We start from the raw sequence: 229,976 nt of genomic DNA, 5'->3' as shown, positions 1-229,976 counted from the left end.
ATGAACATGAAGCTTTTCTGTTCAGCCTTCCATTTCTGTAGCAACACTTGAGAATTAGATTTGTGAGACAGGCTCTGAATTCTTTTCCTTAAAACTGAAGTAACTTTTCTAGGGGTGTTTCAGCTATAATTCAGCAACAAACTATACATGGGGCTTAGCAACAGATTGAACAGGAGTAACACTCCTGAGTGCAAGTGTACCAAAATGTTTCAGGACACTAGTGTGAGAAGGCAGAGGGCAGTTACTGTGCTGTTACTAGCTAGCAAATTGAAGAAGACAATGGGAAAGAAAAAGTGGGACCTTCATTGCCAACACTGAATACAGCTCTCAACAGTTCCCTTTTGTTGTTTTCAGAAACAAACAAAAGCTGATGAAAACAATCCCAGCACAGTTTGTCTCTTTAACAAAGATCAATGGCTAGAAAGAGTGAAAAAAATCTATTCTGCAGTGCCATAAGGCAGATCCTACACAGATGATCAAACAACCATCTGTGCAGCCCCTGTTTCTCTGTGCGAAAGGCCTAGACCTGAACCTGAACACCTTGTTTTTCAGGCTGTAGTGCACTGTAGAGCTCTGAGAGGAACACACTGTCTGAGTACAGAACGTACACTTACACCTCAGAAAAGAATGGTCTTTGCAGACTAAAAGAGTCTTTGTTCCCTGGGCTTTGAATTGGATGGTCTTTAGCAATCCCACTGCACTTAACATAAAGCCCATCCCTGTTACCACTGTGTGAACTGGGATATGCTGCTTGGTGTTTCACCTTTCCATATAACCAACAGACATCAATACACTCAGTCAGAAAGTTGGACTGTGCCCAAAAGTAATAAAAGACAAACATACCTGTCCACTCCTCTGGCAACATCATAGCTCTGCTCTGCTGGGATGTCTTACATCTGGGGTCCTGGGATGTCTTATATCTCTCTGCTGTGGCTCAGTTCACAGATCCTTTTCTTATCTTTCTGTGCTGCTCTGAAGCTTTCCTTATCTGTGACTAGAATGTCCTCACCAGAGCAAATGTACAGGAGGTCTGGCTCAGGTTTCTTTGTAAAGGCAATCACTACAGCCATCCCATGAAGGGGGTCCATTGCAATATCTCAGGAGGCAGATGTCTTCAATATGTTCTCAAATCCAATGCAGGGCAGGTTGAGTATCACAGTGACCAGAATGCAACTCTAGAGACAGCTCCACTGTGCAGAAAAGGTTTTTTGCCCACTGCAAGTGTTTCTAGTGGCATACAAAATAGCATCTCTGTAGTACTGGCTTGTCTTCTCTAATAGGTGATTGAAAGGCAATGAAGTCAATAATGAAAATACAGTTTTCAATACATATGGAGTCAACAGTGCGGTAAACACACTTGGAAAACTATACTACTTTGTGGTCTTATTGGCTGCCTATAATCTACATTAATTGTGGTTTAGAATAACAGCAGCAATTTGGATATAGTGCAAGGATGCAAATATGCCTTCTAATTCTTTAAAAATAACATCTATTATTTTTTACATTCAAAATCAGTAGAAAATATTGGTCAAAAGCTGTATAAAATTACTATGTTTAGTAAAAGAAAACCTGGACTTTCAGATCTCTGCTTTACCAGTATTTTCTTTTGCATACAGGGAATTAACTTAAATCCTGGTTAACTTCTTATACAGTTCCAGAAGTGACAGATGGAAACAACAAACCTCAGCATCTCTAGTCCTCTCTTGAAGAGAGGCTCCAGATACAAATGCAAGATCCTTTGTCATGCAACAAGTCAACACAGAAGAGATGAGACAGTTTACTCATTATGAAATAGATTGTCTTAGAAATGAATTCTGGTGTATCAACAAGAAATACAGCAAATGAAAACTGTTAATTAATAATTGCCATTTTCTAAATGACAATTGCAATTTTATAAATAACAGTAATGAATTTGAGATGCCACTTATGCCCATAATTACAGAAAGAATATGGTACAGCACTTTGGATGTCACAGTGTGTTTCCAGAAAAGACCAATTTCCAAGATTAAAGATCTCAGTTACTTGGCTGCTTTATGACACCCTTATGTAGGGCTAGGTTTCTTAGATACAGAGATGGTCTGAAGGCATTCAACCATGCAGCTGGGCCCCTTCCACTACTGGCCTATGATTTACTGAAAAACACACTTAGGGATAAGGACCTTTCTATCTAATGGTATAATGGTTTCTTTACAGCTGTGGTTTATGGCAAACCATTCCTCCCCTCCTCCCCTCTCCCTCCACCCATCCCATTATTGGTTTCCCACATCCTGCAAAATTAGTGAACAGCTTCCAGGCAGAAACTCTGTCCCCTAGGTTGGTTTATGCTGCTATTGTTAATTTAAACCAAGCAATACCAAGTGATACCTTCTGAAGACAAAGACTTATTTCTCCCTCTTTCAGGAAGCTTTTGATCTTTGTAAAAGGGTGACAGTCTTTGCCTCTCATTCCACTTAGTTGACTAGGAAAGATCATAGAATGGTTTGGGTTGGAAGGAACTTAAATGTAGTTCCAACCCCCTACCATGGACAGGGACACCTTCCACTAGACTGTGTTGCTCAGAACTTCATCCAGCCTGGCCTTGAACATCCCCAGGATTCCAGCATCCACATTTTCCCTGAGCAGCCTGAGTGTCTCACAAACCTCACAGAAAGAATTTCTTCCTAATATCTAATCTGAAGTTATTCTTTCAGTTCGAATCCATTCCTTCTTTTCCTGTCACTACATGATGTTGTAAAAAGTCTCTTTTTGTCTTGTAGGCTCCCTTCAGGTACTGGAAGGCCAATTAGGTCACCCCTAAGCCATCTCTTTTCCAGGCTGAACAAACCCAATTCTCTCACTTTGTCTTCACAGGAGAAGTGCTCTATCCCTCTGATCATCTTGGTTTCCCTCCTCTGCACTCCCTCCAACAGGTCCCTGCTCTTCCTGTTGGGCACCCCAGAGCTGATGCAGCACTGCAGGTGGACTCTCACCAGAGCACAGGGGCAGAGTCCCCTCCCTGGCCCTGCTGCCCACACTGCTGTGGATGCAGCCCAGGACACATTTGGCTCTCTGGGCAGGGAGTGCCCATGGCTGGCTCATGTCCAGCCTCTCAGCCAGCAGCACCCCCGAGTCCTTCTGGGCAGGGCTGCTCTGGATCTGTTCATCCCCAGCCTGTGCTGGCACCAGGGTTGCCCTGACCCAGGTACAGCACCTTGCACTTGACCCTGTTAAACCTTATGAGATTCCCATGGCCCCACTTCTTGAGTTTGTCCAGCTCCCTCTGGATGGCAACCCATCCTTCAGGTGTGACAGAAGAAAAGGAAGAAGATACCTCATTGCTGTCCACATGAGGCCAATGCAGAAAAAAAAATAAACATGCGGGCATTAGGTGTGTTGCACAAAGCAAAGCAGATTTCCTTTTTCTGGTCTGCCAACACACAGCCATTTCTCACTAGCTATTTACGTATCAGCTCATCAGATTCAGAAATGAGGCCTTATAATAATATATTATGGCCAGTCCATATACATCACTTGAAAGAAACCAGCTGGGTCATATCAAACCGTATTTCCTGACGTTTTTCAGGAAGGATTTATTTTTTCTCCTAAGTTATTATCCTCTTCAGGAAGCAGACAAAACAAAGATTTTCTGTGCAGCCAGGGGCAAATCTTACAGGATTTGTGCAATGCATGTAGTGTAATGACTGGGGAATGTCATGGTAACCATATTCTGGCCCTTTCTTGAAACAAAATTTTGGCCTTTTGAAGTGCTGAAATCCTCTTGCAGGTTGACTAGATGCTTGGGAGAAATCCACTGTTTTTAAGGATTTGTAAGAAACTCTACTTGCAGAGGAAAGCAGTAGCAGACAGTCTGACTCACAACCAGTCTCTGAAAGACATCCAGCTTGCAACAAGCTGCCTTGCATGACACAATTTGACGTCTGCCCCCTCAGAGGAGACTTGCTACAAAAATCTCTAAGTATGCTTCAGGATCTGAAGATCTCAGATACTACCATGCTAAGTGCTCTGTCACGCTAATCTGAAGAACTGGAAAGAACCAAACAGAACAAAAAGAAACAAAATAAAAGAGATTGCAATAAAATCTCAGGAAAGCGTAGCGTGGCAGCAGTTACATAGTACTGAATACACATTTTAAATTGTCTTCATTTTTGTCAATTTTATCTGCCTTCGTTCAAAACACCTGGGCCACAATTTGGCAGAGAGAGCCGCCAATCTTTATTCCTAGGTAATTTCAAAAGAAAGTTTTACTACACATATGGAGACATGAGTTTTGTAGGTCTGTGTATGAGGAAAAAAAACCCCAGGCTGATATCACAAACAAAGTGGATTCCACATAGAATTTCTGGAATTAGAAATAGTGGAAAAAACACTTTCAGGAAGGAAGACAAGCCCAGATTGAATGGGGGAAGCATCATGCAACTGGAAGCATTAGTAATGTAAGTACTGGCACCAATGGGATGCCTAAAACTTCCCAGCAGATCCACACCTTGAAGAACGGTGTATTAAGACATCCTAGGTGTATTTAACATATTATATTAAATATATCTGACACAGCACAACTCTTTCAGAAGACTGTATAAATAAGGCAAAACCACAAGAAAACCATGCGGTAAATCCTATACAATAATTACTGGAAACAGAGTGGAAAAAAATCCCTTGCCATTTTTCTTCCCTAGACTCATAAAGAAAGAGTTTTACAGTAGAATGAGGAAGTGATGACCGCCAAACATTTTGACTTGTCAGTACAGAAACTTTTCAAAGACTCCCTCCTGATTTTTGACAAGATAATACTCAAGATATAGGGATCACCTCGATAACCCCAAAATACTTTTGGGGGAGACTTTATGACTTCAGAACATAACTGAGTACTGTAACTCCTTGTACTTGTCTCCCCTTTGTGTGGGGGAAGGAGACTACCATTACTATAATTATGAGAAGTGAAATAAGATTTTATAAAATATTATTGCAGGGGCACCAAATTGAATTAATGTTCTGGAGTAGTCTTTTGTTGCCCATCCCAGAACAGCAGGAAGCAAAATGTCAAAATACAGTGTTGAAATAGCTTTTAGAGATAACAGCACCTCTTTCACCTGCCCTGATCAAATGATAAAAATTTTGTTAATAAAAGACACATTTTTAACAGCCCCTAAATCCTTAACAACTGCATCCAATTTGGGCTTTTTAAGGCAAATTTGATTTGTCTGATAGGTCAGATAAAAAAGCCACTTCTTTTCAAAGAATAGAAGATTTCTCAAGCTCACTGTCTGTGCTGTAGGCGTGGACTTGTAGAGAAGAGGCCTTGTTAAGTATAGTCTTTTCCCTTGGGAACCACTATGATTCACTGAATACCACTGGCAAAGGCTTCATACCAGGGTCTCCACAGTGATCAGTGATTCTTTCCTTTTAATTCAAAACAGCAGTGAAAACTCCTTTTCAAAGAGGGCCAATAAAATCCTTTTTTGGTAAGTTAAAAGAGCAGACTCCTCAGGGCAGACTTGGTGTTACTTGTCACCTTCAGTTCAGTGGAGTTGTCTCTTGCATTACAACTGCAGAGGAAGACTCAGAATCCAACAATTTTGAGATCAGCCTGCATTTCCTAACTACTCATCTCTAAGTCAGCAGGGAAACTTCATTCTTTGGAAAGGGACAGCAGTGTTCTAAAGTGGAAAGGGACAAGTTACCAGGTTCATTAAGACATGCTGTGGTTGTGGACATTCACCTTGAAGGTGCTCTGCACTCAAGCTCTTTGGAAAACAAAGATGGCAAGAAGCAAAATGTGTATGAATAAGATAACTTAAAAGCTTCAGTTAGTGGAAAGGTTTTTTTCCATATTTACACAATTAACCATTTACAAGGATTATATTATGGATGACTTCCATATAGCAATCGACTTTCGTCCAAAATCTCCATTTGTCTAGAGGTGGATCTTGGTATCCCTTATGTGCTTTTAAAAGTTTCATCATTCTGAAAACCTCTGCAATATATAGTGCCCAGCCAGGTGAAAGCATACACAAGTTGCATGTGACAACTTGGCATATGTCAGCAAACAGACACTTTTCTTGAGAAAACTCAAGGATCACCGGATGAATTCTGATGGAACATGCCATTGTCACAAAAGTAGCTTTGTCCTGGCCAGTAGTCTGTACTGCAACTGTCAAAATAAAAAACCCATACAAAGACAGACTGCAAGACCACCTAGCCTAGCTCTTGTTGGACAGAGGTCAACAGCCCATGCCTGATGCATAAGTTAAAAACTGGAACAGCCCATTGTGAGACTTCCCCAGAATAGTAATTTGAAAAATCTTAGAAACTTCCTGGTTTTCAGTTTTAACATTTAATATGCCCTAACAGATTACTTTTTCATGGATTTGTCTACTTGTCTTTTCAAACCACACACTCTTTTTTTTGTATTCACATCTTGTAACAAGAAATTCCATAGGTCAAGTACATACTGCGGAAAAAAAGTTGCTATCTGCCCCCACTTTCTTTATTTTTTTTCTTTGAAACTTGTAGATGTTAGTTTCATTTGATGCTCCTACTTCTAGTGGGCATGACTGTGAACTATTGCTCCTTTTTCAACTTCTCCCTTACTCATCTCTTTTCCAATTAACCACTTTCTGCATGAAGAAAATGATGAATGCTAAGCCACTGGTATAAGCAATCTCAGTTCTATAAAGTTAAATAAGGTTCTCCTGATGTTTGGTGTAAACAAGGATGTCTCAGTTCTAGAAGAAAAAAAAGCCCAGCCCCAGATTTAAGTAAAGCTCAGAAGCTTCTTTGGGAAAGAAACTTATGACAGAACCATAAGAATAATGTGTTCAGAAAGGAAATGATTTGAAGAGGATTAATCAGCCACTTACTGCAACCAAAAAAATCCAACTATTTATACACCAGCAAATAATCCATTCAGATTCAGTGAGCCCAGGATTATCAGCAAATATAGAACTGACTGAGATAAAAAGTCTTTGGCAGTTTTATCAAGTAAACTTCAAAAAATAAAATGGGAGACAGACTACTTTTGTTTCCAGCAAATAATCCAAAATTACAGGAAGTGTTGTATTACTACAAGGTACAGGTCTTAGAGAATGCATGCTGAGAATCCAAGTCTGCTCTGTAAAGTCATCAGTACATCAATGAGCTGCTCAGGAAAAGAAGAATGGTCTAGCACTGCCAGCCATGCAACTCCATGCACATGGAGAGTAGCTGTTATGAGGAAAAGGCACAGCACTGAGATTCCTACAAGTAAACAAAGGTCTTGATACCAAAACTTCCTTCCACAATGTAGAATCAATATCAGAGATACATCTGTTGACCTTGCAGGCATCATAGTAAGGAGCATTTGCAAGAAATCATGATTGTCCAAAAAAATACCTAGTCTTGAGAATAGAAATTTCAGTATATCTTGCTGGCATCCAAGACTAAGTGGTTTGTCTAGGGTCACAACATGATCTTCCCATTGATGGCACTCATATGCCTTGTGAGGCTGTTTTAAAGGTCAAGATAAAACATGCTAAAAGGAAACTTGATACTTCACATATTGAGCACAAGTCAGCTCTTCTGGAAAGGAGGGAATTTAATAACCCTGCCCTTAATTTTTATGTCGTGGTATGCTCATCACCCAAACACAGCACAAATGCTGTATGAACTCATTAGCTCAGCCTCCAGGACTCTGATGTGCACATTACTGCTTTCAAACCTAACAAGCCTGATTCTCTGTCATTAGAACAGGCTCTGTAAGTCAGAAGTGATAGCAACATCACAGAAGAGGGGGATCCTTTGATTACTTTATTCACCGTCACCACTGAGATGCTGAATGATTGCTGGGGCTTTCTATTAGTAATTGTCTTGCAGTGAAGAAGGACACTTCTGATGGAACCATTGATGAATACAGAGAAAAAATAAACCACACTTGAGGAACACATATAACTGTACTCCCCTTGTGCAACTATTATATATCCAAAATGGTTACTATTCTACTTCCCTCCCTTGTAGTAGGAAACAGTTCCTGTAAAATGCCTTCTCTCCCAAGACGGGTGGGAAACAGTCCTATGCTTCCCCACTGAATCTCTTAACTGCAGCACTAAGAGGCTTATGGAAAGGGACAGACACGGAGGTAGCAGAGCTGCAAAAAGACAGAATACATGTTACCCTTCAGTACACAGTACCCACCATGCACAAAGACATATGGACTCCAGGCTGAAGAATACAGGGGGTGGAAAAAATAAGAGGCTGGAATCGCAGAATTTGTTCCTGATTCTCTATTGCACATGTTCCCAGTGTATCAGCATTTGTGTTCAGAGATGGGATCAGCAGATGCTCAAGACAAAGGAATACTGCTATGTCATTTGATGCTCTGGCTGAGCACATCCTGAGAATAAACAGGAATTAACGGTCTAGGTGTTCGGCTTCAGGCAAAGGACCAGTCTTGATACTCCTGGGTTGTGTTTTTTATTTGTCAGAAGCAGGAGAAAAATTTTCTCAGGCAAAAGAATGCAAGTCCTCACTGCTCCTGACAAAATTCATCCCTTCAAAATAAGGGTCTTAGACTGCACTGTGCATTTTCCTGAATATTTAAAAAATCTCAGAGATAGGACATTTAATATACTGCTACTAAGTCATCACAGTTACAGATGTGGGGGTTGGCTACATCTAACATGCAATACAAAGAAGTTCAGGAAAACTGTCTGTAACCAAGTTCAAATCATTATCCCAAAATGAGTGGGTACAAGACTGGCAAAGCTGACAAAACAATTCACCTGTGTTCATAATAAGCCAGCCCTAATTGGTAATTTTCTTGACAAATATGTAAGAACATTGCTTCTGACAATTATTCCTATAAGAGAATCACCTTTCCTGAGCTAATGAAATCTTTATCCTACAAACCTCTCTACAGTTTTCAGCAGCAGCGGTGATAACCTGAACAAACAAACTAGAAAACAAAAGCAGAGATGAGAGGTCCGTAAGGATGTATATCCTACAGCTACTCAATCCTGCACATAAAACCCAGTGGAATAAGGATAACTCAGATCCTTTGGGAGGAAGAAAGGAATGGACTTGTTATTTACTGAAGCTCAATCTTACATGGAAATAGCCAATACCAAGCATAGCAGAATAGGCTGTGAGAAGACAGACCTGAAGTCCTGAAGCCCACAGCTGCTAAGAATGTGCACATGTCTGAAGTAACAACTTCTGCAACTAAACTTTCACTAATCGTGAGCCAACAAAAATGTGAAGAAAATGAACGTGATCATGACTGTCTAATGGAAATGAAAGATAAGCTAAGGAAGGGAACAGCTGTATCAGAGAGCTGCACTTCAGACAAGTGAAGTATTCAGTGTGTCACATGTGTGAATGTACCAGAAACAGAAAAATGCATGTTCTGTCCTATTAATTCATGCCTGAAGTGAGTGATGGTGAAACTAATAAGGTATGAACATAATTATTTAACCTTCTCACAATTTGTCTGGTCTTGAGTGACAGAAAATATGTAGAATTCAAGAGTGAACATGAACATAATAATTTCAAGAGAAAACACCTTCCCTCTCTGACACAGTTCCTTTTGTCAGTCCTTTGGGTTGATCACTATCTACTTGTCAACATATTTGAATGATCTCTTAACACTGACTATACAAACTACAAAAGACAAGGGAAAGTGGAGTAAGAAAAGAGATGAAACAGGATGTTGAATCCAATCTCTGGAGACTCTGATACAAGCAATAGAACACTTTTTACCTTTGAGAACTATCAATCACATCCCTTGTTGTTGGACAAGGCAGATGTTGCAAAATACTAAATTTTCCTTTAACTTGGCACCAACAAAGAGCCAGAGCTGAAGCTGCTTCCTGTTCATTTTAAGGATGGATGGATCTTCTCCCCAATACAATTTCCAGCTGCTGACATTGTTTTCTAACACAAGCAATCTAATTTTCATAATACTAGGCAAATTTTAACTGGAGTGCTTCAGCAAGACACTATTGCAACTGATAAGAGCCACCTGGGCCTTAGGGTTCAAGCCTGGGTCTGAAAACATCAGCCAATTTAAAACGTTTACAAAGTCTAAACAAACAGAAATCAAAATACAAAATAAGCCACACAGAATACAAGTATCTTACGAGACAAAGACAGATTCAAAATCCTCTTCAGTATAACAATGGCAAATATTTTAGGCGTGTGAATTAGTAAGTGAAATTATAACCAAAACAAACAAATGAAATTACTTTATTTAAACTGTTAATTTCTATGGCTCTGTGCCAAAATTCAAGATGGCAACCAACACAGACATCTCCAGTCGCATGTTTTAATATTTTTCTCTGCTGATGGTTGCCATGTGATGAAAGCATGGAATCTTGGCGATTACCAGACTAGAACAGATTGAAATGGCCGAGCAAGTGAGACTTTCTGTTCAAACCTGGACTTTCGGAAGAACAGCTGCAGGAAAGATCTCTTGTCTTACACAAAGATCTCACAGTTAGTGATCAGGAAGAAATGGAGGGAAGGGATAAAGACTCAGCAGCAGAAGCCCTCAGAAGCATTCATTCATCTCAGCCTGCAGGTGTATCACCACAATCTGCTTTCACAGATGTTTAGATACTCTTTTCAGTGGGTTGTTCTCTCACCAAGGCTCCTCTTCTCTCTTTTTTGCCTGATATGGGAATGTGATGGTGTGAAGTCACTGCTGCACTGCTGCTGTTTCTTCCTTTGTCCCATACTTGAAGCAACTCTTGGGATTCCTCACCTGGAGTTCTGCATTAATCCTTCTCTGCGAGCAGAAGCTGGGAAAAAAACCAAAGTTTTTTTTACTCAAAGATTTTGAGTAATCATGGAGGACTGTTTTGTGGGCAAAACTGATGCACTGCTGATTTGCACTGCTCTGCAAATCTCAGACATTCACCTGAAACCTGGGTCTCCCTATTACACAACTTCTCTGCCACAATAGATGAGACCACAGACCAGTATAACAAAACCTAACTTAGTAAGCTACTGTGTGAAAAAGTACTCTTGGTATTCCTTTCGAGCACCAGAATACCTTCTTCACTCTTGCTTCTGACTCACGTGACTCATCTCTTCACATGCACCCTCCTCTAAATCCTTCTCCCACATCAATATGCTTTATCTCTTTCTTTGGGTCTTTTACTCATTTGCTTGCATGGGAGTCTAGTTTCCCACTCCAACACATGCTGAGGACCTTGCTGCAGGAGAGCTAGGTGTGTGAAAGGTTGATCTTTAAAAAGAAACAAATTTGGAAGATGGAATTTGCCCCCCGCCCCCTCCCAATTATTATAAAGATACAGCTTTGACTTCTACATACTGCAGCATTTTACTATTTAGGCACATTATGGGAAAACGTCAATGTCATCTTCACTTCTTTTACTTAAACATCCATAGACAGCCGTTTAAAAAGAAAAAACCAAAACACTTAGAAATGTACCAAGTTTATTTTGGACAGTTTGCATTTTACATCTAATCTAGTAGGTGAAGCTTATCCTGTGTATTTGGCACATCAGCTTGCTCCTAAACATGAGTGACATTTGTTGAGAGATGTTTATTAAAAATATTGCTATATTTAAAGAAAATACACTCCCTCTCCTTGAAAGTCCAGCATACAGCCAAACATCACAAAGCACAGAGGATCTGGAAAGATGTTTAGAAAGTGGAATTGCCAGCCATGTCACCACACAGAAAATGTGAAAACTGAATCAGGAAGCAAACTGTCAACCATGTGCATTAAGACGGGATACCAGTTCAGAAATGTATCCCTTGGCAATATGCTAAAATTAAGGAAACAAAGGCCCATGAGAGAAGGCAGCCATCTTCAATCTCATTTTCCTGTTTTGAAGATGTTTGAGCCTTCCTATTCCTACAGAAACGCAGAGCATAGTTTGTCTTTTCACACAAACTGAGCTAAAATCACTTTCCTTGAGTTCTTGTGTATTCTTGTACCTTGAGGACTCAGCACAGAGAGGGGCATTCCTATGTCTGCAAGTAAATATGCATGTTCCTATCAAGAATGGAACTCATTGCCAATTCAGTAATTTCATAAATATGAATATATATAATGCTCTGAAGTTTTTCAAAGCTATTGGTGAGCATTCCACCTCCTTGCAGTTGAGTATTTGGAGGTTCTGGTTGAGTAGTGGGAACAGAAAAAGAGCTCACTGCTGACAGAAGCCAACATTAAGGATTGATTCTCTCCAGTGATAAAGAGTCATTGTAGTGAATCACCACACACAACAGCATGAGCCTCCTTTACTCTCTGCCTGCCATGAGGTGTCAAAGTATCTGCCCATGTCTGTCCGCATGTTTACATACTATTATGTCACCCATGACTGCACCTCAAAAACTCAGAACAGTCACAGGGGGAAGAAAAGGATGACCTCCCTTTTATGGATATGATTCTGAGTCACAAGAAAATCAAAGGAGTTGCATGAAGTCATTTAAGAGGTATCTGCACACTAAAATTCACTGCCATATAGACTTTCCCAGCACAGATGTACATGGCCTTGCTCACAAACCAGCACCTAATCTAGTGTGCTTCCAAGCTGCAGGAATAAGACAGAAACAAGCACAAGGCTGGGTGACAGTACTGGGTCAGGAGCCCATGCTAATACTTTTTACAGCTAGTTTGGACTGTTTCATCTTACCCGCGGAAAGTTTGTGGGAGAACTGAGCAGCTTTACTGAAGTCTCCTGAATCTAGTGTCGAAAGCAGGAACTTTCTTTCTCCCTGAAAAGCTAAGATTATCCTAGAAATTCAGATTTTTTTAACCCCAGAGTGAATTTCTGATCTTAGAATGATGCCCAGCATTCTCTTGATAATACATAGTATAACTAAGAAAGGCAATAAATAAATGGGGTTTATTTATATCCATAGGTGACTGACACTAGCGAGCCAGGACAGCTGACAACAGAAAGCCAGCCTTCCCTCCCCCATATTTTGGGCACAATTTCAACCTGACTTGTTGGACCATGCAGGCAAGGGAAAGCAGCAGTTACAAGTCATGAAAATTTTCTTGGGGGGGGTGGGGAGATGTGGGCGTCTGAGTGTATGTGGGGAGTGTGATGTATACACACAACTGTATTCCAGAGAAGTCTTCCTGCATAAAAAAGCAGCAAGCAGACTCACTGACAAGTAGAGAAATACCAGTGGAAGTCAGCACAAGCCTTCCTGCTCCCCATGTTAAAGACACTTACCACACACTCATCCCAACTGCTAATGCCCTTCTGTACTTGCCAGCTTTCTTTCTGATTTCTCTTACTCATCTCTCTACTCCCTGGTTCACTGTGGCTCCCTCTTCTCTGGCTCTTCCCCACATTTCATTTTGTAAGTTCGGATACACATTTTAGCCTATTCACACACATTTTGGCTTCTATTTTTAGCCTCAATAAAACAATGCCAGATTAAAACAAAATCCAATTTGGATGGGCAAAGTCATTCCCTCTATAGGTAGCTTAATGCCAAAAGACCAGATGTGAGACAGAAGCAGCCAAAATATTATATAACCTCTCCTGTGTGTTTGCACACCTGATATTGAAGGACATTTCCAACACAGCAAGGAACACAGGCAGCTCGCCATCACCTCACTACTGAGAACAAGCAATGCCCAAGCCTCCCATCAGGCAAAAATGCCAACTGCCTGCAATCATCACTTACCCTGCTTCTGAGTTTGTCAGAAGCAAAGGCTCCTAAAATTCAAGCTGAGTTCTAGTTCTTAGACAGGGAAGCTGACTCTAAAGACTGTTCTTTCCATTTTCTTCTGCTTTCTCAGGAAGAGTCCTGAGATGTGGAATGTCCTTTCAATGGCATGAGATCAGCAGCAACAGGAAAAAGCCCCTTCCTTTCACAAAAGAAAGGCAAAAGGTTGAGTAAAGATGTGAGGGGCAGGTTCCTCTCACAAGTTAAAGAATAGATGTCATTTCTAATGATTAGAAGTGAACACTGACCCTCAGTTCTATCTGAGAGGCGATGGCTGAGTTGGATATTATTATCTGAGAAAGGCCTGGAATGCTGCTTCTGGCAGCACTTTACACTCTGCTGAGACTTAATGAGACTTACATACACTTTTCTCAGAACTCAAACATAGTCATGTCCTGCTGATAACTTGTATCTATTTTAAAGGTACTGATTCAAAACATCAATATTTGCTCATTGTTAGTCATAAGATAATGGTTCCCTGCCCCTCCAAAGAGTAATAGGAAATGGGGTAAAAAGAAAGCCTCTTCACCATTCTCCTTTCCCTTCAGGCCCATCTGGTACTAGAGGCTTATGTGTCATTATCTGATCTGGGACTGACTGATCAACTAAAGAAGGGAGTGAAATTATTTTCCTCCCTTCCTGTGTGCTCTCTGTATAAAATTGTGGAAATCAGTAGGGTAAGAGAGAAATTATTCAGGATGTTTTTGTGATGCATAAAAAAACAATGGCTTTAGGAAGATAACTATAAGAACAAATGTGCAACTAAATATCCTCCATTGTAACTGATTCTTTGCCCTCCCAAAAAGGGAGGCACAATAGTAGGATTCAACTCAAGCCCAGCTTTCCAAAGTATGATAAAAGGGACTAATTCTGTTTCTCAATGGTCCTTTCTCTGCATGGAGACAGCATTACAGAGAGATACTGACAGAACTGCTGTTAACAAAAGCTATATGCAGGGCAAGAGACTGCACCACAAAAGTTTGATGCAAAGTGCTGGATTATCACACAGGAGCTCCCTCTTCAATGAACCACCCAGAGCTTCTCAGCCAGACAGGTGGTTCTGAGAGGATTTATGTGGAAGAGCTCATCACAACTCCATTCCTGGACTAGGATAAGTAATGAGGTGACATCAAAAGTTGCTCTTTTGTGTCATAAGATACCTTGTGCCTGGGTCTTCAAAGCAGTCTGAGGTAGAGGTTACTTGAGGTGCCCATTTGAAGGTCATCTTTTGAACTGAAGACCATTTGTGCAGTCAGTCACAGCAACAACACAGAGAACCAGGAGGGTGGCAAATGAAGACTGGAATTAACAGGATTACTGAGAAGGAGGAAGCGTACCAGCAATGTGCTGTGTAGAAACCTGAGTGATTTCTATTCCCAGCTGCTCCTGATGAAGGATTTGGACAGTGTGGTGAGACCAGCTGAAATCATAGTCAAGGTTCCTCCTGGGAATGTGGTAACAACATAAAAATAAACACATTGGTGTTCAACAATCTACTGCTTTCCAAGGCTGCAGGGAACCTGGCAGAAGCTGAGGAAGTCTGGACAAGGCTGGGCAGCTGGGAATTCCACCCCACTGTAACAAATGGCTGGAAGACTGACACAGGCCATGCACAGTGGTAACAGTACATATTACACCCCATCCCCACCCTTTCTGCTCCAAGAGAGTTGAGACATTCTCGTTGATAAAAGCATCTCCAAATTCCACACGATTTTTCTGTTTGTTTGTTTTGATCTGGCAAAAAATATGAAGTAATTGTATGTGTCTTGTTTATATGCCTGCTGTGTTTACTTGCCCTTTTTTTTCCTGGACCAGGACAATTTAGAAGCTTGTACATTTGCACACCTGCTAAAGGAATCTAAAGAGGCTGCATTTCAAGAATAATGTTCAAGCAGTGGGTAGGCAATAGCCAGTCAAGGCTTAGCACCTCCAATGCTAACTCTAATTTCAGATCTCCAGTAACAAGACATAATAACATGACCTTGTTTTGAAGGTCCATACAATAATCTTGGCTATAAAAAACTTCAAAAATACACAGTCTACTTGTAGATTTTCTGTAAAATGAAGAAAATCTGGAGCGTGCTAGATGGTGAGAAGAGTGAGTACAAAAGTGCTCATTTCTGTCACTAGTTTACAAGCAGGCTCCATTCATTGCTCCACACTGGACCACACTGCTTACACACCCATCAGATTTGGATGTCATTCAAACACTGCTCTCCACCTTAGCCTAAAGAAGGATATCACTAGAAAATTAAGAATAGCAGCCTGTCTTCTACATGGATTAGATCCAAACCATTTTATTAATCCCATGTTCTTCTAGTCTCTTTGCAGTTCAGGATGCAGTTTTAAGCCCTTACAGATGATAACACACTTTATTTCAAAGAGTTGCATACTTCCTGGACTTGGCATTCATGCAGATACGGGGGCAGGTGAATGTCTAAAATAAACAGACAACTGTTCATCACCCTGCAACTAAGCACAGCTACAGAACTGAGAATCATGGGAAATAAAATCCAGTCTATACCAACTAGCTCAAAAAGTTTCATCCTAGATTCGGACTGAGTTTTGACATTCACTTTCCGCATCAAGTATTCTCCAGAGAACTAAAATACAAATAAATTAGTTTTAGGCTCATGTATTTAACCAGACTATGTAGAGATCCAAGACTTTGCATGAATTAGCAGTCTTCACTGTCAAACTTGAAGTGCATATTATTAATTTTGACCTCCTCTAATTCTTAGGGTTTTTTTCTCCTCTCAGCAAGCACAGTGGAAAAGTTAAGTGAACATTAGTAATATAAACATCAGTACAATAAAACCGCATTACTGTTAATTAGTCTGATTATGGAAAGATGAAGGTCCTGTCAAGTTTGGAGCCATCAGTCTTGCACAGTTTTAATGATTCATGTTTGTAATTATATGGTTTATTAGTACATTATGTTTTTGTCATAGCAAAACAGAACCCCAGAGGTGTTCTGTCTTCTGAAGCTTTTAAAATAAAAATGTCAGAAACTCCAAAGAAGCTGGCAGCAAACGAAGGATAAAAGCCTAAAGAACACAGGCGTCATTCATACAGCAACTCAACAGTTGCTGTTAACCAAACCAAATAAAAAACAACTTGAGCATCTACTCTACAGCTGCACTGAGGAGTTAACTATACTTTCAGATTGTTCTTATCTCCAAACTTTTGTAAACAAGAGTCCAATTCAGGAATAGAGAAGCTGCTTAGGACTATGCTGTTACATTTTCATAAACTGCTCTTCATCCTCTGGTCTCCCCAAAACCTCCTTTGTGTTAGCATTTTCAAAAATGAAAAATAATCAACAGAAATAATTTCTAACTTCGAGATTGACACATAACTACAAAAATTCCTTGATATTTCTTGCGAGCTTGTTCAAAAGCTAAATTCTAGTGGAAAAATGACCTTTCTTTCTCCTAGATCTTCACTTTCTGGAGAAAACAAATTCACACACTTTTTACCTAATGCCACTAGAGAGGAAAGGAAAATAAACCAGCAAAACATGGCAAAACGTCTCCATACACCTTATATTTTTAAAACATATAGTAAAACAAAAATGACCAGCCTGACCATCATCTGAACTCAAGCACAGCCTCCATATACCAAGCACAGGCTCCTAAAGACAACATGGACCTGAACAACCAACTACAATACTTAGCGGTTACTCAGCAAGCTATACTCTGAAGAAGACTTTGAGAAGTGAACTGGTTCCTTAATTCAAAATCACCCTGTTTCAATAATAGTAACTGAATTGCTGAATTCCACAAAACAGGAAACAATCAGTGTCATGCTGAGGGACCCTCCAAGTAATACAGAAAAAAAAGCAATGTGATAATGGCTCTATTTTCAGAAACCCACTGAACACCAGCTGGGTGTTCAGTGAAAAGTCAGGTCACAAGCAATTTAAATGTTCCCTAGAGGTAGCAATTCTTAGTATTTCTTTATTAGAATAAATCCTGCTAAACTTCCACAAATTTTGCTAAGAACCTGTCTCTTCAAACACTACAAATAACCCCCATTTGCTATCTTTCACATTTAGATTCCTGTCTGTACAGAGTCATGAGGCTCTCTGCCTTCTCTCTCATTACACCAGTGACAGACAGCTCCCACAACTTCTGCCTCTCTGTGAAGTGAGGATGAGGCTACTTTCATTGTAGGGGTGGTTTGTTTCAGAACCCTGAGCTACCTTGCAGAAATGCTGACTTTTATTTTCCCTTTTATTTCAAAGGATCTGTTCTCAAGAATCTGAGCACACTGCACAACAGTGTCTACAGCTGCTATTTTACAATTGCAGCACTAACCACTACTGAACTGTCTTCTGGACAGTCTAGTTAAAAGTTTCCATACTGCCTGATTCTCTCTTCCATTGAGCAACATCCTGGCTTGAGGTAAGATCACTCGTGACACCTTTATTATGCTTCTTCACTGAGCACCATAACTATTCTCAGATAGGCTGTTAGAGGAGAAGGCCTATTCAAGCTTCTCACACATCTCTGAACATCTGTATGTGTTTATACCCAGGTTCTGCCTGGTTCCTCTTTTAAATCCGTAGCTTTTCACAGCCTTCTATCTTTAAATCCTTGCAGTTTATTCTGTGATTTGCTTTATGACTTGTGTGTCCAACCTCTCCAGTTGGCATCTAAGATACTCAATACATGTGAAACAGTAACCCCAAGTAAACTGCTGCTGAGGGGAAATCAGGGCCCTAGAGTAAGCAATCAATGGAGAGAGTGAAGAAGAAAAACAGCTGTTCCTGCAGCAAGGACTACTACTGCAGAGTAGTTTCTGAGACACAAACTGGGCACAACAGCCTCTGACACATACCAGTAGCTTGGTGCAAAGCTGAAGAAAATATCATTCCCCAGTTTCAAAGAACACACATCTTGCTCTGGTTAGTTTAATCACAGCAATATTTAGCACTGTTCTTGGAGCTATGAACCTCTTTTAGCAGCAAGGAAGCTTTGAGTGACCCACCCACCATGGTTCTACTAGCCTACCCCTAGCCAAACCTGGGCTTTACCTAGGCCCTGATATTCTTAGTTAAATAGCAGGCTAACCCTTTGTTTCAGCTTCAGAGAGAGCAGTTTAGCACAATGCAGCTTGACCAGTTCTACAGAAGGAAACATGAGCTGAAGTTCTCAATTCTCACTGGATTACAAGTATTCACAGAGGAGTGACTACCCTGAACTTCACAGTTGTTATCTAGCCTCTATTATTCCTCCAGCTCTGGCTGTTGCATACCATCATTAATATTATCACCCATCTTCATGCATGCACTGCGGAGATATTCACAGAAATGGGGAAGGATAGCAAAAGGCTACCTACGGTTATCACGGACACACGTAACAGTATCCAGAGGAAATGGAAAGATTCTCTTAAAAAGGTTAAAATGACAGGGTGGCAACTGCAACAGTACTCTTGAAAATGTGAAAAAGAAGGCAGAATCCAGCACACAAGCACCTTCATGTAAGTCCACTCAACAGAACAATTTTATCAATATATTGAGAACATCACTTTTAAATTTATCTGTAACCTTGCTTTGTATACTGTACTAAAAACTTAAATTGCACTACACAGTAGACCAAAACTTTTGATTCAGCTATATATGTAGTACAGGGTTGACATAATTTTATTTGTTTGGATAATGCCATTATATGCCAGAGTACACTGGCATGTTCCAGTGTACCACAGGGTGTTTTTATATTGGCTGTGGCCATTCACCCTATAAAATTTCGGGTAGGATAACTGGAGTTTTTGGCAAGTGGTAAAGTGTGGGAGGCAGTTTGGAATTGTACATTAAGTGCATTAGCTGAATGTTTGTGCTAGAGGATCAGCAAAACAATCACTGACATAAATAAAGGAAATGTCATATTTTAATTTCAGAGATAAATATCCAAGAGATGAACCCCTCCACAAACTTTTCTTTCAGCCTCTGAAAACACAGAGATCACTGCATTAGCAACACTTAAGTCATGTTTTCACGGTTCCATTTCAAAACAGAAGATCAGAAACATAATTTTTCAAAGCATTCTGGAACATAATGTGTCCACATATTCCATTACACTATCACAAATTACTGTGAGCCACAGGTAGTACAGGTTTACAAGACCTGCCAGTAGGTCTGCAAAACTGACTGGGTCTTCATTTGCTAAGAACTTATCAGCAGATAAACCTGTTTGAATTAATTAGCCACTAAGGAAAGACTAAGATTTGATTCTGTAACTTTCAGTGATTTTCTATCAGATATTTTCACATCTACTACTTGACTTCATTATGCAGCTGATTCACAAGTCTCAGCTATATCTTTCTGCACTAAGAGCTTTTCTGCAAGACCAAAGAAAAATGTAAAGTATGTCCTGGCCCTTTATTACAGGCCAAGCTTAAACAAGAGAGCATCTTGAGCCAAAGTCTAAAGCAAAAAGGAACCACTTGAGCCAAGGTGGTTTTTTCCCTCCCCAACCATATTTTAAGGGGGTCTTCCAACTCTATGAAACTCAGCCTATGCTCCCTTCTGTTTAGCCTTTTTAATCCCAGGAGCTTTAAATTCCCCACACAGCTGAACCCAGACTGTTACCTAAGAACCACTACATGTAGAAGAGGCAGCTGTGTTTTTTCTTGCTGATAAGTTTTTTCCCTGTCAGTTCTTGAAAAAAGATGAAAGCATCCCAGCATACCCACCCCCACTTTCACAGTCTTTGGCACTGTCACTCACCTGTGGAATACGTCCCTGGCTCACAGGGTGCAGCACTGTGAAGGCTGTTCTGGGATCCATTCAGTTGCTTTTCAGTGGAGGTCAACCTAAGAGGTAAAACCATAAAATTAGACAGATTAGACAGAGGTGATACAGCAAGGAAGAATGAAAGTCTCACACAAAAAAAAAAAAAAAAAAAGATAATTCCCCTAGTTTACATAATCTCACTGGGACTGTAACCATGAAGCTATGCCTGAACGTGGTACAAAAAAGGCAGTGATAGCAACTGACTCCAAAAAGCAGAGCAAGGCAAATGAACAGTCAAGCCACCAGGGAAACTTTCATGTGACTAAAACACTTAATTGTCTCATATGCCTTGGAAGCTGATTCTAGAGTATAAGGAAGACAGTAAGTGCTATTGGACCACCAACATACGTTGCAACTAGTAAGCTGTGGTCATCTTAGTCCAATGATTTGAATTAAAGTGATTAAGCAACTGTTGCACAGAAATGCATGTGCTGTCAAAACATACTACATTCAAGAGTTAGTCTTTGCATCTTGCCTCAGCAGAGAGAGCTCATTTAGCCAAGATTTCTCACTTATCTTGCAAACTGAGACACATGGGATGCATCTAATTTTCAGTAATCCAGTGCCATTCCTCAAGGAGGTACCTTATGCAAATCCTTCTGCATCGATCTCAGCACTTGAGTTACAGCAAAACTATACTCTGTAGACTACAACGGCACTTTCTTTGACTCAGAAAGATTCATTACCAAACTGAGACCATGTACTACTACAGATAAATTGGGTCTACTCACAAGAGAAGGGCAAGCTATACAGCTGCAAGCATCTATTCTGTCCTTTAAAATCTATACAATTATCCTTTTATTCCTGATTTGTCCTCTCCTCCCTTATTCTTCCTTGCTGTTCTTCTTTCTAGCCCAACTCATTTCTGATTACTACAGACTTTTCTGCGAGTACACTCCTCTCTGCCAGAGTCCTTCTTCACTCTTTCAGCTCTGCAGTGTTGCAGTTGCTGTCAGCTCTTCCCCGAAGAGCATCATTATCTCCAATCCCCATGGGATGCCCTGACAACTAACTGACTGTTACTCACTGTTTAAATTGAAATTCACTGTTTAAATGCATGCAGTTTCTATGGTTTTATCTGAAACCTTTTGCTTCCAGATTTCAAGGTCAGCAAGTTGCCAGAAACCAGGTGTTTCTGACAGCTAAAAGGTCTGTGAGGGACTCCTGCATTTTATTTCAGCTGGATTTCAGTGAAATGAATTTGAGTCTACACATGAAGGGAGAGGGATGCAGATACATTTGCATACCACAACCCCTTACTTCAGTCAGTCTTAACTGGAAATGATATTGTCAAATGAGGTGCCTGTTTCTGCGTTTATTGTCTCTTGGAGAGAATTTTGGATCTGTACTTATAGGGGGTTTTTTGCTGATATTGGATGGTCCTTCTGGAAGCTGAGAATCTAGATGGATCTTCATGCTTCTTATGTGGAACATGGAGGTTCCATGCTCACAATTAGCTTGCCCACTTTGTTAACACAGCACAACTGACAGCCAAATTCAGCTCACCCTTCTGTAAATGGAATGTGAGACTAGTAGTTGAAAAAGTAAACAAGAATGCCAGCAAGCACAACAATATAAACGCAAAACAGGAAACAGTCACTCTTCTACCTTATTGTTCAGATAATTTCTTTATCTCTACAGACTTGCCCTTCTTCTCTGCATACCCACAACATTGGGTACCTTGATTCTTGCAGTTTCAACAGTCACCTCATTCTGAGAGCTCATTCTCAGCTCTGCTCCTGGGATCTCCCACCAGGCTAAGATCACTTCCTCTTACTCTCTGTGCTGTCCTGATGAAAGCTTCAGTCCCAGAACACATTCACTGTTTAAACTGAGGTAATCCCTTTCCACTTTCTTCCTCCTTGGGTTGGCTGAAATCCTACTGCTTTTTCTCAGTTTCCTAATGTCAATGTCTCTGTTGTTTTTGCTTCCACTTCTCCAGGGCAAGCCATTGTTATGTTCTCCATTTCTTATTCAATACTAACAAAAACAGTCCCAGCTGTCCCCCCCATTTAAATATCTGTCATTGCTCTTTTCTATCTCCTATATGGCTAACTCCTCCTCAAAACTGATACTGGCTTCCTTAATTTAGGTACTAGACTAGTATTCAGCTGCCCAGCCTAGGACTGCAAATTCTGTTCCAAAGGTGAAAGATAAATATTTTTTTGACTGAACATCTTTGTTTTAACAACTTATTTCTGGGATGCTACAGATTCATCTAAAGGTCCAGTGGAACCAGACAGATCTGACACTAACATATTCACATCACAAAAAGCCCAGATTTGACAAGAGGGCAGCAGCAGATGTAAAGACCCAGAGCCAGGGAAGCTTGTTCCTCTTTGTTGTTCTTGGATGGGGTGTCCCTGTGTGTGTATCTGTGTGTATGAGCTGAGGCTAGCCAAGGGCTACAAGCTACAGGTCTAGTGAGCCCAGCTGTGTCAGGGTGTTAAATCAAGGCATGTCTCTCAGATGCATTGCTTCTACTGCCAAAAATGTCTAAGGGTCAGGCAGCCTGATTAACCCAGATATTCGGGAGCTGAAAAAACAAGTCTGCTGCAGTACAGCAGCAGCAAAACAGTCAAAGGGGTTCCAGTAACTGTTAGATGTGTGTTCTGCTGCCTATCCCTCTTATCAGTGGGCACTCAGTTTCTGTGTGTGATGTACCTGGCTCACTATGGGCAAGACAGGATACAAAACAGAGCCATAGTGTTTTACAGGGCCTCGCTCTGTGATCATCATCTGCTTTTGGCACATTTGCTAGGCTTGGCCAGTGGATCCTAGAAAAGCTGGCTACTTCTATGTCCATCTGCAGACAGAACTCCTCCCCACTCTGGGATGGATTTCCTGAACCCTAGAGAAATGGGTCCCCTCTACCCTATTTCTGTACTAGTTACAATAGAGAAGAACTTTGGCTCTTCTACAGCTGGCACCATGAAAAACAAAATAGAACATGGTAGAAAGATTTTTGTTCTGTGGTGGTGCGACTTGAAAGGAATATTTATTTTGATAGGCTTCCTGAATAGAGTTGTTACGACACTTACAGAGATGTTCAGTACAAGAAATTATGTGAATGATAGCACAGAAATGTGTATTTATTACAACTTAGGCGCCCCCAAAAGCAGAAAGATTTTTCATCAACCACCAGTTCACTCTTGTGAACAGCTGAGCTAATGTGTTTTTCTACGTTGCATGCTGTCATCTGTAATGTGAAGACTCTATACACCAAATAATGCTTCCAGGGAACATCTGCTTCATTCCATTGCTTATAAATACTGTATCTGTGATCTCTATCTCAAAATATCAGCATGTCTCTTAATGGTTCACAGAACCACTACCTGTCAAGAGTAGTGGCAACATGAGCAGTGAGAAAGACCCAGTGTGACTCTGGGAAAGAAGAAAGTTTTTGAGCAGCTAGCACAACAAGATCTATCTATTAGTGATACAAGTACATTAGATCAAAACTATGGAGCCCTATGAGACAATTTATGGCACTGTATTTTAGCATAGAGCTGCATACTAAATAATTTCTCCCAGTTAGTCTTTTTCCACACCTTAATATGGGCCCCAGTTTTCCACTCTGTTAGTTTAAGCAAGGAGTCTGCTTTGGACACAATCCATTATAAAGTCAACCTACCACCTTCTACAAAAACAAGAAAAGCTAGGAACTGAAAAGACAAAACTGAATTGTCTGGCTGCTCCATTACTTTTTTCCTTTATGCTTCAACCAGGAAAGTGTCCAAGTTACTAGACAGTTTTTGAATTAGTCAGTAATGTTCATCTTTAGCATCTCATTCTGTTTGTAGTTGAGTTTTCTAGCTGTTTCTTCCTCTTCTGGAAGCCATGTGTGCTGGCTGGGAGAGAATTGATAACGCATGCAAGGAGGAGATAGGTCAAAGAGATAAAGTTGATTTTAGTTTTGTCATCACAGTCTTGTCTCTGGAGGAATTTTAGAAACAACTTCAAAAAGATGATCTTTATTAAGATGTGAAACAAAAGCCAGGCAGTGCAAGAGCAAACAGAAATAAGGTCTGGCTAACTGAAATATATGGGGGGAGAAAGAGACAGGAGAGCTTTAATACCAGAATGGGATTTCAGTTTCAGTGAGTGTCGTGTAGATAATACAAAGCCCTGAGATCCCCTTTGAGGAAAGGTATCAGAAAAACAGCCAAGACGTATGAGGGAGTGAGAGAAGGCAGCAAATCAAAAGTGACATGACAGACAGATGAAGCAGCCAAAAAGATGTTATGGAGAGGGATATTTGCCACCTCATAACCTAAGGACATGGTAGTCTCACCAGAAAAGTACAATTTTTGGTGTCACAGCCCAAGCACTCTGGCAAACTGAAGAAAATACAGTAAATTCAAGACAATTAAGTACTTGGCAAGTAGAACTACTATCTGAGTTTAACAAAACCTCAACAAGTCTAAGCAAAATTAGGTTACTCCAAGAAGTAAAAGAATATTCAAAAGATGGAAAGTATTTACATGAGAAAGTGTTTCAGGTTCAGGAAGGAGGAACAAGGTACAACAGGCTGAAACAAAGGAAAAATTCAGAAAATAATTCAAAAGAAAAATTCAGCACATCAGGAGAAACCAGGTGATTAAAAGGTTGTCTAGATTCTTAAGCAGATTTTTATAACACACAGTAGAGTTCCTACCACTGGGCTTTTTTGAAAGCAGACTACACAATGTGTCCGAAAATACTCTGTACAAATTATCAGGGACGGTAGAAAACAGGCTGAAGCATGCAAGACATCTTTTTCTCCTCTAGTCCATGTTCCTTTGACACAGAGGCTTTTCTCCATTCACTCTCCTCTGTAGATGTGTATCTGGTCTTTTCCTGACAACAATGAATGGATTAAATTAGTCTGAGACATAGCAGGTTTTAAACGATCAGCCCTCAGTGTGCTGGAAATACAGCTAGGCACTGTTGTTTTCCATGTAAGTGAAAAAATGTTACTGCAAGATCCCATGAATGGCAAGAATGGGTTTGGAGCCTTGTGCTGGAGACTGAAAGGCAACTTGGAAAATATTTCCGGAGCGGCTCCTTGCAGCCTTCAATACTTGGATTAGTTTTCTGAAATTCTGAAGGAATCTTTTGCTTTTTTTCCCCCTTCTGTGCATTTTTGGTCCTGAACTTTTTCCGGTTTTCCCACACTCCTGCCTGTCACAGAGCAGAAACCACAAAAATGCAGCAAAGTAAAGTCTGTCCAAGGAGCTGCAATTCCATCTCACAAGGATAAACATTTCCTTTGCCAAGAAGTGAGCACAGCACACCGGCATCTTCAAATACACATCCCTGCTGCCCAGCAGAGAAACCCACTGACACAGCCTGTCACCTGTACTAACAAGAGCCACCCAACATGAAAGAAATCAGATAGCAAAGCCACCAGAGCATACCTGCCAGACCTGGCGCTCACATCTGCATTTGCTGAGCTGACAAAATTTACTAACATCTTGTTTTCTTTTTAAATAGTTTTGGGGGATTAACTCTGTGTGCTATCTCTTAAGATAGCAAGAGTACAGGCAGCAAATACACGAACTTCCCCAAAGCAGTTCTGTCCAAGTTCCTTAAACATGCCTTGCAGTTCCAGATTTGATTCACACACAGTGACTGCATCTCCATGAGATGTCTTTCATCAGTAACCTAAAACTAAAACTTCTCTCTTTAAACAGGAAGTGAAAACAGAATCAGGAAACCTCACAGGAGCTTGCTCTGAAAGCTTTACAACTCTTCTGGCTGTAGAGTAAGTACAAAGAAGGAAGTTATGAAATCAGTTTTCAGGATGAAACAAGTCCAAGGATATATGAGGAAAAACCTGATGAAGGATTTAGACTAAAGCAGTTCTGTCATTTAAGAGGAGATAAACAGAGTTGAGGAAGCTGAAAACCCAGAAAACTAGCTCACATTTTCTCATAATGCACAAAAGAGAAGACCAGCACCAAGAAATGGAAAGGAAGGAAACTTACAATGAGCAAGCAAAATTTCATGGTGAATATTTTTGTTTGTTTCTAAAGATAGCATTTGTTTTTAAAGATAACTGTAAAATCCATCCACTTACCTTAACTAAAAGCTTACTAAAAGTTAAAAGAAGGATTTCTACAATTAATGAGAAAAGCTATCATTACATCAGGCACAATATAAGCATTTCAAATGAAACAAACACTTGTGCTTGAAATCCTAAATCCAATATGGTGTGTTAAATTTATGGGAAAACCTGGCTCAGGGGCAGATTATCTTGTTAAAGGTATTGAATTGCTTTGTTGCTTTGTTTTGGTTTTCTTGGGGTTTTCTGGTGGGTTTTTTTTTTTTTGGCATCCTCTTCTAGATTCTAGCCTCCATCAAAGATTAGACAGAGAGAGTGACTTAAGTGCCTAAACAGAGATGTACCTTAATTGGTGCTCTGAAGTTATTTGAGACATCTACATGGGACTGACAGATACAACACAAGAACTACAGAAGACCCGTACTCATCTGGAAGAGCAGCTGGAAGTCAGGTGGAATAGCCCTGGGCATCCAAAACACCACACTGGGATCAATTTGACAGTTCCTATGTCCTTACATTTGTATGCTGTTACAGTTACCTTCCATACCCCTATGAAACACACAGCTGCAATACAGTGCAATGCTTATTTCAGTCTGTACACCTCAGGTTATTCTGAGATTTATCCTGGACAGCACAGCCAAAAAGATCTGTCAGAGTCAGATGTAGACAGCTTCTTCTCCAATATACATTTTCAGGGGAACCAGTGCCAACTCCCTGTTGTGGATGGAAGAGATAAAACTTACTTGGATATCCTTTGGGCTGCAGCCTTTCTGATCACTGCCTGTCTGTGGTTTGTTGGAGGCTTTGGAACCAGCTGAGGAGCTGTACTTTGGGATGGCATCACTTTGTGCAAACTGGCTGCCTTCTGGATACTAGAAGTGGCATTTGATGTCTTGCGGGCATCAGAGCCAGCTGGCACAGATATATGACTGGTGCTGGATTGTGAGTAGTTGGCAAAAACAGCCTGGGTAAAAAAAGAAAAAAAAATCCCATAGTAATTGGTGGTTACCTCTGTGAACACTGCTGAGAATGCTGATGGAGGTGGGTGACACTTTTGTGAGGGATAATATCTGCCTGATGAAGGCAACCCCAGTGCTCCAGGGAAAGTCCCACACATAAAGAGTTGTTAAGTCAGTGAATGTTATTTAGCCCTTGAAAACCAGGACTAGCTTCTAGGAAGGCAGACAACCTCACTACTGCCACAGAATTCTACTATTCTGGATTAAAAAACAAGAGACCCAATCCTCAATCTAATCTTGCAGTGGGCTTCCATCCACAAAGTAGTAAATATTTCAGTACGTTGACTTTCTGTGTTATCTTGCTAAATTATTCTTTATGTGGGAGGTAGGATTGAGACACAGTTCTAGGAAAGAGAAAGGTTATGGGGAAGATGATACAATGCTACTTATTTGGTCTAACTGTGTAGGTGCTTGGAATAACAGAAAAGTTCTAGGGTACCTTATTCTGAAAAAGGAACTTTAACTCCACCACTGACAAAAAGGAAAACCCCAGTAATATGAGGGAACAGAAAATATTTCTATTCCTATAGCATGTGGGAGAGTAAGCATGTTGGAGATGTGACACTGGGAACAAAAGGATCTGCATGTTATGAGACACTGGAGAACTGAGAAATGGCCTGGCAAAGCAGGGAGTGGAGAATATTTCCTCTATGGGAGCTCTGCAGACTGCTAAACTCTCTTCAGAAAGGAGCAACCTGCTGGGAGTTCTGCTTTGTCTTTCCTCGAAGTCAGTCGGATTCCCAGAACAAAGGCAATACCATAACCTTGTAATTTGGCATCTAGAGGTCAGTGATAGGAGAGAAGGGGAAGGGCTGAGCCCTCTGTGTGACCCTGGGAGCAACACCCTTCACTGAGTTTGTCCTCAGTTTCTCCTCGGGTGGAAAATACACAAAGCCACAGCAAATGGGCTCCGGGCTCCAGAGAAAACCACAGTCTGAGAGCTGGCTGAGTCTCAGCACACAGACAGGAAAAGCCCCTCTCCCCCGCAATTCTCTGGCAAATGGCAGAGCAGTGGTGTGTGGGAAGGCGTTTCTGACAGGCAGAGCTCTAGGGAGAGAAGGAAGTGCAGGAGCCAAAACAGGCCTGTTTCCCAACTAGAGCTCACTGACATTATGCCCTTGGGCTCCCAATCCTTCTTAACCTCTCCCTTCCCTGAAGCTCTACCTTGACTGCAGCTTCCAGATTCTCAATAAGGAAGCTAGTACAAGTGCAGAAGTCTGAAAAATAGCAGTCACACCCCACCTCTCCCCAAATAACCAAACTAAAATGGAACTTGGAACTTAGTCTCTTCCATCTCAGAGCCTCACATGTCATAGGGTTGGGATGGAGACCCTCAAGTCACTGCACCCACTTCTTATTCAGCAGTCACATTTCACTGTGAAATGGTATTATTCATCTTTCCTTTAGTTCTTTTGATATTATGCATTTTTCCTAGAAGTTCTTTTTCTTGTTACCAAAATCACGAAGATCCTGGAGTTCACGATGCATACAGTCATAACCCTTTGCCTGTGTTAATATGCACTGACAAGGAGATCCACTACTCTGAAGAAACAGCAAGCACGGATGCTCTAATGAAGCCTGATCAGTAAAAACTGTGTTGAAACCTGCCTGAAGAAAGGTCATGGATGTTTTTCTTGGGGGTTACAGACTTCTGAAAATGCCTTTGTCTCCACACTGCTGAGATTCTGGCTGTCTTCCAGGCAAGGGTGGGGAGACTGGAAGCTGACAAGGACCACGGCTTCTGGATTCAGCTACAAAGTATACTGCCATGCTGCGAACTCCATGGGGACACGACAGGAAACCAGGAGAAGCTTCTGCGCAAATAAAGAGGACAGCTGGGGAGAGCAGAGCCTGGCCACACAAAGGAAGGGTTGGGAAGCTTTCAGCACATCCAAAACACAGGAGACAGACCTTACCACTCATGATTCTGAAGACTAAGGGTCTAGGGAGAGCAAAAACCTAGACAAACCCTGACAGATGCAGTCCTGAAGCAGGAAGCACCCTACAACTATTGCTGCTTCAAGTGAAAAACTTTCAATCACAGTTCCCAGGCTGGCAGATTTAACTTGATGTTGAGGTGACATTTGCTACTCTAACAAGTCTCTAGGGCTACAAATCTGAAAAATACTAAAGAAGCTATAAGACATTTTAGCTAAAGTTTCTGTAAATTATTAGTGAGTTAATTTCTGCACACAATTTTCTGGGGAGGAGGAACAGCATTAACCCTGTCTTGCCCATGAAGAAAGCACTGACAGAAAGCATTTTTCCCTACATCACAGACTGAACTAATATCTCTTTGTTTCAACATCTACAACACCATCCACAAAGTATTCCTTGTACAAAAAAAGAAAAATTTTAATTAGAAAATCTCAATGTGTACACCTTGTCAGTAAGGACAATGAACATCTAAGAGTAATAGTAGCAGCTAAGTTTGGGCTGTTAGTGATTAAAAGCAGAGGTAGTGTAGTACTTTGAAAAAAAGCAGATACATTAATGATCTTCAAAAACAGAAAGAATGTTCCTGGCACTTACCATCCCTGTATCTAACACCCATCCCTAGCACAGTAATGGAACAAATGTTGCAAGCAAAAACATGTTCACTGTGTGACCAGAGGAGGTAATGAAGCTCATTTCCTGCAAATCTGTCTTACAGTATATTATATAAAGCATACCCCAAATCATGCCTCTCTTCATGGGTCTGGGCATTCTTGTGTTGGATTTGTGCTGTCTAATTAGGAGTGGTCTCATACTGAAGCCATTGCCTTAATGGGAACAGTAGTCAAACCCCCTTCCCAGATACATGGCTCTTGATTTTAATGTAATTTGTATGAAACATAGCTGTGAGATCTCTATCCCACAGTCATTCACATTGAGTTGGATCAGTGAATCTGAAAAAGATGAGAGACTCAGCAGTGTATGAGAACTGACAGATGCACATACACATGTATTGCATAAAGATCCGTGCAGCTAGTTCCAAATCCCTGACAGTGCAAACTGAGATGTTTATAAGCAATAAACAATAAAGAGGTTTTAAGTTAAAAAAAAAAGAAAAAAGCAAACCAAACAAAACACAACCCACCACTTTTAGAAAAGCAGTTGTGTTTCAGATAACATTGCAAAAATACAGAAAATTAATAGCCTTGGAAGATCTTTCCAGTCATATAAATTGTTTAGTGGAAATTACTTTGAACACATAATAATGCATTCAGTTAAATCAGTTTGGATACAACAATTGGTTGAATTGAAAATTCACAAACTGGCAATAAAGAGCAGGCTCAACATGTACTATTAACTACCACAGTGTTAAACTGCACTAAGAAGAGTATCTTGAGGTCTTAAAAAAGAAGCAGCATATAGTATGCACAGACTGTCCTGAACTGTGTCCTCTTTGGTAAATTCTTCAGAGCAAGAAAAAAAAATACATTTTATTCAGTTGACTTGGTGCCTTCTGGTTTATTTCTCTTGGTACTGCTAGCTCTCTGGGGCAAGGATTGGGTTGTTTCATTGTATTGGAAAGATTGTTAATACATCTGGGCGTTACCATAATTCTAATAATAGTGACAGGATCAGAAACACGGACAAAATTTCAGCTGGTATAAATCAGCTCAGACTACTGCTTTTAGAATGGTTGTTCTGTTTTACTTACACTGAGACTTTGACTCATCAGTATCACAAGACTCAAATAGGAAAAATGGCAGTTAGGACATTTAGTGGGAAAACAAGCTGAGGGAGAAAGCTGCAAAACAAGAATGAACAAGAAAAGGAAGGAAGGAAAAGAGATACTGCAAATCTGACAGCAGTTGAATATATAACAGTTTAATGATGATGCTGCATTCAAAGACGCCCTGTATCCTCAGGCAGCAATAATATAGTTCTAGGAACAGTAGTAATATTATTCACAGTACTCAGCATTTCCAGTCAGATCTAAATAAACGGTAAGTATGTCAGAAGGGAATCACAAATATTAAAAAGACAAAAATTTGCTGAACTTCATAAAATGAGGACTATTTCAGGGGACATACAATTTTTAAATGACTGAGAGAATTATTTAAGATGAACTCAGCCTAATCTTCTACAGCATAAAATCTACTTAAACTTGTGATTGAAATTGTGATCACATAACTGCCCACACAACTCATTAACATGATTCATGTCTTACTTAACATGAGCCTTTTTGATGTAAGCAGGACTGACAGGGATCATTCCACCATACAATTGTACTTCCCTTGTTTTAATTTAGCTCTTTTCCCATGTGAAATGTTTGGCATAAAATTTTAAATCCAGTACATGCTAGGCTAAGCAGACAGAACACAGCCACACAAAGAAGGAACCTCCCTAACAGCTAATGGCATCTTTCCAGTACAGGAAACAATTAGAGAATAAACAATGATGGTATATTAACTGTCTTGCCAACTGCAGCAGTGATAATAACATCTAGGTCATACCATGTCACATGAAGTCTCCTTTAAACATTAAAAATACTGCTATAAGCCTGTTTTTCTTGTCTTTTGGTTTAACTTTGTAATTCTTGTTCCTTGGTTTTACTGATACCAGATTTAAGCTTCTTGTCTCTACTTTCAAACTCTTCTACTTCCTATTTTGGTTCACTTTTCTCAAGGTCTGTACTGTGTCTGTTCCTGGTCCATATCACTCCACCTATTTGTTAGATTCTCATCCAGCCAGTTTTGTGTTTTTCTTTTTGTCCAAGTAATCAAGTACCTATTCTGCAATCAAAGGTCTATTCCTACCATACCACACTGTGTGAACTAGCTTTTGCATACAAGGAGTGAAAACTGTTTGTTATAATTCCTTTTCCTCCACCCACACAGTATTTGATATTCCACAGATTGTTAAATGCCTGCAGAAATCATCATCATTCTTACTTGTCTGGAAAGTGTTCAACCAAGAGTGGGTGCTGCAACAAAGCACGCAACAAGCCTTCATGTTAACACACATGATAAGATAGATCTACTGCCTGGTAAATGGACACAAATGACACAAAAACTTGACAAAAAAAGCCCACAGTGTCCAGTGCATCCATCTCATCTCCAACATCCTGAACTGGTTAATGTACAGGAGAAGCATTTGCTGTGTTATTAATCATGGTGCTTCTGTTACTTGATCACATATATAGTCACACATGTAACTAGTCCCTTTGCCAGAGACAGAAGGAAAGACTGGCACCTAGTCATGCTGCATGGGCATGCCACATTCAGGGTGCAGCTCAAGATATAGTCCTTAATAGATGTACTTCAGCTACTGACAAATGGCTAGTCTGCCTTCTGACCACAACAAGAACCTGAACAATCAGGTGAAACACTCTCAGGGATATCCTGCATGCATTCCCCAAAGTAGAGAGATGATGACACTCTTTCAAGTGATAGGTCTTCAGTCTTGGGGGATATATTTCTTCTGCTGTGGGGAGACTGACAAATTTGAATGTAACAGGCAAGACAACAAAGGATGATGTAGATCTCAATACATGGAAAGCAAACAATGGGAGATAGGTAGCATAGGTGACACTGACAAGGAAATGTGGTAAAGCCATGCAGGCTAGGATAAGCTACATAAACTCTGCCTAAAAGGGGAGGACAAATGAGGGTCAGCATGAAAGGGTGGTGCAGAAGTCAAAGCAGTGTGAATGGAAAGATGTAGGTCAGAGAATGCATAAGCAGCAGAAAAGAGAAGACAGTTCTTATAAAGGCCTAGTTAAAGAACTAAAGTCTGAGAAGCTAACTAGCAGAAAGGTCAGTGACAGAAAGCTAGAGAGGGTGCAAGGGAAGGCAAGGGTATTGTCATGACTGGCAGGGTGGGCATCAGAGGATTGATGCAACTGTTACTGGAAGAGGAGGGCTGGCTGGCTCCATACAATGTCTTGGAAGGAAGTGTCCAAGAGACAATAATTTTATTAAGATGACATTTTATTCATGACAGAAAGTCTGAAGGCCCCCATGCTCAGCAATTATTTTTCTTCAATAACATCAAATTCAGTGCAGCCTAAATCCTGCAGCATGGCAATAGCCTCAACACAGCAACTCCAAAATGCTTGGCTCAGAAGAAAGGAGGGAGAGAAAGGAGAGGGGGACGTTGTGGGGGTGAGAGGAGGTTTAACAAAGAATCATTTTAACAGAAACTCCTGAGTAATGGCTCTGCCCCAGGCCAAGAATAACATCAGCTCAATGTCAGCAGTTAGAAGAGGGCCCAGCCAGGCCCCATGGCCAGCTCCAGCCTCCTCACAGGCACAAGCCAGTTTACGGCTCTTTCCTGAACTTGTGAGCAGCCACATCTGCCCACCCAGAGCCCAGTGGACAGAGATGAAAGAAAGTGAGTGAGAACAACAAGATCGTAGGTGAGAGAAGTTGAGAATGGTAACTACATGGCTAGGTAACGGCCTTGAAAGAAGGAGAGCAAGTAGCAAAAAGCAGAAGGGCCTCTCCTTCAAGATACTCCCAGAAAAGATTACTCCCGATTTGCCTATAACCTATTCTCAAGGGCCCTAACTAATGACTCATGTGCTTCACAGGAGGGAGAGTGGGTGTCCAGACCTCCCTGTGTTAGGTCTGTTCATGGGTGTTCAGTCATGCCAGACTGCTAACAAACAGCTCCTTGCTACTGGAGACCAAGTAATTTTGAAGGAACATTTGATCATCCAAAGGCTTCCTTCCTTTTAGCAGGGAAGCGTTTTGGATATCACTCAGAATACATCTCTTTTCATAATTACAAAGTGAGGTAACAAGCGTATCAATTAGGTCATTATAACCTTGAAAGCTTCTCCCAGCAGAATGAAAATGCTGTTCCACACACAGTGGTCCACCTTTGGCACCTAGGAGTCATCCAGAACTTCAATAATACCAGCCCTTTGTCATATGTTCTCCAGCTCTTCAGATGTCAACATAATGGAAGAAGCTATTGAGAACCACAGTATCAAAATGCTAGCAAAATCACTGCAAGTAATACTGGTTTTGTTGCAACCCACTTTAAGAGCTACTTCCTTGACAAAATCTATGCCATCTGTACTGTCTCTGGGTTTGTTTTCACATCTAAGACTCGGTCAGCACTGCTACATCCCGGGCAGGAATTTTTCTTAGTTACCTGTTGCCGTGCTTGGTTTTGCTCCACCAGCTGTCTTGACTGAAGTTTCTGCTGCTGAAGCTGCTGCACAGCAAACTGAAGCTGACAGCTGGGATGTGCCAGAGGCCCCCGTGTCACCTTGCAGACGTTGTTCTCAATCTCTCCTTCCAAGGCAAAATGATGATTCTCTGGAGCCCTGAGGAAAGAAGAGCCACCATGTTTTCACTACTCTGCATATAAGGACTCCTGCCTATAAGGCACTGCTGCTTCAAAGAAATCTCTTCATATTTAGCCAGTTATGAATTTGTATTATGTGCCTTTAGCAAGCACAACACCTGCTAGAGGTGTCATGTGCCAACTGCTTCCTGCTAAGGACTTTCTTGAATATAGGCTGGGACTATATTACTAGACATTCTCTTGAGGAGAAAAAAGGAAAGGAGAATAAAAACTCTAAACTGGAACATTTCTGTGGCTAATTAGATAGGCAGAATAGCAGCAGGAAAAAAAGCTGATTTCCACCACTAATGAGATAATTATTTATTTTGATTTGTAGAGGCTTTAATACAGTAACACAAGGCTTACACTAAGCACGTACATGCTGCAGTGACAATGGAATAGAAACAGACACGCAGTACAACATCCAGAGAGGATATAGGACTGGTTGGGTGAGGTTGGAACTAGGATACATACTGACTCCGTACAGTTACAATCCAAAAGGCTTGGAGGGAGTGAGATAGGCTCATTTCTTTCATCCTCAGAGAAATGCCAGCTTTTCTTAGAGGACAAAAGGCCTCCAGCAAAGAGACAGGGGCTCTTGCAACCCAGGCTTACATGGTAGGAGTTCAGCTGTGGCCTGCAACATGATAAGTACCAACAGAAGCTCACTAGCTTGCTTTGAAGTTTGTAAGCCCTGGCAAGAAGGCAGCACCAACACACTTCTACACAAGGCTGAGGGGCTTTGCAGAGAGCAGGTGGCAGACTGACAGGACCACGAGGTGGCCTGAAGAGGCTACAATGACCCAGCAATTCACACATTCTGTGCTCACACCACAGATGTTTTATGACCCACTGAATCCTGACACTGGCTAATATAACCTTCAAGCCTCAATGCCTGAGCTTCTCAATATCGGTTGATCTCCGACACGTTTCTTTCAGCCATTCCTTTCAAATATTTCCTTTGGATTCCCAGGGCAGGCTTCCCTTGTGCTTCCTATCTACATCATACATAACAGGGACGTAAAAGATCATTTTTGGAGCTTTTGGAGGACCTACACAGTTTGGAGTGTAGGTCATGGTTTTGGCAAGGGAGTTAACTGCAATCTCTTGCAGTTAACTCTCTCGCAGTTAACTCTCTCTGCAATCTCTTGCAGGAACCTATCACAACTTACAACCTAGATTCTTTAAAGATAACTCATCTTGCCTTGAACATGTGCTCCTTCCCCCAAAAGCTCTGTCACTGCAAACCCTTAAAACATTCAGAAATACGAGAATTCACTCAAACATTCCTTTAGCTATTTATTCAAGTTATATTATTCATTCTAGAAACTAGTATCTGTTCCAACTCCTCCCATATCTACCTCCAGCTCAAAATCTGCAATACATAAAATTCATCACTTGATCCAAAAGAATGCTTATGAAGCTCAGTATTGAGTGATTACTTCAAAAGTGTAACAGTGAAGACAAAATGGAGGAGACAAAACTGATAAAAATGACAGCTCCACTAAAACTGGACCTGCCAAAAGCCAGATTTTGTGCCATAGAGATGATGTGCAATGACTGCAGTCTGCAGTACTGTGTAGGCCACTATCTAAATGGCATCATTTTAGCAACATTTCCCTGAGTTGCATTTCTTCTGTTTTGAGGTATCTAGCAAAGGATTAACTTATGAAATTACAAATACTTAAGTCTGACTTTTTAAAAATGCACCAAGATTGCTGCCTTTCTCTAACCTTTGTCCAATTTAATGAACTCTCAAATTCTCTCACTGGGTTTCTAACTTGCTTTAATTTACTTTTTCAGTTTCAATCAATATACTGGACATAGTATTGCCCCAGTAAACTTGGCTTACATTACCCAGGAAAGCACCAGTTGAAACTACATTATTAAACATTTAGGAAGAACTAAATTTAAAAACACCAAACAAAACCACATAACTTTGGCTAAGATTTTCTTGTGGCACAATCCTATACACAGCTCCCTGCAGTTCCAATACCTTCTCTCCATATGACACAACAAAACAACACTTAGGATTTTCTAGACACTATATTGAAAACACTGTTGCTTGCCTAAGCAGATTTTATCCTCCTGGCCTGCAGAATCCTTCTTCTGTTGGCTTCTATGGGTTTTCCTTATTTACAGACAGAAATCAAAGTAAATGCATTATTCTGCATTTATGCAATATGTTGCAAAACATAACTTCAACTTTCTATAATATAAACATACAATACTTGACACCAGCAAGCCAGTGTATTTGCCAGTCTTGGGATCACTTTCATAAAGAGATATTTCATCTGCAGTTTTAAGTCCCCACATAACATGCTATCAAAGTGCTGATATTACATCTAAGGTGATGTTTGTCCTGGTACAGAACAGGCCTAGGATCTCAATACACTGATGCCAGAGATGGGCTCCAGCTCTCAGTCTACTTGCCATGGTCATGGGAATGCGTCACGGAGCATCTCCTATGTCTCTCAGTCTCTGCCTGCTGGATGATTTATTAAAGCATGACAAAACTTCTGCATCCTGAAGCAGAAATTAGTTCTGCCTAAGGAAATTACAACTGGTTCAGCACCATAATGAAGGCTGCAAAACAGCAGTAGAGGACCTCACACCTTAATGGATATTAAAGAGTTCCCTTGTTAAGAAGACTGTATAAATACCCCAAACCAAATTAAAAGCTTTCTCAAAACTTACACTGTTTCAGGCAAAGCCAAAAATAACCAGGAAAAACCTCCACACCCCTAATGGAAATGAGAATTGTAGAGTCAGTACTCACAGACCTGCTTGTTTTGAATTCAGGATTACTGCTTGAACACTAATGATTGAATATTCATTTCTTCACACATACAGACAACAGATTTAGGCACAGATGCACACACATGCAAATGGGAAATAGAAATTCCTGACTGTGCCACCAGAAAAGATTTGGTTTCATTCTGTCAGCCAGGCTGGTTGTGAGCAATCTTCTCACAGCTTGCTCAGAATTATTTATGAGTTGCTTAGTTTAGAGACCTGGCCAGGATTCAGGCCTTCACTATGCACAGGAAATCTCAGCCTTTGGCATTATGGCCCATCCTTTGTAAGCAAGATTCTGTCCTTCCAGCAGCTCTTCAGGCTACTCAGTGTTTTTGGCAAGAAACTCACTGTGTTCCTTTCTTTCAACTGTAGTTTTCATAAAGGCTGGGCCAGAATTCTCTCTTTCAAATCACTGACAGCATAAAACCTCTCTGCTGCAGCTTTTTATACCACAAAAGATACAGGTTTGCTTGTGAGACCATTTTCAACAAATCACCATGTGATTATCACTGGGATCCAGTCCAAAAGTGCTAGAACACCATACATTCATCTCCAGGTTTTCTGGTTCCAAACTCCCTTTCTACTCTAGTTCCCTTTTCCAATCCATTAGCCCTTTTCTGATGTAAGCAGCCTTTATGCAATCAACTGCTTACACCACTACCAGAAACTAATGTCAGTGTACTAAAACACTAATAAAACGTTAAAGCATTTTTTCATTCATTACAGAAAAAAAAGGTCTCTATGAAATCCAGTCTCCATAGACAAGGGATGTGAGCATCAGCTCTTAGAAGAAAGGAGAGAGCTGGCTTCTGTTTCCATTCCAAAATAATTTGAAGACAATTCCAAGGACTGAAGTTGTAGACAAGATCAGACCCCAGAACACCAGTCTCTGAGGATCTCCTAGTTACAAAGAACTATAGGTCAAACAGCAAGTCTGTACTAAAAGAATGATATATCATGCTTACATTTATATTTCAGCTGAAGCCTTCTTCCAATGGCACAGCTGGGCACTTGCTTGATACCAATTCCTGTGTGGCAGGCAACAATACCAATTCATGAAGTACACTGGTGTTCTCCATATATCATTCACTAAGCAGGCACTTTTGAAATACTTGAAAAGTGTCTACATCCCATTGAAACGCAGTGCAAACTAGGCTCAAATTATTGTGTAAATGAAGCTTCAGCATTCATGAAGAATATTCCTCTGTTTAAGCCTGCTGAGTTTGGGAGAACTGATAGGATCACAGCAGAAATCAGTACGTCTGGAGGTCGAGCAAACTGAGAAAAATATTACTTTCCCACTAAACAAGGAAACAAGCTGACAACGAAATTACTTTGCATCCTTTCCTGTAAAGACTGGAGCTATGGAGAAACAAGAGCCATTGCTGGCAATAAGAGAACCCAGTGCATTTATAAATCAGTGCTCCCACCTTGCCATAGAATACAAGGCAACCTTGGGCAGCAGTTTCCTTCCCACAGGGCATTCAGATGGTATGACAAGTCTAGGAAGTTTTCAGTACAAATCCTTGGTGAGCACCAGCTGCTAGAAAGTAGTTGGCATAGTAACTAATGATTTTGTCTAGTGTGGCAGCTCCCAGCATCCTGCTGACTTATGTTCAGGCACTCAGAAAAACACAGAACATTTTCTTTGGCACACTATGTGCTTCTTCCATCCCTAACAATAGGTCCTAGATTGGGGCTGGCTACAGAGCAATGATAAACAGAGTGGGATGAAGCCCAGGACGCTGGGGTCCTGGCTGGGATGCAGGAGTTTTGGGCCTCTCACTTGCCTCGAGGCCTTTCTTTGTCTTTCTTCCTTTTTCCTTCTCCTCAGCTTCAAAAGCAATAAATTAAAAACTGAAAAACAGAGCAACAAGTCTTTGAGAATGGTTCGCTCCTGGCCTCTGCCGTTATCAGGAGCGTCTATGAAAGAGTGACTTTGGTGCAGTGTAGACAGCAAGAGTCTACATTTTAGCAAGGACTGAAGCTCTGTTTGCTGGAACATGCAAGCCTGGAAAAACCTCCTGCTTTGTAACATAGCACGAGCTGTGTTACAAAGGTAAAGAAAAACAGTTTCACAAAACACCAGGGGCGACCCAAGCATTTTGAATATTTCTGTAAGAGCTAAGCCTGGGATTTTGGAGATCTGAGGCACTGGGAGCTGGTCCAGAACTCCCCATGGTACAGGTACTTGGAGAAAGCGAAGGGGCAGGAAGCAGCTGGCCAGTATAAAATGAGGATGCCCTCACCTGACCTGCAATCTACTTTTGTACTCCTCAAAAGAAGCTAAGGAAAAGCTTCTAAAGTTAATGAGAGGCTTGTAAAGGCTGCATTGGCACAAGAAACCTGCAAAACTGCATTTTAGGTTCAAATCCAGTTCAAAGTGAAAAGTATAGTCCCCCATGGCAGACGTGGTGTAGAGATGCAGCAGAGTTTCTGTCACAGACCATCAATCAAGCTTTCCTCTATTATTGACGAGGCATCATGAAATAGTTTCAGCCTTAGTTCTTTAGCTCCCTCTTCTCCCAGTAGCTCAAGCTACTTTTACTTACAGAAGGGGCTCTTATCATCAGTATATTTGTGTCATGAGAAAACAGAAGATGTATAATATCCATGTGCAAAACCTTAGGCAAAAAACATGAAAAGTTTTGTGCATTTAACTGCAATTTCCAAATCCATTCACAGGTTAACTCTAAGAGCTACCAGAGGCACAATTCAAGCATTCCAGAACATTTTAATATGCATAATATCTAGCAAATGCCAAGAGTCCCCCTCTGCTATTCTCGCAATTCCCCCTTTCAGCTGAGAGAACTGATATTGTTGTAAGAATTTTACTCAGAAACAAATATGTGAGTGAAGGCATCCAGCTTATCTCCTTGTGGTGCAGGACCAACATGTTTCAGTGGCTGTAGGAGCCCATGTGTCACACTCAGCTGCACAACTCCACAAGCTGGTATGCATTCAGCATCAAGAATTTCCCCCAACATTCCCAATCAAACTTACATTTTCACTGTTTTATGATACGACATTCCTCTTATTTCAGGACTAAGCCTTCACTACTAGAACTATGTCTCCTTTGAGCTCAGGCAGCCTTGGCACACTTAGCTCTCTTCTTTTTCCTCACTTCAGTCCCTTCTGGCCTTGACTGCACATTGTTTTTCCGTGAACTTTTTCCACTTTATTATTCCAGATGTGCATGCACAATAGCTATATATGGAAAGCCCACGGCCTTCTTGCTCCTTCACTTTTTTCTGCAACTACTATCAAAGTCCACAGGCTTCTTTCTTTTCTGGTATATGTTGCTGGACAACTTATTTCCGGCTCCTTAGCTTCTGAAAATTATTCTTGCTGTTTCCTCGCCATTGATAAACCTGGGTTTTGGAACATCAGTATTTTCTTATAACAAAGGAGATTGGGAATTAAGTGCTTTCACATCCTAGGTCTCCATACACAGGAAAGACCATGAGTGTTAAGTGTCTAATCTGCTAGGTTAGAAATGAGGTGCATCATAACAGCCTTCTGATAGTCTAGGAGGGGAAGGGCAGAATGAGATTATGGAGGAAAACCTCTTCAGGGAAGGCCTAACCTACCTCAGCTACTCCTGGATTTAGCTGGTATTGTCAATCAGAAGCCCTAAACATGCCAGTCTCAACAAATTAAATCAAATCTTTACCCTTCAGTGGAGACAATTTTTGTTGGGACCCTAGAAGCATCCTTGTCTTCGTACATGTTACAAAATACCGACAGGCTCTCTGATCTGGGGAATACTTAGCAGGTAAAAAAAAAAAAACGCTTTTGTTTTTCCTCCTTTTACATACAGCAGCTCTGAAATTCTCTAGCAGAAAGGCTGAATCAGCTGACTGCAGAGTTCAGTGTCTTCATCCCACTGTGGCTCATCAGGTCACTGGAAAGGTAACCAAGGTAACTGAGCCTATCTCCTCCAAGTGATAGAGACTAACAAAATCACAAGTCTTTCCACCCTCAGTAAGTGCAAACACAGGGTTGAGCTTTAATGAATGGAAGGCTCTTCTGGCTTCATGTTTCTTGCACGCATTTCCACACCTGCAAACACAGTTAGAGCCTGCAAAAATATTTTAACAGCAAGGCATATATATGCTAAGACTAAAATAAAAACCTGGTATCATTTTGCTATCATAAGGAAGTCTGGGGGAGATTACCTGCTTAACTCTGACATGCAACAGCTGGAACTGTGAGTGTTGTGTGGTCCCACACACCCTACTCCCAGTTTTAAAGTATTAATTAAGGAAGTTCAGATAAAGCAGGGTGGACTCAATTAATTTATCTCACTGTACTGTCTGGATCCATTTTTATTAAGGTAAGTCACTCAGACTAAAGACATGTGTTAAGTGCCATCTTAAATTTGATCACTTATCCTAATCCAGGCAGAGTTTCTGGTGTGAATATACACACTTCACAGAATCCTAAGTATCAGAAAATTAGATGCAGTATTGCACTACTTATATATGGGAAAGGTACTCCTCACTGAGGAGGTTCCACTGTAAAAGCCTAGTATGAATCAAGTGGACCAACTTGATGAAGATGAGTTGTAACAACATCCTTCTATTTTCTCTTTAACTGTAGACAAGTTTATTGAAAACCAAACTGAAAAAGTCTAACAGGCTCTATTTATTTCTAGACAGAAGGCCTTTTTTAGTGCTTTATGCAAACAGAATTTTTGCATTTTACGGGTGGATAGCAGAAGTAGCACACAAGGATGAAAACAATAAACGGCCACTGTTATCTGTCTAGAATATGCTTTTGACTAAATTAAAGTCACTAATCTCTCCTGAAAACTCATACTCCTTACCTCTCTCTAGAGAGGCAGGGGTTAAGTCAGGACCATGAAATTAGCCCTGCACCCTGTAATGCCTTTGAAAAGCCGCTCACAGAGTTTACAGGGAAAGAGTGAGACTTGCTACTGTCCCAGCCAACATTTGGTTCCTATTACAGCAAATAAATCTCCCCCTCCTCCTTTTCTTTTCTTACCCCCTTTTTGTATTAAAAGTCCATCAAACACATTTTTTTCCCTTTCATATTTTCCATTAAGCTTCCTCCTGTGTAAGCTTTCCCAGAGTGTGGTGCTCTTTGCTATATGTGCTCAAGCAGCAGCTGCAAGATCCCAATGAGTAGGAAAAGGAGGAATGAAGAAAGCAGCTCAGGCTCCTCTTTAAATCCCAAGAGGCAAGTGAAAAGTTACAATTGGGCTAAACTGGTGAAATCTAGAGCACTTGAGAAGAATAAACAAACAAACAAAAAACAGGCTGTTGAGTTTTGCAGAGTTAGGATTCATGAGATGGGGGAAGAGTACTCAAAGCCCTGCCCCTGACCAGAGCTAATGCCCTTGCCACCATCAGTATCCCAAAGAACATAGCACAGGATGGTGTTACACTAGAGGGCCTTAAGGATTCCTTAGGGTTGTGCTGTCCAGATATCAATCCACCTGAGGGCAAAACACATTTTTAGTGCCATATGACTAAGTAGTAGAGACATCTCATGTACTTTACTTTGCCTGTTTTGTTGTCTAAATATTAAAGACCTAGTATACTGAAACCTCTAAAGAGCACATCAAGCCTCTAGATTTCACAAAATTTGCACTGAAATTAATTAAAGTGGATGTCAACTAACTTGGCTTGACATCCAGTACAACTACCACCTTTTCATGGGGTAGATGAAGACTCTTATGAGTGTCTCTTAGAGAAGATCTGAAAGATCTGGCAGCTTAAATGGTCTGTCTATGGGGACAAGACAGCTGAAGTATACAGTTGCCTGACATCATGACTACATTTCAAGAATTCTAGCCAGATAAGAACACTTCAAAAAAGAAGCAACACCTCTACATTTATAATCTATATACCTAAAGGGAAGGCTAGAATCTGTTCTGCACTTCCTGAGCAAACATCTACAAATCAGGAATTGTGGAAAGTGTCACCTGAAAGCCAGCTGGCCACAGTTATCTTAATATAAATGTTCCAAGTAAAAGAGGTAGAGAAACAGCATGGCACCAATAAGATGCATCTACTATGCTACCATTCAGTAACACAACTGAAGTTGTATAATATCTAGCTGCTGAAATAAAGTAAAAGAAGACAAAAGACACAAAACGAGAACTGAAGGTCACTTCTCTGGGTCCTTGCTGTAAGGCTGGAGGCTTGTGGCTAAGTCTCTTGTTTCTGAATAATACCCTAAGCACTGAAACAAGGGCAAAGTAAAGGTCCTAAAGAGACTTCTACCCTTAAACAACTGAATTTTATCAACCTACATCCAATGTAATGAAGCTGAGTTAGTTTCCCAATAAAAAGTTAGACTCGCACAGTCCCCTAAGCTTGACAATACTCACATGCTGGCCAGAGTGGTGCCTCTAGCATTCTTATCTGCCAGTGTTAGAAACTCAATTCCATATGTATACATAGTTTCTGCTTTCCTTATCCCTCAAGGGGATTTCTCTAAGGTAACAAGGTATAACACAAAATAAACTCTATCTGAGAGTGATCCCACCTGTTAAACGGAATTTTTTTCCTCCTCAGTCTCCTTCTGCGGCTCATTTATGCTGGAGCTAAGGGAGAATTCTTTTACTTCCACCTTCTATACAAAGACTGACTCACCTGCCCTGGCTCCCTGAACATTTACAGCGGACTAGAGGAGGAAGGGACTATGTCTGTGACAGCACACAATTCCTAAAGTCTGTAACAAAGTTATGTAAAATATAATCAGGGGATGTTGGTGGAATATGCTCAGACACACAGAGAGAATCTAGCATGGGTTGTTATCTATTGAAGAAGCTGGCCTAGTGAGCCAGCTGTATATGCTCCATAGGTGAGACCATCCTATCCCACACATTGCAGGAAATGAAAAAATATAAGAAAAAAAGGCTATTTATACAGAGACCACAGATTAAATACTATCATGATATAGACATTCACCCATCCAAAGAGCAGCATGGCATGCTGACACCACAGCAATACCATGGATGTGGTGCTAGGTGTTTTAGTTTTGTTTGAGTTTTTTTTAATCACTGCAAGCCTTATTGATGGCCACAAAGCACTGTATTTGTACTGTAAAAAGTAAGTGCTATTTTTCCCTCACTCCATCCAATGGCCTTAGAGGAAATGGAAGATACTTTATAAAAGTGCTTATTATTTCAACCAAGGTAGCATAAATTCCTAGCAACAATTTTCTCACACTTTTCTAAAAGTCACTGAAGTTTTCCAGGTCTGTAGCATGCCTTCCAAGAATCCCCAAGAGACACCCTACTTGGAGGAAGCTACTTCAGAAAAGAGCAAATATGTTATGTTTTGTTGATAGCTAAAATGCAGCCTAAGAAAAAACTTCAGAACAGAATGGCAGGTTCAATTTTCATTTAGGTGTTATTGATTTTTAATATTGGAAGAGAAAATATTTTAAAATTTTATAGCCAGCGCTAGAACAAAGATGAAAAACCAATGGTGACATTTCCTTCCCAAAAAATTCTATACATCTGTCCCACTTTATTGCCTGGGTGATGACATACCAGAATAGTATTATAGAGAACAGCAAGAAAATACTAGAAAGGCTTGTATTTATTTAAACAGCCTTACCTGGAAAAACAAGTACTGCAGAGCAAGTATCTCCCTAATTTTTTTTACTTTGTCCTCCAGAGATAAATACCACAGAAGTGTATTGCCTTGCCAAAAGAGACCATTCCAGTTTACCACAATTTTAGCCTCTTTGTTTTAAACTACACAGAATACAGTTCCCATTCCACTCCTACTACTGGAATCTATCTGCCTCTTCACCTGAAAACAGAGCTCAGCCTTCAGCATTTCCAGTAATATTTCAGTAAGTAAAATCAGAGAGGAGTTCACACTACCACAAAGAAGTTCAATATTAATAGAATAAATTGAGTTACAGCATCTTATTTCTGGCAGTGAAGAGTTAAGTGAGTAAAGGGGAAATTCCCAGCGAACTGCCTTCAGCAGATACAGCTGAGTGTTGTCTGTTCCTGCTTTAACAGAGGCTTTATATGAAGCCTTGTTTTAGCCACCACATTTCTCTGTCTCCCTCACTCCTTATTGGAAAGATGATCCAGTCCCTCTAGATTAAGCAAGGAATTCTGGTGCACCATGCATGTAAATCTCTGCCTCTTTTATGTGGCCATTACAGAACAAAAGACTAAAATTACTACCATTATTTCAGAAGCAGACATAAAACAGAAGAGGTAAGGAAGAAGCAATTAGAAAGGCAAAGAAAGCGGAAGTGAAATAAATTTCTTACTCTAACAGGCCCAATTAAGTCCAAGGTACTCACTGGCATGAGACACAAGGCACTATAACTCAAAGTGTAAAATATAACAAAGCAACACTGTTGGTAATGCCCACACTCTTGGTTTATTTTATTTTCTTCTCTCCATTCTGGCAGTGTAAAGAAGAACACAATGCCTGAAGGCTGGGGCCACAAGTGCTGCACAGGGCTGAGGCACTATATCTAGCAGCTGCTAAAACAGAACATCAAAGTCTCAGCTCCCTTTGAAAACCCATCAGGCAAGAGCCACTCCTCCCATTCAGCTTCTTTAGGAGCTGGTACACGTAACCACTCCAGCGTGTTTGGCAATTCTATAACCATTTCCAAAACAGGTGGCATAGTGGAAAATCATGGGAGAGCCCCAAATCATTCAGTTATCTCCTTTTCCCCAGCAGGCAGAAACACACGTGCTGACCAAGAAGGCCAGCTGACAGAAAACAATTAAGCATTGAGAAGAGGAGATTTGTAATTAAATCTCTCAAACTACAGAAAAGGCTCATACTTATCTTGGTAAACCTGGGCAACAAAATCTTTCTCCAGGAAACTGATACATCTGATGACAAAGTCTGTCATTAGGGGAAGATGAGTAAAAGGATGTTAAGATAATTATATTGTATAACTAGATGAGACAGCACATTTAAAAAATGCAGTTCCCAGACTTGTCCAGTATTCATTGAAAGATCCCTCTCTGTCAGATCCTCTCTGCAGAAGGTGTTCAAGTTGCACAAAACTTACTTGATAAGCCACTGCCTGAAGTATTTTTCATGAGCTTTTTGTCTCTACCCAGAACTGTAAGATAGGAGGTAGAGACTGTAAGCACTAGTTTTGTTCACAACACTTAAGAAAAAAGCTTTTAAATTATCTCCATTTGACCAGGCACCTGTGTTTGTCATGTTTTCTCCTCCAGCACGGACAGAAAAGTCTATGATGCAGTTGTGCCAGCTCTGCTGCTCATCCCAACTGCACACTATATTCATCTTTTCCGCTTAGGGTTTGAGAATAGGAATCTAGGAACGGTGCTTTTTCCTTAGAGATGCAATTTTGCTGGATTCATTAATGACAGATTTTGGGTAAGCCTTTCAATTGATAAGTCTTTTTGGACTCTATATGGGGTTTGAATATTTCTACTGACACTGAAAACCAAAAGTCAAGAGTAGGTGTCTTCAGAGGAAGTGCAATAGCTTTCATTTGTGGAATTTGTGGTTAAACATGAAAAAGTTATGCAATCCTATATTCCATTCCAACCCAATCCCTTTTTCTAGAGCCAAATGAAATTGTTTCCTACAAGTACAGAGAAAATGGTATAATTAGTCAGAAACTTCCAGACTCAGGAACACAGATGGGAACCATGGAATCTCCACCCCAGGAATTCCACCAACTGATTTCATGTAATTCTGAGCATGAACACAAAGATGCAGATACTAATCCTTTAAAAGGACAGATTAAAATACCCCAGCCACTCGTGGAACAATGCCCTTTCAAGATTTCCCTCCTACCACAGATAAGACACATCAAGCAAGGAAAACAACAATAGTGTCCATCAGGAAATCTCCATTATATATTGCTTCTTAATACTCGATGCCTTTCTTATGTTTCAGCAAATGTTCTAAAACAGAGCAGACTCAAAGGCCATGACTGGGACATTTCAGAGAAAATTCATCTGCAATACAGGCAGATAAGAGTCCAAACAAGATCTCCAGAAGGCTTGAGGCGAACACAGAAACATTTGCAAAGAGGTTAACCTTCATGTTGAGTACTGTGTTTAAGGCTCTAGTGACCAGCTGTAGTGTAAGACTGTAAGCAAGCCCCCACATAAAGGTAACAGTGCTAGAAAAAACCTGAAAGTAAATGACAGGAGTAGTCGGTACCTGGTTTTGCTACCAAACAATATACACCATAAACACCAGAGTGAGATTTTGACAGACAATACACAAACAACTATGCCTTGTATAGCAACAAGCATAACAATTCACAATTCATAGTTACATGATACCAGGAATTTAGGTAATTTCAGAGAGAAACATGCAAACAGCAAAACACCCAGCACCACAGTTCTTTTCCCTTTCACAAAAACACTTCTCAGTAATGTCTACACTCATATTCAGGATTTGCAATTCTTTAGAGAACACAGAATGTTAACTTCTTTTTCCATTTAGAAAATATCAGTAGAAAAAACCTCTGCACTACATGAACCATAGTCTGTCCCCCACACCACAAAACAAGCTAGACCCTGATGTATATATTTTGTTCTCTTTATAGTGGAGGATACTTTCATATTTAAATCATTCACATTATTACCAGCAGCAGGAAAGTGGGATTTCAGAAACAAATGAAAACACCACTGTGACCTTTGAAAAAAGCAAAATGAGTTATGCAAACAATGTTCTGAACAGAAAAACAAAATATTTAAATGACTAAAGATGGATTGGATCCAAGTTTCTTTAAATACACCAGAATAATCCAAATATTAAAACTGGGTTTTCAAAATTATTTTACTTAATATTTTTAAATGTATTGTATGTGCTTACTTGTAGAAACTAAAATAAAAAAATAAGATATTTGTGAACTTTGATAAGAGACAAGCTATTATTCCCATTGATTTTTTAGCAAAACTAATTCCTCATTAAAATACAGCTCCTCCTGGAGGTTTTTCAGCTTTGAAGAAAGATAAACAAATTGTCAATATGCAAAATCAATCTCTATGAAAGACAGCTGTTCCAAAAAAATCTCAACTGGCAACCTTTGTTGGAATTGTTCCCAAGGGATAAATCTAAACTTCCTTACTTTTCTGGTAAGGAATTTTGAAAACAGAAGGCTAGAGAATAGTAGAAATCTAAATTTCACTCTCCCTGAGAATATCCTGGAGATATTATACATAGTTCCTTACTGGAAAAGAATGTGTTCATCAAAAGACTGAATCTTAAGAACAGCAAAGTCAATGAAGAATCACTGTTGGGGCTGCGTTCTTGTGCCTGTGCTTAAATCTCTCAAATACACTGCTCAATTTACTGATTTCTTCACAAAAGATGAGACTGTGTTCTCTTTGTCATGTTGACTGCCTGAATCAGAAAGCCTTTAATTGTTGCTCAAATTATGATCCATCCAAAGATATTTACAGAGAAGCCAGAATCTTTAGCATCGTGAGACTGCCAAAGAATCGCACCCAAGTGTCTAGTGGAGCTGAGATCAGAAATTTATTGAACAGAACATTCTTCCTAACAAGTTATTTCACACTGTTTCTAACACCACAGCTTGAGAAGTTTTAGGAAACTGTAATGGGAAGCATAAGTCACTTCACTAAGGAGTACACTGTCTTTAATAAGTAATGAAAAATTATCATTTGAATTTCAGAATTTGACTGTGAAAAGTTTTTCTGAACTAAGTACCAGTACCAAGAAACAAAATTCCTAAACTTACTCAATTTCAAGTCTCTGCATCTTCAACTTATCGACCAGCACCTTTATCCCAATATCAAAAAAAGAAACAGATGGTCCAGACTTGAGATTTCCTCCTCCTTTTTAGATAGTCTACCAAACATGAAAATTTTCTCAGCTGAATTTTGAGAAAACTCAAATTTCCAGCATTGAAGACATTCATGACCCAACTTGGCTGCCTTTTTCACAGAGAAGATTCTAATTTTTTTTCCAGCAGCAAGCAAATATAGACATCTTTATGCATATGAAAAGTTTGGACCAAGAAAGCCACAGCCCTCTTGCTTTAAAGGATGAATCTTGCCCAGGCAAAGCATCCCTGACAGACAACTGCCAATAGCATGTGCAGCACCGCCAGATCTTCTTTGACTAACTTTTCAGTCAAGCCCCATGTGCCAGAGAACAGAAAGATAGAAAGGGGAGTGGAAGACATGTACTGAGCCAGATGCAATCTGAAATTCAAGCAAAGAAGCCAAGCAACACAGAATCATAGAATGGCCTGAGTTGGAAGGGATCCACAAGGAGCACTGACATCCAAATCCTGGCTGTGCATAGGACACCCCAAGAGTAACACTGTGTGCCCAAGAGTATTGTTCAAACACTCTGGCAGGCTCCCCACTTCCCTGGGGAGCGTGTTCACATGCCCAACCTTCCAGCACAGCTCTCTTAGTTTTAAATTCCTTTCACTAAAGGTTGTTGTCTCAATGCCAATTCTAAATAGATTTGAATCAGCCAGGCTGGCCTGGCATCTCCCCACCTGGTTTGCTGTGAACAGTTCTTGGATAAGAAATATTCATAAAAATGCCATGTGTGCAATAGGAGGGTGTCTGGAAACTGGTATCTTTTAGCACTACCTAGCTTTTTTTGCTCACTCTCTCCTGCCTTTTCTTTTTATAAGAATGTATCTTTCAACTATTGTTACAGAATTAAATCCTAAAAATAACTGCTTGTAATAAAGGATTCTTGACATTTCCATCCTGACACTGCACAGTCCAGCCCTAACACAGCATTTAGAAATTCTTGTAATTGGCACTGGTTCTGGACAATCCAGTAACAAGCTTTTTTGAGTGAGCTTTCTTGCTCATTACCAACCAAAGTTCTCTTATCCAGAGCATTTTGGTCAAACTACTCAATGGCTGATAGCATCCAGTGTTAGGTAGACACTAAAAAAGTACTAGTAACCAAAAATGTTACTCATTATTATAAGCCACACTACTCTCTACACAAAAAGTTGGTGCTCCACAGTGGAGTTCTGGTTGCTGCATCTTCTTCAGGTTGTAAAACACACCCACCCCTAGGACCTACTGAACAGGATCACCAAGGAAAGCTGTCACCATATACACAGAGGAACTGAAGCAACCATGACTTTTTCACATTTCTCCCTTCCCCTTTTTCAAAAGATATTCTTGTTAAATACTGGATCTCTGCATGGTTCATGAACAGCTGCTGCTTGATACCTGCAGCTCAGAGAAACCCTAGAGAATAACAAGTTGACATAGAGCAAACAGCATACAATTCCCAAACTCTGGTGTCAGCTACAAAACTTAACCAATCACAAAGTTAGGGGAAATTAGGTGAAAGCAGAATCTTCACAGAAAAGGCCAACTAACACTTTCAGGGACAGGAAAGGGGCTTCTTTGTGCTTTTGCAGGGATTTCCCATTCATACCACAGTATGAAACACCAAAAAGAAGACTGTTCGTCCTGAGGAGGCCAAGCTAAAGCACGACCTTGGTCTGGATAGAAAATATGAATGTGCATTGCTGGTGGAAAGTTCACTGTATAATGGAAGATAGCTCCAAAACAAAGCCTAGTAGGAAGGAAAACCCTTTGGCCCCTTTTGCTACCTCCTGCTCTGGCATTCGTACTTGATCACTGAAACCCTTAACTCAACTGAGCTTGATTCCAAACCCTTTGGCTGCTGACTTTGTAGGGTTGTCCAGGGACTGGCTCACAGGAGGGCTGCCTTCTGGAAGTCTTTCTACATGGAACTCAGATCACACCCTACTCCCAGCACTGGACAGGCCTACTGAGATAGCAAGACAACCCAAATTCAATTTCTCTTCCTCAGCTGTACAACACCAATATCTTCAACACAGCTGTTCAAGACCTTTGCTCCCACGAGTAACCAAACTTCCCTTCTCACACTACCCACTACACCTCCATTTACTCAAAGTGAAAAGGTACAGGGCAGACTTGGTAATCTCCAAAATAATCACAATGAGTTCAACTTCAGGGCAGTCCCGGACAGTATGAGGCAAATGAAGGAAAAGTCACTAACCCTATCTTGTCTTTCATAAGCCTGGCTTACAAAGGAGATTTCTATTTTCACAAAACAGCATTCTCTATGTCTGATAGGGAGGATGCAGAACATGCAGCCCCAAGATTTCAGAGTGCCTCACTGTAACACACAGGAATAGCACAGTTCAAAGATGGGCCCATTCAATCCCTCTGTTCTTAGGCCAGATGGACCTGCCCTAAGATCAATGCCAGAAAGGACATTCTTCTGGGAAATTTCCCAATGCCCTTCTCAGCTGCACAACTGTGAACCAATTCAAACAGCTATGGCACGGTAGCCCAGCTTTCATTTATGCTTCACTATGTGAAAGGCAAATCAATGGACAAAATTTGAGATCCTTGTGTGAGGAAGAGTCACAGATGGATAAAAATATTGTTAAAAGAATTAGGAAAGGGGGAAAAACCAGACATTCGTGGGATTCCCTGACAGCTCTGTGCAGAAGGAAGGGCTGGGCTGGAAAAAACAGGGCCTCAGGTTCCTGCCAAGCTGTCTGAGGCCAGTCCTTTCCAAATAGCTCAAAGAAACAGCCAAGGCTCCCTTGTAACCCTTTCAGAACTCCTTTAGAGAGGAGGACTGCTGTAGCCAGAGCCACTCCTACAGAGCACCAGAATATAGGGTCCCCTCATTCCTACAAGAACGTTAGGAACAGAGTAGATCTCTCCAATGAGAGCTATAGGCACATTAACCCTCTGAAAACCACTCTGGAAAATAACTATTTTAATGGTGAATGGGAGGTTTAAATAAATACAGAGGAAAGGAAGATGCGCTGGTCACTTTGCAACATGAAATATCTAGAACTGATACAGTGTATTTCAAAAACTTCTGAGATCAGGGAAAACTGGGGGAACATTTTGAGTCAAGTAGTGCAAGACACTAGAAGATTTCAACTTGTTCCATACTGAATTAGGTGCTTAACAGAACAGAAAAGATCCAGCAACTTCTACCACAGCCAACAAAATCCACCAATGCAGGAAAAGAAGAATTGCCTAGCAAGGAATGGGGAAAGAAAAAAAATTCCTTAAAAAATTAATTACTTATAGGTGTTGCTCAGTTCAACATTTACTGTAATAATCAAAGAAAAACAACAGCATATTAATAAAAAGCTCAGTGTTTTAGCATGGTCAGAAACTAACAAGATACTCCTATATGCAAGTTGAGAAATTAAAGACACCCTAGTGTTATTTACATAAAACTAATATTTTACCCCTTCTTGATGTACCGTTTTCATCTCTTGTCATCTCTGTAAAGATAGCCAGACAATTATTAGAGGGCCAGGAAGATTTCCATTTAGAAGTTGAAAAAAATGGAACTGTTTAGTTTAGGAGAGACAAACAAGAAGGGAGATGATAAAAAAGATAGAGAATAAATAGGGCAGAAAAGAAATCAAGCATTTCTGTTTGCTTTCATGTGATCTTGTTACAGGTACATAGACTTTTGGCAAAATCTGGGAGAAAATTAAAAAAGGAAAATTTTGCATAATATGCACCACCCATGGAACTCATTGCTACAACTCAATGGGACTACATTTTTTGCAGAAGGTAAAATATATGATTAATGACAATATCCACACTAGACTATGCAGAACAAAGTATTGCAAGAACTGCCAGCTGTTAGCAGTTAGAGGGCAAAAATTTATCTTCCCCTCAGAAAGGGAATTTCCCTGCTACTCATCAGAACATTTTTTGTACTGATGATGCTGGAGATAGTTGCTCTGAAGGAGCAGAAGAATTGAAGAGATTAGCAGCCCAGTCTAGGATAGCAAATCTGGTGTTTGCATCAGGGTAAGGTCAGTTTATGGAGACAGCTGAAAAGAGGAAACTCAAAATCATTATGTAGTATTGTTTTGGGAGAAGGTGAGAGACTCCTGTCACTCCCCTCCACCTATCAACACAGGCTGCTTGCTCTCCACAGTATGCTGTAGGGAATGGTAGGAAAGATCCTCTTATCTCCTCTGGAAGTCACACAGTCAAAAAGAAGCTTGGTCCACCTCACATTTTGAGAGTTATTTGAAGAAAATCTAATTGTCCAATGCCAGCAGACAAAGGTAATGCAGCGGCTGAGCCCCTGTGCTCAGCCAGGGCCCATCCAGGGGAGGCAGCAGGCTGCAGCTCCAGCAGCGCTTCCCAGCAGCAGCTGAGCAGAGAGGCCGCACTCGCACAGCTTCACCGGTGCCCTGCTCTGCCCTGCCGTGAGGCCTCAGTTTTTGCCTCCAGCTCCCAGCACCGGCTCCTACGGTCTCCCTGCACGCAGCACAAACCTCCCTTGCCTCTGGAAAGGGTCCCGTGATTAATCTCACTTATTACCTCGGCAAAGGAACAGCGCGGCGGCTGCCAGCCAAGTCCGACTCAACAGCGTCTGGGGAGCCGAGGCTGCAGGGCCAGGCCTCAGACTGTCTGGGCAAGTCACGAGCTTTCCGCCTTCCCTCTCCTGCAGGCTCCAGGCAGACAGAGCCAAGGCCTAGCTGTGGGAAGCAGGGATCCTTGAGGACTGTGCCAACCCATGGTGCTGAGGCCCAGAGCGACTTCCAAGCAGGAAGGAGAGCAATTGGCCCTGACAATTTTCCTTAGTGTGACCAATATATACATAGAAAAAAAAAAATACAAGGTGAGCCATGTATTTCTGAAGTCAGCCAATTCACTTCCACACTTAACGAGTTGTCACTGGTGACTCTGGGAGATGTGCATGGAAAAAAAAAAAAAACCAAACAACTACAGGTAAGAGGTTGTTAAGGCAGGAAATACAGGCACAAATATGCATGGATGCAGAGGGAGAAGAACATGCACAAACTGGAAACAGGGTGACTTGTAAAAATGTACAGCTACCCAGGCAGTAGTTCTGTTTTTCACCTGCCCTCCTCAAACCTCCTCTGAGCAGGAAGCAATAAACCCCAAATTCAGGGCTCTCAGAAATGCTGCCTCTCTCATGAACCACAGGTAGAATCAGCATGACAGAGCTGCTGAGGCAACGTAAGCAGAGATTACAGAAAAATCATTGAACCCACCCTCAATTCCTTCTCTACCTCAATAAAGAAATTGAATTAATTCAGGCATTAAGGTAAAGAGAATAGAGAACAAGCACTGTGGGGATCAAGGAACAGACATGTGGGTATGCTAGTAGATGGCTGGAGTCAGGGCTGTTGGGCTGCTCTGGCACTCCTGTAGTGCTCAGCCAGGGAGGTGCTAAGGTCAGTGCAGTTTGCTCAGACTGAACTGAGGACCTACTGTGTAACCCTCAGTGCTTGCTGCTTTCTCCCTTCATTTCCTCCAGAGGCATCAGCGTAGCAGAGCCTCCAAATCACCTTACACCTAGATGCTGTGCAAACAAATAGGCTCTGAACACTTGGCAAATGCAGCACTGGAGAGCAGTCAGGTAGCCTCCACTTTGCAAGAAACTTGCAGGGAGCTTGAAAAAACAATTTGGAAGAGAATAAAACTACCATCAACCCAGAACTACAAGACAACACAAATGTAACATAGAGATGATTTTTATTCTTATAAAAACTTGATGTTAGCTACCAACATCCCAGGAAATTCTCTTGTCCTTACTTCTAGCTGCAAGCCCATACATAGTTAACTCTCTCCCAACAGCCCCAACTGCAACACCCATGCTAAGTCCACCCTAGTCTAGCTCAAGAGTCTTGCAAAAAAGCAAGACTGTCCCATCAAGTGCTCACCCTTCTATCCCTGTAAGAATCACCCTGGCACATCTTTTGACTATTTCAGTCTTTCTTTTCTCATTGCTCTGCAGAGCCTGTCTGGTCAAGGTCCAAGCACATAGTTTATTTCACATTCCAAGGCTCTAAAATATAAAATAAAAACTAAGGAAACAACAAAGCCACTTTCACCTTCCCTTCATGTCAAACACAGTTAGCTGCCCCTCTGACACAAAGGATTGAGACCAGTGAACCATAATGAGCTGCTGATTGCTGTCTGGGGTCTTTCTGACAAACTCAAAGATTGAGTGAAACTACAGAAGCCAATTACACCAGCTCAGAAAACCTTCAAAAGAGACCTGGGACTCTTGCTCATAAGTTCAAAGGATACTTGATCTGAAACCTAGAACACATAGTACATGTACCCCTAGTAGTAAAAGAAACTGGCACGAAGCAGTAGTAGGCACTAGGTGGGGAATCAGAACATAAAGTATCCACTACCCAGCCAAGACTAAGGAAGGCCAGGAATTGAAAAGAAGGTCCTGATTTGGGAGACTGTTTTTGTCAACTGGGATGTGCAAGTGAGCAGAGTGTACAATCATTTTGCTGTAGAATTTTTGGGATATAAATTGATACATATTTTCTATTCAAGCAGTCACAGGAAGCTTTTTTAGTAGTACTGGATTTCCTGCACCTACATTGTTGATCTGTACATGAGCAGTAAATGTATGCAATGCAACCCAGAAGCATCTGAGATGATAAAAGTCTAGACAGCATCTTCTGGTTTTCCACCCTATTCTATACTTAGAGGTAAGGAAAAAATAAAGATAAAAATAGCCAAAGCAGAGATTGTTTGGGAACCTGAACATACAGCAGGTATGTGCACACAGCCTGTGACACCCTGAGAGCTGCTGCTATTACTATCACTGAGAGTGATACCAGAGTAAATTAAACTTAAAACCCCTTTAGATCAGAAAATTGAAAAAGCATGTGTTTATATAAATTTAAACCAGATTAGACAAGTCTACCAACAAACCATTTCTTGATGAACCTGAGCACCTTGGCAAAAATTATGAGCTAAGAAGTATTTCAGACATGTCAAGCAAGGAAAAGAGAAGAATCCCTTTTCTCTGACTGCAGTAGCCCTTCACAGGCGCTCTAATATGAATTCAACTGCCATTCTACCCTCTGACTGATGACAAGGAAGCTTGCCTGCCTGTCCTAACCAAATTAGATAAGCCTGTCAGAAAATCCAAGGAAAAAAATATGACTGACCTCACACTTCTAAACTGCTCAGCTTCAGGTTTGGGATAGATGTTATGAATGAGCAGGAAGCTAATAAAACAGATCTGGGGAAACACCAACAATTTCACTGCTGAATTCTTGCCAATTTACTGCCCCCTAGGAGATGAACATGAGCAAAGATGGCTGCTGCTGAATACAAGGTGCCCACTGAAAACACAGAAATCTGTATCAGCTAGAAAGAAATTTTTCTTGCTAGTTATGGTCTGGGTCTTAGATTTAGTGACCTGCAGAGCTCAAGTAATTCTTGGAGATGAAATCCATTGTCTTTTTCAAAAAACAAGTGGAACAGCAGCTGCATATTCCAGTGCCAGAAACCTCTACTAACCTCCATCTACTGTCCTCACAACTAGGGATTACACAGCTATTTGCTAACAGATACTTCAAGGCTAGTTCATGTTCTGAATCAACAAGTTTCATTCTGTTAAACATCTGATTTTTTACCTTTATTATGAAACCAAGAATGCTTTCAGGAGAATGCTTTTTCAAGAGCAGCTCTAGTATGGCCTTGGCTTCAGTTGACTCGTAGTTTCACTGGATAATGAGGAATCATTTTCTTGATTGTGGTCCTTGGATTAGGTTACTAAAATAGTCATAAAAATTATATATGGTAATCTTTATTAACTCTACCACAAAACATGTAATCCCATGTAATGCCTTTACAGTACAACGTGAAGGAGTGACAATCCTGCCCAATGGACTGAGCGAGAAGCTGAGACAGAACTGAGATATGGCACTGAGGCAGGACTAGGATTAAAGAAGGAGAGACCAGATTTGGCATAATTTCATTGATATACAAAGGGCAGCAAAGGCAGGTCTGCAGCAAATGTGGGGAATGCTGACAGTCACATCACAGTAGTCAGAAGTATGGTCACATACAATTTGGAACATTTCACCTCTTGTGCAGCCCTGCAGGCTTCTCTGAGGTGCAGCAACAGGCTGGGCCATAATTTGAGTGGAAACAGTGCCAATGCCTATGGAAAGTGGCAAAAAAAAAATCTCAAAATGCACAGCAGTGCAGATGTATAAAATAATATTTTAATATACCTAGACCTGCCCTCTGTCTCTGTATTGCAAACCCAAGAGCTCCTTTGCCTTTTGGCAAGCAGACTACTAGTTCAGCACCTTATCTCATGCAAAGCAAAGGAATCAACAAAAGAAAGGGTAACTTCTTTTGAGATACTTTTAGATAAGTCACTACTGGGAGAGTGGGAATTAAAGGGGAAGATGATTTGTCTAAAAGAATAGTTTGAATCCTACAAGCTCTGCAAGCATCAAACCAAAATTTTCTAACCAATTCAGCAGAACAGAGCTATACAAAAACTGAGCGAGGACTGCACTTCAGAGACAGATGCTTGACCTGGAGCTAAGTGCAAGCCAGATAAGAGAGCCATTCACAGAACAATTCCATCCTTGCTGAATTCTGCAACTGATAGACGGAATCTCAATCTCAAAACAGGAAGCTTTTCTTCAGTAATCCAGTAGAGCACAGTTTGACAACCATCAGATGACCCTCTACGAATTGCTTGCTCCAACGTAACAAATCAAGCAGCAAAAAAAGGCATTTACAATACAAGACAGCCATTCCCATATACCATGACCTTGATATTCCTTTTGGAATTCTCTCATTAAACAGAAGTTCAGACCAAGTAATCCAGCACTGCCTCAAGAATTATTTTTTTTCCATTTCCAGATTAACACAAAACTCTCAACTCCCAGTATTTTGGCCATTCAATAAAAGCAGCCATGAAGATAAAATAATTCAATAGAGAGTCTTAAGGCATCTTTCTGACTGTTGTTCTGAGGATAGAAAACAGAGCAACTGAAGTAATGAAAGACTAAATGACTTGTAAAAGGCTTGAAGATGGCATCTTCTATCAGTTGTGGCTGGAAAATTCTGAAGTATTTTCAGATTGCTGCACAAAATAAAACACAAACTTTAACTAAAGGCACAATTAAACTATGCACACAATGCTAGATGAGGCACTGCCCTGGAAGTCATTCAGAGTGGAGTTCTGGGCATTAGTGGTAGGGTTTGCAGCTCTGTCTGTGAGTCCGCGCAAAGGTGCAAACAGCTGAAAAGGGAATGGAAGCTCTAGGACAGCCTGCATGCTGCTGTTCTCCCAAGCCATGTAGGAGGGGAAGGCAATTTACACCTGCTGGATAGGTTCTGTATTTGGACTAGGTAATAGCTTGCTTGGATGGGGTCCAAGAGCAGAATCACCATCACTTCTCTCAATAACTTTAAACCCCTGAGGCAAACATTGTGCTGGAACAGAAATGGGCCAGGAATTCATTTCTCACATTCCTCTTCTTGAGGCAGTACGAAAAGTAGTGACTGATGAAATAAGAACAATTTTACTTGAGCTTTCCAAATCCCATTACAATCTTTCTATTGAAGGAACCATTTGGGAAAGGATCACCACTCAGATCACATGCCTTCTGCACTGTGTTTCTCCCTCTCTCACTTCTCTCCATCTTCCAGTAGCATTCAGGCACCAGTGATAAAAATCAGTATTTTCATGTACATAGTGCTTTCCAGACCTAAATTCATGTCTTGGAGAAGCTCTGCTTTATTATCGTGTTTTAGAAGACAAAAATGAACACTTAGGCAAAGGACTCAATATTATTTATTGAAGTAGCAAAGGAATAACTCCAATCTCCAGCAGTCTTGAGCCTGTACTCCAGCCTAGTAACTGCAGCAAGTTTACCTTGTTCCTAGCTTCCAAGATTCAGATTCTTGCAAGGAAATCTTGCTGCTCTTTGAATCACAGGAAGAATAGTTTTCTGTACAATCAGTCCTCTGCCCTGATTCCCAGGAGTGTATAAGCCATAAGTATAAATTCCAATGCCCAAAATTAATATAGAATATAAAGAAGACATCTGGAAAAGAAACTCTGATAAACACTGCTCTATGTTTGAACAATCTACAGCTGATATTCAAGGAAAAAGCATGAAGATGAGGACTTACTGGAGATTTCTGCAGCATCAGGTCTAAGTTTGCATTCTGCATATGTGTCTCAATGCCAGCAAACCTAAACTTACAGATGCAGGGATGAGAAATGATCAAGGAAAAACAGACATTTCCTTCTCATCCATCGTGTTCATCTATGTCCTTATTTCACCATGAACCTGACAGCTCTGGGAACACAGCTATTTTCATAGGGCTGGTTTCTAGACCTGAGATAAACCATTACTAAGCCGTCAGAATCACAGAATTCTTTATGCTGGAAAGGATCCTCCTTTTAAGATCCACAAGTCCAGCTGTTAACCTTAACACTACCAAGTCCACCATTAAAACATGTCCCTAAGTACCACATCTACACATGTATTAAAAACCCTCAGGTGACTCCACCACCTCCCTACGTGGCCTGTTCCAATACTTTACAACCCTTTTGGTGAATAAATTTTTCCTAATATCTAATCTAAACTTCCCCTGATGGAACTTGAGGTCATTTCCTCATGTCCTATAGCTTCTTATTTAAGAGAAGAGATGAACACACACCTTGCTACAACTTCCTTGGAAGGGGTAGTACAGAGCAATAATGTGCCCCCCACTCCCCAAGACTCCTTTTCTCCAGGATAAACAACCTCAGCTCCCTTAGCTGCTTCACACAAGACTTGGTCTCCAGACCCTTCACCAGCTCAATTGCCCTTCTCTGGACACACTCCTGCAGTTGAGCAAGAAGCCAAACACAAATTACAAATGAGCAATGAGCGCATTGCATTCTTCTTCAAAAAGCTAGAGCAGCAATTTTAACTTACCTGACTGCTGAAGAGACAGATCTTTTGTCATCTCTATGAGTGTCTGACTGAACAGGCCACAGTGACCCTCTTTTTTTGAGTGGTGACCAGTAGCTCTGTGGGGCAGCTGCATTCCCCTTGCTTACAGCTCCACTTGCCAAGTCCAGGTTTGTTAACTAAGGAGGCAAAAAAAAAAAAAGAAAAGAAACAAAAGAAAAACAAACCCAAACAAACTATCAGAATTAAAAGCTAAGAAAAGGGAAAAAGGTATCACTAAGTAAATGGGATAGAGTATGTACTAAGAGAAGTTAAATTGCTACAACATGGAAATATTCAAATGCAAAAGCAGTGTGCTAGTTGCATAAAGCAGTGAGTGATGCCACCAATATCCACAGTGCCTGAGATGAATTCAAGTGCCGGCATGAAAATTACAACCCGTCCATTCACAGAAGAACAGAGGAGGAAAAGGACAAAGATGGGGCAAAAATCCCAAACAAAGTTCCTGCCATGTGAAAAATAAACTCCACATGCATTGATCAAAAGCTAGAAGCTTATATTGCACTGAGCAAAGACCAGAGTATCTCTTCAGTCATGGTGAGCTGCGTCAGTAAGCCAACCGTACACACCTGTCCTGTCTCTACCCTGCTCTATACAAACATACAGGCACAACCCAAAAGCCTAAGTACCTTGGATATAAAATTCAAACCAAAACTCAACCAAACATTAAAGAAACTACTCACACGACCACTTACAAATACTGTGTTCACACAAGTCAATGCACACGGATCATGTTAGGTGTACATTTGCAATATCAAGCACTAAAACCTAGAAGTTTTTAAGCATATAACATGTATTCCATTGTTTCTTTCTCTGACCATTCCTCCTGTGCTGCTTATACTCTTGAAAGATCAAACTCTGCATGTAGGCACTATCTGTAGATGTATTGAAGAAATACATAATGCAATGGGTCTACTACAGCAGTGTAACAGTTTACATTTTGGAAAAAAAAGTAACAAAACAATAGAAAAGTTGAAAGGCCAACTTTGCAAAGGCCTCCCAGTCAGCTCTGACAACTACCTTAAATTACATGATCATATGCTACTTTTTAGGAACAGCAGGAACATCAGGGTCTGCACAATGCCTAGGATCATATGGTAAACCTGACTTACTTGTATTGGCCCTCCTCGCTTCTGTAGCATTTGGAAGGCATGTGCCCAATGAAACATAGGACACAGACAGAAAGAAGAGTCTAACAACTAGCCCTGCATCTGCTCCAGATCTCAAAGGGGATGCTTATTAAGACACTTCAAGTGTGACATAAACACAGCTTAACAATGCTCTCTTAACAGAATTTGTGTGCAATTGCTCAAACAAGTACATACCACCTTCATTGCAATATAATACACTCATAATTAAAATGGGCTTGTTCAGAACTACAGACAGTCCTCTCACTGAACTCTGGACCATTAATACTGCCATTGACAACAACACAGTAGGTTGTCCCTCCACGTGTTTTAGTAGTACAAGGCACCTAAGCATTTTGTAGCTTCAGAACTCCTACTTCAAGTTCTGGACAGGATTAAATTCTAGTGACTATACTCTAGGCTTCTGCCCACTTCTCCAAAAGCAGCCACTTTTACCTCATCCCTTCTCAGGTCTATCCTTTCCCATTCTTACTCCTCATCTCTGTGTTATTATTCTCACACAGTCAGTCTCAGCTTCTGCATTTCAGATGTCATTTTCCTTGTTTTCCTCAGTACAATTTCATTCTTACAGACTTCCAGCACTGGCTTCCTCACTACATCTGGACCCTGACCCACATTATTTCAGGTCTGGAACTTACCACAGGAGTAGTTACTTGATCTGTCTTTCCACACTTCCATTCTTGGTTTCTCACACGTCCTATATCCTAGTAGTTCGGGTTTTATTCCCCTCCCCAGTCCACTCCTTTTGCCAAACTCTGTGTTCATCCAGTCCTTGAATGTGGGCTGCTCACTGGACCACATTTACCACTCCATCCATTTCTGTTCTTCTGTCTCAACAGCTCTCAATGTCCTCTCCTAAATAATGTCCAGATACAAATTTCATAGCTTCCATATCCTAGCTGCTCTCCACACCCTGGCAGAACTCCTACTAATTCTGCAGTCAAGTCAGACAGGTCCCCAGTCCAACACGGACCAGGTTAATGAAAACACAGGAGAAGAGAAGCTCAAGCCAAAGCATATCAGAGGTGCAATCACAGAGAAATTCAGTTTAGCATCCTCAGTGTGGAGGGAACCTTCAGGAAGCTGAGAAGGTCTAGCAGGTCTTGCTGAGTACATTATTCCTGAAGCTTTTTCAATAGTTACTCTGCAAACAAGCTTCAACAAAATTCTGAATTCTGATATTCTAATATTCCAATATTTCAAAGCATGGGAGATGAAGAGATTCAAAATAAAAGTTCCATAGATATTAAAAGGCACAAAATATTTTTTTAATCCAGCCTTGGTTTTGGCTGGAATACTTCACCTTGCCTGAAGTGTTCTGAAAACTGAACAGTAAGCACAGAAAACATCAATTTAAATGAATAAAGTTTCAGAACACTATAAGCAATTTAAAACAAGATCTTACAGTGGGACATTATCAGGCAAGCTTAGCAATGGGTAGTGTTGTCCACCTTATACAGAAAACAGTATTAGGTGACATTTTGGTGCCTCACCCTTAATGTTGCTGTGTTCTGCAGAATTTAATTTAAATTTAAAGCATCTTCACTGCAGTAACAGAAAGCTTCAAATTAGAATTAGTTCTGATTGTGCCAGGCACTATACAAATACCTAACAATGACAGTTGCTGGTCACAAAGAATTGATTGTCTGAAAAGAAGGAAGAATAGTAAATGATGCAAACACAGAAGGCAACATGGTAAATAAAATAGGTTATATACAATCCTTAGCTTGTCAGCAACAGCGATCAGAACTTTGCTAACACATCCAATGTGTGAAATGAAGATGACTTCATCCAATTTTCTCTCCTCATTATCTTGATGCCAAGAACCATTTAGTCTGATGAATTACTACCGAAATCCTACTCTATTACTGTGACAAGCTTTCCTCTTTAATTATCATTGTATCCATGTATCAGCGCTTATTTGAAAGCTGTCTTTTTAAGCAGGTGAGCAAATAGCTTAACATGGGTAATAGTGACATTTCACACATTCCAGACAGACAGGTGTTTAAACTACAGCAGGATTAAAAACAGGCAAAGGATTCAGAAAGAAAGAGAGAACACCAGCAAGAATATAAGGTTTAGCTGCAGCCAGCCCACCCAGACAGGTGTTACTGCTTGTTACTGGGCCATGCTTTGAGACATCTCAGCTGCTATAATTAGCTGGCCAGGATGTTTGGGAGGATTACTGAGGCACCCCCGACACATCTGTGCTCAGCAGTGGCTTCATTTTCTAGTCTTCCTGTGCACCTGATGGAACTGCTTTTTTCCCTTTACAGAGGCAAACACTTAGCAGCAAATCAGTTGGTACTTTGGTGTAAAAGGTAATTTAGAGCACCTGGATCAAAGTATCCATATGGATACTCTATCCATATGGAAGAGCTTGTAGCTTCAGAAATAGTACTAATGGAGCAAAACAAACCAAACAAAAATCATCTCTCCAAAACCAAGAAAGGCTAACAGGACTCAACAGAGAAGGTGGTTAATGGTGTGGATCTGTAAGAATTAAGATACGTTTCAAATTGAGTTGCAACAACAAGGGTTCAAACTCTCCTGCTTGGTGAGATTCCTGGTTTTCATTAGCAGTGATGGACTTGAGAATACTTTTCCTGACACTGACAGTATGACAGGAGACCTGTGTAGCCTACACTGCACACTTCAAACAATCTCTTGTCACATTTACACATTCTTTGTGGACCTTGCAAAAGGCAAGACAATACACACCTACTCTCTCATGATAGAAGGATTCATAAAGTTTTGCTACAATTTTTAAACTGACTGGGACAACAAAGATGTCAGAAGCTGAAAGCAACATGCTGGCTGAAGAACACCATGATATAGTAAATCCCCAAAAACTCTCACAGAAGGAAAAGAGCCCACTTGATGTACTTCTATTTATGATACAACATGAAAAACTGGGGGAGGGGAGAAGAACATGTGGGTTGTCACAGCCACATCAATAGAGACCTGTGTTAGAAACAGTACTTATATGTACTGTTACATTTACTTCAATATAATGCTAATAAGCCAAAAGATAAATTATTGCATAATGCCGAAATACTTTTCTACATTTATTTTTATATGTTACAAGGTAGGTTTAGGACTGCAATACACTTGCCTTGCCAGCAGGGACACATAAGCTTAAAAGAACTGGTATCTATGGTCATGCCTTAGTCAGATAAGTTTATTTTCTGAAAAAAAATTAAGACTGAAAGCCAGGCCACAACACAGAATGATATCCCAAAGTGCTGAATATAGGAGTTGACGGGTTTGTTTTTGTTAATCTGCTTTTAAAATTCCATATGAAATATGAACTCTACAAGTACAGATAGGAATAAAACCTTCAGGATAGAATTTGCTTCCAATTAATAGCAGCCTACAAAGATCCACTGTATAGTACTTCTAAGAAATCACAAGTAGGAATCAGAAAAAGAGCCTAATGTCTTTCACTTTTCTGATCCACATTATACTAGTTCTTCAAGAGTTTCCCATTTTCATATTCAATAATCTTTTTTCTACAATAAAGTTAGTATTTTCTTTTTGATCTTCTCTAATGGTTGAGATAAGCTAAAGCCATCAATTGTAACAATCGGAAAAAGAAAACAATAATGAGTGTTGCAGATCAGCCTCCACGGATTCAGGAAAAGCCTCCCGAAGCGCTGAATGCTTCTCTTACTAGTTTGTAGGAGTCAACCAAGGTGAACAGGGACACATCACCACAAGAAGTTGTTACTCTGCCCCTCTTGGCAGGCAGTGAAAAAGTGACTTAAATTTTCATTACCAACATCCTGAACAGCAGATCCAAAATTTCACTGGTCAACATGTTACAACAAGCAATACATTATAAATTACCTACTTGATCCTCTCCAGTTGGCAGTTTTAGTACTTTTCTGGCAGAAGCCAGTCATATCTTGTTGCCCAAAAAGTGATGGAGCTTGGGGATCTACAAAGTCTAAAGATCATTTCTCTTACTTGGAGCCACACTGAATCCTCTGCAGTTCACACATCTCACACTTCCATTTGGATCTTTCTGACTGGTGAGGAGGAAAAGGGGTCCAGAACTCAAGGTATAATTCACATGTCAAGCCTAAAAGATATGCCAAAAGAATGCAGTAACCATAGGCCTACTTTGTCTCTTCCAAAAAGACCTTCAAAATGATAACATTTTCGGAGTCAGAAACAGGAAGAGAGATTTCAGCACAGCAAACTCCATCAACAAAGGCATACATGAATAAACTGTTTAATGAGAAACCTTTCTGTTTAAAGAAAGATTGGACAAATTGGACAAGGATCATGATAAGATACACATAAGATCACTACTCCTCTGCCTTAAGATCAGACCAGAATCCTTAAATTTTGATGAGTCAGACAGGACAACACTGTATCATGAGCTCAAAGAGGGAACCATTCCACTTGAAAACTGAAAATGTGCCAAATGTTTCATAATTTGTAGTGTGTTCTCCTTTGCCCTTCAATCTATTTTGACCATATGCTCTGTAAGCATATGTATCCATAAGCTTATCCAGTTTGACTCCTTCAAGACCCTTCAGTCAATCCCAAATTCTCCATTTCATTACTTATCGTTCATCCAGCAATGCCAACATGATCCAACAGCTTGCAAATGAAATATGTTTTTTCTTTCATTACCTGGCTTTCATAGACACAAGTATTTTCACTTGCCAAGCCTGCCTCAAACACAGATATCCCCCTAAGGCTTTCAAGATCCATGAAATCTTTAACAGAAGGGAAGAGCTAAGAACTTGCCATGTGGAGGGGAAAAAAAAAAAGAAATTTTGCTGTATTCTTTCAGTTATTTTTCTTCCTTGAGCCTTCAGAGATAACTGACTAGATGCTACAACAATATAAATACTCACTGTTAACCTGTCCTCTCCCTAGAATCTGTTGCATTTTCCTAGCTTTACCACAGAGCTCCCAGGTACATCTGGGAACCAGGACAGGCTGCCATGACTTGGTCTAACAGCTTGCAGGTCTGCCAGTACTACTGGAAGTAGTCCAGCTGCCTTGCCTTCCTTAATGCATCAAGATACTGGAATGCAACAGGCTATCCCAGCATGGGTGGGGGGGGAAGAAAAAAAAAAATCACACTATCTTAATATGCCTCTTAAGAGACAAAGGAAACTCCAAATCACAAAAAAGACATAACCCAACCACTGTGTGAACAGTGTAACAAAATGTACCACTCCAAATTCCATGAGGAAATCATGTAATACAAACAGATTTTTCTAAAACCACCTTTCTGTTACCCAGAGGCCATCTTGCTGACCACACTGCATACTAAAGCACCTCCATTTTATGTACAGATTTGAATTTGCAGTAACAACTGGCCAGGAGGGAAGAAGTGGGGCTAACAGGCTGGGAAGTGTGAAATCTGTGTGTGTACCAAGGCTGATCTGGCCAAAGGCCTGTGACATTCCTTCTTTGCTCTCTGAGCTTACCAGCTTACATGATATACATATGCATACAGAGCACAAGTGTTCCAGTCTCCAGAAAACGTTCCAGACAAAGACCTGCCAAAGACATTCCTGGGAAACCTGACAAACTTGCAAATTCCTTTGTAGTGTCTCCAGCATATGCATCCATTTAACAATGAAAAAAGAAAACTCAAGTTAGTGCTGCTGCTGTGGATAGCTGAGCTCCCCCCTCTTCCTTCTGAAAAAGTCAGGCTTTCATTTAGACACTGCCTCAAAACTTCCAGTGGGAGTGATTTTTACAAGGCACAATCCTGCCAAAAGTTTGATGATCGGGGTGTAATCTTTCCCATAACATGAGACCTAGCTGCTCATCCTGGCCTGTTTGGTGACTATCTGCAGATGTTGCTGCATCATAACAAAACCCTCTGCTTCTATTCCCTGTGGAGCCTCAGAGCAGGAGTTCAACACGAGCACTGCAGAAACTACAGTGATATTTTCACTTCCTACAACCTCTGCTGAGACCAACTAGTTACATTACTGATGCTGCTACTAATCAGTAGTAACACAAGTAATTCCAGCTCCTGTGTGAACAGCTTGAGTGAGAAGAAGATGGGGCCCTGCAGTCACACAGAGGTGTGAGAGAGGAAGGAAAAATGTCCCTAAGAGGTGATTGCCTGCTTCTTGCTTCTCTTACTAATGACAGTAAGATGCCTTTATTCTTTACACTTCCCTTTCTCTCCATCAGTGAGAGTGTAAAAACCAAAGAAATGGTCTCATAAGGAAACTAAAACTAAGACTCGGATAAAGTGGGCTGAGTCAAACCAAGGGATCACCACTGAAAGAAACCCAAACTCCTCAGTGAGGAAAAGAGCCTCACCAAATTTCTGTAAGTATTTGCTGCACCCTAAATGTAATGCTCTTGTTGTGCTGTTCAGGTCTAGGCAGGAATGAGCTGATGCCCACTGGGACCTGTACAGGGTGTTCTGGCAGACTGGCAGTTTGCTCTGTCGAGTACAAGGCAGGTGAGGGTACCACACTGTATAACTTAGACAGCTAAGTGAGTGGTGTGGCTTCCAATATTGCTGTAGCTGATGTTAAGATGAAGCTCACTATTTTGGGATTCCCGTAGCATATACATGGTCCCTCTGGGACACTGTAAAATGCTCCATTCAATTCTTCCTCACTCCCTCTCCCTGGTCCTAAGGTTTAGTAAACTCACCTGCTTCTTTCACATTTCCACCTTCTGTCGAAACGAAAAATGTAGAATAAGACAAGTGCCCCATACTCAACTGGATGTGTCAGTATGTTTGCAGGAATCCTGGCTGCTGGATCTTGGGCACTGACTGGCTGCATAGCACAGAAGGAGGCAGCTCTGTATAGCCCTTGCCTGGGTGGTCTGATGTTATCCCTGTGATTAAACTCCCCGGCTGCAAGAATTGGAGCTATTCCTGATGATAGCTGGGACTTGAAATCTCTCACTCTCCCCCACACACACAGAGTCAGAGCTCCCACCAGGTTTCCCCTCCTTCTCTTCCTCCTCCTCTTGCTCAAGCTGGCCAATTCGACACATTCTTCAGCTCCCCAGCATTAATAACTACGAAGTACTACAGCCTGCTAGATATCAACTCCAGCTCCCCCCCATCACTGGGCAGTGATAGGGACCTCACACAGATACAGCACTGCAGAAAAATTTTTACCTTACAGCATGCTTCAGAAAGAAGTAGCATGCTATTTACAAAGAAAAACACTCATATGCATCCAGGATCCATACACCTGGCTCTGGATGTACACACATGTTGTATTTTCATGTCCTCCCTGCAGAAAGTCTTGCAATGCAAACACATGGAAATATTTTATGCTAAACAGACATGAAATAAAGACTTCTGATTAAAGACTGGTATAAAAGGAAAAGTAGTCTGGATAAGCCTTCATCCATCTGTCCATCAAGAAAGGCCAATGGCTTACACTAGGCACAGGAAAAAAAAACCCTCTTAGTTCAGCTGTCCAGAAGTCAGAAAGTAGTCAGTAAGATCTCTACATCATAAAATCAAGGCAAGGAAGGCAATAAAGTTCCTCTCCTCCTTTCAAACCTTTAATTTTACACTGGATCATGTACATTCTGTATTATGCATCTTCAGTTGTCCCCTTGCTATATAGCAAATTGACTCTTTTTTGTTTGCTTTTTGTCTTCTTTTGATCTGCAATAAAACTTCCTTTATCATCTTCCAGACACCTGTCCATCTTAACAGCACTTGATGAATGCTTGTCAAAAACCTCACTGGAAGTTTGAATATGAACAAGCTAAACTGAGTACTGTTTTTCTCAGCTCAAAGAACTCTAACAGATAGGACATAATAGATTACTCACTTTCTTATGGCCACTGGAGATCAGATACCTCCTCATAAGCCTACTCAGCCCCTGCCTTACCAGGTTAATGCTGGACCCTCAAAGGCACATTTACCATACAGATCTCTGTTGCTTGCTCCCAGACACATTGGGTAGCTAATGAGAGGCACACCCTTCTATTTTTGGATGCTGTAGAGTACTATAGTTAGATTGCACATACTGCAAAAATCAGGCAGTGTCTGAAATAGTATGGATAGAGGTACCTAACTCCCATTGTTGTCATGATCTCAAAATGAGCTTTATTATTAGACAAAAATTAGAAATAGCAGAAAAACACAACTTAATGAAAGGCAAAGTGTTCCTACACACTTTGTGTGACTGTCTGTGAGGACAGAAAACTGAGTACAAGAGAACAAAACTGCACATCAGTAAGGCTTTACCTTCCTATATCTCCATCTCTCATGTGCTAAGAATTGTATATGTTATGAGTATCAGAATGAAGTTCCTATCTGATCTTCCAGAAGTGAATGGAAAGGACTGACAAGACAGAAAGCTAATGTAAACACAAAAATCTTGTTTTCTTCAGAGAAAAGAGCTTAAACATCTTTTTCAAAGTTCATCAGATACTTAAAAATTTCCCTTTGGACATTAGTATTTTAGTAGTAAATAATAAAGTAGTATCAATAATATCAATAAAATTATATCAGTTAAAATTACTCAATAATAAACTAATTTAATACAGAGGCTAGGAAAAAAAAGAGTGTAAAAGAGGAAACACAAAACAGGTGCTTTGGGCATGGATAGAAAACAGTGAAGAACAGCAGGGATAGGAGAGGGACAGAGGTGGATTCCCAACCAGAATGACACCACCATTCCAAGCACAGCTGCTGAGACTACATTCCTGGGAACCCCAGAGACCAACACTACTGTATGGATACCAGAAGCAATTCTCACAAAAACAGGAATGGAAAATAAGCTTCCCAGCTGCTCTTGGAAGGAGGTATGTATACAGAGCACCCCAACCTACAAGACACAGCTTGGTGCAACACATTCAACTCTCACATTAAAGTTCTTGCCCTTGGGGGGAAAAAAAACAAAACACACAAACCAAAAACCCCCACAAAAACACAGTCCACAGCAACACCAGTATTTTCAAGTCACTCTTTCATATACCCCCTCTAAATCAATGGTCCTCATCTTATCATGAAACATAATTAAATCCATATATCAAGTCCTTTTCATACCAGCCAGGTACTTTCCAACAAGGTAGACTAACTCCAAGTTTCTGGAATGGCTTTAAACAATTGTACTACTTTTATTATTAGATAAGTAATGTTCTAATCTTCATGCCAATTTATTTAAGACTGCTTTTTAAAAAATACTATCATATTTCAAGTGGTTTAAACACAGAAGTGAAAAGGGGAAAAAAACAATTCAGAGTTTCCTGTCTAGAAATGTATAGGAAAGTAGTGCCCTGTTTAATTAGGTGACCCTGAAATGAGCTCTCTTTCTCTACTCTCCTCTCAGTTTTCCATCCCTTAATTCTCCTGTCCTAAAGCCATCAGAGTTTCATAACCCAGAACCCTCAAACACTCCCATCTCAAGCCTTTCTCCTTTCATCTCATACCAATAGTCTTTAACTTCCCAGTTCTCTCCAGGTGTTTACTAAATCCTCTCCCACATATATCTCTGTCTCACCTGTCCTTGCCTTCCCTCTTGCTGGTTCAGGCCAAATCCTGGTCTGCCCAAATCTAAAACCATGCATCACTCCCAAGTAGCTTCAACAGTACCTGTTCTCCTGCAAATCACTTTCCAAACTGCCAGCCTACTCTGCAATTCCTGCACTTCTATTTATTCAATGCCCCTGCTTCCAATCCACATCCATGCCTAGCAGTTCAAAGTCAGATATCCTGGTTCCACGTCCCTCAACAACAAGCCAAACCTTGCTGCCCTACAATTATGTTTTATTGTATGCTGATACCTCTTACTACCCTTGTTATCATGGCAGCTCTGTCTTCTCACAAAACTCCTGGACCCTTCTTGCAAGACAGGATTTAAAATCCAGGCTGGATCAAAAAACAATCAGAATGACTCTTTAATAACTGACAGAAGAGCAAAATGTGTCCATGTGAAAGAAAAAAAAAGCATAAGTAGTAACTGCATGCTTAGTTATGATACACTGGGCCTTGCAGCTACATCTGAACCTTCCAAAACATCACAGTTTCAAGTGTGCTTAAAAATAATGGTCTCAGCTTAGAAATTACTACGTGCCATAAATTCAGTACTGAAGAAACAGATCGCCTTAAAAACCGTTCTCAACTAAATCCAAATTTTCATACTAAGCAAACTTCAGATTTCATCTTTCCAAAGGTATTATTTAAAATACATGGCCAGAAAAATCACAGTAGAGAGCAGATGTCTAGAACTGAATGCACACAGGCTCAGGAAGGAAACTCTTTGTCAGATAGAACTCCAGCTCTAAACTTCTCATTGGCTTATGAATTCCTTTCTACACTGATCTTTTTCATGATGACAGAAGATAACAAATACATAACCCAACACATTTCTATTTTTCACTACTGAAACAAAGCATGTGCAAACACTGCATAGTTGAATTCAAAATACAGCAGAGTCAGAAAATCAGCAGTGTCTGCTAGGAGCTGAGTGTCTGTTGTTTGCTTGTTGCAAAGCAAATTAGCACCATCATTTTCCTCCTATCCAATTCCCACCTCTTCTGTGGGAAAGTTATCTTGGAAAAACTCGGAAGCAAAAGCAATGCAGACACATTTACTGCAGCCAATGCATTTCCAGGCTATCCATGCACCTCAGAGCCACTTTCACTCCTGAGTATACCTACAGAGACTGACTGCTGGCTGAACAGGTTTCAGCTGCCACCAGAGTATGCCCCTTTGCCACCCAACACAGCTGTGCTCAGGAAACTGCACTGACCTTCCCATGCAGATCTTTCTGAATTCCTCTCTTAACCCCTGCTTTTATACTTCCTAATTTATCTAGGAGTAACTAGCCATGGTAGGAATAGGGGAGTTTAAAAATAATTTCATTTTTGCAGCTACACAAATGGCTGCAAAAAGACACACTGGCTTCTCTAGACAGACCCAACAAACCACAGCAGTTGAAGCAGAATGGGTAATGAATGATTTTAGGGAAAAAAGTCTATGAACTTATTTTTCAAAGTTCTTTTTTGGAAAGACTAAAATGAAATAGATACATTTCAATTTTTTTCCCCAAGTATTTGTTTAGATAGTAACTTTTATTCAAGGAGGCACTTCCCATTATATATTTAGCTTTCAAAAAACCAGCATTTCCTGAATAAAAATGTTTCACTATCAAAGTTTTTGAACAGTTTTACTGACAGCATTTCACTCAAAACCAGCTGTGAACCAGACTGATAGCTCTGAGTATTACTAGACAAGCAAACAAGAACAAATTGTCTTAATAGCATCTGGCCTTATGCAAGACCAGGCCTCAGCATCACTGGTATAGCCAGTGCTCACAGTCTCTCCCAAGTCCATCAACAAGGAGGGACTTTATTGTTTGACATATCCTTTAAAAATTGAAGGCCTATCTGCAACGAAAAATCTATTCAGCTTCCTAAAGTTATACATCTGCCCCACATTTTGAAATATATTGCCAATAGCATAACCAGTTATTCAAAATCCAAATATCATATAATAAAATTGAAAGAAGAGAAGCAAATACCAGCAGCTGTTGCAACTATCAAACATGCCTCAGAAAACTCAGCAAAACCATCATCAAAACAGCAATTCCAAAACACAAGAAACAGACTAAGACACTCAAATCATTTGTCTCCAGCAAGTAAAGAGAAAAAAATAACTGTCCAAGGCAACGTGCCTATGCTAGAAAATCTGCAGTTGGCAGTTTAAGTCAGAAGTGCTCAATTTGAACACTTTGAGTTCAACTATAGTACATTATAAAGAAAAAAAATTGTTTGCGTGTCGCCATTTAGGACATAATTCAACATGAAATATGAAACTAAGTGCAATTCTACCAGAACTCAATCATGTATCACCACGTTTGACAAAAGGATTATCATTCCCCATGCTAGTAAGTATTTCATTCAGTCTTTACAGTGTTATTGGAATATAGAATTTACATCAGAAGCCATTCTGCAGACTTTCATTGCCAGCCCTGTGACGACACACTGGAGGAACAAGGAAGCAAATCGCATGGAAGCAAAAATCTGAGAAGACTTTAGTTTATTGTCTAGTAAGACAAAGCATGGATTCCATTTTTTGTAACGTATTATATAATCCTCCGCCTTTTCTCCTATAAAATGGCTTCAAGACATTCTTGCCAACCCACAGAAAATCAAAGTTTTGGTGGCTGCAAGCACTTTGAAACAACAGGACAGAGATGAATTTTCATGAGATTTACTGCATGCAGCATATCTCAGCCCAGCCCAGTGCTCCCACAGAAGCCTGTAACAAACGTCTCCCTTGCGCAGGGAACCTACTTCAGTGCTTACATACCTGCTGTGTAACGAGACTGACGTGGCTTGGTGGGGAATACTGGCAGGCTGCTTGCTTTTCTGCCAACTGCTGCAGTTCTGCTGCTGCCACAGCAGGCCCATGACGTTTGCCCTGGGCAGGATGCTCTGCATCTTTGTGCATCCTGGCTGAGCCCACACACGGCCTGCTTGAACTGCGACAGAGACCTACCAAACAAACATTGCAATGTGCTTCATGAGCAATGTCAGCCCCTCAGCCTGCTGATCACAGACACACAAAAGCAGGTAAGACACCAAGAAGAATACAGAATACACCTATTCTGCATGGGTATTGCCCAAATGAGCAATTAGCAATTCCAAACCTGTATTCTCTTTATTACAATGTATCTAATGGCACCCAATTCCAGAGACATGGGCAGCTGTTACCCAAGTTAAATCTGTAAAGTTTTTCCTTAAAAACAAATGGATCTCTTTAAATAAGCTACTCAGTTGGGAAGTAAGATGTATTTTAATGCTTGAGGGGCTGTCAGTATATATACAGCAACCCTAGTAAACATGTGCTGACCCTGACACACAACCTAGAACAAATAAATACCATCAAAACACACACAAAAAAATTTAGTATCATCAGGATGACAGCTGTTAGCCTGTATATGGTTCCCAAAAGTTTCGGTCTGCACAAAAATTCCCACAGTTTCTACTACGCCTCAGGTTCTTTAAACTCTAAAGCTGCATTGCTTAAATGAGTTCTAGGACAGCATGACAGATCTCTAAATCTTGGTTTTGGGATACCCTTGGATATGGCAGTGCTAAAACACCCTAGAGAATGAGATATTGTAATGATTCATTCAGATCCTTCTTTTCTGGAGGTCTTGACACACTTTTAAGTATTCAACACTTATGAGGTTTCATTACAAGATTTCTACGCTTGATAGTCAACCAGAGAACTAAGAACAGCACACAGACTGAGACAGGACTTCTGCTAAAGAAAACAACATTAAATCCACTAAAGATAGATGAGATCAGTAACATAATAAAGAAAATATACAATATTTAATTTCACAGCTCTTTTTGAACGAGTTCAAAGGCCGAGTTCAAAGCACAAGGCTGAGGGGAGACCTTATCACTACAACTACTAGAAAAGAAGTTTTTTTGAAGTAGGGGTCAGCCTCCTCTCCTAAATAACAAACAACAGGATAAGAGGAAATGGCCTCAAGTTGTACCAGGGAAGATTTAGACTGAATATTAGGAAAAATTTCTCCACCAAAAGGGTTGTCAAGCACTGGAATGGACTGCTAGGAAGTGGCCGAGTCATAAACCATGAAGGTATTTGAAAGACATGCAGTAAATGCAGCTCTTAGGGACCTGGTTAATGCTGGACTTGGTAGCATTAATTGTTGGACTTAGTAATCTGAAAGGTCTTTTCCAACCCAAATGATTCTATGACTGCCTGTTCATTTGGTCAATAAAAGGGCATCTGCCTAACAAGGGCTGCATCCTGTACTCCTGCTTTCTGTAAGAAATTTAGCAACATCCAACAAGACTCAATTCTGGAAACAAAATTTCTACCTACTCCACAACAGAAATTACACAGTCTCTGTACTGAACTAGCAAGTTATTGTGGATCCCAGAGCACTCACCTACTTTTGCAGAAGGTATCTGGGACAATCTTTGGCTGTAGATCTGAACAGCTCTCTGAAAAGATGAGAATGGGCCGATGGCGTAGTTACCAGAACGACGATGTAACCCTGCAAGGCTACAAGTCTCAGTGGACACTGGGTTTGTGAGGACAGAAGAGCTGTCAGGAGCTGTGCTCTGCAAGGAGTGTAGTGGGGGTGGGGACTGAATCAGTCTGGGACCAGCTGGAGGAGCCGGCAATGAAGGCTGAGCAGACACCTTTGGATTTTCAGAGGCTGGAGGCTGAGATGGCATCCAAGAACTGGTACTTCTCTGCAACGTGGCACCAGGAACAGAGGAAGAAGCACCAGGAGGACTGCATTGAGGTAATTTCCCTTCAGCATTTAAGGAGAAGGTGAGTCCTTCTGGAACTAGACAAAGATAATGGGTCCTTTTTACGTCCTTTGATAATATCAACACATCAAATGCCTGTATTCAGACCCACTGAAACCAAAATGACCACATCTGCCAGCACAGACAAGAAGAGGCTCTACATGATAAATACCTTCTTTCAAAGCCTGCCATATCCAGATCATCCCCCCCAGGGAGGGGCAGCTCTTTCCCACTATCTACTCTACAGTATCTTCTCTTGTGTTTAAAAGTACAAACTGGGCATTTGGATCTCTGTTTGAACCCAAAGGTTCCAACCTTTGTTTAAAACAGTATATGCAGTCAATTTTTTATGATGATTATTTAAGTCAGTTCACTTACAGCTTGATTTAGCTTCTTTGGGTTTACAGCCTTTTAGTGCTCCTTCTGCAGACAAATCTGCAACTGAACTTTTGAGATGATCATCTTTTATTTTTTTCACCATCTCAGGATGCTCTATTTAAAAAAAAAAAAATCAAGAGTTAGGATGTAGAACACTGCATATCACTAGAACAATGCTGCAGAATTTACCCTTGTAGTGACTGACTTTAAGGCTAATACTTCCTGTAGACCACACAACTTCATTGATGACAATTATGCTGTCATGTTTAGCAGCATGAACTACTAGATACATATGCCTGGCACACTCTTCCTTGCATAGAATGCCTAATTAGGCTCAAATATACAGTCTCTGCCCTCCAGTGGATACACTCACCACAGGCAGCAAAATTTAAGATCTCGATTTCATTCATCCCTTACTTTGATTTCAGGATTCTCTGTTCATTTCAATTCTTACTGCCTGCAGTTTGCACAGTCTCACTTCAGTCATGAACTACCACACCTAGTTCCTTATAAATACTGTCTAAGTTCAACCCATTCACTTCAGGAAAAGAAGGCAGGAGTGTAGTTACTTAGTCTTCACATAAGACTGAGCTAAAAAAGAAAAAAACCCAAAAATATATGTAACCTCAGAAAACCTGAGTAACATGGTGGAGAGGTTGTTCTCTTTTCATAGACTTAAGTTAAACTAGGTTTGTCTGGGCAACATCATCTCAGAACTGCCTGCAAAACTTACCACCTTGGGGCTGCTTCTCTAACTGGTGACTGCTGTTGCTGGGTTTTGTGGTTGTGGATTTTGTTCCTAGGAAGACACTTGCTGATTTGTTTTTGTGTGTGTAGAATGTCAGTACTTCCTCCAGGTCACTTTCACTGCAATAAGGAGAGAAAAATGGATGGACAGAAAAATGGATCTAAGCTTTTCTGCATTCATGTAACAATCAAAGACAATGAACGATAAGGACTCCACTGAAGAGTGGAGTGGGGGGGAAAAAAGGTGACACTAGACAAGCTACTGATTTGCTCAGCTCTACAGGGTAAGAGTAAAAGGAAGGCAACATGCCCGGGGTTAAACCTGAGATTCCCACTAAAATACCATCTTATGCAGTAGGAAATTCCAGGCATTCAGGAGTCTTCCCAGGATAAAATAAGGAGTAAGTGAATACGTCGAACACATCTGGGGAGATTAGCTCAACATGAGAGATTCCATTCACAGCTAAATTTGTCAATCTTCTGCAGGTGCTCTTTAGAATGAGCAGCTATTTTCTGATGAGAAAATTCAGCTCAGCCTCTGCTTTATAGTCACCATTAGTAATTTTTCTGTTCAGCAGCAGGGGAGAAGAGGAAAGAAGGCAAAAGCTTGTTAACTAGCCAAAACTGCAGGACAACCTGAGCAGTCAATATTTTTGGGAAACTCACAAAACTTGCATATGTTTCTCATTTTTCTCACAAGAACAAAGGGGGACAGCCCAAATGTCCTAAACATCTATTGGTCCCAAACCAGTATCAGTTACTTGGCCATTCTTATTAGAGCTTGTGCAAGCTGTAGTTCTGGTTGTTTGGTCTCTAACATGCTTTCCTTTTGCTTTAGTGTTGCCTCAGCATCAGCAAGTAGCTGTATGGCATGGCAAATAAAACAAGTAGTATAGTGCCAGCAACACTACAAGAAAATGTAACACAGGAATATAAAGTAGTAGATCAGCAGTTAGAATCTTTCTAAATATCCTCTGAATATCACAATTGAACTAGTATTGGCTAGCCTAAGCTTTGGTAAAAACCATGTCTAAAGCTGATACAACAAAGTTTGCAGCAAGCCCTGAAGATCCAAACTTCACTTTTTCTCCCAGAATAGAAGTGAAGAGGAAATACAAGAACGAGAAGTTGTGTGTGGAGAGGTGCTTTAAGCTTTTAAATGAATTTACCAGTATGTATGTGTTTTCACAATGCACTGAGGACGATTACAATCAATGGTCACAGCATATAAAAAACTAAACACAATGACATACACGTGATATCAAAATTAGAGAGTCAATGAGACCATCTCAATTAAGAAGCAACGCTTATTACCCATATTCTCCACTGCTGCATTCACTGTACTGCAGAAGGAACACTTGAAGTGGAAGCCTATCCCCTTTGATTGGCTCCAAATGACTTACTCACTGATTTAAGTTTGAAGCATCGTGCCAAGTAGCGTCAGATATCAGTTTCCAAACACACCTCATACTTCAAAAGAAGCAGAAAGATCATCCCTAGAAATTGTCTGATCACTGGCAAACTATTCTATATCACTCAGCCAGACAACCCAGCAAAAATCTCACGCCCTAGTCTAGACTGTGCATCAGGCCATGACGGCATGGTAGCCCATAACATGAAAACAGAAGAATTTGCAGCTCTGTTCCATGCAGCTGTCTCTTAACATTTCTGGCAAAAAGGAAAATTATCTGCCTAGGACACAACAGACATTTCAGTGGCCAGAATGTTCAGAGAACCAAAAGCCTGGGCCCACATAATATGCATCTCCAGCAAGAGCAGGAGATCCTATGGCGTATGGTAGTCAGGCATCTTCATCTAAAGATTTTTCTGTGATCCTGTAAACCTATGGCAGCAATGACTCCATCAATTATATTAGCAAAAGGTAAAATACTTGTTTTTGTAAGAATGTAGCAAGACAGACTGTGAAACCACCTGAACTTACTTAGGATGCCTCAGCTACCACCCACTTCTAATCATTCACTATTAGTGCTATCCAAACAGAAAAAGAAAGAACACTTTAATAAACAGTCATGCAAAAGAAGAAGCGACCATCAATCTTCACAGAAAAAAAAAGATGGGCATTGAAAAGGCAGGTAAACTCTGACCAGATATTGGCAGAGGTTCTTGCCTATACAGGCATGTCATATATTGACCAAATAACCGAGTCAAGAGGAATTGCTTTTTGTCCTCAAGAATCAGATATTTTGAAACATAATTATGGTTCACTTAATTTCAGATCTCTCCATAGTTAGATAGTTATAATACCATTGTTTTTCATACAATGCTACAGGCCCTAAGGAATACTCAACTATTTTCAAAATGTGTTTCTTACCAGACTTTTTAAAGTTTAAAGCAGATAAAGTGCAGTGATAGAAAATGCTGCTTTTCCATTGTGAAAGTAACTGCTTACACTGAACTGCCTTAGCAGGACAAATAAGAGGCCTAACTCCCTTCCTTGCTCATCTCAGAAAATCCAGAGCTGGAAAATTCCTGAAGAGCGGCAGCAAGCATGAGATTTGTTTCTGAGAGCAGAAAGTTGAGTCAGAGCTGTAACAACTGTTCAACCACAGCAGCTCAAGATCATCTGAGCAGCAGTTCAAGTTTCATCCTCCTTCTGAAGTACTGCCTTATTTAGTCCAGGATCACAGGAGAGGAAACCATTAACTCACCAGCAGCAGTTTGAAATTTACACAGGCTAGGGCAACCACTGCTGTCCTCTGGGAAGTTAGTTAATGGTCAAAACATCTATTGTATGTTCTTCCCTATGCACCACATGCTGATGTTACAAGTGTTTGGCTGCTGGAAGAGAGACAAGAGAAGACAAGCTCTCTGTCCCACAGCAGAATCAGGTCTTAATAACGGTATGTAGAGGCTTTAGATCAAGCAAATCCTCTTTAGAACAAAGCTTCAAGGCTGAAAGATCATTTATCAAGGGGAATAAAATCTATTCCTACCTTGCCCTGGCAATGAAGTTCTGAAAATCTTTAGGATTCACTCCCTCCTCCTCTTCCTCTTTCTTTTTCGATTGTTTCTGAACCATCAGCTCTGTTTCCTGTTAAGAAGCAGTATCAGTAAGTGTCTCTATGTTCCAGTGCATAGCTACAGCTCCCAGAATACAAAAACCGATTCCATAGGATCTAAGAGAAAAAGAACATTGCTACATGCAACAACCTGAATAAATATGGAGAGCCCCAGAGACAACATCCTAAGCATACACTGAAATCCATTCCTCCACCCAACACAAATGATTTGCTGAGAAAAGGTCAAGTCTTCAAAAATGTGTGCTGTTCCTTCAACTACACTCTTGGTAGAGCATAAGGAAGTATGGAAGGGAAAAAAAATCATTTTCTATAGATACTGGGTCCCGTCTCCACTTCATTGTTTCTGCCACAGAGCTCCTCCAAACAGCTTTTATCTGCGCATTTGTCCCAGAAGTAGACAGATAGAAGGAGGGAAAAAGTATAAAATTAATCTTAAAGAAAATGAAGGATGTCTGTAGAAAAATCAACAGATTTTCTACTATAAACTAGTAGTTCTCTTGAGTTAATTTCTTCTGTCAAGCAGCAAATTGAGGGCTTATACACATACCAGAGCCCCAGTGCTTTAGCAAAGACTAAGAAAGTAAAACAGTACAGCCTATGGCAAATGTGCTTATACACTGAAATATGCTGGAATAAATGGTAAGCCTTTGTGGGTGAAAATGGGAGCAAATTTTCAGATACAAACAGTCTATTTTACACCAGTAGAGCTGGTTGGCACTAGAGGTTGGATTGATACAAACATATTTGTTCATTAGAAAAAACCTTCAGACCTGCCTGAAATACCAGTACCAGCTTAAAAACTTTACCTGACCAGACTTGACCTCCACTTCATTTTCCTGCTGTTACCCTGAGCATTCCCAGGAAAAGAGGGTCAGATACATCTTTTGAAACATAATTCAAGACAGGGAAGAAAAAGCCAATTTAGGACATCTTTACCCTTTATTACTTAAGTAAATGTCTGGATAATATGTGATCGGTTTTACTTAATTTGCTGGAGCTGTATTCTTCTGTGTCATTATAGATGATATACAATGGCAAGTAGGAGTCTCTATTAAATCCGAAGTTACAAGTCAATGAAAGAAGTTTGTATGCTGGAATCAGAAATCAAAAAACCTCACGGCCTAACAGTTTCTCAAGGGCTTAAACACATACGCCCTGAAACCTCAAGTGATATGTTCTCACTTGTTTTAACTGAGAAAATATGTTTATGCACTGATTTATTACCAGTTACACAGCTTTATTTTGTGAATTTACTTAAGAGTTAGCAGAAAATCCTGATGTTTGAATACAATTTGAGTGGAAATTATATCCAAAGCAGCTGCATTCTCCACTCACCACAGAGCCACCCAAGTGCTTTGTGGTTCCTCCTAACAGAGTACTTCAGTGAGCATTAGGCATACAAGGCACTCCCTGGAACAGATTTCATTCAATACCAACCTTGATTAGACAGATCAAGTTACCAGATGTCAGTTCTGACAAGGCAACATAAGTGAACATCCTCTCCTAACGAGTAGAAGCTTGAAGGCCTCTGCACAGCTGCCTCTGAAAGCTGAATTTCAATTACCCTTGCTCCAACACTGAAGAAATGCTAGGGCAAAGGAAAGGGGAAGCTGTCCTTGCAGGACAAATACTAGGTTGAAACCACTATGCTAAGAACAACACCACCTACGTCTAAAGACATGAAAATTATTTAAATTAGGACCCACAACTCCTTTACACTGAGCATGCAGAGTACATTACTATAGATATGTAGCAGTCCCTCAGTATACCTCAGTATATATATAAAACAAAATATATTTAAAGAAGCCCCATAAAAATAAGAAGTGGGAAAAGGCATTACAAAGCATTAGAATCAAAGACAAGGCAAAGAAAAAGCACACTGCCAGTTAAATTCCACTTCATTTCAGCACTTCTTTTTAGGCACATAATTACTGGCCTGCACATATTATGTAATAATATTGTTGTCTATCTGACAATTTCAACAAAGTACCATTGTTGGATGCACAGCTGCAAGCAGACCCTGTAAATAACAGAAGAGCGCCTTTGAAACAGCCTGCACGAAACACTGTAAGAAGAAAAGAGGAACCAAAAAACCAATCTAAAGAAGAATAAGTCACCTTGTTGTAACAGATGATGAACTCGCCCAGCTGGCGAGCCAGGATTCGCCGCCGATCGGTCAGTCCTACGTGACGGCTGGGGAGCAGCAGCCTCAGAGACGGACGCAGGTTGCTGGCAGCTCGCTTCAGAAAGCGGATGATGAGGTCCTGCAAGCCAGAGATGGAGTTAACAACGTGCTACCTGCAAGGTGTGGGGAGAAGAGAATAGAGATACTACAGCAGCTAAGGACTGGCAGGAACTAAACACACTGTCCTGGGAAAATGAGCTGAAACTGGCAGGCAAAAGCATTCTGCAATAAGTATACTTTTAATACAGCCCTATAAATCCAATGTGGCAGAGAAAAACAGTGGTGTATCTTGCCTGAAGGGGGTCAGAATTCTGAACACTTAGGAAGTGTTTGTCTCAAAAGCATGGCAGATAAAGGAAAAAAAAAAACCAATCAGCAAAATGCAGTGACACACCTGTAAAGTCCAGTATCTTAGTAGAATGTTTCCAAAAACCCACCAGCAATGTGTTAAAGGCAGCCTGTGGAAAAGTCCACTGACATAAAACTCTCTCAGCAGTACCACAGGAAAGGGGATCTTGGTCAGATCCCTCCACTACAGCGGGTAGCCCCATTTCATCATTTTTCATCTATATACTATTGCCACATCCTCTCCATAGCACTAGATGTCTATATCTGCAGCGATGTAATTCCAGTCCCTCACCATGTCTGTTTGACCTCTGGTGGGGGAAACATATGGCAAGGCAGATCCTAAGGCAAGATGCATCCTGTGGGCGTTTTGAACCCTTTCTGTCTCGCCTCTGGATTTGCGTTTGCTTAGGAGCTCTGCTAATGCATAAATGAGCAGCCTCACAGCCAAACTATTGGATTTCACAGCTTGCCTCTCACTGCCATTACTCCAGGCTGGTTTGATCTGTTATTTTAAACATTATTCTTTACAGTACAGCAGACAAAGTGACTCTCAAAAAGCCTATTTTAATTTCCACTTGGAAAGAGCAGAGGTAACATTTTCCACTGAATTGAATGATTATTCTTGACACACAATTTTATCTCTGAACTACATTGGCTGTTTCCCTGCAACATGCACTCATGTTGCAGAATATATGCAGAAAGCTCAACACCTACTGTACCAAAGCTCTTTTAGGAAGGTTTGTGAAAGAATCTGGGACTGCTGCGCTTTTTAAAATGAACACATATCAAACACAGGACTTCAAAATACTGCCTAGAGAAGTCCATCACTTCTACTTTCTCTTCTCAGTGGCTTTTACTTTAATTTCCTCTATCTAGAATGCAAGTAAGATTCATAAACACAGATGTCTGGATATATTACAACAGTACATATAAGAAAAAGCTTCACTGGGTACCTGTTCTATTTGAATAAATGAATGCTTTGCTTAATGCAGCACAAACCAGATCCTGACAAGTACTCTCAAAGAACCTTCTAGGGAAGAATTCAAGAGCAGGTAAGTTCAGAAATCAGTGAAGGAAAACCAACATGAGATCTGAGCAGCCTGAATGCCAACAGAGTCTAGTCATTGAGAGCTGTCTATCATTGCTCTGAGGTCAGTTAGCAGTCCTACCGCATCGGTATATTAAAAATACAGCACTGGCAGCTAGACAAAGACAAGCAACCATCATCTCAGTTGGACTTCTGTACTTGCAAGAATGGGAACTGACTCCAAAACTCTCAAGGTAGATTCCAACTTGGCTTCTCAGTCTGGCCAACACAAAGCTTCTTACCATTTGCTCATCCTCTTTGGCAGCCCAGGCAGGATTTTGGATCTGCTCGCCAGCCTCCTTCACCAGTCGGAGCTGAACGTGCCGTAGATAGGCAGAGAAAGCTGTACGAGCTTGTACTTTGCTGTGGACAAAAAGAATCAATCAGCTATCTTCAGAATAGGAATGAGAAGAGTTACAGCAGTCAGGCACAGCTTATGAACCAAAGTACAGTCAGCAAGGTCCTCCTAAGTGCACTAATGCTGAAGCTCAAAGAAAGGAGAACCCCTTCACCCCATCAGCATTTTCAAGCAGGCCTTCGGTTCACCAAGATGGCACGGTAGGTATTGCAGGAGGTACAAAAGACAGACACTCTCTAAGATAAATTCTAAAAATGGAATGTTCTTCCTGCCTTTTACAGCCTCGGTTACCCTCCTCTAAAAGCCAGTAACATGGACATCAGCAAAACCATATTTTTAAAACAAATTCAAGGCTCTACTGGGCCTCTGTTTTCACAAACATTTTGAACACCACAACAACAGACCATAAAATAAACAAAGGGCTTGGTACTGGTGCCAGAGTTATAACAAAGGCCCTGTAATTCCCATTAGAAAAAAAAAGAATTAAATCTGTGAAAGTGAGCTCTTCCCCTGCTAGCTCAGGGATAGAAGCCAAATTTCATTGAGCAAGGCACCACTGAGGAATGAGGGAACATCAGCAAAATCTGCTGTGCAGCTGGCTGAACATGTTGGGAAGCTGTAAGCATGAACTGAGGAGAGGACTGGGAGGGACACATAGCTTCTCATTCCCTCACAATAGTAGCCACTTTAGTATATGCATCTGTTGTGAGAGAAACTGCTGAAAGCTCTGCCTAATGCTGTTCATTGTCCTCTTGGTCCAAACTTTATCCTCAAACATTCTGCTCTCCCAGCCTCTGCTCTTCCTCATTGTTTTCCCCACAGTTGCTAGAAGCTTTTCATAAGGATATAGCAGCAGATTGGCTTTAGTGTCAGCAACAGATTTCCCTTTCTATCACAGGAAGTGTCCTAATATGTTCTGTAGAATTTTAAGTTTCATCTTAAACAAACTAGAGTTTTGAACCCATTACTTTCCTGAAATATTTTTCCAGAACTTACTGTTCTAATAAATAGGAACCTCCTCTTACTACCCAGCCCAGCTTCACTTATGAGCAGCTTATATTTGCTTTTTCTGTCTGCAGCATTGTCCTGTATCTTAAATATAATCCCTGACAGAACTCCCACCTTGAATGTTTTTGTTAACAGAGTTACATCCTTTCATAGTTTTCATTTCATTAGTGTGAACTATCCACATCTGCCAGTGTCTTCTAACAAAGCACCCATAATGCTGACATGATGAGACCAGCAGCTCACCTCCACCTGTGTTCCACTCACAATTTGCCTTCCATGAATATGGGTGATACAATACTCCACATGAAGCCTCAGAAGTATGTCAAGTGATAAGCCCTGGAACACATTTGGTGTTTTCATGCATGCATGAGCTAGGACTTCACAAACTTCCTCTGATCAACCAGCATGCAAGATATTTTTCCTTATAATTAATTTCTAGTTGATGAACACCCAGCTGACAGAACTTCTGGTGTAAATTATTAGTTTTTATAAGCATCCTGTTGTACTTTGTGCTACTAAATTTCATCCTAGTTATATTATTTATATCCTCAAGGTCATCCAGTTTCTCTATGTAGTCCACTACTTTTTTCTCATGGTAATAACTCCCAAATATTTTCCATCAGCAAATTTCATTAGCATATTTGTACATTTTGTGTCATTCTTGAATTGATTATTTAATCAGCCTCAGACCAATTCCTGAGGAACCTCATTATATTTTTTCTATTTGTATTTTGCTCCTTATAAATATTCTCAGGTACTTATATGGACCTTAAGACCCCAGGTACATGAGTCCCTAAAATGCTATTAAAAACTCTGTGCAGCAATTAAGTCTTTCTGGTTTATAGGTCTGAAATTTTCAGGAATATTATGTTAGTGTTACACAGAAATCATACCATAGCAACACTTACAGAGATCAATGCATCCATTTAGATAAGAATTGAAGTTAAAATAAAACACATTGGAAGTATCCATGTATCAGCTTAATCATCAACTTTTGAATGCTTTTGGAAGGTCACACAGGGCCAGAGAGGGGCTAAGCCAATGACAAGTGCACAAGAGTCTCAAGCTAACATCCTCTGTTAATAGCTACACTGCAGCAACTAAAACATGATGAAAATACCTGGTTACAATTTCTGCCTTCCAGGAACTTCAGTGAACTCCAGAATGCACAGCAGGCCTTGGAACACCTCTGAGCTCTGCATGTTATTAATCACTACATCTACCTTTTCTTTCTACGTGTGTGGAACATTGGGAGAACTCTCTGAATCCATGCTGAGAACCGATACTCCCTACATCAGGCCACCATGTATCAGAAAAAGCTCTCACCTCAGCTTTCTAGAGCTGCCAGGTTTGGTGTAGGTACAACTCAAACATCCCATGACCAGTTCAAGACTTATGCTTGATAAGGAGGCCCCATTATCAACATCAGCACAATAATAACAGGTCTTGGCCTGCACCTGATACTTCTATGATTAAAAACTACAGAAGGTTTTTGTTTAACACTGCCTCTCTTTTTGTGGGGATGATATTGAAACCTGAGGCCTTAAATGCAGGAAAAAGTGATGTCCTTTTCATTTTACTTCCTTGGGAATGGCAGGGTTGGGGGAACACGTTTTCTTTGACTATCATTTCTTTACCAGAAACACCCAATGTGTGGAAGGCAGATATTTCCTCATCAGGCTGACTACAGGAGAGGAAAGTCCTACCACTTACAGAAACTGACTGGAATGGGCCTGGTTTCTCTTGGATGAAAATTTTATTCAGCTCCTTTGCCTGTTGAGCACATAAGCAAAGCTTACATCAGTGACATCCCAGATGGGGCCAAGCCCAGCACAATCTTAGAAAAAGAGGTCACCACAAGCCTTATACCCTTCTGTGGGGAATCCCAACAGTGCTGGGTGCTGAGCAAGATTCTGCCAGGAACATCAGACAGAGCTTATGTTCTTGGCAGGAGTCAGTTCTATATATACATAGATATAGACACAGCAGTGCTATGTTTATCCTCAAAAGAGGTTTCAGAATCTTCCCTGTCACAGCAGCAAATGTCCTTGCCACAATCTATTGTATAATCAGAACAACTCCCAAAGCCATTGAATAATTCATAGTTTCTCCCAGAAACTAAACTAAGAAAGCAACAACAAGAAACATTTTCTCTACCTTTGGACATTTTTCACAGAAAACATAATGCTGCTTCTTGTCTAGAAGATGTAAAGTCTTCCTACTCAGGTATGATCATCCTTTCTTTTTGTACTTTCTATCTATCTGCAATTGGACAGTTTTGCCACCCACATTCAAGGGGAGGATCATATTTCAAAACATCTGGTTAAAACCTTGCTCGGTGTTTTTCTATGGAATCTCCTCCAGCACATCTCTTTTTTCCAAGAAAGAGTCATGCATCAGAACACATTCTATTCTACACCGTCCTACTCAACAACATGCAATGAGATGTTTCACTAATTTGTCACTCTCAAATTACTTCTTAATTTTGTTCTCAGAAGGCAATGACCTCGAGCCAAGATTACCAGCGGAGGTAAAAATTCTATCATCAAAAATAAAAGCACAAAATGAGAAAACTAATTTTATGGAGAGACAGCACTGAGATATTCCTATCCAACCCTTCCTGGATAATTTAACATATGTTTATAACCACTTCTTGGCAAATGCAAAGAATGAGAAGAAAAACTTAGAATTCAGTAGGAGGCATCCCGCATTAAGGCAGAGGCATTTTAGAAGCCTGAGCTGGCAAAGAACAGCTTACATCATCAGATTAAAGAACAGTAATGGAAACTGTGGGGTCATGCTTTACACTGATCCAACAGGTCAGGCACTCAGGTAAACTGTCAGACATTGCAACGGTCTCCCTTCTCTGCCAACAAGATGTTAAGGCAGCCCACAGTTAGACAAAAATCCAGGCCCCTTTTCTAGGGTCTTCTTATCCCTTCACATTCATAATGGGCATTCTCCATATTTTAACTCGTATTAGCTTCAAGTCAAAACTAGAGGCAATACGCAGAAAACTCTCACCTCAAGTTTCCTTGATTTTGAAGAATCTGAAGCAAGTTAAACTGAGATTTTGAGTCTGGTTTTTGCAGAAACAGCTTTTCTCCATCTCCAGTTTTTTTGTTATGTTTTTTTGGTAACTTTTCCTTACAAACAGTTTTCACTGAGTCAGAGAGCTTTGGCTTATTTTTCACCTGGGTGTCCAAAAGAGAGCAAACACTTCTATCTACGTCTTCATCTTCATCCTCATCCATCTCCTCCTCCTCCTCACCTTCCGTGTCTGACTTGAGGGACAGCTTTGATGGTTCTGATGTGCCTGTAGTAGAGGAGAAGTCACTTATGCTGATTAAGAAAAAAAGAAAGCAGAGAGGACTGTTCTACTACTTACACCCTTTGGTTTACCCCTAAACTCTTTTCTGTTAGAAGGACAGAACACTGCCATTTCAGAACACCATCTTAAGTATGACTGTTCTATATTATTCTGTCTTTCAGCCTGTACATCAGATGAGAAGCCCATTTTCCCAATATTACAGAATACAGAATAACACTAGGATTCTTGTTTTAGCCTTACAAATGAAAAAAGAATGCCCACACAAAATCAAAGAGGCAAAGACATTTTCCCATACTTTTATCCTGATTCTTACGTACATACTACAACCATACTTGGTATATGTGTATATATATATATACACACACACAAAATTTTTGTATGTTGTGTGTCAAATAAAACAAAGCTACAAAATCTCAACTTCTACATGTGCCAGTAAAGATGATATACCTTAACATGGCAGCAAAAAATAACATCCAATCTCTCCTATTGCAGTCAGTATCACACAGCTATTAGAAAGAGTTTAGATAAAGGCAGGAACAGTCACTTGTGGGGATCATTCACCTCTGCACCCCTTTAAGTTTTTCTAACACCAGCTTGGATAAAGACTTCCATTCCCAACAGCTTAAGAGTCACAGCTGTCTAGGAGAATCAATCTGAAAGGTCCCATCTTTCTCTGAAAAGCTAAAGAATTACAGAGGCACACATACTGTTGAATTCTTTACCCAAAATGCAACAAACAAACTCATCTCTAAGTAAGCACTAATTACCTTTAATCATATACATGGGAGTGTGGGAAGGTGGGAATGAAATTCAAGGCACTAAACAAACAAGAAGCTCAGAACTACAATGAAGTCAAAACTATTAACATTTGAAACTGAACAACCCCATTCACACACATTTCAAATGAAAAAGTCCTTTGCTTGCCTTTTTTTTTTTACCAGCTGCTCATTTAAACCTCTAGCCACACATACCTGATGCTCTTGCTTGCGCTGCTCCAACCTTGCCATGGTAGCGCCGCCGCTTCCGTAACTCCAGTGAAACAAGCTTCCTCTCATAAAAGAGAGCATGAGAGCCCACAGCTTCCATCCTCATATCTGACCTTCCATGGAGACCTGCTCTGGGAAGCACAGTGCACAGATATCCCTCAGTATCCCTTTGTCTTTCTCTCCCTGATAACACAAGAGACCTAGTAGATCAAACTTCTTCAAGAAACATTCTTGCCAATACATGGAATAAATATTTACCATCAGTCTAACTCTGCTCTACTTAAGCCTGTAAATGTTTGAAGAGAGTCTTGTACGTACTTCACAGAACATCACCCCTCAAAGCCCCAAGACACACTCACCTAGTGTCTCACTTTCATGACTGAGCAGCATCTGCCCATCACGCAACAGCTCAGGGCACAATTAACAGAGGGCATTGCAAGAGTACAAAACAGAGAAGGGGAATGGGAAGAGAGCATATTGGCATGAATCCGGTTGTCTGAACCATTTATGTAGACAGCTTGTTTTCTTCACTGATCAGATATAAGAATTTTTACACAATAAAAGTGGAAAATGCCAAACTTTCTGCAAGTTCTACCCAAGACAAGGGACGAGGAGCTTTGCCAGATTCCAGAAGGGAAACATCAAAAGTAACAATTTTCCGCCAGTGCACAAAAATCCAGAAAAGTGCCCCTTATAATATAAGTGGAAACAAGCACAGAAAATGCCAGTTGTTCAATTTATCTTTTTAGCTCTAACAAAGTGAATATATGAATACCTGAAGCCCAAAATCCTTGTACATTACAAGATCTTTTGAGAGAACCCAAGGATGAGGCTTACCAATATGGTAGGAATAAATACCAAAGTGAGAAGCATATGAGGAGAAATTTTAAGATCCAATGAAAACATGAGCTCACTACATGTGGGTATAGTCTTTTTTCACTATAATTATGTTTCTAAAATTATTTTCATGGATTTCAGGTATAAAAGGTGTTGACTCACAACTTGGAAGATGAAGCTAAGGAAATCAAAATTTATAATAAATCCTACAGAGCACAAATTATTTAATTAAGAAGCTATTTACCGAGATCTCCGTGTGATGAACTCTCTTTTCATCTTGCTCCTACAAAGAGAAAAAGGTCAAAAATCACACTCCATACTGGATCAGCCTTGATCAAAAAGCCTCCCTAGTCTTTCACATGTACAATGGAAACACCATATTTAGAGAATTACTTGTGACTTCTATCTTAAAAAAAAAAAAAAAAAAAAAAAAAAGGCTCTAAAAGAGGAGCCCTGAGCAGCTGTCTCCAATTGATGCTTGCATTTGTCTGGCTTAAGCTGGAGAAGACATCATTTAGAACTACTCTTTAGACACATCCCGGAACATACACAGAGAAAAAAATTATACAGCACTGATGTTGGAAGAGCTTCTGTAAATATTGTCTCCTCTCTCAGTCACCTTGTCTTTACTTGGTAGTTACTTCACAGTGGATCTCAAATTTGCAGAAGAAAAATTGTTGAGAAGGAAGGGCACTAAATACACCATGAAAGACACTGCATACAACTCATTGGAAGCTCAGCTAATGGCATGAGCTGTCCCAAACACCCAACCTCAACCCAGAAAAATAATCATCAAATCATGATTGCACAGGTCAAGATTGCTGGAGAAGTCAATTTCAGGGCTTACTGTACCTGAAGACAAGCTTTAATGTGATTTGAAATTTGAAACAAAAGGCAAGCCAGGACCACCCATAATCTCTTCACAGAGAAACCTAAGAGCTTGAAGTTTTTTCATGTCTACAGTAATACTAGTACTCCAAGGATTCCTGTGCCTTTTGAGTATTGTCCTTTTTGCCCTTGGTTTCAGAAAAGCAACACATAAACATATGACCAACAATCACTGGCACATTAGAGAAGAGATACACAATTATCACCACTCCTATAAATCCCAGACTTGTGTTTATAATATTGGATAAGTGAGGAATCAATCCTTTTTGTACTGTTTGTGCCCTTTACCTCTCTCCCAAACAGAGAAGCTTTCTACCTGTCCTTAAACAGATGTGTAGCCAGCATGTAGTTCATCGATGTCTTGTGCTCTAGAAAAGATCTAGGAAAAGAAAAAAAAAAAACAGGATTATCAAGACAGAGCTCAACTCAACAAAAGGCAGCACAATGCAGAAATAAATGGCCTCTTTATATCCCAGAAATGGATTCAGACAACATGCTGCACCACAACAGAAAAGATGAAAGGAAGAGAGCAATCATTTTTCATCTGAAGTTCCTGGTGATGCAAGAGACGAAGAAAACATTACAGACAGGAAATATAAACGTAGAAAACTGTAATATAGTATAACTTTCAGAAGGAACGAGTCCTATATGGCATTTATGGCCTAATGACAAGAGTACACAGAGTGCAGCTTGAGGATGTAAAAGTAGATAACAAAAATCTGAAAGGAAGACAGTTTCATTCTAACAGAAAAGCAATACCAGAAATAATGTCCAACAGGTTTCCATGGGGTGCAGCTGTGCAAAGCAGCAGCTGATAAAAACAAGGGATCAGAAAAAAGAATATTCAAGGCTAAAATAAACTTTGCCAAAACTTGCAATACATCTTTTTAAATGCCAAGATAGCTGATCTACACATATCTAACACAGAATATCACTCAACATGGAGCATCAGTGCCATCCTATCAGATTTTTATTCTTACCCATAAAGGTCCCATGTTAAGGGGGTAGGGAATATCCGGATGAAGCCTCCTCTCCGTTCATTTTCCTCTCTCACTCGCCGAAGAACTTTGATCTGATTAAAAAAAATTAGAGAATAGCCAGCAAAATAGATAACAATGAAGAATAAACCTTCCAAAAATCTCAGAATTTCAGAAAACAAGACTATTTAGCCCTGCAAATGGGCTGGGTAGATAATGATATCCTTAAGGAATTTTGTCTTGCATTTAAATTCTGAAGGAATCTATCACTGCTTCACGCACATCTCTGCTTGGCATGATTGAGGGCAAGGGCAATACCAGCAGTAAAACTCAAATTCTCTTTCAAAAATTACTCTTCTTCTGTCACATTCTTCATTTACATGCACTTGCTATTTGTTGAGCAAATAACCCCACATTCTGCATGAAAGCAAAGGCAAATAAAAGCTATTTAATAGCTTCCTTACCTCCTCCATGGAGAGGCCTAGCATAGAGTTGCTGTGTCTTGCTGCTGCCTTTTCCCTGCCTAAGGGCATCGAGCTTTTAACTTCAGCATCGCCGGCAGACAGAGGACGGGTATGCTGTAGAGACAGTGTGAATCCAGATTTTTTTTTCCTATCTCTATTCTCATAGTAAAAAAAAATTACATTCAAATTCCAGGACCCCATTCCCAGCAGGATCTACACATCAGAGCACTACAGCCAGAATTCACAATTCCACACCCAGCTGTTGATGAGTCCACCAGACTCCAACCCAGACGTCACTAAGTGGGAGTACTCAGATTCTTGTATTTTAGCACAGGAGGCACAATTCAGGCATCACTGCCACTATTTACACCCCAGGCCCCTGCTGGAAAAACAGGAGACATACCAAAAGCAGCAAAGTCAGAATGTCATACAGGAAAATCTTCACCCAAGGGGCAATGGAGTCAGCATTCACAAGCCCCAAATACATTTGGATTCACACATCAATGTAGCAGAACCATGATTCTCTGCTCTAGCTGTGTTGCTACACTAGAACAACAGAACTGCAATTCCCTGGTGAGATAAAATTTGCAGGAAAAAGTTCACCACCTGTTATTCTTTTGTACTATACTGCTGAACTGTCAACTTGCTACTTCTCACACTTAACAGACACGTCCTGCAGATGTACAGATACATCATGCAAATTTTTTAAAATATGCAATAATTTGCAGACAGTGTCACTAAGCTTATTTTTAACCTGATGGGCAGTCCTGGCCAATTCCAACAAAAGAACAGGAACTCAAAATGTCTTCAAATCATCAGGATTATAAAATTTTAAAATCCAAGCAAGAAAGAAATCTTTGACCTTGTTCTCAAGTACATTTAAGATGGTCTTAGACTCAGTTTAGATAAACTACCTCTGCAAAAACAGCACTGAAAGAGTCTACTGAGAAGGTCTCAAGCATTTTTTACTAAATTCAAAGTTTATTTTAGCTCTATACTGAGCAAAGAATGAGCAGAGAGCCTTAATCTAGAAAGAAGAGAAAAACATGACAGAAACCTTAAGATGGATAAGTCCAGGGGAATATCCCACACTGCTCAGATACAAAAAAAATCCATGGCAAGATCAGGATGCATTTGTAAAGACTATGGGAATTGAATTCCATTCTCTCCGTTTCATTAGAAATGGCAAGCGGCTATTCAGAATCTGTAGATGAAGCAACAGCAAAAGCAAGGCATTGCACTAGAATAGGTTATACTGCAGTGACTGGCACAGAAAAACCCAAAGATAAAACAGACATAGCAGGTACCAGCTATAATATTTTGTTAAGCCTAACTAAAACTGATTAAAAAGAGAAAACAAGACAATGTGGATGAGAAGGCAGGAGACACAAACATCTGCAGAAGAAATAAAAATGCCAGCAATAAAACAGGTTTGCTTGAGGCTATAGATGGCACTAAGTTTAAAGACTTTTAGTCTTTGTTTCTAAGCTTTCTTCCATTTCTAATCCACAGCTCAAAAACGTTGCTTAACACATTTCTCTAAAACCTGAGAGGTAACCTTCTCCTAAAAACCATTTCCCATTTCCTGGCACTACCATAGCAATCCATCATCATGTGAGAACTGCTGTTCCAAGACAATATTACACGAAATTCATCAATCTACTAAATTATCTGCTTTACTAAGTAAACACTTCAATGAAAAGATTTCCATTGTCTCAATACAGCAGAGATGATTTCATTAAATACAAACAGTAAACGTATGTCTATGTATCGGGTGGCTCTGACTCTTCCCGGAGGACAAAACTACATGGCTGTCAAAATTCTAGAGAAAACACTCTTTGCTGGACTTCCTGCACAGTTTTTTCCACGTTTCACTACAGAATACCCTCTGGCTGTAGCACAGAAATGTCTCTATCTTCACAAAGATCTTGTTTTCTCTTTGACACAGCTTATCTATAAAAGTATAGGTAAATCCAACCACTCTGGTACATCTCTAAATTCTGCAAGTATCCTTGGTTCCCAAATCATGATTCTAATTTAATAAGCACTGACAGCAGCTGGCACCAAGATCCTTCCTATTCTCTACAAAACCTTGTAATTCAGTAATACTCTTTCCTCTGAGCCTCAGCTAAACTTACTCAGAATGACAAACAGCAGTGAATAATAGAATGAATTAGGTTCTCAAGATGGTTCCATCTACCTTCTCTTCCTGATGAGGAAACCCCATTTAAAAAAAAAAAAAAAAAAGTAATAATAACTCCCACTACATTTGTGCAGAAGTCCAGCAGCAAAATAATACCTAACATGTCCCCACATGGCCAGGTGCTTAGAATTGTAAACTAATTTCGATTTGTCTATATGGCTTGCAAGAAGGGTAACAAGTATAACACTTAGAAAGGTAGATCAGTCTCACTTAGGCTAACAATAGTCCCATATTTTTCCATTAAGAAATCCTTCTTTGCAGCTATTTTGACCCAGTTCACTCTCAGACTTTTGCAGTGTCTTTCAGAGGAATGTCTCAAAGAAAATTATTACTTCTCTTGTAGGGCCACCTGAATTTTGTCTGCACACATTCTCCTGTGTTTACCTCATCATTCAGACTTCTAGTCTTAAAATCTTTGAGGGATTTGATTCAGCTGACCTTGACTCTCAGCAAGCTTCACCTACTTTTTTTTCAGCTGCTAGAAGTGATGTATTTTTTCAACATTTGTTTTTGCTGCATAGAAAGATGCTGGCGCCACCTTCTCTTCTCATGTTGACTTCCCTCTCACCCCCATCTCCTTGCCCCAGGCTACTCAAACTGTAAAATATATTTGGGGACTAATTATGCCAAAAGCATTGCACACAGTAACATTTGAAACCGTAGCCCTTAGACGGGTGATGGGAGCTGAAGGGTACTTACTGATCTGCCGTTTGCTCTTTGTGACTGTGCAGACACAGGACGCTGCAAGAGACACACAAAGAGAATAAAAATCTTGTGTTCTCCAAGACACTATGATCCCTGCCTGAGTTGTTGAGGACTGGCAAGTAGCCTAAACGAAACAGTATGAGCAAAGGGTGGTGAAACACAGGAATAAGTTGGTCAGAGAAGTTGTGGATGCCCCAACCCTGGAACTGTTCAAAGACAGCTGCATGGGGCTTGGAACAACCTAGTCTAATGGAAGGTGTCCCTGGCCATTGCAGTGGGGTTGGAATTTGATAATCTTTAAGGTACTTTCCAATCCAAGCCCCTCTATGATTCTATGATAACTGAAGTCCAGAGATAAAGCTAGCCACTTATATCTTCCTCACATCCTGACCAAATGTATCCTGTCCCCATTCCAAACATGGCACCCATTCTAACCTCAGATGTGCTCAACTGTGCAGAATGCATCTGGACATAGGGTTTTCAAAAGCACACCGAACTCAACTGTGATGAGCAAAATTTATTTCTTTGTAAAATAAGAGTCACCCATATAAAAATATTTAATAGCTATGCATCAAGGAGAAACAGATGCTGTCAAGTAAAATTGTTCATAGAATGCGGGGGGGGGGGGGGGGGGGGGGGGGGGGGGAAGAAGTAAAAATCCTGTAATTTTGCATGTAATTTCATTTAAATATACCAACAATATCCCAGTTCTTGTGGAGAAAAATATACCACTTAACATTCTAACACAGGCGTAGAAACATCAGAATGTCAAGAAGTACCCTGTATTACTTACCTGGTATCAGGTCTACAAGTAAAGGACAGTATCAAGCCTACAGTTTAAGGACAGGGACAGGTTCAAAAGAAAACAATCATCATCAGAGCTTAGATTTTTCTTGCCTTCAGTGGTATTCAGGCTGTCTTCCTGTTCTCCAACACCCAAAGAGGAACAAATGGTGTAAGAAAGGATTCTCAGGAGACCTATCTATCATTCCTAGCTGTACTACTGACAAGCTCCTCTCTACAGTTGGTCTACTCAAAACAGATCAAGGTCCCTCCAGTGCTTACAATTAACTGAAAGAGCTCCAACCCAAATCAACAAGAAGTTACAAAGGAAGCAGCAAAATTGTTCATTTCCCTAGAGGGAGAAATGCTCAAAGAGTCAAACCAAAGAAGTTGCACAAGAAATTTGCAGTCCAGTCTGGTGAAACTCAGAAAAGAGAGTAACAATCTCAAGATAGTCATTCAAGAGAACTCTCAAGAGCACTGGTACTGACAGTTCTTTTCCAAGCAGCAGCTTTTACAATGATTAAAAATGGCCTATGTGAATGATCAAAACTTAAGACATCATGAAGGTGGTAGGAAAACACAAAAGATTCCATATACCCTTTGCAACAGAAAATTTGAACAGGTATCAAAAATCCAAAAATCTGAGATGGAATGTATTCAGCAAAGAACAAGTTAAAACATTCTGGGACCATGGAAAGATCAAAACACCTATCTAGCCATGGGATTTCCACATAAGTACTTAAGAAAAAAAATGCTGTAAAACTTTATCACTGCGTTACAAACCTGTTCCTGTTAAACATAAGTTAGTTAGGGGAACCACCCTAATCCTGACTCATAATCAATGCACTGTCATATGAATCTTTGCAACTTTCAACTAGCCAGCCTTACATCTCTTTGTGGATATTTTTAAGCAAAACAGAGTTTTAAAAGCGTCCTTAAAATTCAATGCTTTACAACAACATAATTTTCTGAGACTGTCTTGTATAATTCTGTCAAATCATCAGGATCTGATCCCATTACTCAAAGAAAGAAGGGTAATTATTTTGAATGGTACCTAATTTATCTCATGTACCTTTTGTCTGCTACAAAGAACACCTACACAGTCAGAGTGATCTGTATTTAAAGCACTATTATATTTGTCTTAGAAGTTTCAGACTCAGACATGCGTCCTAAAGATACTCAAATCTCATCTTACCAGCTATTCACCTCTCTCACAGTGACTAAAGACTCTTGAGTTTTACAAGAGACAAAATATTGCAATTTCTGTGAGCTTTCCCTATCCCAAAATGGACAGTGTCTTGGTATGGTGTCGCTGAAGAAAAATGACTTGTCATTTCCTAACTGAACTTGAGCTACACAGCCATGTTGCATGTCCATCACAGCACCACCAGCTGTAGAGATGTCAGAGAACACCATCTGCCCCTTTGCCTGAAGAGAAATGAGCTGAAAGTCCAAATGATGTAACAGATCTCCCTGCCTTTTGTGAATGCTCCATTTCCACAGATATTTATGGAATCCATTTCATAGACAAGAAGAGATAGAGAACAACTGTCCTTCAACATTACAGTGCTGAGAAAGCACTACCTCAACAGAAAAGGCAAGGGGCAGTCACAGCAAGACACATGAGGCCTCAGTCCAATCATCCATGGGAAAGAAAGTGAGATTCCAAAAGAGAATGGGAAAGAAGCCCTAAACTTCAAATGCAAGAAGTTTTTCACCTAGGAGAAGGCCTTGGAGACATTCATAAAGCTGCAGGGTTCTGGAAGCTTGTTGTCCACAACAAAATCAAAGTGGTTGAACAGCCCAGAATGCAAGCGTATCCCCTGAGAAGCACAGAATAGTTTGGGTTGGAAAGACCTTAAAGGTTATCTAGATCCAACTCCCCTGCCATGGGGAAGGAAGCTTCCAGTAGACCAAGGTGCTCAAAACCCCATCCAGTGTGGTCTTGAAAACCTCCAGGGATAGAGAGTCCACAAACTCTTTGCGCAACATGTTACAGTGCCTCACCACCCCCACAGTTAAAACTTGCATCTTCCATAGTTATGCTAGAAATCCAAATAATCCCGCTCACTGCCTCTCTCACCTGTGAGAGTGTGAGTCAAATTCTATGAGAACGACTTCCTCCTATGCTCCTCAGCCACGGTTTGTAAAAGTCACTTACCTGCAGCTTCTGGTATGGATTTCTTCTGACAGATTCAGACGAATGATAAATGGTCCGGCTTGACCGCTGGCCTGGGTCCTGGCATACAAAGCCTATGGGCGCCAAGAGCCACATGAGAACTTTAAGACAGACAAACCCCGAAAGATGAATCTAGCATTTCTGTTCACAGTCCCAGTCATGACCTTCTTGTCCCTGCCCAAGGACCAATAAGGATCCTCTTCTTTTTTATACCTTGCTTTGCTTAATCCTAAACTGTAATTGCATTACATTTTTTCAACAAAAACTTGCTCCAAGACCAAGTACTTAAATCAATAAATGGGTTACTGAATAGCAGCACAGAGATAGACTTGTTTTTTTAAACAGCTGAGCAGCATACCTGATGACAATATTACTTCTTTCACTACTGGGGCAAATTGCATCAAGCAACTAAATCAAGATGCAAGGGACACTGTGCTCTAGAGAGTATTCCAATTCTAGTAACCCAACTAAAACCCAGACATTCAACTTAAAAAATGCATGAATACTAACTCCGAAAGCTAAAGAGAGCAGTGTCTTCAAATACCAAATTAGGGACTCTCAAAACCACCTAAGCATCACAAATAGATGATTATTCTGAAGTTGAAATGTCCATATATCACTTCTCAGTGCTAAATACAGCTGCACTCCTTGACTAAAGTTCACACCTATTATACTCATCTAGTAGCATGCAGCTCATAAACCTACCTTTTACTGGTTTTAAATGAGGGAAAGATTGAAGGAATTTTTTGTTTCACTCACCTACAAGAGTGAACATATCTGAAAGCATGCTAGCTTTGATCTTCAGGTCCAAAGGAGCATCACTGTCCCCACATGCAACAGAGGATAATAAGAATTATTTGTCTGGCATTAAACGAGAGGAATGCATCAGTATTTAGTATAATCTCCCAATACAGTTTCTTTGCCTTCATAAAACAAATAAAAACAAGAATAAAATTAGGCGATTTTCACATACATAGGTAAAGATCAGAGAGCAATGGCTTAATCTGCTTATCCTTTTTCCACAGCTTTTAGACACATACAGCTTTGTTTAAACTCTCCTTAGAGCTAGAAACATTTTCTTTGAATGTATGTATGTTACATTTCATGAAGTAGATAGAAGTTGCTATTGTATAATTCTTAAAAGCCACATGCCTCTTAACTATGCCTCTTCCACATAAAGTCATAGCTGAGAGACTTACCAAAATAAATCCTCAATTTCCATTAGAGCATGAGAGTCAGCATAAGGGCCAAATCAACACTCACTCCTTAGAATTTATCTGATTAGAGTACTAGACTGAGCCCAAGAACTCCTCTACATACTCAAGTAAAGTGTAACTGATTCAACCCTGCTTGTACTCCAAAATCTAAAAGCTTCTATCAGCAAAGAAGATTGAAATCCAACACAATAGTCAGACAGAGCTCCAAAGTTTATCTACAATGAGAGATTATGATGCGTTAACAGTGACAACGGAAGAGAAATATTTAAAAAAGTAAATTGAATCCCAACTGGGCTCTTTCACAACCTATTGCTGCAGTAAATTTGTTCATCCAAAGGAAAAGAGCAAAGGAGTATCCTCTCTGCCAATCAGCTGTGGAACAAAATCTGCAGGCATCATGAAATCATGCCCTCCTAGGGCAAGTTTCCTAAGTTTTCATACAAGTTTCAAAGACAACCGTCTCCAGCAACAGACCCTGCCTCATATTAAACTGGGAATCACTTACCAGGCCAGTGATGGGGACAGGTTCACTTCCAACAGCCAGGGTTTCAGAGTGTCATCAATAAGAACATCAAAACCATACAGCTCTGAAAACACAGCAGACATTTAACTTCACATTACTGCATCTTTAAGCATTCACATAAGGTCCAACATTAGTTTCTACCAAACATTAGTTTCTTCCAGGTCATTTCTATCTAAATTATATGCGTTAAAGCCAGTAAACTCTCTAGGGATTAACAAATAATAACATTCCTCAAGTGGCAATTTTCACTTCCTCAGAATTAAACTTAAATATATTCCGCCCTGGGGCAGGGGGAAAGAAAGGAACAAAAATATTAGGAAAGTATTATGTAGAAAAATAAAAAACTCTTTACTGCCCACAAGCTGTAGCTCACACAGAGCTCTACTACTTGCTTTCACATAGAATTGTCAGAAGCATAGCAGGTTCAATCTACTTCTTCCACTGGATCCTGGAAACAAGAAAATTTCATTCTCCTTTCCACTTTTTAATCCCTTTATTCATTGTTCCAGTCAGCTAGAGTAAACCTTGCTGCTTTCAAGCATCCAGCTTCTTTTCAGTTATTCCTGCATGTTTTCTGCAATATCCCCCATGGGGTTACAGCAGACTTCTCCTCGGCAACTCCATCTACATGGACAACCTCCCATAACTTTCTAGCTTATTGATAGCTTGCCACTTTGCAGCAAACCACAACAGAAATATTTTTTCCTTAGTTTCTAAAACAGTCATAACATATTACATCTGCTAGATGTGTTCTGCTCTACACAGGTCAGATGGGAGCCAGCTTCCCATTCCAAATCTGACTTTATTATTTCACTCTCTATACATGTTTTCTCTAGTTTGGAAAGAGTTGCAAGGAGGATGCACAAAGATGAGTGTAAATCAGAAGCTGGCATTAATGCAATTCTTTCAGCATTAAGAAATAGACTCGGTATTCATTAGGGTAACTTAAACATTTTTTTTAAAAACACCACAAAACAGGGTATTGGCAGAGAAGGATTTTCATGGAATTAACCAGTTCCCTAGTGCCTGAAATAAAAGCAGGAGAGCTTCTTTGCCCTGTTTCTTTCCTTGAATTCTGGCCCTCGCCTGCCTGATAGTGATGCTGGCTCTGGGGAGCTGGACTGCTGGACAAGATCCTTCTATGCAGACAGCTGTGCAAAAGCTCATGCAGCTCATAATGGGAAGTCAATGAGCTAAGGTCAGGGGAAGGCTTGGAAGAAGGGAAATGGCAGAAGAGTCAGCATTGCCTGCTCACTCTTCTAGAGTCTGTAGCCAGACATTGAATGGGAAATAAAACAGCAGAGAGTTAAAGAACTGGTCCACTCCAAAGAAATGAGGCTGAATCTACATTTTGCTCTCTTGCTCCCCAGACAGAAATGGCTGCAGTAGAGACAAATGGAGAAGGTGGGAATAGTAAGTGTAAATATTAGCAAAGCATTTTGATGAGGAGAAACTTCTGATGACTTTAATACATTATTTCAAAATATTGTCTCAGGTTTGGTGAAGACCCATGACTATTAACAGCACAGAAAACTCAGCAGCTCATGCTCAAGGCACAGAAGCCATGAGTGGGCCTGCAGCAGCTGCGGGTCTGCAGCCTCCCAGCCTCAGTCAGGAAGAAGTGCATTTTGTTTTGACTAGCTCCTGCTTCTTTTGCTGCTGGCCATTCCCTTCCTTGGCCCCTCGGAGGCCCTTTCCTAGTGTTTTGGCTCCTCTGACTTAGTGCTCCTCTCCCACACAATTCTCTTGCAAATTGCTGGCTCTTTAAAGCTCCATCTTTCCCACCCAGTTAGTCATTCTGTCCACTTTTTCAAATACACATGGGAAACCTTTTGACCTCAACTAGCTCTAACCATGCTGCTGGAGCTTCACATTCCTTTCCCTTGTGTCTGCCTCATTTATTAGGACAGTAAGTTCTTCAGGGTATCCCTGTTGACTCAATTCCATAGTTAAACACAGATTCTAAAGCCACTTGCAATGACTTAGGGTCTCCTAGGAAGCCTCCACTGTTGCTCCATAATGCCCCAAGCTTCACGTATTCTGAGACATATCTACACACCAGACAGATGTCTGGTGTCTACCACACTAGACAGATGTCTCTGCTGCCTCAGGGCACCAGGAGCTATATAATACCCATGTCCTGGCAACTGAATCAAACCTCACAGATTCCACACAGGGCTTAGCACAAAGATCTGCTCAACAGTCAGAAGTTTACCCAGAAATATCTTGCTGGCCCTCTTCCACATTTGGAAAATGTACTTCCTAGATAAAACACAGTAGTCACAGTACCCTTTCCACTGTGAAACTCCACTACCGCTTGAAAAAATAAATACACAGGCAGGAGAAAGATGTGGAGTCACGTGAGTATAGGATAATTAAAAGTATATCCTCTGCAATTACCAACTTCAGCAAGGCTGCCATTTCCCTCTGCAGAAAAAGTAAAGAGAACAACGACCGAAAGAGCAAAACATGTCTCACACTGCGGCAATGGTAGGCTCATGACAAGCCACCTAGTGCCACTATTGTTACTAAGGGAAGAACAGAAGAAACTAACATATCAAGTTTCCATAGTGCCTTCTCTTGCTACTAGAATCCACAAAAGCATGCTTCACCCCTACAGTTTGCTAAAGACTGGAATTCTATCAGGAGGTACCAACTGTTTCCAAGACTCAGCAGGAACAGCCTGCCTCCTCCTCCTCTAATCCCCAAAGAGAAGTCACTGCTGACTGAGCTTCCCACTCCCAAAAGCAGGCTCAGCTTCAGTGTGCAGTCTAACAGCAACAGTTCAGCCACAGATTTTTTTGCCAATGACATTATCTAAGACTAAGACAAAGGCTATAGAGATAGTCTTAGGCTTTTTGCTTCTGGTAAACTCCCATGTATTCCAAGTTGATCTTACAATCCTCTCCAAGACTGCACCAGCACTCTCTTTTACAAAATATCCCCATTTGTTATTCTCTCTAAGTACAGAAACTAAATCACAAGCGATAGCACAGTAGCATAAAGAAATCTTTCATGATTTTGCATAGCATGAATAAGCTCAGTTCCTAAAGGGTCACTGTAATTCTGGTCTTTCTTTGCAGCTTGTTCCCTAGAGAGAAAAAAAATTACTGCAAAGTACATACTCTACAATTAAATGGAGACAACCTGAAGTTATGAAGGGACACAAAAAGTGGGAAAAAAATTGCACAGCACGTAACTCTTTTTTGATATTGCAATAAAAACCCATCTCCTCATTTTATCTAGGAGCATATTTACAGACATTTCTAACACAAGAAAATTTTGCCACTGAAATTCAAGTCTTCCATTTTTCCTTCCTATTCTTTCTGTTCTTATATTAAGGTTTAATTCCCTTTTTAAGAGAACTTTAACAGAGAAAGGTTTTATCTCAATGTTATTACAGTAAAGGACCCAACAAGAGGGGACAAGTAGCTTCAAGGCTAACATCAAAGAACGGGAGTCTTGGTGCAAATTGGGCTGCCTTTGCAATCCTAAGCTCACTGAGTAAATAAATTATCACTCACAAGGCATAAACTTGTTCAATCAGTGTGTGACACCAGAGTGAGCAAAGAGGTTTATATTCCAGTAACCACTTTAGGACATCACTTTACTCTTATGTTCCTCATAAGAAGTTGATATGCAGCTACTTGGTCCTCAACAAACTCAAGTGCCCAAATTAACAAAATATAATATTAGGCAGACCAAAATAAAAGCCATCTGACTCCATAGGTGGATTCACAAAGTGAAGGATAAAGAGAGCATGTTTCCCAACCTCACCAGCCCAAGTTCTTCTGATTACAAGCTCTTACACTCCAAGAACCTTAGCCTCAAGAAAGCCATGAGGCAAGAATAAACTCACTTTGATGTCATCTATCTGGTGAAGACCCTAATGCCACCACAGGAACCAGTGGCAGTAGAAGACTGAATGACAAGCCAGGGTTGATTCTGACTTTGGTAACACAAGTCCATTGATGATAAATTGACAGTGCTGGTCATTTCCTAAGCCTCCCAAAACCAGTCATAAAAGCTTTTTAGGTTTGCTCCAGCCTTCTGAGGAAGAAAACTGGTGTTACCAAGCTGAGAACAACTTCCTAAAGAAACAAAGTTTCTGCAGCAACAGGGATTTGAATCTTTCAAACAAGCTCTGGGTATTAAATCATTATTATCAGATGGGTACCATTTAGAGCCACAAAGTAAGAAAAACAATGCAGGGACAGACCTCCCGTTCCTACAGAAGCTCTGACTAGAAGACCTATCCGCTTGAGCTCATTTTACCCTTCACACTCAGCTGACAGTTTAGTCAAATTTGAAGATATAGTTACATTACAAAATCTACCTAGCCCATCAGATCATCAAAACACCCATCATGAAGGATACAGGCCTCCTGAATCTGCTTGTAGCCAGAGGAGTCTACAATCTTTTTCAGATTCCAATGGCACCTTTACATACTGGCTTCAAAGCAAAGACTGATGCTAAGGCTATAAAAATAGAATGGATTAAGCTTTGAAAAAAAAAAAAAAAAAGGTAATGGTAGGAAATCCCTGTTTAGCTTTCCTCGGACATGTCATGTAAGAAACTAGAAAAACATAGGAATATGTATGGTATAGCATAGACTCACCTCACATCAAGGAAGTGTGTACAGAAATTCTTTAAGAATCTCAAGTTTTCAGTGCCCTGGAAAACTTATAACGGAGCAGGTCAGCACTGTTCAAAACTACAAAAGACTTCCCCTAAATAGGTCAACTGCCACCACTAAGAAAGCTAAATGTTCATGAAGAACAGCAACATAGGCAGTTGAGAAACTGGTGATTCGGCACAAATGAAGCCTTTTTAAAGCATTTAGCTCCAGATCAGCACCACTGAAGTCATACAATAGTTTATTGTTTCCTTTTATCTCAGTACAGATGTGATTAGAAGCAAAAGCCTGACCAATTCAGCCTTAAGACACAGAAGCAGCTAAATAAGAAACTCATTGCTTTGTTGGGATCAATACGCCCATTACCCTATCCTGGCCTGCCTTCTTGATTGCAGAACAAGCTCAACAGTGTCACAGCTGGGTTTACTAGAATGTAAATGAAACAAGAGGACTTCAATCTGTTGCTTCTTTAGGCTCACATTTCAGTGAGTGCAGAAAATGGTGCTACCTGGCTGCTGGCAAAAATGTGGGCTGTACCCAGCCACCTTCATTTTCTACCCTATTAAACCAATCCCACAGGGAGATTTTTCATTCTGCCTGAAAGCAGGCCTTACTGCCTTTTCTAACCTACCCAAAAGTGCTTACTTCAGGAGAGAGAAAAATGCAGTCTGTAATCAGCTTGGGCATATGCTGCTCTATTGTACCTCCTGTTCCCACACTGAGATGTCACATCCCTTAAATAAGTGCAAAATCTATCCATCTTTCTCTTAAAGAAGGCTCCAGAGGTAACCATCGACTCAGCTGGTGACCAGCTCCAGGACAGTACAGTGATCTGGAGAGTTGCAGCATGCCCTCCTCTGGAATTACTAACTGGTTAAAACAATTTTTACTAGGAGCTTAATTTTACATAAGGAATTATTAGCTAGTTCCAAAGAACAAAATAGATGACTGGGATCCCTTTGTTAATAATAGTGCATGAACAAGGCAACAAAATCACGTAGTACTTGTAGTGCTTCTGTGATGTACTTCAGAGGAACAAAACTGAGCATCCCAAGTCCTTTGAAAACTGATTATCACTAGAATGCAGTAAATGGCTCACATTACATGGCCAAAATGGAACTCACTCTTTACACAAACTGTCACCAGCACTCTGAAAAAAGAAAAAATACCCTCCTGACCTATCACTCTCTCTTTCTAGGCATGCATTGGTAGCAGGAGTCAGCCTGTCTCACCGGTCTTAAAAAATGAAGAAGCCATGAATAAACTCTCTTCCTTTAAATCCACGAAACAAGTACATTACATATAAAAACACTTACTTGTGAAAGAACTGAAGGACCACTGCAGCACTAAATAATTAGAGAAATAAAGTGGACAACTTAATCTGGACAAGTAAGTACTTGTGATTTAATTTTTTAGGAAGAAAATGGTAATTGTACAGGAGTTCTATTCCCTATAACAGCATTACAAGCACTAAAGTAGAATACAACTTAGTTATATTTTTTAGAAGTTTTCCAAACAAGACCCATCTCTGCATCTGAATTTCAGATAAAGGTTTCTGAAGTCTGAGATACTTTTCACATGATCAGTCCTCCTCAGGACACACACTCAGTTTCATTGTTCACAGCTCAGAACGAAAAAAAAAAAAAAAAAAAAAAAAGGCTCTTGTCTGAGACTCAACATGCTGCCTTGAAATCTTTGTTCGCAGTTTTCTCCTTCATGCTAACAACTGTGAACTGAACCATCATGAACACTTCCAGCTAGAAAAACTGAATATTTACAGGGTTAAAAGTCATACAACCAAAAAGTGTCAGAACAAGACACACACAGATGACAAATGAACCATATAGCATGATGGAAGTCCAAATCCTTGAGACAAGGCCCACCACTTAATTGTGGGGGAAGGTGGCAGAAAGTACTGAGCTGTGGAAATGCCTAAGTCTCCCTAGGGAAGCAGTATGGCTCCTACTTAAGCTCTCTTTCCTGGGAAGCTCTTAATTTATGTTTACACTGAAATAAATGGAACAAAACAGTTTATTTGTGGGGGAGCATCTGAGAGGGTGGTTAGTGCAGCCCTGGGGAGGCAGCAGGAAGTGGGATAACCTCAGAGCCAGGCCCAGCAGAAAGTACATTAGGAACATTAGTTTCCATATACACAGCTCTAGAGACACAACTGAGGAAAGAAAAGCGAGAAGCCAAAAAAAAAAAAAAAAAAGAGGCAGCTAAAGTGGTTTTGACATGTCTTTTTTTTCAACTAGCCAATGAAGTGCCATTTCACTGAGACTGTTATCTAACTCATAAATCTCCACGTATGACCAGGTCCTTCAACTTTGAACGAAGGCATCAGAGTCAGTCAGGAGAAACTACGGTGGGAGAGGCAACTAGATTTGGGAGGTAGCTAAACAACCTATCAATCATGGCTCCTTGACTCCTGACTGTCTCATCACTCTCAAATACTCAAAGATACATTTATGCTAGAGTGTTAAAAGCTGCAGAATTGTCAATATCTAAGCGCAACTCAAAGACCACATAAAGGGATTTGACCTGTCACAGCTGGTTTAAATATAAGTTCCAATACCTAAACACAGGATAGATAGCCTAAGCCAAGCTTGGCCTTTGGTTTAAGCACTGACTGAGACTTCATCTTCATGCTTGCATCCGTATGAGTGAAGGTCGGCTAGGAGCGGGAGGAGGCCTCTTTAGGGAAGGTTGGGAAGCAGCCACTGGAAAGCGGGAGAAGGCACAGTGTGGTACCAGCCGCTGCTTTCTGGAGCCCGTCCCAGCATGCGCTGGCGGGAGCTCCGCAGCGCCGCTGCCAGCGCGGCCCCTGCCAGCAGCGGCCTCGGCCGCCCCCGCGCGGCGCCCCCGCGCTCCAGGCACCGCCACACGCGGCCTCTCCGAGCCCCACACTCCAAGGAAAATGCAAAACTACACTGCCAGGTGGCTCAAGAGAAAACAGCAAACGCTCTAAAAACGTGTTTAACCACCCACAGCCATTCTTCGCAAGGGCACCAGTAAATCACCAGCTTTCCAGCATTTCCCCAAGTTCCCTTTCAAGTCCTTTTCCACCATCCTATTTTCATTTCCTTGCACAAGACTCTGATCAATGGTGCTGACACAGGATGAACTGAGATTCGATGCCCCTTGCCCTCACCGAGGCTTATGCTAAAGAAAAAAAAAAACAAACCAAAACAACAAAAATAGTATCCAGCTTTCTCTTGCACTAGGGAATGCACATTTCTCTCTAGCATGACAAAGCTGGAGGTTCCAAACAGTACTCGACAGGCAAGCAACAAAGATGCCCCCAGTGTCTTACCGAAGCAGCTGCCACGATGTGAAAGAAAACTTTTACAAGCTGATGCAATGGACAGCTCAGCAGAAACTAGAGTCTTAATAATCAGGTCCTCCACGCTGGCCATCAGTGCTGCAAGGAGGTGAGGGGGGGAGGAGGAAAAAAGGAAAAAAGCAGATTGTGAAGTAACACATAATATCCAGGAAGGCATGAGAATATGCAAATGGAGATACACCTTTGTGAATCAAAGCACATGAGACCCTATGGATGCCAAAGCAATGATGCTTGGAAATCCATGCAAGCCTAAGTAAACAGACATGCATACACATCTTTCTGCAAAAATACTCACAAATGAGAATGCGAGAATGATAAATGTGAGTGTATGTCCAGTGCAGGTAAACAAACGTATGGCAAACACACCAGCACAAGTCAGCTGGAGTCTGACCACTGCCCACTCAGAGTATAGGAAGGATTAAACAACAGTGGGTTAGTGAGATAAGCCCTCAAACTACAGAGAGTAAGCCATAGCACCAAGATAAAAAAATTTTTCTTGCAAACTTTTATGAGGTAACTGTTCTGTGACACTGCACCTTCCTCTGAAGCAGCTGTTCCCATACCAAAGTTCATAAATCTTTTTGAAAATTTTATGACTGGTGACAGCTCCCAGTCCTGCTGACCTATAGATGACCCATAGGAAGACAACACACTCCAGCTCCTGCATGAGCCTGTGAACAGAACTCAGGAACAGGAGTGTAAGCAGACAGAGGAAGCAAAAGGCAAGAAAAGACATTATACATAGACCTGGATTCTACACTGGACTTGGGATGAGTCATGCGATACAAAGAACAACACACTGGTTTTGTTTTCAAGGACAAGCAATAGACAAGTGAGAGAAGGGAGAAATGAACAAATACTGGAGTCATAGTCTCAGAAGTTAATAAAGATGAAAGGACAGCCTTGCCCACCCCTCAAAGGGAGCACAAGCAAATCCCCACAGACATCTGGCAATCACTGCTTCAAAGAGTATCTTCTAGAAACCACTTGACTAGAGAGTTTACTTTAGGTTTACAATTACTATTTCTCATGCTCAGATGATGACATGCAGGGACCTGAACAATTACAGAAAGAGCATGCAAGCAAATTCAGATGTGAACTTCTGTACCAGAAAACAACTAAGTGGGACCAACACAGCATGGAAACATCCCAGCACACATAAACAACCCAGAGCACAAAAACCCTGCCAGCCCAGACAAGGCCAGCACTTCTCAGCCAGCATTCTGCCTCCCTATGGCCAGAACCAGATGCATCAGAGAAAGGTGCACGTCTTGTAATGGATAGTTAAAGAAATCTGCTTGCGTTGCTCAGTAATTTGCTTAACAATTAAGAGTGTATATTTTATATTTGAGGTTGGGGTGAGGTGTGGAGATGTTAATATTAATAACTGCAAATTCACAGCTGGCTGAACACATATGGTGCAAGGGATTGGACTGCAATGCACACACATGATGGGAAAAAAGTCTACTTCCATCGGAAAGCCAGATTCAAACCCCTTTCTCCAAAATTTGAGTGTTCCTTGGCAACATTTGCAATATGGGCCACAGCTGCTATCAGTAATTTTACTGATGCCTCAGTATCACAGGTAAATGATCCCTTAAAGGATATACCTGGCTTCTGCTCTGCAGATGCAGTTACTCCCAGCAGACCTGGCAAAGGTGTGGAAGAGGGAGCTATTTTATATGAAACACAGACTAAATGAAAACACCCAGCAAAAACCTGAGCCATGGAAAGATGACACCACATCCAAGAGTCATTCAAACTGGCACAGCTGTCCAGAGGTTGGTCACTCATCGGACTGAACAGGCCATGGGAGCAGTAGAGGGAGGGAAACTTTTAGAAGGAATGGAATGACCTTAAGAAATGGGAAATGTAGGTAAAATATTAAGAAATACACTCTGAGTAAGTCTCAGAACACCAGTTGCAAAAAGGAAGGGGTTAGGCCTTATCTCTGGGGATAGGGAATAAATGCACAGCTCTAATGAGTAAGGAACAATGCTTCCCTCCACCCTGCTCTGGTGCTAAATAGGGCTCACTAAGGCTCTTCCTTGACTTCTTAGAATTCACACTAGTGAAATGATCAAGATCCAACAAAGAAATAACAGAACAAAATTTTCACTGACCTGCAGTGTCTCTCCCCTCTTGTTTTAAGTACCTCAGCATTGCACTCATGCTCCACTTGTTTCCATAATCTTCTACTTCAGGATCATCACAGCTAAAAATAAATGAAAGAAGGAGATTGACACCACTGGCCTACCTCTGTGGAACAGCATTAGACCAACTCAGGTAAACTGACCCAACCTCCGAAGAACGGGCTCCATTTTCCAGCCAAGTACCTGACATAATCTCCACTCTTCTTGTTGACACTGTAGTTGGTCAGATGCATGAACTGGTTTTTAATGTTCTTGGATGCCTGGTCATACCTCACTGTGGCAAATCTGTAAAGAGGAATAAAAATTCACAGTATTTCTGGAGCAAGTGGCATTCTTGCTAAATACAGCAACCATGTCACTACAAATCACAGACCACCAGACAGACTACTCAACAGCAACACCCAGGGAGAGAATGCATGTAATGAGACTTCATAAAATGCAAAATACAGTTTATTCTCAAAGGACACATCAAGCAAAAAAGAATGTCATAGAATATGAATATAATGCAATAGAATAGTTGCAGCTGGAAAGGAACTACAATAGTAATCTAGCCCAACTGCAATAATTTTCTTACACTACATGTAATCCTGATTCAACACGTATTTTAGGTCCCAGACTTTGGACAACAATCAATTTTAAGAAATTGAGGGCAGAATCCAGAGCATCTGCTAGGTGGAGTGACCAGCATGAGCCACTGATAATCACCACAGCTCATAACAGCAAGCACTCTCCAGTTCAAAAAAGCCCCGAACAACAACAAAAAACCAACAAGAGAAAAAACACCTTCACTCTGACAATCCTCCTGTACCACAAGAGCTTAAGATGCCAGTGTCTCAAAAGAGGTAAAGGAAGTAAGAAAGGATAAGGGGAGAGTCAAACACATGCTATCCAAAGAAGCCCCAGAAAGAGGAAAAGTATGTACCAAGCACAGCAGGGTTAGCTGCATAAAAAGGGGAGTAGATATGGGGGAAGCCTCAGTGCAGGAAAAAGGAGACAGGATACTGGAAAAATGGAAGAGTCAGAGAAAGTTGGATCATCTGGTTATGCAATGAAATAATATTCAGAAAAGAATGCACCCCCAATTTTTTTCATTAATAGTCATCTCTCGTCATCCTTCCCCAATTATTTCCCATAGCTCAAAAGAAGCTGAACTATACAAAGACAGCTAACAAGTTACAAAAAAGCAAACAAAAAACACCAAAAAAAACCCCAAAACAAGCAAACAAACAAAAAAAAAAAAAACCACCCCACAATTCTTCCTTTAGAAAGAACTGCCAAAAAAACAAAGACCTTATTTCTCAGTTAAAACAGATGCCATTACTGCCCTCACTTGGTAGCCATTTTGAGAAATAGCTGTTGCCATAAGAACTGTATCAGCAAATCCATGAAAATGCTTAAACTTATCCTTAAATACACATGTGGAAGCAGGGGGGAAAACAAAACCCCTGTGATATAACTAATTTTAAGTGGCAAGGTTAAAAGAGTGAAAAGTATTTTTGCACTATATTTTTCTCAGCTTTAACTACGTACGAAGTCAGAGCAGCTGGCAACAAAAGCATTTGGAAGTTTGGATCCCCTTTCCACATATTTCCACAGCTTAAAGTATTTGAATTTCTTTTCAGTTTAACTGTAAGTTTCCTGGATTTAGCACTTCTGTTTTGAAAACAGTGAAAAAAGCCCTGTCATATCTTTGGTTCTTGTTTATGATTTCATCATCTCCATCTTAACAATCATTTACTGGCAGCATACCAGAAGTATTTGTTGAAATATACTTTCAGCCAGATCCTGGAAAATACTGAGCACAATCAGAGAGCCATTTCAAGTCTCCCTTGGTACTTCGAAGCAGAGGGCAATTAGGTTCACCATGCTTTTCAGCTTATGCTTTTAATTTTTCATCCTTAAATAAAAGAATAGGAACCCCTGGCAGACACAGACAATACTCTAAACACCAGTATTTCTGTACCTTCAAATGCTTGCATCAGCTTCCTTCTACAGAGATCATCCTTAATTATTAGGTGGTCTGAGCTCCATGCTCACAATTTTACATTTTCATGGGGACTGTCTATTCAGAAGATACTTCACTGTGTTCCATAGCTCCCAGTACCCAAGCTTTCTCTTTTGCTAGGATGCTATCATCTTGAAGGACATCATGGGCAACTTCAGCAATGCACCAAAAACCTCCAACACATTAAATTACTCATATCTACTATCTAAAATGCCCAAGCTTCAAACAACATAATCCAATGCTTAAAATATTCACCCAGAACTCGTTTGACCAGCTTCATGCTAAGTGCAAGTCTGCAAATGGAAAATCCAAGCTATTTCTAGAGCTTCTATCAATAGCTTCTGGATGCCAGAGCAGTAACAGATCAGAAGTACAGTGCAAGCAGATAGCCCACAGTCCTTACACTTTTGTGTTTTGCACTCGCTTGAGATGGAAGAATGTTCCTGCTTCTGAAACACCAGTCACAATTACCTTCAGTTCTCTACAGTTCTACAGCTTTTCAGAGTATACTTTACTGTATCTTTTTGCCCCTGTAGTAACCATGCTGTTCATCCACCACACTTGTTCTCTCCAGGAAGGAGATGAGACCTTGCAGGCTACAGAATGTTTTGCTTCAGTAGAAATTTACTGTTATTTTAGAGAAACCAAGGTCACAGGAAGAGGCTTTAGAGCAATAGTGAAAAATAGAAAAACAGCCCTTGTAAAATTTTTCTAGGTGTTAACCTGAAATTAGAATAAACTCCTGAGGAATCTTACAGTCTTTTCAAAGATGACTTCATTTAAGGGCAACCTTCTTTTCCAGTTTCATTCTGGGCCACTACTAAGAATAGAATATATGTTACTTAAAAGATAAGGGCCAAGATCCTAAAAGCAATTAAAAAACTATATGCTAAGCAGGGACAGCAAATGAAGGGCAAACCTCGTGTTTTCCGAGTTAACAGAACTTACCACAAGCATATGCTGCAATATTCTGCATGAACTATTTTTCTAAACACTAAAGGCTTCATGCCCAGGTGTCTCATATTGCTATAATCCAGCCAAAGAGTGATGAAGGCACAAGTACATGAGTCCAGATCACCATCTGCCAGGACAGGACTGTTTCTGAGCCAAAGCATTACTCGTGGATGCTGCTATGTGGGAGCCTGCAATCAGACAGGAATCCAAGAGTACTCCTAAACCAGAGGCTGGACTGTCCACACGTGGAGGCCCACCTTCAGCCAAAAAAGACTATTTTATCAAGGAAAACTCATCTAAACACTATCTTCTGCTTACTAATACCATCTCTTCTTACTCTGCTTCAAGCAACTGCCACTTTCCCCCACTGATCCATTCCTGTCCAAGTTCTGGACCCCTCCATAGGCCTTGCAACACAGAGACCCAACACACTTAACAGGCATTGCTGATAAATGTGTGTGGGCTGAGTGGTTCAACAACTAGATTCACGCTGCTTTTAATTATTACATAGAATTTTGCTGTAGGACTTGTCAAGTGGAAAAAAACCTAGGAAAAGGTAACATTTTCCACTACTAGTCAGACAGGAAAGTTTTCTGCCACTTCAGTGCATTCTTCTGTCCCCACTTCATCTAAACCAGCAGTTCTTCTTATTGTTAACAATGTGAAATATTATGCAGGTAGCCAAGAAAGGAATGAGTGTCTGCTCTGTATCCACCATCAGAAGAATATCAAGTCTGTTTTGGCCTGAATACAGATTTGCTTTCTCTATAACACAAGTTCTAACCACCAGTTTTCAAAGTTGAATGAATGAACCTTCTTTCACCTGCCAGTGTACTTGGAGAGGGTGCAGGGGAAGATGCAAGAGGAATGGTCCTCTCTGAAAGCATTAACCTGGGTCATCTCTGAGATATGTATTACACAGAGGTAACACAGGAAGCACCTTCCCATGTCCTGATATTATGTATTGCTTGTATTCACTGTTGAAAATGAACTCCAAGTGATGCCAAAGATACTCACTTTCATTAACTTCTTTACCTGGCCTTACCACAGTCCCACCCTCCCAAAGATCCTCCCCTTCTTATGAATCTTTTCATTTTAATGTCTGAGAAAAGGGCTAAGTTAAGAAAACTAAGGATACATTCTAACATGGTCTACAAGAGATTATATTCCAAAAGCCTCTAAGCAGAAATATTATAGGAGAGTTTTCAACCCCAAAACTACAGCTGGAAAGGGGAAAGGTTCAACTGAGGCTGACTGTGCATTGTTCACTAGATGTTCACATTTTCCACACTAACTGCTGCCTGTAATACAGCCTCCCAGGCAGGAGTAGCTGCAATCATATTGGGAACAGCCCTGGCAGCATCCAGGGCTCCCTTTGACTGCAACGTCTCTTTCTCCAGCAGGACAGAGGAGATGCCCTTCATTTCTGAATTCAAAGCTTAGTACAGAGAAGTGATACTCACACATTCCACTGTTCTGATACATCTGCTCATGTCTCAGCTGGTCACAGTCAAGTGACACAGGCACAGTGCAGCTTGGATGAAGGCAACAACCCATTCTCTTACCAGCAACTACACACTGCTAAACCTTGGAGACAGCTGTCTCCAACAGCACATCCCTCTGGCTGTACTTTGTCTTGGATCAGAGAGGAAGAAAGAACAATCAAAAGCAAGCAGAAGGGTGGCAATAGCAGCAGCAGGTGGCCTGGGCAGCACAAAAAGAAAATTAAGGGGAAAATCCTCACTAATTCCTTCAGACTCCAGAACTACTCTCAACTGCCAGACTAATAACATCTAGAGACATCCCAGCTCTCTGCCTCCCTGTCGTGCTTCAGGTTCACCTTTGGTATTCAGACACTGAGAGATTCCAGTCTTCCTTCTCTTTCTTGTAAGAGTTCATTAAAAGCCTAATAAACCACACTTAAGCTCTACCTGCAATAGGTCACCTTCTCTACAAGAGCCATGCAAGCTTTTTCCCTGCTCACCTAGCAGTCTATAAAACATATCAGAGCTCACACTGAAAAGTCCCCAAATCCACCACACCAAACTTTGGCCCCTAACCCACATCCCTATGCTGCCTTAACCTAAGTAACTACCCTTTTACTGTCACAATTTTAGGCAGGACATTATCCAAGGGATTGTACAACGCTCTTTGCTTTATCTCCAGCATTAATTCAGGAAATGAATTAACCACAAGGTAAAGTTTGCAAATCATTTCAGAAACATGTAAACTAGATCATTAAATATTTACAGAAGATGTTACATGGTTTTGCATGAAACTTGACAGCTCTGGAATGCTTATTTGAGGCATCCAGTCAGAGCCCGGGAAAAGAAGAGGAGAAGGGAAAAGACTAGAGTGGGAAGAAGGAAAGAATAGTTAATCCCTCTTCTCTCAAATGAGTTCTACAAAAAAGCACACATTATGATAGACTTTTCCATGACTGCACACAGAGTTCCTGCATAAATGTCCTGGAAATGATCAGTGTAGTGCTTTTACAAGCATGCTCCTCACGTTTTATGCTTGGAGTCACTTTCCCAGTCCTTCACTCCTCCCTGTGCATTAGACTTTAGTCTCCCTGTTAGACTGTTAGCTGCCAGTTTGTTTAGGGAGCATAGTTCCTAAAAGTACAGGACAGAAAACAGAATTCTAAAGACCATCACAATCCCCCTACCTCCAACATTAATGCGTTTCACAGCATTCACCTGATACGTCAGCTAGCAATCGAGTATGAACAGGAGCTAAAGCTTGTAAGGGAATTACTAAACATAAAAAGGAGCTTTGGTGACACCTCTATGATGGCAGTTTCTCTAATCAAAACTGAATAAAATTACTCCAACAGTTTCTATGTTAAAGAATAAGACCCAGGAGCAGTGTTACCAGATGCCTGCAGAACCAGGAGGGAAAATAAAGACTTTTTTAATCTTTTCACAACAAATTTGCATGTTTTCAATTTATGCATTGACATTAACAGGATTTTGAACCTTCAGAGCATAAGGAAAACCATGAGGATAACAAAGCACTGGCACAGGCCTCCCCAGGAGGTTGTGGAGTCTCCCTCCTTGGAAATAGTCAAAAACCATCTGGACATGGTCCTGGGCAACCAGACCCAGATGGCCCAACTTGAGCAGGGAGTTGGACCAGATCCCTTCAACCTCAGCTATTCTGTGATTTGGTGAACCTCTCACACTCTCTTTCTCACATTCTCTAGTTTCTCATTGTTCAGACTGTCAGCAGCATTAACAACGGAGCTGACCACATTTAACAACTGCTTAGTAGCCTGTCTGTTAAGCATAACAGTAGGGTCATGTAGTTATACACCTCAGTGATACAGTAGTTATTCACCTCAGTGATCTGAATCTGATTACCTTAATTAAAAAGTAAGGAAGCAACATAAAGCTGAATAGCTTGATAGTCTATCCACTGGCCTGAAGCCCAGCAGGTACATCTAGTGAGTAACACTGCTCCACAGCTTCTGCACGGGGCAATGTCTACTGAAGTGGCTGTAGCCTGACCCCAGGTGTCCATGCAGAAACAAATAAGCTGCACTCCCTAAGTAGCAGAGGCTGCTGGGCAGGGGTTACTGCAAGAGGGATGGGTCTGCTGCAGCTGGCTCACACAGCTCTTGCCTAAGCACAGCCTGTGAGCTAATGTGAATTCCTTGGCTCAAAGCAAATACCTGAATTCTTTGGAAACCACAGGAATCCAGCACAGAAATGGTGAATATCCCAGAGGAGGCAGTGTCAATTAGTAAGCCAGGCTACTGAAGGAAGGGTGTCACAAGGCTGAGAGGTGTGAACTCAGGTGGCAGCATAGCAGCTAGTGGCAGATGCTACAAAGCCCAGCATTGTACCCCCAGAGCAAACCTTTGTGTCCCACTGGAAAGTCCCCCCAAGCTGCTGCTCTTTGGGCCTTTTGCAAGAATGTTTGGGTTTCAGATCAGTTTTGATTCTTTTTCTCTAACCTATTTTTCAAATTCAGTGTAAAACTGAATGACAAGTTCCTGATGGTCTACAACCCTTCCAGCTATTCAAGCTCAGAAATAGGCCTGTCTAAACACAGTTTAGGAGAAAAAGCAGTTTATCGAGAGGTCTCCTCAAAACAAGGAGCCATTTCACTACGACTTCCCCACACTACGTGTCAAGCCCTCATCATGCCTGCAGACACCAAGCAAGAAAGGTCCACCAGGCTCCTTTCTGTCACACAGAGGGAGGGGAAGTTAGACAGGAGAGAAGCAGCACAACAGGGAAGGCTCACAAACAGCACAAGCTATTCTTGGCCCTATGCTCTCTTCAGCTATACTTCAGGCACAAGTCAGGCTTGTTATTCCCCACTTACATGACTGCCCCTCCAAAAACCAGCATAACCCACCAGTTCAGCAGCTGGGTCTAAGTGAAGCCTTGGGACTCCCACATAACTGGGCTTGGTGAGTCACCTTCAAAAGTTTATCATTAAGATTGTAGTTTATTAACAATGTACCTCTTATTCAAACTAAGATACAAAAGGTATGTCAGTAAATATATTGCACTGCCTGTTTTGGAAATCTCAGATAAATAAATCTACCAAGGTTTTTAATGTATGATCAGATGACAGAGTCATACCCTCAGGAAAATCTAGACCAAGCTTGCCACAACCATCTCATTTTCCAAACCTATACCTTCAATGCAAAGGTCTCAGCTACAATCCTCCAGACTGTGATCACAGACAACCAATCTAGATTATAATTGTCTTTTCCAGTACAAAATTACTAAATATCTGCCAATTTAACAGATGTATGGCAGCACACTGTGTCTATTTTTTTAATATGTACTAGAAAAGCGTTCAACACACTTTTCAATCCAACAGGAGGATCTTAAGTCACCCAGTGCTGCTTTATGTCTTATGCACATCTTCAGTCTTGTTTCAAGCCTCAAGTAAGAAAAGAAAATCCCCACCCCACTCCACTCCCTCCAAACAGATCACTGAATATCTCCAAATTAATCTATGAGCAGCATTCCTTCTAAAGGTCCACCAGGCACAAAATACACAAGGAGTTTTGACAGTTTGAGGAAGGCATGACTAGAAAAGCTGAATTGTAACAAAAGATAAAAACAAAGCACATTCACTGATACCACTCTTAAAATCTCTCCGGAAGTCTGATAGTTGACTCTGTTCACTTGAGGCTCTGTCCCCTCAGCTTATTCCACATGCGTGGGGTGGAAATAGCTAGAAAAGGAACCTACTCAACATCAGTGCTTCCTACGTTCTTCTCAGTATTCTTTTAGAGGATAAACAGAAAAAAACCCTAAACAAAAACCCAAATAAAACAAAACAAAAAGCCACACAAACAAACAAAAAACCCCTGACATAAACATTTTGAAGTCATTATTGTCCTGAAAAAGTGTATTAAAAAAAGTTAATAAAGAAGAGAGAGAGAACTTTGGCATGGGAAAACAAAATAATTATTTAGTACTTCCAGCACAACAGCTGAAGGCTTTGTCACACACATCTGGGTACATACCCTTCCTATCTCCTTCAGATGAAAACTGCAAAGCAAAATAGAAGGTACAAAAATGCTTGATCCACAATCTCTTACTTCTCCTCAGCTCTGAAGCCTCAAATTCCACTCTAGATCATGTCATGACAAGTCTAGCTGTGCCAGAAGAAACAAGGCCTAAGGAAATATCTAGTCAAGCATCACAAATGTTTGTTATACCAAGTCTGTTCCTTGTAAAGATCATTACATCTTATGGTTTCCTCATAACACTCCTTTTCTGGTAGAGGCCACCAAGTCTACCAAAACAGTCAGGTTCCTCTTGGAATATGCAAAGCAAAACACTAGAGAGGGAACATGACCTTTCAGACAAAGAAAATGGAAACAAAAAATTAAAACACCAAGCTAGGTCATCCTACTACACTTCAGAGACTATCTGCCTTCAGAAAGCAAATTCAAAACATGGAAGTCAACATAGTACACCACAAGCACTACCTGAGGTTCCAAAACCAGACTGCTTTGTTCTGCTGGCATTCTTCACCTTGGATTGCTTCTATAGCACCTTTGATTCCAGGCCCTGACATTACCTCCCAGTTCTCTGCTAGAAATTGTTTCTACCGTTAAGCAGCATGGGTTTTTTCATTCCTTAAGCAAAGTATTAAAAGCAGTTTCTACTCCCAGAGGTTAAAACATTTCCCTCCCCCTGCAGAGCTAAACTTTTATCCCAGCTTTAAACCAAAGCGTGACGCTATGTGAGGCAATACAGTGGTCTCTCCCAGCACACAACTCACACACAAATGAATGGCAAAACAGCTAAATAGGAAGCCATAATTCAATAACTCCAGGTTCTTTACCTCACACAAACTGAATCTGCAAATGCAGGGTATGGGGAAAACACAAATCGCTACAACTGAAGACCACTAGTGCCATCTGGAGGCCACCCAGAACAGCCCACCTAAAGTTCTATCAGCCTCTGCTCACCTTGAGCCTTGTCCTCCAAAGAGAGCTTGCCAGCATTAGCAGCATGAACATACCAGCTGTAGAGCCACAGTAGATGGGGAAAGCTTAAGGATAATTAAAGATATTGTCTGCAATTACCGTACAGCTATCATGTAAAAGCATTCAACTACAAGTCTTTAGCCATAGCTGACACTTCAGCTGAAACTGCTCAGTGGGCTGTTGACTTCAATAAAACAACAGAGCTGCTCTCCATAGCCCAGAGACATCCCTCTTGGAAGAGAGAGAACAGCTCATTATTTTCATTTCCTCTACACCTCTTCCATAGCTGTACTTGGTAGACCATACCACAAAGCAGTATTAAGACACCTAGTGCCACATTTAGTCTCCATATACTATCTACCTCTCACAGAAAGCTGAAGGATGGGATGCAATTTGAAAGGAAAACTTTAATTAGTAATACTGTGGTGTCCTGTGGATATATGTTCCACTTGTCATGTGTCAAGACCACGTGCACCAGATTTGATTATAACTTAAACAAATGGAATCTAAACACACATAAAACTGCTCAGGATTTCAGAACACTGAAAAGTGATTTGCAAGTACTGCTGCCAGATGGGCATTGAGAAGATGGGCATGGAAGACAGAATCCAGAACTGTTGAGACTGGTGTTGTTGAGACTGATGTTTTACCATTCTGGTATTCTGAATGGATACCCAGATATGGACTTCCACACTCTTACCCTCAAGCGAAATGCATTACTGTCAAAAATGCACACTTATCCTCAGAGTAGAACACTTGTGTTTATACAGATATATTTTTCCAGAAGTGAACTTCTTTGTTACAAGATCAGCAGAACAACCTTTAAGATATTAATGATGGTGCAAATCCTATTTTTGAAGGCCTGCTACCTACTGCCCATTCTGAGAACATGCTGGGATTCTTTGCTATCTTGTTTCTCTCTTCAATTTCCAAAAACATGCAATTATTAGCAACTAACAATTAAGCTGCCAGTGCCCAAGAGAAAAGTCTTGCATGACTGGCATGTTTAAGGCTCCCTTTCTAAAGTGAAAATAGTTGTTAAGCTTTCCATTTATTGAAGACGAGCTTCCCCTTCCTGCCTCCTTTTAGGGAAAAAATGCATTCACATTATCTTTGCAGGCAGAAACATCACAACACACCTGAAGGGTATTCATCAATTTAATGGATACTTCTCGTGGGATCATTATTTCTGTATTCTTTGGGATTCATTATCTTCTTGAGACAAAGATAATTTGGATTCAGTATCTACCCAAGTCAGAGCCATGTCAGGCCTGAACCCTAGAGATATTCTGAATAAATCAAATGCGCTTGTAAGATACAGCATTACTTAAAACTGTTGCTGAAGACAGTGGTGTGGTGCTCTTTTCTCAAACATCAGTAGAGTTAAAATTCTGATCTGTTGGGAATTCAGAGGGGCGATTGCCTCAATTCCATTAGTAACTACAGACAAATATTTTTCTAAATTTCTGGGACAAAGAAAAACAGGTATTTGTGGTAGACTGTTGATTCTAGGTGTCTTTCATGACTTACGTGCAAAGAAAAATTGTTTTCTTGCAGGGTAAAAACAGTGAACTAACCTAAAACCACTTAGCAGATACTGCAGAAAATACAAATGCTGACCTAAAATTTAGAAGAGATATTGAAATGAATGAGTCACTGAGCTCATTCATCAACAGGTCTGCAACTAGGTTTTTTAGGACAAATTTGAGAAAGCTTGGATTCCCTTCCCCTCAGAGCATGGAGAAGAGGCACAAAGGTATCAACAAGCCAAAGTTTCAAGAAGAACTCAGCCTTGAGAACGAATACGCCAGTGACAATCTGGCCATTTAACCCTTGAGAGCTGAAAACTTGTTTTATTAATTATATATAAAAAAATAAAATCCCTCACTTAAGATCTCATAATCTACATGAAGAAACTTGATGGGACACAGCCTGACAAAGTATCATCTACCTAAACTCTGCAGAATTCTCTAACTGGCACTTTCCTCATTTTACTCTTGGTTCCAAAGCAGAGAGGCAAGCCAAGAAATGTCTGGATCACCAAGTGCAGGTACACCAAAAAACAAAGACTTCTCCCATACCTGGCCAATCCTTCCTCGTAGAGATAGACAACGAGGGGATCATAGGATGTAACCAGAACATAGAGACGCACATCGAACTTGAAATCTGAAATATAGTTGTCAAGAGTCAGTGACTGCAAGTATCTTTCAGACATCATAACTAGTTGAGGAATTTCAGCAGTCTCTGAGAGCAATACACCATTATCTGCTGCTGACATAGGTGCCTGAACCTATCCCAGTTGTAAAGCTTCCAGGTCTTAAGGAATTTTCTAGTTATATTTGTCTGATGCTAGACCAAGCTAGACCACTCAATTATTCAACTAAACTCCTCCAAAGATTACATAGATCCTCAGATGCAGGGTTAGGGGAAGGGAGGAAAGCAGTTCCTAAGCACACTCACCATCTATGAGCAAGGGATTGCTGATGTAACGAGACACCAAGATGTTGTCTTCCACTACAATTTGGTTTGGCTGCAAAATAACAGAGAATTTAAGAGTGAAAAAACAGCAGATGTAAGGAATAAGAAGAAATTAGATCAAATCCACCATTTTTTCCTGCCTTTCCCTCCTAAAGGAGGTTGGTACAGCCATGCTGTTCCAATAACTATGTCTGGGGAAAGAAGAAATAAAACCAAAATGAAAAAACATAACTGTCACAGCATATGCCACAGTTGAGATGGCCAACATCCAGAGTATCACCATACAACATCGGAAGGCTTACAACCCATACAGAACAACATCATACCACATCAGGAGGCTTCAGGCATCTGCCCTTCTTGTTCTTTAGCCCCACCTTTTTTATACCCCTCATGTTCATGCACTGCACCTGTGTGCCCTCTGTTCCCTTTGGTGGTTGGTCAGTGCACTGGGCACTCCATGGCTCATTGCTGTCACTGCTGCTCACCTGCTTCTCACAGCTGTGCCCATTGGGGATGAGGCTCGGCCACAGCCCCACTCCCAATTACCACAAACTGTGCACCTACACATAACTGTCAGTCACAACACATGTAAGGTAATTAGATCTTAAACAGAATGATTACATTGCCAAAAAACCTGCTCATTGAATTTTCCAATAAAATACTCAGAGTAGCAAACAGATTTAACAGCCACATGGCAATGATGTAATATAGGCAGAGGAAAAAAAAAACACATCTAAGGAGTGATTGTTACTCTGTTTGCTTCTCAAGGGTTTAACCAAACACATGGAGAAGAGGTTTAGAAGACCCAGGATGGAGTATGTAACTACAGATAGTGAAGAAGCCAGAAGTGAGAAAAATTACTCAACTTGTGATCTTTGTAACAAAATCCTGGGCTGGTATCCAACCTTTTTGCCTACCTTCTACTGAGTCTCAGTTCACAGCAGGAGCTCCTGTAGCCAAAAGAAGCTACACTTTAGGTAAGAACAGAAAGCTCAAACTGTAACAAATACATGTCACAAAGTTGTGGGATCTGTTGAAAAAGCTTTTACTTTTTGCTGTATGCAAGGCTCTCCTGTAACCAGTTTCTTGCACAACACTTTCTTGCCTTCAGTTTGCAAAAGAGGCAAGAGAATCACAGGATTCTGCCTTTATTCAGTTTTGTATCTATTCAGCCACAACATCTGCATGATGAGCAGAAAACCTAAGCATATAAAATGCTTATATAAAATGTGAGAGAACAAGCTCAACTTCCCTCAGAATATCACACGAAAGTGACACACTGTTCTATATGGATCAGGGAAATGCAAAGGTTATTTATTTGTTTGGAGAGGTTATCATTGTTTTCAAAAACTTTTGCAATGAGATTTTAAAAGAAACTCTTTTAATGGCATAACACTGAAGGAAACTGGCCTGTGGGCCAAACTAGCTGCAGTGTTTCTCAAACAGAAATACACAAAGGGATATTGGTCCCAGAAGGGTATTTTCCCCAGGTCATGGCCAATTGCCATGTGAGCCTGATCTCATTCCTCCCTTTCAAGCAAAGAAAAAACTGAGTGTAACTCTGGAAATACTTACCTCATACACTTGGCGAATTGCTCCCTTATTTTATGGGAAATGATCCAAGTAGAGAACAGATGAGGCAGCATGACCCCTTCAGAGCAGGGAAGGCTGAAGGGGTTTGAATGAGTGAAAACAAAATGACTCAACAGTCATTTTGCTGTTGAGCATATTTATTGGAATCCCCTCATGTGTTTGGCTCCAGTTCAGATGTATTTGTTACCTATGACAACCTAACTCCCTGCAAAGCTCACAAAGAGCAAAAGGCACTACAACCTGCACATGGATTTCAAAGAACTATCCCCATTACACCTCAGGAAGGACACAATGGCCTTTAGATAACATACCTTTAAGACTGATACACTTCCCATTGTATCAAGGTTCATTTAAACTTTTTTTCCACGGGGAAGTGTGAGACAAGGGGTCTGTTTGAGGACTGTTTAGGTCACGCAGGGAAACAACTAAGAAGAGTTCTGGAAATCTCCACAAGGCCAGCCTACTGTCAGTCACAAAGACATCATGAAGCAGCACAGCTTCTCAAACTTTCTCAAGAGAGTATAAACTTGCTCCTAATAAGCTAAGATTTGCAGGTAGATTGCAAGATGAGCACAGCATACAAAGACCTAGACTGCTTTTGGTTACACAGCACAGGCCCAGGCAGGCCTTCCAAGCTGCTCAGGCCTGTTGAATTGCTCACCAATATATGGTTGAAATTGAGAGTAAGGCCAGTGTCCAGTTAGATGCCCCTATGCCTCCTGTCTGGAAGCCAACATAGTTTTGAAGACACTGTTACAGAGAGCAGTCCTCTTAGTGAACACTTACATTATTGATCAGGTAGACACCTCGACCTCTGGAAGAGGCCACAGGCTTCACTATCCACGGGCCTCTGTCCTTAGAATAGGTATCTGGTTAAAAGAAAACAGCACAAGTCTGCAACATTTTCCATTTTGCTTATTAACACGGAAGCAAGAATCAAGAATGTTGCCCATGGTAAACACTTTAGACAACTCCACAGGGAGATCAAAGTCTGCTTTTCCAATGTGCTATTTCACCCCTTTGGAAACACTGCAATTATTACAGCTCTTCCCTGAAGCCCCCCTCTGCTGCTCCAATATATCCATTCTTCTGCCCTATGACTCCTTTTGGCACTTCCCACTGCAGTACTCCCAGGCATTAGGCAGCGATATTGTGAAGCTGATCATCAACAACGCTGTGCACACAAAAACTCCTCCGTTTTGGAGTCTTAACCCCACATCAGCCTTTTGAAAACTTACACAGGCATGGAGAAAACAGCAGAGCAGAAATTACGTAAAGAAATCATGTGGACCTTTTCTACTGTCTTCCCAGCTTCCCCTAATTTTATTACCTTAACCACCGGCATGATCAAAAGGCTAGGATATTAAAAATAATTCCCTTCCCCCCACAACCCATTATTTTGTTTTTTGTCTGGGCATCATCATCCATTCACTTACTGCAGAACTCCTGGTACTCTGTTGGGAGGATGAAGGTCTGAGGTAAGATATGGAATGTCTTGAACCCATGGGTGAGCTGCATTCGGCAGACATTCTTGTACAGTCTGTCCTTTCGTGTCAGTTCATATGACCTGGAGTCCCAAAACAAGAGACTGTATCTATTTATTCCCCGACATTACAGCAACCCTTTGTCCTAGTTACTGAAGTATCTGTAGCTTTATTAGATGTCTAAACTCTAAATGACTCTCAAGTTTTACTGCCTCTACCTTATGGCTGTATTAATATTCTTGCAATTCCCAAGACAGACTGAAGCACAGCAACCTGTTATAAGTGGCTATAGACTAACTTGTTAAAACAGTGGTATATAAACTTCAGCAGGGGACATGGGACCATCCCTCTAACTAAAAACTGAAGTCACAAATTATTTATCATCAAATAAAGAAAATAAAATGAAAAATCCAGTATTTGGGCTACAGACAACATTTTCATTGATATACTATTCCCCGAAAACCCCCAAGACCATTAAGAAGAAAGCAAGTGGCACTGGCCCAGTTTGCTGGGATTTTACAGTACCATTAATGCTCTGTTTTTTGGGGGTATCTATGTTCAGATTTTTACAAATCACCACAATGATCCTCAACAAATCATGGTATCAAGGCCTTACCTAGGGAAATGGTTGACTTTCTGAACATCCGTAAGGGAACGCAGCAAGCAGGGCTTCAAGTGTGATCCTGTCCACATGAGATTATAATCACTGCTATTAGGGTGAACCTAAAAAGCAGCATAAAAAACACCACATACAAAAACATTGAACTAATGAAAAGCAATACCCCTTGGTCCCTACATCTACAAGGCCAAAGCAACTCTAGCCTAAGACAGTCTCCTCTACTATCTCTAATAGAAGGGCAACTCCAGCCACACTGCTACCCTAAGGTATTCCCATGCTGGGAAATAACCACGTCAGATTTTTTAAACAAAGTTGTGAGACTGCTACTTTCATAGATTGTTAAATACAAAAACTGATTGTAAAGCAGTTTTAATCTCTTCAGGAAACTTGTCAGATCAATTCCTTAAGTTGCTGTTATTCTGGAAAAGAATCAACCCTATAGATCTCTCAAACTGTCATTAGCTGCATACAGGACACTCTTTAGAGTAAGGCAGGCGCTAGAAGCGTGAAATACTACATCAATACTTCTGAAAGCTTGTAAAGGCTGAGAAATTAAATCCTTCAGATTTTCCCAAGGGTGTGATGCTTTAAAAGCATCACATGACCAAACTTCAGCACTTCTTTTCTCCTATTTTTGAAGGCTTAAGACTAATGGGTTGTCCTTTGAGGGAGCAAAACGACATATTTTCAGTCTGACTAGCAGAGTACATTAAAAGACAAAACAAAAAACCTCAAGGGAAGCCACTTCCACAGCAACTTCCTGGTTCTAACCTTGCAGAATTAAAAAAAAAAACAAAAAAAAAACAAACACACAAAAAATCCAAAACCATTATCATCACCTCCCACCCCAGCACAAAATCAGACAGAAGTTTATTGCACTCACCTCGTGGAATCCATGGGCAGTCAGAATGCTCCGAACCAGCCGGCTGTCTGTCCGCACAATCTTATAGGACATGTGGAAGTGCTCTGGGAGGAGGCAGAGAGACACAGGATTAGAGTCTGCACCTGGGAGAATAAACCAAAGTCATGCTACCATAGAAAAGTACTCAGACAGTACAGCTGCACTTAATTCACAGAGAGTAGCAGCACACAACAGGCAAAGGGAGACAGGAAATGCCAACACCAGTATCACTGAACTGACATCAATCCTTAGCTATAATGTAGTAACATCACAGAACCCCATCATACAAAAATAAAGAACAGGACAGCCTAAAAAATAGCCAGATTATTTTTTTTTAATGTTCCATTATATAGACTGCTTTATAACACTCCAAACATTGTTTCAGCTTTCTTCTCTAGTCAACATTGGTATTTCTAGCTAGAAGTAATTATGTCTAATGCCCCTCTTTGATATGGCTTGCTTATGTGATCACTTTTTAGATCCTGAAAACCCAAAATAAAGCACTGAATTTTTGTTTACATCTCATTCACCTGTACCAATCTTCCAACAAATAACTGCAAATACAGTAAGAAATGAAGTAAGTAGCACAAGGAAATAAAAACTCACTATGGAAGTAGAAAGTCATAAAAACAAAGGCAATAAGCAGTCACAAAGGTATAAGATAAAACAAAAGCAAGTAGGAAGACTAGAGGTCAGTTGTAATATAAAAAGATATGGCAATCCAAAACAAGAGTTCAAAGACAGCAGAGAAAGAAATTGCAACACTAGAATACAGAACTGCCTAGAAAAGGCAGTTTACAAATGTATTCAAACTGAGAATAAAAGGGTGAAGATTAGATTAAACTTCAGGAAATATGTTCTATCAACAAAAGTAAATCAAAAAAGCAAGAAGTATCATAATCAGGAACAAGACAAAGCTGGAGGAAATTTAGTAAGTTGCACTATTCAGCAGTAAAGTCATCAAACTGTGTGAGAAAAAGCAGAAGAGACCTCACGCTGCAGTAAAAATGTGAGTTACAATTACCATCAGCTTCTGGCACCATCCAAGTACATTTGTAACTCACATGAAAAGGATCAGGAGTTTCCACATTTAAACCACCTTCTCCACCCCTTACCCCAATGAGCCAGAAGCATTTCTGCTTGGATAGGATATTAGAAACGAAAGCACCAATTACCTAAGAAAGGAGAAGCAAGAAAAGAAATACGTGTCAGCACCTTCACAAAAGGAAGCTGAGAACATTTTAGTTTTTCTCCAACTCAGCACATCCAGAACGAGCTCCCAGCTGTACACACCCACAAGCATTAACTTTTCTAATCCAAAGTGACTGCTTATAAAAACCCTGCCTCTTCAGAGGCTTTCCCTTACTTGACACTAGACAGGTTTGGTCTCCCAACACAAGTGCTGCCAGGAACCATTTTGTTTATGGCCTTCCTGGGGTTGTGAGGCTGTAGACGCAGATTTGTTACTACAGCTTATTATTGCTCAACTGTGGGGCTGGCTGCTTTATTTCCCAGTGAAATGCTCTCAAAACTCACTGCAATGATTGATTTTTAAGGTCTTAGCGATGGTGAATTTGTATTCTGGTTCTAAGTTCTAGCATAGCTTCCAAGTTCAATTTGCAAGCAGACAGTTCCATCTCAAAACACATCAGGGCCCAGTGGAGGGACAGAAATTATTACAGCCCAAAGACATTATAAGCATTCACCAACAGAATAAGCACTTCTGAACATCTCAGTGGTCAGAGACTAGAGAGGATTCTAATTTCCTACTATGTCCTCTTCCCACCACAAAGTGAAGGGACCATCAAGTAAGAGACTTTTACCTTACGCCTTCAAGCCCAAAGCTGGCATGTAGTAGCACCCACCTCCAATTAGACGGAGGTAGCTGTCCTTAGCCAGAATGGCTTCAGCATGAAACACCAAGACAGGAACCCGCCTGCAGCCACCACCTGTCCACTTGATACATGGATGACCCCTGAAATGACAAGACAGTCAGTATAAGCAACTGCTGAGCCTCACACACACAGCAGTTAGTTACAACAACGACACAGCAATTCTCCATACTTACCCACCTAGCCTGTGGACAGGACATAAGCAAACACACTGGGGAAAACAGTGGAAGATTAGTGAGGAGGACTGGAAACATGCATGAGTGACTTACAGCTTGGGTGTAGAAAAATACACGTGACATACTAACTGTTGTCTTTGTGTATTTCACAAGCAGAACGTCTCAAGTCGGAGAGCACAGCACTGCAACAGACTTCAAGGCACTCAATCAAACATGCTTGAGACTCCTGCCCTACGGAGGGCAAGGTCAAAGCACAGTGGTAAAATACACCTGCAAGAATTCCTGAAAAATGAGCAGCAGCTTCAGTGATTCTCTAGCAAGGACCAAGCTCCACAGTGAGTGCCTCTGCTTGCTGCTTTGGGGCTCCCCCAGTGAGCAAGGTAACGAAAAGCAGTTTACTCTTTGCATTTCAGACACAGTCTTGTGGCTGTCCCTAAGCCCTGCCTGTGCTTACTCAACACACACACGCTAGGCATCTGGGGTGGCTCCAGGCTGCACCCTGGCTAGATGCCAGGCACCCACCAAAGCTGCTCCATCATTCCCTTCCACAGATGGACAGGTGAGAAAAAATCTACCAAAAGACCAAAAGAATTACAGACAGGGAGGGATCACTCACCATTTACAGTCACAGGAAAAAGAGACTCAACTTGTGGAAACTAACTGAACTTATTACCAATCAAAATCAGAGCAGGATAATGAGAAGTAGATCAAATTGTAAAAACACCTTCCCCCCATCCCTCCCTCCTTCCCAAGCTTAACTTTATTCCTGAATCTCTACCTCCTTCTCCTCAGCAGTGCAGGGAAATGTGGAATGGGGGTTACAGCCAGTTCATCACATTGCTTCCTCCTCAGGGAGAGCCCATACCCTGCTGCAGCACGGGGTCCCTCCCACAGCAGACAGTCCATCACAAACTTCTCCAGTGGGACTCCTGTCCACGGGCTACAGCGCTCCATGAACTGCTCCAGCATGTTTACCTCTCCACAGGGCGCAGTACTTAAAGGCTGCTCCAGCATGGGTCCCCCACAGGGTTACAAGTCCTGTCAGCAAATCTGCTCCAGGGTAGGCTCCTCTCTCCATGGGTCTGGAGGTCCCTCCCAGGAGCCTGTTCCAGCGCAGGCTTTCCATGGGATCCCAGCCTTCTCTTGAGCATACACCTGCCTCAGTGTGAGGCTCCTCCACAAGCTGTAGGTGGATCTCTGCACCCCCACAGATATTCATGGACTGCAGAGGCACAGCTACCTCACCATGGTCTTCACCACAGACTGCAGGGAATCCTATCTCTGGCAACTGGAGCACCTCCTTGCCCTCTGACCTTAGTGGGCTGCAGAGCTCTTCCCGTCACATATTCTCACTCCTCTCTTTTCTAAGCACTATTACCCCCATACAATTTTTTTTTCTCTTCATAGATATGTTATCACATCAGTGGTGTTTCTACCATCATTCCTGGGCTCCATCTTGACCAGTGGCAGGTCCATATTGGAGCACCGGCTCTGTCCGACACAGAGGAAGCTTCTAGCAACTTATCACAGAACTCACCACCACAGCCCCTCCACTACCAAAGCCTGGCCACACAAATGCAATACAGCACCCTTGGTACTCAGCTATAAAGGGAATCTTCCAGATCATCCTCTTTTTGAGTTCCTTTTGCCAGTCCAAGTTCTGTTTAATCCTGTTTAGTTCTGTATTTATTTTAGTGGGTACAATTTAGGAGAGGCCTCAGGAGCTTTCACAGCTACAGTTCTCTGAATTTATAGCCTGAAAACAAGATCTGTAATTCATGATAAACCACAATTGCTGGTATCCACACAACCAGACCTTGCAATGCAGGTTCCAGCCTCCAATTTTAGAACTGCAGATCAGTGCAGTCAGCCTGGCTGTAATATTGGAGTCTGAAGTACACAAAAAAACCAAAAATGCAGAGTTTGAGAGACTAGAACAGACTTGGCTTAACACAATGGATAAAGCTGTGTATTCTTCCCTTTTAATTCTGGTCAGGTACAGTGGAATGCAAGAACAACGCCCCCCCAGTGCACCACTTAAGCTACAGGCTCTGAAATGCAGTGATCAGTTCTGTACCAAACAACAAGAGTACACTGGAAAATATAATCTCCTCAGGGGAATTAAGGACATACTAAAAAAATCAAGACCTGTTATATCAAATTCTAGGATCACACAAAGAAAAACTATCAACCTCCCTAGGCAAATAAAACTCGGGCTGTTTATAAACACTGCACAAGGAAATTAAAAACATTAAAAAGTTAACCTATTTTTTTAAACATGAGAAAACAGAGACTGAGGGGTTGGAGAGACATCTCTACACTAACAAGAAGAAATACAAAGACTGACAGAGATATACAAAAGCATTTATCTATAGAATATGAAAGATCATTGTCTGCCAAAGGTTTGGAGAAGCTACACAAGACAAAACACCTCCAACACTTAGAACAAAGGAACAGAGATAGAAGGGCAACTTTCTGATGCTAGGACAAGGGCTCTTAAGGGTAGCCTTGGTCCTCTTAACGAAGCTGCTACCATTATCACCCAGACAAATTAACTTCACAGCACTCATACCTGCTTCCGCTACCTCTACAAAATATTTTTTTTTTAAATCTTCAACTAGGGTGTAATTAGCAATTCAGATTGGAAGAGACCCAAGAAGCTTCCAGAATTTACACTATAGGCCAGAGCCTTATGTAAGTGGGAAATGAGCTGAGGCAACAAGACAGGAGTTTATACTAAGCCTGTCCTGAGGATTTGCAGCAAGGCTCAATCCTCCAGGTGACAGTCATTCCTTCCTAGCATGACCCCTGGTCACTTGATGCAGACATACTGTTACAGCTACATTCCAGGTGAAGCTAGTTCTGGACCTTTCCAGCCATGAGGATCTAGCAAACCCAAGCCAACTACCTGCTATGAAGCAACATTCCTCTAAATTTCTCAAATCACTGTAGTCTGCAGCTGAGCACTCGGTCACAATGTGCATCCAAAAAAACCCTAACAGGGCACAGTGAAGTAGGTCCAGGTGAAGCAAAAGTGATTCTGCTATGGGAAAGAATAAGGAAGCAATTCCTTCACAAGCAAAGCTAAAAGAAGTTACTAAACAGAGATGGAACAAACATTATGACTTGTTACTAGTAAGAAATATGAAGCCTAGTAGACAAGTTATCACAAGACAGTTTTATAAAAAGGGCATAAAGCAAAATATATCAATATACTGTACAGCAGATTTCTAATCTCTGCAGCAGTAAAAAACAAACAAAAAAAAGCAAACAAAAATTACACAAACCTCTGCCCCCAGAAAACCAGACGTGCCAAAAAAAAAAAAAACAAACAAAAAAGGGACATTCTGGTATCATCAAAACATTCCCGTTTTAGGAACATGACAGAAAGAAATCCATGAAAATATCGACTTCAGAGCAGCCCAACAAAAGCTGCACATCCAACCCTGATGAATGCGGGGGTCTTTTAGTTTGCAGATGTAGATAGCCTGCCCATAGGCTTAAGGCCCAAACAGATCATCTTCCACATCATAGGTAGGAAGGTAAGGAATATATCTGTCTTTTCAAACTACTACAGATCCACCAGAAAGCACAGGGACATAGAAACAGTTCAGAGATTTTTTCCTACTTACTCCAGGGCACCTACAGCATCCTCTTCCTCCTCTGAGGATGAGCCAGTTTCCTCCAGATCTTTAGCCATCCCAACTGGCATTTCCTTTGGGAGTTTTCATACAGCCCAGTCCTAGTTGCAAGAGCAGTTACCTGCAATAAGGATTAAAAGCAGGAATGAACAGCTGAGCAGGACAGCGAGAGTTATCAGGTAACCACCACCTCATGCCTGTACGTACTTCTCACAATACTATCAACAAGTCTGTTAAATATCTGTGATCTCTTAAGCACCACCTCCGAGCCACGAGAGTGCAGAAAGCAGCATCACCTCCCAGTAGGTAATTCCGTACCTGCCCGTGAGAACCACTCGGGCGCTTACCGGTAACGCGCGTCCCTGCCCCGCCCTGCCTCGCCTCGGGCCGCAGAGCCACGCCAGGCCGGCCCAGCCCAACGGGAAACGCCCGCCAAGACCGCCCCGCCGCCCGGGGACAGCCGGACACCGTAACGCCTCCACCGGCGCAGGAGCGGCCCTCCGGCCCGGAGGCACGGCTGCGGCCCGGCCTACCCCGCGCCAGGGCAAGCACGACGACCTCCGGCGGCCCCAGAAGAAGCAAGAGCGGCGCGGAGCGCCCAAGGCAGCGGGTCCCCGTGCTAGACGTACCTGCCCCCGCAGGGCCGGGCCGCGCCGGGCCGGGCGCACCAGGCAGCCCGGGCCCCTCCCGCCGCTTCCCCGTTACTACAACAACCGACGGGCAGCGGCCCCGCCCCGCCGCGCAGCCGCCCCCGCCGCCTCACTGCGCAGGCGCGCTCCGCTCCGCCCCTACCGGCGCTCCCACCTACTCCCGCGAGGTGGGCGGGGACGAGGCGGGCACGCCTCCCGCGGGGCCAAGGATCCGATTGGCGGGAGGCGGCGTTGCGTGCCGTGGCGCGCGCATGGAGCGGCGCGCAGCGGCCAATGGGAGCGCTGGGCGGTGGCGCGGGCCGGAGCGCCGCCGGTAAGGGGCGGGGACGCGGCCTGGGCTCGGCGGGCGCGCTTCGAGCCGGCCGGGAGGATGAGCCGGTTCCTGAACGTGCTGCGCAGCTGGCTGGTGATGGTGTCGGTCATCGCCGCCGGCAACACCCTGCAGAGCTTCCGCGATCACGGCTTCCTCTCAGAGAAGCTGTACACCGCCAGCCCCGGCCTCGGTAAGGGCCGCGCCGGCCGCCCTGGCGCCTGGAGGTCGCCTTCCAGCCGGGGGCCTTGGACTGTCCTCGGGGTCCCACCTCTGGGGCCCGGGAGCTGCCTGCTGCCCCGGCGTGCACCTCCACGGCGGGACGGGGGGGTGGCAGGCAGTGCCGTGCGTGGTCTCCATGTGCTCCCTCCTTCTTTACGCAGTGAATGGGCTCCAGGCTCGGACCTTCGGCGTCTGGACCCTGTTGTCATCAGTGATCCGCTGCCTCTGCGCAATCGACATCCGTAACAGGACGTATGTAAAGCAGCACCCGAGAAATCCATTGGTTTGCTTGCTAGACACAGCCTGAGCTTAGGGGGCGGCACAGAGGTGGGGAATCACAAACTGTTCCTGAACTTTCGATAGTGTTGACAGCATTCCCTTGAAGAAGCTTAAATAGCAGTGTGGGATTTGTGCGGTAGCTGCTGCCCCCTTCTTCCTCTGTGGGGACAGGCTGCGCGTTTGAGTTCTGTTCTTAGCTCAGTCAGAAACGGGTAGATCTGAGAACCTCTTACTGTCACCAATTTCTGAGCTCCAGCTTGGAAAGCTTTTTCTGAATGGTGTTGCTGCTCTGTTAATTTAGCAATTGCCAGTGCTGTGGTGTGAGTGATGCTCAATACTTGTTTTACTGTGACAGCTCAGCTAAAGACTGGGACAGTTTTAGGTGTCCCATTGCACTGGTCTTAACCGGTTGCTGTCTTTCCTACACTCTTACCTGGGGCTGACAGCAAGGCCTGAGGGGCAGCCTGATGCTGAGTGGGAGACACACCATTTCTCCCTGTGCTAACAGAAGTGTTTCTGAGATGGGTTTCCAAGCAAGCTGACTTGAGGTTTGTACTAGACAAAGCCTTTATTGGAGGTTGCTAAAGTGCTCTTGTCAGTGCTTCCCTCAGCCCTGCAGCAGAAGTCACTGTTCACCTGGCAGTATATGCTTGGATTGCCTAGGCTTACCTGAGGTAGAGAGGTGTAAGGACTAAGTGATATGTTTTTAGGGAGTGGTGGCAATGCCAGTTATCAAGAATCAGTTGTTTCTTTGAGGAATTTTATCTTGCGTCTCTTGAGCGTGCTTCCTTTTCAACAGCCGTGGCCCATAGAGGGTAGCAGAGCACAGGTGGGAAGACATTGGGTGATGCAGCCTGAAATCAGCCAAGTCCTGTCACCCTAGTTCTTCGCTCATCCAGTTCTCACCTTCTTTTTGTGTGTGTACATACGTCTCATTTCACTGGTGCCCTACTCATTCTCTCCCCTCTTCACCTTCCTTCAGGCCAGATAATGCCTGTGACTTTCAATGCACCATTGAACATGCTGCCCCATTCTCCTCTCAGCTGTTGTCCAGGAAGATTTTGCACCTCACTAGGCAAGGGACAAAGTCCCCTCTGTGCTGCCAGTGAGAGCAGATGGGGCAGCATGCAGGTTTGCCTTTTCTTCCACTCAGCCATATTCATGCCCATAGTATGATGTGATAACCTGCTTTTTTCTGCTCTCCAACAGCCTCTATCACATCACGCTCTTCACCTTCTTTTTGGCCCTTGCTCACTTCCTCTCTGAGGTCTTCGTATACCACACTGCAGCCTTGACAATTGGAGTTATGGCACCCCTCATGGTAGCAAGTAAGTAGAGCTCTGCATCCTCCCCCTGCATACTCTCCTTGGAGCTGTGACAGCCCGGAAAAACTCCCCGTGCAGCCATGGGCTGAGGGGATGGCAGGAGGGGATGCCTCATCTCTTGTCCAGCGTTTTCTACACAATTCATCCTCTATCACAGGTTTCTCTATTTTGGGGATGTTGATTGGACTGCAGTACCTGGAGGTAGAAGCACTATCACAAAACAAGAAGAAAAACTGAAGTTGAGGGCTTTTTGTGGGTCAGTGTCATCTTCTACCTTCACTGCCAGACTTCCACAAAAGCTCAGCTGAACTTCTCCAGGACACCAGTCCCGCTGGTGGGTCGATGTTGAACTCTTGTCAATCACTGTCATTACCAAGTTGTTTTTGTCTTGTCCAGGCAACATTTCAACTGACTGATGTCAAAGACAAAGTCCCAGAGGAGTTTGTGTCATAGCTTATAGGAGGCAGTTGGTGTCTGACTCCCTGGGTAGCAGGCAAAGCCTCCGGCATGCCCAGAGCACTAAGGACTTCTCTCCCCATTGTACCTGTGGGGACAAGGTGCAGAACTATCCAGGATGTGCTGAACACTTTGGACCAGAAAGGAAGAATGGGTGCTACCCCTGGCATTGCTGTGTAACTTGCATGTGTGTGTTCCCCAGGGGCCATTTCTAATAAATGACAAAAAAACGCAGTGGGCTATGTTTGTCTTTCTGCTACACAGCAGTGGGTAGAAGAACAGAGCCAACAGCACCTTCCACTGTATGTTGCAGAATACATCATCTCTCTTTACAATAAACATACCTTTCCCTGAGTCCTTGCCACAGAGTTCCAGGTCTGACTGCTCACCTAACACACATGAAGAGGGTTGTTGATGCTCTCTTTCTGCAGCATGCTGGTGACAGCAAACTCGAACTATGAATCTGTGAGCAAGGACTGAGCTTCCTGTGTAGTAAGTTACAACTACAGAAGATGAAGAAAACAGGAACAGGTTCCTCAGACCTAGAGAAAATAATGCCCAAAACAGTGGGCAGCACAAAAGGCAGAAAAAAACCAGCAGGAACTCCTGGCTGGGAAGATAATTCATGTGCAGAAGAAAGAGGAAATAAAGGGAGGAAAAGAACACAACAGTAGCACTGGGGAGAAAGATGATTCTTCCATTCTACAGAACATTGAATGAGCCACAATGTAGACTGTTCCCAGTCATTTTATATGAGTATGTCAGGTATCATTGTACACTTCAAATGTTTATATTTTACATTAAAATTTCTATTGAAAATCATTCTAAACCCCCATCCTCAATCCCAAACATCCTCAATCCCAATTCCCAATCCAAAGATAGGACTTCAATCATAGAATATGCTGAATTGGAAGGAATTTATCAGGATCACAGTCCAACTCCTGGCTCTGCGCAGGACCCGTAAGAACCACACCATGTGCCTGAGAGTTGTCTAAGCACTTACTGAACTCAGGCTGTATCAATATGTAGTGTATCAAAAAATGTTAAAATTTCACCAAAAAAAAAAGTTTTGTCAAAAATAGTTTGTCAGAGAGGAATATTTTTATCCATTCCACCTCAGTACAGCTTTTGTCCTTGGCCTCAAATAATACATAAGTAACAGCATGATTTAAGGCATATTGGGACACTTGATGTCTCCAGCAGGGGTGGGATGCTGGAAAGGATGGGGAAGTGATAAAAGGATCTACAGTTGTGTTTAGAACATAAAAAGCATACAGATGGGCAGTGTCTATAAGACACAAATGCTGGTAAGTAGGCACCTTTTCCTGTTCTCTATTATGTAGTGGGAAGCTTCCACACTGGAACAAAGCTGGATTCCCATCATACCCCTCTCTGTGGTTGTGAAGAGCAACACAGCCTTGGCTGGTTTTCTCAATATAACACTTCACAAAAGTGTGTACATAATGTTGAAACATGCAAAAGGCACTTTATTGGTAAGGATGGAGACACGGTCCTCAGCCCAGGGAAACAGTGGTTTGACTCACTTTTGCTGCTAATGTAGTGATGAGCTAGATTTAGGCTGCAGAACTAGTCCTCACCTCGAGCTAGAAGGAGGCATATTGGTATCTCTTAATTACTCCTAATATGTAGGAACATCAGGGCAACCCCAGTGAATTCTGAGTAGAAGTTTATCCAGATTAAAGTGCTTCATCTGGGAAAGCCAAATAATAAAATAAGAGCTGGCAGCAGCTGGTGCACTGCTTTGCACTTGCTGATAATGTACTGAGGCCTCTACTACTACCTGTGCAACACAGAGCACCATGGGAACCAAGGCAGAGCAACCCCTTTTCCCTAGAGCCAGCACTTCCAGGGCTGCTCACAGAGTTAAGTGTGGTCCAGCTTCTGCCTTTCACCTCACAGCCACATGCAAGGTGCCACCATCATGCTCAGGGTTAGCCTGGTACTGTGGCTTTTCTCTCAGCACATATGCTTTTTCCAAGCATACATGGTGGGACTGGGGGGGACACAGCAGATTTTCCCAACTTTTCCTCCCGAACACCAAAAACAGCATGATGCAAGGATAAAACTGACGAAAGCAACCCCCCTCTTGTTTTGCTCTTTCACACTCTCCACAAGCAGTTCACAGGGCTCCTGTCCTGAGGCTGCTCCCCTCCCATGGCATGCATGTGACAGGAGGATGGTGCAGGTAGAAAAGATGGGAATGAGGAGGGCTGTATCTCCCAGCTTTGCCACCCCTTCATTTCACAGCCGTGATTCCTCAAGGACTATGGGATTAGTGTAGGCTTCTGGCAACACTTTCTGCAAGTCAGAGAAAAACAATATGGTTAGGATCCTAGCTGGCAAGACCCAGGCTTCAGAGACATCAGCTGGCCAGAGCCTGGGTAGTTCATAGCTCCCTACTACTGCAGAACTCCCCAAAGAAGAATCACCATCCTCAGAGAGTCCTGCTGGTTCCCTTTTCCTTCTTTTGCCACTTTGCCCAGGCAAGGGGCACTGGGGCAGAGCAATGTCCAACTGTTTAAGCTCCTTCTCTAGTCCTCAGACCACTACTAATTCACTGTGGGGCTAATAACACCAGAGGTATCAGACCCACAGCTAGCTCACCAACAACATTTCACTGTGACACAAGCTCAGCTTCACAGCATGAAGTTGCAGGGCCAGTTGCCTGTGCAAAGGAAGGTGCTGGGAACTCCTTCATGCCATGAAGCAGTACAGTGTCTGTGCAAACACCAGAGAGAACTTGCTTTTTTTACATCCTCAGGAGGCTCAGCACAACCACTAGTTCCCCTATGTCCTTACTCCAGCGTGTTTGAGGGCTCTTCAACTCCCAGACACATTGCCTATCTTGCTCATCTTCCAAGTCTCTTCATCCCTACCCCCACTGCCCATTGAACTGCTGGCTCTATCCTGCTTCTGCCCTTTCCCCAGCTTGGATTTATGGCTGAGATAGTTCACTACTCATATCCTTAAAGAGATGTAAGAAACAAGAGGCAAACATACAAAAGTTTTTTTCTCCATAAATCCTGTAGAAGAACTAGCCTAATTTCTTGGAACCTTAAGATGGAGGGAGCTTTTCCCAGAGGAAAAGCCAGGAAAATGGAGACTGCTGCCCAACTACCACCCTATCCTCAGCTTCAAGGAACAGCCAAACTGTTCTAATTCCAGTTCAGCTTTCCTGGGTGGAGTTTGACAAGCTCAGCTTCTGAGCCTTTCTGGGGTGTGTTAGGATTAAACTTGAGACTTTTTCTTCCCCTAGTGGATTTTGGAAAGCATACTTCTCAAGTTCTAATTCTGCTTACAGTGAGACAGCCCAGCTGTCACCAATTCAGAAGAGAGCACACAGACTTGTGAGGGTTAATGTGGAGTCTCCTGCAGCCTGGGCTCTGAGTTTACTCACTGTAAGGCATGACTGACATCCGAGGCAGAAATCAGAGGTGCACAGGAATGAGGTTCACATCCCCAGTGCAGTTCAAGAGAAATCTAGGCAGCATGGAAGGAAGAGATATGAAACAGTCTCATTTTGAGTAGGCTCTTACACAATCTGTAGGTGAAAAGGTTTTACAGGAGTCAGCAGCAATATCCCAAAGCAGAGGAGTGAGATAAGGAAAGCTTCAAAGACATGTCTGAAAGCCCAGAAGTGCAAAGAGGGAACTTCAACAAGCAGGAAGGGTAGGGGGTGCATGAAGTAGTACCCGAGGTAGGAATAAGGGCGAATCTGCATTTAGACTTCAGAAACTCTACCAGAATGCACTCAAGCAACTCAGAACAGGCTCCCCAAGCACCTCTGGGTCTCAGCACCAGTCATCTGCTGTGGAGCTGTGGGAGCAGAGATTTAGATCAGACAGTCTGCAGGGCTCCACCACCTTGGGGAAAGGAAGGCTGCTCTCACACCTGTGAGTCACAGTACTGGAAAAGGGCATACAGATGGCCTGCCTATGGCTTTGGGACAGGAGAAGGCTGCTTGTCACACAGTAAACAGAAATGGAGTAGGGAAGTTTAGGAAGCAGAGAATGGGTACACATTGTTTGTGCCTACTAAACAAAATTCCAGCATTATTTTATTAGCAGTATTTCACTAGAGGCTAAGCATGGTGCAGCTTCCAACTGAATCCAGTAAGCTGCTGAGGGTGGACACTTGTCCTAAACAAACTATTTAAGATCAGCAAAGATGCTTTTTCTTAATGCAAAGAAACAATACAAAAATGTTTGCATGGATGCTGCAAATCACAAGCAAATGAGCACAAGCAGTGCACAGCCTATTCATGAGTATAATGTGTGTGCTGACTCAACTGACACTACTATGAAATCTTAAGGCACAACACTGGAATGGCTTCAGATGCATTTACAACAAAGGCAGCACACAAAGAGCCTCATTATCACGTAAACCAGGCATTTGATCCAAGTGTCCTGAGATACAGAAAGCTAACCCAGCTGGAGCTCTGGGAACTGAGGCAGACAAAAGCAAGGAGGATTGTTGGGACCACATTGCAGCTTAATTAATAGAGGACAAGGTTGCCATTAGGCTAATTTAATCTACTAACTGGAACATTTGTTTAATTATAACCATAGCAGATGAGGGCACCAATAGAAGACAAACTGCTGCACAGCCAATGGTACAGTGCTTCAATGGAAAGTGAGATCTGCACAACTCCACAGCTCTGCATGCTCTGGAAGCTCACAACTGACTCTGAGTCTTTTCCTTGCAACCACCACAGAATTGTTTAAACTGGAGAAAACCCTTAAGATCACAAAGTCCAACTATAAACCCAAGACTGCCAAGTCCATCACTAAACCTTGTCTCTAAAAACCACATTGACATGTCCTATAAATACCTCCAGGGATGGTGACTCTAACATTTCCCTAAGCAGCCTGTTCCAATGCTTGACAACCTTTTCAGTGAAGAAATTTTCCTAATACCCAATGTAAATCTCCCATGGTGCAACTTGAGGTTGTTTCCTCTTGACCTGTTGCAGACTGACCCCAGCTCACTATGACCTCCTTTCAGGTTGTTGTAGAAAGTAAAAAGGTCTCCCTTGAGCCTCCTTTTCTCCAGGCTAAACAACCCCAGCTCCTTCAGGTGCTCCTCATAGGACTTGTGCTCCAGGCCCTTCACCAGCTCCATTGCCCTTCTCTGGATATTCCCCAGCCCTTCAATGTCCTTCTTGTAGTGAGGGGCCCAAAACTGGACACAGGACTTGAGGTGCAGCCTCACCAAGTACAGGTGGACAAACCTTCCCCTAATCCTGCTGGCCACATATTTCTGACATAAGCCAGGATGCCACTGGCCCTCTTGGCTACCTGGGCACACGCTGGCTCATGTTCAGTGGCTGCTGACCAGCACCCCCAGGTCTTCTTCCAATGGGCAACTTTCCAGCTGCTCTTCTCCAAGCCTGTAGCACTACCTGAGGTTGCTGTGACCTAACCGCAGGACTCAGCATTCACCTTGTTGAACATCATAAAATGATCCCAACCCATGGATCCAGCCTAAACAGGTCCCTCTGCAGAGCCTTCCAACCCTCCAACAATACTCCTGCCCAACTTGGTGTTTGGCCTGCAAACTGACTAAGGGTGGACTCGATCCCCTCATGCAGGTCATCAACAAAGGCACTAAACAGGACTGTCCCCTATACTGAGCCTTGGGGCACAGCACTGGTGACCAGATGCCAGCTGGACATTACTCCATTTACCAACACTCTTTCCCTGCCCATGGGACTCTTCCTCATACTTCCATCAAAGTGTAGCAGCTTCATGGTCCCTGTAGAACATGCCCTAATCTTAGCAGGGTTAAGGCTGGTTTTCCCAGTCAACTGACTCTGCTATTGCCTGTTAGTCCTGTTTGCTGTGGCACCATATGATACACACAGTCTATCACACCTTGAAAAGCAAAGGGTAGCATGGATAACTGTCAGTGTGATACAGAGGACAGAGAGTAGTAAAGCATACCACCCCAAGCAACAGCTGAGAAAATGCAAAGTACCACTGAGATTCACAAGAAGCACAGAGCTTTACAATTTTCAGGCATTCTTATACCACAAGGCACCAACCCAATGACTCTGTTCTTACTACATGCTTTTAAATTTCCTTCTTGAAGTTGGCCATGCACCCTGGCTGTGATCAAAACCAATTATTTAAAGAGTTCCTGGTACCACCTCCAGCCAAGAATCCGGACTGTAAAAATAATGACAAAGAAGTGGCTCCAAATGTCTGCACCTCCTCTCCCTAACAAATGACTGACAGTTCAGTTCTTAATCTGCTCCAGCACCAGGCTTTGCTTTGCTGCACCTAGCTGAAACCCTACATCTCTGTCTGACATGAATCTGGGAGGATCTCCACTCTGTTCTTGGAGGCTTTCTTGTCTTTCCTCTCAGCTGAGTACCTGAGAAGACCAGAAAGACTCTTGATACTCTACAGCCATTGCAGCCACCCCAGAAATGCCATTGGCTTCATGCCTGTGCCACCCTGAGAGCGTTCAGAGAAGTAGATTAGTGCAATTCTCCTACCTTGGTGTGTTTAAGCTAGTGAGCAGGAGTGGCAATTGGTGGGGTTAGATTTACAAGCTACAGTCCCATAATCCATGATCAGATTGCTGCCTTGGAGTCTCTGTAATGACAGTCACAAGTCAGAAAATATGAAGGCAAGTAGGAAAAGAAATTAAAGCGGAGCAAAATAAGAAAGGGAAACAGACAATGGAAGAAACCAGTAAAATCACCCAAGCATGTGTAAGGCAGCTGTGCCACACAGAAAAGCCCCAGTACCTTACTTTGTCAGAGCTCTCCACAAAGGCAGCACACAATGCCCAAGCCCAGCTGGCTGATCCCCTGGCTGAGGCTTCCATCTTAATGCAGAATACCAGATTCAGCCTACCATCAGTCAGTTGAGCACCTGCAGTTGGTTGTTAAGTTTGAGAATACTCAGGTGAGCTCAGCCATGTGTAGGACACATTTGGGGGTGTGGTGGGGTGTCCAACATAACTTCCTGCGAGCATGTCTCCTCAGGGGGAAGGAGCTGCCAGTGAAATTTTTGACTGAGACCTCTTATCTCACACACATCCCTCTGGTTCTTACTATTGTCAGTTCTGGAGACTTTTAGAATTATAAAAATGACTTTGCACCACCCTTGCTCTGGTCACAATGCTCTTCCCCATGCAGCAGCAAGCTCTTAAAATAATACACAGACTGAAAAGGATTTATACTAAAAAGGGCTTAGGCAAAAATGTACAATTCATCTGATGAGAGAAATTTCTGACAAAGGGAAAGGATCTACTACTAGAAGGCATCACCTTCACTGCCAAAGAACCTCAAGCCCTTTCCTGGGCCTTCCACATCCGTGTTATGAATTCAGCTCGCAGTGCCACCAGCATTGGAGAAGGGCAGCACTGTCTTCTGAAGAGAGCTGACTCAAGACAGCAGAGAACTGAGATTTTCACACTTTGCTAGTCATGGTTACTGATGGGCACCTGAACATTGAGTGGGTATCTCTGCTAACATCCTAGAAGAGGAGCCCAGAGTAATATGGAAAATAGCCTCAAGCAACCAGACCCCTCCCTTTCCCTGCAGGGAGAGCTTCTGACTGTATCCACTGCAATTAGTTCACCCATGTGCAAACAACTGCATTTACTGTGGCACAGGTTGTGATGCCACAGGGACATCACACCTCAAGCTCTGGTGTGCAAGTATGAACCAGTAGCCTTGCCAGCAGCACTATGCCAAGTGTGAGCAGCCAGGTTGCTCATGCCCTCACCTAGGCTTTGGCACCTTAGCTTCCTCCAGTCACATACGCTGAACCTTACTTGGCAGCTGGGGGCAAGGAGTAAGAGGAATAACCTGCCAGCCTAGGGGCCTAGAATAATAGTTACTCAGCTCTGCAAAAGAGCAAAGCACTGAAGGCCTCCACACATTGTCAAGGGAGAAAAGCAAGCACAGCACCGCCCTACATCTGGCCCTAGCTGGTATGAAGATGTGTGAAACCCTGCAGAACTCCAGAGCCTAGAGATTCTGCATGACATTAACACTGAGCAAACAGAGGCCCTAGCAGCTGGCAGAGCTGGGATTACATCCAGTTTGAAAATGCCAACAAAGAGCTTCGCCACAAGCCACCCCTTTTCCTAGAAAGGAGAGAGGTTGGGTGTTGTCCTGAGCCAATAGCAGGGGCACAGCAGGGATTGAAGGGGGGTTTACTCACTGTCTGTTCATTTTCCAAATTGGCCTGTTGTCTTCGGAGATCAGCCTTAATGAATGCTGGAACACAGGAAGGAAGAGAGATGTGAAGGCAGTCAAGTCACCTTGCAGGGCCCAAGTCAATTTCCCCAGGACTCAAAGGAACAGCAGAAGCCCCAGAAGAGACAGAAACACATTACAATGAGCAAGAGAAACCACTCTCCTGGACAAGGCTGAGAACACTTCTGAAACACGCAGGATAGAGATTCTTTAGAAGGTGCAACTTTGAGACCCCAGCCAGAGCCAGGGAAAAAAGCCTTGGCTCTTCTTGGTAATGAGACCAGATGCTTAAAGAGGAACAGCATTGCTATGGGACTGCTGTGTGGGTTCTGCCCTTTCCTGCAGGCACTGTGAAGCATGAACAGACAGCTCTTCAACTAATTAAGCTGAAAAGAGGGTACATTATTACAGTGCTGGACACATGCGGAATCATTTCCAAAGGCATGTGCAAAAAAGTCACAAGTTCCTGATCTCAATTTATCTAAAAAGATTTTACATACTCAAATGGTTTCCAGGATGGTTTCTACAATGTTTATTACACAAACATCAGCTCTTGCCTGGAATTACAATTAGCTGAATATCCATTACAGCTGCACAAATGTCCTCTCCAATTGGGTCAGTGGGCTTCTGGGGAGGAAGTAAGATGTCTTCCTCATGGTAAACTCTTAATCCGTGTCCAGTTGGCAGGGCTCCTTGACTTGCTGGTCACAGTCCAAACCTCCTCTCATTCTTAGAACCCAGTGGTATTTATGGCTCCAGCACTCTTGCAAGACTTCATATATCACCTGTCATTGCCAACCTTGTTTCAGTTATCCCCACCTGGTATCAATTAGTTTCCTTGTTAAGCTCTAATCACAGCATATGATCTTTGCTAACTCATTTCTAACTTAACCCCTTGACTCAACTGCACACAAAAACCTTCAATGAATGTGCCAAGCCCAAGGCAAAGTCAGAGCAGAAGAACACTGAAAATTTTAATTACCTGTCATAACGGTCCCCAGGAACAGGACAGAACAAAGCAAGAGGTTTCCTGCCTTTGTCCCAAAGCGATCCATGATTTGCCCTTGGCTAATGGTCAAGGCAATACCAAAAATCTACAGACAAACAAAGGTAATGTCAAGCTGTACTGCTATTATAAAGCAGCCCAAACTCTTTCCAGTCTTTACCAAAGTATCAGAGCATACAGGCCAGTCAAACAATTGGCCTAGTCAGGCTAAAGTTTGATTATAAATATATCCAGGGGCATATCTCTGATGGGTGGAATCTCACCTCTCACCAGAGACAAACCACGACTGTTAAGAGCTATGTTGGAAAAGGCAAGGATGACTGGTACCCTGAAGTATTTTCTTAAACAGAATGAGTTCCACTACAGAAATGCCATGAGGAACATCATTCAAAAAGCCAGGTCCAGGGGTGCTTAGATGTGCACTACATTACACCAATAATGGACAAGAAATAGGACTCAAGGCTTGGAACTACAATTTGATCTCTTTGCCTAAAAAGAGGCAAGCAAAGGGAAAACAGCACACCTACCTGTGCTGAGACATTAAGGAGCCCTGATGATGTTCCTTCTGATTCTGGGTATGTCAACTCTGCCGCAAACTCAAAGCCCAGGGGAAGGTATCCTGTCATGAAGAACCTGTAATGAAGTACACAGAAAGGAAGACTCAGCAACTGCCAGAAGGAAGGCTGAAGAGGTACAGTATGGACCATAACTCTAAGCAGCACCACCCCCAGCACAGTCAAACAGCCATGCCAGCCCACATGCTTTTCACTCTTGTCCACTGATCATCTGTGGGGCTGTGGGTACCACTTGCTTTCCCAAAGCTTCCACTTACCTGGAACAATTAAGCTGAGCAGGGACACAATAATGTCCCTGACTCTAATGAAACACATACAAGTGAGAAATGGGAAGGGCAGATAGGAGCCATTCAAATACTATGGCTCTTCCCAGTCCCTCCCACAGCAGGAGTTCTGCCTCCCTGCTTATCCCCTCCCACCACACGCCAAGGAAAGGAACCTGCACATGAACTTACCCCAACAACCCAGCAGTCACAAAGACCACCCAGAGGTGGCCCAGGCTCAGAGTGAAGGTATAGACTATCATTCCCACCAGAGACATGATATAGACAACTAGCGTTGTTTGCCTGCAAGAAAAAGCAAGCAGGGTTTTATTTAATCCAATACTCCTTTTTGCCCACAGATCTTAGTATAGCTTGTAGCACATGGGTAAAAAAAGCATTTAAAAGTTGCACAGTCTTTTGGCACTCCTACCCAGACAGAAGAACTGGACTGACAGACAGCATGGAAAGGCCTGCACACAGAGCAGCACAGCAGAAGAAAGATTCTACCACAGGCTGACAGTTGCCTGGTCACAGATGGTACATAGCACTTGAGAGGGAGAACAAGAGCCAATTAAGGAGATCATTAATCTTTCTTGGGCATCCTCTGTACTATAGTGAATTGAATATACTTACTTATAAGCAGAAGCCAAGGAGATCAAGCACTCAAGCAGGAATGTAAAGGAAAGAGATGTCAACATTGCTAGAGTCTTATGGGGCTATATTTTTCAGTGCTGTTGCTGTCCAAAACAGCTTTCATTGCTGCTCCTTTCCATTGTTTGAACTACCTGCTGTATTTGGAGAGGTGACATGCAAGCCAGGTTGCCCTCACAACCTCACCCTCAAGCCATGTGAGCATTTAGCAGGTGCTAGTTCCACAGCCAACAGCAGCTGAGCCACAAGCTCTTGTAGGTATGATATTTTGTGAAAATCCCTTTGCTAGGATTTTCTTCTCCTGAGAAGCTGAAGGGCCTCAGCTTCAAGTGTAAACAATTTGTTATCTGCTACTGTGGAATGCAGCAGGTGCTTCCTCCATTAGTCAATGTGGGATGTTTCTACTTGGTGGCCAATCGAGGAGGCAGCAGCTCTCGGACTCTCTAGGAGTCATAGAACTTTGTTATTAATTCCTTTCTATTCCTGTCTCGCCTTCTGATGAATCTCTCTCTATTCTTTGTAGTATAGTTATAATGTGGTCTTTTTAATGTAATATATATCATAATATAATAAACCAGCCTTCTGAAATGGAGTCAAGATCTCTCCTTCCCTTCACCAAGTCCTAACTGCCCTGAAGACCCACGGCAATAAGCTCTTGTCTGGGTGCAGAGGAGACAAAGACACCCTGTGCTCAGGAAGTATGCCAGTCACATCCTGGGAACAGCCAAACCTGCAGCCAGGCCATGCAAGGATCATCAGTGGGCTCAGTACTGCGAGACAAAGGCAGCAGCCCAGGCCAGCTTTTACCACAACATTTAGCAATTGTCATCCTTGACTACACACCAAGAAAACCCTTCCCACGTTAAAAAAAACAAGGCTCTTTCTAGTACAAGAGGCAGCAGTAGGTCTTCCCAGTACATAGTTTTGAGGAGGAAAAGGAGGGAAAGGAGAGAAAGGTAAATTCTTTACCTGACTGAAATTCCACCAGGATTTTGAAAGCAGAACAGTTACCAGAGCTGATAAAACCTTTTGATCATTGTCTTTTAGGAAGAAGTTACATGTATTACCACAAGCTACTTGTGTACTTTCTCCCAAATTTAAGTCTTAATCCATCAAAGAATGTGTTTGATATCGGTTCCTAGAATTCCACTGAAAAAACTAAATCTCAAACTATTTTCACTTTTCCTTTTTAATGTAAATGATCACTGTCAAAAATCTGACCTAAGTAGGCAGTAAGTATTACAATGTGTAAGAAAATGTTTCCAGTACACTGAATTACTACAGATAAATCCAGGCTGTTCCAGTTAAGGTTCTGTCCTCCCTCACTGCTGCAATGACTGCAGTCAGCGGGGCTCATGCCCATATGTCAATTTTTACCCAAACTTAGACCTGAGAAGCTGATTTCAGGCTTCAACTATTGATCCATACTTACGAGGGTCACCAGGCTCATTTAATGTATTGAAAGGCTAAGCAACATGCTACGGTGAGCATGTTGTGTATTTTGCTTTGTAATTTTGTTGTGTATCAAAGGAGTAGTTAAATCCCTACCCTCCAATGCTGTATCATTTCTAGAGTATGTTCTTTCCAGTATTTTCACTGTAGGAAAAATTCAGCTGTGAAGGCAGCATAAAGGGACTGCTTACTTCTGTTATAATCCCTTGCAGAGAGCTGCTACATGGTTGGCACAGTGCCTGGAGGCTGCAGAAGAAGAGCTGAAAGACTGACTGAATAGACAAAGAGCAGTCCCAGAGAGTGAAAGAGATGCAAGTAAAAGCCTTTTTCTGCTCAATACAGGCTCCTCAGGTATGTCCCATGAGTTCTTATGCCTCCCATGCCTTGACAAGCAGCCATGGAGAAAAGAGATAATTAGAAAAGGAGCTCAAAGCTAGAATTACAGTTCTGTACTTGGGCTACATGAACCAAGTTGGAACTGGGTGCTCCTTCCATAAACAGGAGCCTCCAAACTACATAGCAGTTAGTGCTAAAACACTGTGCAGGCCTCCAACAGGTGGCTGCAGCCCTTGGTTGGAAGTTTAGTCACTGCCAGCAGGGACACTCAGCCCATGGAGAGTTTCATAATTCTTTTCTCATCACAGCCAGTCTGGGCTCAGTGCAGAGGTCTCAGGATAGTCACACAAAACCTCACTCAGTTTTCTAGGCTTATGGTTCAATTATTCCAAGGGATTTGTATTTTGTTCAGTGTCCAAGTGTTGCACTTGGCCCTTCATCTCCAGGCAAAGGTGAAGAATGAGACAGTGACCAGATGTGGTCAAGACTTTGCTTCACATGGATGCTGTGTCATTACTCAAGCTGCAAGAGAGGAGTTCAGTTCCCAGAACACGCTGTGCCCCACAGAGAGCTAGAGCAGGCAGACTCATAGCTGCAGGCAAACTCTTGAAGGTGTTTTTCACTGAAACAGCAGAACTGTGTAGAGGACAAAATGGAGGAAACTGATCCTGCCATGGGTACCTCATCTAGCAAGTTTTCCTCACTGACCTCCCTGAATCATTAGGCTGCAGAAGGACAAAATTAATCAACAGACCTATGTGAAAGAACAAGACCAAGGTTTGAGTGTTGTGGAAAACACAGACCAGGAAGCTCCCTGAAGCCATGAACTGCTGCCTCACCACAGACCCTCAGAGGATCTGAACAGAGAGCAGTGAATGCAAATCTTGCTGCAGGAAACAGCCTTAAGCACACAATCAGACTTCTCCTAAACCCGCAAGGCTTAGACTTCAGCAAAACCCTGCTTCTCCAAGCATACCACTGATGACAAGAAAAGGAGATTTAGTGCTCAGCAGTCCAAGAAAGACACAAAATTTTGAAGAGGGTTTAACTGAGATACTGGTAGACACTGGTGCATAGGGAAACAAATTCCCCTGGGGAAAGACACAGAGTCAGAGTGTTCTCAGGAAGTGGCCTTTGACACCCTGTTCACTAGAGAACAAGAATGCTCTGTGGCCCTAGGGGCACTGGGGCATGGAAAAATGCCCAGCTTTAGCTTAATAAGCCTCTTATCACAGCCATAAATCTCATGGGAGTGAGAAAAGCACAAAGGAGAAGAAGCAGATTCACAGAGCACATCAGCACTGCATTCTGGTGTTTTCAGCAACCTACTACCATGACGGCTCTACAGGGACTGACAATTTTCATTGTCTGGAACAGGGAGCACAGACTGTCTACTTAGAGGCTGATTAGTGCAGTGAGTACAGGCTGGAAGTTAGGCATCCTGCCACATTACCTTAGAAAAACTGAGGTTAACCCAACCCTGTGCTCTGGGGTGTGGAAAGGAAGCATTGCTACGAAGACACCAGTGCCAAGTCCCTGTGGCAGAGCCAGAGGGAGATCTGTGAAGGACCTGACACACTTGTCACTTAGATGAACCTAACCAGCCCTGACATTCATCTGCCCTCCCAGTCACATTCCCAAACCTTCTGAAGAGGCAGATTAAAGAGCCCACACAAGGGACTGTGAGAAAAAAGAGACCTTGGGGAGAAAAGCCAGGCAGGGCCAGCACCAGCAGGGAACAGGGCTGAAATGAAGAACACATCTCCTGCTGTTCAGTCAGCTCCAGAAGAAGCCTCAGAGTAAGGAATGGGTTTGGCCCAGCCCAGCCTTGTCTCACAAGGTCACTTGGATGAGGAAAGCAAAAGTGACACGACAAGACTCACAGGGGACTGCAGCTGCAAAAACACTAAAGTCAAGCAACATCTGAGGCAACAAATGAACAAGCTGGGAGCAGGAAGTGGAATGAGGGGCACAGGCACATAGAACAGTTTTAGCTGCTCACAGGGATGTTGCGTGCAGCTCCAACATGCTCTGCTGTACGGACAGGGATGACAGATGGCCTCCACAGGCTTTGCCATGAGGACAGCACATTCCAGGCTGCCTGAACAAAGCCCTTGATCCTATGCTCCCAGAAGATCTCATTGCTGAAGACACAGAGGTGTCAGATGCTGGAGAAAGGGATGATTTGTAGAAGACTGCTTTGGTTTTCACCACACCCTTATCCTTTGGCATTCAGTTTTATGCCCCTTTCTTCCTGTATGAAGGTCAGAAGAAAGGACAGTCTGGGTAAATTATTTATATAAGACATATGACAGGACAGGGTGAAGACATATCCACTACACAAGGACTAACCTTGTGTAAAACAGCCTATGATAAGAAGTCCCAAATTGCAGGTCAGGCTAGGCTGAGAGAGCACTCACTTCACTTGGAAGAGAGTCAAGTGCCCCATCCTCCACCATCTTTTCTCCCTCCCCCAAATTTTTGTACTTTGCATCTGTACAGACCTAAAACACCACTTGGGGTCTTCTGCCTAGTCAATGGAGAGAGAGAGGGATATTTCTGACATCTTGCCTTATAGAGATGCAGCAATGAAAGCGGAGAGTGCTGACTGCAACCAGCTTGACCTGAGGCCATGTGAACACTGCACTTTAAAGAAAAGCATAACCAAAGAGAAGTGCTGATTAATTCAGTTCCCAAACACCTCATTCTGAGCCAGACTACCCTACCAACAACCAATGCACCCAGCAGCCTCCAGGTGTCACAACCTCATCCGTCCTCTTAGCCAGGAACTTGATGTCAAAACTGTAAGGGTCTTTCTCCTGATTCTATGATTCAAAGAGATGGGCTGCTCTCACCAACCCATACCACCAAAGACAGCCCCCATTCTCGCACTGCTCGCTCATCACTACATAACCCATGTTTTTATTTTAATGGACCAAATTTGCACCTGCTATTCCAAAAACAAGAACAGTGCAGGGACTGCTGCAGGGACTTGTCTGCCAAATAAAAGCAAGAGTGCAAGACCATTTGGTGCCCGAGCATGACAGATGGGGAAAGCCTGACTTAGCACAGCCTCACCCATTCAAGGAACTGCTGATGGCACAATAAAGATCAAACATGCATGTAGAGCTCTGCAATTCCTTCTGTTATTAACCTTCCCTTGCTCCCCTCAATCACAGCTGGATCCCATTCATTTGCTTCCCCCTCCAAGCTGACTAAAAAAAGGACTTAATATCTTTCCTTCCTCATTTTCATTGCTTACCATTTTATTCTTGACACTATCTCAGCAACAGAGGGAAGGGGGAGGGTACCCACCTAGAACATCTGGCATCTTGACAGTTTTTTAAAATAGACTTTTAAATGGGGCTAAATAAAGACTATGTAGCACTCAGGAAAAAAAAGTGCTAGTTTCACAGAAATCCATTTTGTAGGCTGTAATGGAGAACAAATTCTTAGCAGGGTTTTTCCTCACCTAAAGCTAAAACTATCTCCCAATAGTTCCTGGGGGTCTGTAGAACAAACTCCATGGATGACATAGTCCTATTCTTCTGCACTGTTAGCCAGCTCTGCCTACCTACGTCATCCATCCAAGGAAGGAGCGGACATAGATCAAATACAGGATTTGTGGATTTTTCTCTCTCTCCTATTCTCCCATATTTCAAGTCCCAGCTCTGCATGGTGAGTCACAAAGCTCTTCAAGCCTTCATGCTGCAACCTAACCTCACTTATGGAGAACCAGGAAGATCATCCAGTCTAGCAGTGCCAGCTGAAGCTACCTTACCACTAGCCCTGGGCTGGAAAGATACACAAGTCACATTGCATGGTTAGCAGTGCAGTTCTAACAGTTGTATTTCTATTTCCCAGGACTCCCATATGAGTACTACTCAGCGCCACACAACCATCTAGACACAGCAACAAACAACCTGCCAATCCCAGAAGCCCTCACCTACCATTCTTTCTTATTAGCGAAGCCAGTTTTCTATTTCTGATCCCTGTACTTTACAGGGAGCTAGGGCCAGAGGCCACTTCAGAAGTTGCAAGCTCACAGCTAGCCAGATCAATCTAAGCTGTCTACAATGAGAATGTGAATTTCTGGCCCAAGATATGAGGTAGGATAATGGCAGTAGGACTCCCCCAGATGAAAAGCTGCTGCAAGGACTAAAACTCTGAAATTACTTTCAAGTCATTACCAGCACATGACCAGTAAAGCCCCCTCCCACCCAACCTGCTCAGACAACAAGTTGTAGCACAGTTCTCAAAGCCAGCAGAGAAACCAAAAAGCTGGGTAGACCCCAGCATAAGACACAAGAGTCTCTCTGTATCACCTGGGATATCCTACAGAGGTGTTTCAGTGAGAGCCAAATTTCTAAGGACTGAGAACTGTAGGACAAGCAAAGACTCTTAACTGTCCCTTTGAAGATGGCAAGGTATGCTGGCCAGATCTGCCTTCCCAACTCACCGGGCAACAAACACAGAATCATCCACCCGTAACTCCAATAACCCTTATGCCTGCCCTAAATACAGCAACACGCCATCAACACAATGCCTCTGGGCACTGGATTCAATGTGCCTTTCATTAAGCTGGACAGAAATTCACAGAGCCTGGTTTGTAAGGGCTGACAAATGGTCTGGTACAGTCTTGATTCTGCTTGTGCCAAGAACTCTCTCATCCCTGACAAAGCAGTTATTGGGCCATCTCATCTTCTCTGTAAGCCTCCCTAGGGACCACCAACACCAGATTTTGTATGGGCCCAGTCCTGGCGGATGCACAGCTCCAGACTTCACCTTACACTAACTGGGTTTTGAAGAACCCTATTTTTTTCCCTACAAATCCTCCCAATGATTCAGTCTCTAGAGTGCCAACTTGCAACTGCACAGGGTTCCTCTTTGCACAGTATGGAGGAAGAGCACAGTCACCAGGGCATAGGGGCAAACAAGGGACTTACTTGTAGGTTTTGGTTTTGTCCAACCAGATGCCGGAGATCAGAGCCCCAGCCATCCCCGACAGTATAATGGTGAGTCCAATCCTGCCAGCATTCACCTCCTCCCCCTGTGGTGAGACACATACACACTCACACAAGTGCAGGAGCTAACTCATATCCAACAAAAAGCAAAGTGCAGAAAACCCAGAGAGGAAGAGACACCAAAGTTAGTCTTCACACGTGTTTTCTGCTGGTAACACACTAACCAGAACTAGCCTTTGCAGGAACACTTTTGGGCCCACTATGAGCCAGTGCTTTCTGGTCCATGAAGAAAAGTGGTCTGGCAATTATGTCTGAGCCAACAATGAGAAAAATATGTGCACTGGCCAGCGTGAGCAGATACTCTCAAAGGAGTTAGCATAAACTCTAAGAAGCTTGCTGTTAGGATTTGGGCCAGATTGACTAGGAAATATTGGGACTCACTATAAGGCAGAAACAGAAAGGAGCTCTGTGGCATGCAGCATCAGCAGTAAGCTGTACAATAGCTCAGGTACAGAGGCACCCCACCCTTCTGCCACCAGAGCATAAGCCTGGGCAGCCTCCTGGGACAGATGTCCCAGCAGAAATCACAGTCAGAAACAAGGAGAGGAAATTGCTGGAAGATTTTCTCACAAGTAAATGCTTTCATTTAAGGTGCAAAGGAGCCTTCTTTTCTAGAACTCACCAGCTTTTGCATGGGGTGGTGTAAAGGCAAAAAGGGAACAGCCAGCTTGTGCTGGACAACAGCAAGCATCAGAGAGGGCCATGAGGGTTGGATGCACTTACTGGGTAGTGATGGATCACCATGCGGTTCAGCAGAGTGGACAAGGCGTAGAAACAACCTACATTCAGACCTGAGAAAGGGATAAAAATGCAGCACATTCAGAGCCTGCTACTCTCCTGCTGGGTTGTGAAATGGTAGAAATGCAGAGAGAGAAATCTTTGGGACCATCAGTCCAGAACAACGCTGCAGAGTCTCAGGAGAGTGAGCCAGACTGGCTAGACATAGGATACTGAAAGAAATGGAGACCAACATCCAGGCCTCAGCATGCAGAAGGAAGAACCCTGCAGTTTCAGGATGGTTCCTACCTAAGCAGCTAGACGAAGGGCTGTGCACATTTCTGGTACTGAAAGGTCTTGCAACTCCTTCACAGAGTCTCAACCCTCTGAGCAGCCCTGTGAGCAGCCAGATTCATCTTTTAACACTGCAATTTTCTCCTCTGCTCCCAGCCAAGTCAGAAAACTAGGAAAGCATCTGCCTCAGCATCATACCTTGAACAAGACCTGAGATTCAATTAACAACAGTGTCATTGACCTTTGTGTTTTCCTCCAAGAGAAGAGCCTGTCAGCATTCCCCCTGCTGACAGCAAATAAATAACATTCTCTCCAAGCCAAGAAATGCCAGAAGACAAGTAGGAGCAGAGCTGATTGGTGAAGCACAGACAGCACTACCCTCAGACATGTGGGTTGTGTGTCTGCATGGGAAAAGTCTTGCATTTTAAAAGCTATCACTGAGGCCTGAAATAAAAACCATGAAAGTAATTGTGTTTCTGAAAGAGAACTGTTCCGAGGATCAAGCACCTGGTGAAGGTTTCTCAGTATCACCCAAGGTGAGAATGAAGCTGTTGGGGTGATACTGGTCAAGCCCTATTCAGACACTCTGCTGCATCTTACATGCAACTTTCGTTGGTTAAATGCCTTCTCAAAAGGGCAGAAAACACAACAGCTTTGTTCAGCAGGCAAGAACATACACATGTGCACTGGACCAGCAGTACTGCAACAGCTACACTCTCACCTTGGGTGATACTGAGAAACCTTCCCCAGGTTGATGAGGTCTGTAACAGTCAGTATAACTTTCTTCTCAGAAAGTCATTTACATTTGCAGTTGGTTTCTCTTCAAGGCTTCAGTGATTCTGATGGGTGGAGGGAAAGGGACAGATTTTACCACCACAGCTCACACGTCTATAGGCTCCAAAAAGAGCCATGGCTTTAAAAAGTCTGGCACAGATGCCTGAAATCCTGACAAAACAGATACATGTCAAGTTCCTCCTTCCGACTTTTCCTCTCTAAGCCTCAGTTAAAAGCAGAAACTAACACAGGATACAGAAGTGCAGTCTAGCAGGCAGAGCTTTGACAGAGGGAACAAAGCCCTGAGCTCTCCTAACCCTGAAGTCCCCTATCTCCCCTTAAGTACTCAGCAATCCTGCACCTAGCCCAGTCTTCCACGGAGCACTAGATACCTGTTGCAGTACACAGCACTATGAGCAGCCACAAGATGGGCAGCTGGAGGGTGCATCACACTGCCTTCACACACCATCTCTGACAACATTACAATTTACTGTGAGGGTGGTGAGGCACTAGAACAGGTTGCCCAAAGGCATAGATGGAAGTGTTCAAGGCCAGGCTGGACTTGACTCTGAGTGACTAGGTCTAGGGGAAGGTGTCCTTGCACATGGCATGGGGGTTAGAACTAGATGATCTTTAAGAGCCCTTCTAATGATTCTAAACCATTCTATGATTAAGCAAAGCTCACTCCACAGCTGTATGGCACAGACAACAGATGAAGACTCTTACACAAGTGATCCAAAATATTGCCTGTGACAATGTTTTCCACTTCAGAATCATCTGTCAGAAGGTTACAGGAGAGGCTAGTAAGTTGAGTGACATGCTCATTAGGCAGGAGAATCGACCCAATCCTTACCAAGAGTTACTCAGGAAGACTGGAAACTCGAGCAGGGCCAGCAGCCAAGGATGGGGAAGAACAACTGGAGATATCACAGCAAGGAGGCGCCCTCCAGTCTTAAAAGCTGTCTCTTTGCAGCACTCGGCTATGGCAAAACAGCTAACACACCCTAAATCAGCTTCATCCTATCTCCACCTCTGGAGCACTCCGCCCACTAGGTGACACCGCAAGCTGCAGTGCAAGGACAGGGGAGTATGGCAGATCAGCACAGTCCTTATGCTTCTTCACTTCAAAGCTGGGCATAAACATTAACCACTCACTTGTCCACCTCTATTTCTCACCCAGCCAAGAGGACAGCAGCCTTGTGAAGACAGCCAGATGCTGCTCTGGTAACTAACACTGTCAGTAAACCAGCTTTACAGCAGCTCTGTGATCCTTGTGATTTCCAAGACAGGGAAGGGCCCCTGCTCCCAAGCTGGGCAGAAAGTAAGAGTTGGCAGCAACACTTGGCACCAGAATCAGGTAAAACATTCTAAGAATCAAGACAATGTGTCAAATTTGCATATGTGAGGGCTGAGAAGAGTTGTAGGCACTTCATATGTCACAGTTGCTCAGTGAAGCTTCTCTGAGAATTACAGCTGTTTGAATAACCATAAAACAGGTTGTTTCCAACAGGAAAGTGGCCATTTGCCCACCCATATGAGGGAAACCAGAACTAGTAGCTGAGAGCAGGACATCTGGAGGTCCAGCACCACCTGATTCTTTAGCTAGTTACCATGGTTTGCTTGTAATGTAGAATAATGTTTTTGATACCCCAGTGTCTCCTCTATTTTATAGAGGCCAGAACAGGGAAGTTTATTGCCTACAGCTCCAAACAGAGCCCTTATTAAGCCTCAGACTAGAACCCAGGTCTCCCACAGGTAGGCAGCCTATTACCTACTTGCCAGACTCTCTCTTGTTCACCCTTGTAATCCTCCCCAACAATGGTTCCTTATGCAGTTCTCACTGCCCTGCCTCCTCCTCACTGCCCCATCAGCATTCCAAATGCTGATTCTTTAAGACTGTCTCATGACTCCCATTCTATTACCCTTGCCCAGAATTTTCCACCCTTTTCCTGCCTACTGCCTCCCACGAGCAACACGCTCTCCCATGCAAAGCCCAACCCCATAGACTTGGAATTCCTTAATGCCCATTCCACATTATGCCTCAGTTTTATGGAAGCAATGTCAGCAGCCATGGGGAAAAGGTTCTCTGAGGGCTTTCCTGAAAAACAGTTCACTAGCACGTGACACAGCAGCAGTGACACCACTGTTTCCAGCACTGCAATCTTGCCACAAGAAAGGAATCATTGGCTGCTGGTAAAACCAAGACCTTAGAGGTCTGCAGATGTGTTCTGCCCTGTCATTGTGGAAGGATCCTCATTCTTTCTACAGCCAGGAGAGATGAACAAGCAGCAGGTTCGCCCCTCTCTCCCTTGATACACGCTATGCTAACATAAAAGCCAACAGGCTGCAGATATCTTTGTGCTAGGTAGGCAGGATGACTCAGTTGCACTCATGTGGCTGCAGATGTCTTAAATCTCGGCCAACGTAACTTTTGACTTGAGTAGGAAAAACTGTCACCATTTTAAACCCAGACAAGCTAAAAAAAAAAAGTTTCACAGCATAGTTCCCTCTCTGAGTAACAGTCACCATCTCAAGTCAAGCTGGAGATTGGCATGAGGCTGACACAGAGAGGAACAGAAAAAATGCACAGACCAGCAGCAAGAGAAAATGAATTATGAGCCACCAAACAGATTTTCCACACTGTTTGTCACTGCTAGAAAAGAATTATCCCAGGAAGGTCACATTCTAAACATGCTCTTTGTACTGAGAGCCCTCCTCTCTCCTCTAGGACTCCTTTATACCTATTAGAGCAAATGCTTTCCCCTTTCTTTTTCCTGAAGGGTGAGTGTGAACTGAGCAGATGATACAATCCAACTTTAGACACAGTCTGCCTGACAGATTTTTCGGTCTTCACTTTCTGAGAGGGTATTATGTACTATGGGGGGAAAAAAAAAGCCAAACTCAGCAGCTGCAATGCAAACCAGGAAAGTTTAAGAGCAATCTGAGAGTGGCATTTCTAGAAGTCTACTGCACTGAGAAGGAAAGGAGCAGAGATTCCAACAACTCCAAAGACCATTAGCATCCTCAGCAAGTACAAAGCCACCATCTGACTCTCTCCAACCTGCCTAGTCATCCACAAGGTCTTTCAGATACAATTGCTGGCAGAAGGTGCAGAACTTTCAGCAATATTTAACTGTCCCTATGAGAAGCTTCCATTGCAAGCTGGTAGGAAGACTGAGGACAAAACTACCCACAGACTAGCTGGCTACAGTATACCCTATTATGCAGCCAGGCACAGATCACAATGGCCTTTCTGCTAGTAAGAAAAACACTTTTCCATATGCCAACTCAGCATCAGAGAATAGATTCAACACATCACACTGCCCTCAAACAAACAGACCGAGAATGCTGAAGAGAAGCAAGCAGCAAATTCAGCATGCAAGGACAGATGGCGTAAGATATTCTCCAGTCCTTCCTCCCAATTGCTTCACAGGGACCGCCTAGAAAGCTGACAGAGTCTGCACATCTGCACACTCCACATGACCTCTACAGAGATGCCTGGTAGTCATACTCACATCCTTGCCTTCGGAAATGACTTTCACCCAGTTCTATGACTTGCACTCAGACACTTCTGTGTATTTCTTATGTAAGCACTTAGATTGGTTTGCTGCAATTAGCTAAATTACTAGAAAAAAAGAACAGATAAGGAAATCCCCTGAACAGCAAACAGTCAAAGACTGGGATAACAGTTGTAAGGGCATACATCCTCTGTGTGCTAGCCTTCCTTTTGTTCTTCCTCGCTGCATTCACTGGTAACCACTGCTGAAGAGTACCAGGCTATAAGGATTCCTGGTCTGTGGCAGCACAGAGGATCTATCTTTATGTTCCCCTAAAACAACTCAAGCCACTTACTGTCCCAGCAGAGCACAGAGAGGAAGGAAGAAGCTGTGATAACTGCACAAGAAAAAAGGAGGCCAGACCTTACCATAAGTGACCATAAGCAGCGAGAAGTTGGCGTTGCGGAGCAGGCGGAGGATTGATTGCACGTAGGAATACTCAGCAGGTGGTCTTGACTGGATCAAGGCCTGAGCTCGGCTTGGAGGGTTCGGGGGCTTCTCTTTGAAGACTGAAACCAGACACAAAGTACACCTGTTTGTAATGGTGCAGTTGAGGGGCCTGAGCACACACTGTGCCATTTGAGGGATGGCAGAGGGGCTGCTAAAACCAAGTGTACAAAACACACCATTTTCCTTAAGCTTTGATCTCCATGCATGAACTTATCCAGGAACAGGAAAGAACAGCTCTCTTCCAGCAGTAGCTCCTGTCACCTTCCCAAGGGAAACATCTTGCCTTCAATTACATTTTTGTGTAGGCAGTGTCCAGCAGCACCAAAAGAGTTCTCAGGACTATTATCAGCCTTTGTTTCTAGAAGGATGACCATCCAGGTGCAAAAGTGTTACGTGGATTTACAAATGACAAAGAGGAACTGGACAAGTCAGTTGACAAAGCTGGCCTAGTGTTCTGCAGTGGCCAGTGCCCAGGGAACAATAACCTTTGCCAGGTTCTATTTCAGGCCAAGCCATCTGCTACCCCTTACTACCATTAAAGTAGCATCCAGAAATCCCAGTCACAGGCAATACTGCTGTGCCAGGTGCTAGACAGGCATTTTTGTACCTTGTCTATTCCCTGCCCCACACTATTTGAACTCTATATCTGATTCAGCCATCAGCAACACAAACAAACTGGCAAGAGGAGCCTATCAAAAAAATTGCATGTAATTCAACAACTAAACTCAGCTCTCCAGTGAGCATGCCAATCTTTCATGCTAAATATCTGGCTTCAACTTCATGAGGTAAGCAGGGGAATTGCACCTCTAGTGTCCTGCTACTGTCTTTCATGCTTTTTTCTCTCCACCCATAACTAGGAACAGCTTGTTCCTGTGATGCCATATAATCTGCCTCTTTCTACTCGTAAGGGGTAGGCAGGTCCCAGACATAACCCAAGGCCCAGCACCCTGTTTGCAGAGAAGATTGCTATGAGAGGTTTCTGTTGGGTTTTAAAGGACTTACTCATGCCTGGAATTTATTATGCAGGCAATGGACTAAAATAACAATTTGGCAGGCTCACCAACAACCTCCCTTCTACATGTGCTGTTCATCAAGGGTTTGAAGCAGCAAGATACAGTATTGCATGAGCCTGTCAGCTGCATGGTAGGACACCTCCCCAAATGGCCTGCCCAGCCCATATCCTGGCACACAGGCCCCGTCACACAATGGCTCATCTCAGTCCCATCTGGTTTCATGTGCACACTCCCACCTCCTTACCTATGATGACCAGGATGAACAGGGCTGATGCCACACCTGCAGTCATGAAGAACATGATGCTGATGTGGTAGGCCAGCTTCTCCACATCCTCCACATTAGGGATCAGAACTGGAGGGACCAGAAAGCCTGCAGCAATGCCAAGCTGAGGGGAGAGAGGGGATAAACAGAGGCATGATGTGAAACCCAAACAGTGCCACTGCCCTACAGCTCATTACAGGCTCCACTGAGCCTAATCCAATTTCACAACCAAGATAAAAATCTTCTTTACCACCCAACAATCAAAAGTCAGATACCCATTTCAATTAGGCCATAAGAGAGGTTTCCCCACTGCAATTACAACTGTCAGGATATTCAAGGCAAGGTTTTACAACACAATTGAGCAGAATGAATACCTGGCTTCATCGAAGTGGAGGTCTTGCCTGCCCTGACCTCCCCCACAAACAGATGTTCCTGTTCACACACACATCCCATTCCTTACCCTGCCACTGCTCGAGAGCTGGCCTGATCAGCTGGTAATCCAATTTTGCTCATTAAAAACAGCAGAAAATAAGACCATCAAAACCAACCACAATATTTGTCGGGTTAATGAGTTGAACCAATTTATTTTCCAACCACGTAAGTGCAAGGGCCAAGACACATGCCCACTCTATATAACTGAGATATTAATCTGGTTCAGCCAACTTTGATACAGTTTCAAATGAGCAGCCTCCCAAGACAAGGCTCACCCTATCATCACCAGGAGAACCTAGAAGAGCATCAAGGTTGAAAGCAAAGGAAGGGTTGACAGCACATATCCTAGATGTCAAGGTTGTTTTAATAATGGAGCTTGGCAACTGTCCCTGGAAAAACTGCTCTCAAATTGTACAGAAAGCAAGGACTAAGGAAGACAAGTTCTGTGCAGCCCATAAACTTCATGGAAGCGTGTCAGCACAGAGCAGAAGACCCAAGAGCCCTGTAACCCAGGCATGAGCTTGGACAACTTTTCCAGACTGTCTTCTAGCAAACCTCCTTGTGCCTTCTTTGACATGTCTCCGTGTCTCTGGGATGCTGATAGACTCATTCTGGAAGACCTGACCTACTGACCAAGACAAACATCTCAGAACAAATATATTGCAGTTGCCATATATCATATTTAGGCTAAAAATCAGCTTGTGCCCCCCAGCCCCAGAAAACTCTCCACAAAATCCCTACTCCTCCATCCAGCTGGTGTATTTTTCAGATAGGAAGAATGCTTAGGATTCAAACAGAACTATCTGCTATGTGCCCTCAGGCACCATATTTAGCTTACAAACAAGTGACTTTCATCCATGTCTGACCAAACTTCTCCTGAGTCAAACAGTATCCTCCACTGGGACCTGGAATATCCTCGGTCAGGACCGGCAACAGATATCTACACTAAATTCATTCTCTCAGACATTGCAGGGAGCTAGTGAGAAGAGCCACTGAGAGATTTCAGATGTGCCCCACCAGTTCAATGCACTGTCAGGAATAAGAACATTTGAGGTTTGGTTACACAGACTGAAGACAAACCCAAGATGTGCCATCCCCGATAGCAAGTCAAGGACTGAGTTTAGGAGGAAACTTAAGAGATCATTAGGGAGGATAAACCTTCCTAACACCCACATGGCACAGACAGACTCTGACACAGGACTAAACTTGCCAGAGCTCAGTTTTGCTCAGATATGGCCTATGCCCAGCCTCTCATCACAGCGACTCAGGCTGGCTCTCTCCTCTGCGCTGCCCACTGACTACAGTGAGCACAACTATCATGGTTTAGAGGCTTCAAGCTCTAATCTCCATCAAAGTGCATGCCTCCCCTTCCCTACCCAAGCCTGCAGCTGCACAGAAAAGGTAACAGCATCAAACACAGAAGCTCACAGAGATGGCTGGTAGAGGGCAAAAGCCTGCTTGTCTCTGCAGCACATTTATTTTGCCCTCCTTGTGGCCAAGTGCAGGCCTGTGCCTCTGGTGTGCCTGGTCAGCCCAGGAAACAACCAGCCTGGGCTTTACTCCTATCTCCAGAGCATTTTAAAGATTTAACCTTTGAGGAAGAGACTCTCAATATTGCTCCTTTCCATTTGAGAGAAGAGTTCTATTGAGTCTCATAGCTGGGTCTTCCATGTGCCCCCCCACTCCTTCCCAAGTAAGGTTTACAAACACCTTACTGGAAACTGACCTTTTGTCTTACCACTGTTTCATTTTTGGAAGAACTAAGCTGGTCCTGTGCTAGGTACTTCTTGGTTTCCTTCTCTCTGCAATCACATGCTAGCCACATGAGCTGCTGAACAGCAGCAAACCAACAGGAAAAGAGAGACCCACACTTTATTCTGACCTCTGACACAAGTTTCTCCAGGACCACAGTTGAGATTTAATCTTTTCCAGTCTCCCTCCAGCTGCTCAGTCCTGAAAAAGGATCTAGCTGATATAGCTAGATCTCTTCTCTACCTAGCAGAGAAGGTATTGAGAGTCTGTGTTGCAAATTGTTCAGAAATCCTTTTCTGGGAGGTGCTACAGTCATCACTTACCCAATGGTCACCGACTCACCCAGCTTTCTTGAACTTATTGTTGCCCTTTTCAGAAGGATTTTCCTGAACAACTTTTCTAACCATAAACAGATGTTTTGTGCTTTCTCTTCTCCTCCCCCAAAAAGAAGCAACTTTTATCCATTAGAAGTTCATTATATCTTTCATAAGAACCAGGTAGCAGAATGGACAAAAAAATCATAGCAATAGGAGCTACATTTTATATTTGAGAGCAACACATGCTATTAATTCTGTGGAGATAAGGCCCTTTGACTTGACTAAAACTGAAGATTTCCTGAACAACACTCACACACCCTGGATTATTCATAATATTTTTAGCAAAGAAGACAAGCTCTCAACAGCACAATGACTATTACACTGCATATACTTTACTTTTCACATGGAGATTTTTAGCCTGGTTCTCAGCAGGTCAGTGTGCACATTACCATCAGCCCATAGAAACACTGTAACCAATTAACCAGAAAATTTAGAAGATGCCTTAGAAAGGGAAAAATAACCTCTCCCTTCTCCACACCTTGCACATCAGGGAAAATAAAGCAATTTTAAAATAAGGTTAGTTCTGCAAAAGTCTGTGCTACCCTCCTCACAGACCCCATCTGTCATAAGGGATCATAATGGACCCTCTTACTTAATTTGCATCTCCAACCTCTATACAGGCAGATAGGTCTCCAATACCTATCTAGATAAGCTTGTTCTCAAAATTTGGTACATCACTCAGAATCCTCTCACCCAAAACACCCAGCACTGTCCTGATCTCTGAGGATCTCTCCAGGAGATCAGGCTGCTGGCACTTTATTTTTAAAAGACTTTGGGGTAATTTTTAAACACACTACCAGGAAAGTCAACAACTACAACAGAGAGCACTGTTCAGATTACTTACTCTTTAGAGACTAGTAAAGGATAGAAGGAATGTATTTCCTACCTGAATTTTGTGAAGGATCAGTCACAACAACAACATCATATTCAATATTATAGTGTGCACAAGAACAGGCAACAAAACCAAGAGCCAGCAGCTAAGAAGGTGGTATAAATGTACCCAAAGACTTGAAATAGAAAATGACATGTCTGAGGTTAGCTGCTAAGAGTCTCCTGAAGGAAAATAACCAGTAGTGTATCAGCATAAAAATTCTAAATGAATGATTGATGGAGGAGTGCAGGAGCAGACCTCCACCTCAAAGAAAACTACGAGTCAGCAACAGGAACACAGAAGCCCTGTAAAATTCCCTAAGTAGGTATAAATGTTGACAGAGGGGACCACCAAATACAGAAGGTCAATTAAAACATTAAAAGACAGAGAGATGCTGCAAAAGCAAAAATTCACAACAGTTAGAAATTTTGACAATGCCCTTGCAAGCTAAATAAGCGTCATGACAGGGATGATGCAGAGACTGCATTTTTGGATTCCACAAATACCCTTTTCTAAGGAAAACTTGTAAGAGGCAGCACAATTTGTGACTTCAACCCAGAACAGCAGAGGGTGACTATGATCATCAGTATTACAGAATGGTTCTGTCCTGGACTAAAATTCAGCTGCCTTGCAACAGTGACAAAAAAAAAAGGAAACACCCTCCAAAAAACTAGAGCAATAAATAACTCACAAGAGGAAGCTGCCTAAAAGGAAGAAAGTGTGTTAAATGGAAATGAAGAAGAAAAGCCTAAGAAATTAAATGCTTTCAAGTGGCACTAGGATTGTGCAAAGACACTGAGTCAGAGGCTCACTGTAAGCCTAGAGAATATTAGCAAAATGTTTTAGAATAAAGGAACCACAATTAAGTAAAAAATAAAGACCCAAAAAAAAAAAAACCAACAAACCGAAGGAAAAAAAAACACTAAAGAAAAAACCCACCAACAAGAACATAAACCACTCAGCTCTAAAACTGGACATTATTCCTTCAAGCAAAGAAAAATGACAGTAAGCTAGACCAAGCTAAAGCAAAACCATAATTAGGCCAAAAGAGGCACCAGAAAAGCTTTACAAACTAAGTGAAAACTCTTCAAACACTGCAAAATCAGGAAACCTGACAGAAGGGTCAAAAGATGGTCAGTGTGGGAGGAGAACATTCAAGAAAGAGGTATTGGACCATCACTCATGACATGATGCGTTATGAGTGGAAGATATTACTAAATTTTTTTAAACTAATTTCTTCTATGAGGCATCAGGACCAGCTGATATTCATCTACAAGTTCAAAAGAACAAGTCAACAGAAAATCCACACTATTTACACATAAACATACCAAATGGTCTGTTACCAAATATTCAAACTGGGAATGGAAGAAGAGAAAAGTGATGCTAATTTTTAGGAGGCTCAGCATAAGCAGAAGTCCCAGGAAACCCCAAGACCAGCAGCCAGCTGGTTTGGCCAAGTGGACAGAAAATGTAGCAATCAAAAGATCTATGCTTTGATAAACACCAATACAACAGGCTTTTCAGAAACCATTATTTCAATATGGTCTTAGCAAGTTCCCAAGCCAAGACTTTGGAGAGCGAGTAGGAAACACCCCAGATTCCCTCTGGACTCACCCAGTGAAACTCCTTTGAGATGCTTGTTCCAAAACTCTGGGCAACACAGCATCCTCTTATACTCTTGTCTGGGTATCAAAGCTCTGTCCTAGGCCCTCCCTCCTTTTCTAACTACAGGTGCCCCTCAAACTGTAACCATGACATTTCACCAGAGCAGCTGAACCTTCTGACCTTATAATTCATATATCATGACCTGCAGAGAGCAGACAGCTACCCCCTTCTCACACCCTGTGCCTCCCAGCTGCACACTGGCTTTCTAATACTTTGTTATCAGCAGAGGTCCCTGCCATATAAAAGGCTACAGGAGAACTGAAAATGCCCAACTGAGGCGCTGTTTAAGCAGAAGCTGGCAGTTCCTACACAGTAAACTTCTGTACAAATTGGTGTCCAGAACATGCTTCTTCCATACCACTGACAGCAAAATTAGAAGAGCCCATTGAAATCCAGATAGTCAGGAAGCCAATGTACATTTTTGCAGTTTGCGTAACTTTCTTGCAGTGTTTTAAGAAAAAGTAAAGAAGTACACAAGCTGTGGAAGGGAAAATTGTAGTCGAGCCTTGTGATGAGAAAAGACAGGGCTTAAGCTCGATTTACTTTCCCACTAATGTGGGAGACACTTTGCTCCTCCAAACTGCACTTGCACAACCAAAGCTCATCTGCAAACAAAGCAAACTCCCTTCCACATCACACTTCTGCTTCTGTGGCATCATCTCATAACGCTTAATATGGTGCAATGCTGAACAGTGAAGACTATTCCCCTGTGCGAGTCATTCGGGGCCGGCCAGCCTTGAATGCACCTTCCCCCAGTCTGCTGGGAAAGAAATGCAACACAGCAAAACAACAGCAGTAGACAGGAGAGAGAACAAACAGAGGGGGTTTAGCTACCTCAGCTGCTACTGGAGGCCTCAGTGGGAATATGCTTTGGTCAAGGACCTACTCTAGTCACCTAATACAGACAATCCTGGATATCCTGCAGGGCAAGTGCTGAGGGTGCTTGCTGGCCCTCCCATCAGAAACACTGCAGAAATTCATTTAAACTCCCCTGCAGAGCTTAACCCAAAAGCCAACTTCTGTGAGAGAGAAAGGGGAGCTGCCTTTGGTGTATGTCTGGGAAGAGAGCACCAGATGAAATGGGTAGAAAAAGTTCATTTCAGGCCCTTATGTCCATTTATAGAAACTGAGACATTCCTGCAAAAGCCACATTGCTATTTGGTCAGCACGCCCTCGCACACTGAGCCACGGCCAGGATCTTGGAGAGTTAGCCACACAGCACTCCTTGAGATCCAAGTGCTCTGATCCACCCTGCCCTTTTTTTGTCAGGGAGGGAAAGGAGACAGGGCTGGAGAATGTCACCCATTAACTACTATCACTACAAGCAACTATGCCAACATTAGCTACTGCCACTAAAACCTTCTCTATTCTGATAGCTAAAACTGAGAGAAGCAGGGCCAAGCTAGAGGCCTGTGAGACAGATCACCACCTGTCCATTTTTCTAACAGGGAATCATCTGAAGGGAAGGGAATCCTCCAGCAAAGACAGAGCAGCCAAAGATCTAGAAGTCTACTCAAAGACTGGAGGGCAGGGACTCCACAGGACATGATACATTTCCAGAATGCTTCTTAGACTTAACATGCTGCCTTCCCTTAAGGGCAAAAGGTACAGAACAGAGTTATAAGTGAGGCAGCAAACAACGGCACATGCTCAGCACCAAAAGCAATGGCTATTCAGATGTTGCAGACCCAAGTACATGGCAAAACCCACCTCAGCCACTACACCAGGCAGACTCTTTCCCCCAATTCAAACCAGATGAAGGGACCCACCAGGAGTGACAGAGAGAACATTTCCCTGAATTTCATTCACAGCTTATCACCAGGTCTGCCCATTTCAAAAGCCATCACCTAATCACTTCAAGACTGGCACTCCCAGCAGGCTGCAGATACCACCTAAAACCTCAGGCTGTTTCTGTTATGGAAGCGCTAAATCTCTGAAGTCACATCGCAGCTACATCAGAACAGGGACAGATCCCAAGATCAGTAAGGTGCTGCATGATTTTTTTCCCTGAAGCAAAGCTTAATATAAGGCTAAAGTTTTCTTTCCTCCCAAATCACATCACTTTTTTTCAAGCTCTGCTTAAAAAAAAGGCAAAATTACTGCAAAAAGATCATTTAACAGGCCCACATCCTTGCTCCCAAGCCTATCAGTGACTTGTTTCTTAGTCAAAACAGCAAGAAACAGGAACAAGGTCTCTCTCAACCAACAAAAAACTCAATACTGGTGGCAAAGCAATACAAATCGAATCCACAAATGTTCTTTGTCTGTGTGCAACACAGTTATACACTTCTCTGAATGCTGCCCGTGCCCCTTGCCCATCAAGTAACAACAGGGAGATAAACTAGTTAGAGTGAGATACGCATAAAACCCAGGCACAGCAGTTCAGCATGCACCATGGCAGCTGAAGGAGAGAGCTGGTACCTGGCCATCAGACTCCAGCTTATAAATTTCAAAATGCCATAAAAACTTACCTCGCTACCTAAACATCCCCACCACCATGTTAGTTCTGTCATGCCAAAGGACCATGTGCTTCCTCATCCCCACATTACAGAAGAGCAAGGGTGCTCAATGAAGGGGCAAGACCTGCTGCTCCAGCAAGCACACACTCCTGCAATGCCAGTATCTCAGGAGAGCATTCCTTCCCAGTGCAGTCCTGGCAGCAGGGAGAATGACAGACGGTCTGCCATCAGCACAGAAGGTCAGAAGCCTGTTTGCTGCTGCCTGCCAGGTCTGAGCCACAATTCCAAACAGGGACACGGCTGATGAATCAATACAACAAAATGGTAACAGCATGGCCTTACTCAGACCACTCTCTCCTACCCACCTTGTTTGTGGGACTTCACACAGATATCCAGCACCAAGGTGCTCCACAGGGAACACTGCTGATGTAGCAGGAACACGACTACTGACAGCTGTATTTCATAAACATGTCAAATTCCTGCCAGTATTAAAATACATCTGAAGAACATCAGTGAACTCTCCACAACACTTCTGCTTCTTTACCCAGATCTTCAGCATGAAGATGAGTCCCCACATATTTCTCCTAGTCTTTCAAGCAATGAGAAGCCAGTAGTATCTCAATAACGCTAATATATTAATGACAAAGCATCCAACAGGCAAACTTCATTCTATACCTCCCCACACGTGAGCTTCCCCGACAAAGAAAAAGAATGGAAAAAAAAACACCTATGTATCTTCCTGTTAAAATGTGGAAAAGTAAAATATCATGAAAACCAGCAGTGGGTAAACAAAAGCACGTCCACAGGTGTTCACACTCTTCTAGAAGCCCTCAGCACTGATTCAAGAGTGCTCAATCTAACTGTTTTTGTACTTCAGATACCACAGCTAACATATGGCCAGAAACAAGTGAGGTGATTCTAATACCTTACTAGGGATTGTTTGGTTTTTTTAAAGGGCATTTATCACCTCGTCTGATTGATTCAATCATTTACTCTTCAGGGCTAACTTTGAACTTGAAGGTTACCATCAGTCAGCAAGCCAAGGCGGTGTCCTGAGCAAACATGGCCCTGGCAGACCCAGATGAGCCAGCAGACAAGGCTTCCTTCAGGACAGCACTGCTGAAGGGCAGCCTGGCACCAAGAGAGCAAGAGCAGAAAAAGGGCAGGTATAGCAAATAAAGAAGCAGTGATACTTCCCTGCTTCTTCATGCAGTTGCTTGCAATTCTTAATGGAGAGGGACAACAGTGCTTGGTATTCAATAATAATAATTAAACTAAGTGACATGGCAAGGAAAGGAAGACCATACAGTTGTGGAGAAACGAGCATAGGGAATAATTTACCATACTGCAATTACAAAACCACTGTACTATACCCTTTGCTAGCACTCTCTAATACAGTCTTTAACTACAGTTAGGAAAAATATATGCCTCTATTTCTTCCCCCTGCCCAACCTCACCAAAAAACAAAACAGCTAGTTTTCATTCACTGGGATTATGCGCCTGACTATGGGAATAAATAGGTCTTCCCTATGGAGTATATTCTGTCTTTAGTCACCACCATTTCCAACTTCTCTGATTCTCTAAAAGGAAAGTCTGGTCTTACAAAGCAAAGTCTGTGTACTGAACTGAGGTCTCATTGTCATGTCAGTGCAACCACCAGAGCAGTGTGGAGCACCAAAAGGGTAGCTAAAGTTTGCTTTTCACAACCGTTACACTAAGGCACTCCTTTTGCGATGCTGACGACTCCACACTGCCATACAGCACAGGCAGACAGCCTCATTGTTTAGATTTCTAATGCACACTGTTGTGTAACTCCACCTGAATAATTTTTTTAAAGTCTGACAGCAAAATGCTCAGTTACTTATTGGCTCATGCCAAGTTAGATGCCTTCCACTCTAAAGATTCATTTAAAAACACATAAAAACCAGCCCACTAGAAGGGATGATAAGAGCAAAAAAGAAAGCTTAGGTGCATTCAAGTAAAGATAAGTATGTTTTCTCTTTCCTAAAGATGTAAAGCAGTCTCCTTAATTCCCTAGTGCTGTTCCTCAAATACCATCTCCAAGCATTCACCTCTTTTTACTTCCGCAGTATCTAAATAAATACAGAAACACAGGAAGAAGCAGTCTGCATTAGAAGCTACCTGAATTGAAAACCATTCAAATCAGAATAGCAGTCACTCACAGGCTGACCGGTCCAGGGTGGAGCACAGAGTCACATGCAGGGAAGTACACTGCACCTCCAAGCAAGGGCCACAGGCCCAGCAGCCAATGCCACGTTCCACTTTCCTCTTCTTTGGGTCAGGGCTGCAGAGTCAGGCTCACTTCACTTATGCCTCATTGCATCAGTATTGGCTTAGTTACTTCATTCAACTGAATGAGCAGGTGCTCCGGTGCAAGGGTCAAGAAGGTATTTCCCTGATCCTTTCAAAGCTGTGTAAAAAATTATCTCCTCTGCCTACAAGAAAAGAAACTCATAGCTTGAGCAAGTGTGGGTCACTGGCCTCAGACACCTGTATTGATAAAAGAGTGCTCGGGGAGCTGACCTCACACTGGCCTGATGGAACTTTTCTTTTTCTCAGAGCAACTGCTTGTGGAAACACTGTACCTACTCTTAAGAGGTATGAAAGTGCTAAAGTCCTTTTCCTCCAGAGCCCAATGACAATGCTTTCAGCAGACAGCTAATCTCCTTTATCCCATCTAGTTGTCAGCAGAAAGAGGATATTACAGTGTCAAGTCCAGATGCAACTGCAGATTTGAAAGACGCTCTGCCTGAAGCAGCTCCTCAGCACTGCCCCTTCCCCCCCAGGCCATTCATAATTCTACTGAATCACAGCCCTGCACTTGGAGACTCACACACATAGGAAGTGGAGGGCACTGGAGAAGAGCCTCAGGCAAAGACCTCTCAAAGCCAGAATCATACCTAACCCCCGTGCTGCCCCAAACTTTGTAGATGGAGGTCCCATTTGCCTCTGCCACCACTATCAGCCCTCAGGCTAACACCAGTGGCATCCTTCCAAACACAAGATGCATTTTCCAGAGGGAATTTCATATAAGTTCGTGTTATCCCTGCGGTTGCCCTTCAGGCCCTGTGCATCTCTTACTCCTCCCTGTTTGCTCCCTCAGCACCTCCAGTGTCCGGCCAGGCAGGTGACAGCCCGCCCCACAAGCGCAGCCAGCCGGGGCGCAGCTGCCCATTACCTGGTTCCCAAAGACCGCAATGGAGCAGGCGGTGGAGACCTCCTGGGAGCCAAACCACACCGAGGCGATGCGTGAGGGCATGCCCAGGATGAAGACCTGGGCCAGGCCACAGATGACCTGTCCCAGGACAGTGACGGGGAAGAGGTGCGGCTTCAGGCTGCCCAGCTTCACCCAGGCACCCATGGCATTGAGGGCCGAGCCAGCCAGGGCGATGAGGCGCAGGCCCCTCTTGTCCAGCAGCCAGGCGACAGGGAAGAGCAGGGGGATGTAGATGAGCATGTAGCTCATGGAAAGCCAGTCGATGGCGAAGGCGCTCACGCCGTAGAAGCGCACGAAGACGTTGTTGATGCTGCCGTACTGGATCCACTGGAAAGCGTTGCACAGGGAGTAGCTGCTGAAGAGCAGCAGCACGGCCCAGCGAAGCCGGGACAGCTGTACCTCGGCGGCGGCATCACCGACCCCTCCCGCCGCAGTCGACAGACTCGGCGCCCCGGCGGGCTCGTGCAACACCATGCCGGCACCGTGGGCCGCGCCGGCCAGGCTCGGCTCGGGTCCCGGCCGGCACCACCTGCCCAAAACAAGCCGCCCGGCCGCCCCCGCCGCGCTCACTGGCGGCCGCCACGCGGGGAGGTGCCCCCGGCCCGGCCCGGCCCGCCCTCCGCCCCGCCCCGCCCCGCCGCGGGGCCGGGAAGGGCTCGGGCCGCGCTGGGGGGCACGGCGCGCCCTCGCACCGCCGGCGCGCTGACGGGCGGCGGCCCTGCCCTGGCTCCTGCCCTGGCTCCTGCCCGTGCGCTGCCCGCCCCGCAGCGGAGGAGCCGCGACCCCTCCCCACGGCCGCCCCCCGCCACTGCCCGGCCCCGCCGAGAGGCCCCCCCGGCGTTACGAGGGCCGGGGGCGGGAGAGGCTTCGACCGCCGGTGGTGAACGGGACGGGGCTAAACAGAATTGTGACCTGGGGGAGGCTGTGAGCGAGTGGGCAATGCCCGACGTCGCCAGAGATACCAAGGTGGAGTCCTGGAGGACGAACCTGTTTGGGTTTCGTTTGGGTTGGCCTCTGATGGTTTTTCTCACAACATGGCACGCTAGAGAGTGAAAATATTCAGTGAAATCAAAATTAAAACATCTCGGCGTCACTGAAGTAAAAGAGCCAAAAGTGGTGTTTGTTTCCATTCTCATGGGGAATTCGCAGTTAATGAGTCAGCGCTTGTTTTCCCATTGCTTGAGCAACAGCCACTGGGAGATGCCTGCCTGGAGATCATTTATGATCTACAGTTCATTTAATTAGCATCATGTTACCTAAATTGCATAAACATTCCTCAGCACAAGGACACCAGTTTGCTGGTGTTCAGCTTTCTTCCAGCATTTAACACACAGGTCAAAATTCATTTGGAAAAATGGGAGCAGTGTCTTTTGGATGTTGTACTCCTGAAACAAAGGAATACAGAGTATGAAAAAGTGAAGTTTCTCTGGCTTGTATTTACTTGATAGCTGCATCATAATGCAGCCTTTTTACACACTTGGTGGAGCACTGTCAGAGTGCTGCTGTCCTCTGAGTTATCTACCTCCTGTCAGGAGCAAAGACAGACAAACAGCTTTGATGCCTTTATGGTCTTATTTACATGAAAGAAAACAAACAAAACCCAAAAACTAAAAAGCTTTGCACAAATTATTCCAAGGAGCACAAATGTCAGTTTAAGTGGTTCTTGCTGTGTATCCTCACAGAGCTTGTTTCTTGTCACCTGCTTGGGTTTCCTACTCCCAGCAGTAGCCAGAAGCAGAGCTGGAGATGAGCAGAGCCAGTGCAGTGTTCCCTGTGTACTCTGCTGAAAGTTCCACAGGGCGCAGCTGCAAACCATCCTACTCTCTCCCTCCACAGCCCACAGCTTTGCCAATGAACCTCCAACCTCAGCTGGGATGCTTCTCACAAGAGTACAACATAGTCTTAATGTAGCCCTTTTACATAATAAATGAGGCAAATTCAGAAGCAAAAGCCAGAAAAGAGGTTTTCAGTCCCATTTATTATTAAATTAGGTGACCAAAGTTAATTTGAAGCTCTGCACTGAAACAACAGAACGAACAGAGGAACTTGGTGTAACCAATTTGTAGTCTAAATGTTATTAGGAATGCAATGAGTGACAGCAGTGCAGGTAGGGCAGAGGTGAAATGGAGCAGGAATAAGACTATTATGGTTCAACAACTGCTTAGTCTGAGAACTCTAACAATAAAATAGTGAGATAGTACAGAAGATTAACTTCTAGGCTGATAAGATTTGAAAATATCTTTATATCTTTATAAAATTCTCCACAATATTATACAGAAATCAAAGTTACACAGAGGTAATCACCATCATTGATCAAAGAGCAGTTGAAAAACCAAGTCAAGAAAATAAATGTATAGACACCTTTTAGGATGGCAATCTGGGTTTGTTCAGAGGACCGTCATTTATTATCCCTTTAGCACTGTTAGGAAAAAATTTGCAGATGGTTAAGACATTATTGAGTTAGTCAAGCCTAACTTGAATATGTCACCTACATGTTGTATTAAGGTTGAAATTACTTTAGAACTATAGCTGTCTGTAACTGAAAGTATTATCACAGTCCATCACATCTTTAATTTGTAAACTCAGATAAATGCAGGATAATGGAATTAGGTACTATGTGGCAGACTGCTGTCATAAGGTCTCTGGGCAGCAAAGAGGAAGGTATCAGTGACTGAATGTGGTTTTCAGAAAAAGAACAAGCAGAAAAAGTATAAAGAAAACAAATTAGGACTTGAGGGGATACTGTTACACACCAGAAAGACACAGAAAACAGTAAAATTTCTTAATATATTACTTGCAAAATAACACATATGCAATAGACGAATTATCAGATATATGGGAGATAACTGAGACACGTGTTGGGTCCTTTGCCTCCTGCCAGCTCTACTCCAAACTGGGGTCAAAACCAGTATGTCATCCTGAGTTTTGTTTTTGTCCCACCTTCAGCTCCTAAATTTCTCTCAAAAATCCTCGAGTTTACTCAGCATCAACATGAGATTTGTAGGAATTCAGAGCCTGCCAAGCAAGGAGCCATTTGCTCCCATCTCTTAGTCCTGTCAGAAAAGTCAAATGGTAAGTCAAATATGACTAAAACACAGGTTCTACTGAAAATAACAGCTGAAATCAGATGCATGAAAGCAGTGCCCAGCTGCTGGTGACTCCAGCCTGTCAAGTGAACATGAGCCAGGCAGAGAAGCACCACTGGCTCCTGAAAGCTGAGCCAGACAAGGGTTTTTCATACCAATAGGCCCACACTTCTTTGAACTCCTGTCCTTGGATTTCAGGGCTGTTTTGTTACTAACTCTGTGAACTACTCAATCACCCCTTTATATAATTTGCCGATTTCTAATTATAAAATACTAAAATAAAACCCCTGTGCTTTGCATTTCCTCCTCTATTCCTGCATCTGTTTCTACTCACATGCCTCTTTCCCTTCTTGAAGCAACAGAGCAGCTGCTTTTGGATTTCCCTCATCACAGCATATTTATATAAAAATTTCTTAGCCATGAAAAATTATTTATATTTCAGGACAACCCCTTGCAGTGGATTTTAAAGCTAGAGGGAAATCTCCTTTACATGGAGACTAACAGAAGTGCTAAAAAGCTTATAGGATCCCAGAGCCAAAAGTGTCTCTGAAGATAGGAATGCACTAAATTGGAGGAAGAAGCAGGACCCAAATTAAGTGTTAGAGTACAGGCCATCAGGTAGAACCTAACCTCTGTAATCTTCTCTACTGATCTCAAGAAATCCAACACTGACAGTCTTGGAATATATGCTGCCTTTACGACCAATTAGTACATACAGTTGCTTTATGTTATGTAAAGCCTTGCAACAAGCCTGCTATTCTCAAAGTCCACCCAATACATATAACTGCTAGGAATGGTGACAGCAATGATAATCCAGATGGCAATAGGCCTCAATGACAAGCAAGGTCATATGAATGGGTGAGGAAAATTGGCTTGAAGGGTGTGCAAAAGGTATTGTAAAAAATTATTCTGGAAAGTATAATTCCTTGGTGTCTTTTCTCTCCACACTGGTTCAGAGATCCAAGGAGTAGCTGAATAAAAGAAGAAAACTGCTAAGGAAAAGCAAGTACTCGAGGATCTGCCAGATCTTCCATCCATGCAGTTCTTTAGGTTCCCTTTAAATGGGAGTATCTAACCTCAAAGGATCACAGGATGTCCCTTGCTTTCAAACTGTCAGCCTTGTTATTTGTGCCTCTAAATTTCATCATTGCACTTACAAAGCCTAACTAGCTTACCTCTTAGGTGGGCCTATCACATTTTGACTGATAGCATTTAGGTCTAGAAGAACTGTCTGCAGATATCACACACAACTTTTCACAACAGACATTGCAGGAAAGATTACAAGATCTTTGTTAGTGGAAGGAGAAGGTCTTCTTTTGGATTCAGCACCTAAACTGCTTTAGTGAAGTTCTTTGGATGTTCTTTGAAGTTCTTTGGATGTTAGGTAGTTGTATCTTAAGACCAAATGACAAGACTCGAATAGCTGGCAGAGCCACTCATTTCGGGGTCACACGTGGGTGCATTGCTGAGCTGGAGACACACGGTGAAGCGTGGGCTGGCAGGGCTGCTGCTCTGGACAAAGCCAGTGGTATTCCCCGATGGAACGAGGAACCCTGCAAGCCCTCTGCTGGCACCGAGAGAATTCTGCATCCCAAGAGCCGCCCAGAATCCAGCTTACAAAGGCGATGGATTCGTTTATTACTGTAGTTTAGATGCACAGTTATTTTGATACCCTAAATCCTTAAGAATAATTCCTGTTACATTTTCAGTGTGAAGATCTGGGTACATCTGGGTACAGTGATGGACAACTCCATTCATAACAGTGCAGCAGGCAACCTCTGCAGCACTCAAAATTTTGCAAAAATGACCTTCCTCTACACAAAACACAATGGATTAGTTGCACAGTCTAAAATCTCATCTGAAGAAGACTGCAGACCTCAGAAGAACCAAACTTGTGCAGAGGCTAACTTTGAGCACCAAACTGTACTGTCCAAAGTTTTAGGCCTTTCAAAAGTACAACTCAGGGGAGGGAAATAATGTTTTGATCCCCTTCAGTATATTCATGTGTAGCTCTCACTCTTTGGGAGCTTTGGTGAGGATGCATCATCTGTGTCCATTTTACAGGGCCACAAAGAGTTATGGTGATTTTTGTGGCCCTGCCAGGGGCAGGATTTTTTTTCAGTTTGACACCTTCCAGCCTGGGCTGCAAGGGCTTGCCCAAGAGCAGCTTGAGCTCATCACTTCTTTGCAAATCCAATCTCCCTGTTCGAAGCCTGGCTTTAACAGAGAAATGGCTTTAATTTAACCCTGTCCAGTTCAGATGTGGTTTTTGTGTGAGTGAATCATGTAAGTCTGAACTGTGAAGAGTAGATGGGAGGGCATGGCTGAAGTGCTAATATTCACAGCTGCCTCTTTGCAGCAAGAAAAAGATGTAGGAGGAGTGCACAGGATGGAAGAGCACTTGGGCACAAGGTACCTCAAAGGTGCCAGTTTCTGGTTAGTGCACACCCCTCCGGGCACAGGGTGCTTATGCTACCTCTGCATGGCCTTCTGCAAACATACCAACTTGCTCTGCCCCATCCTCTGATCAGGCCGGATGAGAACTGGCTCTAATCTAAAAACTGTGTAGCTGTGGTTAGCCTGCTGTGCTGCTTGAGTATCTAAGCCCAGCTCTCAACCTTCGTTTGTGAAAAGCTGTGGAGATGTAGACAGCTGTAAGGAAAGCTGTGCATAAGCTCTGTTATTGGAGCCAACGCACCTCACTCCTCTGCTGTGCACCAGGCATGCACATGAGATATGATTCTCTTTGTTCAGCTCAGAATAAAAGAAGTGAAAAAAAGATCGAGTTAGCCTCAAAACTCAGCCATAGTCTAGATTTTCACACCGAGTCCAGATCAGGGTCACAGATTAACCCCAAATACCAAAGCTTGAAGTATATAAGCCCTTTTTACTCAGCATCCTCCAGCCTCGATCTCACTGGGTCATACCAGTTCATGGCAATGACATGAGAAAAAGATTTTAATCTTCTATTGCTTGCAGCTGACATTAATTAATAATGAAAGAGTGCTGGAAATGTGCATAGCCTCACTGCTGAACTCAGGCATGTCCCTCTTCTTCCTCCCACTCACACTGCAGCAATAAAACCAAACCTGGGAAAAGTTTTGAGGAGCACGGCACCAAAACACTGCTGTTGTGAGGGGAGAACAGTTGCTTGTGTCTTAGCAAAAAGGACAGAACTGGTACAAGAGCTGGAGGGGAGGTGTGTTGTCACTGCGTGGATGTTTCTGAGACAGAACTCTCAGGAGCTGATGTCTGCTGAAAAATTATAGTCTCATATTCTAGCCTTAACACACTGATTGTAACCCTGCCCTGGCAAGCAATGAATATGTGCTCCCTAACATTTAGTTGGGTAGGGTTTTTGAGTAACCTAAAAAAACTTCATGGATATGTGTAACTCTGCCTCACTGCTCAAATCTCCTCCAGACCAACAATCAATAAGGTGGCAAAACCACAGCAGAACACAGACAAAGTGAGCATAGGATAATTCACTCAGAGAAACCCTTGCCATTTCGTGCCATGCTTTGTTTTTTTTTCTCTTCTTGGCATCTTGTGATTTATAAAAATATTTTGTCTCTTAGCAGTGATTCCTGGTCTTCTTTGATCTCTGTGTGCTGAAGTATTAGCACCCAGGCAGCATTTTTGCATGACCAGCGCTGCTTTGTCCACTGTGATCATTGCAGGGAGCAGAGAGAGGGTTCCTTCTGTGGGCTGCTGCTTTGGTTCAGCATGCAGGAGGTTATCCTCTTGCTGATGCAGGCTGGCAGCTGTAACAGATATGAATTCTGAGACGGGATTTGTGAAAGAAGTGCTATAAATAGTGCAAATAAATAACAGTGCAAATAAATAAATACTTTGGAGCCAGGGCGAAACGGGCAACAGAGCCGCTTGGTCGGTCCCTCGCCGGGGCGGCTCTGCCCAGCGGAGCGCAGGGCCGGGCTGGCAGCGCTCAGCCTTCGCCCAGCAGAGGCCAGCACACACACACACAGCGTTCGGCAGGCTGTGCTTGCAGGGCAGAGCCATGCCTCTCCTGCCCGGCCTTCCCCGGCTGGAAAAGAGTCTCTCAGCCTCCGGTGAGCCTCGTTTATGTACTGCTTTGATAGAGGTTTTCAGTGAGGAGCTCTGTAGCACAGCAGAAAGGCGCTGACATTCTGCTGGGGCAGGGACAGGCTTCCACAGGCCCGGACATCACCCGGTTTATCCAGCTGCGTGCCCACAAGCATTCCCTTCCCTTGGAGCAGCCAGCAACTCAGCGCTCCTGGAAACCGGGCCAGCTAACGCACACAACACTTGAGAAATGCCAGATGCCAAGGAAATGAAAATTACAGGAATCGCGTTGCTGGGAGGAGCAGACAATCGAAAGCAATCGGCAGTGATTGCCCTGGCCACCTCCCTGCACCTTGCTCCTCGTTTAGGCTCGTTTGCAGTTCATTTGCGGACAGCAGGGAGGGCCACACCAGAGGACGGGCACATGGTACTCAGAAATGAAAAGCAGATGCCTTGAGGAGAGCCCGGGAGCCCGGCGAGGAGAAGCAAGAGACAGCGCCAGTACGGAAGTGAAGGAATCTCCTCACACAGCTGGAGCAAGCAGTTTGTGCAGCTCTGGAAATAGCCTTAGGAAAAGATATTTTTTTCCCTACACTGTTTAAAAGGGCAGAAAGGATATGTTGTCCCTCGTTGCTTGGCTGATAAGGGTATTCTCCCAGGAGAACCATTCTTTGTAACTAAGAGAGACTGCCTCCCAGATACCTCACAATTACAGAAGAAAGCAGAGGTCAAAACAGTCTTGAACCATGCAGATCATGTTCTGTGATCAGGTTTTTGCGGGCAAGACCGGGACAAAGCCAGGTCAGATTGGAAGATGTGTCTCCTAGGACCAGCAAACACCAGAATGGCTCGGTTTGGCCAGAATGGCTGAGCACAACACAAGTAGGAGGCCTTCCAGCTCACAGTCAGCCTTGCAGAGGGAGGACACATTGACTGATGATGCCATGAATATTGTTTAGGTTTTGGAGAGGATGTTGTTGCAAACCCGTCTCCCCGTCTCACCACTGGCTGCTTATTTTCGTTCTGAGTGGCAGTAATATGTCTGAGACGTTACCAGTGACTGGGTCTAGCAATTCTGCGGGCATTACACAGAACCCCGCCCAGCCCGAAGGATCTAGACTTCAGCAGCTTTGCAGCAGAAATATTGACTCTGTATCTGTGTGGGCATAGGTCACATATACCTCACAGTAGGACCTTCTCCATCTGCAGCTAAAACAAAGCTTAGCATTTTATAGCCAGGAGAAAATACAAAGGTCGCAGCAAGGATGGAGCGCTCTCACGTACGCAACACTGCAAGCTTCGGTGGGACTCTGGCATCTTCCAGTGAAGAGCATGAGCCTGCAGTGCCCTCCACAGCAAACCCCAATCAAGGTAGCAGTAGCTTTTTTCTCAGACTGTAAACCAGGAAGCATGGGAGAAGCATCAGAACCCTAAGGAACAGCAAAAGTGAAAGTGAAAAGTCTGGGAGAAAATCCACCAGGAGCTCAAGGAGCAGAAGCAGAGCCTGTAAAGACAAGCTCATCTAGAGCTGGAGTCCGTTGTCTCTCTCAGGCTCAAAGGGACAAATTCATAAGAAGAGCATCTTGGGAAGAGCCTGTGTAGCCTGACTGGCTCAAAGCATGGCCTGTGCAAGAATCAGCAGCTGTTTGTTGAACTAATGGTTAGAGTGAAGCCTATTGGTGCAAGATCTAGCAGAGAGGGGGTGGTGTAAGACACAATGAAATTATTCCTATAGATGTATTCTGCGTGTCATATATGCTGAAACCCAGCTCCCTGGCTGGAATAACCACCATCATTCCCTATGTCCTTCCCTAAATGTGCTCATCCCTCATCCCAGAACTACACAGACAGGGAGGGCCAGTGCAATCACCCATTGCCTCAGCACTGCTTTTGTAGGTGGTGGCACCCAGGCCAATGTGCTGACGCCAGGCATCTCTGACCACGGTGCTTCCCATGCTGGCACAGAAACTGGAGGCAGGAGGCTCACAAACCTCTGAGCAGACCATGGCAGGAGAAATCACAGTGCTATCTGCACCTGTCCTGAGGACAGCTTGCTGAGACCCAACAGTATTTGGTTATCATTTTGCTAGTGTAAACCAGAGAGAGAAAATGTGCACACGACAGCACATTACAGACTTTACCTCTTGAGGGCTATGATGATGGGCCAAAAGCTATTTGGAAATAGGCTGCTTCTGTGTGCCTGCAAGAAGGATATCTACAAATTTGGTCTATCTCCCTCATTTAAAAGCCTTCCTCAGCAGCACTGCTTGTGGTAGTCTATGCTGAAAAGATTGCAGCTGATGCTCCTTGAAGATGGCCGCAGTCCTGACCCACTGTTAGCAACAGCAGCACTGGCAGGTGGGCTTCAGCCTTGTGTACGGAGTGGGGCTGATAAGTGGGCTGCTGGTTGGTGTGGGGTAAGGTGCAGAGACTGCCTGTATGGACTGGCTTGTGATTCCAATAAATCAGACTCAGAAGTACTAATCTACTCCTCTGTGACCTTTCAGGTTTCATGTGTTTCAATGCCTGAGATGGTGCAGCAGCCTTTTGTGGAGCTGTGACTAATGGGCAAGGGGAAAGAATGTAGGCTGCGGCTACATGCCTTAGCAGGATACCTTGGAACAAGAGTCCGGCTAGGTCCTGCTTCTCCTGTGCACTCCAGAAAAACACCACCAGCTCCCTCCATACTGATGCTCCTTTCCAGCTGCTCTGCTGGCCAAACTGAAGGCTCCACCAGCCCACCAAGACCTGTGAGCTGACAGAACATGGCAGTTCAGTGCCACTCATGCAAGGGAGCATGTGGAGGCATAGCCACCAGCAGCAGGGAGCTGAGAGGGTCAGCAGGGAAGAGACCTGTGATACTACATGGCATGTCACACTCTAGCCAGGTCAAGCCTTGCAGCAAAGAGGGACCCATCCTCCCCAGGGATCTCATCACCCCACAAACCATTGCTCCTCAGTCTGCCCAGCCTGCGTGCATGGGCCGCCCTTCTAAAAGTGTGTCTCTAGTTGCTGGCCCTGGATTAGACTCCTGTGCATGCAGGGCTTTTTTCTGGGCCCCAAGTTCTCCCATCCTGCTGCCTGTGTCTTCACTGTATCACACCAGGCCTTAGGAGTGACTCAAATCCTATTTTGGAAACAAAGAGTTAAGCATTTTCAATCTTTATTTTACAAAAATAAACCAGTTTTGCCCTGACACTCTGTGGCCCCTAACCTTCCCCCCCACCCCTGCTCCCTTTCCTCTTCCTGGAGGTCTGGCTGTTGCGTGCCACAGCCAGCTGCTCTTATGGAGGCTGCCGGTGCCGCACACTCCTGTGAGTCTCCCCAAACAAGGACCAGAGAAGGGGGATGGTGCCCTTTTGTGACTGCCTCTTCCTCCCAGAATCTAAGCTGGAAACTGTCCAAAGATGCCTCGTGGTGGTTCTGCCATTTCTGCAGAGGGAGCAAGTCTTAGGCAAATCACTCAGAATACATACTTTAAGAAGGAATGTCCGTCTGTCCAATTCCTTCCCTTGGATGGGAAAGCAAGCCCCACAAAGTTACTTCTTGCCATCAGTGGAGCTGGCAGGCCGCTGTCCTGCTGGCTGGCTCAGTGCTGGAAACGTGGGGAGCTAATGTGGGGCTGGTGAAAAGAGTGTGTGGCATAAAGCACTTCTGGAGGCGGTGGAGGGGATGTCAGGATGGAGCAGAGCGGTTCATGGGAGCTCAGCATCGAGGTGAAGTGCTTCATTTCCTCTGTCAGCTGCTTGATCTCCCGGCGCAGGGCAGCATTCTGTCTCTCTAAGTCTTCACTCTCCTGAGGAGACAAAACCACAGGGGCTTCCTCAGCATGGAACCCACAGGGATGAGCTAGGGACATGAGGGTTGTGGTCCTTCACCTCTCTGCCCCACAGAATTTCCAGAACGATAATATTTCTGGTAAATTCATCACAGAGCCACGCCTGGGCAAACCCTCCTCCCCCAGCTGGCCAGGCCGGGTGTGGGTGCGATGCCGGCAGCCCCAGCCACGCTCCCGGGCCCCGGCTTACGAGAACTGACTGTGGCTTGCTCCCGCCCAGGCTTTCTCGCTCCCGCTCATGCACACACACATCTCCGGGTGCTTCCCGGGCAGCCCAGCCCCCGGGGGACAGCACGTTGAATAACCGCCGTCTTTAACCAGAAAACCACCTGCCACAGGAAACCTGTAATGGCCCTGGAAAGAAGAGACTCACTGCTTCCTGCTAGCAGCCGAGGAAAGCAGCGGCACGATGGGGAGGAAGGGGAGACGCTTGAGTCAGAAGAAAAGAGAAACTAAGGCCTCAGAAGAACTGAATTAATACTGGTATGAATGAGCATAACAACAAAGGGGTTAATAATGATGCTCAGCCTTGTCTCAACAATACTGAGAGCATCAAAGCCTTTGATACCTCTGCTTCTGCTGAAGTGCAGCCAGCTCTAGGCTGAAGCATTGCAGGCATGAACTGACCATGAAGACAGCAGCCTGGGCAGGACCAGAGGATTGGAAACTCAGCAGAGAGTGCTAAAGCAAGACCCAGCACTTGGAGGCTCTGGAAAGCTGCATCAACACTTTTGCAAAGCAAACTTTCTGCTTGCCCCTCTGCTGCCATGCTGATTCCAGATGGTGCCCACCCTGTGCACAGGTTGAAATGCACCCAGCAATTACAGCTGCTGTTACAGCAGGAGCTCACACAGCAAACAGCATCTCTCAGGCATGACCAAATGGATTGGAAATCATGACTGTTGTAGAGCTCAGGAACTGATGGGAATCACCCAGGGGCCAGGAGTCCTAGCTTTCCTATGACTCATTCCCCTCAAAACATAAGCTAGAAAACACTGGGGCAGATGGAGCTGGTGGCTCCTTTCACACTGCCATAGCTCAAAAGGAACCATGCTTTTCTGTGAAGAACCACATCAGAGAAACAAAGTCCCTGATGCAGAAACGACCAAAGGCAAAGAGTGCTCAGGGATTGAACAGGAGCAGCAGGGGGTCACCGTCCACTGGAACTGAAAAAAACCTAGCAGAAATTTACCATCCATCATCTACTTGCCTCACTGCATTTTTTTCATCTGCCTGTCAGAATCCAAACTGGACTTAGCCCCACTGCCCCATCTCAATGGGAAGGCAAGGACTGTGTGCTATCAATGCTAGCTGGGCAACAGTAATCTCATAAGCAAGTGGTTTGTTACCTGCTCTAGGAAAAGCAGCCCAATCCTGCTTGGTGCACAGCTAGGCAGGATTTTCCTGGGGGAAGTTCAGAGCCCATACCTACTTCTAGGATACTGTAGAGAGAGCACTGATCCCAAGGAAAGGGTATTTTCTCACCTCTCAGATACAGCTGCCCAGAGCTGCTGGCTGATGTAATGCAATCAGCCTAGAACTGTGTCAGCTCGAGAAGGTTCATCAGCTACTGAGAAAATAATGAAATCTCTCCCTTAAACCTAGCTCCAACCATGGACTAAGGGCACTATGTAAGGAGGAAGATTCAGAACTGGATTCTCAATAATTATTTTCAATAATGGGAGCATGGAGACTGCTAAATCAAAGAATGTTTTTTCAAACATGAGCTCAGCTACCACATTTCAAAAAACAGCCAAGCTCAGCACAGGGATAAAGATGGTTTCTGCCCCTGCAAGCTGCATGTTCTTCATCCTTCCCATGAGTGATCCAAAATACAATGTGCAAAATGCAGAGCATCCCAGCCCTTATACTCCAACACTGACCACATACACCTGCCCAAGCACACACAGCCAGAAGTGATCATCCTTCCTGAAAGGCAGATATCTAATTCTTCACACGGGGAAGAGCTGTTGGCACAGAAAAGAATCTTTGTATGCTGTTGCACCTCTGGTGGCATGAATCTCAAACCTGGAGAGAGCCAAGTCAGGTGAGGCTATGCTTTCAAAGAGCTCAGTCAGAAGAGGTCGGGAAAGGAAATTGCTAATGAAAGACTGAGAGATAAAGATGGATTCAAAACTAGCTGCAAAACTAAACGCTTCAGTGGCAGTCATCCTGGGCTGTGTGCTCTCACTGCAAGCACTGACTCCTACATCCTGCCCTGGCCTCACTTCTCCTGTCCTGCCTCCACTGCACATCAATGCTCCAGAGTCCCAGGGGAAAAGCACAGATGTCTCCTAAGAGTCCTCAGCACCAGGGATGAGAAAGGGTGGGAGTGCTCACCAAGTGCAGTGTGTCTGCTTTCTGGGTCTGCCTCAGGCGGCTCTTCTGGGCAGCAATTCGATTCTTCTCCCTCCTTTGGACTTTCCTCATATCATCAGAAGAATCCTAGGGAAACAAGGCATGGAAATGACTGGGTGATTCTCTCCCTCGCCCTTCTCCTGCAGGGCAGTAGTTGGGAAAGGGATACAGCAGATAACATAGTTGAAGCACAGGGCACACCCTCCACACCAGTATAAAGCTGTGGTACAGGGGATATGTGGTGCCTTTAGTACCCCTGTTGCCAGGAGGGACACATCTGACATCCTTGGGGGTCCCAGCACAGCTGGGAAATGACCACTTTCTTCACCAACACACTGGCCTGGGATAGAGTTTGATGGACCAGAGTAAGAACCTCCCTCTGGAAAAAAGACAATTTGAATTCTTCTACAGAAAACCATTTCCTGTCTCTCTGCAGGGCAATGGCACTGCAGACATTCCAGCTCCTTGGATATACCATTTTTCCAGATATTCAGCCCATGTTTTCCTCTTTTCACCCCTGTTGGTGCCTCCCTTCTCCATCACCCTTCTGTGTCAGGCTTTGTTTGTTGCAGACCCTCACAACACAATATGGCCCCTGCTTAGTTTAACTAGGCAGACTCAGAGCTTTTGTTTTTAACACAGATCTTATCTGCTCCACCTCTCTTATCTCTGTCCTTGCTCTTTTCTGGAGTCCTCTGTTAGAAATGCCTGCAGTGCTGACTGCAACACTCCCAAACCCCTTAGGCATGGGAGAACAGAGGTCTCCAGGTTTCAGGTCATGAGCTTCATGCACCAGCCATTCTCTGCTGAGATCTGGTCCTTCTGCTGCCTTCTGACAGTTGAAACTGTCACACAGACTTTCATCTTCTATTTTCATATTGCACTGCCCCTCTTGTGGACTCTTTAACATTCACACCACCACTTCTCCACAAGACTACAAAACTCAGCCACAAAAGTTATCTTCCCAGCCCATTTATCTGTCCACATCCTCTCCCCCCTCCCCCAAACCCAAGATATTTTTCTTTGAACTTAACCGTTTTATCCTTGCCTTCAATACCCTGAAAATGTCTCAGATATAGCACCTCCCATATCCTGCGTCAAGTCCAGTCCCTATCCTTTAGAAAACCTTGTGCTTTATCCCTGTCTTTACTAGGATGCAAGCCAGGATGCAATCCTATCCTTGTTTGGAAGCCAAAAATCATCTGCTTTGATGAACCCCGAGATTTTTGAGCAAAGTCTCCGGCACTTGTTCTTGTTGCCAGCCCTAGAGAAATGGCAAATGACAGATAGAATAAAGTTTAGCCAGAAAAGGCAATGAGAATACCTCAGACTCGTGTCTGTATCTGCCAGCAAAAGGCCTACCCTTAAGGTATGCCATGCAACAAAACAAAATCTCTCTGTGAAGCGTCACTGACATGAAAAATTGCTGAGGCTGAACAGTGAAGAAAGCAGATCCAAAGTAGCATGGTTTTTCTGGGTCCCGAGTGCTGTCCACAGAAGCAGGAAGCAGGCAGGTTACCCCTGAGCTGCCCTGGTCCACAGCCAGGAGGTGCCTGCTCAGGCTCCTCACCAGAGCACCAAATCACACCAAAACTTCCTGCCTGCCTGGCATGTATCACAGCACCCACCATGCCTGGGGATCCTGGGCCCCCAGCTGCCCCTGGTGACCAGGTCACTCTCTCTGCCCACACCCAGCTCAGTGGCTGGAGCGTCTGCCAGGGCCCTTGGCTGAGCCCTGCATCTCTCTCACGGCCATTCTTAGAAAGCTTTGCCATATTGCACTGTGAAAACACAGACAGTGGGTGCCACCCTACTTCCTGCCCACCCGTGGCCCACCCTGAAATAGCTGGGGGGAGCTGGGGAAGGGCCCCTGCTTTACCTGCTTGCTGGGAGGGGGAGACTGGCTGAAGCTGCTGGAATCGCTGCTGTCAGAGCTGTGGGGCATGGCTGCTGCTGTTTCTGGCTCCCAGGGTCTCTTCAGCTTCCTTTGTGCTTTTGGTGTGCCTGCGTTCTGTCTTGGTTCTCTGCCTCTCCTCTGTCCTCCTCTGTCACCTCTGATGTGGCCCTTGGCTTCCTACTCTCACCCGTCCCAGCAGCTCTCTGTCCTCCTGCCCAGCACTCTGACACTTTCGCTGCCTCTCCTCTCAGAGCCTCTGCACCTTCCCTTTAGGTCTCAGCCTCCTGTGGTTTCTCAGAACCTCAGGGATGTAAGTTGAAAGTCACGTGGCCGGAAATTTTAGGGCAAAGAAGTAAAGTTACAGAAGAAGAAAAAAAATTTTAAACCAATTAAAAAAAAAAAAAAAAAAGAAGAAAAAAAGAAAAAAGCACATCTGGGAAAAACGAGCTTCAAAATAGCCTGAAAAACCCCCGAAAAACACCTTCACACAGTTGAAAAACAGCCATGGGTTTTCTCTGAGACAAACACCAGAGATGGAAAGAAAGAAAAGCCCCAGCTCTGGCTGAGAAACTTGGACCCTCAAAGGAGGGCTGTGTGGAGGAGGTGACACTGGGAGCCCCAGAAATTCCAGGGCTACTGTGTCCCATGCTAACGCTATGCAGGCAGGAGGTCAGTCCAGCCCCAGGCAACCTCAGTCACCCCAGCACAGCTGAGGAAATTCCCAAGCAGCCACACACATCCCCACAACCCACCCACCCGCTCCTGCCGCCCCCGACTGCACTGACGCGGGTCCCGGGGAGGGGACGGGTACCCTCAGCAGCTGCCACATAAACACTGCTCCTGCGGGTGGTTCATGTGGCCATGATGTAGCACCAGTCCCATGTAAGAAGAAAGGCTCGGGATCTTAGAACATTTGGACTGGGTTGGGTAGGACTAGCATTTTCTATAAAGCAAAGCTATTTAGCACTTTAAAACATTCATTAGTATGTCACCGCTGGCCATAAGGGAATAGCAGCCCTGGCAGACAAAGTGCTGGAAATGTAAGAATCTATGGATCAGCCCATGCCGACAGCAGCAAGGAGAAGCTGCTTTGGATCCCCTTCTTTGTCCCCCCATCTGTGCTCTCGGACTACTTCTACCCTTAGTATGAGCCTCAGAAGACTAGAGATGTGCAGTGAGCCCCCAGGACAGCAGTGCTTCAGGGGTACCCTCAGAGTACTCCATGCTAGTGGCTCTGGAGGTGACAATGCAGGAGTAGGAAGTGCCAAAGCAGGGACTATTTGCTTTCTGATCTGCTCATGTCACCAGATCCAGCAGGGTGAGCCAGGGCCACATGCCAACAGGCTTTCCATCCACAGACAGAAGCACATGACTTTGGAGCTGCTAAATTCTTGCATGTGCAATAAGGAGCAGATCTAGAGACACGCATGAACCCATCTACAGTAACCCACTCCTGTGGAAAACAGCAATTCCCAGTTCCCAACTTACTGATTTTTGTTGTCTGTGGGTCTTTTGGTTGAGTTTCTCCTGCCCCAGGCAGGAACAGCTAGCAAGTCTCAGCAGCAGGACATAGGTAAGGGCATTTGAGATGCAGTCATCATTTGGGAAGGAGGATTGGAAATAATTTCTGTATTGCAGCACAGAAAACACACTTGCAGAGAAGCATGTGCTTGGAAGACAGTGCAGACTTGCATGGGCACTGCTAGCATTTTTTCCCATCCTTGCCACTCATGGAGACAACACAGGAGCAAACATGGCCAAAACCAAGAACTGCGGCAGGCTGGGTGGCTCAGGGAAATCTCCTGATTTAGCTCCAATAGCGAAACTACTCCATTTGACCCATTTTCCTTTTTAGAAACATCCTGTGGCACTGGTGTTGTACTCTTAGCCCTTTTATCTGAACATTTCACAGCACTGAGTGTATTTTTCCTCCTGGTGTGCTGCATGGAAATGCTCGGATCCACTACTTTTTACATGGCTGCAAGGGTTTGCTTGGCATGACCCACACTGAGGGACCCAATTTCCTGGAAGTGCAGTCCCCCTGTAGCACACAGAGCTCTTCTGGTGCAGCTGGCTCCAGAAATGGAGTCGCCAAAGGGATCAGTGAGGTGAGAAGTGTTGAGTTCAGGCCTGCCAAGGCACTGGCTAGCAGCACAACCCCTTGAAGGATCCATTAGCTCGCTGCATCACTACACTTCCTCTGAACTCTGCAACCCTGGGCGGCACTTCCTTTCCAGGAAGCACACTGCTGGATTCCCATTCTCCTGAGGAAACCACACTCCTCTGCTGGTGAGCAGGTCTCAGAGCCTGCCTGGCCTGTCCTGCTCTGCAAGCTGCTGGATGGAGGGAGCTCCTTCCTCAGAGAAAAATATCCTTGTTCCATTATTCAACAAATTAACTGAACTCCTTCCTTTTGTACCTAGCAGGGCCAGTGTCTGGGGGGCAGTTGGGAAGGTTGAGGGGCTGTTGGCAGACGGTAGAGAGGGAAGCTGAGTGTCTGGGCAGGAGCTGGAGAGTCAGTGCAAAACCATCCAGAATGTGGCTGTGGCAAAGGCTGTCCTTTGATCCACAGGAGGAAGATTTTGAGTGCACCTTGATTTGCCCAGAGCTGGGCTTTTATGAACAGCTGATGAAGATACTTCAGGAGAGAGCAACAGCCTGGGAGAGAGTCTGTACACTTGGTCTTTCTGAGCAGGAATAAGAGAGCATCCCTTTCTTTGCCTTGTCCAAACATACTCTTTTCTCTTGAACTGGCCATGATGTTAATGAATTCCTGCCACTTTTGAGCATCTGTAAGACACAAGTGTCTCCTGGTGTGAAGATGGGCAGAACCTTCACAATGCTTTTCTGGGCTGGGTTGGACCCATGTTGTCTCTTCCCGGGCAGAGAGAGCCCCCTGCCATTTCTCTGGTCAGAGGTGTGATTCCCCCAACCCAGAGCAGCAGAAACCACCAGTGTGGCTCCACCAGCATCTACTCACAGCTTTGTGGGAACTGACCTGGGCATCTGCTGCAGGCACAACATGAGGAGCTGATTTCCTGCTGCCCCTGCCCAGGCTCCCCACCTCTGTGAAGGGGAGCTTCAGGAGTCAGTCTCTAATCTCTGTGCATGACTTAGGTGACTAAATTTACACTGTGAATAACATTACCTACCTGACTTTCTCTCAGGGATCATTTAGTTTTCTTTGATCTTAATCACAGGAGCTGTGAAATCACTGTCTGTGGCACTGGAAAAACTCACCAATGTTAGGCTACTGCCATACCAGCAGCTTGATGGAGAAAGGATGGTTCCAGAGGTTTTGAGGGAAAGGACACGACCAATCTTGTACTTGTCCCTTGTAAATTACAGCAGGCAATGCTGAAGGAAGTCTTGTTCTCCCAGGACAGAGTGGCTGCAGGGACTCTGGGTTCAGTGTGATCTCGACTGCGGAGAAATGGTTTGAAAGCAGCAAGCTGCAGTTCAGCAAGAACAAATGCAAATGTAGAGTGAAGCGAGCGGTAGGTAGAAGATCTGGGGAATAACCCATGGGGCAGCAGAATAGGAGACAAAAATCCAGGGGTTGCAGAGCACTGAAAACTGAAGCTTTGCCAGCAGCAAAGGGGTCAAGTATTGACTTGGGGTTCTGAGGCAGGGCAGAGGAGATGACTGCCTTGTGCTGCCTGTGCAGGACCCTTTCAAAGTCCCAGTCCAAGAAGTGGAGTAGTCTGGAAGAAAATACAAAAGATAAACACACAAAAATATTGCCCTGAGGGAAAAGAGTGAAGAAGTTGTGCCCATTTAGCCTAGAAAAGAGAAGTCTTGGGGGTGGGAAGTGGGTGGTGAGGAAGGAACAGTCTTTCATATGTTGTAATGGAAAGGGTGGTCAGCTGGTTTCTGTGCAGCCAAAGCAGGGTAAGAAGCAACAGGCTCCAACTGCAGCAGGAAAGGTGGAGGTCTGATATTCGAAGCAAGATGAGGTTAGGAAGACCTTGGGATGGGCAATTCAGGAAAGTTACTCAAGCCCCTTTATATGAAGTGGCTGGGAAGAAACCTCTCTCAAAAGAAATCCAAGTTGAATCCTGCCTCTGTGGGATGGATTATGTTATGAGTTATGTTCCCAGGGTTTAAATAAGGAAAAAAAAAAGAAAAAACAAAAAAACAGAGGGTGGGGGGAGAAGTGTGCTACTAGGATGGGTTCCTCAGAACCAAGAGAGCACTTTGGGTATTTTTCAACCAGCTTTGCTTCAAAGCCTCCTTCCCTATGTCCTACCTGTGCAAGCGGCTTCCTCAGCACAAGTGGGTGCTGGAGTTTCCTTGTAAACCTGCTGCTCCAGAGCTCTTGCCTGCAGCAGGCTTATGACAGCAACATTCAAAGCAGCATCACAGCCCATCCACCTCACTCATCTAATTTGCACAGCCATTCAGTGCATAGTGCTATTTAAAAATCCAGCCTAGAGCAGTTACCAACTTCAGCCTCCTGTAAACCACTGAGGTTGTTTCTGCTTCACATGTAGCATTTTATGCAAATAATTTCTTACAACATTTGGACAATTGCAATGACTTGTTTATAATTCCTCACAAGAGTTTGAAGACTTTTGGAGAAATCAGTGCTGAGAATGGCTGTGTTGAACAAAGTCCCTGCTCTCTACCAGATGCTTCTGCCATGTTCCACTCTGCCAGCACCTGCTGTCCTGTCTGCAATGTGTGCAGCTTCCCCAGTCTCAGTCACCAGGGCTATTTCATCTTGACTGAGCTGAGTGTGAGAGTGAGGTTGTGCCAGGAGAGCTGAAGCATAGTCCCACCAAATTCATCCCACTTGGCACAGAGCAAGCACTTTCGGTCCTCACTGGGTGCAACCAGCCAAAGTACAGGAAACAGGTACTTTACACCCTGAATGTCTGATAAATGACAAGGGCTCTAAGTCAAGCACTCAAAATAATGGAAATCCCACAATAAAATCCCTAAAGCACACTGCATTTATGCCCTCGTGCTGTGTAACATGCTGTGCTCTGTAGCTGCATGATCCGCTAGGGTTTATTCCCTGGGATGGCCGTGTTACCTTCATCTTGTCGTGCAGTCAGCGTGCTCCATCATCCTGCTTTTCCATTTCTTCACAGACTCTTTCTAATGCTTGGCACTTCAGCACTGAGTGAGTGCTTCAGGGTTATTAATGAAGCTGTTTTCTCAGGCACCTTTTCAGGTCCAGAGCTGAGGATGAAGGGATGGAGTTATACCTATTTAACAGGTGCAAAATAAGAGACAAAGGAGATTTAGGTCATAAGTACTCATTCATTTTGGATACACATTTTGAACCAACTAGGATCTAAATTTTTTTTATGGTTTTGGCACTATACGGCACTTAGTTTAGTCAAACCCCAGATCCTTATGTCTGTGACTGCATCTGCAAATCTTTAGCACTTCTGTAAAGCAGCTTGGGAAATGAGGAAGACGTGGCTGCTCCTGTGAAAGCTCTTGCTCTTGTGGCTCACCAACTCACAGAGTAACTTCAAGGCAGGTGTAGACACAGACCGAGCTCTCCAGGGAGGCATCAGCTGTCTACCCAGGAGAACCACCTTTCTTTCTGCAGTCTCTTGCTTCACCAACTTGATAGGAGTTTCCCAGCCCTGCTAAGAAAGGAGGCAGCCTAGCTGTCCAGCTTATTGCTCCTTCCAGCTAAGGTCCGGCCTGGGTGCTGAAAAGGTGGCAATCCAGGGCAAAATGCAGGAAGTGATCCTATGCACGAGACAGCTGAAGCTAGGTTGCCCAGGCAAACCCATTTCTGGCAATTTCTAGGTCTTTGGTATTTGGCTTTGCCACTTTTATGTGGGGTTTTTGAATGTCATTAGTAATGCTTTTTTTTTTGTGTGTGTGTGTGTGTCCATATTTTAAAATAAGGCAATGTAGAAAGAAAATGCCAAATGTGCTAGCTTTCCAGATATGGACACCAAGCTCCAGGTAGATGGGCCCATCTGACCCCACTGGAGAGGAAGAGCAAGCTTGGCTAGAGCTGAAGGGTTGACAGGAGGTTAGCAGGGTCAGACCTCCTGCACACAGGGGAGTTTCAGTCTGAAGACACCAATTATTAGAGTTCACCCCAGGCTATTTTGAAGGGATGAACCACATTCTCCTTCTCCTGTCCTGTACAGATCAACTCATTGTGTATTCAGTTGAGCAACCTCTAATTTCTTCCTGGCAAGGACTTAGCAGCTCATAAGCAAGTACTCAGATGTACACTTACAAGAGTCTCCAGGTCAGTAGATCTCAAACCCTGGTACAGTACATCCATTCAAGGTCAAACTTCCTCTCACTGCTGTCTTCACTGGCCTTGTCTGCCTTCTGGGATCAGTCAGAAATGAACCAGATCACCCAGCTGCGCTTGGGACACTGAAAAGGTTCAGCTACCAGACTCCCCCCAGTCAACCAGGGTTTCTTTGCTTCCGCTGCCTGGGCCGAGCCCACCAGTTGAACTATCCAAGCGCATGGACGTGCTGTGTGGAGGTGCAGATGTTGTCTGACGGTTTGACTCATCTCGGTGGCAGTCTCGTTCAGTGATGATGGGGAAGGCCCAAAGAGGAAGAGCAGTGACCCGTTTAACCAGAAGGGCTGATCCACCCAGGGGTAGACTTACTGGTGATGGCAAGGGGCCGTGGCCCCATCTTCCTTTGTGCTTCCCAGTGTGGGCATTTCCAGGCGATACAAGAGCAGGAGAGGCACATGTGGCTGTTCAGCCACAGGACTCAACCTTGGGACTCTGCTACTGCTGCAGTGAATCCAACTGCAGCAACCAAGCAGCAAATATTGCGTGCTCCCAGGGGATGAACAATGCCTGATGGAGGATTTGATGTTCACAGGGCTTTGGTTGAAGCCATGATCCATGGCATGGGGGTGGATGGTGTCTCTTAAATTAATATATGACTCTTGAGTGTATTACATTGCTGCTTCACAACTCCATTCAGAGAAAAATGTCCTTCAACACCCCCCATCACCACAAAGGATGTTCAAGACTCCCAAGGATTGAGTACAGCTTATTTAGGGCATGTTCTTGCAGACAGACTCAGACACCCACCTCAGCAGGAGATGGCTGTGAACAACACTCATGCTAGTACTGTGTTTTCACCCCAATGGGATCTGCTTCACTTTTGGATTAGGGGGGTGTGTGCACCGGTTTTCGCTTCTCTCCACCCCATTTGGTAGGAACAAGAGCTTCCCAAATCCCTCAGCTCAGGCAGCATGACTGGAGGAGGTGTGCAGCACAAGCAGCTGCGCTGACGGGCGCCCATGCAGTGAGCCCGTGCCCAGGCACGTGTGGTGCTTGTACAAGCGGTGCTGGAGCCCAGCATGTCGGAGGCAGCGTGGGGCAGGACAGGCAGCGTGGGGCAGAGTGGCTGTGCAGGAGGGGACAGGGGAGCTGTGCAGAAGGCACGCTTAGTGCCTGTGCAAGAAGCGCTGAATGGTAGAACCACGCTGGCAGAGTTACCAAAATACACAAATGGGTATAAGCCCCATCGGCCTGGACAGTGCACTGGCACGTGCTGTCACACCCTGGCACGCACAGCTCTCGCCTGCTGCCAGCTCTCTGGGATACATCCCAGAGTCCCAGAGCCGGCTGCTGAGGGAGGCAGTGGCAGGGCTAAGCCCCTGACCCAAACCTGGTCCATCTCCCAGAGCCCCCAGCCAGGGCTCTTCAATGCCTTTTTGAGAGAAACACAAGGAAGGAGGCCCGTGGTCAAACGCCCAAACACCAATGGAGGACTTGTTTAGTGCTGGCTGTTTCAGAGGCCTTGTAAAGTCCCACAGGTTTCCCATGGGGGCTCGGAGCAGCAGATGGAGGGAGGGAGAGGGAGCAGTTTCAGATGATCACCAATCCTGTGCTTTCCACCCTTGCATTTTGGTACCCTGGCAAGAGAGAGGTGCTCTGTAATCAGCCTCCAGGGATATGGCTACTTTTCCTACAGCTTTGTATGTGGCTGCCAACACCATTGCACAGACACAGGTGACCTGCAGCCTCCCATGGCACCTCATCCCTCATGGTGCTTTGGAGGCAGGACAAGGGAGATGTGCTACACTCTAAGCCATGCCAGCAGTGATGGTGCAAGGCCTTGATTTGAAGACTTGGTCCTCCTGGTGTCACAAATAATGCCAAAATTGGTTTCAAAGAAGGGACGGGAAAATAGAAACTCGTTGCCACCATTCTTTACCTGAACCCCAAAGTAGATGTCCAAGAATCATGCCATCTTTTATCTTCTTTAAGCCAAAGGTTTTTACTTCACTTTTGGGTAGCCTTGTTTTTCATCTCAATACCGGATCCTTTGTGAGCCATCTGAAACTGTTGGCCAGCAGGGCATCTTGTCCACCTGCACAAACCAGTTTGCTGGCTCTGTGAGAAGTGTGTCAGTTTACCAGTGCGAAATGAGTTGTCTTTCCATTTCTTTGAACATCTTGTGAGGGGGTGAGCAGAGGAACAGACTTATCTCTAAGCCAGGAATTGCTCTGCACATCTCTATCACGCGGCATTTCACTAGTTTCCACTCTAAACAAGTGGGACTTTTGGTCCCTGCATAGGGAAATTTTCCTGCAGCCCTAATTTAGGTCAGCACCCATCTTTGGATGTCTACTGATTTCTTAGCAAGGAAGACAGAAGCAAACAGAGTAGCCTAGGGAAACTTCCCCCCATCTACCGTGGCATTACAGTTATAAAGGATGGATGTACTCTTCTTCATCCCATTCCTCATGCAGCCTTCCTCCTTTCCCCACTGCTGCACAGTGAGAGGGACCCACCAGGTAGATCTATCTTGAATTTGGAGCACAGCCTTGAACCCTTTGACACTCGCATCTAAACCACCCAGGTACCAGCTGGCACTTAGGCACACTCCAGAGCATGGCTGGGAGTAATGCAGAGCTGCTGCTACCCCGGCATGCAAACTCAGCTGCCAAGCAGTGTGGGACCTTGCAGCCACAGCAGACGGTTGCTGTCAGATGAAGAAATGTGCTGCTGCAAAGCCCTGCCTGAATGAGGCTCCATGCCACGCAGGGCACACTGTCTGCTTACATTGCTCCTAAAACTTGTGCACATGATCCAACAACCTGCAGGTTTTCAACAGACGGCAGAACAGGTGCCTACATCCACTTTGCAGACATGGAGAATACCTTGCACTTGCAGCTGAGGGGGTTTGTTTGGACCAGTGAGTCTGGCTTTGCCAGCCTGTTACACTGGCTGCATGGGGTGTCATCATGCTGCCCAGTCATACAGCAGTGCCAGCATGCACCAGCACCTGGCTACCTTAGCCACTCGTCCATTACCTGCTGTCTGGAGCTAGAGAGTGAATCAGGTCACTGCCTCCAGGGAAGGTCTGCACAGAAGAAAAGGGATGCCTCACTTGGCAAACACCTGCAAAACGCAGCAGTGCCTCTGCTTGGCACCCACGGAGTCTGCCTCTGTCACAGAAGTCAGAGAAGTCTCACGTACTGAGAGGCTCTTGCCAAGACCCACACATTAGCTCTAGTGCAAACCACCTCTTGCTGCTGGTCTGGTCACCAAGTGTTCATCACCACCTTGCATAGATGAGCTGTCAGTAGCCATTTTATCCTTAGCCAGAAACTACATGTTTCTAGTGCTAGTGTCTCCATTGGATTTGGGATCCCACAGGCCTGCAGCACAGCCTTCCTGCCCAGTTCTTTCTGACAACCCCATGACTTTTCAGCACAAGCAGGTATCCAGCAAATCCAACCAGCCCAGATGATGCTGTTGGAATTGGGGCCATGGCAAAGCAGAGGCAGGAACTGCAGTGTCAGGAGTCAGGACTTCCCCTGATGGTGTCACAGATGACAACTCAGCAAGTTCATTCTGCAGAAACTAGATAACATCAGCACAAGGTGGTGGTTACTGGCAAACGATCCTGTTCCTGAAGCTTCATCTGAGATGTGACAGGCTGCTGTGAAACCTTTTTGTCAAGCAGACCCAAACTCTGCTTTTGCTGAAACCCATGTGGGCTTCTGGAAGTAGCTTCATGCTGGTGTTTCCTAGGAGCTCCAGGTCGCAATGCTGGGAGCCAGGGCTGGAAAAGTCCATCAGCTTGCTAACACAGGGCCTTTTTGTCTAGCAGAGTCCCTTGAACTACACAGGGATGCAGAGCTGTCAGTCTTACGCACAGTGACCCACCTCCTGCCTTGAGCAGCAAAAGCTTTCCCTTCTCCTCAGGGCCCAACCTTGCTCCAATCCCCATGGCACCCCACTTACACTCTGCACAAGCACAGCAGGACACAGGACTGGAGAGAGGAAAGTTCTTCCTTCCTTCCTTCCTTCTTGGAAGTGAGTGAAGTTCAATAAACCCCTTGGCAGATGTTCTCAATCAGCATTAAAGCCATCCTCGTACAACTGGGCTCACTCCCTGCACCCTGGGTAGGCTTTGCTCACAAACAAATTTTCAGCTCAGGCAGTCATACCTGCTCTACCAAATATGTCCCTTGGCTAAAGTCTACTTGAGTTGGTTACCCCACTTTAGAAAAAACCAAACCAAAGAAAACCCACTTTAACTCCACAGCAAGGCATCTGGAGCAGGGTTTTTCACCACCAAATTAGCCCATCACTTTAGCTAATTGGGAATAACTTCTTGCTGACCCTGACAGATAAAACCAAAGGCTCACCATCATTAAGCTCTCTCATCCCACAACCACACACTGCATCTTCAGCCTAAACTCAGCCCCAGGTGATGCACGGGCTGCAAAGCCTGGTTCTGGCCTTTGTGAGCTGCTCCGTGTCTCCCTGCCAGCCTCAGCACCAGCTCCTTCTCCACCTTCTCCCCAAGCGTGTGGTGAGGAGCTGAAATATCTGTGCTGGGCAGGAGACCCAGCTGCATGCAGGCAGAGCCACTGAGGCTGCCACGGGTGCTGAGGCTTGGGGAAGCATCACAGGCACTGGCTGTGCCTGGAATTACAGCTCAGTTGCAGTGGATGAGTCAGCCTGAGCTGACAGGTGCTCCCAAGGATTCAGATGCAGAGCAAAGGCAAACTCCAGCAATTATGCCATGGATGCCAGCCTTTCCTGGTGTCCCTGACCAGCAAGACCTCCTAGCTGCAGTGAAGGATCTTTTCCTCACATGGAAAGTGTTGGTGACAGAGCTGCTGACAGCAAGCTCCCTGCCTGTGGGGCTGGCTACACCTCTGACAGCAGCTGCCCTGCCTGCCTCCATCACCCACCTGGGAGATGATCCTCGCCTGCATGGTGTGGGAAGACTCATGCCCCTAACCAGGGACAAGTGGCCCACCCAGTTCTGCCCACAGAGCAGTTTCCTGAGCCCAGCAGGAGCATGATGCCTCCATGCAAGCACAGGATGCACACCGACCCATTCCCTTCGCTTGTGCCCACCTCCCACCCTCTCGCCCTCCCCCACTTCAATTGCCAGCAACCAGTGATCACAAATAAGCAAAGAGTGTGCAAAGCCACGGGGAGCCAGGTGATGCTTCCAGGCTCAGGGAAGCAGCAGTTGGTTTTTCTCATTTCTCTGTGAGCATCCTGGCAGCACGGTTCTCCCTGGCCCCAGTCCTGCGCCCAGCCATGGAGCACTCAGCAGAGTGCTGAGTGCTGTGCCAGGAGCACTCAGCAGAGTGTGGCAGCCATGGTAATCAAAGCAGTTTCCGTGACTCTTGGTAAATTTCAAGGCTGGGGATTTTTGGGGCTTGTTTTCCAGCAAGTTGAGTAGAAGAACCAATAAGGACAAAGACAAATTAATACCTGTTGCCCTTGGCTCAAAATGAAACAAGAGAGACAGGTCACTGGCAAAGGTTAGTTAATACCACTTACCACAGAGTTAGGGAGTTGCCTTCAGCCGCTGACAAGAAGGGCAGAGGAGGCAATTTTTCATAGACAATGTGAGAACAATACTATGAAAACTGCAAAGTAATGACCCCCAAGCATTCTCTGCTGCAAGCCAAGGGAGGGAGGGGCTGGATGCCCTGTCCCCAGGACTGCACGCACACCTTGCCTACAAGGGGTTGGGGGCAGTGGGTTGGGAGGGGATGAGGAGGAAAGGAAGAGGGACACAATGAATCTTTGGCAGCATGATGGCCTGCTCAACCTCTTTGGGATGAGCTGATTGCAGGAGAGAGGGGAGAGGAGCTGGCAAGACACTTGTAGGGAAACTGACTTCTCACTGCCATGGGTCCTGACCCTTGTCAGGGGTCCAGCAAGAAGAAGATAGTCAGGCATGCAGTGTAGAACACTCACACCAAACTACTGTAGCTGGACTCCCAGCCAGTTTATCTCCCACTGGCTCAGGCCTGGTGATTTTGGGCAAAGTGGTACCTACCTTTCCCTAGGAGTGAAGAGGAAAGGGTGGCTTTGCAAAGGGAACTGGGGTAAAATGTGAAGGGCACCAGAGAGCTGTTACAAGCATCTAAACAATGGAAAACTAATGCAGCTCACCCACCTGGGATTCAGGAAAAATATGGTATCACATCACTCTGGGGAGAGCTCTGGCCTGAACTGCTAGTGAGTGTGAGGAGCACTAGAGTTATGACCGAATGTGGATCTCATAAAACAGAAGGTGGGCATTCCTGGAGGAGGCTTGCTGGCACCCTGGAAATTCCTGCTGGTGGTCCTGGTTGTTAAGCTACCTCAGGTATCTCAGAAGCAGAGAGGCCTGCAGGTGAAATGGCCAGGAAGCAGCAATGTTGCCAGATGGGCTCACATGTTTAACAAGAAACACCTGATGGAACCATGGGATGGCACCGTGAACCACAGAATGACAGAAAGGTTTGAATTGAATGGGATCTTTAAAGGTCATCTAATTCCAACCCCCTGCCACGTGCAGGGACTCCTTCCACTAGACTGGGTTGCTCAGAGCCCTATCCAACCTGGCCATGAAGACTTCCGGGGATTGGACATTCATCACTTCCCTGGACAACCTGTTCCAGTGCCTCACTCCCATAATTTTACAATGTTCTTATATACAATCCAAATCCTCTTTCAGTTTAAAACTGTTGCTCCTTGTCCTATCACCACAAGCCCTGGTAAAATGTCCCTCTCCAGCTTACCCAGAGACCTTTAGGTACTGGAAAGGTGCTCTGTGGTCCCCCCAGAGCCTCTTCTTCTCCCGGCTGAACAGCCCCAGCTCTCGCTGCCTTTCTCACAGAGGTGCTCCGGCCCCCTGCCCGTTGCTGCGGGCCCGCTCTGAGCGCTGCCGGCCGGCCCGGAGCCGGTCAGTCTCGGGGCGCTCTCCCGAGCCGCGGGGCAGAGCGGCCGCTCCGGGCCCCGCAGCGGGCTGTGACACCGGCAGCGGTGCGGGCACCGTGCGGCCGCACAGCCCGGCCCGGCCCGGCCCCGGCGCTCCCGCGGCCGCGCGGCGCCTCCTGCCGGCAGCCCCGGCTCCCGCCGCCGCCGCCCGCCCGCCGAGGCACGGCGGCTCTGCCCGGGAGCGGCGGCGGCCGCGGGCGGGGTGAGGAGCGGGGCCACGAGAGCGGCCGGCACGGGGAGAGGGACCGGCCGCACCTGTCCGGTGCCCGGTGCCGCCGGTGCCCGCGCACTGCCGCGTCCCGCCCGCCGACGGGCTCCTGCGCGCCGGTCCGCAGACGCCTGGTGTGCCGGTTTGGGTGGGCACCGGAGAGCCTCAGGCTGGAGCAGCCAGAGAGCGAGGCTAGAGCTGCGTGCAGCAGCGACGGCCGTCCTCAGGGCTGCTGCGCCCAGGGCCAGCAACTGCGGCTCTACAGGCAGCTCCAGCTGGCCACGGGAGGGATCCACGTGTGCGTGTGTGCGCCCGGCAGAACGAGGGATGCAGCCCGACGGCTGGCTGGACCGAGGACGTGCGGCCGGCAACAGCCCCACAACTACCAGGCTACCGGCTGCAGCACCCCCGGCACCAAGCCCTGTCCCAGAAGTACGAGATCCCTCCAGCTCTGCTCCAGCAGTGGTCCACAGTGCACCTGACACAGGATGGGGTGGTGTGGGACGGCTAGGAGGTGGCTGCCTGATCTTTGAGAAGTATCAGTTGACTTTTCCAAGCAAATCCACGTGACCAGTCTGTGCATGAAGTGGATCCAAGTGCAAGGACACTGCCACAGGTAGAACCATTGCATTTTAGGTTTGGGAGGGTGTTCTGGCACACGGCAACACAGGATGTGCCTGGCATGTGCCCTCTGCTCCTGCCCATGCCCAGGAGATGTCACTGTAATGCACAAGCCTGTCCAGTGGACCATCTGTCCCATAGCAAAATTTTTAATTCTGAGAAGGGGGGAGCTGGGTTTTGAGAGGACAGATGCTCCCAGAGTCAAGAACATCAAAAAGCCTGTCTCCTACAGGCACCAGGAGGGGCTTGCAGTATACAGAGATGGAACTTTGCACTGCACAGAGATGGAACCTTTTCCATTCAACAGTCACCGGCTGTGGCATAAAGGGGAAGAGGCCCGAACCCTCTGCTTTAACTTTATTGTTTTACAGCCCAAACAAGTCACCTGCAAAAGAAATGCCCTAAACTTTGAGCGTCAAATGCCTTGGTGCTGACTGAAATACAGCAGAAGGTTGTTCAGGGGAGTGGACTGGGCTAGGAAGAACCTTAAAGATAATCTCATTCCAACCCCTGGGCCTTGCTACGATTCAGCTCCTGCCCAAGCCTTGGCTGGAACAGCTGAGCATTAAACTGATGTAGATACATCACTCTTCTGATGCTACCTTTGGTAGCTGCTTCTAGCATGCTGGGTTTCAAAGGGCACCTTTTATTTCTGTTCCAAGCCAGCTATTTTCATAGAAGAATTTTATACTGCAATGTGGCTATTCACCAGAGAAAGGCCATCACCTACACCCACAGCACTGCCAGTGCTGCCGGAAGCCATGTAGCAGGCGAGAGAGAGGCCTCCTGAGTGGGGAGGAGCACACAGGCTGTCCAGGTGAGCCAAAAGTACAAGATGCTTGTGGACAAGATGCCTGGATCATCTGGTTTCTATAGGGAACTTCCAGTGACCACCAAAGAGGGAATTTATTACCATGTACACTTTGCAGAGGGGAATAAAGAAAAAAGACAAGGAGGCCCATCGTTTCAGCAGAGCTTAATGAAAGGCAGAGGTATCACATTTTTCAAAGAATGAAGATTGGCTCCTGGCAGCAGCTGAGGAGTGGGTCAGATCTGAGCCATGAACTCTACAGTCTGGGCACAAGGAAGCACAAAGGCACATAAAAGGATGACCAGCACAAGGACATCATGACAGCTCCCCTGTGTCTTTCTCATCCCTGAACTGAGTTCAAACTGCTGTATTTGGGACTGAAACACAAAGGACCAGTTAAGGATGACACAGTCTCCCTCCACCTTTCCAAGTGGCAAGCCATGCCTACCTATCCTCTTTGGTGCAGCACTGAGCTACTTCTTGCTTAACAACCAAGGCTGCCAGCTTTCTAGGGTGAATTCTCCTGGCCCACAGCTGCTAACACAATCATCAAAACCAGCTCTGGGATCTGCTGCACTGTGTCACTCAGCCAGGAACACACTGGCCCGTTCAGCCCTGGCAGATGCTGCCGCAGTGCTGACCCAAACAGAGCTACAGGAGGACAGCATACGCAAAGGTAACATTTACTGAGATACAGAACTGAGTATTATGAAGGACATACATGGATGGAGAGGGTAGCGACACCACTGCAGAGGGCAGCTTGGACCCCCTTCCCAGCATGCCAGGAAAGGAGCTGGATGCTACCAGACAAGTAACACAATGGAGATAACTGTGGCATATGTGTTTGTAACAAACAGACCATTATAACATACATTTCTATGGGATCACATCTAGTGATTATATAAATCCATATAGAGATCACTGTATAAAAACTTTGTAAAAAATACTTTAAAAAAGTGTAAAAATGTGCATTCAAAAGCACGGCCGACACGGACAGCTGGGCTGTAAACATTATACTGAGTGTGCTTGTGGGGGGCGCCTGCGCCACCGAGCCCCGACAGGCCTGCCCACCAGATGGGGCTGCATCAAGTGTTTGTGGTTCTTGGGTATGGGTTTCCCTCCGGAGCCAGGAGCAGCAGCAGCCTCTGGGCAGAGTGCTGGTGGGCACTGCCCAGCTGCCGCTCCTCAGCCCGCAGCCCCTGCTACCCACGGGCTGCCTGCTCCTTGCAGGACATGCTGTGGCTTTGTGGGTCCCAGGGCTGAGAGCAGGCTGAAGGGCTGTGATGATCCCGACTGTGAACCTCCCCAACAGGGAGGTTGCCCTCACTGGCACCACCAGCCCCTCTCCCAGGTTCAGCCTCAGAGTACATGGTTGGCAGGTTCCTGATCTTCTCTGTTCCCATGTTTGGTCCATAGTTCCCAAGGAAGCCCACTGGGTCCTGGCTGCACCAGGCCTGGGTGCACAGTTCTTCATACAGTACATACATTAGAGACCCTGGAAGACCCTATGCCACTGTCTCCTCCTCCTGGCCCTGTGCCACCTTCACTTCTTCTCCAGCTGCTCCAGCAGTGGGTTGGCTTCACTCTCAGGCGTCTTGATGCTGTCTGTCCGCACGATGCAGGTGGGACGGTGCCGGTTCAGCATCAGGATGAGCTGCTGCCTCTCCTGTTTCAGCTCTTCTATCTGGGCCTTCAGCTCAGCATTCATGAGCTCTAGACGCTCAGACTCCTAGCAGGACAGGAACACAACCGCATGTGACTTTATCTAGCAGGACAAGACACAAGAAACAATTTGGCCACCATGCCACCTCTGCTCAGTGCTGTCCCTCAGCCCCCGCAGCAGGGGAGCAGGCTGAAGACCTGCCAAGGCATCACATCCCTCCAGGCAGTTCATCCCCAGCCCTGCTGCCTTGTGCTTGGCACTTAGTGAAACACACAGAAACACACAGCCACCACCTGGGGCAGGCCTCTGCCGCACCCCAGCAAAACCTGTGCCTGGCTGCTTTCCGTGGTCTGGTAAGGTGTTTGGGAACAAACCCATGCTTAAGTTTTCACCCAGCCAATCCGTAAGCATCTGCCATTGTGAAATGACTCCTTCCAAGTTGTGTCATCTGCCTATGTCTCACCACTGTCTGCAGAAAAACAGCAAGGTGCTGTGACAGTTCTTCTGCCCTGGGGTTAGAGGTGGAGTGGGCATCTGGCATCTGAGTGGGAAAATCTTTAAGAGTTCAGTCAAGGGGCCAGCACACTGCCAGCTAGCCCCTGTCCTGTACCACGCTCATATGGGTGTTCCCGCTCCAGCACCGAGGCAGAGACATTATTATTCCTCTCTCACCACAAGCCTGGAGCCAACCTCCAGCCCTGGTACCATGGGTAAGCTCTGCCTGGGCACGTACACGGCCACCACCTCCACAGCCTCATGAAAAGCAGGGGCTGTATTTTCCCAGATAGAAGGCACTGGAGCAAGGGGTGGCAGAGGGGAAGCTCAGGAGGCAATGTTTCCTGCAGCTGGAGCGCTGTTCTAGGGAGGTCCCTGCTGTGCCCTGGGACAGACTGGGGCACCCACCCGCTGCAGGAACTCCGTCCTCTCCTTCTTCTTGTTACGACATCGTGCTGCCGCTACTTTGTTTTTCTCCCGGCGCCTTTTCCTCCTCTCTTCTTCCTCATCCAGCTACAACAAGACAGAGAAACCCAGATCAGAGCCAGCAGATGTGGGTTGGGGCAGGAGGTAGGGGTGAGCCCGTGGCAACCCCACCCATGGCAGGGCAATGTGGCAGCCACCAGGTCACGGGCCACCAGCAAGATGACTTAATCCTCGCTGGAACCAGGTATGCTGCTGCTACAGCCTCTAGGTCCACTCTGTGGGAACACAGAGAGGGAGACCTGTACCCACAGCTGAGGACATGGCTGGCAGGGGACAGACAGCCCTTCACAGGGCTGCTCCCTCCCTGAGAGGGGGAAGAGACAGAGAATAGAGCCCCCTCCCAGAAACACGGGTGGTTTGTCACACAGACATCTACAGGCTCAGCTCTGTGAGCACAGACATTGAAAGCAGCACACACACAGCCAAGAACAAGAGACAGAAAAACCTGGAAGATAACCCAGCTGGGCCTGCCCCATTCCAGTATCTGGGACTGTCTGCTATAGCTTCAGCACTGTCTGAGTCACAGGGCCACCACAGTAAGGTGGGGACAGGTCCTGCATCCCCTGTGAGGAGGCAGGACACAGCAGTACGTGCATTGTTCACCATGACTCAGTTCTCTGAGCTCTTCGACTAAAACCACACAGGCCAAGCCAATAGGTCCTATGGGTCAGAAAACCATAATCAAAATATTTACAGATACGTGCTGCAAAGCCTGTGTAAATGGCCTATGGCATGCCTACATCCAAGAACCCAAACTAGCTCCTTCAAGAAAAATCTGAGTGCTGGAAAGCAAAGTTAGGTTATACTGTAGCATGGATAGAGAAGAAAAGGTCCCCAGTGCCTTCATCCACATTTGACCTGGGTCTCTGAAATTTGAGGTGTCAGAATGAACTGCCTCATTCCTATTGGTACCTGCTGGCCACAAGATCACCCCACATGCAGACACACCAGCAGTGCCTGAAGGCAATGAAGCCTGCAGGGGCCATCATCACAGTAGACAGTGCACACTGCTAACAGTCACCAAGCCCAAAACCCACTAATGAAAACATCCCAGTGCGATGCACAAGGACTGGATGAAACGTGGACTCAGCAAAGGTAGGGCGAAGGGGTAGCTTAAGCAAGCTGCATGTCCAATACACAGCACATAGCCCGCTGCAGAAGGCAATGTCTGAGCTTTATAGCACTAACAGTTTTACATCTTTTCTACCTTATTTCGCAAACATTATACCACAGTTGCTATTTTAGCTGGGGCGAAAATATTAAGCAAAGCCAGCACAAGCTATGCACAGACTTCCATAATGCCAGGCTGCCACCATTCTTTTGACAAGGCACTGTCATGAGGCACCAATGTACCACAGCTGGGAGAACTACGATGGGAACTGCACTGATACCCCCAAGTCCAGTCAGAAATGGACAGCTCACACTGCACCCACGTAACTTAGATGTGACAGGTAAGCAGAAGTTATCTGGAAGGCACTAACTCTACATTCTGCTGCCAGGTCTTACAAAATTTCCTGACAGAATTTAAGAGGAGGTGGACATCAGGGAAGATGCAATTTCCCTCTGCACATTTACCAACTACTCCTCTACCCCCAAGACAGCTTCTTGGTCTGTTAGTTCCAGGACTACTAGGAGGGTGCATAGAGGTCACTTGTGCTCACAGCTCCAAAGTTAAAAAAACAGCCCCAAACTTGGCTTCAAAAGTACATCTTGGGGCATAACAGCAACTGGAAGAGCAACCAGCAACTGCACCAGCCCTGGGAACTGCCGGACATTTCCATGCCCTGTTGGTCCGTTCAACTAGAATTACAGAATAAATGACCTGTCTCTGACCCTGCCTCCACCCCACAGAGGGCCCAGCAAAGGTCTGTGTCCTTTAGATGAAATACAGATGCCCAAGGAAGGTGGCTCAGCACAGATAAAAGAAACTTGAACCCTTGGTTCTGCTTTTTGAGCACAGCTCCTGTAGCTTCATAGAAATATAGAAAGGTTTGGAAGAGATCTTAAAGATCACCTAGTTCCAACCCCCTTTTCACAGGCAGGGACACCTTCTAGTAGAGCAGTTGCTTAAAGCCCTGTCCAGCCTAGTCTTGAACACTTCTAGGTATGAGGAATCCACAAATTCTCAGTGCAGAGAAGATCTCTTCTTCAAGACAGCAGGTTTTCCCCATCTGCTTCTGCTTGACTTCAGTTCAAAAAATTGACACGGCCCTGGTGCTGAGGGTTAGGGCATTATTCAGAGGCACATGGGACAGTGATGATGTATCACCCAGTAGCATGTCCCAGCAGTTGATCTCCAGGGGATCCCCGTGGGTAGAAGTCCCTATGGGGATGCCTCCCAAACTGCTTCAGTCAGCAGCCTCAGAGACTGAGATGATCATCTGCCTGAGGGCAGGGCTCAGTCCCAGAGGGAGTACCCCAGGAGGGATTCAGTGGTGGAGGAGCCCAGCAGCATCTGTCCACACCTGTCCAAGAGGAGAGCAGCCTTCCCAGTGGGGCTGTCCATCACCCTGCAGAGAAACTGCCCCCCCCACTGGGTGGGTTTTGTGTGTGCCCCCAGGCACAAACACCCCAATGCCAGGAGATGCTGGTGCCCCCGGCAGAGCAGAGAGAGCTGCCTGGCCCAGGCTCATGGCAAGCAGCCTGTCCTCCCAGGCACCACAGAGTGGCATGCCGGCACCCAGCATTCCTGGGCTCCAGCACCCTGCAAGAGGAAAGCAGCTGCAGGCTGCATTGCAAAACTCTGCGTGGGCAGCTTCTTGGCTACTCATGGGATAAGCAGCTACTGCTTCAGCTCCCTCAGGCTTTTGCTGCAAAGCCTTGCCAAGGGCAGCTCCATTTGCTGTCTTCAGCTCTTCAGCTTCATGGGCCATGCAGAGGAGGGACCAGCTGCATGGAAGGTAGCTGTGCAAGGGCTGTCAGTGGGTTTTCTCTTCGCTTTCCTCCACATGGTGCCTCCACAGCTGCCTCAGAGGACATTCAGCAATTCCAGTACCTGCTGTGGGGCAGAACTGCCCTGTCCCTGTCACACAGATGCCAGTGGCATCACATACCCATGCCCACAAAAAGCAAAAGCAGCGGTTGCAGGGCCAGCTCAGAGGTGCCCAAAATGCCCCATGGCCTGGGAAGACAGCATAGCCAGAGTCATCCTCTTTCCTCCTCAACCCATGAAGCAAGGCAGGCACTGCAGACCATTTGCTGCATTAATATTCAGGCCAAGAGCCTGGAAGAGAATTTAGCTTCAGCTGCAAATCCGTGACTGCTTTGGCCATACGGGAACAAAAGCCATTAGCACGCCCAGGGCTTACAATGGCCTCCCAGAGAATTTTAGCCTCAGCTCTTCCCACTGCAGAGCTGTCCAGTCCTTCCCAGGCAACCTCCAGGCTGCACAAGCTGACTGGACATTCTCTTGGGCAGAGAACTCCTCTGCAAGGTGATCAGATGTGCTACATCATAGCAGTTCTACCCACAGGAGTGCACCTCAAACAGCTGCAGGGAAAGAACAGAGATGCTCTGCACAGGTGGCTGCTGCTGAGCTTCTGCCAAAAAAATTGGGCTAAATCAAGTGTCAGCACCATTTGGAGAGCAGGCTGCCCCCTGGAACTCTTATTTTACTCCTTTCAGCTCACAGCTCATCACAGGCAGCTTTTCACATCATCCAGCACCTCCTTGCTCACGCTGCCAGAAAACACACATCACGCCATCGTCATGTGGCATCATCTGAGGTAACCTCACACAGAGCAAGCGTTCTGTTCAGAAGGCTCTTTACTGGACCTTCTAACAGCAGCCAGCACCCTCACAGACGTGGGACCTCTGAAACGGTGGGTTCCCAGCTCCATCTGCAGGCAGTAGAAAGTGCAGACACTCACCACCAGTTCAGCCCGAGTCAAAGACTGGACAACCAACACATGGGACATAAGGAAAACTCTGTCCAAGCATCTCCCTAGTCCCTTCAGCCTGGTTCTGACATGGCAGCCTGTGCTACCAAGGAGAAACTACCCGCCTTCCCCATCCCAGGAAACTCGAGGTGAAGCCAGGGCCCACCCCAAGCAATGGGGCAGGGGCAGCTCTCAGCCAGCAGTGCCTGTGGCACAGGCTGAGTCACTGCTCCACACACCCCATTCCCACTGGAAAGGCAACACCAGTGCCAGAAGCACCACTGGAAAGGCAACACCAGTGCCAGAAGCACCAAGGGCTTGTTGACATGGGTGACAGGTTGCGTGACTTCTACTGTGGGTGCATGCCCCAACCTAGGGACACGTTGGCTGCAGCAGTCCTCACTCCACACAGGGCTCGAGTTCAGCAGCTGCCAATTGCTGCATTGGACCAGTCAGGTCTGGGACACTGAGGCTACCACTGCCAGCCAGGGACAGGAAATCAGGCAGGGAGGGAGAAGAGGCAGCTAGTGGAGCAGCTGCTAACATGCAAGCACATCACCAAACAGGGAGCTTATAAAACACACTGCTGGCCACTGCTACGACAGCCAAGCACAGGCAAATGCAGACAACAGCCCTGCGGGGCCACCTGCAGCCAGCAGCCTCCAATACTGACCTCACTTTTGACAGGCTGGGGTCTCTTGCCAAGCTTCACCTCCAGGAACTGGAGCGGCGAGATCATGGCCCCGATGTTGCGGATGTCAGCGCACTTCAGCTCCTCGGCGGTCAGGGCTGTGCCAGGCAGCCCCGTCAGGGGCCCGAGCCCAGGCAGCGCACCGGCCGTCAGCGACGGGTCGGGGATCTGCCCTGGCATCATAGCAGGGGAAACAGCTTCCTAGGCTGGAGGGGGACAGAGACATCCCATTACAACCCAGTTACAGGGCCTCGTGACACAGCGCAGGACTAACTCATGCTACAGTCCCATCACCTACAGGGGTATGAATCAAGGAAGGCAGACATTCTCCCCCGGGAAGGGCAAAGGCAGAGAATAAACAAAATCTCTATTATAGAAACCAAAATACATGAATCCTGCAGGAAGAACAGGCTACTGGGGTGTAGATCAGGAAGGGAAGAGACCTGAGAGGCAAAGCACCAAAAAACAGGAGCTGGCTGCAACAATAGTGATGTGATCCCATGGACACCTTTCTCTGGAGAACAGCAGATCAAGGTCTGCTTTTAGCTGAATTTTGATTAAGTAATGTGTGGATTATTAGTACAAGAAGAAAATGGCACAAAGAGGACCATAATATGCCCTAGGCTGGATTCCTTCTGGGCAGGCTCAGCTACTGGTCAGGGCTGGAACACAGAACACGAAGACTACAGATAAACTGCAAGGAAAAAACCCACCACTGTACAAACATCTCTCAGCACAGACATGAGGAAACAAAGACTGGAGGGGAAGGGAAATGGTGCAAGGTTCAAAAGTCCTCTTCTATCATGAAAGAAAAAAAGTGAGAATAGGATCAGGGCAAACTTCAGCAAGTTGCTTATAGGGAGGTGAAAGGGAGTTATCAATAACTGTGAAGAACAAGCATCAAAGATATCATAAAATTAAACCTAAAATGGGAAGTCCATAGAGCTGGAGCTGTTACATCAGTCCAAAAGCCACTGGAGCAGATGGTTGTTGGCTGCAATGCAGGTACATCCCTGCTGTGTAACTGGCCTGGGAAACTCACAAGTTACCTACTTACAACATTCAGAGTCAACTTCTGTCCACACAGCAGCCATTTGCCCCTCTCCTTCACTCAACCACATGTCCTAGTGTGTGTGCACTGCTCTCCTTGCTCTGCCCATCCAGAGAAGTCCCAGCACACTGTAGGAGCCTCCTCCCCATTCTGCCCCTGCTGTGCAGGAGGCACCAACACAGCAGGGATAAGGATCAGCAATGTCAAGAGAGAAACAGACTAAAGGAGTGGACAAAAAATCTCAGTGCGCAGCTTCCTGCAACCACAAGAGCCAGTCAGAAGGCAGGATTCAACAAACAGCTGGGGAAACTCATGGAGGCTCTCACAGCACCAAGTGTCCGAGAAAAGAGGAGCATTAACTGAGGGATAACATGCACTTGCCCTGCTCTTTCCAAAGCATCCGCTCACATCTGCTGAGAGACCAGGTAACAGGCGATACAGACTTTTGGCCCAGGCAGTACAGTCGTGCAGATTCACACACACATGGAGCCAAGCCAGCTGCCACAGCTGCTCAGCACTTGCCATCCCGGGGAGACAAATCTATGTCAGCAGCAGGCTGAAGACTTGAGTAAAGCTGCATGTGAGATAGAACTGCTGGATCACAGAATCACAGAACAGTTGAGGCAGGAAGGGATCTCTGGAGATTGCCTGGTCCAACTGCCCTGCTCAGGTGGAGTCAGTGGGAGCAGGCTGAACAGGGTTAATCATGACAAACAGAGAAGTTAAGGATTTCTTGGCACTGGCACATCTCTTTACCCATGAGATTATTTAATATATTTGTTAATGTGAAGGAACCAGAGATAAGTAGCAGAAGGAAAGGAAAAACAAGCACAGAGGCTAGTCAAGGGCAGAGAGGCTAATGCAAGCTCCACAGCATCCAGCACGGGTGCTGTGCAAGCTGTATTGGTGACAGACAGAATGATTTGCAGCAGAGAGTGTCTACAACCTGCAATGAGCTGTGAGCTGTCAAACAGTCTAATCTGCCAATGAAGAGGTCCAGGTGTCAGCATGAGATGCTCCCTGGCAGGGTTTGCTCAGCTGTGACCAAGAAGACTTGGGAAAGAGCAGGGAAAGCAGATGCAGCAAGACAGACACCATAAAGAGGAATCAAGCCCTCTGCTCCAGTCATCCTTTAGGAGACCAGAAAGGGGAGAGCAAGCCAGTGTTCAGAGTGCTGGGAGCACTGCTGCAGGGAGAGGAAGCTGGGCAGGGAGGAGGTGATCTGCATAAGGTTGTTAAAGCCTGAAGAGAAAACAGGAAAGACAGACAAGTAACTTCCCAAGAGCAGAGATACTACCTGATGAAATGGACTCCTGCCCATTTGGTGACAGAAAAGAAAGAGAAAATACTTGGTAATGATAAGTCAGAAAAGACTACAAGTCAACTCCTTGAGACTGTAAGGACCTAAACTGATAAAAGTATTCATTCTTCCACAGAGATCTCTAAGCTAAAAAAATATAATTCCACATCTGCAGTGGAATCTTGTACTGACATCCTGTACTAGAATCTGCACCAACATTTCGTAAGGTGCCCAGAGATGCCCAATGCAGCTGGGCTCTGAATCTCCATGCTACCTCCCTCCCCCTTCCTTTCAGGCCTACGCATGGCTAAGATGCTTCACCCCTCCAGAAATAAGTACCATCACACCCTTAGGCTGAACTCCAGACAGGAAAACACAAGTTATTTAGGGAGTATGGCTAAATCCCGACCACCTTCCTCAGAGACCATCCCTCTCCAGCAGGAAGGCACCGGGTCAAAGAGGCATGACAAAGGGGAGGTGAATCTAGAGGTCCTTCCCAGGACACCCTGCCACCTGAGAGAGCTGTATGGAGTTAAATCCAGTCTACCATTTTGGGATAGCTGCATACACTGCAGAACTGGCCACTTCCCTGATGCTGCCACCAAGGTGACATGCTGTGGCACTGGGGAAGACACCTGCCAACAGTAGCACAGCCCGAGCCAGCAATCCCACAGATGTCCATCCCAGCTTGAACAGCTTACGTAAAAAATAAAAAAAGAAAAAAGAAAAATAACCAATAGCAAAAGTATATGAGAATTCACTTGAAGTCTCTCACAGACTGACTTGGGGCCCTGATTCACCCTTTCACAGGCTTCAGGATGAGAATTGACTTGAACTCAGCACTGGATGCCAAAATCTATTCTGGACTTGGAGGACCAGAATGGTTTGGTTCTTGGTTATAATTTATTCATAGAATCATAGTTGATCCTGAGTTGAAGGATCATCAAGTCCAGCTCCTGACACTGCACAGGATAGCCCAAGAGTCACACCATGTGCCTTAGACTGTTGTCCAGACATTTGCTGAACTCTGCCAGGCTTGGTTCTGTGACCACTTCCTTGGGGAGCCTGTTCTAGTACCCAACCACCCTCTGGATGAAAAACCTTTTTCTGATATCCAACCTAAACCTCCCCTGCCTCAGCTCCATGCCATTTCTTCGAGTCCTGTCACTGGTCACAAGAATACCTGCCCCTCCTCTTCTCCTCACAAGGAAGTTGCAGACTGCAGTGATGTCTCCCTCAGTCTCTTCTTCTGCAGGCTGAACAGACCAAGCGACCTCAGCCACTCCTCATGCGGTTTCCCCTCCAGGCCCTTCACCATGGTCCTGGCACTCCTCTGGATGCCCTCTAATGGCTTAATCTCTTCTCTATTGTGATGCCCAAAACTGCTCACAGTATTCAAGGTGAGGCCACAGTGTGTGGAGCAGAGCAGGACACTCCCCTCCCCTGACTGGCTGGCCATGCTGTGCTTAATTTTCTTCCATCATGACATGCAGTTGAGAGCACCCAGGCTAGACAGTCCAGGTCCTCAGGCAGACTGAATATAGGGCCACTGCAATTTATGAAATAAGGAGCAAGGAGAAATCCATTCTTCAGACTGTGGGACAACCTGACCACTCAGCACCCTCCCCCATGCACTCCTGAGCCTGGGGCAGGTCCCTGGGGACAAGTGGCTAAAGATTTGAGAAAACACTGTATTTTCTCCAGCACATCTCCTCCTTCTGCATCTTTGATCTGGTAGCTTGATATGCCTTGAAATGGTCTCTGTACCAGAGTAACACACAACACAGATCAGAGCGAAGGGGCTGGCCCAGTATCCAGTATGCTCTAAAAATTTCTTGGATCCAGGGACTGCAGTGCCAAAGCCCACATCACACCTGCATCAGTGTAAACTAAATTTTAACCTTATCAAATCAAAGTGCTCCAAGTCTTCTGGATAACCATAAACCTGCACATTAAGATGAGCTGAGAACTAGGTAGAAAGTGGGGAAAGTGTCTTCTATAGGTGAGAACTTGCTCAGGCGTCAAAAAGCTCAGGAGCACATTGAGAACTGCCAAGAGCCAAGCTGAGTTAGGCCTTAGAGAGGAATGTAACACCACTCCCAGCAGGGCTATAACCATGGAAATAAAAAGGAATGAGGAGAGGTGCCATCCCTCCCTGCACAGCAGGTGTGCAGTAACAGATCATCTCCCCAGTTCCTGAGGGCCCTCAGCCCCAGGCACTGTCACTCCTGCTGATTGGAAGGACTCAAACTTGAACAACGTCTACGTTTGTTCCAGTCCTTTGCTTCTTCCCAATGTGAGCACAACTTTCTTTTTATCCCAAGTCCCAGATACCTTCCCATTCTTTTCTGGCGAGTGCCAGAGGTCAGTTGTACTTTGATCATGTAAAAAAGCCAGAGTATGGAATTCTATTTAATACTTTGGTCTTCCTCCCAAAGCCATTATCCTGGCAGATCCGGACATGCCTACCCATAGCTCCAGCACACTGGTACCATGTTCACATGGTAGGGCAGAACTTTAAAGTTCAGGATCTGAGTTTGACCTTTAGTTGCAGCTCTTCAACAGCCACATCTGGCTGGATGGGGTGAATACAGCTGGTGCCTTGCCAATTCTTAATTAGTTTCTGGATATTCCCTTGCAGCATTTGCTATTTCTAAGGCACATGAACCAACTCACCTCTGTATTCATTCACTTTCTAACACAGTGCTTTAGTTGGGATTCTTATTATATTTTTTTTTCTTTTCAGAACTGATTGATTAATAACACAGCCTTTTCCCCTAAATGCCAGGTGGTCTTTCAACAACATCTCCTTACACGAGCTTGGAAATGTCATGTCTTCAGTACAACCTAGCTTTCTGGTGTCCTACATTTGAACCACACAATTCCTTTGTGTGCATTGTATCAGCTATGCTTTTTCACATAATGAAGCCAACAGCAACACATCAAGGGGAAAGAGAATGTGCAGTCTTGCAAACGACCATTGGATCAGCATGACGCCAGCTTCTTGAGTTTGCATTCAACATAACTCTGCCTTCTGCACCAACACTATTCATCATTTTGTGCCATGACATCAAGATGCTCCAGAGTGAATTAGGAGAGAAGGCTTTCTTACAACTTCAGTTCAACGATGAGTACCTTATACCATTCATTGCTCTGTTCAGAACCATCTTTGCAGCAAAAATCTGGTCAACACATGATTTCACAGGTCAAAATTCAGTTTTTATTTCCTTAGCTTTGCCTCTACACTCCGTTGTTCTGGTTGAAATGCTGTAACACAAGACTTGACCTCTTGCCGAAATGTCTGCAAACCCTCCTGATAATTGCAGCAACTTTTGCATCCTTGCTTTGGCACTGCTCTTCCTGTGGCTTCAATCAACTCAACTCAAAAGGCTGACAGCAGTACAGCTTTCTTTGCTCTCCTTGGTTTTGCTGCATCTTTCCCACCAGTTTCAAGCGTTTGTGCGCTTTGTTCCCCAAATACGTCCTTACAGTCAGCAGTCTGTGACACTGGTTGATTTAATATTTCTTAAAGGCAGCACCCATTACTTAGTTTTTCTCCTACTGTCAGAGTCTGTTATCTTCTGGAAAGCACAGCCTAGAGGGAAGAATCTTTACCAAGTTGTTTCTGTCCCATACAGTTGCTCAGCTTTCTCAGTGACACTGCCCCCACATACCTTTCTATTCTTTCTCCTGCAGTTCTAATCTTCATGTTCTTGGGCTTTTTTTTTTTTTAATGGGTTGGGTTTTTTTCTCTTCCTGTGCTGATTTGGTACCTGCTTTTTCAGGGGACTGTTTATTTGGGTTTCTGTTTGTTTGTTTTTTTTTTTTTTTTTTTTAAGAAGCTAATGTTTGCACAGCAGTTACAGCATAAATCTAACATGTGTAGGCATAATTCGTATAACCCAGGGGGCTTGTGCTCCACTTGCTAGCCTGTATTCACACCCCTCCTGCCACCTCTTCACTGCTATTCTTACCCACAGACTAAAACTGGCACAGGAATGCCTACCTGTGTTGAAATCATGCATTCAATTCCCTGCACATAGACTGCCTCAGTTTGTATCCAGCATCCTATGCATCCAGAGGCGCTGTTTGGTTCTTTATAAACCAAATGCAGTTGCTACTGTTGCACCACGAGCATCATCCTGCAGAGAGGACCAAGACATCCCAAAGCAGGCTCTGACAGTCACACTTCAATTTAACTTGCCATTACTGCCTTATCTCCGGTGTCAGCTGCCTTGGTGAGAGTGAGGGCTATTTGCAGCCTTATTATCAGTTTTGCTGCCTATATTACAATCACAGTTTCTTACAACATAAGCTATTTCACATGTGCTGACATTTATAATGGTTGATCCAAGTACCCTTCTGATGTTCAAGAGAGCCAATCTAGCACCTAATACTGCCAGCCAGCAGATTCTGACACTCTGTACCTACCAGCATGTCTCTCTTTTGCCCATGTTAAGCACTGCACTAAGGCATAGTCTGTCCTACCAGCCCTTCTCCGTGCTGCCTGCAGAATAAAGGCCATGCTTGCCTGGTGTTCTCTCAGCAGGCTCAGCCTGGGTGCCTGCCATTACTTGTCAGCTGCCACACATCAGAGCACCGCTGAAGTCTGTAAGCCACCATACAAGCAATCTTTGAACTCCTCATCCGTGTGTTAGCACCTAGCACAACACTGCCATTTGTATGTACTGCCTTGGAGCACCCCAGTCACAGTAACTGGCCTTTCATCTGCTGTTGGCCAACAGGGAATAATAATTCTGATTTGGAGATCAGAAGCAGCGCTACCAGCTTCTAGTTCCTTAGATTCTACTCTGCTTTATTGCCATTTTTAAAGTTTTTTTTAGCTCCTGGCTATCAAGCTACCTCAGTCTGTGTGTCATACATTCAATCTATCCAGGTCCTTCTACGAGCAGAAGGATGATTTATATGAAAGCCCTTTCCTGACATACCCAACTTCTCATGAACCAAGAATGTAACTTCCTAAACAAAGACAGGGCAGTTGGCTACCACTCTCTCTGAAGCTCTGAGCCACTTGCTTTTTTCCATCTGGACTCTTCTTAGAAGACTGCAGAGTGCTGACGGTCTGAAGCCTACAGACCTTCTTCTACTTCCACTTCGAAGTTCAGGCCCAGTGGGAGCAGATGAAGGCAGAAAGACACTTCCCTATATTCCCAGTGCCACAAGTATCTTGCCATGCAATTAGAGCTTTCTTCTGCTATCTAAAACATGAGACTCTCCCATTGCCACATAATTCTATCTGCTCTAGATGTATTTAATTTTGAGTAGCACCTTATATCTTCTGGCTAGCTGCTTCTGCTCTGGTCTATTAAAAGCAGAAACTTGCAGGGCCAGTGCCAAGCACCACAGTGATCAAAATTATTTGCCAAACATCAGAACACAGCAGCAGACAAGCCCTTTGAGGGTAACCAGTCTTTTCAGATCCCCATGCAGTAGCTCTGGTAAGCATGGACTTTAACAACAGCCACGGAATATTCATTCATTCATTCAGTTGCTGAACCTGTTGATGCCAAGGAACCCATCACCTATAGCACACTGAAAAGCTGCAGTGACACCAAGTGGGATAAAAACATGCATGCTCTCTCTTTACTGAGCACCTAACATTACTTACTGTTTTATGGCATCCCAGAGATCCCCCCTTGTTTAAAGGCCAGGTAAAGGCATGGTCACAGCATGGCCTATCAAGTGCACTGAGAAGTGCACGCCATCTCAGAATGCAGGACACTGTAGTACCCCACTACTCACTGTAGTGCCTCCACGCCTCATTTCCATCCCAGGAAGGAGAGACAGCTCCTACAACCTGGTTCTAGGATTGCAGGTCCAAAGACACATCTGTGCCCTTCCCACAGACACTCCAAGCTGCCATTCTTGCTGCTCCTTTCCTCCCACAGGCAACCCCATGTGGTGGGAGAAGAGTTGCAGGGTTTGTGAACGCCCATATATGTAACCTCCCTCCCCAGTTCAGAGTGAGTGGGGGGCCACAATGCTGAACAGAAGAAGGAGCTATGAAGAACTGTTCCTCAGGAGGTGGAATTCTAAACCTACTTCATGAGTGGGAACATTCTGGCTCAGTCCTGCACATCTAGCTGGCAGGAGGAACATCCAAGTCATTGACAGACAGAGGGCTATGAGAAGCTTTCTAAAAACAGGAACGCAAAGAACCCTGCTGCCCTCCCTCCTCTTCTCCATCAGGGAAGCTCAGAGCTTCCTACACGGTGCACACGGGGCAGCCCAGAGCAGACAGCATCTCCTTGGCAGAAATGCCATTTTGCAGCCCCTTGCCCAGCTGAGTCTCACCATTAGGCCTCCACACCTGCCTGTCTAATGCTTTGACTTCCTGTCCCTTTTATGAGGAGGGGGGATACTGATTCTCAAGTCCTCAGCTTTAGAAATAATCTCCATTTGCCATCAGCAAAGCAGTCAGCTCACAGCCCCTGCTCCCTGAGCGTTTTCCTCCATACCTTCACAGGGCAGCAAAAAGCTCCAGGTTAGCTGCTCCCACCACTGCAATGCAGCGATTGACTCCCCAGCAACCTGTGACAGCAGGGTTTTGTACTGCACCTACCATAGCAAGGCTCCCCTACTGCCATAGTTAATTGCAATAACTGAAAAAAAAAAAAGCCATTAATTATCACAGTATTATTAGGATTGCAATTAATTATTTGAGGTTGCACCACCCACTGGACAGCAGTACAGAGCAGGGAGGTAAAAGCTAGCCTGTTTGTACCTGAAGCAGCTCAAAGGGATTTGAGAAAGAAGGAATATCCTGGTCTGAGAAAACCTCAGTGTCTGAGCTGCAGCCTAACAACTGACTTGCTGAAATCACCCACGACCTTCCATAACCATGTGTGGTTAGGGCTAGAACGTTCTTCAAGAAGACAATCCTGCTCCAGCACAAAGCTCTGCCCTCAGGGGCTAAGGGCAGCCTCAGAGACGACAACCCCCACACCCCCTACAAACTCCTCAAAATTATGCCTTAAATACCAGGGTCATCCACAAAGACCTCTAATCCATATAAAGACCAGCTCTGGCTAGTCTGCAACAGCACTGCTCAGCTCAGAGGCCCGTATGTGCCTTCAGCTCTCTGTCTGCATGTTAAAATAGCCTGCAATGTTTGGATTGATACTCTGGACAGTCCAAGCAACTGAGAAATGCAGCCAAAGACAGATGGCATCAGGTTTGCAGTGCCCCCTCCTTGCTACATGGCACTGCAGGACACACACACATTCTGGCAAGGGGTTCCATGCCTCACTATGGCTCTGCCTCCCTTGCTCTTGGGGCCAGGCCCACTACGAACAGGCACTGCAGTGAAAAGAGCCTCTTACAGCTTCACATTCAAGGCACTGCATGCTGCCAAGTACCTGGCCCAGGCAATGCAGCTGAAGTAGCAAACACTAGCACAGAGAAGGAGACCACAGAACAGATGCTCAGTGCTCCTTGAGCAGTTGGACACACTGCTGAGATGGACAGGGCAGGAGGAGGCAAGAAGTCTGAGGGAGTATTTACTCTTCCTTGGCAAGGAATGTAGCACAGGGACCTTTGCATCCTGTAAGGAGGGAAATATTCAACTGTGAAGATGCAGGGAAAGCATCCTTAGGCATCTCAATGAGGAAGCAGAGGCAATAACCTGCACACTAATTCAGCAGATTTTGTTGATTCCCCAGACACCAATTGCTGCATGACCCAGTAATGATGTGGATGGCAGCTCCTGTACCCACACACTCATCCCCTAGATGGGCAGGTTTTTGCATTTTCAAATCACTAGAACTCATACTAAGAATCTGAACTCCAAAGACTGGCATTCACAGATGCCCTCACACAAGCTTTTACCACAAGCCTTTTCCCATGGCATACTCTGTCAAGAGCCTCCAGACACAGATTTTTACGCAAGTTTTCCCAAAACTAGCTAAAAAATCCTGGTCTGAGCTGCAGAAGCATTTGCTTCTGCTGAGCCCTTGGAGTCCAAGCACACACACACACACGCACACACACTCACAGTTTGGCAGTGGTTGTGTTCCAGGGCTGGTAATGCAAGCCATGGAGGAGGCTGCCAAGACAAGCAAGAGAACGAGCCAGGCCCTGTTTCATTGGCCACCATACGCTGCATATGGCCCTGGAACCAGCCAGCACAGTGTTCTCACCCTCCTCGAAGGCATAGGAGACCCTGTGTTTTCAAATACACCTCCACAGGGCCTTCATTAAAGGAAAATGGAAACATAATGTGGCTCTTGCTCCCCTGGTATTTCTCCCTTTCCCCCAATTTGCTCTCAAACCTATTTCCCTTCCATGGAAAAAAGAAAAGCGCCTCCTGGAGCAGAGCGTGCAAAAGAATGCAACTTCCATTCAACTCCATGCCTGACTGCTAAAGCGGACTTGGGACCGCGCGGCGGGGGCACCTCCAGGGCCCCTTTCCTTCCCCGGGCCTCCCGGGCTGGAGACACGGCCGGCGACAGCCCGCCCGCCCGGCGCGGCAGCCGCAGGGAGTGGGCGCCCCTCACCTGCGCGCCCAGCCGGCAGGTGAAGCGGAGGCGGCGGGCGCCCGAGGAGCGGGGGGAGCCGCCCCCGCCGCCCCGCCGCCCCCCAGTGCGGCAGCAGCCCGGAGCCAGGCACCCCCGGCCCCCGCGCCTCGCCGGGTGCGGGGGCGGCAGCCCCGCTCCGAGCCGCCCCTGCGGCTGTGCCCGCCCCCGTGGAGGGTCTCCCCGCATCTCCGCGGCGCGCCCGACCGCCCGCACAGCGGCACCCTGCCCGCCGCCGCGGGACACGCGATGCTCCTCCGGGCGCCCCCCACGCCAGCCCCGGTCGCCGCCGCCCGCCACCCCCGCGGAGCCCCGCGCCGCCGCCCGCCCCCTGCCGCAGTCCCGGCCCTCCCCCCGCCCGCGCCCGTACCCACCGTGCAGGGCGACCGGGCTGCCGGGGTGCCCGCGGGGCCCGGCCGTAGGGGCCGGGCGCGGGCTGCAGGCTCAGCCCCGCCGCCTCCGCCGCTGCCCCGACCCCCGGGCCCCGCCGGGTGCCGATGTCGGTGCCGGCCGCCGCCGGGGCGCCTTGGCCCGCCACCGCCCGCCGCCCCGGTGCGCGCCTCCCGCAGGCTGTGGCAGGCGGCGGGGTGGGTTGCATCAGCCCCGGTTATATAGCGGCCCCTGGGCTGCGGGGAGGGGTCGGGAATGCGGAACCGGCCGGGCTGCCAGCGCCACACGTCAGGGAGGGCGGGGGAGCGGGGCCGCGGGGCGGGGAGCGCCGCGCAGGGGTGGGACCAGCCGGGGCACCCCGACATCCCGAACCTCGGCATCCCGCACCCCACGGCCAGGCATCCCACGCCTCACGGCCCGGCATCTCCGCATCCTGCACCCCGGGACTCGGCACCCGCCACCCCTCGGCAACCCTCTGCCCTCGCAGCCGGCATCCCCGGCACGCTCCGGCACCTCTTGACCCCTCCGCATCACGGCGCCCCCGGACCTCGCATCCCGACCGGGTGCGCGTCTTACCCGCGCTCCTATTTGCGCTCCTCCGCACACTCTCTGCTTCCCTCCGGTCGCTCTCGTCCCCCGGCGCACGCCTGGATACCGTCCCGGGCAGCCCCGGCGACGCGGCCCGGTGCCGCCACAGCCGTGCCCGAGCTAGCCCGATTTGTGCGGAGCCTCCGCTCCTCAGCCCTGAGCCTGGGAAGAAGGAGGCAAAGGACCAGAGAGAGTATCCAGTGCTCCCCAGCGTCAAGCATACCTCACCCAGGGTAGCACCGGGGCAGGCAGGGCTGCAGGGTCACTCCACTGTCCCGTGGGAGGCAAGAACCTTCTCATCTCATCCCTCCCCCAGCCTGGCCGGCTCATGCCCCACACAACGCTGGCTCCCTCGTACAGGGGCAGAGGACTGTCAGCCCCAGCTCCACCACTCCCTTGACTGGCCTGGAGAGTAACCAGGAGGAAGCAGAGGGGTTCAAGGCACCTCTTCCCTGCTGTTTTGTTTTCTTATAATCAATGGGACATCAGGATGGGACATTGCCTGAAGCACAGGTACACCCATGGTGCCCAGTGTTCTAGCACCTTGATGTCGGATGGGGATCATGGAGCAGGTGACAGACTGGGGCCTTCCTAACAAGTGATTTGTGTTTGTTTCTTTCCTCTTTCTCTCTAACGTTGGTCTCTTCCCAGCTGCATCAGCCAAACTCTTCTGGGGAAGCGAAGCTTTGCACAACTGGAGGAGCATGCTGGATCTGCCATAGGTACTGGACGCCCCAGGGCTGTTGCTCCTACAGCATTTCAGGACAGAAAGGCTCCTTTTCCTTTGGAAAGACATCATTCAAAGAATAGTTAACAAAACCACCAGGCTGAGCAGCACTACCCAGCTAAGTGACAGTGCCACCTCTCTGACCCACCTAACACCACAGAGAGGCACCATCCACCCTACCTCATTTTCCTTTCCTCCCCTTGTCAGTCATTGTTTCTTTTCAGCATTCACCAATTTAATTTCTTTTCACAACTGAGGATTCACACTATTCATCATCTACAAGGTCTTGCCATCAGCACTTGCAGCCTTGTCCTCCTCATCTGCACCTCAGCAAGAGAAAGAGAATTCAGTTGGAGAGATCTGAGACTGAGCAGGAACATGGGATCAGAAATGCTGTGTTCAGAATAGGATATAACCTGCCCAAGTTGTCCTACAGAAATAGCTAACATCTTGGCTTGGCAGAACACTGCACATGTATCTTCATTACTAATCTTCACATGCTGTTGTTCTTTTGTTTGTTTGTTTTGTTTTCAGAGAGGCAGAATACTTTTTGTACACTTTTGCATACAACCCCAATATTTCTTTAATCTTGGCACCTCACCTTGGGGGGAAAGGAGAAATGTCAGCCAAGATATATTTTTTTCCATATGCATTCCTTCCTGCATCAGATAGGACAGACTTTTCTATTGCCTTAAGCCCCAGGTATCCCAATGGGGTTGGCAAACAACATCTCTCTCTAGCAAATCAGACAAGTTGCCTTCAGGGCATGGCAGCTTCCTCTCAACTGCTGCATCCTGAGGGAAGGGAAGAGGACAAACCACGGGGATTTCAGAAGAGGCTGATGACCTGGCTGAGCAAGGTCCAGTCCAGCACATAGTTCCTCCTGCAGCCTTTCCCTACCCTCGGGAAGGTGGGAAAGTGCCATTTCCCCTTCTTTGAAGGGGTTTGGAAGAAAGAGAGCTCTCCCTGCTCTGTCTTCCACCTTTTTTGCCTTTTTGATTTAATTTTCACTGGTGGGCAGAGCTGGGAGATCTCATTGCAACACAGACATGTATTGCCCCAGCCTTGAGTGCTGGCCCTTTCTCCCCCAGACAGCCTCCACAGGATGGGAGCAGGGACCCAACATCCACCGGTCTGCTGCACTTGCAGCATGTTTGCAGTACTGGTCTCAAGACTGTGCTGAAGAAAGTTGGGAATTGGGAAGGAGAGCCCATCAGCCTACAAATTTTTTCCTAACCTGCTTCCCCACTGCAGGTCCTGGAGGCAGCTGAGCCTCCATTATTATAATAATGCAAGTTAGTCCTAACTGGGACTTAACTTAACTATTGAAGAGCTACTCCCAGGGAAGCAATCCTTGCCTGGGACAGTGCTTACGCACATGTTTAAAGGGACAAACTTGCATCATTCTTCCTTGACTTGGGAACTCTTGTCTCACAGGGGAATTTTCCCTGCTCTTGCAGCCGCTTGTGCTTGAACTGTTCTTTTCCCAAGCTGGGTTTTGCCTCATGTAAACACCAAATATGTTTACTTTTCAGATAGTTTCACTTTGGCTAGAAAAGACGTAACAATTAATTGAGAATTCGTGGCTTCAGTGGGTAAAAGTGAACAAAAAAGTCACCTACAACAGGCTGTTTGCTGAACGATGCAGATAAACACGTCTGGCTCTACCAGGGCTGGTCAGTCTTGCCACTGCAGTGGAAACATGTGCTGACAAAGACAAATTAATCAAATGTGAATGGCAGCATTTGAAATGGAGACAGGAGCTGTTGAGAAAAAAAGCAAAAGTTCCACTGCACAGAGCATAAAAAACTGTCAGTACCTTGCTGCTTGGCAGATGGCTTTCTCTTCAGATGAAAGGGATGATTTGCATATTTTTGTCCAAAATAAAGTGTGTAGAAGGTGAAGGCTCATGGATGTGGAAACACAGCCCCTGCAACACAACATGGGGCCAGAAAGTTATCAGGAACAGAGAGAACTCTAGAGCAAAACAGAGCTGCACCAGCAGAGAAGTTTGACTGCAAAGGAGCTGCTCTCAGTCCCGGGGAAAAGCCTTTGCTTGTCTCCTGCCAGCTTGCATTCCTCTGCCTTCTCCACACGCATGAACTGTGCTGCTCATCGGCTGCATTTAGGCCTCGGCCAGGACACCATGAAACAACTCCACAACCACCCTTGTTCTTTCGCCCTCTTCTGCATTTTCTGGTGGCCCTCTCACAGCAGGAGTGGACGCTGCCCTGGCGCAGGCCCGTGTCTCCTGAAGGTGGGCAGGGGAGGCAGAGTCAGTACTGGTCCCTCTTGCCAGGTTTCTCTCTGAAATCTGTTACAGCCCTGTCTGAACACAGCGACAAGAGCCACAGCATGGGCAAGGCTCCTGAGGGTCCTTGACATTTAATGTGCCCTGTCCAAATGAACTGAGAGCATATTTAAGACCCCAGCAATGGTAAATCCTTTGCTTGCCCTCTGCACCCTCCTGATGCCACTGTTAGTAGTGATGAGCTCACAGTAACCTCCCTGAGGTATTCTTGGCCAAATGATACACTAGAGCTAAACAGCTCTGTTGCATGACCAAGCACAGTTCTATGTGCTTGAAATTAATCAATATTCTAAGTCTAATCAGGATGTTAGCCATTCCAGTTCACCCTTCTGCAATCTCTTCAGGGCTGACTAGCACAACGTGCACGTGGGACATACCTGACAGATACAAAGCCATGTTGATGTCCTACATGTAAAATTCTCTCTGGCATTGCCTTTCAGTGCAGGCTGACAGGATTAATGATCTCCTCCCATTCACTGAGGCTGAGAGAGCTGTGCTGTGTCTCTGCCTAACTGGGATTACTCAGACCTGCTGCTTGCTCACACAATTGCCATCCAGCATTTGCTATAAGAAACAGCACATTTCACCTGTTACCCACCAACTTTAATTATCCAAATCCTCATGAATCTGCTTCCCTTTTCCCTGGTCTTTGTTTGCAGTATTAGTATGCAATCCTGATAGCCAATTCTGAAAACCATTCACTGAAGGATGTGACCTGGGACTTGTACATTCAAACTCCTGTAAGCCACACTACAATCTCTATCTGCAGCAAGAAAGATCTTCACCCTGCAGGAGAGAATGGTGCTGATACAAGACAAGACATAGCTGCCATTTGGCCACCTCTGGCTACATGTCACACCACCCCATTGGCCGCAACTCAGTTCTGATTTAACTGTTTCCTTCATGAATCCCTAACTCTTTTCTAGTCTTATTAAAAAAACCCCTTACTTCCAGTCATTTTTCAGAGGGAAAGCAGCTGTGTCTGGGCTGGTGGCAGTGCTAAGGTCTGAGTGATCACTACCACTCAGTCATCAGACAGTGCACACAGGCTGGTGGGCTGAGTGATCCCCACATTGCTTGTTTATAAAACAGGACTGATTAGATTAGATACCAGGGCTGGAAAATGCTGTGCAAGAGCTTGTCTCTGACAGTGCTGGATCCTTAAGTTAAATAATCTTTATGTTGGACAGTTGTGGAATAACCTGTTCAAAAAGGAATTTCTTTCTTATGTTTGTCAGTTAGACGTTGGCCTAAACTTTGAAATATATATGTCTCCTTAAAAAGTCACAGTTCTATCTAATTCATATCCCTTCCCCATTTATATTCTCTGTAAACTGATGTTGTGTTCCTTGCAGTCCCTGCTCATGTGGCAGGAGTTTCATCTTTTTAGTAACTTTCTTTATCTGCCTTATTTCCCCTATTTTCCCCAGCATAGGCGATGAGAAGCATACAGAGTATTCCAGCTGGAGGTCTATCCCACACTCACTATTGTCTGAATTAGTTTCCTTTCTACTGTAAAGCCACCCTTGCATGGCTCCCAGAGGCAGACTGCTCTGAGCCTTCAGGGCCTACAGTTTCTGCTCTGCAGTATTTCAGCAGTGCCAGCACAAATCACCTTGTGGCCACTTAGCCTCGTCAAGAAGCTCTTGTGAAAGACAGTGCTCCTAGCTTTTGGAAAACCCACGTCCTGCTGTTATTTCCTACAGCAGGAAACACTCCATAACTTCTAGCAGCTCCAGGCGTATGATTTTCCTTAGCAGAGAAAGTGAACCGTACATTTCTTGCTGCAATGTAGCCAATCATGGGGGTACATGGGGGCCTGCAGATCCGTAATGAGCATCCAGCAATTTACCTGGGATGGAAATAAGACCTAAGTCTGCAATTCCTGAGCTCTGTCTGCCCTACCCCATTGCTGCACACAGCTGTCATTCTCTAGCACTCTGCTCCTCAGGTGCTTGTGCCCAGTCCTAAGGACTGCTGTTTTTTAAGACACCAGCCTTGCTTTCAGAAGTTCACTGCCTGAAGGTGCCTTCTCTGTAGCAACTGAGAAGCACTATTAGGGAGATTTGTCTCTTTTTCTTTTAGGTGTAGGAATTACTTTGCTTCTCTGCAGTGTCTTTAGCTTCCCTAGCTACTCTACTTTCTTCCCTGTTCCCAAAACGTGTCAGTCCTCTCACAGGCTTCCTACTTTCAACAGGCTGAATGAAGATCCTATCATTTTTATTGGGTCTTTGTGCTTTGCATTCTCTCCCTACCTGCCAGGTTCACATCTAACATATTCCCTACTGCAGCCTGTGCACCTTCTGGCTGCTTTAGACTTAAACATTCACTTTCTGAAGGATCTCTCATGCCTTGTGTCCTAGAGGGGTTTGGGGCAGGAAGAAATGGGGGCTCCTTGCCTTCCTCTGGATATCTTTGTCCATGGCAATAGTATTATTAATAAAAGAACCAATGAAAAAGATCTCCTGATAGTTATCCAAAACTCTTTCTCTCCTCAGTGCCCCCTATCCTTCTTCCCCACTTCATTTCTCCACCATCTCTTCCTTACCCTGCTCCCCTGAGCAATTTGCTTTCTCACTTTTCTGGCTTTCTTCATTCCCCCCCCTCCTTGTACTCCCTCCTTCTTTCACTGCCTCTCTTCTTCCCTCCCTCTCCTTGGCTCAGTACTCAAAATCCCTGCCCATAGCGACGAAAGGAAAAACAACAACACAACACTCCAGCCTGAGGAGGCCAGAGCACGGGATTCCTTCCGAGAAAACTCAGAAACCAGGGAAAGGAGGGAAAGCAAACAGTGAGACCAGGAAGAAATCTGAAGAAAGCATGGATATTTCAAGGGGGAGGGATGAGCTGGTATCTCAGGGAAACTTGGTGGGGTTTGAGACAAACACAGAGACACGATCACAGGTCCAACCCAAACACAGAAGAGCGAGCGCTGCTTTCTGGGGGAAGGAGCTGTGTCAGGAAGCCCAGTTCACACAGAGAGAGCCCCGGTATACAGCTATGCAAAGGACAGGGATAACTGTACCGATGGGAGAAAACAGAAATTCCTCTAGGGACTTGCTCTGGGGAGTGGATGGGCCAATGCCTTGGGGACAAGCAGGAGAAATGCCTGTAGTGGAGGTAGAAGGGCTGACTTCCCCAGGGATATTGGGGAATTCTTCCTACCAAAGGCAGACCGTGGGCCAGGGGCTGAAGGGTTAATACCCCACAGGAGGGCCCTGGGGAATCCACTGTAAATAGGTGTGGTTTTCTCTGAAACTCCAAGAGGCATTTTCTTTCTGTACCAGTCTGGACAGGTGAGAAATCGGAAGAAGTTGGAGCCTGTGCTTCCCACTAACACAAAGCAGGGCTGTTAGTACAGGTCTCACTGTTTGTTTGCACACTCCAACCTGGCTGCTTAACTCTGTAGTACCCAGTGCCAGGAACCTCTGGCAGTCAGCACGGTGGTCCCCCGGGTACAAGCACCTGCCTGTTAATGGAAAGCCACAGATTAATGGAGCAGCACAAGGAGCCTCAGTCAGTTACTCACTGCAGAAAGGATAAGTTCCGTGATAAGCAAAACAGCCAGATGCGGCATGTGCAGGAAAGGCACAGAAACAACTCTCTTCCCTTCTCCTCCTCCAGCATGCCACAGGCCTGCACCCATACTCCAGGGATGCACTTGGCCCTCCTGCCTGGCCTCATCTCTCACAACTGCCCGCCCCAGGGCCCAGCCTGGCCCTCCCCAGCCACACCTCTACACTGAACTAGAGCAATTTTGTTTCTTTCCTCAATCCAACCTCCTTTCTTGACCTGGCTCTGCAGCTGGCCTGCTGCTAGGCAAGAACCAGTTTTCGATCTCCTCTGCTCCATTTTCCATTTTTAATGCAGAATATTTGAACCTGGAGGATCATTTTCCCTTCTTCAAATGAATTTTAGACATAGCTGTCTCCCAGAAAGGTAGAACTAGAAGAGACACCAAATCACTAAATCCAGCCATAAGGACTAATTTATATAATTCCCTTCATAAACTAACCAGGCTCAATCTTGAAAGCAATTGGAATTTTGCTCTCCCTGTTCTCACTAGAAAGCTGCCCAAAGATCTTACTACTTGGAAAGGAAAAAATATTCTGTTAATCTCCATCCTAAATTTGCTCAGGCAAGGAAAGACAGCACTCATGCAGGAAAGTGCTGGGTAGGACATCAGCCTCAGAACAGAACTCAAACAAATCAGACTGAATCACAAAGAATAGCACCGAGGAATGAAAGCAGAACTGTTTGCAAAGCAATTAATCTTGGGCTTGGAAGTGCTGATTCTCCCAGCCATTTCAGATCCTGAAGGCTCCTCAGCCCTGTAGAGTCCCCACATGTCTTCCATTCTCCAAGTGCATATTGGGGCCATGACACCACTGTGTCTCTGGACCACCAGCTCTTTTGAAAGGTGCTTCCAAGCAAAGCATTTGAATGAAGATCTAGCTTCCATGCAGTTCCCTGAGTCCTACCTAGCACAGCTGCTGCCAAACGGCAGCTCCAGCCCAGGAGAACTGCAGGAAAGGGGAATGCTGGTGTCTACAGAGAGTCAAAGGTGTATATTGTCCAAAGTTCAACATATAAAACAGTAAAATGGGGTTGCAGAGGGTCAAATGCTTAAGAATAGATACTACAAAGTGCTGGGAAACAGAAACTTCAGGTAATGAACTTTCCTTCTGCCCCCTGATCCTAGACACCACTGAAGTAAGTGAGAAGGTTGGGGTTTTTTTCCTTTTGGGTCAAATTCCACTTGCAGGAAGCCAAAGTAGTGATGCTAGACACAAAGGCATGTCATATCCCAGCAGAAACATGGCTCCCCAGCTTACATGGGTAGATGCAGCCGGGCCACAGATACTTGCACTGAATCATAGATTCCTGTCATCCAACTGTGGATGAGGATAATGGGAAACACAACAGAAGAGATGGGGTAGCCATCTGCTCCTCTCACTTGATTGCGCTGTGAAACTGTAGGCTCTGTTTGGGATAAACCAGCACTTATTTCCAAGGCAACAAATTGCAGTATCATAAACAACAGAGGACCAGGAGATGCCTGCAGGTTGGAAGCTGAGAGAAAGAACATCTTTCACGAAGACAAAGGTGGACTGATGAGGCGGGACTCTGAGCTCTTGCCCAGGGTGCTGTTTCTGCCAGTGTGACCATTTGAAACCCTGCTCCTCCCAAGTACAAGGCACCCTGACCATGCAGTACAGCTGGATGTTGCCACAGCTGCAGAGGGGCTAGGTTGCCCTGCAGCTTTGTGGGTATCTTTATCTACAACCTGATGAAGGAACAGCCATAAAAACCAGAGACGCAGAGCATTCTTCTGGTGCCCTGGGTCTAGAGCTACAAGTCACAGCAGAGGGGTTGCTGGGACAAAACCCATGCATTCTGCTGCACCTCCATGTGACAAGTGCTCAGACCCAAGCAAGGGATCATAAAGCTGGCTCTGATGGTCTGACACAAAGAAGACAGAGCTGGGCAATTACAGGCTAAGGCCCAAGGAGGCACAAGATAAACATAGCCAAACACATTATATTGCCATGACTTGTAGGATTGTCCCCTCTCCCATGTGGTGATCCTTATGGAGCATAGCTCCCTAACTTACATAGAAAACTAAATGCACTTGAACCTGGGGGAGACCTAGATGGAGAAAAGCTGGAGAAATAAAACTGCAGCAGAAAGATAAGCTTTCTTTAAGGAAGGAATGAGGCTGAGCAGGAGAAACAGGAGTGATAGACATAAGCGACACCGATTTAGGTAAGCCATTGAGTGCTAAGAGATAAAGCCCCACAGAAGAGCACACACAGTTCAGGAGAAAAGAGATCAAAAAGAAGAGAGCTGAGCTATTTACTGATGATGAAGTATGTTCTTTGTGGGGCAGAGGGACCAGCTAAGCACACTTAAGTTCAAATCATGGCACTAAATGTGGGGTGCAATGAAGAGAGGGGATGCTAGTGGGTAAAGACAGAGAAGCCAGTTCAAGAGGAAATAGGAGTGAGATTCAAATAGCTGAAGGCAGAAGCTGTAGTCACAGCATATACGAGCTGCAGGAGTCCTGACAGCTTTAGATATCTGTTTAAAATGCAGGCTTGGAATCTGAAAGACCTGACTAAATCTGTCTCTGTACATTCAGCTGCACAATGGGGGTGCCCTAAGTGCCAAAGAGCTTGAGGACTGGTGTGCATCTCTCCCACTGCATCACTGCTGCAGTTCCCAAGATGCTCAGCCTATGTCCTTTCAGCAGTCCTGGGACTCAGTCCTTGTGTCCAGCACAGGCACTCTCATGGTGAGGCCAGGTGAATTCTGCTCCTACATGGCAGAAAGCAAACCACAGTGCCAAGGAAGGCACTCTGAGCAGAGGGCAGGAAGAGCAGGAGCAGCGGGTTGGGAAGGCTGTCCTGGGATGGTGCTGAAGTCCTATAGGTGAGAAGAGGTTTGTGCACACACATGGACACAGGAGGAATCCCAGGAAGCATCAGAATGAAATGGAGAAGGCTAAGGGCCAGAGCGGACCTGCTGAGGCTGCAAAAGCAATCAAAAACCCCTAGAAACTGGAGAATGAAAGAGGGAAGTGCAGGGGATGCAACTGCCCACAGAGAAGGGAAGACAGCTGGCCAGGGAGGAGGTGCACTTGCTGACAGGGAGAAGGAGCACTTGCCCACAGTCAACTTTACTGAAGGCTCTTCCAAAAGAATCAGTTAG

The 229,976-nt window shown here is 44.2% G+C and overlaps 5 protein-coding genes and 1 long non-coding RNA gene across 24 annotated transcripts; 1 reads left to right on the top strand and 5 right to left on the bottom strand.

Annotated features, from left to right (window-relative positions):
• Window positions 1–6,315: 6,315 nt before the first annotated feature.
• Window positions 6,316–133,275, bottom strand: TTLL5 (tubulin tyrosine ligase like 5). Of its 18 annotated transcripts, none has more exons than XM_038139875.1 (36): window positions 132,640–132,773; window positions 132,424–132,553; window positions 128,589–128,698; window positions 127,748–127,898; window positions 126,706–126,827; window positions 125,820–125,926; window positions 125,156–125,286; window positions 124,506–124,588; window positions 122,109–122,178; window positions 121,730–121,814; window positions 110,404–110,505; window positions 110,191–110,282; window positions 109,678–109,716; window positions 108,038–108,145; window positions 100,071–100,152; window positions 99,108–99,169; window positions 98,331–98,422; window positions 95,378–95,419; window positions 92,476–92,589; window positions 92,015–92,106; window positions 91,351–91,413; window positions 90,391–90,429; window positions 89,295–89,440; window positions 88,017–88,308; window positions 83,869–83,989; window positions 82,124–82,270; window positions 79,920–80,017; window positions 76,952–77,085; window positions 76,219–76,332; window positions 75,471–75,878; window positions 73,853–74,037; window positions 60,383–60,537; window positions 34,643–34,817; window positions 27,275–27,495; window positions 20,420–20,505; window positions 10,816–15,133 (listed from the first exon to the last, which is right to left on the bottom strand). In XM_038139875.1, exons 4-36 carry the CDS (start codon window positions 127,764–127,766, stop codon window positions 15,060–15,062), a joined length of 3,900 nt encoding a protein of 1,299 aa, XP_037995803.1. In that variant the 5' UTR covers window positions 127,767–127,898; window positions 128,589–128,698; window positions 132,424–132,553; window positions 132,640–132,773; the 3' UTR covers window positions 10,816–15,059. The 18 variants fall into 18 exon arrangements, 15 of the variants coding, with proteins under 15 accessions (XP_037995796.1, XP_037995808.1, XP_037995803.1 ...); XM_038139876.1 differs by having other exon boundaries at window positions 126,706–126,788; XR_005257283.1 differs by lacking the exons at window positions 127,748–127,898; window positions 132,640–132,773 and adding an exon at window positions 133,062–133,274 and having other exon boundaries at window positions 10,818–13,831; window positions 14,850–15,133.
• A 95-nt stretch (window positions 133,276–133,370) lies between these two features.
• ERG28 (ergosterol biosynthesis 28 homolog) lies at window positions 133,371–135,908 on the top strand. The gene is made up of 4 exons (XM_038139882.1): window positions 133,371–133,585; window positions 133,776–133,866; window positions 135,103–135,221; window positions 135,376–135,908. The coding sequence occupies exons 1-4, from the start codon at window positions 133,453–133,455 to the stop codon at window positions 135,453–135,455; spliced, it is 423 nt and encodes a 140-aa protein (XP_037995810.1). The 5' UTR covers window positions 133,371–133,452; the 3' UTR covers window positions 135,456–135,908.
• Window positions 135,909–136,529: 621 nt separating this feature from the next.
• On the bottom strand, window positions 136,530–171,876 carry FLVCR2 (FLVCR heme transporter 2). 2 transcript variants are annotated; one of them, XM_038139863.1, is made up of 11 exons: window positions 171,040–171,876; window positions 160,267–160,408; window positions 158,928–159,068; window positions 153,941–154,008; window positions 153,140–153,243; window positions 145,947–146,057; window positions 145,444–145,549; window positions 144,893–145,004; window positions 143,876–143,931; window positions 142,195–142,294; window positions 136,530–137,993 (listed from the first exon to the last, which is right to left on the bottom strand). In XM_038139863.1, the coding sequence occupies exons 1-10, from the start codon at window positions 171,550–171,552 to the stop codon at window positions 142,205–142,207; spliced, it is 1,443 nt and encodes a 480-aa protein (XP_037995791.1). In that variant the 5' UTR covers window positions 171,553–171,876; the 3' UTR covers window positions 136,530–137,993; window positions 142,195–142,204. The 2 variants fall into 2 exon arrangements, with proteins under 2 accessions (XP_037995791.1, XP_037995792.1); XM_038139864.1 differs by lacking the exon at window positions 142,195–142,294.
• A 9,478-nt stretch (window positions 171,877–181,354) lies between these two features.
• Window positions 181,355–186,797, bottom strand: BATF (basic leucine zipper ATF-like transcription factor). The gene is made up of 3 exons (XM_038139736.1): window positions 186,284–186,797; window positions 184,387–184,491; window positions 181,355–182,004 (listed from the first exon to the last, which is right to left on the bottom strand). Exons 1-3 carry the CDS (start codon window positions 186,347–186,349, stop codon window positions 181,798–181,800), a joined length of 378 nt encoding a protein of 125 aa, XP_037995664.1. The 5' UTR covers window positions 186,350–186,797; the 3' UTR covers window positions 181,355–181,797.
• A 2,634-nt stretch (window positions 186,798–189,431) lies between these two features.
• LOC119701682 lies at window positions 189,432–193,932 on the bottom strand. Its single transcript, XR_005257145.1, has 3 exons — window positions 192,519–193,932; window positions 191,340–191,514; window positions 189,432–189,724 (listed from the first exon to the last, which is right to left on the bottom strand). It is a non-coding gene; the product is annotated as an uncharacterized LOC119701682 (long non-coding RNA).
• Window positions 193,933–201,818: 7,886 nt separating this feature from the next.
• Window positions 201,819–219,899, bottom strand: JDP2 (Jun dimerization protein 2). The gene is made up of 4 exons (XM_038138943.1): window positions 219,624–219,899; window positions 208,347–208,570; window positions 203,718–203,822; window positions 201,819–202,880 (listed from the first exon to the last, which is right to left on the bottom strand). The coding sequence occupies exons 2-4, from the start codon at window positions 208,545–208,547 to the stop codon at window positions 202,695–202,697; spliced, it is 492 nt and encodes a 163-aa protein (XP_037994871.1). The 5' UTR covers window positions 208,548–208,570; window positions 219,624–219,899; the 3' UTR covers window positions 201,819–202,694.
• Window positions 219,900–229,976: the final 10,077 nt, after the last annotated feature.

This window comes from Motacilla alba, chromosome 5, assembly GCF_015832195.1.
Source record: "Motacilla alba alba isolate MOTALB_02 chromosome 5, Motacilla_alba_V1.0_pri, whole genome shotgun sequence".
In the NCBI taxonomy this organism is placed as follows: Eukaryota; Metazoa; Chordata; class Aves; order Passeriformes; family Motacillidae; genus Motacilla; species Motacilla alba.
Note: the sequence above shows the minus strand (reverse complement) of the source record. Positions and strands in the feature narration are given on the sequence as shown.

Coding starts and splice junctions, on each gene's coding strand:
- TTLL5 (XM_038139865.1), bottom strand. CDS start 132,503: ATGCCAGTTGGGATGGCTAAAGATCTGGAGGAAACTGGCTCATCCTCA. Junction 80,018..82,123: donor TCATCATCTGTTACAACAAG/GTGACTTATTCT, acceptor GCTTCTTAACAG/GAAACAGAGCTGATGGTTCA. Junction 75,879..76,218: donor CAAAGAAGCTAAATCAAGCT/GTAAGTGAACTG, acceptor ATCTTTGTCTAG/TTCCAGAAGGACTCACCTTC.
- ERG28 (XM_038139882.1), top strand. CDS start 133,453: ATGAGCCGGTTCCTGAACGTGCTGCGCAGCTGGCTGGTGATGGTGTCG. Junction 133,586..133,775: donor CACCGCCAGCCCCGGCCTCG/GTAAGGGCCGCG, acceptor TTCTTTACGCAG/TGAATGGGCTCCAGGCTCGG. Junction 133,867..135,102: donor ATCGACATCCGTAACAGGAC/GTATGTAAAGCA, acceptor GCTCTCCAACAG/CCTCTATCACATCACGCTCT.
- FLVCR2 (XM_038139863.1), bottom strand. CDS start 171,552: ATGGTGTTGCACGAGCCCGCCGGGGCGCCGAGTCTGTCGACTGCGGCG. Junction 160,409..171,039: donor TTGCGGTCTTTGGGAACCAG/GTAATGGGCAGC, acceptor CTCTCCCCTCAG/CTTGGCATTGCTGCAGGCTT. Junction 143,932..144,892: donor CCTGGGGACCGTTATGACAG/GTAATTAAAATT, acceptor CCTGTGTTCCAG/CATTCATTAAGGCTGATCTC.
- BATF (XM_038139736.1), bottom strand. CDS start 186,349: ATGCCCCACAGCTCTGACAGCAGCGATTCCAGCAGCTTCAGCCAGTCT. Junction 184,492..186,283: donor CTCCCCCTCCCAGCAAGCAG/GTAAAGCAGGGG, acceptor TTGTTTCCCTAG/GATTCTTCTGATGATATGAG. Junction 182,005..184,386: donor AAGCAGACACACTGCACTTG/GTGAGCACTCCC, acceptor TTGTCTCCTCAG/GAGAGTGAAGACTTAGAGAG.
- JDP2 (XM_038138943.1), bottom strand. CDS start 208,547: ATGATGCCAGGGCAGATCCCCGACCCGTCGCTGACGGCCGGTGCGCTG. Junction 203,823..208,346: donor CCCAGCCTGTCAAAAGTGAG/GTCAGTATTGGA, acceptor GTCTTGTTGTAG/CTGGATGAGGAAGAAGAGAG. Junction 202,881..203,717: donor GGACGGAGTTCCTGCAGCGG/GTGGGTGCCCCA, acceptor CTGTCCTGCTAG/GAGTCTGAGCGTCTAGAGCT.